This window comes from Anomaloglossus baeobatrachus, chromosome 3 (assembly GCF_048569485.1).
Source record: "Anomaloglossus baeobatrachus isolate aAnoBae1 chromosome 3, aAnoBae1.hap1, whole genome shotgun sequence".
NCBI classification, from domain to species: Eukaryota; Metazoa; Chordata; class Amphibia; order Anura; family Aromobatidae; genus Anomaloglossus; species Anomaloglossus baeobatrachus.
In genome coordinates, this window is record NC_134355.1 from 343,836,256 (window position 1) to 344,124,613 (window position 288,358).

Genomic DNA, 288,358 nt, shown 5'->3' on the forward strand with positions numbered 1-288,358 from the left:
GGAAGAGACAGGTAAAGTGCTGGGATTATCGCATCTAGTGAATGCAACAATTCTGAGCAGCTGCAGGCTGCTATTTTTAGGCTGGGAAGGGCCTAATAAACATGGGTCTCCCCAGCCTGAGAATACCAGCCCCCAGCTGTTGGGCTTTATCATGGCTGGGTATCAAAATTGGGGGGACAGCAAGCTTGTTTTTTAAATTATTTATTTAAATAATTAAAAAAACAGCCACATGCGGTTGCTATTATTTTGATATACAGGCAAGATAAGCACACGGCTTGGGGCTGCAGCCTGTAGCTGTATGCTTTATCTGTGCTGTGAACACACTACATTTTTTTTATACCATGATAGAAGCACACAGAATTTATGATTGGAAGCAGTCAGCTGGCACGCTGCCACTCGGAACGAGGGCGTGTCTCACTGCAACCAAAGACATCGATGGGCAGGGAAAGCAGTGCATATGCAATGAAGGTAATGAGCGGCCCCGGAAGTGAGTGATAGGTCTTGAAGCAGTGTACAGCTACGTCGGAGCCTGGGTAAGTATAACCCGTTTGTTCCGATCCCCTATTCCTTCTACTAACATTTTTAATCACTTATTTTTATCACTTTAATAGACTTATATGGAGATTAGCATCTGGTCGGATATCTGGAACCAAGCCCAGGTTGTTGTTTTTTTTAACCTGGTTAGACCCACCAGTCCCGATTATCTGCGAGTCCGCCCATCACCAGCAATAACATAATTAATTGGGGAACAAATGAAAAAAATGTTTTGTTGCCTCAGGTATGAGGCTTGAATTTAGGTATTTTCTGTCTTCTGAATCACAATATGTCATTAATTTTTTTTGTAGCAGCTCTTTGAGAAAATGTATAGTTACCCACACATGAATTTAGGATTTTTTCCTTGGCAAAATCAAAGATAGTCGGTAAATATTGTGAAAAATATTTCAATATTTAATAAATGTAATACAAATTTTAATAATTATTAAGGTAATCGTCAAATGCCTAACTGAACATCTGTGATTCTATACTAACCCTGTTAGCGATGTGTTATACAAAAATGTGTGGCAACACAGTAAAGCATTTGGCAACCTTGGTGACACCTTTTTACTACAAGCTAAGCCAGTGAGTTCCTGGCGTTGGGAGTGAAAGGAAGTATTTTTGATTGTCCTCAAATCAGAGGACTTATGAATGTTCCACACTTCAAAAGATTTATTGAATGATACTGAGGCAGATGCATGGTCTTCTTTTACTATTGTTGCAAAGAATTTTCTTATGACCTAAAAAGCAGATAATTATTCTGAATTAGTAGAAGGATTGCTATCTTCCCATCATCTTAGCTGTACAATGAGTATCAAGATGCATTATGTCCACAGCCACTTGGTTCATTTCCCAGAAAACCTTGGTTGCTCAAATGAAGAGCAAATGAAAAATTCCACCAAGACATAGCAACTATAGAAGAAAGATAACAAGGACACTGGGATACCCACTTTATGGTGGATTACTATTGATTTATTAAAAGTGATTGCCCTGGTGCAACTCAATGCAAGAAAACTTTAAAGTCCAGCTTTTGTGAGGTATTATTATTTATTATTATTGCGCCATTTATTCCATTGAGCTTTACATGTGAATAGAGGTATACATAATAAAAACAAGTTTAATACTCATGAACAATACAAGGCACAGACTGGCACAGGAGAAGAGAGGACCCTGCCCATGTGGGTTTACAGTCTACAAGGGATGGGTGCGGGTACAGTAGGTGAGTGTAGAGCAGTATAGTGGAGTGAGGGTTACTGCACATTGTAAGCTTTTCAAAAAAATTGAGTCTTTAAGTTCCGTTTTTATGCAGATTTAATTTGTATTCTGTGATGTAAATAATTCATAAATAAAATAAAACTATTTGTATGAATTTATCTTAAGGACCAAAAAGGCAAAACTAATCAGGTTTAGTAGGTATCAGTCCTTGTGTTCCATGGTTCATATGCATATACATGAGATATATCCCATCTCATTAACTAGAGCAGAAAAAAGAAAAATAAAGACAGGCTTAGAATCAGCAACAACTGACCTAAAAACACAGGTATAATATCTTAGGCACCAATTCTCTTGTTTCGCATTTCCCGAAACTGCTAAAAAAAAAGCTAATAAACCGTCTTTGATAATCTGTGTCAAGTTGATGAGTATACACTAATGAAAGGATGAATAAATTGTATTGTTGGAATACAAAACTGTGTTTTGCTGTAGACCACAGGCTGAGAATGACCTTGAATTTTATGTTTTCTACTCAAATTTATCATGGTCTTGGTTTTACTGCATTCATTTTTCAGATTGAAGTATATTCATTCTCTGTTAAATGTTTTTTTACATGCAAAGTAATCCAAATGTGGCAGGCTTTGTAACAGACAAATCTTCCTACAAATATTTAAAATGAAAGCTGGTAAAAATAGCATTCTAGCTACTGATTGCTGTGGAAATTTGTATTACAAAAGCAAATATCTAAATTAAGGACCAATTGAATACTGGAATGGGATAGAAGCAAATATAGAATTCAGAGCATCAAACTTTTCAAGCTGCTACCTAAAACATAGCTGTAATCACTAGTCCACGGTACACGGTCCATAAAAAGTTTACCCCTTTAAAGGGACTCTGTCAGCACAGTGTGACTGTTCAAACCAATTACATGCGCTCAGTGCATCATGGCATGGCCAAAAATTTAAAAGCACCTGGCAATTCAGAGCTGGCATCAACCCCAAATACTACCCCATTTGCCACTGCACCAAAGCAGCGAGAAGAGCCAAGTACAGCACCAGAATTGGGGCATCTAATAGATGCGCCACTTCTGGGATGAGTGGACACTGCTATTTCTAGGCTGGTAAGCACCACATAACCAAGGCCATTTCCACCCTAATATGAGTCCCCAGTTGTCTACTGTCTCTTGGCTGATTTTGAAAAATGGGGGGGGGACCACACATCATTTTTTAAAAATATTTTTTCAAATAATTTAAAAAATCAATATTGAATCCCTCTATTTTACAAAATCAGCCAAAGTACAGCTGGCAGCTGAGGGTTGCAGCCCACAGCTTCTGCCGTATCTGTACTGGTAATGAAAATTAGGAGGGACCCCACATCATTTTTCTTTCTTACATTTTTTATTAACTCTGCTGAATTTCAGTACAAGCTATCTATCCATTTATCTAATGGCATTTATCCATCATTTTTCTAATCTTTGCACATCTCTTACCCATAAAATAACATTGATTTCAGTATCATCCATTTTTTTCCTCAACGTATCACACGGATGTCACACGGATGGCATGACTTTAATTAGTATGTGTGTGTGAACATGTCTCCGATACGTGTGAAAACAAAGCCTATTTAGACATTTAACAATCAAACATGATAGAAAGTTTGACTTAATAAAAGTGACACCTTTAGGCCGGAGTCACACTTGCGAGTCACTCGCGCGAGTCCCGCATCACATCACCCGGCACAGCCGCACACTCTCTGGACAGGAGCATCTCAGCTGCATAGAAATACATACAGCTGACCTGCTGCTGTCAGGAGAGTGTGCGGCTGTGCCTGGGTGTGATGCAATGCGAGTCATTCGCAAGTGTGACTCCGGTCTTAGAAACTTTAGGGGGTCAAAAAGCTTCCCTATTCTACCCTTCGCTCTCCTATCTACAGTTGTGCTCAAAAGTTTAGATACCCCCACAGATATTTTGCTTTCCTAGCCTTTTTTCAGAGAATATGAATAACACAATATCTTTTTTTCCACTCATGGTTAGTGGTTGAGTGAAGCCATTTATTGTCAAACTACTGTGATTTCTCTTTATAAATCATAATGACAACCAAAAACATCCAAATGACCCTGATCAAAAGTTCACATACCCTGATGATTTTGGCCTGATAACATGAACAGAAGTTGACACAAATTGGTTTTAGGCTGTGTGCAGACGCTGCGTTTGATTCCGCAGCGTGTAAGTCACTGCATGTGCGTCTCAGAACGCAGCCAAAAAAGCTGCGTTCTAAGATGCATTCGGCAGAATGCAACATGTGCACATTCCTGGAGAATTCATGCGTTCTGGATGCTTTCTCTGCCATAGACAGAGTGGGAAAAGCATCCAGAACGCACATTTTTCACAGTGCGGTCCCACTCGGCTCTGCAGCATCCCCATAGACTTTCAGCAGAACCGAGTGGGACCGCACTGTCAAAAAGAGCATGGCTGGCTGCGAGACAGTGCTGTGTGATCAGAATGAACTCGGATGAACTTCACCCAACTTCATTGTGATCGGGCAGGTCTGTGCATGTGCCGCGGCTTGATTTGCGGTCACACGTGAAGGACTCACCTGTGATTGCAAATCCCCTGAGTGACTGCAATGAGCCGCGCGATCAGCTGTGCTTTCACTCAGGTTACTCGCGGCCACAGCTGCAGTCCTCCACCTGAGAGCGGTGGCCGCGAGTAATCTCAGTGACAGCAAAGCTGATCACGCGACTCACTTCTGTTGCTGCATGGAGCTCACAGGAGCAGCGGTGTTCTACTGCCGCTCCTGTCAGCTTCCGATGTAGCAGAGCTAAAAGCGTCGTGGGACCTTGCGTGGATTACGTCGGACTTGGAGTTGTTTTTTAGGGGTTAATAAAGTGGTGAAAGAGGGTTTTTTTTGTCTTTCATTCCAAATAAAGAATTTTTTGGATGTGTGTGTTTATTTTCTTTAATTTACAGGTTAATCATGGGAGGTATATCGGGGAGATGCCTGCCATGATTAACCTACGACTTAGTGGCAGCTATGGGCTGCTGCCATTAACTCCTTATTACCCCATTTTCCACCATACCAGGGCAATTTGGGATGAGCCGGGTAAAGTCCCGGGACTGTCGCATCTAAAGGATGCGGCAATTCCGGGCGGCTGCTGGCTGATATTATTAGGCTGGGGGGCTCCTCATAACCTTGAGCTCCCCATTCTGACAATACCAGCCTTTAGCCGTGTGGCTTTACCCTGGCTGGTATCCAAATTGGGGGACCGCACGTCATTTTTTTTTCAATTATTAATTTTTTTTTTTTACTGCTCGATATAGACACGCTCACCGGCGGCTGTGATTGGTTGCAGTGAGACATCTGTCACACAGCGTGGGTGCATATCTGACTGCAACCAATCATAGGCGCCGGTGGGTGAGGGAAGCAGGGAATACGTGATGGATTAATGAGAGGCTGGCATTTTCAAAAGAGGAGAAGCCGCCACAGTGTGAATGCCGTGCAGTGCCGCACCGGTGATCGTGGATCTGTGAGTATGAGAGAGGGGGTGGGAGGGAGAGACCGACATGGACAGAGAGAGAGATAGAGACAGAGAGAAAGAGAGAGACCGACCTACAGACCGACTGACAGAGAGAGAAAAACGAAAGACCTGCCTTTGTTATGTTAAAAAAACATGCAGATCGCAACAGTAATGCAATGCAAACGCACTGCTTAACATTTTGGCAGTGTTTTTCTACAACTCATTGATTTCAATGGGTGTAGAACGCAGCCAAAATGGCAAAAACAATTGACATGTTGCTTCTTCAAACGCAGAGATTTTGACAAATTTTCAGCAGCTAAAATGCAGCGTTTCAAAAAGCATTGTGCACACAAGGAAGCCCTAATTTCCATAGACTATGCCTGTAAATCAAAACGCATGCATTTTTGCATTAAAACGCTGCAGTTCAAAATGCTGCAGAAACGCAGGAATAACGCAGCGTGCGCACACAGCCTAAATGGCTAATAAAGCTAACATCCTCACCTGTGACCTGTTCACTTGTAATCAGTGTGTGTGCATAAAAGCTGAGAAATTAAAGTGAACCTGTCAGCAGACATTTCACCCAAAACCTAAAAGATTCCCCCTCTGCAGCTCCTGGGCTGCATTCTAGAAAGGTCCCTGTTATTATTGTGCCCCATGTGAGACCAAAATAAAGAATTTATAAAGTGGTACCTTTTTGTATTCAGATACTGTAAATGTGACACGGGGGCGGACTCTCTGGCCTCCGTTATTCTGCCCCCTGGTCCTGTATGCCTTCCCCCATTGCTCCTTTCCATAGCTGATGCACCGCCCACTGCTCCAGCCATCCCCGCGCATGCCCAGTGCCAGTCTCACGGGACTGAGCAGTGTGACCGCTGGTGACGTTGCGCAGGCAAGTGATTATGGGCGGGGCTGTGATTGTTATCAGCAAGTACCCGCCCATAATCTCGTGAGCGCGCAAATCTCACATTGTGCTCAGGGTAGGTGCTAGACTGTATGGGCTGCTTCCAGGGATGACGTCCCTTTTGTCACGTGATAGTATTTTGAACACGCCCCTATCACGTGACAAAAGGGACGCCATCCCTGATAGCAGCCCATACAGTCTAGCACCTACCCTGAGCACAGTGTGACCGCTGGTGAGGTTTGCGCGCTCACGAGATTATGGGCGGGTACTTGCTGATAACAATCACAGCCCCGCCCATAATCACTTGCCTGCGCACACGTCACCAGCGGTCACACTGCTCAGTCCCGTGAGACTGGCACTGGGCATGCGCGGGGATGGCTGGAGCAGTGGGCAGTGCATCAGCTATGGAAAGGAGCGATGGGGGAAGGCATACAGGACCAGGGGGCAGAATAACGGACGCCAGAAAGCCCGCCCCCGTGTCACATTTACAGTATCTCACATGGGGCACAATAATAACAGGGACCTTTCTAGAATGCAGCCCAGGAGCTGCAGAGGGGGAATCTTTTAGGTTTTGGGCGAAATTTCTGCTGACAGGTTCCCTTTAAGCTAGGTGTGTGGTGAGCACCTTGAACCAGCAAGCACTTTAGAGAATTTTATAACATTGAGCCATAAAAATGAAAAAAGTACTTCTTCTCCAAAATTTATTTTCACAAGGATAACAGGAGAAAAGGCACAATACAATTTGTTGTGAAATTTCTGCTGAGTATGCCAATAATGAAAATGTGGTTGGAAATTACTGTTTGTGCACATGACAGGGCTCGGAAGGGAAGAAGCACCATATTAGAGTGCAGATTTAGTTGGAATGGCTTGGGGGTGCCTTGTCACATTGGCAGAGCCTTTGATATTCCGGAAAAAATAAATCCCACAAATGACCTCATTTTATAAGCTGCACCCCCAATGAATTTATCTAGAGGTGCAGTCAGCATACTGACATCACAGTTGTGTCACTGAATTGTATACTATTGAGTGGTGAAGAAAGAATAATTACATAATTTATATAAAGGCTATTAAGAAAAAAAGGGACCTCACAGTTTGTTGTGTTATTTTTCCTGAGTGTGCCGTAACCTCCAAGTATTGAGAAATTACTTTTGAGGCACAATGCAAAGCTGTGAAGGGAAGTAGTGCTATATTGGACATCAGATTTTGTGGGTGTCATTTGTGGGTGCCATGTCAATTGGCACAAACCCCTGAGATGCCTCAACAGCAGAAATCCCCTCAAGTGACTCAGTTTAGGAAACTACACCCTTCTGTGAGTTCATCTATGGGTGTAGTGATGATTTTGTCTCTGTAAAACACCCATGGTGTTAAACTCATTGAATGTTGCAGAATTAAAACTTGCAAATAAGCCCTTTCAATGCTCAGTCCATTGTAGTGGCCATACATTTTGCCCAGCTTGTGCCTCTGGAGAAACACCACTTAAATTAAGTGAGCTTCCTCATTACAACTGTGCCAAATATATGGACTCTAACTGGGGTTTAGGTGTACTGGGGTGCTCAGAAGGGAGTGGGGCATTTGGATTTGGAAGCACAGATTTGACTGTTTTTATTTTTGAGGGAACAATACCGCCTGTCCAGAACATTTGTGCTACCAGTAAAGTGAAAGCCCTCTATATTTCTGTCGGCCTGAAAGCCCTCTATGACAGACTGGAGTAGGGACTTGTGTTTTTCAGGGTTGAGTTGAATGCTGTTTAGTGGCAATTTAGGGTACAGAACATTTTGCATCAGTTCACATTTATTCTATGCTCTAAACTGAGCACTTACATCACATCATATATACCATCTATATCTCCTAAATACATAATTCAGGTGAAACCACTGAAGGATCTATTCACTATGCATCACAATATTTTAAAAACTGGAATTTTTTTATGTTTCTGCTGCCAGAGTCATGTGAGGGCTTGTTTTTGCGGGATGAGTTGGAGTTTTTATTGGTACCTTTTTGTGCCACGCTGTTTTTTTTATCTCTTTCTATTCCACTTTTTGTAAGGTAGAATCAAGAAGAAACAGCAATAAAAGACCACTTTTTTCTTCAAGACAGTAAGAGTACAGTGATACCACACTTACATTGTTGTTGTTTTTTAGTTATTTATGTATTTATCAGGTTGGGGGTATATAGCAGGATGGAGGTATATAACAGGATGGGGGTATATAGCAGGATAGGGGTATATATCAAGACGGGGGTATATATCAGAATAAGGGTATTTATCAGGATGGGGGTATTTATCGGGATGATGGTATATAGCAGGATGGGGGTATTTAACAGGATGAAGGTATTTATCAGGATGGGGGCTATACCAGGAGGAGGGACATATATACAAGGATGGGGATCATATACAAGGCAGTAGGATCATTACGAGGATGGGGTACCTTAGTAGAGAATTTGGGGACATTACCCCCATAACAGTGTCAGCAGCAGAACCTCGCCCCATAACAGTTTATCATGACCATACTTTTTGCTTAAAATTTTATTTTCCTATTTTCCTCCTAAAACCAGGGTGCGTCTTATGGTCCGGTGCGTCTTATAGTCCGAAAAATACGGTACATTTAAAGTGTTACAAAAGCACTGAACCTCTTTCCACCCCGCTGGAGTGGTGTTTTAAGTTGTTGTCCTACAAAATTAGTTCTACATAGTAAGGAAATTAGTAGATTGGACAAATAACAATCTGGTTATGATTTTGCATTACATATTTTTATTCTTGTGCATGTCTATTAGTGCATTATATTAAGCTTTCCCTATATGTGCAACTGTTTCCACACTCAGTAAATCATCTATTGGAATTCAGAACACATAATTGGAAATTGGTAGTATAATCAGTGCACTTGACATTGGAATGTCTGCTGAAGCTGCAATGACCTTCAAATAATGTAAAAAGAGAAAAAATATATTTACCTAGAAGGAAAGCAAAATGCTTAATAATCTTTAGGGACTTTATATATGAACACATGAGAAGTAGAAAACACAACATACATGACAATTTAAAAGGTCATTTGATGTCTAAAATTCAGCCTTAAAAACGTCTTATGCAGAATGCAGAGTTGTAGATGGGGGTTTCCGATCGGGAAAAGGGGGGGGGCATCTAAGGTAACCATGTGTATAAGTAGGGTGGCGCAATCTAATGTTAAGTATTGGGGGACCTTAGAAGATGACTTGGCTGTTATTGAAAATCACTACACAAAGATTGCAGTAGAGTTATAGATGGTTGTAGCTGACATTCTTTCTGTTGGAGTCGTTCACTTTTCCCATGTTTTCCATCTGGCCCAGTAGACATACTTCTTCCAGTCATAACATGCCTGCAGAGTATAGATGAGCGATGTTCGAGGTTCGGCAATTTCATATTCGAGTGATTTTGGGGGGTGTTCGAGCTCGAGCTCGAACTCGAGCTTTTAGCTAAAAGCTCGACAGTTCGAGTTACGTTCGAGAAAGGTTCGATCACCAAAAGCGTAGCTTTTTAAAGCTACAGTGTGCAGGGAGCCATCGCTGGCAGCCTGCGGTAAGCTGGTAACCAAGGTAAATATCGGGTATCCAAGCAAAGCGCTTTGCTTAGTAACCCGATATTTACCCTGGCTACATGTGCAGGGAGCCGACACTTCCCCGCTCGGCTCCGCCCCCTCCTGCACTCGGCATGTACACACACACACTCACACTCACATTCACCTGTCCACAGCCATGCAGTCTTCGGCACTGATGTCCTCAGCGCCACATGGCCCCACTCGGCTCAACCCACCTCGCACTCCACCACCCACACACATGGCCCCGCTTGGCTCCACCCACCTTGCACTCCGCCGCCCCCACACATTACCCCGCTCAGCTCCACCCACCTCGCACTACACCGCCCCCACACATGGCCCCGCTCGGCTCGACCCACATCACACTCCGCCACCCGCACACATGGCCCAGCTTGGCTTCACCCACCTCGCACTCCGCCGCCCGCACACATGGACCCACTCGGCTCCACCCACCTCGCAATCTGCTGCCCGCACACATGAACCCGCTCGGCTCCACCCACCTCGTACTTCACCGCCCTCACACATGGCCCGGCTTGACTCCACCCACCTCGCACTCCGCCGCCCACACACATGAACCCGCTTGACTCCACCCACCTCGCACTCCGCCGCCCGCACACATGGACCCGCTCGGCTCCACCCACCTTGTACTCTGCCACCCGCACACATGGACCCGCTCAGCTCCACCCACCTCACACTCCGCTGCCCGCACACATGGACCCGCTCGGCTCCACCCACCCTGCACTCCGCCGTCCGCACACATTCTCGGCGGCCGACTGCTGTGAGCGATCAGCTGATCGCTCTCATTAGCCGGCCGCCGGGAGATCATATGTTCGTTCTCAAAAGCCGGCCAGTTAATGAGAGCGATCAGCTGATCGTTCTCTCTTTTACAATGGAGTCCGACAATGAATTCTATTCTTGTCATCCGTTGTACAATGCATCAGTCACAAGCGTCAAGCAACGCATGTGACTGATGCAAAACAACGGAAATGTGAACCTAGCCTTACCTGCGGTGATGAAGTCCTGCCCTCCCGATGTCATCGCTGTCCCCGTTCTCCATGGCCGCCGCTTGTCACATCTCCTCTCGCTGCCGACCCGAGACTGTGACTAGCAGTGACGTCACAGGCACCCGCGATACTTGGTTTGTGAAGTCGGCGGTCATTGAACCCAGTGACAGCTCTGCTATCAGGAGTGCAGCGATCACCACAGGTACTGTACCTCGCTATCCTCCACATGGCATGCCCTGCAGTGACCTGGGCTGACCTATTGATGTTAGCTCAGGTCACTGCATTGCTCTCCCAGCCAATATGGAACATTCTGTTCTTCATTGACTGGGACATTGACTATGGTATGGATCGTCATGGGAACCCCTTGGATTACACCAGATCTGGATTTGTTTTTCTTTCTAATAAATTGGTGAAAGTGGGAATGTTTTGGGGAGTGTTTTTTCAAATAAAAATGTGTTTGTCGTCTATTTTTTTTTATTACTGACTGGTTTGGTGATGACGAATCCCAGGGCTTGATGCCAGGTGACATTACACATCTGGTATTAACCCCATTTATTACCCCGTTTGCCACCGGACCAGGGCAACGCGATGAGCTGGAGCGAAGCACCAGGATTGGTGCATCTAATGGATGCAACACTTCTGGGGCAGCTGCAGCCTGCTATTTTTAAGCTGGGGAGAGTCCAATAACCATGGACCTCCCTAGTCTGAGAATATCAGACCCTAGCTGTCCACTTTACCTTGGCTGGTGATCCAATTTTGGAGGGACCCCCTTGTGTTTTTTGTTTTAAATTATTTATTTAATTTAAAATAACAGCGTGGGGTGCCCTCAGTTTTGGATTACCAGCCAAGTTGAAGCTGCCAGCTGTGGTCTGCAGGCTGCAGCCGTCTGCTTTACCCTAGCCGGCTACAAAAAATAGGGGGAACCCCATGTCATTTTTTTTTTAAATGTATTTATTTTTTTTGGCTAAATACAAGGCTAAGCACCCCTTGGTGCCACATGAAAGGCACCAAAGGGTGAAAAATTACAAAATGCAGGAGAGTGGGACATTATGTGTCTTTCGGCCATTATAATGACAGAAAAGACTGATATGAAATGTACAAGCACAAGAAAATCACCAGAGTGCTCTACGTTGTGAAAAGCAGTAGAAAATGGTACTGGAGTAAACATGTGACCGCCTCATGTAGGTTGAAGCTATGGATCCTGGGTAAATTTATGTATTTTCCCACCTTCAATTTTTTTTGCAGTACGTAAAAAAACGGAAGGCACAAGGATGACAAACGGATGACATACGGACCGTATACGGAACGGAAACGGATGCCACACGGATGCACCCGTGAAAAAAATGGACCATTTTTTGCGGACCGCAAAAACTGATCGGTCGTGTGAATGTAGCCTTATTCTGATCTGTCGTTTATAAACAGCAGGCAGAAATAAGTGAATAGCGCCAACCAGCGTCAGAAAATCTCCGTGGTTTCAGGGGGTAGCTGGGACCCTGGAGATCATGATTCAGGCTGGTTTTTCCAGTCCCCGCTCACGTGATCACTGGTATACACCATATACCGATGATCACATTACAGTAAATGATAGTGCCAGTAAAAAATTATTTATTTCCCATCTGGCATGAACAAACATCTCAGATGGGAGATAAATCTCCTCCCCAGTCCCCCGGTGTCGCCAAAGTGCCCCCTCCCGGAAATCCAAGATGGGCGCGCGCACAGCAGTGCGCCGGCCGCATTCACCCTACTCCTCTGATTTCTATCGCATGTGTCATGGCACATGCGACAGAAAACTCCTCCGCAAGCCCTGCCAGGTCACCCCCTATAACCCCACCGGTGTTCCCCGGTGTCCCACGGTACCTGTGCAGTGTCAATCCCCTGTGGCCCACTCCTTCACAATAGACACTGCCACATGTACAGAGCGCCTGTCAGCTCAGCTTTCTCTGTTCAGACACAGTGAGTGGTGGTAACCATGCATCTTTAGCTACTGCAATGCCCTGCTCATGAGGTAAGGAACATAGTTGATCAGGAGAGCTATATTACATTTCCAAATGGAGGTATTTGATTTTATAGTTGCCCTGCTGAACGACTATCAAACATGAGAGTCCGTTATACGCCACAAGAAAACACATCTAAATAGCGAGCTCTGTTGTTTAGTATTCATTCAGCTGGATAACTGGACTTAAAGGGGTATTCCATCTCCAAGATCCTATCCCCAATAGATAGTAGGTGGAATTGCAATAATATCAGCAAATACCAATATTTGGAAATGTAGAATAGTTCTCCTGATTAGGCATGCCCTTACCTCATGAGCAGGGCATTGCAGCTTTGGTAGCAACAGTTACGACATGGACTCTGCTGCTGTGCACCCAGGGAGAGTGGGTGCAGATTCATTGCACCCACACTCCTCACATGGAGGGTCTGCACTCCTAGAAAATGTTGGATACATTCCCTGAGCGTGTCCCCCATATTCTAGACGGTCCAAAGTCGTCGTGGGACCCCCTTATTTTTTGTTCCTTACAATAAATTGTTGAAAAAGAGAATATTTTGGGGAGTGTTTTTTCAAATACATTTTTTTGTCTATTTGTTTTGTTAGTACTGACAGATTGTGATGTCGGGTATCTGATAGACGCCATGACATCACAAACTGCTGGGCTTGATGTCAGGTGACCTTACAGCTAGTATCAACCCCATTTATTACCCCGTTTGCCACTGCACCAGGGTACGGGATGAGCTGGGGTGAAGCGCCAGGATTGGCGCATCTAGTGGATGCGCCACTTCTGGGGCGCCCGCGGCCTGCTATTTTTAGGCTGTGAAGGGCCAATAACTATGGACCTTCCCACCCTGAGAATACCAGACCACAGCTGTCAGCTTTACCTTGGCTGGTGATTCAATTTGGGGGGGACCCTACTTTTTTTTTGTAATTATTAATATTTATAAAATAATTATAAAAAAAGAGCCTGGGGTGACCTCCACATTGGATCACCAACCACAGTAAAGCTGCCAGCTGTGGTTTTCAGGATACAGCTGTCTGCTTTACCCTAACTGGCTATCAAAAAAGGGGGGACCCCACGTCATTTTTTTTTTTAACTATTTTTTTAAATAAAAAAAATGAATGGGCTTCCCTGTATTTTGTTTGCCAGCCAAGGTAACGCCAGGCAGATGGGGGTGGCAACCCATAGCGGTCTGTTTTATCTGTGCTGAGAATGAAAAATACCATGGAGCGCTACGTCATTTTTTCTAATGATTTATTTTTACAGTACTGTGATTTCAGGCAATCAAAATACAGGGAAGCCCATTTTTTTTAGTTATTTAAATAAGTAATGAAAAAAAATATATATGGGCTCCCGCTGCATTTTTTGTATTGCTAGCTAAGGGTAATCCAAGCAGCTACTGGCTGCTAACCCCCACTGCTTGGTGTTACCTTCACTGGCAATGGAAAATCCAGGGAATCATTTTTTAGCCAAAAAACTACAAAAAAGTGACGTGAGCTTCACCATATTTTTGTATGCTAGCCAGGTACAGCAGGCAGGTACAGCTGCCCCCAACCCCCAGCTGCCTATTTGTACCCGGCTGGGAACTAAAAATATAGGGAAGCCCTTTTTTTAATTATTTCATGAATTTCATGAAATAATAAAAAAAACCCGACGTAGGCTTTGCCCCATTTTTGTGTCCAGCCAGGTACAACTAGGCAGCTGGGGATTGGAATCCGCAGCACAGGTTAGCCCGAGCTTTCTGGGCCCCTCTGCTGAAAATTGCAGTCCACAGCTGCCCCAGAAAATGGCGCTTTCATAGAAGCGCCATTATCTGGCGCTGTATCCAACTCTTCCAGCAGCCCTGGTGACGGTGGCTCACTGGGTAATAATGAGTTAATACTAGCTTTGTTTTACTAGCTACTATTAAGTCAAAGATTCTTAATGTACCAGGCAAGTTTGACCCGGCCATTATGCATCTCCAATAAAGGGTTAAAAAAAAAGACACCACACAGAGAAAAAGTACTTTAATAGAAATAAATACACAGACACACTTAGAGACTCCATGTTTATTACTCCCTGTCAGCCCTCCACGATCCCGGTCTTCTGTCTTCTTTCTCCTTCAACCCATGCAGCTCTGCACTGCATGGGAGAAAGACGCTGCTGCTTCCCGTGCAGTCTTTTCAGTCCGTGAGTGATCAGAAGCTGCTGGCTGTAAGCGGTGACGTCACCGCTGACAGACAGCTTAACATAGCAACGGTGCTTCGATCACGTGATTCCCGATGCCGCTATTTACCGGTTGTGACAGCTAGTCCCTGCATGTGGCTGACTCTGTAAAGAGCGTCCACATGCAGGAACGGGGAGTCGACCATGTACCAGAGCATTTCGCCGGTACACAGACATGCTCCAACGAGCACCGCGTACCGGAGAGATGAACTGACAGGACCTAGCATGATGTCATAGCCATGTGACCAGTCTGTAGCCAATGAGATAATAGACACGTGACTGGTCACATGCTATTTTGACATCATGATAGGTCCTATCATCAGTGCTGGTTACCGGGAGGATGCAGCGATTATCGGAAGGAAAAGCGGCGGGAGACAGAGTGCAGGACACATCGCGGGGACCTGTTAGTGTTATGGCAATGTTTATTAACTGTATGTGTACATTTATAATGTGGTTTTATGTTTGTGATTGCCTCCCATTTTTTTCAATGGGGTTCGAGAGGTTCATCAAACGGCTCGCCGAACCGAACTCAAACGCGGCCTCCGTTCGACGAACCAAACCGAACTCGAACCTCTAGAAGCTCGCTCATCTCTACTGCAGAGATTGCAAAAAAAGACACATTTCACTTCTCACATTTCCAGCCACATCCCCATCTATTTCCAACCTGCACAAACTCCTCATCCTATTTTCACCCCAATGATGAGCCACTGCTGCCGTATGTGTTCCTATTACTGATTATCTTAATAGTCTAAATAATGTCCGTCCCTCTGACTCTTACATAATAATAACTCCTTCTTTGTGCCCTCTAGATGGTAACAGTGCCCTATAGAAAATATTAATCCCTGTAAAAGTGTGTCACATGTAATTTTGCACAAACTTGACCGACTGTCTTGGTGGTGTTGGATTCTGTTCAGATTGCAAATTCTGATAATCCGCCTGATGGTTTCTCTGGTTTCTGGGATCAACAAAGACAGACTCGGGCGTCAACCTGTGTGCTGATTCATAGACAGATTAGGAAGAGTTAATTTTTGCTAATCTACTTGCTCCTTTAATTAAAGTTGTGGGGAGACCTACCACATCTGCTCCCCCTCTATTTATACTGTTGGTATCCTTTTAACCATGCAAGCTATAGTTTATTTTGTGTTGGTCTGTGAGCTGTGGTGTCCAAGACTTTCTCTGGTGAAAGTTGTGTTTAGTGGTGCTTTTTGCTTGGTGTGGTTGTGGCGTGTACCCCTGTTTTGAACTTCCTTCCTGCTCTTGTTTTCCTCCTGAATCTCATATTGTCTTATCCTGGGTGTTTGTGTGTGCTGCGAGGTTTGGTTTTTCACTTGTCTATCTTTTTCTGTAGTTTGAACACATTCCTGTCCCATCCCTCCCTGGGCAAGGGGGAATTAGAACAGGACTGGTAAGGAGCAGAGCCAGGAAGGAGACAGGCCTCTCCACTATTAGAAGAAACCCTGAGAATAGGGGTAGCATAGGGTCCCTTAGCTTGAGGGACAGCTTAGGAGCCCCGATTCCACGCTATCACAAAGTCATCATGAAAAAGTGCCCTGAAAAACAGTGGCCCCATTTTGTCCATAAAAACTGATAATATCTCCAGTGTGCCCATTTCACAATCAGAATACACTTAGGGGCACTTTGCACACTACGACATCGCAAGCCGATGCTTGCGATGCCGAGCGTGAGAGTCTGCGCCCCCGTCTCAGCTGCGATATCATGGTGATAGCTGGTGTAGCGAACATTATCGCTACGCCAGCTTCAAATGCATTCACCTGCCCTGCGACGTCGCTCTGGCCGGCGAACCGCCTCCTTATTAAGGGGGTGGGTCTTGCGACGTCATAGTGATGTCACACGGCAGGCGGCCAATAGAAGCGGAGGAACGGAAATGAGCGGGACGTAAACATCCCGCCCACCTCCTTCCTTCCGCATAGGTGGCGTGAGCCGCAAGACACAGGTAGGAGATCTTCCTCGCTCCTGCGGCTTCACACACAGCGATGTGTGCTGCCGCAGGAACAAGGAACAACATCGTAACATCGGTCATTTCCAAATTATGGAAATGACCGACGCTACACCGATGATACGATTACGACGATTTTGCGCTCGGTAGTCATATCAAAAAGGCTTTACACACTACGATATCGCCTGCGATGCCGGATGTGCGTCACTTTCAATTTGACCCCACCGACATCGCACCTGCGATGTCGTAGTGTGCAAAGTGCCCCTTAGTGCCCTTATAACAATAATGCTTCATAAATGCCCACATAACATTTAAGTCACTCATATACACAGCATGATTCCCCTCACAGCTCCCACATAGATAGATACACAGCTCCCTATACACAGCATGATGTGCGCATCATTAGCTCTCCCATTGTATTACATTCCTCAGTAGCCCTACTCACACTCTATGATGGCCCCAAATATATCCCCCCACACTGTAATATGGTTACTAGTATATCCCTCACACTGCACGATGACACCTAGAATTTTCATTACACTGTAATACGGCCTCCAGTATTTCCCCGTTAGTATGGAAGGAGTTAATATTTTCAGGCCTGCCAAAAAAGTTTATAGGGGGTGTAAGTCCACTCTTGAAACAAAGAGCTGTTGAGGAGGTTTGGCTATGCTGAGTGAATGCTGGGAGTGTTTATATTTAATATGCAGCTATGTATTCTGCTATTTGTTACTATTTGAGAAAAACCTACATATGTTCTTAAATTCTATGATTTCACAGAGCTTGAATTTATAAACTTCCTCTAGTCTTACCAGCATTGATAGACATCAGAAAAAGTCTGAAGTAATAAAAACTAATTCAAAATTAGCGGAGGCACGATATGAGATACCAGAAAACCTTTCAGAGTCTAAAAAAAGGCATTTTTTGAAGAAAGAGAGAAAACATGTGGTAAGTAAGCTTTTTCATTTCCATATTCTTTCTCTTTCTCAACAGGACAATGTCATTCAGATCTGGGAGGTTAGTACGTTATTTCCTAGAGAACTTTCAGGATTCTATGCTTTGCATGCATCTTGTATGTTATATGTGTTTCAACTATCTTTTGGCTTATGATTGAGTGAGTGATTGAGATGAGCTACATTTAGAACAATTATATTATATTATATTGTTCCTTTTGTTACTATGATTGGAGATCAACTTAAAGAAAACAGTAGGTTTCACTTGCTGGAATTCTTCAAGCGTCTGTGTCTCAGAAATTAGGATTGATGATTTTTGCTGTCTGAATCAATGATGACAGGTAACAGAGTATAAAGCTGGTCAAATCTTTTGAAACCAGTATCTCATAATATTACACATAGAACTAAATAATTGATTTGACTAATAGAAGGTTGATGACTGTAATTTTTTTTCTTTAATAAAGTCTGGACTCTTTTAGAGATGAGCGAACCTCCCATGGATCAATTTGGTTCATGTTCGCTGACTTCACCTGTGTCTGCCGAAGGGTTCGCTGTACATATCCGAACTCATGGAATTCAATAGGAGGCAAAACAAAAGCATAGAAAAGACCTTTATTGGGATGCAAAATCTACAAAAACAGCTTTGACCATTTTACAGTGGAGCCATAGTGTTGTGGCAAAGTCATTAACGTTCTAGACTATTAACATAAGAAATATTGGATGAGTAACAGGAGTCTACCTGTTCATCTGATAACCCTGCCCCTACAGACAAGATGCAACTTGGAGAACCATCATGGAATCTCCACATTTCAAAAAATAACAGTACCCATAGTGTCTTAGCTCTGGAGTCAAGCATGGGTCATACATGACACAAGGTCTGGGCCAGCATTTACAGCTTTCAAAGCAAGAGGTGGATGAGCGACAACAGTAGGCCTGTTGCTCTGAGAACCCTCCACATTTGAAAAAACTAGAAGACAGCAAAAAAGTTGCATCAATTGCCCCATAGTACCCATAGTGTCTTAACGCTGCAGTCAAGCATGGGCCATACATGACACAGGGTTTGGCTCAGCAATTTCAGCTTTCAAATGAAGTTGTGGGTTGATGAATGAGTGCTAGATGTAGGCCTTTGGCTCTCAGAACCCTGCCACTACAGACAAGATGCAAATTGGAGACCTCATCTCAGAGTCTCCACATTTGAAAAAATTAGAGGCAGACAGTAGGACAGTGGCATCAATTGCCCCACACTACCCATAGTGTCTTAGCATGGGCTATACATGACACAGGGTCTTGCCCAGCATTTACAGCTTTCAAATCAAGAGGTGAAATGAGTGAAATGAGTAACAGAAGTAAGCCTGTTGTTCTGAGAACCTTGCCACTACAAACAAGATACATACAACTTGGAGATCCACTTTGAAGTCTCAACATTTCAAAACATTACAAGAAAACAGCAAGACAGTGGCATTAATTTCCCCACAGTATCCATAGTGTCATAGCACTGCAGTCAAGCATGGACCATACACAACACAGCGTTTGGACCAGCATTTATAGCTTTCAAATCAAGATGGATGGTGGATGAGTGACAGGAGTGGGCCTGTTGCTCTGAGAGCCTTGCCACTACAGACAAGATGCAACTTGAAGACCTACCTTGGAGTCTCAACATTTGAAAAAATTAGAGGCAGACAGCAGGACAGTGGCATCAATTGCCCCACACTACCCATAGTTCTGTAGCACTGGAGTCAAGCATGGGCCATACACGACACAGGGTCTAGCCCAGCATTTACAGTTTTCAAATCAAGAGGTGAGTTGATGAATGAGTTACAGGTTTAGGACTGTTGCTCTGAGAACCCTGTCACTTCAAACATTATACAACTTGGAGGCACATCTTGGAGTTTCCACATTTGAAAAAATTAGAGGCAGAGCAAGACAGTGGCATCAATTGGCCCACAGTACCCATAGTGTTGTAGCACTGCAGTCAAGCATGGGCCATACATGGCCCAGGGTCTGGCCCAGCATTTCTAGCTTTCAAATCAAGAGGTAGATGAGTGACAAGAGTAGGCCTGTTGCTCTGAGAACCTTGCCACTATTTATTGGATTTGTGCTGAGCCAACTCTTTCATCACGTAGTCTCTTAGAAACCTGCCACTGAAGACAAGATACAACTTGGACGCGCATCTTTCAGTGTCCACATTTCCAAAAATTAAAAGCAAAAAGCAGGACAGTGGCATCAATTGGCTCACAGTATCCATAGTGTCTTTGCGCAGCAGTCAGGTATGGGCCTGTTTGATTGTTGCGCCACTAAGGCACTTGTTAGTAACATCAGCAGCAGTAGCAATAACAGCCACAAAAGCCATGAGAAAGGTGTCACAGACTCCAATTACATAAGATCAATGCAGCACACTGACAACTACACAATGGCCTACACAATCTGCAACTGGGGTAGAAAAATCATTGCAGCTCCATGAATTGTCAATCTTGATGAAACTTAGACAGTCTACACTTTCAGGGAACAGCTGGATTTGCTTATCCATCAGGAAACCACCAGCAGCGCTGAAGCAACGTTCTGAGAAAACGCTGGCTGCAGGGCATGACAAAACCTCCAAAGTGTGACTGGGGAGCTCAGGCACTCTTCAATTTAGAAGACCAAAATGGAAAATAGTCCAAATCCCCCTGATTGTATTGATATTGAGCTCTAGATTCTACAACATCATCATCCCCAGCCATTCAATGTGTCAGACTTGTACTCTCTTCTGTTGGTGCATAGGATGGTCTAAAAAAATGTATGCCACAAGTGACAGAAATTGCTTCTGCCACTTAAAATGCTGTTTCTAATGCTGCTGCTAATGTTTCTGCGATGATGACTTGACATTCCCGGGGTTGAAAGTGTAGAAGGGCGATGCACATTGTGTTCCTGATTGCTGTCTTGGAGAAAACTTTTAAGATTGTGTACAAGTTGCCGTCGATACTCCAGCATGCATGCGTCCTTTTCCGGGGGTAAAGCAGCATCTGGCAAAATTTACTCTTGTACCAAGCATCTAACAGAGTGGCAACCCAGTAGTCAGCACTGTTTCTAATCCTAACAATTAGGGAATCATGTTGTAGATAGTGCAGCAAGAAAGCGCTTATGTGTTGGACGCCTCTGTGAGGTCCATGTCCATGTCCATGGTGTGTTGATAGCGAGGTAACACTCAAGTTTGCTTCCTCCATCTCCTGCCACCAACCACAGACAACAGAGAGGGGATAAATATCTTCTTCCTCTCCTGACTATTCAAACCTGAAACAATTTTTTTTATTCAAACCTGAAAAATTCATCACCACTCAAAAAAGAGCCTATGTGATCACCATACCAATGTAGTTCGCAGTGAACCAAACAAAACCTATAAAGAACTACAACATCTTATATAGAAATATCTTTATTGAAAAGTATAAAAAAATACAAGATAAAAATATGCATAGCAAGAAGATGACTTGAGGAGGAACAACTTCACATGAGATGCAATCTCTCAATGGCTAGCAGTAGTAAGCAAACATCATTATCAGATGGGATATGAGCAGAATATTTAATACCTGTCAAAATATTGACATCCCAAATGGACTCATAAAGTATCATCTGATAAGCCCTATTTGTAAAAAATAATTACATGCCACATTTGGGTTTACAAAATATTACTAAAGTTGATCCAAGTGAATGAACACTCTGCAAAGCAGGTGGATGGAAGATAGAAACAGGACAGCATGTCTATAATAATGATAACAGATGTAACACTGCACTGACTGTAAAGAAGCATGAACATTTAAAGATGTAATGGGGGTGTCAGGAATCAATAACAAATACAAGTAGGTAATGCCATAACTAACAATGTAGAGTATGGAAAAATAATTATAAATGAGAGTCCTGATGTGGCGCCCCTGACCTGGTCAGGCACCACTGAGTACTGCACCCATGCTGGGGGCAGTACAACACAGGTAATCCAGAAGGCTGACCGGGGTGTGGTTACGCAGGCACCTAGTAGCCAGGTCTCCTACATTGACCTTTGAAGGGACCCCTGGGGAATCCTGGAGGGGGCGTGGCCTCCATCTCCACTCAAGGGGTGTGGTAGAGAGGCTGGTTGCTAGAGTTGCGGAGGCAGGCACAGAGTAGAGGGAGTAGTAAGCCAGTCTGAAGTGAAGCTCAGGGAGAGAAGTCGCAAGGAGAAAACCTAAGGCTATCACTAGTCAGACACTGCAGGTGCAGTGGTTACTGATGGGGGAGAATGGTCACCTGGTAGTGCCGCTCGAAATCCCAAGGCTGGAGTGCAAAGGGGTGACTGAGTACGGGGACTGCCAGGCGAGGACCAGGTCCGCACGGGGTTACAGGTCCCCAGAGCAGGGGCCCATTCAGTTGGCCTGCTCAACCTGCAGGTGGGGGTACTTCATACCCTCCACCATAACACCACAGAGTCCGGAGCCACATAGCAACGAGAGGGCCCATAGTTCACAAGAGGCAAGCAGCCGGAGTGACCTGGTCCAGGCTACAAGCAGACGGGCCGAAAAAGGGGAGAACAGGCAGAAGCAACTTCCCTAGGTGACCTCGTAGGACTACAAGTCTGGGTCACCATAAAAACACAAGGGCTAGGAAGACGAGTCAGTAGCCACTAGAGTTGAGCGCGGTTCACGGTTCGAGGTTCTCCAGTTCGCGGCTCGAGTGATTTTGGGGTCTGTTCTAGATCGAACTAGAACTCGAGCTTTTTGCTAAAGCTCGATAGTTCTAGATACGTTCGAGAACGGTTCTAGCAGCAAAAAGACCAGCTAATTATGAGCTGGCTTTCCGCTGTAATAGTGTAAGTCACTCTGTGACTCATACTATTATGAAATTTCAGTGTATAGTGTGCGGGAACAGCGCATTCAGATCACTGCTGTATGGATAATGGCGATCGTCATTTTTTTTTTTTCCTTGTCTTCCTTCCCTAAGTGCGCGCGTGTAGTGGGGCGGGCCAGCATGTCAGCCAATCCCAGACACACACACAGCTAAGTGGACTTTTAGCCAGAGAAGCAACGGCATGTGTGATAGGATGTCCATGTCACATGTCCCTGCATTATAAAAACGGACATTTTCCTCCAGCACGCCATTATCTGCCTTCTGCGTCCTTGGTGTCAGTCACCGCTGGCGCAGCTCCTATCTCCGATACTGCTGTGTACGCTCTATACACAGCGCTGTAAAGAATAGGGATAGAAGTTTCTATCAGTCCTTTTAAGGTGACAGGTCCGTGAAAACAGAGTTTAACAGCTACACAAGATGACAGCGTCTGTGTAGCTAAGGTCAGGGATTTCCTCGCTGCATTTCCCCATTAGGAGGGATAGAAAGGCAGGCTTCCTTTCCTCTACCCAGAGACCCACAACCCTGCCACTGTACCCTCCTGCCCTTTGCACACTCAAACTCATTGTTACTAAGCCATTATACTAGCAAACACTGAGTGAACTTAGTGGCATCCTAAACGTGGCTATTGGACTTCTGTATTGTCCCACTAGTGCAAAGATATTTGCAGCACGTCTGCCTGCATTGCACACTGAAACTCATTGTTACTAAGCCATTATACTAGCAAACACTGAGTGAACTTAGTGGCATCCTAAACGTGGCTATTGGACATCTGTATTGTCCCACTAGTGCAAAGATATTTGCAGCACGTCTGCCTGCATTGCACACTGAAACTCATTGTTACTAATCCATTATACTAGCAAACACTGAGTGAACTTAGTGGCATCCTAAACGTGGCTGTTGGACTTCTGTATTGTCCCACTAGTGCAAAGATATTTGCAGCACGTCTGCCTGCATTGCACACTCAAACTCATTGTTACTAAGCCATTATACTAGCAAACACTGAGTGAACTTAGTGGCCTCCTAAACATGGCTGTTGGACTTCTGTATTGTCCCACTAGTGCAAAGATATTTGCAGCACGTCTGCCTGCATTGCACACTCAAACTCATTGTTACTAAGCCATTATACTAGCAAACATTGAGTGAACTTAGTGGCATCCTAATCGTGGCTGTTGGACTTCTGTATTGTCCCACTAGTGCAAAGATATTTACAGCACGTCTGCCTGCATTGCACACTCAAACTCATTGTTACTAAGCCATTATACTAGCAAACACTGAGTGAACTTAGTGGCATCCTAAACGTGGCTGTTGGACTTCTGTATTGTCCCACTAGTGCAAAGATATTTGCAGCACGTCTGCCTGCATTGCACACTCAAATTCATTGTTACTAAGCCATTATACTAGCAAACACTGAGTGAACTTAGTGGCATCCTAAACGTGGCTGTTGGACTTCTGTATTGTCCCACTAGTGCAAAGATATTTGCAGCACGTCTGCCTGCATTGCACACTCAAGCTCATTGTTACTAAGCTATTATACTAGCAATTTATGCTGCCAGTTTAAGGGCCGTAGTTGCATTGTCAGGGATAATTATTGTTGTTTATTCTGCTGTTAATAAAGCTAGACCACCACTGCAATCTACACCACCTCTCAATTTTTACTACCACATTTTAAGTGCACAATCTTGTCGCAATCAACATGAGTGGCAAAATGACAGATGCTGGTGGAAAGGGGAAGAGGCGTGTTGGAAAAGGAAAAAAAGGGTTTGTCCGTGGGGAAGGTGGCAAAGCTCCATTAACATCTGCTGAAGATAGACCATCTTCCAGCAAAAGTAAGATGTCTACTACTTACCGTGGACAATCCGATGTGCTCCCTTTTTTACGGACACGAACAACTGGAACAAAGGTAGATGATGGCCAAAAAAGGAAAACGCTTGAATGGATCTCAAGTGGTCCAACAAGTGCCCTCTCCGCCACCTCAACTACCGCATCCAAAAAACACCAGTCTTCTGAGTTGTCATCCCAATCAAACTTGCTTTCTCCCAGCTCTGAAGTCTCCATCCGCCCTGCACAGTATGGTGGAACTGAGATGGGTGAGTCTGCAGAGCTGTTCAGTCACACTATAGCCTGGGAATCAGAGGTCTGCTCCCAAGCTACAGTGAGTACAGACCAGGAAATGGTCTGCAGTGATGCCCAGAACCTTTGTGACTCTGATTCAGGCCGTGAGGACCAAGTTTCTGAGCATAATGTTGACCCTTTTTCACAAACTGTAACACCTGTTGTTATAGACAATGAGGAACATACTGATGACGATGAGACGCAGATACCAGATTGGGATGACAACTTAAATATTCGGTCAGGGCAAGAAGAGGCTCGGTCTGAGGGTGAGGGGAGTGCAAACACAACAATTGATGAGGAAGTTCTAGATCCCACCTACTGTCAACCCACAGTCAGGCACTCGAGGAGGTCAACAGAGGCGGTGGAGGAGGATGCAACCGACTGGTCGCATGCCCTCTAAGCCTTGCCTAGCCTGGTCCTTTTTTGACATAGCAAAATATCGCCCAAATTATGTGATCTGTAAAATTTGTCGTGATTCTGTTAGTAGAGGGCAAAACCTCAGCAGTTTGACAACTTCTTCCATGAATCGTCACATGAATAAATATCATATGTCCCAGTGGGAAGCTCACCGTGCTGCAATGCGGCCTAGCGGAGCGAACCATCCACCGCCTGCCCCTTCCAGTGCATCCGCGCGCTCTTCATCTTCTAGGACTGTGGGGACAGCTGTCACACCTGGTTTTCCACGCACAACTTCCACCACTGGAACCGCAACAGGCAGTTTGCTTGGTAGGTCGTCAGTTGGTTTGGAAGGGGAAACAAGTGCGTGTGTACAGATCTCTCAGACATCGATAGCACCAACGTTGGATGAAGGCAACATCATGTCTCTGCCTGCACTTTCCTCACAAACCTGCATTTTTCCAGGGACACCCTACTCAACACCGTCTACACACAGCAGACAGATCTTTGTCCCTCAGATGTGGACAAATAAAAAGCCATTTCCTGCGACCCATGACAAAGCTAAGAGGTTGACTTTATCCCTCTGTAAGCTCTTGGCTACCGAAATGCTGCCTTTCTGCCTGGTGGACACACAGGATTTTAGAGACCTTATGTCTGTCGCTGTGCCCCAGTACCAGATGCCCAGTCGCCACTACTTCTCTAAGAAAGGTGTGCCCGCGCTACACCAGCATGTCGCACACAACATCACCGCTTCCTTGAGAAACTCTGTGTGTGAGCGGGTGCATTTCATAACCGATACTTGGACCAGTAAGCATGGACAGGGACGTTACATGTCGCTGACTGGGCACTGGGTAATTATGGTGATAGATGGTGAAGGGTCTGCTGCACAAGTCTTGCCGTCCCCACGACTTGTGTGTCAATCCTCTGTGTCTGTCCAAGTTCCGCCACTGCTTCTGCCTCCTCCACCTCATCTGTGTCCTCCACCTCCGCCCCAAGCCTTCTTGGTCAGGCCACCAGCGCTCCCACTGCGCAGAAGGAAGCATGCACCCCTCATTACTATGCTGGCAGCAGAGTGCAACGGCATCAGGCGGTCTTTAGCTTGACTTTTCTTGGGAATAGGAGTCACACAGCTAAGGAGTTGTGGTCAGCTCTGCGGTCCGAGTTTAATAAATGGTTGTCTCCACTCAACCTGCAGCCTGGTAAGGCCGTGTGCGACAATGCTGCAAACCTGGGTGCGGCCCTTCGCCTGGGCAAGGTGACACACGTGCCTTGTATGGCTCACGTGTTGAACCTTGTTGTCCTACAATTCTTAACACACTATCCCGGCCTAGATGGCCTTCTGACCAGGGCACGAAAACTGTCTGCTCACTTCCGCCGTTCAAGCGCCGCAGCTGAGCGACTTGCATCGCTCCAGAAGTCTTTCGGCCTGCCGGTTCATCGCCTGAAATGCGATGTGGCGACACGCTGGAATTCGACTCTCCACATGTTACAGCGACTGTGGCAGCACCGCCGAGCCCTGGTGCAATACGTCATGACGTATAGCCTGGGCCAACGAGATGCAGAGGTGGGGCAGATCACCCTGATGGAGTGGTCTCAGATCAAGGACCTATGCACCCTTCTGCACAGTTTCAACATGGCGACGAATATGTTTAGCGCTGACAATGCCATTATCAGCATGACAATTCCAGTCATTTACATGCTGGAGCACACGCTAAACAGTATTCGGAGTCAGGGGGTGGGACAACATGAAGGGGAGGAACTTCAGGAGGATTCATATGCGCAAGACACAACAACATCACCAAGGTCCAGACGTTCATCATCACCAACGCGGCAGGCATGGGACCATGGGGGACAGGGATCAACATGGGCGCATGGTAGCAAGCGAAATGTTGAGGAAGGTGCAGGAGAACATGAAGAAATGGAGGACGAAATGTCCATGGACATGGAAGACTCAGCGGATGAGGGAGACCTTGGTCAAATTTCAGTTGAAAGAGGTTGGGGGAGATGTCAGAGGAAGAAAGAATGGTTAGCACCACTATGCCACCAACACAGCGTGGACTTGGTCCGCATGGCTGCGCAAGACACATGAGCGCCTTCTTGCTGCACTACCTCAAACATGACCCTCGTATTGTCAAAATTAGAAGTGATGATGACTACTGGCTTGCCACACTATTAGATCCCCGGTACAAGTCCAAATTTTGTGACATAATTCCAGCCATAGAAAGGGACGCACGTATGCAGGAGTATCAGCAGAAGCTGTTACTCGATCTTAGCTCGGCTTTTCCACCAAACAACCGTGCAGGTGCAGGGAGTGAATCTCCCAGTTGTAACTTGACAAACATGGGACGGTCTCGTCATCTTCAACAGTCTACCCGTACCAGTAGCACCGTATCTGGTGCGTGTAACAGCAATTTTATGGAATCTTTTCATAATTTTTTTAGACCGTCCTTTAGAAGGCCACCAAAGACAACAAGTCTGACACATAGTCAACGGCTGGAGAGGATGATACAGGAGTATCGCCAAATGAACATCGATGCCATGACTTTGCAAATGGAGCCTTGCTCATTTTGGGCTTCAAATCTTGATAAATGGCCAGAGCTCTCCACATACGCCTTGGAGATTTTGTCGTGTCCAGCTGCCAGCGTTGTCTCTGAACGTGTCTTCAGTGCTGCTGGGTGTGTGCTGACAGATAAGCGCAAGCGTCTGTCCAGTGTCAATGTGGACAGACTAACGTTCATCAAAATGAGCAAGTCATGGATCCACAAGGAATTTACTACCCCTGTGTCATCCTGGGGAGAGTAAATGCTTGTGGATTTGGAATGTGCTTGATGCAAATCAAAACATCCTGTTTGCAACTAGGGCACAAGTGCTGCCACTGAATGGGTGGGTGTGTGTGGGGCACAATTTTTGGAAAAAAAGGGAGACTTCTCTTGGAGTAACCCTTGCTTGCTGTGTTTTTTAAAAATGATCCAAGATGAACAGAGCTGGGATCACGAAACACTTTGCTACCTACCCCGGAGTCATCCTGGGACGGTTAAGTATGGCGTATTTTTGAATGTGCTTGATGCAAATCTAGCTGTGAAGTGTACAACTAGGGCACAAGTGCTGCCACTGAATGGGTGGGTGTGTGTGGGGCACAATTTTTGGAAAAAAAGGGAGACTTCGCTTGGAGTAACCCTTGCTTGCTGTGTTTTTTTAAAAATGATCCAAGATGAACAGAGCTGGGATCAGGAAAGACTTTGCTACCTACCCCGGAGTCATCCTGGGGACGGTTAAGTATGGCGTATTTTTGAATGTGCTTGATGCAAATCTAGCTGTGAAGTATACAACTAGGGCTCAAGTGCTGCCACTGAATGGGTGGGTGTGTGTGGGGCACAATTTTTGGGAAAAAAAGGGAGACTCCGCTTGGAGTAACCCTTGCTTGCTGTGTTTTTTAAAAATGATCCAAGATGAACAGAGCTGGGATCAGGAAAGACTTTGCTACCTACCCCGGAGTCATCCTGGGGATGGTTAAGTATGGCGTATTTTTGAATGTGCTTGATGCAAATCTATCTGTGAAGTGTACAACAAGGGCACAAGTGCTGCCACTGAATGGGTGGGTGTGTGGGGCACAATTCTTGGAAAAAAAGGGAGACTCTGCTTGGAGTATCCCTTGCTTGCTGTGTTTTTTAAAAGGAGCCAAGATGAACAAGTCATGGTTCAGCAAAGACTTTGCTACCTACCCCGGTGTCATCCTGGGGACGGTTAAGTATGGCGTATTTTTGAATGTGCTTGATGCAAATCTAGCTGTGAAGTGTACAACTAGGGCACAAGTGCTGCCACTGAATGGGTGGGTGTGTGTGGGGCACAATTTTTGGAAAAAAAGGGAGACTCCGCTTGGAGTAACCCTTGCTTTCTGTGTTTTTTAAAAATGATCCAGGATGAGCAGAGCTGGGATCAGGAAAGACTTTACTACCTACCCCAGTGCAATCCTGAGGACGGAAAAGGATGGCGTAATTTTGAATGTGCTTGATGCAAATCTAGCTGTGAAGTGTACAACTGGGGCACAAGTGCTGCCACTGAAGGGGTGGGTGTGTGTGTGTGTGGCCCAATTTTTGGAAAAAAGTGAGAACTCCGCTTGGAGTCACCTTGTGGTGTTTTACATGATTTTAGAAGGGCGTGCCATGCCTATATCTGTGTCTCCTCCTCTTTTTCCTTGTCCAGCTCTTTTGTTTTCACATGAGTATATGTCCTTGTCACTTTCCCATGTGTTTGTGTTGTGAGTTGTTTGTCACCTTTTGGACACCTTTGAGGGTGTTTTCTAGGTGTTTTTATGTGTTTGTGATTGCCTTCCATTGTTTCCTATGCGGTTCGAGTTCGGTTCGTCGAACGTTCGACGAACCGAACTCGAACGAGACCTCCGTTCGGCGAACCGAACTCGAGCCGAACCGGGACCGGTTCGCTCATCTCTAGTAGCCACCCTTACAAGTCAGCCTGAAGGAATTCCTGGTTCCATCTGTTGATCACGGCTTTGCCCGGGTTACTCACCCCTGCCACCTGAAAGTGAGTAAAATCCCTGAAAGACATTCTTGCTGTGCATGTGAGTCATTCTGCGACCTGTGGTTCCACACACTTACACCGGGCCCTGGGGTTAGCCTCACTCTCGGGAGGCCACCACATCTAACTGCACCCACCATCAGCCCCAGGTGTCCCCTAAACTGCAGTGGCGGTCGCCCTGACCGCAATACCGAGAGTGGCGTCACGAATCCAATAGAATCAACTTACCTGTGACCAGAAGGACCCAGAATGCGCTGTCCCCAAAGACCCTGAGATGACCTGAAGGTAACAGGGCCAGGGGGCGACACACTGACACACCGCACCACATACATATAAAAAGTCACATGCAAGTATACAGAACACCCAATGTAACCACATTCTGCATCTTACCACAGAACACCCTGACGCGTTTCGCTGAGGCATTATCCAAGCGCCCTTGGATAAAGCCTCAGCGAAACGCGTCAGGGTGTTCTGTGGTAAGATGCAGCATGTGATTACATTGGGTGTTCAGTATACTTGCATGTGACTTTTTATATGTATGTGGTGCGGTGTGTCAGGACTCTCATTCATAATTATTTTTTCCATACTCTACATTGTTAGTTATGGCATTACCTACTTGTATTTGTTATTGATTCCTGACACCCCCATTACATCTTTGAATGTTCATGCTTCTTTACAGTCAGTGCAGTTTTACATCTGTTATCATTATTATAGACATGCTGTCCTGTTTCTATCTGCCATCCACCTGCTTTGCAGAGTGTTCATTCACTTGGATCAACTTTAGTAATATTTTGTAAACCCAAATGTGGCATGTAATTATTTTTTACAAATTGGGCTTATCAGATGATACTTTATGAGTCCATTTGGGATGGCAATATTTTGACAGGTATTAAATATTCTGCTCATATCCCATCTGATAATGATGTTTGCTTACTACTGCTAGCCACTGAGAGATTGCATCTCATGTGAAGTTGTTCCTCCTCAAGTCATCTTCTTGCTGTGCATATTTTTATCTTGTATTTTTTTTATAATTTTCAATAAAGATATTTCTATATAAGATGTTGTAGTTCTTTATAGGTTTTGTTCTCTCCTGACTATTGCGCGCTCATTACCTCTTCCTTCTCATCCTCCTCCATTAGTTCCTAGGCTCCTGCAATTTTAATAACAGTTTGTCTGGTACCATGAGCCCCCCTCAATTGCTGTACTCTTGCCTCCCATAGCACCCTCGTGTGCAACGACAGACCGGACCTTAGAGATATCGGTCTCCCTTCTGCATCGTCCTTCACTTCCTCCTCTTCCTCTTGGACCACCACCTCCACCTGCAGATTATTTTAAGTTTGCTCCAGCATGTAAATGATCGTAATAGGGATATCAATGATAGCATCATCAGCGCTAACCATCTTGCAAAACTTTACAGAAGAGGGCAGAGGTCCTTCATTTGTGCAGTCTCTGCAAGCATGATTTTCCCTATGACTAGACAGCATTTGCCCAGGCTATGCATCACGACATACTGTAATAGGGTTCGTCGCTGCAGCCACAGTTTCTGCAACATGTGCAGAGTGGAATTCCACCATATTGACATGGTGCATATCAACTGGTTAACTGGTAGACTAAAAAGCCTCCGTAGGGATGCAAGTCAAGTAGCCGCGAGGTGCGAACCACGAAAATAACAGTGACTGTGTCTTCAGCAGCAATGCATCCAGGCCAGGATAATGGCTTAGGATTTGCTGTACAACCATGGTGAGGATGTGAGCTATGCAAAGCACATGTGTGAGGTTTCCAGGTATAGGGCCACCACCAGGTTTCCACCATTATTGCACATGGACTTCCCTGGCTCCAGGTTCAGTGAGACATCCATTGCTGAAACTCGGCCTGCATAGCTGTCCAGAACTCTTCAGCTGTGTGACTGCATTCTCCAATGCATTTTAATTTTAACACTATCTGATTGTGGTGAGCCCTGACTGTGCTGTATAGAGGTGGGGGGATTCTCACTGCACTGTTGGAACACGTGTTACATTAAGGGGGAGGTTGCTGGTTCAGGTGGAGGTCCTTGAGGAGATGAAGGAGGCAGAAGCAGTGGAGGACGTTGTAGAGGTTTGTCCCACAAGCCTTGGGGATTTTGTTATTATTCAGTGACCGAGGAGGATCAGAAAAAGGACAAAAACTCGGAAACCCAAAAAATAACCAGAGTGGCTGGAACCTTAACGGACTGCAGACCTAATACTGATACATAACTAGAAGTAGCCATGGGGCGTGCCGACGATGACCTGGTCGCCTCACATAGCCGGAGAACTAAATATTCTAATAGAGAGAAATATTAGAAAAGTTAATCTGCCTCGGAGCAGTCCCCAAAGATATAGATAGCCCCCCACATGTAAAACACAATACGTAGCTAGAGAATAGATTCAGCAAAGATGAGGCCCAAACTATCTGCATAAGAAAGGATAGGAAAGAGCACTGACTGCAGCCGTAAGAACCCTACTAAATACCAGCACACCTGATATGGAAAAATACTGAGCCTACACAGGCTCTCCCCCACTGTATTAGTACTCTGGTGTTACTGGGATCCAAGAAAACCACTGATATAGAGGAGGGACTGAATTTAGTACCAAGCATGACAAAACAATACATAGCAGAACATGGAGCAAGGTACACAGATACTCCCAGCAGGGAATGATCCTACTCCACCAAGAACTCCACGGAGGCAAAATAACAAGAAAGTGAAAACCATAAGCAGAGGTACAAAGACCAACATATCTGAGAATAGTTCTGGTAGACACAAAGAAAAGGGCTTGTTTCAGAATGTCCTTAGCACACAGGAGATACATTGAACACCGGCAAGGAAAAGGAGGAAACTACTCAGTTATAAAGGCCCAATCCGAATGGCCTGATTGCCAATCCTCTTCAGCTGTTTTTTTCTCATTCAGCAAGTCAACTGCACTACCAGCACTGACCACAAGAGGGAGCCCCAAACTGGAATCTAATTCAAATGTATTCACAACAGTACCCCCCCTTGAAGACTGGTCGCCGAACCCTCACCAGAACCCCCAGGTTTGTCAATATGGGGTCGATGAAAAGCACGGATCAAGCGATCAGCATATATGTCGGAAGCAATTACCCAAGAATTATCCTCCTGACCATAACCTTTCCACTTGACCAGGTAGTGGAGCTACCGTCTGGTAATATGGGAATCTAAAATCTTCTCCACTGCATATTCCAGATCACCTTCGACCAACACAGGATCAGGAGGAGCAGCCATGGGCACTACCGGTTCAACATACTTTTTCAACAAAGACTTATGAAAGACATTGTGAATCTTGAAAGTCTCTGGGAGAGCCAAACAGAAAGAAACAGGATTAATTATCTCCAAAATCTTATGAGGTCCAATAAACCTTGACTTAAATTTTGGAGAAGAAACTTTCATAGGAACTTGTGTGGAAGACAACCATACCAAGTCCCCTACCTTAAACTGGGAACCCACAGCCCTATGCCGCTTGGCAAACCGTTGGGCATTTTCCTGGGAGTGGGACAATTTATCCACCACTTGATCCCAAATTTGCTGCATTTTCTCTACTGCAGAATCAACACCTGGGCAGGCTGAAGCCTCCATCTGCCCCGAAGAATACCAAGGATGAAACCTCGAAATTGCAAAAGAAAGGAGACATCAAAGTGGCTGAACAAGCTCTATTATTAAGAGCAAACTTAGCCAAAGACAAAAAAAACCCAGTCATCCTGATCAGCCGACACAAAACCTCTCAAATAGGTTTCCAAAGTCTGATTTGTTCTCTCAGTCTGTCCATTGGCCTGAGGATGAAACGCGGAGGAGAAGGACAACTCAATTCCCAGCCTAGAACAAAAAGCTTTCCAAAATCTAGACACAAACTGGACTCCCCTGTCGGACGCAACATTCTCAGGAATACGATGCAAACAAACCACCTGACAAAGAAACAAAGGCACCAACTCCGAAGCTGATAGCAACTTAGGCAGTGACATCAAATGAATCATTTTGGAAAATCTATCACAGATTACCCAAATAACCATCATCCCCCGAGAAGCAGGGAGATCAGAAATAATATCCATTGAGATGTGAGTCCATGGTCTCTTAGGCACCGGCAATGGCAATAACAATAACAGTCCACTAGAACGAGAACAACAAGGCTTGGATCTTGAACAGATCCCACAAGATTGCACAAAACTCCTCACATCACAAGATAGAGAAGGCCCCCCAAAGGACCTACTCACCAAATCCCTGGTGCCAAAAATCCCAGGATGACCAGCCAACACAAAACAATGAATTTAAGATATCACTTTACTCCTCCATTGATCAGAGGCATACAATTTCCCCACAAGACATCTTTCAGGTTTGTTCTCCTGAAATTCCTCAAGGGCAAGTCTCAAATCAGGTAAAATCGAGGAGAGAATCACTCCCTCATGCAGGATGGTAGCAGGCTCAGTCACATCCAGAGAATCAGCAAAGAAAGTCCTAGAAAGGGCATCCGCCTTAATATTCTTAGTGCCCGGAATATAAGAGACCACAAAATGAAATCGTGTGAAAAACAAGGCCCATCTAGCCTGCCTGGGATTCAGCCTCCTGGCAGATTCCATATAGATCAAATTCTTATAATCAGTGTGTACAACAATTTGATATCTCACCCCCTCCAGCCAATGTCGCTATTCTTCAATGGCCCACTTCATAGCCAACAATTCCCGATTCCCCACATCATAATTTCGTTCTGGTGGTGAAAATTTCTGGGAAAAGAAAGCACAGGGTCTAATTTTAGAGGTCACAGGGTCTCTTTGAGACAAGACAGCCCCAGCTCCAATCGCCGACTCATCGATCTCCACCTGAAATGGAATAGACACATCAGGTTGCCACAAGACTGGAGTAGAAGTAAACCTGCTTTTAAGTTCCTGAAAAGCCAAGACTGCCTCTGGAGACCAATTCACAACATCAGCTACCTTTTTAGTCAAATCAGTCAACGGCTTGACAATACTGGAAAAATTGCCAATGAATTTACGATAGAAATTAGCAAAACACAAAAACTTCTGAAGGGCTTTCAAAGAACTAGGCTTAACCCAATCATGAATGGCCTGGACCTTGACCGGATCCATCTCAATAGAAGATGGGGACAAAATAAACCCCAAAAAAGAGATTTTTTTTGTATGCCAAAAAGACATTTCGATCCATTGACATTTAACGCATTGTCCCTGAGAACCTGAAACACTGTTCGAACCTGTTAAACATAAGAATCCCAGTCGTCAGAAAAATTCAAAATGTCATCCAAATAGACAATCAAAAACTTGTCAACAAAGTCCCGGAAAATATAGTTCATGAAAAATTGGAAGACGGAAGGGGCATTAGTGAGCCCAAAGGGCATCACCAGGTACTCAAAATGCCCCTCAGGAGTATTAAACGCTGTCTTCCATTCATCACACTGCTTAATGCGAATGAGAATATACGCTCCCCAAAGATCGAGTCTAGTAAATCAAGTAGCACCCTTGACTATGAAAAACAGGTCGGAAATCAGAAAAAATGGATACTGATATTTAACCGTAATTTTTTTAAGAAGACGATAGTCAGTACAAGGCCACAATGAGCCATCCTTCTTGGCCACAAAGAAAAGACCGACACCCAAAGGTGAATATGACGGTCTGATGTGACCCTTCTCCAAAGACTCCGTAATATAAGTCCACATAGCAACATGCTCAGGTACAGATAGATTGAAAAGCTGTCCCTTAGGAAATTTACATCCAGGCACTAATTCAATAGCGCAATCATAGTCCCTATGCAGAGGCAAGGACGCAGCCTCAGTCTCATTAAATACATCCATGAAATCCGTCAAATAGTCAGGGACCTCCTGTGTCTAAAATGAAATAGACAAAACAGGAGTAACTTTATGCATACATTGGCAGCACCAACTAGTCACAGACAAGGATATCCAATCCAGAACTGGATTATGGGTTTGCAACCAAGGGAATCCCAGTACAAAAATGTCATGCAAATTATGCAAGACAAAAAACTTACAAACCTCCTGATGGTCAGGTGCGACCCGCATCGTCACCTGGGTCCAAAACTGGGGCTTATTTTCAGCTAAAGGAGTAGCATCAATACCCCTCAAAGGGATAGGAGCATGCAAAGGTACCATAGGGAAACCACAACGCTCAGCAAACCCAAAATCCATCAAGTTTAGGGCAGCTCCTGAATCAATAAAAGCAATAGCAGAAAATGATGACAGGGAACAGATCAAAGAAACTGACAAAAGAAACTTAGGCTGTATATTGCCCAAAGTAAATGAACGGGCAAATCGTTTCTTACACTTAGGGCAGACAGAAATAGTATGAGAGGCATCTCCACAGAAGAAATATAGCTTATTACGCCATCTAAAACCCTGCCGTGCTGCCCTAGAAAGGACGCTATCACACTGCATAGGCTCCGAAGACTGCTCTGAGAGCAACACCTCTGCTCGTATTATTTTACGTTCACGTAAACGTCTATCAATCTCAATGGCCAATGACATAGAGGCATGGAGACCAAAGGGGACAGAAAAGCCCACCATAACATCCTTTACAGGCTCTGCCAACCCCTTCCGAAAGAGAGCCGCAAGAGCGGCATCATTCCACTCAGTAAGGACCGCCCACTTATGAAACTTCTCATAATATATCTCTGCAGGTTCCTGACCTTGGATCAAAGCCAATAATGTCTTCTCGGCTTCATCAATAGCATTAGGTTCATCATATAACAACTCCAGAGCCTGAAAAAAAATCCATCAGCAAGAGCAGGATCTTCAGGCGCCAGGGAAAAAGCCCAATCCTGGGGGTCACCATGCAGCAGGGAGATAACAATCTGAACTCTCTGCCTAGAAGACTCTGAGGACTTTGGTTTCAAGGCAAAAAATAACCTACAATTGTTCTTGAAGTTCAAAAATTTAGACCGATCCCCAGAAAACAAATCAGGTACAGGTATCTTAGGTTCTACAGCAGGTGTCTGAGCAAGATAATCGGATATATCCTTTACCCGAGAAGCAAGCTGATCAACTTGCTCAGATAATTTTGCAACATATATAGCAGCACAAGATCCTCCACGGCACCCAGAGATAAAGTGTAACAAACACGCAACAAAAAAAAAATTCTGACACACTTTTTGTTTTTTTTTTCTTTTCTTTTTCCTTCCTTCTTTAGAGTACCCTAGAATCTTAGGTAAGGCCGGTGCTACTGTTATGATTCAGTGACCGAGGAGGATCAGAAAAAAGACAAAAAGTCGGAAACCAAAAAAATAACCAGAGTGGTTGGAACCTTAACGGACTGCAGACCTAATACTGACACACAACTAGAAGTAGCCGTGGGGCGTGCCTACAATGACCTTTTTGCCTCTCCTAATGTTGGGAATTTTGCGGGTAGGCAGGTCCAGCTGAAGCCCAAAATTTCTCTCCCAGACGAGGTTTGCAGGGCATAGAGAATTTTTTTTTGTTTTTAAGGAAGTTTATAAACTGTATTTTAGGCATTGGACTTACTCCTCTGGAGATGAGGAACAGCAGATGGGGATTGTGATCTCACTGTTGCAAGGAGATCAACAATCCTGGGCTTTCTTTTTGCCACATGGCTTTGGTTGTCTCCGGTCGGTGGATGAATTTTTTGAGTTCTTGGGTCTCATCTATGATGATCCTTATTGAGCCTCCTTGGCTAAGTCCAGGCTACACCGCCTCCAGCAGGGGGATCAGTCAGTGGTGACTTATTGTTCAGAATTTTGTAGATGGGCAACCAACACTAAATTGAGCCAAATTATCAAGGTCTTTCAGAGAAATTGAAAAATGCCTTGATAAATTGTGAAACTCCTGAGTCCTTGGAGGCTGCCATGTCCTTGGCAATGTGTGGACAGACGCCTTCGAGATAGATTGGTTAGACCATTCTTCCTGGAGACCCTTTCTGGGGGTGGTACCCCATTGTTGGGGGGGCGATCTGGGGGGGACTATAACTCATGTGTTTGGAGGAGCCCATGTAGCTAGGGGGGACCATTACTTTGCATGTTCCAACTAAAATCCTCAAAAAGAAGGATATTTGATTGTGTTACCTCTCTATTGGTTGTTCTACAGTCCCATAATCCATCATTTTAGGGCCTCTAGAGCCTGTAGCGATAGTCAACAGTGAGCGGGAGAGCCATCAGCGCAGGATTAGGGTGCCAACCTCTGAGGCAAGGTAAAAACGAGAATAGGGTTGACTTGGGGCAGCTCTCCTTGCTTAGTGTTTGTATTTGTTTTTGTATCTGTTGGTACTAGTTGGTATATTTGAAAATATTGGTGTTCAGTGGGAAATTATTACATTTTATTGATGTATTATTATTAAACAGAATTTTAGTAGTTTTTCTTTTGTTTTCAGTTTTTATTGTGGTAGAGAGAGTCATTTTGTTGGAGTCTGTCCCTCAGTTCCAAAGCAGAAAGGAACATCTGGAACTTGGCTTACCCTTGATGGTGTGGGGATGGAGAATCAGGGTGTATGTTTGTCTTCCACATGTAACTCTTGCTTTTTACTGACAGCAGAGGTGGTGCTAGAGAGCAGGACTGAGAAAATGTGTTTGTGGACAGTGGATTAGGCTTCAGCATGATGGATGCTCTCTTGTGCTCATGGGCTTACCTGCAGTATGTTAACTAACACCATCTCCATCTATGCCATTGACTCAGCTCCACTCGCTCAGGGATGCCTGACACAGATGGTACATGGTATAAAACTAAGGGTAAGACCCCTGTATTATGAAGTAATTTCCTGCTATGTCCTGGAAGGCCTTCCCACTCCCATTGTACTGGGTCTATCTTGGTTGGTGAAACATAATCTTGTAGTGGATTGGCAATCCAGGGAAAAAGTGGAGTTGGGAAACTATTGTATTGATAATTGCTTGAACATTTCTTTCTCTACGGTCTCTACGGACTCCCTACATACATTTTTCTCTGGGTTTGAGGATGTATTTTTGGAGAGGGGGTGTCTGGATTTGCCTCCCCATCGTGTCTATGACTGACCCATTAATTTTCTTCCTGGAGCAAAACTTCCCAAGTCCAGATTATATAATCTTTCCGGCCAAGAGATAAAAGCCATGAAAGATTACATTGCTGAGAGTCTGGAGAAAGGACCTATCAGACCCTTCTCTTTACCCATGGTGGCAGGGTTTACCAATTTTAACTGGAAATTTATTCAGAACTATTCAATATTTATAAATAGAAATGAGAAAAACTGTTTGATAAAGGTTGGCCAATTTAAAATTCGGTACGAGCTTTAGCCTGTTTAGCTCGGGCTCGGTAACACAAGCACTTTCCCCAAAAGTCGGCAATGTTCATTTTTGTTCAATAACTGATTGCGTTTTCCAAAAATGCTTCTCTAAGAAGATGATATGCTTTTTGATGGGATTGTGGTGCTGTATGATGAATGGGGGGATGTGTTTAATGAGTGGACGGTTCTCAAGAGAAGCCAGAGGCACACGGTGCTTTTTTTTCTTATCTTTATTGGCAGATGTTCCTGCAGTCAATCACGGCAAAGCAAACATCCACAAGGTTTGACACAAGGGCTTGTGTCATTAGCTGCCTAAGTCACATGTCCCTCTGCATATAAAATGAGGAAATTTGGTGTTGGCGCCATTTTGGCATTGTTAAAGATTAATGAAGATGCTGCCACCGCTCCTGCAGCAGGTGTTGCTAGAGAGTTAGCTTAGCTAGGGGGTTTAATGATAAGTAGATGAGATAGATAGGAGAGTGATAGTGTAGAATAGGGACGTGCAGTGTAGGGAAAGGTGTGTGCCAAAAGTAAGTATTTCATGATAGAAATAGGGACTGCTACTTGTGAGTGCCTGCTAAAGAGTTGCCAATGAACAATATATATAGGTATTGCTACTTATTACTGCCTTCTCCAAATTACCCAGTGAACTACATTTCTAGGTGTTATTACTTAGTAGTGCCTGCTGTAAATTTGCTAGTGAACTAGCGAAATAGTTCCTAGCACTTTTCAGTACCTGCTCCAAATTAGGCTGTAAACCACATTTCCAGTTATTGATACTGTTTAGTTCCTTCAAAATATTTCTTTCTCAGATAAGAATTTATCTTTTGTGTCAGGTGTCTGACATGTGTGGGCGTAGAGTTACGAAACATCTGTTAGAAAGGGGAAGGGTACATCAACCATGAGAGGTAAATCATGATGAAGTAGTAGTGGAAGGGTGACTAGGCGGGGTGCTCGCGGGGTACGTGTGGGATGTTCTTATGTTAGTCAAAGCTCTAGTGAGCAAACACAGGCTTATCCTATTCCAAGAGAAATGAGAACAACTTCCGTTACTGGACAGCCTACTCCACTAGATTACTTTAGCAGCCGCACATAGCTTCAACTTCGAAATGAAGATGATATATAGCGTGTGCTAGAGAGGATGGCAAGCGCTGAATCACGTGGCCTCTCCTCCTCTTTCTGTACCTCAACATCACACAGTTCATTCTTCAAATATCCAACCGACAAACTGACTGTGGGAAATCACACATGGGTGAGTCTGCAGAGCTGTTCACACATTCTATCCCGTGGGCATCAGAGATCTGCTCCAAAGATTCCCAGACTCAAGAGGAGAAAAGTCTCTGCACTGATGCACATAATGATGAAGTTGTAGATCCCACTTGGTGTGAACCCAGAGGCCCACAGCTGTGTAGCTCAGCAGATGAGAAGGAAGAGGATGACGACGAGGTTACGATGGCAATTCTCACACAAACACATAGAGATGCAATCATGAGAAGCATTGCATCCTCAGTCACAACTCTGCTTGTGGCTAGCAGTGGTCGCAGATCTGAAGTTCGCAGGAAGAGTTGCCTAGTCTCAGCCTTTTTTGAGACCGCAAAGGATGACCCAACTTTTGTTATCTACCAACGTTGTAATCAATGACTCAGTAGAGGCAAAAATTCAAATAATTTGACTACTAGATGCATGAAACTCCACTTGCACAACCAATATGTATTACTCTGGGAATCTTAATGGGCTAAAATGTGGACAACCAGACCTACCCACTGGCCGATAATTCAATATTGCCTGCTGCTTCTTCCTCCACCTGCGTCACCTTTGATACTATTCTCACACAGGTCCTTCAGCACATCTACTTAATTACCTGCTACAGTCAGGGTGAATGAGAGCACATCAGCTGTTACGGAAGTGACCATGCCTGGTGTTTTTGACCCATGTGAGATGCCGAGCAAGCAACATGTTTCTCAATGAAGCATTTTATTTCCGTCTACACCTCCCTCACAGTTCACGAGTCAGTAATGTACATCTTACTTCACCCCCTCTCAGCAAAACAGCCAGCCCTCGGACCCCCAGTTTTGGTCACGTAAAAAATAATTTCTTCCCACACATGCCAAAGCTAAGAAATGGAACTTCACCATATCTAAACTGTTGGCCATGGAAATGCTGCCTTTGCCCCTGGTTTCCGAAACCCGATGAACATTGCAGTCCCCCAGTACCAGTTGCCCAGTCACCATTACTTCTCTAATAAAGCTATACCTGTGCTATACCATTATGACACAGACAACATTACCTTTTCCTTGCAAAATTCTGCTTCCCGGGGTGCATTTCCCCACTGTCATCTGGACAAGCAAGAATGGCCAGAGGCATTACATCTCACTCACTGGGAACTGGGTACTCTTTTGGCTGCCAGGGTAGGTGGGCTGCTTCCCAAGTGTTTAAATTCCAAAGGCTAGTGCGCCAAACCTCTGGATCTACTTATTCCTCCACTGCTTCTGCTTCCTTCACTTCCTTTAGGGCCTCCACCTGTGCCCTCTATCTCTCACTTAATGTAGCACACATTCCAAGAGTGTAGAGAGAATCCCCATCCCCTCTGTATAGCTTAGCCAGGACTCAATGCAATCAGGAAGTGCTGAAATTAATATGCATTGGAGAATGCAGTAACACAGTAGAAAAGTTGTGAACCACTATCCAGGCGGATCCAGAGTTTCATCAATGGCTGTCTCCACAGAACCTGGAGCCATGGAAGGCCATGGTGCAAACTTGTTAGTGGCCCTATGCCTGGGCAACATCAAACATGTGTCTTGCATGGCTCACATCCTCAATCTGGTTGTACAGAAATGTCTAGCCCACTATCCCGGCTTGGATGCAGTTGCAGAAGGCCCGGTCAATGTGTGCTCACTTCCACTGTCCGCACCCAGTGGCTAATCAACTTGCAACGCTAGAAAAGGTATTTCGGCCTACCGGTTATCTGGTTGATATCTGATGTGCCAACATGGTGGAATTCCACTCTGCACATGTTGCAGTGACTGTGTCAGCAGCAGCAAGTCCAGGTGAACTATGCCATGAGGCAAAGCCTGGGACAACGCAGTTCGGATGTGGGGCAAATCACGATTGCACAGTGGACACAGCTGAAGGACCTCTGCACCCTCCTTCACAGTTTTGAAATGGCTACAAACATGGTTACAGCTGATGATGCCGTCACCAACATCACTACTCCGTTCATCTACATATTGGAGCATACTTTGAACAGTCTGCAGTAGGAGATGGTGATCCCAGAGAAGAGGAGGAAGCAAAAGAGTATTAGAAATTGATACACAATGTGCATCACAGTTCTAGAATTCCAACTACGGGTCTGTTGCGTCATCAACATAGAAACATCAGTAGCAGTAGTTCAAGTGGCAGAAGCAATTTCTGTGAGTTTTGGCACACATTTTTTAGACCACCAGCAGAATAGAGTAGAAGTCTGACACATTGTTAACGACTGGAGAGGATTGTGCAGGAGTATCTAGAGCTGAATATCAATGCCATAAGGGGGGGATTGTACCCTTTTGCATTTTGGCCTTTAAAAATGGAAGAGTGGCCTGAGCTCGCCAATCACAGCTTGGAAGTTTTGGCCTGCCCAGCAGCCAGTGTTCTCTCAGAACATGTCTTCAGCACTGCTGGCGTGGTATTGATGGATAAAGCATATGCGGCTGTCCCCTGAAAGTGTAGGCTACCTAACTTTCATAAGGAAGAACAATTCGTGGATATCCAATGGCTTTGCAGACAGTGCAGACTAGGCGATAGTGTAGTGCCAGGGGAAATGTTGGTTCAGGCATTGTTAGAGGGCTGGTCTCACGCATCCATGTTGCGGCATTTGACTATTTCTAGTCTGTGCCAATTGTTGACATGTTTCCTGTTGTCTGACCTAATTTCTGGACATGTGGAAAGTCCAAGTAGGGTCTCAAAAGCACTAACCTTGAGTATTTCATTTTGTTGTTTAATTTTTGTGTTATCATCCAAAGCGACTGACGTATTATTGTACAAACAGAAAGCAATGTGTTTTCAAGATGTATGTTGAATACATTCCTGATGTGTCAATGAAAATTAATAAAAAATAATTGGTTAAAAATTGTGTCTTGTCTGCACTGGCAGGGAGTGGGAGCAAGAAGCTTAATCCTATCACTCATCCACCTCTTGATTTTTAAAATGGAAATGTCAGGCCACATCGTGTGTGTTGCATGGACCATACCTTACTGCTTTGCAAAGACACTATAGGGAAATGAGGGGGACAATTGTTGCAACTATATTGCTGTCTGCCTGAAATGTTTTAAAATATCAAGACTTCCAGATGGGAGCACCAGCCCTACACTTGTCTCTCATCCACCTCAATATTTCTTACATCAATAGTCTAGGAAGCTAATAGTTATGCCAAAACAGTGGGGCTCCACTGTTAGGCTATGTGTCCATGTTGATTTTTACCTGCTTTTTACCTGCTTTTTCAACTGCAGCGTTTAATGCCAAAATGGATGTGTTCTGCTTTTCAAGCAAAGTCTATGGGAATTTGGATTTCTTGTGCACACTATGCTGTTCAAAAAGGTGCCTTTTTGTGGCAGAAATTTGGGCAAAACCTCAGCTTTGCAGTTCAAAACTCAAATGGCAAAAACAATTGACATGTCAATTGTTTTTGCCATTTGAGTTTTTGCCCAAATTTCTGCCACCAAAAGGCACCTTTTTGAACAGCATAGTGTGCACAAGAAACCCAAATTCCCATAGACTTTGCTTGAAAAGCAGAACACATCCATTTTGGCATTAAACGTTGCAGTTGAAAAACAGGTAAAAAGCAAGTAAAAAGCAGGTAAAAAGCAACGTGGACACATAGCCTAAATGCTGTAGTTGAAAAAGCAGGTAAAAAGCAACGTGGACACATAGCCTTAAACAATTTTTTTCTATTTTGTAAGATTTCTGACCCCCCCTAAGGGCTCCAACACACATCCGTTAAAACCACGCACGTGTGATACGGGCCGTTTTTCGGGTCCGTTTTCCGTTTTTTAGGTCCGTTTTTATGGTATGTGTGGCCTGCGTGTGTATCCCGTATGCTAGCGTGCGTGTGGAATGTCCGTGTGTGCGTGAGTGAAATAACTGACATGTGTGTGTGTTGTCCGTGTGAAATGTACGTGTGTGATGCAAAATGTCGTTACTAGAGTTGAGCGCGGTTCGTGGTTCGTGGTTCTCCAGTTCTAGGCTCGAGTGATTTTGGGGCATGTTCTAGATCGAACTAGAACTCGAGCTTTTTGCAAAAGCTCGATAGTTCTAGAAACGTTCGAGAACGGTTCTAGCAGCCAAAAAACAGCTAAATCCTAGCTTGGTTTCTGCTGTAATAGTGTAAGTCACTCTGTGAATCAAACTATTATCACATTTCAGTGTATAGTGTGCGTGAACAGCGCCTTCAGATCACTGCTGTTTCTATAATGGCGATCGCCATTTTTTTTTTTTTTTTTCTTGTCTTCCTTCCCTAAGCGCGCGCGTCTTGTGGGGCGGGCCAGCATGTCAGCCAATCACAGACACACACACAGCTAAGTGGACTTTGAGCCAGAGAAGCAACGGCATGTGTGATAGGATCTGCATGTCACATGTCCCTGCATTATAAAACCGGACATTTTCTTCACGGACGCCATTATCTGCCTTCTGCGTCTTTGGTGTCAGACATCACTGTCGCAGCTCCGTCTTGAGTCCTATCGCTGATACAGCTGTATGCGCTGCATACACAGCGTTAGACAGCATAGGGAGAGCACTTTATAGCAGTCCTTTTAAGGGCTCAAACCGGCAGGGTCAGAGTTAAGGTGACAGGTCCTGAAAACAGCGCCAGCGTCTGTGCAGCCAAGGTCAGGGATTTCCTCCCTGCATTTCACCATTAGGAGGGAATAGAAAGGCAGGCTTCCATTCCTCTACCCAGAGCACCACAATCCTGCCACTGTACCCTCTTGTCCTCTGCACACTCCAACTCATAACTAAGCCATTATACTAGCAAACACTCAGTGTACCTAGTGGCATCCTATCTGTGGCTATTGGACTTTGCTATAGTCCCACTAGTGCAAAGACATTTGCAGAGCACGTCTGCCTGCATTGCACACTACAACTAATTATAACTAAGCCATTATACTAGCAAACACTCAGTGTACCTAGTGGCATCCTATACGTGGCTATTGGACTTTGCTATAGTCCCACTAGTGCCAAGACATTTGCAGAGCGCATCTGCCTGCGTTGCACACTCCAACTAATTATAACTAAGCCATTATACTAGCAAACACTTAGTGTACCTAGTGGCATCCTATACGTGGCTATTGGACTTTGCTATAGTCCCACTAGTGCCAAGACATTTGCAGAGCGCATCTGCCTGCGTTGCACACTCCAACTAATTATAACTAAGCCATTATACTAGCACACACTCAGTGTACCTAGTGGCATCCTATACGTGGCTATTGGACTTTGCTATAGTCCCACTAGTGCCAAGACATTTGCAGAGCGCATCTGCCTGCGTTGCACACTCCAACTAATTATAACTAAGCCATTATACTAGCACACACTCAGTGTACCTAGTGGCATCCTATACGTGGCTATTGGACTTTGCTATAGTCCCACTAGTGCCAAGACATTTGCAGAGCGCATCTGCCTGCGTTGCACACTCCAACTAATTATAACTAAGCCATTATACTAGCAAACACTTAGTGTACCTAGTGGCATCCTATACGTGGCTATTGGACTTTGCTATAGTCCCACTAGTGCCAAGACATTTGCAGAGCGCATCTGCCTGCGTTGCACACTCCAACTAATTATAACTAAGCCATTATACTAGCAAACACTCAGTGTACCTAGTGGCATCCTATACGTGGCTATTGGACTTTGCTATAGTCCCACTAGTGCCAAGACATTTGCAGAGCGCATCTGCCTGCGTTGCACACTCCAACTAATTATAACTAAGCCATTATACTAGCAAACACTTAGTGTACCTAGTGGCATCCTATACGTGGCTATTGGACTTTGCTTTAGTCCCACTAGTGCCAAGACATTTGCAGAACGCATCTGCCTGCGTTGCACACTCCAACTAATTATAACTAAGCCATTATACTAGCACACACTCAGTGTACCTAGTGGCATCCTATACATGGCTATTGGACTTTGCTATAGTCCCACTAGTGCCAAGACATTTGCAGAGCGCATCTGCCTGCGTTGCACACTCCAACTAATTATAACTAAGCCATTATACTAGCACACACTCAGTGTACCTAGTGGCATCCTATACGTGGCTATTGGACTTTGCTATAGTCCCACTAGTGCCAAGACATTTGCAGAGCGCATCTGCCTGCGTTGCACACTCCAACTAATTATAACTAAGCCATTATACTAGCAAACACTTAGTGTACCTAGTGGCATCCTATACGTGGCTATTGGACTTTGCTATAGTCCCACTAGTGCCAAGACATTTGCAGAGCGCATCTGCCTGCGTTGCACACTCCAACTAATTATAACTAAGCCATTATACTAGCAAACACTCAGTGTACCTAGTGGCATCCTATACGTGGCTATTGGACTTTGCTATAGTCCCACTCGTGCAAAGACATTTGCAGAGCGCATCTGCCTGCGTTGCACACTCCAACTAATTATAACTAAGCCATTATACTAGCAAACACTTAGTGTACCTAGTGGCATCCTATACGTGGCTATTGGACTTTGCTTTAGTCCCACTAGTGCCAAGACATTTGCAGAACGCATCTGCCTGCGTTGCACACTCCAACTAATTATAACTAAGCCATTATACTAGCACACACTCAGTGTACCTAGTGGCATCCTATACGTGGCTATTGGACTTTGCTATAGTCCCACTAGTGCCAAGACATTTGCAGAGCGCATCTGCCTGCGTTGCACACTCCAACTAATTATAACTAAGCCATTATACTAGCAAACACTCAGTGTACCTAGTGGCATCCTATACGTGGCTATTGGACTTTGCTTTAGTCCCACTAGTGCCAAGACATTTGCAGCACGTCTGCCTGCGTTGCACACTCCAACTAATTATAACTAAGTTACATTGTCAGGGATATTTATTCTTTATTATTCTGCTGTTAATAAAGCTAGACCACCACTGCAATCTTCACCACCTCTCAATTTTTACTACCACATTTTCAGTCCACAATCTTGTCGCAATCAACATGAGTGGCAAAATGACAGATGCTGGTGGAAAGGGGAAGAGGCGTGGTGGAAAAGGCAAAAAAGGTTTTGTCAGTGGGGAAGGTGGCAAAGCTCCATTATCATCTGCTGCAGATAGACCATCTACTAGCAAAAGTAAGATGTCTACTACTTATTGTGGACAATCCGATGTGCTCCCTTTTTTACGGACACGAACAAGAGGAACAAAGGTAGATGATGGGCAAAAAAGGAAAATGCTTGAATGGATCTCAAGTGGTCCAACAAGTGCCCTCTCAGCCACTTCAAGTACCGCATCCAAAAAACACCAGTCCTCTGAGTTGTCATCCCAATCACACTTGATTTCTCCCAGCTCTGAAGTCTCCATCAGCCCTGCACAGTATGGTGGAACTGAGATGGCTGAGTCTGCAGAGCTGTTCAGTCACACTATAGCCTGGGAATCAGAGGTCTGCTCCCAAGCTACAGTGAGTACAGAACAGGAAATGGTCTGCAGTGATGCCCAGAACCTTTGTGACTCTGATTCAGGCCGTGAGGACCAAGTTTCTGAGCATAATGTTGACCCTTTGTCACAAACTGTAACACCTGTGGTTATAGACAATGAGGAACATACTGATGAAGATGAGACGCAGATACCCGATTGGGATGACAACTTAAATATTCGGTCAGGGCAAGAAGAGGCTCGGTCTGAGGGGGAGGGGAGTGCAAACACAACAATTGATGATGACGTTCTAGATCCCACCTACTGTCAACCCCCAGTCAGGCACTCGAGGAGGTCAACAGAGGCGGTGGAGGAGGATGCAACCGACGACGAAGTTACCTTGCGCCTTCCTGGACAGAGTCGGAGCACTGGTAGCACGTCTACAACTGCATCCTCAGCCACCACTCTGCCTATGAGCATTATTCGGGGTGGATCAACAGGTCGCATGGCCTCTAAGCCTTGCCTAGCCTGGTCCTTTTTTCACATCGAAAAAGATCGCCCAACTCATGTGATATGTAACATTTGTCATGATTCTGTTAGTAGAGGTCAAAACCTCAGCAGTTTGACAACTTCTTCCATGAATCGTCACATGACTAAATATCATAAGTCCCGGTGGGAAGCTCACCGTGCTGCAATGCGGCCTAGCGGAGCGAACCATCCACCGCCCGCCCATTCCAGTGCATCCGCGCGCTCTTCATCTTCTAGGACTGTGGGGACAGCTGTCACACCTGTTTTTCCACGCAAAACTTCCACCACTGTAACCGCAACAGGCAGTTTGCTTGTAAGGTCGTCAGTTGGTTTGGAAGGGGAAACAAGTGAGTGTGTACAGCTCTCTCAGACATCGATAGCACCAACGTTGGATGAAGGCAACATCATGTCTCCGCCTGCACTTTCCTCACAAACCTGCATTTTTCCAGGGACACCCTACTCAACACCGTCTACACACAGCAGCCAGATCTCTGTCCCTCAGATGTGGTCAAATAAAAGGCCCCTTCCTCCGACCCATGACAAAGCTAAGAGGTTGACTCTATCCCTCTGTAAGCTGTTGGCTACCGAAATGCTGCCTTTCCGCCTAGTGGACACACAGGATTTTAGAGACCTTATGTCTGTCGCTGTGCCCCAGTACCAGATGCCTAGTCGCCACTACTTCTCTAAGAAAGGTGTGCCCGCGCTACACCAGCATGTCGCACACAACATCACCGCTTCCTTGAGAAACTCTGTGTGTGAACGGGTGCATTTCACCACCGATACTTGGACCAGTAAGCATGGACAGGGACGTTACATGTCGCTGACTGGGCACTGGGTAACTATGGTGATAGATGGTGAAGGGTCTGCTGCACAAGTCTTGCCGTCCCCACGACTTGTGTGTCAATCCTCTGTCTGTCCAAGTTCCGCCACTGCTTCTGCATCCTCCACCTCATCTGGGTCCTCCACCTCCGCCCCAAGCCTGCCTGGTCAGGCCACCAGCGTTCTCACTGCGCAGAAGGAATCACGCACCCCTCATTACTATGCTGGCAGCAGAGCGCAACGGCATCAGGCGGTCTTTAGCTTGACATGTCTTGGTAATAAGAGTCACACAGCTGAGGAGTTGTGGTCAGCTCTGCGGTCCGAGTTTAATAAATGGTTGTCTCCACTCAACCTGCAGCCTGGTAAGGCCGTGTGCGACAATGCTGCAAACCTGGGTGCGGCCCTTCGCCTGGGCAAGGTGACACACGTACCTTGTATGGCTTACGTGTTGAACCTTGTCGTGCAGCAATTTTTAACACACTATCCCGGCCTAGATGGCCTTCTGAACAGGGCACGAAAACTGTCTGCTCACTTCCGCCGTTCAAGCGCCGCAGCTGAGCGACTTGCATCGCTCCAGAAGTCTTTCGGCCTGCCGGTTCATCGCCTGAAATGCGATGTGGCGACACGCTGGAATTCAACTCTCCACATGTTACAGCGACTGTGGCAGCACCGCAGAGCCCTGGTGCAATACGTCATGACGTATAGCCTGGGCCAACGAGATGCAGAGGTGGGGCAGATCACCCTGATGGAGTGGTCTCAGATCAAGGACCTATGCACCCTTCTGCACAGTTTCGACATGGCGACGAATATGTTTAGCGCTGACAATGCCATTATCAGCATGACGATTCCAGTCATTTACATGCTGGAGCACACGCTAAACACTATTCGGAGTCAGGGGGTGGGACAACATGAAGGGGAGGAACTACAGGAGGATTCATATGCGCAAGGGACAACAACATCACCAAGGTCCAGACGTTCATCATCACCAACGCAGCAGGCATGGGACCAAGGGGGACAGGGATCGACAAGGGCGCATAGTAGCAGGCGAAATGTTGAGCAAGGTGCAGGAGAACATGAAGAAATGGAGGACGAACTGTCCATGGACATGGAAGACTCAGCGGATGAGGGAGACCTTGGTCAAATTTCAGTTGAAAGAGGTTGGGGTCAGATGTCAGAGGAAGAAAGAACGGGTAGCACCTCTATGCCACAAACACAGCGTGGACTTGGTCCGCATGGCTGCGCAAGACACATGAGTGCCTTTTTGTTGCACTACCTCCAACATGACAGTCGTATTGTCAAAATTAGAAGTGATGATGACTACTGGATTGCCACACTATTAGATCCCCGGTACAAGTCCAAATTTTGTGACATAATTCCAGCCATAGAAAGGGACGCACGTATGCAGGAGTATCAGCAGAAGCTGTTACTAGATCTTAGCTCGGCTTTTCCACCAAACAACCGTGCAGGTGCAGGGAGTGAATCTCCCAGTTGTAACTTGACAAACATGGGACGGTCTCGTCATCTTCAACAGTCTACCCGTACCAGTAGGACCGTATCTGGTGCCGGTAACAGCAATTTTATGGAATCTTTTCATAATTTTTTTAGACCCTCTTTTGCAAGGCCACCAGAGACAACAAGTCTGACACATAGTCAACGGCTGGAGAGGATGATACAGGAGTATCTCCAAATGAACATCGATGCCATGACTGTGCAACTGGAGCCTTGCTCCTTTTGGGCTTCAAACCTAGAAAAATGGCCAGAGCTCGCAACTTACGCCTTGGAGATTTTGTCGTGTCCAGCTGCCAGCGTTGTCTCTGAACGTGTATTCAGTGATGCTGGGTGTGTGCTGACAGATAAGCGCACGCGTCTGTCCAGTGACAATGTGGACAGACTGACGTTCATCAAAATGAACAAGTCATGGATCCAGAAGGAATTTACTACCCCTGTGTCATCCTGGGGAGAGTAAATGCTTGTTGATTTGGAATGTGCTTGATGCAAATCAAAACATCCTGTTTGCAACTAGGGCACAAGTGCTGCCACTGAATGGGTGGGTGTGTGGGGCCCAATTTTTGGAAAAAAAGGGAGACTCCGCTTGGAGTAACCCTTGCTTGCTGTGTTTTTAAAAGAAGCCAAGATGAACAGAGCTGGGATCAGGAAAGACTTTGCTACCTACCCCGGTGTCATCCTGGGGACGGATAAGAATGACGTATTTTTGAATGTGCTTGATGCAAATCTAGCTGTGAAGTGTACAACTGGGGCACAACTGCTGCCACTGAATGGGTGGGTGTGTGGGGCCCAATTTTTGGAAAAAAAGGGAGACTCCGCTTGGAGTAACCCTTGCTTGCTGTGTTTTTAAAAGAAGCCAAGATGAACAGAGCTGGGATCAGGAAAGACTTTGCTACCTACCCCGGTGTCATCCTGGGGACGGATAAGAATGGCGTATTTTTGAATGTGCTTGATGCAAATGTAGCTGTGAAGTGTACAACTAGGGCACAACTGCTGCCACTGAAGGGGTGGGTGTGTGTGGGGCCCAATTTTTGGAAAAAAGGGAGACTCCGCTTGGAGTAACCCTTGCTTACATTGTTTTTAAAAGAAGCCAAGATGAACAAGTCATGGGTCAGCAAAGACTTTGCTACCTACCCCGGTGTCATCCTGGGGATGGATAAGAATGGCGTATTTTTGAATGTGCTTGATGCAAATCTAGCTGTGAAGTGTACAACTGGGGCACAACTGCTGCCACTGAATGGGTGGGTGTGTGGGGCCCAATTTTTGGAAAAAAGGGAGACTCCGCTTGGAGTAACCCTTGCTTACATTGTTTTTAAAAGAAGCCAAGATGAACAAGTCATGGGTCAGCAAAGACTTTGCTACCTACCCCGGTGTCATCCTGGGGATGGATAAGAATGGCGTATTTTTGAATGTGCTTGATGCAAATGTAGCTGTGAAGTGTACAACTGGGGCACAACTGCTGCCACTGAATGGGTGGGTGTGTGGGGCCCAATTTTTGGAAAAAAAGGGAGACTCCGCTTGGAGTAACCCTTGCTTGCTGTGTTTTTAAAAGAAGCCAAGATGAACAGAGCTGGGATCAGGAAAGACTTTGCTACCTACCCCGGTGTCATCCTGGGGACGGATAAGAATGACGTATTTTTGAATGTGCTTGATGCAAATCTAGCTGTGAAGTGTACAACTGGGGCACAACTGCTGCCACTGAATGGGTGGGTGTGTGGGGCCCAATTTTTGGAAAAAAAGGGAGACTCCGCTTGGAGTAACCCTTGCTTGCTGTGTTTTTAAAAGAAGCCAAGATGAACAGAGCTGGGATCAGGAAAGACTTTGCTACCTACCCCGGTGTCATCCTGGGGACGGATAAGAATGGCGTATTTTTGAATGTGCTTGATGCAAATGTAGCTGTGAAGTGTACAACTAGGGCACAACTGCTGCCACTGAAGGGGTGGGTGTGTGTGGGGCCCAATTTTTGGAAAAAAGGGAGACTCCGCTTGGAGTAACCCTTGCTTACATTGTTTTTAAAAGAAGCCAAGATGAACAAGTCATGGGTCAGCAAAGACTTTGCTACCTACCCCGGTGTCATCCTGGGGATGGATAAGAATGGCGTATTTTTGAATGTGCTTGATGCAAATGTAGCTGTGAAGTGTACAACTAGGGCACAACTGCTGCCACTGAAGGGTTGGGTGTGTGTGGGGCCCAATTTTTGGAAAAAAGGGAGACTCCGCTTGGAGTAACCCTTGCTTACATTGTTTTTAAAAGAAGCCAAGATGAACAGAGCTGGGATCAGGAAAGACTTTGCTACCTACCCCGGTGTCATCCTGGGGACGGATAAGAATGGCGTATTTTTGAATGTGCTTGATGCAAATGTAGCTGTGAAGTGTAAAACTAGGGCACAACTGCTGCCACTGAAGGGGTGGGTGTGTGTGGGGCCCAATTTTTGGAAAAAAGGGAGACTCCGCTTGGAGTAACCCTTGCTTACATTGTTTTTAAAAGAAGCCAAGATGAACAGAGCTGGGATCAGGAAAGACTTTGCTACCTACCCCGGTGTCATCCTGGGGACGGATAAGAATGGCGTATTTTTGAATGTGCTTGATGCAAATGTAGCTGTGAAGTGTAAAACTAGGGCACAACTGCTGCCACTGAAGGGGTGGGTGTGTGTGGGGCCCAATTTTTGGAAAAAAGGGAGACTCCGCTTGGAGTAACCCTTGATTGCTGTGTTTTTTATAAATGATCCAAGCTGCACAGAGCTGGGATCAGGAAAGACTTAGCTACCTACCCTGGTGTCATCCTGGGGACGGTTAATTATGGCGTATTTTTGAATGTGCTTGATGCAAATCTAGCTGTGAAGTGTGCAACTGGGGCACAAGTGCTACCACTGAAGGGGTGGGTGTGTGTGTGGCCCAATTTTTGGAAAAAAGGGAGACTCCGCTTGGAGTCACCTTGCGGTGTTTTACATGATTTTAGAAGGGCGTGCCATGCCTATATCTGTGTGTCCTCCTCTTTTTCCTTGTCCAGCTGTTTTGTTTTCGCATGAGTATATGTCCTTGTCACTTTCCAATGTGTTTGAGTTGTTTGTCACCTTTAGGACACCTTTGAGGGTGTTTTCTAGGTGTTTTTCTGTGTTTGTGATTGCCTGCCATTGTTTCCTATGCAGTTCGAGTTCGGTTCGTCGAACGTTCGACGAACCGAACTCGAACGGGAGGTCCGTTCGGCGAACCAACCTCGAGCCGCTCATCTCTAGTCGTTACTACATGTCGGAAGACAGAGTAGCGGGATGAGAATGAACTCGGGTGAACTTCACCCGACTTCATTGTCATGCCGCGGCTCTGTCTGTGTGCCGCGTACTGATTAGCGGTCACCCGTGAAGGACTCACCGGTGACCGCTAATCCCCTGAGTGACTGAATTGAGCAGCCCTCTCTCATACTCACCGTTCCCCGATCTCCGGCGCGCGCTGCACGGCTGTTATAAAAACTCCGGCGGCTTTTACTATTTTGAAAAAGCCGGCCGCTCATTAATCAATCTCGTATTCCCTGCTTTCCCCGCCCACAGGCGCCTGTGATTGGTTGCAGTCACACACGGCCACCACACTGAGTGTCACTGAGGTTACCCGCTGGATCCAGCGGTGGCCGCGAGTTACCTGACTGACAGCAGCTGATCGCGCTATTCATCTCATTAGCTGCGTGGAGGTGACAGGAGCGGCGGTGTATTCTGCTGCTCCTGTCACCTCCATGCAGCAGAGCTGGAAGCGACGCTGGAGGTCCGTGGATTACGCCGGACATGGAGGGCTTTGTCGCGGTTAATAAATTGGTAATGAGGGAATTTGTTTGTGTTTTTTATTTCTAATAAATGATTTTTTCAAGTGTGTGTGTGTTTTTTAACTGTCACTTACAGATTAATCATGGAAGGAATCTCGGGGACACGCCGGACATGATTAATCTAGGACTTATTGGCAGCTATGGGCTGCCAATAACTCCTTATTACCCCGATTTGCCAACGCACCAGGGCAAATCGGGAAGAGCCAGGTACAGTTCCAGAACTGTCGCATATAATGTATGCGGCAATTCTGGGCGGCTGCTGACTGATATTGTTAGGGTGGGGGGCTCCCCATAACATGGAGCTCCCCATCTTGAGAATACCAGCCTTCAGCCGTATGGCTTTATCTGGCTGGTATTAAAATGGGGGGGGGGACCGCAAGCCAGTTTTTTAATTATTTATTTATTTATTTCACTGCACAGTATAGACACGCCCACCGGCTGCTGTGATTGGGTGCAGTGAGACAGCTGTCACTCAGCGTGGTGGGCGTGTCTGATTGCAACCAATCACAGGCGCCGGTGGGCGGGTAAAGCAGGGAATACAAGATTGATTAATGGGCGGCCGGCTTTTTCAAAATAGTAAAAGCCGCCGAAGTTTTTAAAACAGCCGTGCAGCGCCGCGCCGGGGATCGGGGAACGGTAAGTATGAGAGAGGGGGGAAACTGACCAATAGACAGCTAGAGGGACAGATAAGACAGAGAGACCGACCAACAGACATAGAGACCGACCGACGGACTGAGGGAGAGAACGAAACAGAAAAAGAAAAAAGACCGACATCACATGAAAAAAGCACAAAACGTACAGGGAGCAAACAGAGATGCGTCCGTGTCACTCGGACGTGCGCACAGACCCATTGACTTTCATTGGGTCCGTGCTGCGTGTTGCGTGCAGAAAACGGACATGCTGCCATGCAAAACGCATACAGGTACGGATCACGGACATGGACAAATGGACATGCATCAAAAACGCACGTGGAGCTTTTATCATACAATAACATTGGTGCACGTTTGGCCATGTCTCCAGTATACACGGAAACGGACCAAACACGCACCTGTTTCACGGATGTGTGTTTCAGGCCTAAGGTGTTTTCTCTTCCTTAAGTTTGTCCTCCCATTGAATCCAATGGGGTTCAAAAACGTTCGACAAACCGTTTGTCGAACATCGGGAAGATTGCCTAAGATAGGCAAACTGAACTATGAAAGGTTCGCTCATCTCTACCCATTACTTTTTAGAGTTGTAAACTCCTCTGGGCTACTCTGTTAGGTGTCTTCCCTTTGGAACAGACTTCACTGAGTCCCTTAAGGCCCCGTCACACTAAGCAACATCGCTAGCAACATCGCTGCTAACGAACAACTTTTGTGACGTAGCAGCGATGTTGCTAGTGATGTCGCTGTGTGTGACATCCAGCAACAACCTGGCCCCTGCTGTGAGGTCGTTGGTTGTTGCTGAATGTCCTGGGCCATTTTTTAGTTTTTGCTGTCCCGCTGTGAAGCACAGATCGCTGTGTGTGATAGCGAGACAGCAACAACTAAATGTGCAGGCAGCAGGAGCCGGCTTCTGCGGACGCTGGTAACCACAGTAAACATCGGGTAACCAAGAAGCCCTGTCCTTGGTTTCCCGATATTTACCTTTGTTACCAGCCTCCGCCGCTCTCACTGTCAGTGCCGGCTCCTGCTCTGTGCACATGTAGCTGCAGGACACATCGGGTTAATTAACCCGATGTGTGCTGTAGCTAGGAGAGCAGGGAGCCAGCGCTAAGCATTGTGCGCTGCTCCCTGCTCTGTGCACATTTAGCTGCAGTACACATCGGGTAATTAACCCGATGTGTGCTGTAACTAGGAGAGCAAGGAGCCAGCGCTAAGCGGTGTGCGCTGCTCCCTGCTCTGTGCAGCTGCACCCTGTACTCTATACCCTATATATGTACCCTGTGCAGCTGCACCCGGTGTGCGCTGCTCCCTGCTCTGTGCACATTTAGCTGCAGCACACATCGGGTAATTAACCCGATGTGTGCTGTAACTGGGAGAGCAGGGAGCCAGCGCTCAGTGTGCGCTGCTCCCTGCTCTCTGCACGTGTAGCTGCGTGTGCTGGTAACCAAGGTAAATATCAGGTTGGTTACCCGATATTTACCTTAGTTACCAAGCGCAGCATCTTCCACGCGGCGCTGGGGGCTGGTCACTGGTTGCTGGTGAGCTCACCAGCAACTCGTGTAGCGACGCTCCAGCGATCCCTGCCAGGTCAGGTTGCTGGTGGGATCGCTGGAGCGTTGCAGTGTGACATCTCACCAGCAACCTCCTAGCAACTTACCAGCGATCCCTATCGTTTTTGGGATTGCTGGTAAGTTGTTTAGTGTGACTGGACCTTTAGTCTTTCAGTCACTCTTCTGACCTTTGATTCTTGCTATCTCCGTCTTTGATTACTCTTTTTTGTTTAGGGACACCCTCCTCATGCAGTTTGCCATATAACCAGTTCCCAGGTCTGTCTCTATGACACTCTGGGCCCTATCTGACATCTGATAGGAAACTCTACACTGTCCCTTCCCTTAACCCCCTCCCAGTCTGAGCTAGTGTTAAACATTATCCCTAATCTTCCCTACTCATTACCTGTTGCTGGGCAGAAAAAAGCTTTATCACATGACAGTGCAACACATTAAACAGGCAAACATCAAATCGAAATGCTCATGACACATTGCCAACAATAAAACGCATGACATAACACACATTACACTTTATATTATAACAATAACATTGGTGTTTTCAAGAAGGAATAGAGCAGTATGTCCTTTTCCTTACATGGCAAGTATATATTGTTTAAAGGGGTATTCCTGTCTCCAAGATTCTACCCCAATATGTAATGGATGTAATAATATTATACCAAATACCTCTAATTAGAAATATAGCATAACTCTCTTGAAATGGCCATGTCTCCTATCTTATGTGCAAGGCATTGCAGCTTAGGTATCCATGCTTATTTCCAATCATATAACGACAGTTAGTTAAATGCTCGAGGTTGTAATTATGGATACCTAAGCTGAAATGTCCTACACATAAGGTTAGAGTCATGGCTATATCAGGAGAAGTATGCTACATTTTTAAGATGAGTATGTAAAACTTCACATTTATTCAAAAAATAAAAATAGCATAAACATAACTCCTCCGATCAACGCGTTTCAGACGCAATCATCCTAAGTCATGATCATGACTAAGGACGATCGCGTCTGAAACGCGTTGATTATAGGAGTTATTTTTATGCAATTTTTATTTTTTTTAATAAATGTGAAGTTTTATATACACTTCTGAAATTTTTGAACGTCTTTGTGCCGGGATCCACCTTCTACTGATTGTCTCCAGCCTTCTTTATCCAATGAGCACCGTCTAGATTCTCCTCTAAGAATTTCCCCTGTTTTGGTGAGCTGATATTCACTTTTTATTTCTAAGATGAAGTATTTGTTAATATTATTATTACAGATACTACATATTGGGATACGATCTTGGAGATGGGACTTTGATTTTGCGGTTGCCAGTTGAATTAATGTATAACATGATACTATATAATGATGTCTGAAAAGCAAAATATCCAAATCTTGGCTAATCAGCAGATAGAGCAGCCCATCAGCACTAGTTATCATAATCATTGCTGTATTGACTACAGCTAATGTTTGAAGAAGATCTGAAAAGCATATTACCGTAGTGAGTGTAGTTAGAAATTAAGCGTCTTTCACGTTTAAAGTTATAAAGTTTGACTTTTTTAATTACAACCTTAACGTTACATTCCGTCCTAAATCTTCATTTCATTTTACAGCCAACTAATTTCATCCCATGATTTCTTGTCTTCCCAGACATGTGCCTACTTCACCTTGTGTACCTCTAAATGTATTATTGTTATGCATTTTGCTTATCTTAATTTTGGCAAGATTGCTAAAAATCTTTTGTTGACTTGGTAATTAACTTTGGTATATCTAGATTAGCAGGTGCTACATTAAAATGAACTACTGAAGCATAGCCTAGATTTTTTGAGATGTGACATTAATTTAACACAAATCTATCATTATATCTAGAAAAGCTTCACCTGAACAGATTAGGATGTACGCCAACAGAACATACTGTGAAAAAATGTTCTTTTTTGTTTCCTCTGGAGAGGAAACTTTCTCACCCTTTCTTCTCTATCACATCTAATGATTCCCAAGTCTTTACACTGTCATCTCTCTGGTATAAGTATTTCATGCCATATTTCTCCATTAACCTTCTAGATAAGAAAACAACATACATTTAAAGTGACAAATTCTTTATCTACAATGTCAGAGATTTAGATTAATGGAAAAGAATACTTTTAATGAAAGCTGTTCTTTACTGCTGCAGGCTATTGTATTTTTTATTTATGGTGTGCCATGTATTTGAATGTGTGGGGAAATATTACGTAGGTTGAATGAACTTTAATTTCTTGAAGAACACACCATTTTATTTTATATTTTTAAAGAGAATCTGTCACTAGTTTTTTTCAATGTTATCTGAGAGCTGCATTATGTAGGGATAGGTACCCTGATTCCAGTGATGTGGCACTTACTTGGCTGCTTGGTCCAGTTTTGATACTATCAATGTTTTTATTTGCTGCAGATCTACCAGTTCTCTGAATGCTGTGCTCCATATAACCCGCCTACAACACTGACTGGAAGCTCTCTGTGTACACTGTGGATAGGTAGAAAGCTGCTTATCAGTGGTCGAGGTTACACAGATCAGGAAGATTACATAACATGTGACAACTAGTCCTCTAGATATAATTTATTGCTGCTAAACCACTAATTTTATTAAAACAGCACCAAGCAGCCTAATAAGTAAAAGATCCCTGAAATGAGCGTATTTACTCCTACATAATGCTGCTCTCAGAAGAAATAGCAAAACTCTACTGACAGGTTCTTTTTACATCCAACCATTTTGTGCATTCAGGTCCTATATAAACTTGCAGTGTTACAAACTGTATTTATATGCTACTGTATTCCATCTTCCCCTCACTTTTACCATGAGCAGACTAACAGGAACAGGCATCACAGTATTACATGATTGCAGGATCAAAGTACAGTACAAATTGAATGATTGTAGTTTGTAACCATGCAGTGTGCATTGGGGCCATAATACATAAATTTCAACACTGTATAACCTATTCTGTGTGCACAATAGCTGTGCATCTGTTTAAAATCCATTAGAGCAGAAAAACTAATTATATATATATATATATATTTATATATATATTATATTTATATATTGTATATATTATATTTATATAATATATATATATATATATATATATATATATATTTTTTTTTTTTTCATGGGACAACAATGTAGATATGGAAGATATGATTTTTTGATATAATGTAAAGTAGTCAGTGTAAAATTTGTATAACAGAGTAAATTTGGTGTGCTCTAAATAACTCAATACACAGCTATTAATGTCTAAACTGCTGGAAATAAAAGTGAGTACATCCCAAAGTAAAAATGGTCAAATTGTGCCCAATTAGCCATTTTGGATGCAGTAACAAAGAGAAAGAATGTGCAAAAAAGTGGGATCACCAAATATATGAATATACAAAAATATCTTTATTTAGACAAAGACACAAATACCACACACATGTATTAAAATCAATTAAAAAAGCAGAAAGCTTGCAAAAACACACATTGGGTACCAATGATGTGCCACCCAAAAAACCTCACACCCTCAAGAAGCCAAAAACCCCACTTGGAGCAGAATAATGCAATGAGTTTTGTTATGGAAAAACCCAAAAATGAGTATCCACAACAATATATAAAGTGTCCATAGACTGGACAATCAGCATAACAGATAGATGAAGTACAAAGTACAATTCAGCAAATATCAGGCTTATATGTCACAGTAAAACAAAAATAGATTGGAAACTCAAATGAGCATAAACACATACAGAGATACCAGCCAAGCTGGATATAATGCTAATCAAAAATAGAGAGACCAATACTACCTATAGATGGACACAAAGAGGGGTAGAGGCAAAGAATGGAGGGGTGAGGCAACAGCCCCACGTGTATCGCTACAGGCAAGGTGTAGCTTCCTCAGGGGAAAGTGTGTTATGTGGGTAACAGTGTGCCTTTTATACTAAACCATAATTACAAAATTGCCTACCAGCATGGAGGAATGGAGCAGGGAGAGAACACCATGGAACCGGAGGACGCCGATGGTAGCCGCCATATTGCCACGTGATCCCAGTCACATGATTTCATGACACTTTAGAAAATCGCATATGCGCATTCACAAGAAGTCTAGCGTTACGTCTGGTATGGAGAATCCCACTAAGTGCGCGGTTAACGCAGCGCACGCATGCACAGTAAGCTGAAGCGCTGGAGACTTTAATAATAAGATAAGCAGCTAATGCGCATGCGTGAAAGCTGCAGCGCTACCTTAGATATGAGGAATGACTCTAAAACAGTCAAGACACGCAGATAACGTATGCGCAATAGGCTGCAATACTGCATCAGATTAAATGCTCAACAGAAAAAGAACTCTGTAGAAATAAAACAACACAAAGTTTTCTAATAGTGGACCATGTATGCAAATTTGAACACTAAGGTCTGTATGGTGTCCAAGGAGCCATAAGGGGTAATCCCGGCACACAGTATATGAAAGAAATGGTAAGTCCAGGTATAGTATGCTTGAAAAAAAATTTTTCTTTATTTTTCACCAATTATTGTACTGCCCGCCCAAAGTTTCGGCTCACGCAGGAGCCTTCATCAGGGGTCAAGAGCACTAAGAAAGGGAATATGGTATACAAGGAAAAAACAAACAGAAACAATATTTACAAAATACATCATGACATTACATCAAAGAAATTATAAGGAAAAAAACCTGTTGAGGACTATGGGAAAGATATGAAACTATTGTCGTGGTGTGAAGGTTGACCTAAAAGGATCTAACCGCTAAGTGAGAAGAAAAGAAAATCCTGTGAATATGAAGGGTGAAGAAGAGGGGGGGGGAAAGAGAACAAGGGAAAGAAGAAGAGAATGAAAAGGTACAAGAAGGGACCTGAGGAAATATAGAGAGAGGGAGAAGGAAACAGGGAAAGGAGAGGAACTGGAAAGTGTGGAGTAGTCAGGAAGCAAGAGAATTACTGGAGAACATACCCGAGAAATTGGTAATGGTGAGAAATCATGTAGGTACAGCAGGATCTGTGAGCGAGAGGGAATTCCCATCCATATCTTCACTTATGTTAAAGACACTATGACAATTGTACAAACGAGTATGGGTCATAGTACACAATATATCATGTTATACAATACATTATAATAACAGAAATTTACTCTGTACATAGGATATCAAAAAGTGCAATATGTTAATGGGCCTAAATGTAACAAACACATACAAGCATGCACTCACATACATGCTTGTGCGTGCATGCTTGGACCCTCAAAAAGCATCAACGCATGGTCTCAAAAGGGCTTCCACAGACATTCATTACCCAAGATGTTGACTGGATCACGTGGCAAAAAAAGGGAAAAGGCAGCAGAAATTGGGGCCAAATAGTACCTTGCCTGTAGCGATATGCGTGGGACTGTTGCCTCACCCCTCCATTCTTTGCCTCTACCCTTCTTTGTGTCCATCTATAGGTAGTATTGGTCTCTCTATTTTTAATTAGCATTATATCCAGCTTGGCTGGTATCTCTGTATGTGTTTATGCTCATTTGAGTTTCCAATCTATTTTTGTTTTACTGTGACATATAAGCCTGATATTTGCTGAATTGTACTTTGTACTTCATCTATCTATATATCTATGTCTATGGACATGTTATATATTGTTGTGGATACTCATTTTTGGGTTTTTCCATAACATAACTCATTGCATTATTCTGCTCCAAGTGGGGTTTTTGGCTTCTTGAGGGTGTGAGGTTTTTTGGGTGGCACATCATTGGTACCCAATGTGTGTTTTTGCAAGCTTTCTGCTTTTTTAATTGATTTTAATACATGTGTGTGGTATTTGTGTCTTTGTCTAAATAAAGATATTTTTGTATATTCATATATTTGGTGATCCCACTTTTTTTGCACATTCTTTCTCTTTGTTACTGCATCCATAGTTCTCTTAATGTGCTAGTAGTATTGATCCCTTTGTGTCATTCATTTTTTGGTTCCCTCCCTTACTTGTTTGTAAACAATTAGCCATTTTCTCTCTTCATTGTCATGTGGCTCATTAGTGTTACAAGTAGAAATGAATGAACCCAAACTGTAAAGTTCAGGGTTGGTACCGAACACTGGTCTCAGACTTGAATATGGACTGTATCCGAGCTCTGAGATCGAGTACTGTTCGTTCGCTAATAAAATGCTAATATAATTTGTTGAAAGGCTGCAGTAAAGCCAATCAACAAGCTTTATTGCATGCGGACGTTGCCTCTACATTGCTATGAACAATAAAGAAAACAAAAATGGTGTGGGCTCCTATTTTTGATGGCCAGCACAGTTATCCCACACCGTTTTTTTAAATTTGTACCGCCCCCGCATCAGCAGCCTGCCGCCGCTGCTCGGATCCAGATCCGCGGTGGCTCAAGGGGTCTCTGGACCCGGGGGTCGGGGTTGTGCGGCCACACAGAATATAAAGGGGATATTTACAGGGGATTGTATGGACAGTTTGTGACGCCACCCGTGGTGCGTGGTAAGGTGTAGTACCACCACTGAAATGGGGAGTACCCGGTGGCGATGATGTGGGCAGCCAGATGTTTAACCCCTCCATGGGTAGGGAGAATGCCCCGAGACTCGGTGTAGGGAACAGGGAGGTGCCATTGGGATGGTCAGCAATCACTTTAGTACTCACTCAGTCCAATAACGCTGACACCGACAACCGTGGTAAACCAAAATTCTTAGCACCGCTGCAGCAGGGAGGGAGCACACCTGGATCCCGTGTCCGTTGATGTTGCTTGTTAGCCTGTAGCCTTTTCCGTGGCACCTCACTTCTAAGTGGTCCCTCTAGCATAGAACTATCGGGTCCCGCTCACCAGTATGGCTAACTGGGTGAGCTTGCTATCAGGGTTCACGCTTTGGATTTTCTGTACTATGTATTGGGAAAGTCTTATCCACCTCGTTGCGCTAGTACCTCGATTTTGGAGTAGGTGGACAAAGGATCTTGAAGGCTCTGTCCTCGTCGGGTAAATTGTCAAGACGCTTGAAGCTCCTTCTCGACCTGGGGTCCGCGTACCTCATCGTGCCCTGGCCCCTGCCCGGTGATGGCACAAGGCCGCCGGCTGTCCTCCTCGACAATCCGTGCCCCTTGTCACGATCCCCCTGCGACCGGGGTCCAGCTCCTACCAGGCCCAGACCAACGTCTGCCACCTAGTAACAAAGGAACCCAGCTCCTGACCTCCTCTCACTTTCACTTCCAACACAACACTGTTCTGCTCCTAACATTCTTGACCTCCCCTTTACCAACCCCCCAAGTGGGTGACCCTATTTGTTTCAGGTCAGCCACTAGTGTGTCTGGTGGGTGTGGTGCAGAGTGTTCCTAGGATTTTGATTAGCTTGTTCTTAGCAACACCAAAGGCCAGGGATCCGTAACCAACAAGGAGGTGGATACTGTGCAGAAGGGCAGATTGCACAATACCCTGTGATGACCTGATAAGCCAGGGCGTCACATTCCCCCTTGGTTAAAAGTAGCTCGTCCCTGAGCTACAGGACACTAGAGGTTTATTTTTTTTTTAACTGTAGAAAAAGGTAGAAAGGGGTTAATTTTTTATTTACACATACATCCCGCATTCGGGAGGCTTGTCACTTAAACGTTACTAACTTTTTAAAGAGTTCATCTTTTCAACGATGGGACGCTACCGGTTTCAATGGTAGCGGAAATTCAATCTGCTCCATTGCAGCCTCTACCCACAACAGTCCAGTCCCAATGTCCCAGATCCAGGTAACCCGCCACCCAAACAACCTGATCCGCTGCATACCTATGGTGGATCCGTGACCAGGTTAAGGTCCCGGGCGTCACGTTAGATGACTCTGGTGGGCACAGGAGGTTCAACTATGTACAATACGCCAGTCCTGTGATCGTGGTCCATATTTACTAAACATAAAAACCTAACGAAGTCCATGTACCGGGTGTACACATCTTTAGCAATTTTCTAGCTAATCTGGTAACTTTTCACTCTGTTCATTAAAACTGGTTAATTAGGTACTTATTTACTTACATTTCTACAAGAAAAATCACAAACTGTGGGAAATAACAAATGAAAGCATCGATACCTAACAACTCTATGGCATCGTTAAACTACTGGCATTTTTCTACACTCTTCTCTGTACCTCTGTGGAGGTTGCGCTCGGGGTGCCCCCAGGGGAGCTGCGGTGCTACGTCCCGCCTGGACACAAACACCCTAGCTTTGAGGCCTGCTTCTCGGATGAAACCCAACCCTTGCTCGGGGTCAAACCGATCCATGAGACCACGGCATCGTGGCCCTCTTACTCGTGAAGCAGCGCTCCTCACCTGCTCTTTTTCTGCTCTGTTGCAGGTGGCAAGCTCCCGCCGTCGCCGGTTTCGTGTGGTGATCTCAGCTTGTAACTGTTGGTTATGTCGTTCTCAGTAGGGGGCATCAGCATCTGGCTTAAGCTCCCTAGCTTGCTCTAGTTTCAAATGAACTCTTGCGGCCCCAACAGCCGTCGCAGCAGTGGAACCAGGAGATCTTTAAGCTCCACTTCCGCCTTGGCAAGTTGAAGAACCGACTGCTCCGCAGTCGGGGTTGCAGGGTCCGGGTGCTCTGCCTCTGAGGACGGGCCCGGTGTTGTGGCCGGCTCTGGTCTGGCCAGTGTCTGGATGACCGCTGTCATGATAGGGATGATGGACAGCACCGTGGTTTCTGCAGTTGGAGCTTGACTCAAAAACACCAAAGGTTCCGCTGCCGGGGTTGATGCGGGCAGCTCAGCATCCGCCGAGGACAGGGTAGGTGACGTGAAGGGCTCTCCGCGAGCGGGGGTGGTCCGGATCCCTCAGCCGTACCCCGTTATGCCCTGGTCCCTGCCCGGTGATGCACAAGGCCGCCGACTGTCCTCCTCGACAGTCCGTGCCCCTTGTCACGATCCCACTGCAACCGGGGTCCAGCTCCTACCAAACCCAGACCAACGTTTGCCACCTAGTAACCAAGGAGCCCAGCTCCTGACCTCCTCTCACTTTCACCTCCAACACTACACTGTTCTGCTCCTAACACTCCTAACCTCCCCTTTACCAACCCCCCAAGTGGGCGACCCTATTTTCTTCAGGTCAGCCACTGGTGTGTCTGGTGGGTGTGGTACTCTGTCTTTTTTTAATAACCAGAAAAGGTAAAACAGACAGCTGGAGGCTGGTATTACTAGGGAAGGAAGGCTCCTGGTTATTTGGCCCTTCGCAGCCTAAAAATAGCAGCCACATCTATTAGATGCGCCATTTCTGGTACATTACTTAGCTCTTCCCGATTGCCTTGGTGCAGTGGAAATTAGGGTAAAACTTTTGGGGTTGATGCCAGCTGTTAAATGACAGCTGACATTAATCCTAGGAGTTAATAATTGACAGACGTCTATCAGACACCTCCATTATTAACTCGAAAAAAATTGCTTTAAAATAAAAACAGATACAGGATAAAAAAAAGTTTATTTGAATACTCCCCCCACACACCCCTGTTCACCAATTTATTAATAAAAAAAATCCTCAGTGTTCCGAGGTAATCTACTCATGGAACAGGATCTGATAAAAAGAATGGTTCCTCAACATAAAGATGGCCTAGGCTACGAGTATAAGGAGCTTGCAAACACCCTGAAACTGCATTGCAGCTCAGTGGCTAAGACCATACAGAGGTTTATCAAGACAGAATCCAATCAGAACAGGCTTCACCTTGGTTAAAATTGTGTGCACATGTTCAATGTCATATCCAGAGTTTGTCTTTTCAAAATGGACAGATGCATTATAAGACAGACTGCATCATAAGGTTATGGCAGGGGGCAAAATTGCCCAAATGTAGGGTGTAGAACTTGTCAAGCATGTTCTCAAGCAGAGATTAGCTCTCGAGTATATTATGGAAGTTTGACTAAAGGGCACATTAGGCTATCCTTATCTCCGGTGGCAGCTAATTTCTTGTTTGTTAAAAAGAATGACGATGGGCTTCAGGTGTACCTGGACTTTTGGGAGCTCAACTAGATAACAGTTCGTGATCTGTGTCTCCTGCCACTCATTCGTGACCTATTTAATTAAATTGCTGGGGATAAATGATACTCTAAACTTTAATTTAGGAAGGCCTACAATCTGATACAGTTCAGACAGGGGTATCAGTGGAAAAGGGTGTTTAATATGCCGTAGGGGCACTTTTAAAATCTGGTGATGCCATCCACCCCAACCAATGCATCTGCAGTATTCGATCATTTTGTTAATGATATGTTTTCTCATCTGTCAGGGAAATTTGTAATAGTGTATCTTGATGACATTCTCATATATTCATGGGATTTTGGGTCTCATTTGGAACACGTAATACAAGTATTACAAATTCACAGAGTAAATAAATTACACTAAGCTAAAGAAATGTGTGTTTGCATTTCAAGAATTTAATTTTTTGGTTTACATTATTTAAGCTGCAGGTTTTAGGATGGATCTCAGAAAATTACAGACTATTTTTAAATTTAATCATCCTGAGAACCTCAAAGCTCTGCAATGTGTTTTAGGTGTCGCTAATTATTACCAGAAGTTTATTATGAATTTCTGTGCTATAGCAAGAACACTTACTGACATGACTAGTTAGCGTACAGACTTCTCTATATTGACTCAAGGTGCTTTGTATGCTTTCAACTTTCTTAAAAAATGCTTCTAGTGGACACCCATACTGATACAGCCTGATGTATCTCAAACTTTTATAGTAGAGGTTGATGCATCAGAGGTGGAAGCTTTATTGTCTCAAGGTGCATCTCTTGGTAAACTATGTCATGCATCTTCTTTTTTAAGAAATTATCTTCGGCCGAATGTAATTATGATCTTGGTGTGTAAAGGTTTTGATTTTCCCATGTATGTCTTTAAATGTCTTTGCCACACTCCTGTCCTGTCCCTTCTGTAGGGAGGGGAGAGAGGGAATCAAATCAGGACTGGTCAGGGGCAGGGGCAGGAAGCAGACTCAGGTCTCTCCACCATCAGGAGTTTCCCTGAGATTAGAGTACATTGCTAGAGGGACAGCTTAGGAGCCCCGGTCATCTGCTATCCCATAGTCATCCTGACACCTGTGGTCCAGCGATGTCTATCTTTTTAAGAGTGTTTTTATTATGTACAAAAGTGTGGTCAACAACAATTTTGTTCATCTTTAAAAAGGTGGATACCACTGAAAAGCAGCCAAATTGAATGTAGAGTAACTCTTTGGCCACATTAGTGTATGGAACCAGCTAGAGTTCCACCTGAACCAAGTATTTCGGAGATATAGATACAAACTCTAAGTTATATGGTCAGCATAGAGTATAGGATAAATGTGAACTGATCTAAAATGTTCTGCACTCAAATTGCCAAAAATATACCCTTCAATGTGTGTCATCTGTTAACGGAAATTTTGGGGGCTTCCTTGTTACTGGTAGCACAAAGGCTTTGGACAAGGAATTTGACAAAGAAATTCAGCAAAATCTACACTCCAAAATCCTATCCACAAATAGCTTCCACATGTTTGGCATTTCTGTAGTGAAGAGAGCCTGTATGGGATGCGTGTCTGCAGAAGTACGAGCTGGGCACAATCTATGGGCACTACAATATACTTGGCTCTACAACATACTGTGCACTACTCTGGCAGATTTCCATTTTCACTGAGCAAAATCCGTTGCTTCTTGTTTCTGGAAAACACCCATGGAATCAAAACAAATCAAAACTACACCTGAACAGAAATTCCTAGAGGTATGTAATTTTCAAAATGGGGTCACTTGAGGGAGATACTGTACTTTTTGCTCTTAGGGACTCTCTATATGGAGTCCGCAAACTATTGTACAAAAATGTATACTTCAATAGTCAAATAGTGCTCCTTTCCTCATGAGTCTTGCCATGGTACTAAGCAGTACTGTACAGCCACATATTGGGTACTGCCCCATTAACTCCTTTTCCTGTGTGAAAATGTAAATCTGGAGCTAAAACAAACTTTGTGTGGTAAAAATGTAATTATTTTTATTCATTCCCCAATGGTATAAAATTCTGTGACATATCTGTGGTGTCAATATGACCACGCATCACTAGATGGATTCATTAAGAGGTTTCATTAGTAAAATGAGGATACTTATGCAGGGTTCTGTTTTGGTACCTCAGGGGCATGGTGACATGTTGCCCGCAAATCAAAACAGCAAAATCTGCACTATAATATCGCGCTCTTTTTCTACTGAGTTTTGCACTGTGCCTCAAAGGTTGTTTTCAACCACATATGGAGTATTGATGTACTCAGCAGAAATTGTGTAAAAAAATGGTATCATTACTTTTTCCCAATTATCACTTTGGAAATAAAAAACTTGGGGCCCAAGCAACATTTTAGTGGAACAAATGGTAATTTTCATTTATTTGGCCCAATGTTATAAAATTCTGTGAATCACCTGAGGATTAATAATGCTCACTAATTCCCTAGATGAATTCATTGAGATGAGTATTTTTCAAATGGGGTCAATTATGGGCGTTTCTGCTGTTTTGGACTGTCAGAGGCTCTTCAAATGTGAGATCTATTCCAGCCAAAATGGCAATTCTTTCCTTCTGAGCCATGCCGTGCTCCCAAACAGTAGTTTTCCACCACATATGGGGTATAGGTGTACTCATAAGAAATTGAACAATACATTTTATTGTCTATTTTTTTTGTTACCGTTGAGAAAATGCAAAACGTAGGGCTCAAACAACATTTTTTGTGGGGAAAAATTATGATTTTTGTTACTGTCATGGCTCAATGATATTAAATTCTGTAAAGCACCTGGGGGTTCAAGGTGCTTATCACACATCTAGAGAAATACCTTAGGGGTCTAGTTTTCCAAATGGGGTCACTTGTGTGGGTTTCCACTATTTAGGCACATCACAGGCTCTACAAACATGACATGGCGTCCGTTATCAAATCCACCAAATTTTGCGTTCTAGAATTCAAATGATGCTTCTTCCCTTTGGAGCCCTGTCACAAGCCAAGAGAGTAGTTTTCCCCAACATATGTGGTAAAGATTAGAGTTGAGCGATGTTTGAGGTTCGAGGTTTGCCAATTTCATGTTCGAGTGATTTTGGGGGGGGCTCGTGATCGAACGCGAACGCGAGCTTTATGCTAAAAGCTCGATAGCTCGAGTTACGTTCGAGAACTGTTCGATCAGCAAAACGCCTAGCTAGTTACTAGCTGACTTTTCACTGTAATAGTATGAGTCACTCTGTGATTCACACTATAATCTAATTTCAGCGTATAGTGTGCGGGGGGGACGCATTTAGATCAGTGCTGCTAAGTGGTCTTTTTTGCCAGACAAGCAAGGGCATGTGTCATAGGCTGTCCATGTCACATGTTCTTGCATTATAAATGCGGGCATTTTCTCTCACGGCGCCATTATCTGCTTTCTGCATGTAGGTGACAGTCACCGCTCATGCAGCTCCTGGCGCCGCTCCGGCTGTGTACGCTATACACACAGCACTCTACAGATTAGGGACAGAAGTTTATTTCAGTCCTTTTCAGGGCTCATTTTCTTGGGCTCAGAGCCATAGGTGACAGTCAGGTCCGTGGAAATGCTGTATACAGCTTCAGATAACAGCGTCTGTGTACCTAAGCTCAGGGAATTCCTTGCTGCATTTCACCGTTAGGAGGGATAGAAAATGAGGCTTCCTTTCATTTCCACTGACCCAGAGAACCTGGCCACTGTACCCACCTGCCCACTTTTCCCACGCTATTTTTATAGCAAACAGTGCTGGACCTAAATGGCATCCAAAAAGTGGCTGCTCTACTAATTTTGTGTCCCACTGGTGCCAAGCATTTGCCAGCACCTCTGCATAAAACCCTGATGCACATTTTGCTACGCTATTTTTATAGCAAACAGTGCTGGACATAAGTGGCATCCAAAAAGTGGCTGCTCTACTAATATAGTGTCCCACCGGTGCCAAGCATTTGCCAGCACCTCTGCATTAAACCCTCATGCACATTTTGCTATGCTATTTTTATAGCAAACAGTGCTGGAAATAAGTGGCATCCAAAAAGTGGCTGCTCTACTAATTTTGTGTCCCACTGGTGCCAAGCATTTGCCAGCACCTCTGCATTAAACCCTCATGCACATTTTGCTACGCTATTTTTATAGCAAACAGTGCTGGACATAAGTGGCATCCAAAAAGTGGCTGCTCTACTAATTTTGTGTCCCACTGGTGCCAAGCATTTGCCAGCACCTCTGCATTAAATCCTCATGCACATTTTGCTATGCTATTTTTATAGCAAATAGTGCTGGACATAAGTGGCATCCAAAAAGTGGCTGCTCTACTAATTTTGTGTCCCACCGGTGCCAAGCATTTGCCAGCACCTCTGCATTAAACCCTGATGCACATTTTGCTACACTATTTTTATAGCAAACAGTGCTGGACATAAGTGGCATCCAAACAGTGGCTGCTATACTAATTTTGTGTCCCACTGGTGACAAGCATTTTCCAGCACCTCTGCATTAAACCCTCATGCACATTTTGCTACGCTATTTTTATAGCAAACAGTGCTGCCAGTTTTAGGGCCATAGTTGCATTGTCAGGGATAGTCAGTGTTGGTTCTTCAGCTGTCAATAAAGTTAGACCACCTCTGAAATCTACACCACCTCTCAATTTTTTCTACCACATTTTAAGTGACTAAACTTGTCGCTAACAAAATGAGTGGCAAAAGGACAGATGCTGGTGGAAAGGGGAACAGGCGTGTTGGAAAAGGAAAAAAGTTTGTGTCTGTGGGGAAGGTGGCAAAGCTACATTAACATCTGCTGAAGATAAGCCATCTTCCAGCAAAGGTAAGATTTCTACTACTTTCCGTGGACAATCCGATGTGCTCCCTTTTTTACGGACCCGAACAACTGTAAGAAAGGTAGATGATGCACAAAAAAAGAACATCCTTGAATGGATCTCAAGTGCTCCAACAAGTGCCCTCTCCTCCACCTCAACTACTACATAAAAAAAACAGTCCTCTGAGTTGTCATCCCAATCACAATTGCTTTCTCCCAGCTATCAAGTCTCCACACGCCCTGCACAGTATGGTGGAACAGAGATGGCTGAGTCTGCAGAGCTGTTCAGTCACACTATAGCCTGGGAATCAGAGGTCTGCTCCCAAGCTACAGTGAGTACAGACCAGGAAATGGTCTGCAGTGATGCCCAGAACCTTTGTGACTCAGATTCAGGCCCTGATGACCAAGTTTCTGAGCATAATGTAGACCCTCATTCCCAAACTGTAACACCTGTTGGTGGAGACAATGAGGAACATACTGATGACGATGAGACGCAGATACCAGATTGGGATAACAACTTAAATATTCGGTCAGAGCAAGAAGAGGGTAGTTCTGAGAGTGAGGGAAGTGCAAACACAACGCTTGATGATGAAATTCTAGATCCCACTTACTGTCAACCCACAGTCAGGCACTTGAGGAGGTCAACAGAGGAGATGGAGGAGGATGGAACTGACGACGAAGTTACCTTGCGCCTTCCTGGACAGAGTCAGAGTACTGGTAGCACGTCTACAACTGCATCCTCAGCCACCACTCTGCCTCTGAGCACAAGTCGGGGTGGCTCTGCAGGTCGCATGTCCTCTAAGCCTTGCCTAGACCTTGCAAAGGATGTCCCAAATCATGTGATCTGTAAAATTTGTCGGGAATCTATAAGTAGAGGCAAAAAGCTCACCAGTTTGACAACTTCTTCAATGAATCATCACATGAATACCAAGCATAATTTCCAGTGTGAAGCTCACTGTGCTGCAATGCGGCTTAGAATAGCGGGCCAACCAACGCCTGCCCCTTCCAGTGGATCAGCGCGCTCTTCATCCTCTAATACTGGGGAGACAGCTGTCACACCTGGTTTTCCACGCACACCTTCCACCACTGTAACCGCAAAAGGCAGTTTGCTTGTTAGGTCATCAGTTGGTTTGGAAGGGGAAACAAGTCCGTGTGTACAGCTCTCTCAGACATTGATAGCACCAACGTTGGATGAAGGCAACATCATGTCTACGCCTGCACTTTCCTCACAAACCTGCATTTTTCCAGGGACACCCTACTCACCACCGTCTACACACAGCTGCCAGATCTCTGTCCCTCAGTGGACAAATTAAAGGCCATTTCCTCCAACCCATGACAAAGCTAAGAGGTTAACTTTATCCCTCTGTAAGCTCTTGGCTACCGAAATGCTGCCTTTCCGCCTGGTTTATACAGAGGATTTTCGAGACCTTATGTCCGTCGCAGTGCCCCAGTACCAGATGCCCAATCGCCACTACTTCTCCAAGAAAGGTGTGTCTGTGCTACACCAGCATGTCGCACACAACATCACCGCTTCCTTGAGAAACTCTGTGTGTGAACGGGTGCATTTCACCACCGATACTTGGACCAGTAAGCATGGACAGGGGCATTACATGTCGCTGACTGGGCACTGGGTAACTATGGTGATAGATGGAGAAGGGTCTGCTGAACAAGTCTTGCCGTCCCCACGACTTGTGCGTCAATCCTCTGTATGTAGAAGTTCCTCCAACGCTGCTGCCTCCTCAACGTCGTCTGGGTCCTCCACCTCCGCCCCAAGCCTACCTGGTCAGGCCACCCGCGTTGTTACTGCACACAAGGAATCACGCACACCTCCTTACTATGCTGGCAGCAGAGCGCAACGGCATCAGGCGGTCTTTAGCTTGAAATGTCTTGGAAATAAGAGTCACACAGCGGCTGAGTTGTGGGCAGCTCTGCTGTCTGAGTTTCATAAATGGTTGTCTCCACTCAACCTGCAGCCAGGTAAGGCCGTGTGCGACAATGCTGCAAACCTGGGTGCGGCCCTTCGCCTGGGCAAGATGGCACAGGTGCCTTGTATGGCTCACATGTTGAATCTTGTTGTCCAGCAATTTTTAATACAATCTTCCGGCCTAGATGGCCTTCTGAACAGGGCACGAAAACTGTCTGCTCACTTCTGCCGTTCAACCGCCGCAGCTGAGCGACTTGCATCGCTCCAGACGTCTTTCGGCCTGCCGGTTCATCGCCTGAAATGCGATGTGCCGACACGCTGGAATTCGACTTTCCACATGTTACAGCGACTGTGGCAGCACCGCCGAGCACTGGTGCAATACGTCATGACGTATAGCCTGGGTCAACGAGATGCAGAGGTGGGGCAGATCACCCTGATGGAGTGGTCTCAGTTCAAGGACCTATGCACCCTTCTGCACAGTTCGACATGGCGACGAATATGTTTAGCGCTGACAATGCCATTATCAGCATGACAATTCCAGTCATTTTCATGCTGGAGCACACGCTAAACACTATTCGGAGTCAGGGGGTGGTTCAACAAGAAGGGGAGGAAGTATATGAGGATTCATATGCGCAAGGGATAACAACATCACCAAGGTCCAGACGTTCATCATCACCAAGGCGGCAGGCATGGGACGGTGGGGGAGAGGGATTAACAAGGGCGCATGGTAGCAGGCAAAATGTTGAGGAAGGTGCAGGAGAACATGAAGAAATGGAGGACGAACTGTCCATGGACATGGAAGACTCAGCAGATGAGGGAGACCTTGATCACATTTCAGTTGAAAGAGGTTGGGGGGAGATGTCAGAAGAAGAAAGAACGGTTAGCACCTCTATGCCACAAACACAGCGTGGACTTGGTCCGCATGGATGCGCAAGACACATGAGCGCCTTCTTGCTGCACTACCCACAACATGACCCACGGATTGTCAAAATTAGAAGTGATGATGACGACTGGGTTGCCACACTATTAGATTCCTGGTACAAGTCAAAATTTTGTGAAATAACTCCAGCCATAGAAAGGGGCGCACGTATGCAGGAGTATCAGCAGAAGCTGTTACTCAATCTTAGCTCGGCTTTTCCACCAAACCCCAGTGGTGCACGGAGTGAATCTCACAATTGTAACTTGACAAACATAGGACGGTCTCGTCATCAACAGTCTAACCGTACCAGCAGCACCGTATCTGGTGCTGGTAACAGCAATTTTATTGAATTGTTTCATAATTTTTTTAGACCATCCTTTGCAAGGCCAACAGAGACAAGAAGTCTGACACATAGTCAACAGCTGGAGAGGATGATACAGGAGTATCTCCAAATGAACATCCTTGCCATGACTTTGCAAATGGAGCCTTGCTCATTTTGGGCATCAAATCTTGAAAAATGGCCTGAGCTCGCCACTTACGCCTTGAAGATCTTGTCGTGTCCAGCTGCCAGCGTTGTCTCTGAACGTGTCTTCAGTGCTGCTGGGTGTGTACTAACAGATAAGCACACGCGTCTGTCCAGTGACAATGTGGACAGACTAACGTTCATCAAAATGAACAAGTCATGGATCTGCAAGGACTTTACTACCCCTGTGTCATCCTGGGGAGAGTAAATGCGTGTGTATTTGGAATGTGCTTGATGCAAATGTACCTGTCAAGTTTGCAACTGGGGCACAAGTGCTGCAACTAAAGGGGTGCCTGTGTGGCCCAATTTTTGGAAAAAAAGGGAGACTCTGCTTGGAGTAACCCTTGCGGTGTTTTTAAAAATGAGCCAAGATGTACAAGTCATGGTTCAGCAAAGACTTTGCTACCCACCCCGGTGTCATCCTGGGGACAGTTAAGGCTGGCGTATTTTTGAATGTGCTTGATGCTAATCAACACATACAGTGTGCAACTGGGGCACAAGTGCTGCCACTAAAGGTTTGTCTGTGTGGCCCAATTTTTGGAGAAAAGGGAGTCTCTGCTTGGAGTAACCCTTGCGTTGTTTTTAAAAAGGATCCAAGATAAACAAGTCATGGTTCAGCAAAGACTTTGGTACCCACCCCGATGTCATCCTGGGGACAGTTAAGGCTGGCGTATTTTTGAATGTGCTTGATGCAACACATACAGTTTGCAACTGGGGCACAAGTGTTGCCACTAAAGGGGTGTCTGTGTGGCCCAATTTTTGGAAAAAAGGAGAGACTCTGCTTGGAGTAACCCTTATCAAACACAACAAGAAAGACTGGAGATTGATTGGCTAGAGTAAAAATGATTATTTTATTAGTTATTGTATTAAATATAGATAAATGTATATAGAAAAAAACACACAATTAAAAACAAGGTGCTGTGGATGTTCAAAGAAAAAGGGGGGAAGGGATAGGGAATGGAGAACCAACCCTATCTTAATCCCACAAGCGGCAGACACATCAGTATAAATTCAGGGGGTATATGGGGAGTACCATATATAGCACTCCAATTCAATAAATAGATATAAATAAGGGGCAGTCGATAAAGGGAACAGGGCTATTGCACATGTTGGCTTATTACATCCATTGTATTGCCCTAGGTCCCAGCCATACATTAGGCAGCATGTAAAAACGCTATTGCCAATTAAGGCAAAGTTAGTAATAGAGTCTCACCCATAAAGTAGTAGCCCCACCGATGTGTCTCTTACTGCCTGAGAGCCTCCGACGCGCGTTTCGCGATGTTATAGTAGACCGCTTCGTCTGGGAGAATGATCTAAATTGCAGGTACAGGACCTTAAGTACCCGGTCACATGACCGGATTGGTTGCGTACAACCAGGACCTATCCGGTCCAACAGCCAATCCTCGCCCGCCGTCGGCGCATGCACGCCGCGTGTGTTGCGCCCGGAACGCCCACATCAGACATCATGGAGAGACGTAAAGGGAGCGAGCACAGCGCCACAGGTAACCATGGACACTGCACTCACGCCCACATCTCCATAAAGATTCCGATACGGGACATTGCAGGCACACACAGGCGGCAGGCATGCGCACTGGTAGCGAGGACGGATGTTGTCACATAATACAGTAGTAAAGTAAATCCGGATATCATAATAATAAGCCAATGAAGGTAACAATTTTGATCAGAAAGTGTTCAGAGATGCACAAAATCATAGAGTTTTTTTTTTTTGGCTTTCCTCCTCCATTCTGTACACATCATTTGTTTTCCTCCATTTAGATATGACTATTCCATGGGATTCAGTAGATTTAAGTGACCAGAGGATCATTAAGGTTAGACCTGCAAAGATCATATAGGGCAGAGAAAAGAAGGATCTTTTAGAAATAATTATAACATATAAAGATGTTTATAGCACCATAAAGTTCCATGAAGACAGAATTTAAAACAATTTAAAAGCTGATGGTAAATGTACATTTTTATTTGCCTGAAGAGATCATATTATAAAAAGCAGGAAAAGCTCAGAGACTCGTTTAACCCTTTTGGGGACACTGTGTCCAGTATCGTAATCCACCTCGCCTCCCTTTGGGCCAGGAGCTTTTTAATGTCGCCACCCCGTATACCCATATGAGCCACATCAATCCCCCTAACATTGAAGGATTTGGGATTACAGTCATGGAAGGCCTTAAAATGTCTGGGGATGGTCTTTAGTTCTGCCTCATTGGTCGCCGTTCTAGCTGCGCCAATATCCCTCACATGTTCTCGCACTCACCCTCAATTCTCTGGAGGTGAGACCTATGTAGATTTTCCCACAACCACATGTGGCATAATAAATTACATTAACAGTGCCACAGGTGATGTGTTCCCTAATGTCGAAACACCTCTGACCATCACTTGTTTTGAAGGTGGAGTTGCGAGGGATATTGGCACAGGAGACACAGCGACCGCAGGGGAAACAGCCCTTAATTGGACCCCTGGAACCAAAGGGTTTGGAAGGTTTTCGTGGAATGTAATGACTCCTCACCAGGTAGTCTCTCAAATTCTTGCCCCTCTTGGCCACCATCAAAGGATTTACAGGGAGGAAAGATTTTAGAGATGGGTCCGATTGTAACACTGGCCAGTGTTTGAGAAATATACCTCTTATGTCATCCCACCTCTCATTATATGTAGAGATGAACCTTATCTGTTCAGGATTCTCATCCTCCTCAGTGTTCTTATTACATAACAATTCACGTCTTGGTGTCGCTTTCGCCCGATTGTATGCTTGTTTAAGGCATCTTGAACCATACCCCCTCTCTCTAAATCTGGATTTTAGATCCCCAGCATGCTTCTCAAATGAACGGTCTGAGGAGCAGATGCGTTTGACCCTAAGATATTGGCCAGTTGGGATGGCTCTAATAGTGGAGTGTAAATGGGCAGAGGAGGCATGCAACAATGCATTAACCGATGTTTCCTTCCGAAATACCTCCGTCTGCACCATCCCAAAGTTGTCAACGTTGATTTTAATATCCAAAAACTCCACTCCATTTTGGCTGTATTTATACGTCAATTTAATATTGTACGCATTCTGGTTAAGTTGGCCCATGAACCCCTCGAGTGATGTGGCCCAATTTTTGGAAAAAAGGGAGAGTCTGCTTGGAGTCACCTTGTGGTGTTTTACATGATTTTAGAAGGGCATGCCGTGCCTATTTATGTGTCTCCTCCTCTTTTTCCTCGTCCAGCTGTTTAGTTTTCGCATGAGTATTTGTCCTTGTCACTTTCCCATGTGTTTGTGTTGTCTTGGGAGTTGTTTGGCACCTTTTGGACAACTTTGAGGGTGTTTTCCAGGTGTTTTTATGTGTTTGTGATTGCCTCCCATTGTTTCCTATGGGGTTTGAGAGTTCGACGAATGGTTCTACGAACGGCTCGTCGTACGGGGCACCGTTCGACGAACCGAACCGAACTCAAACTCTAGGGGGGTGGCTCATCTCTAGTAAAGATGAACGCAGCAGAATATGTACAACAAACTGTACTGTGCCCTTTTTCCTCTTACCCTTAATCAAATGTAAAATTTTGGCTAAAACAACATTTTTGTGGGAAAAAATGTTGGTTTTTTTTTTACTTTCATGGCTAAACATTATAACATTCTGTGAAGCACCTGGGGGATCAAAGTGTTCGCCACACATCTAGATAAGTTTGTTGGTCTAGTATCCAAAATAAAGTCCTTTTTAGGGGGTTTCTACTATTTAGGCACATCATGGGCTCTGTAAATGCAACTTTGCATCCACTATCTTGCAAATTTTGTTTTCCAAAAATCAAGTAGCGCTTTTTCTTTTCTGAGCCCTACCTTGCTCCGAAACAGTAATTTTACCCTACATACAGAATATCGCTGTACTTGAAAGAAATTTCACAACTAATTGTATATTGTATTTTCTCCTGCTAGCCTTGTGAAAATGCAAAATTTATGGTTAAAAAAACATTTTTTGAGAACAAAATAAAATTTTCATTTTTTCCCTCACACATTCTTTTAGTTCCTGTGAAGTATCTGAAGGGTTAATAAACTTCTTGAATTTAGTTTTGAACATCTTGAATAATGTAGTCTTTAGAATGATGTCCCTTTGGGGTATTTTCTGTCACCTAGGCCTCTCAAAGTCACTTCAAATGTGATGTGGTCCCTAAAAAAATGGTTTTGTAAATTTTCTTGTAAAAATGAGAGATTGCTGATAAGTTTGAACCCTTCTAACTTCTTAATAACAAAAAGCTATGATTTAAAAATAGTGCTGATGTAAAGTAGATGAGTGGGAAATGTTATTTATTTACTAATTTTTGTGATTTAACTCTTTGGTTTGAAATCATAAGAATTAAAAGTATGAAAATTGAGAATGTTTTGCCAAATTTCCAAAAATGTCACAATTAAATGCAAAAAATGTCATCCAGAATTTACCACCAACATGATCTACAGTATCCATTGAAGCATTTCAGAGTTATCACCTCATAAAATGACACTGGTCAGAATTTAAAAATTGACCAAGTCAGGAAGGTAAAAACAGAATGGGTGGTGAAGGAGCTAAAACCTGCCTATATGCCTGCTCTAATCTAAGCTCTCCTTCCTAGATCAACTCCCACTTAACTGCTTCCAGAGGGGAATGTGCTGAATATTGCACCCCCATGTCCTATACACCCGATTACACAATGGGACAAGGCAATAAAACTAATGACAATAGCCAACAAGGCTATGACATTACTGTGTATGGCAGGCAATCCCTACATGCTGATTGGTTGTCTAACAGCCACGAAACGTTTAGGGGTGGGGTGGGGACTCGAGCATGGCATTGGAACACCTGCGATACTTGACCGAGTAACAAGCATACCTGAGCATCCTGATGCTCAATCGAGTATTGTGTAGTCGAGAGCACGCTGGCTCATCACTAATATCTATAATCTTTTTGGCCTGTTTATTCTTCTACAGTACTCTCTGTAGAGATAGATATGTTTAAAGAGGATATGTCCTCTCTTCAGATATGTCTTTTTATAAATACTTTTAAATATTCCAGAGAATTTTACCTATTTTGCAATTTCCTTGTTTCTCATCCTAAAGATGTTTATCTGAACTGAGAAAGTTGACAATTCTAGTCAATGGGTATTTGACAACATTAGACTGCACTTGTATGACATTCGAGTGCAGTCTGATTTTCAAACTATCAGAATAGAGAACATGGAAACATTTTATTTTTATTGCTCTGCATATGAGAAAAACGCATTACACTGGGACAACACTCTTATCAAAGCTAATCAAACTCTGAGCAAAGTTGGATCAGAATTATTGGTCCATTTTTCTTGTACATGGAGAAAGCAGATGTGTGAATGAGTCCTAATATTGTCAGAACTTAATTGACAATGAGAGATTGTGTAGGAACAATATATTTTCACATGAAAATGGTTATTCACTCTTATTATGTAATTTATTTATACATTTTCAGGCAGAATAATAAAGGAATGACACAAGGCAGCATTTTAAGAAAAGATGCTCTAGAATTGTTATTATATGGGGAAAAGTTATATATATTGCAGACTTGTCAAGGTAGATGTCACGTCCTTTGTAAGTGGATTCTTGTATTTACTTTCAAGTAGGTGCACAGAGCACAATAGTGACAGAATTGCTGTTTTGGGGCATTTTGCTTCAGCATAAAAAAATGGAAAAAGTGATTAAAAAGTTGTATGTAGTTCAAAAAGGAATCAATAAAAACCAAGGTTCACCCTTAAGAAAATAAATCCTTACAGAGCTTGACTGAAAATTAAAAAATCTATGGAAACTAAAACTTTTTTTATTTGTAAATTAATTTACTATTATAAATTATATACCGATTCTTGATAAAAACATAAGCTTGATTTGTTATAATCATGCTTAGTTGCAGAATAAAAATAATGTCATTGTATCGCACAGTGAAAGCTATAAAAAAATAAAGATAAAAAACAATCCCAAAAAATTGTGAAGTTTCTTGTTTTATGAAGAAACAAGTCTTTATGTGCCTGTGTGATAAAGGAAGATTGAGGTTGGCACATTTCTATAAGCAGTATTCTAACAATAATTACTTTGAGCTCAGATTTTGTGAGTGGAAATATTTTACAGACACTGCTGTTTGTATGGCAAATAAGCACTACATGTCTCAATGGAAAAAAATAAGACAATTAATTGCACCGCCATGTTTGTGTGAACATCACTATTTGGAAAAAGTAAGTAGCATTAATGTGTCACTTGTACGGTAAATATCAAGTAATGTAAATTAGCTTTTGTTGGGGTGGCCAAGATAATGAAGCTTGGAATTAGAGTTGGACATACTGTACATCTGAAATGACAAATCTTTAAAGGGAATCTGTGGGCAAGTTTTTGTTATGTAACAAAGGTGAAGCCAACATGCTGCAAGGGTTAACACAGAATATTTCGGGATGTCTGTTTTGTCAAGGTCCGATATATTGTTTATTTGCTATGTTTGTTTAAGCAGCAGGACCCTTATCATTTCTCAGACTACAAAGTCACGTGCACCCTCCTCCTCCGATTGACATCTCACTTTCAATGTACAATCTCTTTTGAGAGCCTGGTGTGAGCTGGAACATTCTCTAAGCTCTCCTACATGGCTAAATTTAAAAATTTTAATTGTGTTAGAATGGCTGCAACCAGTAATCTAAGTGATACATTGTTGGATTCAAGATCTATTTGCCAACATCATGCTGCTCTCAGATGAGCTAGCAAAAACCTGCTGACAGATTTCCTTTAAGACTGCCACTAGGGATAAGTGAGTATACTCGTTACTACTAGAGTTGAGCGCGGTTCACGGTTCGAGGTTCTCCAGTTCGTGGCTCGAGTGATTTTGGGGGCTGTTCTAGATAGAACTAGAACTCGAGCTTTTTGCTAAAGCTCGATAGTTCTAGATACGTTCGAGAACGGTTCTAGCAGCAAAAAAGCAGGGCTTTTTACAGCTAAAGTGTGCAGGAGCCATCGCTGGCAGCCTGCCAGAAGCTGGTAACCAAGATAAACATCGGGTATCCAAGCAAAGCGCTTTGGTTAGTAACCCGATGTTTATCCTAGTTACGTGCAGGAAGCCCACACTTCCCCGCTCAGCTCGCTCCGCCCCCTCCTGCACACGGCATGTACACATACATACACACACACACACACGTCCCCAGCCATGCAGTCCACGACACTGACGTCCTCATGGCACTCTGCACACATGGTCCCGCTCGGCTTACCTGCAGTGATGAAGTCCCGACCTCAGCGCTGTCACTGTCCTCTATGGCTGCCGCTTTCACATCACCTTCTCTCGCTTCCGACCCGAGACTAACTAGCGGTGACGTCACGGGCCTCTCGCGATACTTGGCTGTGAAGGTCATTGAACTCAGTGACAGGTGCTGTCAGCAGTGCAGGAGGTCAGCGCAGGTAATGTACCTCACTGACAGCAGCACTTGTCATCCCCTGCAGTGACCTGGGCTGACCCATTGATGTTAGCTCAGGTCACTGCACTGCTCTCCCAGCCAATGGGGAACATCCTGCTCTTCATTGAATAAGACAGTTTGGATCGTCATGGAAACCCCTTGGATTACACCAGACCTGGATTTGTTTTTCTTTCTAATAAATTGGTTAAAGAGGGAATGTATTGGGGAGTATTTTTTCAAATAAAAATGTGTTTGTCATCTATTTTTTTTTTTATTACTGACTTGGTTGGTAATGTCGGGTATCTGATAGACGCCTGACCTCACCAACCCCAGGGCTTGATGCCAGGTGACAATACTCATCTGGTATTAACCCCATATATTACCCCGTTTGCCACCGCACCAGGGCGCGGGATGAGCTGGGGCGAAGCACCAGGATTGGCACATCTAATGGATGCGCCACTTCTGGGGCGGCTGTGGCTTGCTATTTTTAGGCTGGGGAGAGTCCAATAACCATGGACCTCCCTAGTCTGAGAATATCAGACCCCAGCTGTCTGCTTTACCTTGGCTGGTGATCCAATTTTGGGGGGACCTCTACGTGTTTTTTTTTTAATTATTTATTTAATTTAAAATAACAGCGTGGGGTGCCCTCAGTTTTGGATTACCAGCCAAGGTGAGGTTGCCAGCTGTGGTCTGCAGGCTGCAGCCGTCTGCTTTACCCTAGCTGGCTACAAAAATAGGGGGAACCCTACGTCATTTTTTTTTTTTCATTTTTTTTGGCTAAATACAAAGCTAAGCACCCCTTAGTGCCACATGAAAGGCACCAAAGGGTGCAAAATTACAAAATGCAGGAGAGTGGGACATTATGTGTCTTTCTGCCATTATAATGACAGAAAAGACTGATATGAAGTGCACAAGCACAAGAAAATCACCAGAGCGCTCTACGCTGTGAAAAGCAGTAGAAAATGGCACTGGAGTGAACATGTGACCGCCTCATGTAGGATGAAGCTATGGATCCTGGGTAAATTTATGCATTTACCCTCCTTCAGTTTTTTTGCAGTACACAAAAAAAACGGAAGGCACACGGATGACAAACAGATGACATACGGACCGTCTACGGAACGGAAACGGATGCCACACGGATGCACCCGTGAAAAAAAACGGACTGTTTTTTGCAGACCGCAAAAATGGATCGGTCGTGTTAATGTAGCCTTATTCTGATCTGCCGTTTATAAACAGCAGGCAGAAATAAGTGAATAACGCCCCCCAGCGTCAGAAAATCTCCGGGCTTTCAGGGCTAGCTGAGACCCTGGAGATAATGATTCAGGACGTTTTTTCCGGTCCCCGCTCATGTGATCACAGGTATACACCGTACACCGATGATCACTTTACAGTAAATGACAGCGCCAGTAAAAAAATATTTATCTCCCATCTGGCATGAACAAACATAATAAATCTCCTCCCCGGTCCCCTCCGGTCCCCCGGTGTCGCCAAAGTGCCCCCCCTGATGCCCTCCCAGAAATCCAAGATGGCCGTGCGCACAGCAGCGCGCCGGCCGCATTCACCCTACTCCTCTGATTTCTGTCGCATGTGCCATGACACATGCGACAGAAAACTCCTCCCCAGGCCCTGCCAGGTCACACCCTATAACCCCACCGGTGTTCCCCGGTGTCCCACGGTACCTGTGCAGCGTTGATCCCCCCACGGCCCTCTCCTTCACAATAGACGCTGCCGCATGCACAGAGCGGCTGTCAGCTCAGTTTCCTGTGTTCAGACTCAGTGAGTGGTGGTTATGCATCTGTAAGCTAAATGGGTGGCATGGTGGCTCAGTGGTTAGCACTGCAGTCTTGTAGCGCTGAGGTCCTGGGTTCAATTCTCACCAAGGACACCATCTGCAATATATAATGCTAATAAATGAATAAATAATGCTATATAAATGAATAAATTATTATTATTACTGCAATGCCCTGCTCATGAGGTAAGGAACATAATCGATCAGGAGAGCTATATACTACATTTCCAAATGGAGGGATTTGCTTTTATAGTTTCCCTGCTCAACGAGTACCAAACATGAGAGTCCGTTATACGCCACAAGAAAACACATCTAAATAGCGAGCTCTGTTGTTAAGTATTCATTCAGCTGGATAACTGGACTTAAAGGGGTATTCCATCTCCAAGATCCTATCCCCAATATATAGTAGGTGGAATAGCAATAATATCAGCAAATACCAATATTTGGAAATGTAGAATAGTTCTCCTGATTAGGAATGCCCTTACCTCATGAGCAGGGCATTGCAGCTTTGGTAGCAACCATTACGACATGGACTCTGCTGCTGTGGACCCGGGGAGAGTGAGTGCAGATTCATTGCACCCACACTCCTCACATGAAGGGTCTGCACTCCTAGAAAATGGGGGATACGTTCCCTGAGTGTCTCCCCCCCATATTCTAGACGGTCCAGAGTCGTCGTGGGACCCCTTTATTTTTTTTCTTACAAGAAATTGGTGAAAGAGGAAATGTTTTGGGGACTGTTTTTTCAAATAAATTTCTTTTGTCGATTTTTTTTTTTGTTAGAACTGACAGTTTATGATGTTCGGTATCTAATAGACGCCATGACATCACAAACTGCTGGGCTTGATGTCAGGTGACCTTACAGCTAGTATCAACCCGATTTATTACCCCGTTTGCCACTGCACCAGGGCACGGGATGAGCTGGGGTGAAGCGCCAGGATTGGCGCATCTAGTGGATGCGCCACGTCTGGGGTGCCTGCGGCCTGCTATTTTTAGGCTGTGAAGGCCCAATAACTATGGACCTTCCCACCCTGAGAATACCAGACCACAGCTGTCCGCTTTACCTTGGCTGGTGATCCAATTTGGGGGGGACCCTACTTTTTTTGTGTAATTATTAATATTTATAAAATAATTATAAAAACAGAGCCTGGGGGGACCTCCAGATTGGATCCCCAACCACGGTAAAGCTGCCAGCTGTGGTTTTCAGGCTACAGCCGTCTGCTTTACCCTAGCTGGCTATCAAAAATGGAGGGACCCAACGTCATTTTTTTTAACTATTTTTTAAATAGAAAAAATTAATGGGCTTCCCTGTATTTTGATTGCCAACCAAGGTAACGGCAGGCAGATGGGGGTGGCAACCCATAGCTCTCTGCTTTATCTGCGCTGAGAATCAAAAATACCGCGGAGCGCTACGTCATTTTTTTTAAAGATTTATTTTTACAGCACTGTGATGTCCAGCAATCAAAATACAGGGAAGCCCATTTTGTTTTTAGTTATTTAAATAAATAATAAAAAAAAATATATATGGGCTCCCGCTGCATTTTTTGTATTGCTAGCTAAAGGTAATCCAAGCAGCTACTGGCTGCTAACCCCCACTGCTTGGTGTTACCTTCACTGGCAATGGAAAATCCAGGGAAGCATTTTTTATTTTTTTTGCCAAAAAACTACAAAAAAAGGACGTGAGCTTCGCCATATTTTTGTATGCTAGCCAGGTATAGCAGGCAGGTGCTAGAAGAGTTGGATACAGCGCCAGAAGATGGTGCTTCTATGAAAAGTGCCATTTTCTGAGGCGGCTGCAGACTGCAATTCGCAGCAGTGGGGCCCAGAAAGCTCAGGCCAACCTGTGGTGCGGATTCCAATCCCCAACTGCCTAGTTGTACCTGGCTGGACACAAAAATGGGGCGAAGCCTACGTCATTTGTTTTCTAATTATTTCATGAAATTCATGAAATAATAAAAAAAAAGGGCTTCCCTTTATTTTTGGTTCCCAGCCGGGTACAAATTGTCAAGTTCAGGCAGCAATTTCAGCGTTCCAAGTGCCTCTAAATGAATTTGAAGAAACTGCACTTCAGGATTGTAGTGAGGATGAGGTGCCCCAGCTCATCAAGTGTTCCAATAGGAGTTTACCTGCAGTCAAGTTCAGGCAGCAATTTCAGCGTTCCAAGTGCCTTTAAATGAATTTGAAGAAACTGCACTTCAGGATTGTAGTGAGGATGAGGTAAACTCCTATTGGAACACTTGATGAGCTGGGGCACCTCATCCTCACTACAATCCTGAAGTGCAGTTTCTTCAAATTCATTTAAAGGCACTTTGAAGGCTGAAATTGCTGCTTATAATTTAAGCCTCTATTAAAAACCTTTTTGCTTATGGATTGAAAAAAACTCTCCAGGTATCTGAAAAATCATATTGCAGTGATAGTTTCAATTGACATTAAATATCATATGCCTTGAAGCATCACTTAATATACTATACTAGATTTAATAATTGTTCTACTACCGGCCGGGGTACTGCAACCAGACACCTGGTATCTGTTTGCTGCACTATCAATTACTTATTCTTTTTTTTTACTTTTATTTTTATTTCTACCATATGTGGTTTATTCTTCTTTCTTTTTCCTTGTTCTATTGTGTGAATTGTTTTGAATAAATTTGTGTCTAAAACAAGGATAGCAATAAAAAGTATAAAATATGAATAAAAAACCTCTTATCAGCGCTGGTTTATTGGGGATTTTTTATTTTAAAAAATCTCAATTAAAATTTATTTCTGATTCCAGGCAAATTAAAGGGGATTGTTTTGCCTACAAACCTAGCTGCAGATTTAATGGTTATTGGGGTCAAGCGCTAACAATTGTCTGTAGACTACTTGGTATATCCATCCAGGACTGTATGCAGAAGTTTTTTGCCCACCAAAAAAATGACGTGGGCTTCGCCATATTTTTGTATGCTAGCCAGGTACAGCAGGCAGCCACGGGCTGCCTCCAACCCCCAGTTGCCTATTTGTACCCGGCTGGGAACCAAAACTATAGGGAAGCCCGTTTTTTTTAATTATTTCACTTATTTCATGAAATAATTAAAAAACAAATGACGTGGGCTTCGCCCCATTTTTGTGTCCAGCCAGGTACAACTATGCGGCTGGGGATTGGAATCCACAGCACAGGTTAGCCCGAGGTTTCTGGGCGCCTCTGCTGCGAATTGCAGTCCGCAGCCGCCCCAGAAAATGGCGCTCTCATAGAAGCGCCATCATCTGGCGCTGTATCCAACTCTTCCAACAACCCTGGAGCCGGGTGGCTTGTTGGGTAATCATGAGTTAATACTGGCTTTGTTTTACTAGCCAGTATTAAGCCAGAGATTCTTAATGTCAGGCACGTTTGACCCGGCCATTAAGAATCTCCAATAAAGGGTTAAAAAAAAACACCACACAGAGAAAAAATACTTTAATAGAAATAAATACACAGACACATTAGAGACTCCATCTTTATTACCCCCTGTCAGCCCTCCACGATCCATGGTCGTCTGTCTTTCTCGTTCAACAAATGCAGCTCTGCTCCATCACTGCTGCATGGGGGAAGACGCTGCTGCTCCCCGTGCAGCCTTCACTCCGTGAGTGATCAGTGCTGCTGGCTGTCAGCGGTAACGCTGACAGACGCGTTACCATAGCAACGGTGCTCCCGGAGCCGCGGTTAGCGGTGACGTCACCGCTAACTGTGTTGCTATGGCAACGGTGATCTCCGTTAATGACCGGCTGTGTCAGCCGGTCCCTAACGGAACGGGGAGTCGACCGTGTGCTAGAGCATGTCGCCGGTACACGGCGATACACAAATGTGCACCGTGTACCGGAGAGATGCACTCGCAGGTCCTACATGACGCATCATAGTCATGTGACCAGTCTGTAGCCAATGAGATAATAGCCACGTGACTGGTCACATGGCTATTTTGATGTCATGATAGGTCCTGCATCACTGCTGGCAGTGCTGGTCACCGGGAGGATTCAGCGATCATCGGATGGAATAGCGGCAGGAGACAGAGTGCAGGAGGGATCGCGGGGACCGGTAAGTGTTATGGCAATGTTTATTAACTGTTTGTGTACATTTATCATGCATTTTTATGTGTTTGTGATTGCCTCCCATTATATCCTATAGGTTCAACTTTGGTTCGTCGAACGTTCGACGAACCGAACTCGAACGGGACCTCCGTTCGACGAACCGAACTCGAGCCGAACCACGACCACTTCGCTCATCTCTAGTTACTACTCGGTACTCGCCAAGTAGTACCGTATTCGGGCTACTCGTTACTCAGCGAGTCCAACGTAAGTCAACGGGAAATGTGAGTAATTGTCTGCTGGACCCTACAAAGCGGTCTAGGGGCTGAGTAAAAGCCTGAAATGGATGCATGATTGTTTAAAACAATCATGCATCCATTTCATCCTTTTACTCAGCCCCCAGACCGCTTTGTAGGGTCCAGCAGACAATTAGCCAGCTGATGCACACTCCTCTCTCTTGTGCTTCGCTCCCCGCTATTTTGCTCCCTGGTGCTGCACTCCCCACTGCTTCGCTCCCTGGAGCTGCACTCCCCGCTGCCCGGTCCTTTGCTCCCTGCTGCTGCACTCCCCACTGCCCAGGGCTTCGTTCCCTGGTGCTGCAATCTCCACTGCCCGGTGCTTCACTCCCTGGTGCTGCGCTCCCCGCTGCCTGGTGCTTCGCTCCCTGGTGCTGCGCTCCCCGCTGCCTGATCTTTCGCTCCCTGGTGCTGTGCTCCCCGCTGCCCTGTGCTTGCTCCCCGCTCCCTGGTGTTTCGCTCCCCACTGGGTCCTAACTTAGGATCGGGAGGGGAGGCCGCGGGGGAATTAAGCACCAGTCGGTCTCCGCCTCTAACCCTCTCTCTCATACTCACCGATCACCGCCCCGGTGCTGCACGGCTGTCACACTGCTCTGGCGGCTTCTCCTTATTTGAAAATGCTGGCCTCTCATTATTCCATCTCGTATTCACTTAAATTTAAAAAAATCGAAGTAGAGTCGATGATGTCAGAGCTGTCATTCTGCGGCTCGGTGTCTCCCTGCCAACGCTAAACTGTGTTGGGCAACAATGACATCATTGCTCTCATAACAGCGGGCTTCAGAGCTGTCATTCTATGCTGGTTCTCGCTCTGAGTGGCAGCTTCATGTCACCACTCAGTACGAGGACTGGATACAGCAGAGCCAGTGTTGGACCTCAGTTGTGGATTTACGTTGGAGCTAGGTATGTTTGGGGTTAATAAATGGGTTAAAGAGGGTGTCTGTGTGTTTATTTTTAAATAAAGGATTTTTATCTCTATGTGTGTTTTATTAACTATTTAATTACAGGATTGGTAATATGGAGGTCTCATCGAAACCTAAATATTACCAATCCAGGGCTTAATTACAGGTGTGAATTATCACCTGTCATTAAACACTTATTACCCTAATTGTCACCGCATCAGGGCAATTGGGGTGAGGTGGGATAAACACCAGATATGGCGCATCTAATGGATGCGCCAAATCTGGGGCGGCTGCCGGTTGCTATTCTTACCCCGGGGACGGGCAATCACTATGCCCCCCCCAGGGGAGAATACCAATCCCCAGCTGTCTGTTTTATCTTGGTTGACTATCAAAATTGGGGGGGACCCTATGTCGTTTTTTTTAAATTATTTATTTATTTACTCTATGATATAGACCTATCCACCAATGGCTGTGATTGGTTGCTGTCACTCAGCGTGGGGGCACGTTTGACTGCAACAAATCATAGGCGTCGGTGGGTGGGTGACACAGGGATACGAGATTGAATAATGAGCGGCCGGCATTTTCAAAACCAGGAGAAGCTGCCGGTGCAATGTGACAGCCGTGAAGCACCGTGCAGGTGATCAGTGAGTATGAGAGAGGGTATGAGAGGTAGAGACCGACCGACAGAGAGAGAGACTGACCAACAGACAGAGAGAGAGAGAGACTGACAGACAGACAGAGAGAAAGACTGACAGACAGCGTGAGATAGACTTCACCAACGGCTTTCCTGCCCGATGCTTCTCTCCCCAATGCCTCACTCCCCTGCCTGGTGCTTCGCTCCCCTGCCGCCTCCCTGCCCAATCCTAAGTTAGGACCGGGCGGGGAGCGGGGAGCAAAGCACCAGGCGGGGAGCGTGCATTAACTGATTGTTTAAAAAAGCCGGCGGCTTTTTCCCGCCCGGCTTTTAAACAATCATGCATCCATTTCAGCCTTCTATTCAGCCCCTAGACCACTTTGTAGGGTCCAGCAGACAATTACTCGTATTTACCATTGACTTGTATTGGACTCGCTACAGGTAATGAATACCCGATTATTAGGACCTACTCGTTACGAGTATAGCGATTGCGCATATTTCACTACTTGCTCATCTCTAACTGCCACAATTGAAGTTCCTAAAAAGCCATTATTTGGTCAACATATCATACTCTTCAGTTTGCAAGTTTGTCTATACTTTTCTAGTGTGTCACAGAAACAATACAAGTGCATCTCAATAAATTATAATAGCATCAAAAAGTTAATTTATTTCATTAATTCAATACAAAAAGGGAAACACATTATATAGTCATTACACACAGAATGAGCTATTTCAAGTGTAAATTATTTATACAAAACTGTTACACCTCGTGGCTCTCCTGTGGCAAGGAATGAGACAGTCTCCTTGCCTGCCACGAGCGCTCCTGCTCCGCAGCGCCGAAGGTCTGCCAGACTGCAGGAGAAACCTCCTCAGAGAGGCAGCACAAGGGTGACACCTAGTGGTACTCCTGGTGCAAGAAATGAGGCGGTCTCCCATTCCTTGCCTGCCACAGCTCCTCCTGCTCAGCAGCCTCGAAGGTCTGTGAGGTTGCGCAATGTGCAGAGATTTGCTGCTCAGGGAAGCAGTGAGACTCCCATTATCTCTACACATTGTGAGACCGAGGATCCCGCCTCTATTTCCCAGAGGCAGGAGGGTGAGCATGTGCTATGCTTGGTGGATCCTGATTCGCCCACTGACGTCACACGGCTTGATGACAAGGCTGGTGACGTGGTGAATCCTGACTGGCCAGGCTGGGATGTCGTGGATCCTGATTGGGTCAAGTCCGTCATCTCCGCCTCGCGCCCGCCCTTGGCTGGAGCTACACCTCCTTAAAAGCTCCTCCTGCCATCATGGTGGCGCGCGACCGTCCTTCTATGTTTGGATGTCTGGCAGCGTGCTGCCACGCCACTGCTCAGGCATTATCTTCTTCTGTGGGCTTGGCCCTTGCTGCTTAGGCAGCACCTGGTTTGCAGGCCGTGTCCCTGCCTTGCTGTTCCGGCAGTAGCTCCTTCTACAGGCCGTGTTCCTGTCCCAGGTGAGCTCCTCGAGTCTCCACTGGACTCACCTGGTTATTGAAAGCACACATGCGTGGGCACCTCTGTGCTTCCCTCGTGCCATATTCTTGTGACTTCCACTGGCACACGTGCGTGGGCACCTCTGTGCTTCCCCGTGCAACAGGTACACCGAGCCGTGTGATCCCTGCCATACAACCCACACGGGTTAGGGCAGATCGGTGTACATAGATCGTCTGTGACATTCCAGACGATCGCTAGCAGCAACCCGCTCACTCTTCACCCACCATAGCAGCGGTCCCTTACACCGCACAGTGGACCTTGACCGGCGAAAGCTGTCCATTCCCCATCTTGGCACGCTTCCCCGGGTCCCCCTCGTAACATTACGGTCGCGCCAAAGGTCTGGCTATGGCTGAAGAGCAGCAGCAGTTGCTGCGTTATGTGCAGCAGTTGGAATCACGTTTGGCAGCAGTGGAGCAGTCTTCTTCCGACAAGACTGCTCTGACGACAGTCGCCACCCAGGCGGCTACCCAGGCTGTGCTATTGGGCGGAAGGTCTCCTCGCCTTGCGCTTCCAGAGCGCTTTAGCGGGGACAGCTCCGAGTGCCGTGGGTTTATAAACCAAGTTACCACCTACTTAGAGCTGTCCGCGACTCTTTACGCTACCGAGAAGGCGAAGGTAGCCTTCGTCCAGAGCGCTGAAGTGGTCCACGCCGTTGTGGGAGCGCGGAGATCGGGTGGTGAATAACTTAGCATCTTATCTTGGGGCCATGAGAATGGTGTTCCTCGGGCCTCAAGTCACCCACGACTCCGCGCTGCGCCTCCTACGACTTCGGCAAGGGTCCGCTTCAGTCGGGGACTTTGCCGTACACTTTAGGACACTTGCCGCAGAGCTGGACTGGCCCGATAAGGTCCTTGTCCCTGTGTTCTGGGAGGGCCTGGCAGGGTTCGTCAAAGACGCACTGGCCACGCGTGAGGTGCCTGCTACTTTAGAGTCCTTGATTGTGGTTGCCTCTCGCATAGACATCCGCCAGGCGGAGCGGAGGCTCGAGGTCTCTTCAGCACCCACGTCCTCACGGCCTAAAAAGCGTCTGGCTCCCGTATTCCACCAGACAGGTCTCCCAGCCAGCTCTGTTGGCGACTCCGTGGAGTCAATGGAGGTGTCCAAAGCGGTCTCCTCTACCCCAGGTTCTCGGTCTGGTGTCATCTGCTTTTCCTGTGGGCAGAGGGGACACATAGCTACCCGATGTCCCAAACCGTCGGGAAAAGACAGCGTCTAGTTTCCATCAGAGGGGGGACTCTAGACGCTGCTTCTCCCTCTAGGTTGACTATCAGCGCCCAGTTGCAGTTTGGCACTACTCTCTTCTCTGCTCTGGCCTGCCTGGACTCAGGCGCTGATGGCAATTTCATTTCGACCTCCCTGGCAACACGATACTCAGTTCCCCTGGTTCTCTTACCCAAGCCACTCAGGGTTCGGGTAGTCAACGGGTCCCTACTAGTCGATCCCATCACCCAGATCACCATCCCTCTCAGGATGGAAGTACCACCAGGACACCATGAGCAGGTGTCCTTCCTGGTGCTTCCAGGGGGGACGGATGAGATCCTACTGGGCCTCCCCTGGTTGAGGCAGCATGCTCCTATACTCAACTGGGCAACAGGGGAGATCTCATCATGGGCAGGATCCTGTAGGGAGCACCTCGTGACTACCGAACCACCCGCTACCATTAGGTCGGTTGGGTCCTCAGGGAATACAGGGGAGCCAGGTTTACCGACACCTTATGAGGCCTACAGGGACGTCTTCTCCAAGAGGGCCGCAGATACCCTTCCTCCCCACCGGCCATACGATTGCCGAATAGACCTGAAGCCAGGCTCCAAGCCCCCTAGGGGCAGAGTGTATCCCCTCTCTGCTCCAGAGACGGAGGCTATGTCCAAATATATTCAGGACAGCCTGGCAAAAGGGTTCATTCGCAAGTCTATTTCACCGGCCGGTGCGGGGTTCTTCTTCGTGCAAAAGAAGGAAGGGGATCTACGCCCCTGTATCGATTACAGGGGATTAAATGCAATCACGATCAAAAACAAATACCCTTTGCCCCTCATTACGGAGTTATTTGATCGATTCCGCGGGGCAAAGATCTTCACGAAGCTAGATCTACGCGGGGCGTATAATCTAGTGCGAGTCCGAGAGGGCGATGAGTGGAAGACCGCCTTCAACACCAGGGACGGTCACTACGAGTATCTCGTAATGCCCTTCGGACTCTGCAATGCCCCCGCCATATTTCAAGACTTTGTGAATGATGTTTTCCGGGATTTGTATCTTTCCGTGGTTGCATACCTGGATGATATCCTTATCTTCTCCCCCGATCTTGCCACCCATCGGAGGGATGTCATCCGAGTACTTAAGAGGCTCCGCACTCATTCGTTATATGCTAAGCTAGAAAAGTGCGTTTTTGAACGTGAATCCTTGCCGTTCCTTGGGTATATCGTGTCCAGTCAGGGGTTAGCAATGGATCCGGGGAAGTTGGAGACAGTGATGAAATGGCCTGAGCCCCGCTCGCTGAAAGCGATCCAGCGATTCTTGGGGTTTATCAATTATTATCGCCAGTTCATTCCCAACTTCTCGACGGTGGCAGCACCCATCATTGCCCTTACCCGCAAGGGCGCTAATCCCAAAGCATGGACACGGGAAATGGTAGAGGCATTTCACACTCTCAAAACTTACTTCTCCAGAGCTCCCATCCTTCATCGTCCAGACATCTCCAAACCCTTTCTACTAGAGGTAGACGCCTCTTCGGTCGGTGCTGGTGCAGTCCTGTACCAGAAAGACGAACGAGGAAGGAAGCATCCTTGTTTCTTTTTCTCCAAGACCTTTTCTCCGGCCGAGAGGAACTACTCCATAGGGGATAGGGAGTTACTGGCGATGAAACTAGCATTCCAGGAATGGCGGCATCTCCTGGAGGGTGCGAAGCATCCATTTGAAGTATTTTCCGACCATAAAAATCTCACATACCTCCAGACAGCACAACGCCTGAACCCAAGGCAGGCCCGTTGGTCCTTGTTCTTCTCCCGGTTCCGCTTTATTATCCGCCACCTGGCCGGTGAGAAGAACGTACGGGCCGATGCCTTGTCACATTGTATGGTTGTGTTGGAGGAGGACGAGGAGGAGCCTCGTCTTATACTACCCCCGGACAGCTTGAGGATGGTCACTCCCACTTCTTTGGACCAGGTGCCACCTGGCAAGACCCTCGTTCCCCCTGAACTACGGAATGAGGTGCTATCGTTTGCCCATGCCTCCAAGGTCGGGGGTCACTTTGGGGTCAAAAGGACCAGAGACCTTGTGACTAGGCACTATTGGTGGCCGAGACTACCCCAGGACATACAGGAGTATGTGGGAGCCTGTATGTCGTGTGCACGGAATAAGCCGTCCCGGCAGGTCTTCTTCACCCACTGCCAGTGCCGGATCGTCCCTGGGAAGTGGTGGGAATGGACTTCCTGGGAGATCTGCCCAAGTCAGCAGGTCACAAGGTCGTATGGGTCATCACGGATCACTTCTCTAAAATGGTCCACTTGGTGCCTCTCCCACGACTCCCGACGTCACGTGCTCTCGCCACCTTATTCATTAGGCATGTATTTAGGCTGCATGGCATGCCTGACAAGGTGGTGAGCGACCGAGGTCCCCAGTTCGCGTCTCGCTTCTGGAGAGAGCTCTGTAAGCTCCTGCAGATAGAGCTGAACATCTCCTCCGCATACCATCCCGAAACCAATGGACTGGTAGAGAGGACCAATCAGACCTTGGTAACTTACCTCCGCCATTTTATCTCCGCGCACCACGACAACTGGGCTAACCTCCTTCCTTGGGCCGAATTTGCCATTAATAATTCGGTCCATGAATCCTCTGGTCAGACTCCGTTCCTGCTCAATAACGGACAACATCCCAGAATCCCGGTTCCGATGCCCATTATGTCACCCGATCCTAGAGTGGAGGATTGGGCGACCGAGGCCCGGGAGATCTGGGATAACACCCAAGAGGCCCTTAAGAGGGCTAAAGACCGGATGGTGACAACGGCTGATGAGCGCCGCCGCCCTGCACCATCCTTCGCCCCTGGTGACCTAGTGTGGCTGTCCTCTAAGAATATTAACCTATGGGTACAGGCAGCCAAGTTCGCCCCTAGGTACCTGGGTCCGTTTAAAGTGCTAGAGCAGGTGAACCCGGTGGCATACCGACTCCAGCTCCCTCCACGCTGGGCTATAGCCAACACCTTTCACGTGTCCCTCCTGAAACCCGTACGACTTAATAAATTATCGGGGCCCCTGACGCCTCAAACTGACTCCCCGCCCGACGACTCTGAGGTGGCGAAGCTTGTGGAGACAAAAGTTATACGGGGCAGGAGGTACTACCTCGTGGAGTGGGTCGGCCGTGGTCCGGAGCATAGATCCTGGGAATTGGAGGATCATATCCACGCCCCGGGTTTGATAGCGGCCTTCGAGCACGGGCAGGGGGGGGGGCCTAGACGGGGGGGTAATGTTACACCTCGTGGCTCTCCTGTGGCAAGGAATGAGACAGTCTCCTTGCCTGCCACGAGCGCTCCTGCTCCGCAGCGCCAAAGGTCTGCCAGACTGCGCAGAGTGCAGGAGAAACCTCCTCAGAGAGGCAGCACAAGGGTGACACCTAGTGGTACTCCTGTTGCAAGAAATGAGGCGGTCTCCCATTCCTTGCCTGCCACAGCTCCTCCTGCTCAGCAGCCTCGAAGGTCTGTGAGGTTGCGCAATGTGCAGAGATTTGCTGCTCAGGGAAGCAGTGAGACTCCCGTTATCTCTACACATTGTGAGACCGAGGATCCCGCCTCTATTTCCCAGAGGCAGGAGGGTGAGCATGTGCTATGCTTGGTGGATCCTGATTCGCCCACTGACGTCACACGGCTTGATGACAAGGCTGGTGACGTGGTGAATCCTGACTGGCCAGGCTGGGATGTCGTGGATCCTGATTGGGTCAAGTCCGTCATCTCCGCCTCGCGCCCGCCCTTGGCTGGAGCTACACCTCCTTAAAAGCTCCTCCTGCCATCATGGCGGCGCGCGACCGTCCTTCTATGTTTGGATGTCTGGCAGCGTGCTGCCACGCCACTGCTCAGGCATTATCTTCTTCTGTGGGCTTGGCCCTTGCTGCTTAGGCAGCACCTGGTTTGCAGGCCGTGTCCCTGCCTTGCTGCTCCGGCAGTAGCTCCTTCTACAGGCCGTGTTCCTGTCCCAGGTGAGCTCCTCGAGTCTCCACTGGACTCACCTGGTTATTGAAAGCACACGTGCGTGGGCACCTCTGTGCTTCCCTCGTGCCATATGCTCGTGACTTCCACTGGCACACGTGCGTGGGCACCTCTGTGCTTCCCCGTGCAACAGGTACACCGAGCCGTGTGATCCCTGCCATACAACCCACACGGGTTAGGGCAGATCGGTGTACATAGATCGTCTGTGACATTCCAGACGATCGCTAGCAGCAACCCGCTCACTCTTCACCCACCATAGCAGCGGTCCCTTACACCGCACAGTGGACCTTGACCGGCGAAAGCTGTCCATTCCCCATCTTGGCACGCTTCCCCGGGTCCCCCTCGTAACACAAAACTAGTTTCAATAATTCCATTTTATAAGGAATATATGGCGACAATATAAGTACTATAAGGCCTTACCTTTTGCCTCCAGTTATATTCGGTCTCTGTGTAGATGTAGCCTTCCTGAAAGTAATTATAGCGTATCTTTATTTGACATAAAATCAATATTCCTGTTTATATAACTATGTTAACTTAATAAATGTAATTTTATGGTGGCAATTAGTAGCAATATGAACACTTCATACATAATTTTATTGTATAAATACGTGACTCTTCAGATTTTGTGTTATACCATGCCTGATGAAGAGACCTGAGTAGTCTCGAAAGCTTGCAATTATTACCATCTTTTCAGTTAGCCATTAAAAGGTATCAACCACTGAGGACTCTCTGTTCTTTTAAACAATTTTTTTACATAATTTTAAGCAGCTAATTTATTATGCCTATAAGGAATATGCAATTCTTGTACAATTGCAAATGAATGGTAATGGATTTGTGATGAGAATAATTATAGTTACTTGGGTTTTTTATGTTTATTTACAGATTTTATTTAATAAATTTAAATCAAATGTAAAAAAGATGCTATTTAAAATACAAAAAGAGCTAGCTATTCTAAAACTTTCTGCAGGTATTAATGAATTGTGGCTCTAATTTTATGCCCACCCCATCCTTATAAACAACACTGCACAGTAACATAAATAATAATGTTAATGATTATCGAATCCTTTAGGGTATGTGCACATGTAAAGTATTTGTTGCAAAAATATCTGCACCATTTCTGCAACTCTTGGATGGAAAAATGCAACAAAAACACATTTTTTATGCTTTTTTGACTCTCATTTGGGCAGATTTTTCCCAAACATTTGTATAGGTGAAATCTGTGAAAGGGGGGGGGGGGCAACCTCCAGGGTGAGGGTCATCCACACCCCTACTCCATTAACACTAGAAGTCCCAGAGAGGGGTCATTTAACATTTCTACCTTTGGAACCCAGAGACGGGTCGAATGACCTGATGGATTTTAGCTAACATCCTATAATCACCGTCTTTTTTACTGTCGCACCACAATGCAATGGTTGTTGTTTTCCATTGAGTTTAGCCATTTAGTTTCTAGTTAGTACTATTCAGTTTGGACTAAGGGTCATTTGACCCTCTTTCGGGACTTCAGGGGGGAGCTCGACATTTCTGGGACTTCTAGTGTTAAAGCTATGTGTCTGTAGCCTGCCCTGGCCGGGGTGTATACTACTTACTGCAGCCTTCAGAGTCACCTCCATCACCCCGCTGTTGATCCCTTTCAGGATAGGAGGGTCACACATGACACACAGAGTCTTTCTTATAAAACAATCAAAGGAACGGCTTTTTTCTTAGTACAAGTTCATCAGGACAGACATGACCTTTAAGGTTCTGCTGCCGCTGTTTCCTGGGGGTACTCTCACTTCTAGCCCTCGCTCTGGGTATTAGCCCTCCAGCAGCCGACACTACTGTGAAATTCTTCCCCGTTACTTTTCTCAACAGCAGCAACAGTGTCCCAAAGACAACCCCAGACAGCTCTCTGGCTCCTGACCAGTACAAGGATCCACCGGCGGTACTCTATTCAGAAAAAAAGGGCAACCCAGGAGCAACCAACAACCTAGTAACACTGTGTACTGACAAACATTTGTGTTTTTTTTATCATTGCTAGAATTCTGTCCAATAATTATCACTAGTAGTCATTTTTGTTAATTTTGCTTAGAACATCAACCTTCTGTAACTGAGATGAGTGTTTGCTATTGACTCCATAATTCCTTCTACTTTTTGCCATCCACTGTGTTTGATAATATTACAGCCTGGAGAGCTGGTGTCATTGGTGATGTTGCTTTTTCTTCTTCCAGTGGTATCCACATTCTTAGCCGTGATGTTTATTTTCTTACAGTACCGTATTAATTGCCATTACCCCTTTAATTTTTCATACATTTTCTATAATGCTATAATTAACCTTTGACAATGTTTTCAACCCCAATTATTCAACAACTGACAAAAAGAATAAAACAAGAAATGATAGGTATGTACATGTACAGAAAATAATACGTGTCCGAATGCTTCAGTATAAGTGAGCCTTCTACAGTTGCAAATTTGGACAGGTGTACAAAAGCAGACATGAACAGTTACTAAATGTGTACAATTTTTTTTGTATTGAAGGCTAAGTCCATATGCCCAGCAATCATCCGTTAGAACAGATCCAGCAGCAATCCCTTGGCAAAAATATGTGCAAACACAACTTTTTTGTCCATTTTGAAAATACTGATTTTTTTCAGGAACCTTTTTTTAACATGGGAGACAAAGGAAAACAGATCCATTTACTGATTGCTACCAGTATTTATCTTCCTTTTTAAACTTATCCAAGCAAAAAATGAATCTTTTAAAAGTAAAAGAAATGCGGATGACTAAATAGCAATGATTTAACAGATCCGTGTTCCATAGACTCATGTGTTAAAAAAACGGATCCTGCAAAAATCAATTTTTTCAAAACAGACAAGAAAGTTGTGTTTGCAGAACTTTTTGGCCAACGGATTGCTGCTGGACCCACTCTAACAGATGATAACTGGATATACAGTATGATCTTAGCCTAACAAAATTTAACATCATCTCTAAAATTATGTAACAATAAATGCTCGGTAGGTGTATGTCCAATAAGCTAGCACCTGTGGTAAGATTCTGTTTTGGTGTGGTGTATACAGATGTAATATTTCACCCATAAAACAGATATGCAAAAAAAACTGCTTTTAAAAACAATTATTCCTCCTTTCCCAAAAGGATTACACAAGAAATGTAACATTTCAGTACAGTTTTTTGAGGCAAGAAAGCACATTGTATCTAACACTGATATCAGATTTTATTTGTGTAAAATATATTGTGTTGACTTGCTGCAGCCTAGTGCATTAAAAATAAAGAAAATAATATGCAGTTTATTTCAAATGCAGCAGGACACCATATCATTGACTAATAACATTGAGTCCTGCACATCTACTGAATAAGTCAACCCAAATTTCTGACTTTAATAGAAAGATCAATATATGGGTGCTTTACAGGCAGTTATTAATTATTCTACAGCCTATATGTTAATATTAAGATACCTAAACCACCAAGGTATGCTATTGTATCCAACTGGTCAATGTAATTAAACATATTCCACATTACATTGTATTAGTAATTGATCATGTAATTCACATATAAATCATCAAGTATATAAGTACAGTTAATACATAAATGTAAAGCAAAGGAAGAGAAAACTAGAAAATAAATTCTATAGGACACTATCTCATGTGGCACCTAACACAGGAAGGGGTTTAAAGTTTTTCCTGACTCCTTACATCTGCTTTATTCCAATGGTTCCATTCCATTCCATTTATTCCATTTGATCAGCTTCTATGAAGAGGTAAGTTCAAGCCTGGACCAGGGAAATGCAGTGGATGTTGTGTATATGGACTTTTCAAAAGCTTTTGACACGGTGCCACACAAAAGGTTGGTACATAAAATGAGAATAATGGGGATAGGGGAAAATATGTGTAACTGGGTTAAAAACTGGATCAGTGATAGGAAACAAAGGGTGGTTATTAATAGTACGTACTCGGACTGGGTCTCAGTTCATAGTGGGGTACCACAGGGGTCAGTATTGGGCCCGCTTCTTTTCAACATATTTATAAATGACCTTGTTGGGGGCATGCGGAGCAGAATTTCAATATTTGCAGATGATACTAAACTCTGCAGGGTAATCAATACAGAGGGGGATAATTTTATATTAAAGGGAGATTTATGTAAATTGGAGGATTGGGCTGAGAAGTGGCAATTGAAGTTTAATGTAGATAAATGTAAGGTCATGCACTTGGGTAGAGGAAATAACATTTATGATTATTTACTTAATTGTAGAACACTGGGTAAAACAGACACAGAAAAAGACTTGGGTGTATGGGTGGATGGTAAACTTCACTTTAGTGGACAGTGTCGGGCAGCTGCTGCCAGGGCTAATAAAATAATGGGATGTATTAAAAGAGGTATAAGTGTTCATGAAAAAAATATAGTTCTACCTCTGTACAAGTCACTAGTGCGACCGCACTTAGAATACTGTGTACAATTCTGGTCACCGATATATAAGAAGGACATAGCTGAACTGGAGAGGGTGCAGAGAAGAGCCACCAAGATTATTAGAGGAATGGGTGGGCTGCAATACCAAGACAGGTTATTAAACTTGGGGTTATTTAGTTTGGAAAAACGAAGGCTTAGGGGGGATCTAATCACAATGTATAAATATCTGAGGGGACAGTACAGAGACCTTTCCAAAGATCTTTTTACACCTAGGCCTGCGACTGGAACACGGGAGCATCTGCTACGTCTTGAGGAAAGAAGGTTTAATCATAATCACAGACGAGGATTCTTTACTGTACGAGCAGTGAGACTATGGAACTCTCTGCCGCATGATGTTGTAATGAGTGATTCACTACTAACATTTAAGCAGAGCCTGGATGCCTTTCTTGAAAAATTTAATATTACCAGTTATGTATATTAGATTTTCTGACAGGGTATTGATCCAGGGAACTAGTCTGATTGCCGGATGTGGAGTCAGGAAGGACATTTTTTCCCCATTGGAACTTGTTTGCCACATTGGGGTTTTTTTGCCTTCCTCTGAATCAACATGTTAGGCTACAGTTTGAACTAGATGGACTTAGAGTCTCCCTTCAACCTTAAAAAACTATGATACTATGGTTCAAGTCAGGATTTGGTGTATGGAGTGGGCTCAGAGGCTGAGTTGTCCCTATTTCCAGCAAGTATTGGCTGCGTTACATAGCAATCCCCTGTCAAAATGCAGCTGTCAATTTCTGACAGTGGCATTTAAAGTGCCAAACCACAAGGTGCACCATTCCAAGCTCTTTTTGGCCTCTTTGTGACATTATTGTGAGGGATTAACATGGTATCCAGGGATCGTCTTACCTTGTGCCTGCTTCATAGGAGTCTATGTTATTTTATTATATATTGCAGTATATAGTGCAAGTTAGAGATGAGTGATTTTACAGTATTCAAGTGAAATTAAATTTTACTTGATTATCCAAAAATAATTAAGAATATGGATTTTTGCAAGTCCACTTTGCATGGATTCAGCAAAATAGCAGCAACCTACAACGACCTGTCAGGGTCAGCTCTGAGGATTGGACAGCATGCAGCAGAGGAGCCAGACAGATGAGTATTTTTCTTTTCTGTTATTTACACCTTAAGCCTGCTTTACATGTGTCGATATGTCGTGCGATCGCATTTGCGATCGCACCCGTCCTCATCGTTTTTGCGGCACGGGCAATTTGTTGCCCGTGTCGCACAAAGTCGGTAACCCCTTTCACACATACTTACCTTCCAAACGATCTTGCTGTGGGCAGCGAACATCCTCTTCCTGAAGGGGGAGGGACGTTCGGCGTCACAGCGACGTCACTCAGCAGCCGCCCAATAGAAGCGGAGGGGCGGAGATGAGCGGAACGTAAACATCCCGCCCACCTCCTTCCTTCCGCATTGCCAGTGGGACGCAGGTAAGCTGCAGTTCATCGTAACCGGGGTGTCACACAGAGCGACGTGTGCTGCCTTGGGAACAATGAACAACCGGCGCACAGAAGGACGTTCGATTTTTAGAAAATTAGTAACGTGTCAACGAGCAACGATAAGGTGAGTATTTTTGCTTGATCACAACATGCTCATAGCTGTCACACGCTACGATATGTCAAACGATGACGGATGTGCGTCACTTACGACGTGACCCCGACGACATATCGTTAGATATATCGTAGCGTGTAACGTGCCCTTTACATTTATTAAGCTCTTGGGTCTACACAGACGCAAGAGGGATATTCAATTTGAGAAGAAAAACTTAGCTAAAAATCAAATTCCCCAGGAAAATTCACATGATTTTTGTACATTTTGTCAGATCCGCTTATCTCTACTACTAGTGATCAGATGATCACAGGTTCAATTTCTTTTAGGCAACTAAATAAATAAACATTAAAAAAGAAAAGTTTTTTTAAAATAAGTTTAATACTCCGTAATTTTCCCCATTAAAAATAAAGATTTTTACCATTGCCACATCTGTAAAAGTCTGATTTAAGAAAATATAAAATGAAAGAACCCAATTGGTAAACAAAGTAATGAGAAAAAAACCCAAAAAAGATGTTCCAGGAACATGACACCGACAGGCCCCATGTTGCTCATGCTACTGTGAACATCCTATATGGCCTAAATAGACTACCATGGCCTGTATTGTCTTTGGACTTCTCAACAATCATATATATCTGGGACATCATTGGCCAGCAATTTCAAAGGGAGCTGCCAGCAGTGGATCTTGATGATGGTGTGCCCAGGTGCATTCAGCTTGGCAAAAAATTCTTCAGAAAACCATTATTAACCTCATTGATAGCATGACAAGCTGTATAAGTGTGAATATTTCTGCACATGGCCCTCATACTTAATATTGAATTAATCAAGATGTTTTGAATATTGTTTCCATCTTTTAATCATTTGCTTATTAGTAACATGTCTATTGATCTTGTAATTTTCATAATTCTACAATATTTCTTTTTTGGTAATGTCAATGTCGAAAAGTGTAAATTTGCAGCTAATCTTGATATAAACAAATATTTCCAAAATTTCGCTCATAGATCTCATCTTCAACTTTTTTAAAAAGCATCAGATAATATATTTTATATACATTTTTCTTACTTACTAATATTGATTTTCCATATGCTTCCTGTATATTTATACTGTTCTTAGTAAATGATAGAAGCATATGAGTACATTAGAAGTCAAAAATGATTTTGTGTCTTATCTTATGGAGCTGTTTCATGTTCCACATCTGCTCTATTATTATGAAAATATTTCAATACTTCAATAAAGCTTCTCATGTGATTTTTTTTACAGTAAGTAGTTAAATAAGGTGCCTCATTGTACAATTAGATCAGCATATTTTCCTTTCCGTGTTTTGAGTGGTTATCAGCTTGCATTGATGGAGTCATTGCACTCGAAAGCAATGTGCACACGAGTTGAAATTATTTGACAGATCTGTAATTTTATCTGCATTTTTCTAAATCTTAAAAACTGCAATCAGATGATTTGCCAAGAGGCCTTTCGAAAATGTTACTCTTTCCACCATCTGGCTTTGAATATATTGATTAAATAATTCACGTGAAAATAATTTCCTCTTTCTGAAACTCGACATGCTCAGATTGAACATTAGTGATCTGAAGCAGAAGCCAGTGGATTATCATTTGCCTGTACTTTGCTACATTTTAAAAATATATTACCTGTCTGGGTCTGTACTGGGGAACATTGCAGTTTTCATGAAGGATGGAAACTGTTTGCATAAAATATGTTTTTGGTTGATGGTGTTCTATGAGTAGATAGTTAATTTATCTTATAACATACCTACTGTATTTAAGTATAGTAAGTGTGAATTACCAAATTGTAGTAGGACTTAATTGTTGGGCATTTCTGAATAGTACTCAAAAATGTAGAGAATAATTTATTTCTAGAGAATCTAAAATAATGGTACTGTTAAAAATATGTACAGTATATGATGGCAATAGTACTACTGAAAGAATATTACCATACAGTATATCTAATATAGAAAGCTAACTGTATGTGTGTGTCTATGTGTGTCTGTATGTATGTATGTATGTGTGTGTGTGTGTGTGTGTGTACATGTGTGTACATGTGTGTATGTAGTATGTCCGCTAAAGAAATCCACACCGTCACATTTACAATCAGAAAATTTTGCACTGACATCTCATTTGACTCAGGGATCGTCATAACTATGTTTTGAGAGAAAAATTTAACTCCATGCTTTACAGTTATTAGCCAAAAAGCATGCTTAGATTAAAGTCAATGATACTGGGCATCTCACTTTCGCAGTCCTCTAGTATCACTACCCATAATAGAGGTCCCGTTTGATAGAATTACAATGGATTTAGTGGGACACCTGGTCAAGTCTGCCAGGGGGCATCAATATATTCTGGTTGTCTTAGATTATGCGACATGGTACCCAGAGGCAGTGCCACTAAGAAACTCCTCGCCCGGGAGTTGGTCCATATCGTCTCTAGGAGAGGACTGCCAAAGGCAATTCTGACAGACCAAGGGACATCATTTATGTCCAAAGTGATGCGAAAGTTGAGCAAGGCCCCACACAACTGAAGACATCAGTATACCATCCACAGACAGGCGGCCTCATAGAGAGGTTTAACAAAACCTTGAAGGCCATGCTCCGGAAGGTTGTACAAAAAGATGGACGAGACTGGCATTGTCTACTTCCCTACCTGATGTTCTCTATTAGAGAAGTTCCCCAAGCCTCTACAGGGTTTTTTCCGTTCAAACTCCTTTATGTCCGACATAATTGAGGTCTTCTAGATAGAGTGAAGGAAAACAAGGAAGCCGAGATTACACCTTATAAAAGCATTATCGAAGATGTGGCACATATTCAAGAAATAATTGAAGAGGTGATGCATATCGTGACGGAATATCTTATCCAGGCACAAGGCACAGGAGGCCCAGGCAAGGGTATACAAACGTTTGGCAAGGGTAAGAAAATTCAACCCCGGACACTGAGTGTTAGTACTGATCCCTACGGTGGAGAGCAAGTTTCTGGCCAAATGGCAAAGGCCATATGAAGTGGTGGAAAAACTTGGTGAAGTGAACTATAAGTTTCACCAGCCTGGAAGACGGAAGCCTTACCAAGTCTACCATGTCAACTTGATCAAACTGTTGCGGGATAGGGAGCCAGTTGAAACTACCTGTCTGGAGGTTATCCCTGATGATGATATCAAAGATGTCATGGTGGCAGAAACACTGTCACCAGCCCAGAAACAACAGTGTCGAGAGCTGCTCTAGCAAAATTGAGACCTGTTTTCAGAATTGCCAAGATGTACGCAGGTAGTAGAGCATGAAGTTCTGACAGAACCCCAGGTGCAGGCGAACCTAAAGCCATATAGGATCCCCGAGTCCTGCCGAGAACTCATTTCCAAAGAGGTGAAGTGGATGTTTCATCTGGGAATCATTGACGAGTCTAAAGGGTGCTTTACACGAGACGAGCTATCGTGCGATGCATCGTCGGGTTCACGGTTTTCGTGACGCACATCCGCCATAGTTCACAATGTCCTCTCGTGTGACACCTCCGAGTGACGCAGTATTGCTCACAAATCATGAGTCGTGTACTCGTCGCTCAGTTTCTAAAAATTGTTTAATTAAAATGGCGCTGGTTGTTCATCGTACCCGGGGTAGCACACATTGCTGCGTGTGACACCCCGGAAACGATGAACATAGCTTACCTGCATCCCGCGTCTCCCAGCGGCTATGCGGAATGAAGGAGGTGGGCGGGATGTTTACGTCCCGCTCATCTCCGCCCCTCCGCTTCTATTGGCCGGCGGCTGTTTGACGTCGCTGTGACGCCGAACGTCCCTCCCCCTTTAGGAAGAGGATGTTCGCCGCCCACAGCGAGGTTGCTCAGCAGGTAAGTACGTGTCACGGGGGTTTCACGACTTTGTGCGACACGGGCTGCGATTTGCCCGTGACGCACAAACAATGGGGGCGGGTACGATCGATCGTGAAATCGCACAATCGGTCATCTCGTGTAAAGCAGGGATAAGAGCGTGTGGTCTAGCCCGATTGTTCTGGTACCTAAACCAAATGGCGAATGGAGATTCTGCAATGGTTATCGAAAGCTTAATGAGGTCTCCAAGGTTGATGCATATCCGATGCCTCGGGTCGATGAACTGATTGAAAGGCTGGGGCCAACGCGGTAAATTACCACCCTGGGTCTAACTAAAGGGTATTAGAAAATTCCCATGTCGCAGAGTGCCAAAGAGAAGACGGCCTTCTCTACTCCACATGGTTGCTTCTAGTATACTAGGATGCCATTTGGGTTACAGGGAACCACAGCCATCTTCCAGAATGCCATGGATCGGATCCTAGCCCCCCATAAGAAGTACTCTGCAGCATATCTGGACGACATCGTGATCTTTAGCCTGGAATGGGGAAGTAATGTGAAGAAGGTCCAGGTGGTGCTTGATGTGCTGAGGAAGGCAGGGTTTACCCGAAAAAGTATGCCATAGGGAAGCAAAAGGCAAAATACTTGGACTACATTGTTGGTAAGGGCAAAATCAAGCACCAAGTGAACAAAGTGGACGCGATCCAAACTTGGCAGCAACCGCTCTCCAAGAAGCAAGTGAAGGAATTTTTGGGAATTGTGGGATACTATCGGCGGTTTATCCCAAATTTTGCAATGATAGTCGCACCTCTAACAGACCTGCTCAATGGTACAAAGATGGCGATGGCCAACTGGACTCCCAATATAAAAAAGCAAAAAGGAAAATATCATTACTTATAGCAAGATGGAATTGCAGCTGTATATTGCTCAGGCCAAAAGACTACTACTACTCCAGCAGGATACAGCTAAACCCCCACTAGGTGGAGGCAACACAGGTGCAGGTGGAGCCATTCACACTCACTTCCAAATATGGAGGAGGTGATGGCTGGATGGTAAAACTGCACACTGGTGACTTGCATAGAGCACTGTTCACAATAGCAGACGCACAGTCACAAACCCGCAGCCTATTAGGTGACGCCCATACTATTAGATCAGGCGGGCTGCCAAGCCGTACCCCCACTGCGCGCTACGTAGGGACAGAAACTCTAATAGCAAGGCCTAACAACAAGGGGCCTGGCTGTATCCTGTACAAAAAAGTTTTTGAGGTTTTTTGTTAGCGTTATGGCCATAAGACGTAAGCCTACAACCCTCGTCACGGGAACCTCATGCTTGTAGGTCCCTACACTATATATAATATAAAAAAGAAAAAAGGAAAATATCATTACTTACAGCAAGATGGAATTGCAGCTGTATATTGCTCAGGCCAAAAGACTACTACTACTCCAGCAGGATACAGCTAAACCCCCACTAGGTGGAGGCAACACAGGTGCAGGTGGAGCCATTCACACTCACTTCCAAATATGGAGGAGGTGATGGCTGGATGGTAAAACTGCACACTGGTGACTTGCATAGAGCACTGTTCACACTAGCAGACGCACAGTCACAAACCCGCAGCCTATTAGGTGACGCCCATACTATTAGATCAGGCAGGCTGCCAAGCCGTACCCCCACTGCGCGCTACGTAGGGACAGAAACTCTGATAGCAAGGCCTAACAACAAGGGGCTGGCTGTATCCTGTACAAAAAAGTTTTTGAGGTTTTTTGTTAGCGTTATGGCCATAAGACGTAAGCCTACAACCCTCGTCACGGGAACCTCATGCTTGTAGGTCCCTACACTATATATAATATAAAAAAGCAAAAAGGAAAATATCATTACTTACAGCAAGATGGAATTGCAGCTGTATATTGCTCAGGCCAAAAGACTACTACTACTCCAGCAGGATACAGCTAAACCCCCACTAGGTGGAGGCAACACAGGTGCAGGTGGAGCCATTCACACTCACTTCCAAATATGGAGGAGGTGATGGCTGGATGGTAAAACTGCACACTGGTGACTTGCATAGAGCACTGTTCACACTAGCAGACGCACAGTCACAAACCCGCAGCCGATTAGGTGACGCCCATACTATTAGATCAGGCGGGCTGCCAAGCCGTACCCCCACTGCGCGCTATGTAGGGACAGAAACTCTGATAGCAAGGCCTAACAACAAGGGGCCTGGCTGTATCCTGTACAAAAAAGTTTTTGAGGTTTTTTGTTAGCGTTATGGCCATAAGACGTAAGCCTACAACCCTCGTCACGGGAACCTCATGCTTGTAGGTCCCTACACTATATATAATATAAAAAAGCAAAAAGGAAAATATCATTACTTACAGCAAGATGGAATAGTAGTAGTCTTTTGGCCTGAGCAATATACAGCTGCAATTCCAACTGGACTCCCAAAGCAGAGACTGCGTTAAAGAAAGCCCTGTGTATACAACCAATCTTGGTGGCACCTGACTTCAATAAAGAATTTGGGCTCCAAACAGATGCTTCAAAGGTCGGGTTGGGAGCTGTTTTGTCACAAGAAATAAATGGTGAGGAGCATCCGGTCCTGTACCTGAGTAGAAAACTCTCCTCGACTGAGAAAATTTTTGCCATTGTGGAAAGAGAATATTTGGCTATCAAATGGGAGATTGATACTTTGAAGTACTACCTGTTGGGATGAAGATTTATGTTAGTGTCAGACCATGCACCCCTGAAATGGATGAGAGAAAGGAAAGGGGAGAATACCCGGGTGACTAGATGGTTTCTTGCGCTCCAGGATTTTAGTTTCCAGGTAGAGCACAGGCTTGGAAAACTACATGGTAATGCAGATTCCCTGTTGAGACTTCCCTGGCTAGTGTCTGAAGATGCCAAACCCCCCGGCTTTAGGCAGATGGGGAGGATATGTAAGATTGTCAATGGTAAAATCCTGTAGGGGAGATATTTTTCACTTAAGTTATTAACTTCAGTGATGTGAAACCCAGAATGTAAGCTCCAGCATCATTATGGTGCTGAGAGCGTTAATCAGCCATGTTAAGGGCTGGGTTTTTTGTGAACAGTCAAAGAGATGGGTGGGATGGCTGTTCACATGTCTCCACCTCAGGAAGTGATTAAGGAGGTAAAAGCAAAGCCTTTGGTATCACTTGTGGTTCTGTGTTTTGGGGAAAGCAGCTTTCTCCTCTCTGTTACTTTGTTGCTCTGTGTGTACAGAGTGGAACCCTAAAACCTTAGCGTGTGGAACCCGCAGTGTATGGACTGTGTTTATGTTCTTTTGTTGTCTTTTATGCCGGTAAGGCTGTCTTGTTTTGTTTTCGTGCTGGCTGGGTTATGAAGTCCTGAATAAGCTAACTGAAATTTAAATGGAAAGTGTTCCTGTGACTACCTCATCTCCAGCTGAGTGAGCTGATCTACTGCAATATATATCTGTATATACTGTATGTGTGTGTGTGTGTGTGTATATATATATATATATATATATATATATACATACACAGTACAGACCAAAAGTTTGGACACACCTCATTCAATGAGTTTTCTTTATTTTCATGACTCTGAAAATTGTAGATTCACATTGAAGGCATCAAAAGTATGAATTAAAACATGTGGAATGAAATACTTAAAAAAGTGTGAAACAACTGAAAATATGTCTTACATTCTAGGTTCTTCAAAGTAGCCACCTTTTGCTTTCATTACTACTTTGCACACTCTTGGCATTCTCTTGATGAGCTTCAAGAGGTAGTCACCGGAAATGGTTTTCCAAGAGTCTTGAAGGAGATCCCAGGGATGCTTAGCACTTGTTGGCCCTTTTGCCTTCACTCTGCGGTCCAACTCACTCCAAACCATCTTGATTGAGTTCAGGTCTGGTGACTGTTGAGACCAGATCATCTGGTGTAGCACCCCATCACTCTCCTTCTTAGTCAAATAGCCCTTACACAGCCTGGAGGTTTGGGGTCATTGTCCTGTTAAAAAATAAATGATGGTCCAACTAAATCAAACCGGATGGAATAGCATGCCGCTGCTAGATGCTGTGGTAGCCATGCTGGTTCTGTATGCCTTCAATTTTGAATAGATCCCCAACAGTGTCACAAGCAAAGCACCCCCACACCATCACACCTCCTCCTCCATGCTTCACGGTGGGAACCAACCATGTAGAGTCCATCCGTTCACCTTTTCTACAAAGACACGGTGTCAAGCTGCCACCAGGGGGAGCCAGAGCTCTGCAGCAGAAGACACTACACAGAGCAACAAGAACCAGGAAGTAAATACACAGCGTTCTCATACACTGCCTCACAGCACAGCTGAGAAGCAGAGCTGCAGGGCATGCGAGGAATAGGCAGGCTGGGTCAAACACAGTACGGGCAGAAGCAGGATCGGAGGAACGAGCAGAAGCGGAGTCAAAGTCAGGCCAAGGTCAGTACTGGAGGAAGCAACCGAGTGGGGAAATAGGAGAGGGGACAGAGGACAGGAGGGACGACCAGGGGACGGAACACAGACAAGGGCACGGGGGCACAGGAACAGACAGATAAGGATATCACTCACAGGACCAGAAATCACAGGCAAAGTAGTGCTAAGCTTATAGCCGGCGCTGGTTCATTGGAAATGTCAGCTTTTAAGGCATCCAGGGTTCGGAAGTGAGGCCCGAGAGAAGGCTCTGCCCCCTAGCCATGTGGACGGGGAGGCGAACCATGACACACGGTGGTTGGATCCAAAGATCTCAAATTTGGATCACCAGACCAAAGCACAGATTTCCACTGGTCTAATGTCCATTCCTTGTGTTCTTTAGCCCAAACAAGTCTCTTCTGCTTGTTGCCTGTCCTTGCAGTGGTTTCCTAGCAGCTATTTTACCATGAAGGCCTGCTGCACAAAGTCTCCTCTTAACAGTTGTTCTAGAGATAACAAGGTGTGTCCAAACTTTTGGTCTGTACTGTATATACTGTATATACATACAGTATATGTGTGCGTGTGTGTGTGTTGGAGGTTGGAGGCACACACAAGTATCCAAATCTGTTTCTGCTGAGATAGTGTGACAGGACCACAGCATTTTCAGTCAGTATTTATATGCTGAAAGGTTGATTTGTGCTAGGAGCACAGAATTGTGAATTAATATTTATCTGCAGTGATATATATGAAGCAGCACCCTACCCAATCTGTAGCAGTCTCAAAACAGCAGTGATGCCGCTCCTCTGACCTCTGTTCACTCCCCCAACAAACACCTCCCACTGCTCATCATAAAGCACCAGTATGCCAGCCAAAGTCATAATAAGGTAAAAGAATAGCATTAGTGCAAACACAGGTACCAAAAAAAGGCTGAATTTGGAAGATTTTGAGAAAAGTGTTCAGGAATCCAAAAGCAAACCCAAATGGGCAAGGCTTGTGCCGAATTTAAGATTTTCAAAACCTTTTTAAAACAAATTCGCTCATCTCTCATGATGACCATAGACACAAAAAAGGAGATATACCAGAAGATTGGGATTATTGATGGCAAATTCGGCAAGGAACAAGGACCACTCTTCCTTACTATCTAAAAGGAAACAATGCAAATATTGCTACAAATTTTAATTCAGCGTGAACGGAGCCTTATGCAAGCCATTAGTGTGCAATTTTACCATCCAGCAATCACCCCTTCCATATTCTGGAGTTGTGTGAGTGATTTTCTCCTCTTGCACCTGGGATATTTCCATCTATTGGGGGTCTGGTTGCACCCTGTTAGTGCATTAGTTTTTCTTGGCCTGAGCAGTTCATCAATGCTTTATCCTGCTGTGAGTATTCTAAATCATGGAGGCTATTTAGTCCTCTTTTTGTTATTTTGCTATTTTCTAATTAAATTATGATTCACCAGTTCTGCTTTCCCATTAAACTGAAGTTGACATGCTGATGAATGAGATAATAGCTTAATCCCTAACCAAGAGCAGAAAGCTATCCAAAAGTTGGCAATAAATTGAGTTCCTCTATCAGAGACAATATTGGAAGTGACTCCGTGGAGTTTGACAATATCATAAAATAAACACCTGGGCTAAAATCTGGCATTAGGTAATGACTAGGGATGATCGAATACCTCAAATATTCGGCTTCGCGAATATCCGACGAATAAGTCGCCGCTATGCGAATATTCGATGCGCAATGTAAGTCTATGGGAAGCCCGAATAGTTCCGAATAGTTGTTTTTCGGGTTTCCCATAAACTTATATTGCGCATCGAATATTCGCGAATAGTCGAATAGCGGTAACCTATTCGGAAAATATTCGCAAAGCCGAATATTTAAGGTATTCGATAATCCCTAGCAATGACGTTAAGGTGATAAAATGTGTCATTTTAGAAAACCTCCTCCACCACCACCAAACACACAATGCAATATGAGAACCAGAATACCTTTGACACCAGGGTCCTCTGCAAGCCGATTCCCCTGTTGCAGCGAATGGAATTTAGACTTGACTAAAGATAATTTGTCTGGATCATCATAGATGAGCCCGAGTGCTGTGAAAAACCCTTCTTGCGACAAAGAAGCAATAACTCAGGGGTAGAGATGAGCGAACCGGTCGCGGTTTGGCTCAAGCTTGGTTCCCCGAACAGAGTTCTCGTTCGAGTTCGGTTCGGCGAACCACTCAAACCCCATAGGAAACAATGGGAGGCAATCACAAACACATAAAAACACATTATAAATGTACACATACAGTTAATAAACATTGCCATAACACTTACCGGTCCCCGCGATCAGTCCTGCACTCTGTCTCCTGCCGCTATTCCATCCGATGATCGCTGCATCCTCCTGGTAACCAGCACTGACAGGACCTATCGTGATGTCAAAATAGCCATGTGACCAGTCACATGTCTGTTATCTCTTTGGCTACAGACTGGTCACATGACTATGACGCGTCATGTAGGACCTGCGAGTGCATCTCTCCAGTACGCGGTGATCGTTTGTGTATCTCGTGTACCAGAGACATGCTTTTGCACGCGGTTGGGTTCCCGGTCTGCTTCCCCGTTCCGTTATAAACCAGCTGCCACAGCCGGTCGATAACGGAGATCACCGTTGCTATAGCAACGCGCCTGTCAGTGGTGACGTCACAGCTCACAAGCAGCAGCTCCTTCTCACTGAACACTGCACGGGGAATAGCACCGCCTTCTTCCTATGCAGCGCTCTTGATGGAGCAGAGCTGCATGTGTTGAAGGAGAAAGAAGACAGAAGAGCGTGGAGGAATGCGAGGGAGTAATAAACATGGAGTCTCTAATGTGTTTGTGTATTTATTTCTATTAAAGTATTTTTTCTCTGTGCAGTGACGTCACCTCTTACAGCACGCAGCGGCACCGGGAATCATGTGATCGGAGCACCATTGCTATTGTAAGCCGTCTGTCAATGGTGACGTCACCGCTTACAGCCAGCAGCCTCTGATCACTCACGGAGTGAAAACACTGCACGGCGAGCGGCAGCATCTTTCTCCCATGCAGTGCTGCTGATGTAGCAGAGCTGCATGGGTTAAAGGAGAAAGAAGACAGAAGACAGGGAACGTGTAGGGCTGACAGGGAGTAATAAACATGGAGTCTCTAAGTGTGTCTGTGTATTTATTTCTATTAAAGTATTTTTTCTCTGTGTGGTCTTTTTTTTAACCCTTTATTGGAGATTCTTAATGGCCGGGTCAAACTTGCCTGACATTAAGAATCTCTGACTTAATACTAGCTAGTAAAACAAAGCTAGTATTAACTCATTATTATCCAGTGAGCCACCGTCACCAGGGCTGCAGGAAGAGTTGGATACAGCGCCAGATGATGGCGCTTCTATGAAAGCGCCATTTTCTGGGGCAGCTGCGGACTGCAATTCGCAGCAGAGGGGCCCAGAAAGCTCGGGCTAACCTGTGCTGAGAATTCCAATCCCCAGCTGCCTAGTTGTACCTGGCTGGACACAAAAATATGGCGAAGCCTACGTCATTTGTTTTTTAATTATTTCATAAAATAAGTGAAATAATTAAAAAAAAAAGGATTCCCTATATTTTTAGTTCCCAGTCGGGTACAAATAGGCAGCTGGGGGTTGGGGGCAGCCCGTAATTGCCTGCTGTACCTGGCTAGCATACAAAAATTTGGCGAAGCCCACGTCATATTTTTGGTGGGCAAAAAACTCCTGCATACAGTCCTGGATGAAGTATTCTGAGCCTTGTAGTTCTGCAGCTGCTGTCTGCTCCCCTGCATACACTAGTGAATAAAACATGCTGAGCCTTGTCGTTCTGCAGCTGCTGTCTGCTCTCCTCCTTACAGACAGACGGCAGTGCAGAACTACAAAGCTCAGCATACTCCATCCAGGACTGTATGCAGGACTTTTTGCCCCCCCAAAAAATAATTTGGGCTTCGCTATATTTTTGTATGCTAGCCAGGTACAGCAGGCAGCTACGGGCTGCTCCCAACCCCCAGCTGCCTATTTGTACCCGGCTGGGAACCAAAAATATACGAAAGCCCTTTTTTTTTATTAAATATTTCATGAATTTCATGAAATAACTCAAAAACAAATGACGTGGGGTTTGCCATATTTTTGTATGCTAGCCAGGTACAGCAGGCACCTATGGGCTGCCCCCAATCCCCAGCTACCTATTTGTACCCGGCTGGGAACCAAAAATATAGGGAAGCCCTTTTTTATTATTTCATGAAATAATTAAAAAACAAATGACGTGGGCTTTGCCATATTTTTGTGTCCAGCCAGGTACAACTAGGCAGCTGGGAATTGGAATCCACAGCACAGGTTGGCCTGAGCTTTCTGGGCCTCTCTGCTGTGAGTTGCAGTCCGCATTCGCCCCAGAAAATGGCGCTTTCATAGAAGCACCATCATCTGGCGCTGTATCCAACTCTTCCAACAGCCCTGGTGACGGTAGGAGACGCCTGCTATGATTAAACTCATTATTACCCCAATTGCCACCGCACCAGGGCAATTCGGGATGAGCTGGGTAGAGTCCCGCAGGACTGTCGCACCTAATGGATGCGGCAATTCTGGGCGGCTGCAGGGTGATATTGTTAGGGTGGTGGGCTCCCCATATCGTGGCGTTCTCCATCCTGACAATACCAGCCTCCAGCAGTGCGGCTTTATCCTGGCTGCTATCAAATATGGGGGAAACCGCATTTTTTTTTTAAATTTATTTATTTTAATGCACGATATAGACCCGCCCACCGGCGGCTGTGATTGGTTGCAGTGAGACAGCTGTCACTCAGCTTGGGCACGTGTCTGACTGCAACCAATCATGGGCGCCGGTGGGCAGGGAAAGCATGGATTAACTAATTGACTAATGAAGCGGCAGCCATTGTCTAAAGAGGAAAAGACGCCGCATATTTGTGACAGCTGGGGAGCGAGACGCCCGTGATAGGTGAGTAGGAAAGGGAGAGGGATTGTGCTGGGGACACAGGACACATGCAGATAGCAACATATGCACATAGCCTTACTGTGAAAAGCCACATTTATAGTGATCGAACCGTTCTCGAACGTAACTCGAGCTGCCGAACTTTTAGCAAAAAGCTCGAGTTCTGGTTCTATCTAGAACACCCCCCAAAATCACTCGAACCGCGACCGCGAACTGGAGAACCGCGAACCATGAACCACGAACCGCGCTCAACTCTACTCAGGGGACATAGAAAAAGACCTGCTTGTGGGTCCCCACTCAAGAGCGAGATTACAATTCTCACACATTGTGCCTTACTACCAGAAAAATGGTGACAAACGAAAGTACAACTTATATACGTCTCTAAAAGCAACAAACCCGTTGTGCTCCCCCGAAAATCTTTCCGGGAGGGGCACATTGGGTTTGAATGATCCAGCAACCAGAACAGATTGCGCCAATATGGCAGACTGTGCTTATTGCTCTACGGCACCCTTTAATTCAGTCACCTGGAGAGACTAGTTCTGCATTTGCCTTGATAGCACAGAAACTGGGTCCATGCTGGAATTTAAAGTCAGAATAGATATAATGTCACGATAACTTTGGGATAGTGGGCTCTTAAGCTGTCTCTCAAGATAGGGAACCCTATGCTATCCCTGATCTCAGGTTTACTCCTAATTGTAGAGATGTCTGAGTTTCCTTCCTGACCCTGCTACTGTCCAGTCCTGATCTATTCCCCCTCCTCCTTCTCCCAGGGAGGGATGGCACAGGAGTGTAAGGAAATCAGACAGTGAGAGACATGGGAAAATACAAAACTCTCTCACAAAGCGCACAGGCACACAGGATAAGACAATAAGATATTTAGGAGGAAAACAAGGGCAGGAAGGAAGTACAAAACAACAGAGTGACACGTCACAACTGCTCTAAAGAAAAAGCACAACTGTCACCAGAGAGTGTCTTTTCAACATAAAAAAACTGGGCAAAAACGGGTTTTATGCCGCTCTTTTACCTTTCGTCCTGTAAACCGGGTAAGACCCTATTGCGCCTTTTTCTCTCCCATCACAGCACCTGAGAGTGTCTGGGACACCATACCTCACAGAAGAACACAGAAGAAATTATAGCAGGCATGGTTGGAAGGATTCAAACAGTATACATTTTATGGTTTCAGATGTGATAGTTCTCCCCATAACATGGGAATAAAGGAGCAAGCAGGCTAGCAGAGATTAACCAAAGTCTGCCTGTATTCATCCCAGACACCACAGACATCAGAGAAACCATCAGGTGGAGGGTCAGAATCTATAATCGGAAGAGAGTTCAATGCCACCATGACAGTCGGCAAAGCAGGACAATGACCAAAACCATACGTCGAGATTGATGAAGAAATGGTTTTATGACAATGAAGTAGAGGTACACATAGGCAAAGAAATCAAACAATAGATGTACATGAATTAAATTATGTGTAATAAGTAGAAATGACACATGAAAAAAAGTATTGAACACACTTACTGAAATGTAATTAATACTTTGTGCAAAAGTATTTTTTGGTGATGACAGCTTCAAGATGCCTCTTGTATGGATAAACTATTTGCATGTATTTCTCAGGTGTGATTTTGGGAAACAAACAGATCGTTCTAGAAGAGCGCTAATGAAGGGAAGAAGGAGTATTCCAAAGATTTTAAAGATATATACATTTGTGGGACGTTCGGCAGGAGCTGCTCTGAAGGAAGGAGTTTGTGGAGCCTAACAGTATTGGTGTTGCTGGAGACCGGGCATAACAGCACGGATTCAGCAGGATCTGGGATGACGAAGTGCTGCTGAGTGGGATCACGTGACCCGGACCGAGCATACTGCACTACTGCAGTCACAGCTTTCAGTGAGAGGACAGCTGGAACCTCTCCCACGAAAAGTTCGGCTTTAACTGGGGTTGTGCGGGGGCGCACAACTCTAGGTGAGCAGAAAAATTAGTTTATTTTACATTAATCATTACACAGGTGCTTCTCATTGTTCTTTTCTCTTCCATCAGGTGTAATTTTGGCTTATTTATCCACACAAACACTTTTCAAACCCTGTTTTCTGTGGGATCCTTCTTTGAACTCTGACCTTTAGTTTTCTTCTTTATATTTTTTATTGGATTCAGGTCAGGTGATTGGCTGGGCCATTCTAGCAGCTTTATTTTCTATCTCTGAAGCCAATTGAGAGTTTTCATCAGGTGATATGCAATGCAAATAGCATCCAAAGGATTCAATTTAGGTCTCATCTGACGAGATTATATTTTCCCAGTATTTCCCAGGCTTGTCTAAATATTATTGAGAAAATGTTAAATATTTTTTGTTCATCAATAGAGTATTTCATAGTGAGCTTGTACAGTCATATGAAAAAGTTTGGGCACCCCTATTAATGTTAACCTTTTTTCTTTATAACAATTTGGGTTTTTGCAACAGCTATTTCAGTTTCATATATCTAATAACTGATGGACTGAGGAATATTTCTGGATTGAAATGAGGTTTATTGTACTAACAAAAAATGTGCAATCCGCATGTAAACAAAATTTGACAGGGGCAAAAGTATGGGCACCTCAACATAAAAGTGACATTAATATTTTGTAGATCCTCCTTTTGCAAAAATAACAGCCTCTAGTTGCTTCCTGTAGCTTTTAATGAGTTCCTGGATCCTGGATGAAGGTATATTTGACCATTCCTGTTTACAAAACAATTCCAGTTCTGTTAAGTTTGATGGTCCCCAAGCATGGACAGCACGCTTCAAATCATCCCACAGATTTTCAATCATATTGAGGTCTGGGGACTGGGATGGCCATTCCAGAACATTGTAATTGTTCCTCTGCATGAATGCCTGAGTAGATTTGAAGCGGTGTTTTGGATCATTGTCTTGCTGAAATATCCATCCCCTGCGTAACTTCAACTTCGTCACTGATTCTTGCACATTATTGTCAAGAATCTGCTGATACTGAGATGAATCCATGCGACCCTCAACTTTAGCAAGATTCCCGGTGCCGGTATTGGCCACACAGCCCCAAAGCATGATGGAACCTCCACCAAATTTTACTGTGGGTAGCAAGTGCTTTTCTTGGAATGCTGTGTTTTTTTTGCCTCCATGCATAATGCCTTTTTGTATGACCAAACAACTCAATCTTTGTTTCATCAGTCCACAGGACCTTCTTCCAAAATGTAACTGGCTTGTCCAAATGTGCTTTTGCATACCTCAGGCGACTCTGTTTGTGGCGTGCTCGCATCACTCTCCCATACAGCTTCTCCTTGTGCAACGTGCGCTGTATTGTTGACCAATGCACATTGAAACAATCTGCAGCAAGATGATGCTGTAGGTCTTTGGAGGTGGTCTGTGGATTGTCCTTGACTGTTCTCACCATTCTTCTTCTCTGCCTTTCTGATATTTTTCTTGGCCTGCCACTTCTGGGCTCAACAAGAACTGTACCTGTGTTGTTCCATTTCCTTACTATGTTCCTCACACCGGAAACTGACAGTTTAAATCTCTGAGACAACTTTTTGTATCCTTCCTCTAAACAACTATGTTGAATAATCTTTGTTTTCAGATCATTTGAGAGTTGTTTTGAGGAGCCCATGATGCCACTCTTCATAGGAGATTCAAATAGGAGAACAACTTGCAAGTGGCCACCTTAAATACCTTTTCTCATGATTGGATACACCTGCCTATGAAGTTCAAATCTCAATGAGGTTACAAAAACAATTTAGTGCTTTAGTAAGTCAGTAAAAAGTAGTTAGGAGTGTTCAAATCAAGAAATTGATAAGGGTGCCCATACTTTTGCATCGGTCAAATTTTGTTTGAATGTGGATTGCACATTTTCTGTTAGTACAATAAACCTTATTTCAAACCAGAAATATTACTCAGTCCATCAGTTATTAGATATATGAAACTGAAATAGCTGTTGCAAAAACCCAAATTATTATAAAGAAAAAAGGTTAATATTAATTGGGGTGCCAAACTTTTTCTTATGACTGTATATAGGCCAAGAAGGGAGATTGGGTGCCTTACTTATTGTTTTCCTTGAAACAATTGTACTTGCTGTCTTTCTGTCTCTCTCCACAGGTGGTTCTTGGCTCTTGGACAACCTTTATTATACTTCTTTTCACTCCTCAGTCTGAAATCTTGCAGGGAGCACCTGGTCAAGGCTAGTTTATAGTGAGATGATGTTCTTTCCATTTACAGATTATAGCCCCCAAAAGTGCTCACTGGAACCTTTAGTAGTTTAGACATTCCACTGCAACCAATGCCATCAGTATGTTTTGCAATAAGCAGGATTCAAAGGGCTTGAATCAGCTGCTTTTACCCAATATGATATGTTTCTGGTGTGGCACCTTGGTAATGAGATACCTTTTTATAGGCCATCAGTTGAACCAGATGATGTTACTTTACAATGAGTGGCAAAATTGCTTTCTAATTTCTGATAGATTTCAGCTGGTGACATGACTTTCCATGGCTTTTTATACCTCTCTTTCTTCATGCGTTTAATTCTTTTTCCTAGTATCATTTTTCATTATTACATATAACTTAATTTATGAACATCTATGGTTTAATAGCCTTGCCTTTCTGGATTAGATTGGTTGTTACTGACCTCTGGCAAGAAATTGAATAGCTCCTTTAGAAATATATTTACTTAGAAAATTGGCAAAATAGTATTTTCTGAAAGCAAAAGATACTAGAAACACACTGGCTCCATGCAAACATAATATGCTCAACTAGCCAATTATAGGCTGGGAGTTAACATCAGTGTGCCTATCACATGTGTTGCATAGCAGTGACATCATGTGAAACCTGTGGAGAACATGCCAAATTCAGCTTCTTGTGTTTGAGCTGGCTATTGAAGAGGTTGCCTCTCATCATGGAAACGGGGGAAGATAAGAAGCATTGTTTTTTTTCTAAAATTGTTGGAAAAAAATTGCAGAATTTGAGATGTTATTACTAGAAGGGACCAAGGAAAGGAGACCTTATACCAGTAAGGCTTAGTTAACATTTCTGTCAATTTGTATTAGTCACAATCCGCGGCTCTGGTAAACAACGGAATCCATTTGGCGGATTCTGTTGTTCCCATATACAGTTAGGTCCAGAAATATTTGGACAGTGACACAAGTTTTGTTATTTTAGCTGTTTACAAAAACATGTTCAGAAATACAATTATATATATATAATATGGGCTGAAAGTGCACACTCCCAGCTGCAATATGAGAGTTTTCACATCCAAATCGGAGAAAGGGTTTAGGAATCATAGCTCTGTAATGCATAGCCTCCTCTTTTTCAAGGGACCAAAAGTAATTGGACAAGGGACTCTAAAGGCTGCAATTAACTCTGAAGACGTCTCCCTCGTTAACCTGTAATCAATGAAGTAGTTAAAAGGTCTGGGGTTGATTACAGGTGTGTGGTTTTGCATTTGGAAGCTGTTGCTGTGACCAGACAACATGCGGTCTAAGGAACTCTCAATTGAGGTGAAGCAGAACATCCTGAGGCTGAAAAAAAAGAAAAAATCCATCAGAGAGATAGCAGACATGCTTGGAGTAGCAAAATCAACAGTCGGGTACATTCTGAGAAAAAAGGAATTGACTAGTGAGCTTGGGAACTCAAAAAGGCCTGGGCGTCCATGGATGACAACAGTGGTGGATGATCGCCGCATACTTTCTTTGGTGAAGAAGAACCCCTTCACAACATCAACTGAAGTCCAGAACACTCTCAGTGAAGTAGGTGTATCTGTCTCTAAGTCAACAGTAAAGAGAAGACTCCATGAAAGTAAATACAAAGGGTTCACATCTAGATGCAAACCATTCATCAATTCCAAAAATAGACAGGCCAGGGTTAAATTTGCTGAAAAACACCTCATGAAGCCAGCTCAGTTCTGGAAAAGTATTCTATGGACAGATGAGACAAAGATCAACCTGTACCAGAATGATGGGAAGAAAAAAGTTTGGAGAAGAAAGGGAACGGCACATGATCCAAGGCACACCACATCCTCTGTAAAACATGGTGGAGGCAACGTGATGGTATGGGCATGCATGGCTTTCAATGGCACTGGGTCACTTGTGTTTATTGATGACATAACAGCAGACAAGAGTAGCCGGATGAATTCTGAAGTGTACCGGGATATACTTTCAGCCCAGATTCAGCCAAATGCCGCAAAGTTGATCGGACGGCTCTTCATAGTACAGATGGACAATGACCCCAAGCATACAGCCAAAGCTACCCAGGAGTTCATGAGTGCAAAAAAGTGGAACATTCTGCAATGGCCAAGTCAATCACCAGATCTTAACCCAATTGAGCATGCATTTCACTTGCTCAAATCCAGACTTAAGACGGAAAGACCCACAAACAAGCAAGACCTGAAGGCTGCGGCTGTAAAGGCCTGGCAAGGCATTAAGAAGCAGGAAACCCAGCGTTTGGTGATGTCTATGGGTTCCAGACTTAAGGCAGTGATTGCCTCCAAAGGATTCGCAACAAAATATTGAAAATAAAAATATTTTGTTTGGGTTTGGTTTATTTGTCCAATTACTTTTGACCTCCTAAAATGTGGAGTGTTTGTAAAGAAATGTGTATAATTCCTACAATTTCTATCAGATATTTTTGTTCAAACCTTCAAATTAAACGTTACAATCTGCACTTGAATTCTGTTGTAGAGGTTTCATTTCAAATCCAATGTGGTGGCATGCAGAGCCCAACTCACGGAAATTGTGTCACTGTCCAAATATTTCTGGACCTAACTGTACTTGTATGAGCGGCACATTATGACTGATGACGCTGCGTTGCATCCTCCGCCCGACTGATCAGTCGTGGAACTGTGACGCCCTGGACAAGCCAGGGGTCGCAGGTAATTACACCACCACACCCTACACCACGGTTAGGTACATCTGAGCCAGACACATAACCCTTGTTGCCTTCCTCCAGGGGCTGATGTCCAGACCAGGGGGTGGGCCAGGCGGTTGGTCCCGCCCACCGAGGAGTTCACAGTCCTGGAGGTGGGAAAAGCAAGCAGTTAAGCTAGGGAAGTGAAAGTGGAAGGAGTAAGGTGAAGTGGGAGTAGAGCAACTGACTGAGAGCGTCCGGGTATGCGCCCCGGGCGAGACAGCAAGGTTGGCAGACGGCGGTGACCGTCTGCAGGAGTGGCCTATCGGAGTTGCCGTAAGGACCATGGACGGGCAGTGGTCCGGCGGTACCGGACCGGTACACAAGGAGAAGCCAGCACCATTGGCAGGGGCTTTTCGGACCCCGGCAAGGCTTGGAGTCGCCGTGAATTTGCCGAATCCGTCAGTGAAGGGGACCTCCTGGGTTTCCAAACAACTAAGTCCCGATTGAAGGCAACAGTCCAACTGAGTGAGAGAGACACCGCCACCGCCAAGGCATCAGTTTCTCAGGGCCAGCGCCTGCGGGCAAAAAGGGGCTCCTCCGGCCCATATCCAAGCCGGGGAGTGGGTTACCGGTGGGAACCCATTGGAACCAACAGCAGGACTAGGTGTAGGGAAAGGACAGTCACCGTTAACCTTCCGGGGAAAAGCAACAGCAGCCGTCCGTGGGACCCGTCTTTCCAGCCGTGTGTTTTACCGAGAACTGTGTCAGCGCCCGGACCCGAGCAGTGGGAGAGCGCAGCGTCCCCTCCTCCGCCCATGACAGAACGACCGTCGGGCGGCAGGAACGCAGCATGTAGCGTTTTTTGAGCAGCGGAATCCTTTAGATTCTGCTGCTCATGCTCTCTCTTGGCGGTCGAACGATCAGCTAATTGCCCGGCGGCCGGCTTCTGTGAATGATCAGCTGATCGGCCGGCTGCTGTGAGTGATCAGCTGATCACCCGGCGGCCGGCTAATGAGAGCGATCAGCTTATCGCTCTCATTAGCCGGCCACCGGGTGATCAGCCTATTGCTCTCTCTCTCACGTTTTACAACAGAGTCCGACAATGAATTCTTATTCTTGTCATCCGTTGTACAACGCATCAGTCACAAGCATCAAGCAACGCATGTGACTGATGAAAAACAACGGAAATGTGAACCTGGCCTAAGGTATGCAGAATGGGGTAAATTATACCAAAATGAGGGACATTATTACTAGGAATGGCCTAGTATCGTTGGCCCAGGATAGGGGACATTATTAGAGGAAGTAGCCAAGGATGGGGCACATAATTACAGGAAGGGGCGAGGATGGGGGTCATGATAGCAGTAATAGGGCCAGAATGAAAAACATTATTACTGGAAGGGGCAAGGACAGGGATATTTTTACAGGATGTAGCCAGGATGGGTTTAATTATTACAGTAATAGGACATTATTACTGTAAGTGGACAATATCAGGGACATTATTACAGGATGGGGCCAGTATAAGGAACATTATTACATGGGGTGAACGTGTAAAGCTGTAAGTTTTTATAGGACGTATAATGCTACAAGGACTCATACAGTAAAAAAACATGAATGTAGGGGCCCAGGTTCACTTTTTTCACCAAAGCCCATTGAAATCCTGGCATGTAGTCATTGTAACATTTCCATCAGTCCCTGATTTTACAGTCGCTACTTCTTCAACAAGCAACATTTCAACCCATGGGGTCTCTATCAAGCTTGATATCAACCGAATAGTTTGAAACATTGCTATTTTACTTATATGGAGAAATAAAGTACTTTAATTTTTTTGCCACTTCCTGCTAAGAACTGTCTTCAATCCATATTTGTGAAGTAACATTGAGTGAGTTCCTTGGCTATGTTTGGATTTTAATGTTCCTTTAGCCTAATGTGTGCTGTGGATAAATTAGTGTGAACTCTATTTCTGTATCCTCTGGGACATGCATTTTCACTAAGGCTTGGAGATAGGTAACTTCTGTCAGTATTTGTTTCCTGTTGAGTTTTCCTGGGTGGGTAAACAAGACAGGCGGGAGGGCACCAAAGATAATGAAAAAAATATATAAAGATGGGATCACAACCACTAGCACATTCAGAGCAAACAGTTATGGTACACAAGAGAAAAAGAAAATGTGCAACAAGTGGGATCACCAGAAATGACCATATAATATCATTTTATTAATCAAAAAGGACATACAAACACACAGATGTTCATTAAAAACAATTAAAAAAGCAAAAAAGCTTGTACATACATTTGGTGCCAATAATATGAGCCACCAAAATACACCCCACCCTCTCAGCAAGCCAAAGAGAAACCCCACATAATAAGTCAGAGTAAGTGTGATAGCCAAAAAAACCTTGTTCAATCAATAACAGGCAGTGAACACGGCATACTAAATGAGACAATAGCAGGCAGAAGGACAATTGCTGCATACAAATACCTCAAAGCCGCATGAAAATAATCTGCCCTGAAAACAAATGTCTGGAACCAGTATAAGGCAAATCACATACCCAGGGGTCCTGCACGGGGTAAATGGCAAAGCAAGTATCATGAGAAGGGTGGGGTGGAAACCCCACGCGTATCGCTACAAGGAGTTGTAGCTTCCTCAGGGGAAAGTGAGGCACACTATGGTAGGTATGTCTTAAATAGCCATTATAATCAAAGAAGATTGCTAACCAGCATGGGCAAGGAGGAGGAGGGAGAGGTCGCTATGCAACCTGAAGATGCCGATGGGCGCCGCCATTGTGAGTCATGTGATCAAATCATGTGGTACCTTTTTTTTTTTTTTCTTTTTTTTTTTTTTTTTTGCAGACAAGCGTCACAGCCCAATTGCAAGCTCCAATGCCAGGTCGCTATGCAACCTGAAGACGCCGATAGGCGCCGCCATTGTGAATCATGTGATCAAATCATGTGGTCCCTTTTTGCAGGCAAACGTCACAGCCCGAACGCAGGCGCAGTGATATCAGCGCCACAAGCACGATTAGCAATCCCTTAGTATAGTGAAATAGGTATACAAAAGACATATATATTGTACACTATGCATGCGAAACAGGTAGTACATATGTGCTAGATGAATAACGCAAGTCACTTTGTATATACGGAAATCCACATGAATCTGCGCGTGCGCAGTTTCAGTAAGAGATCCCCGAAGGGACATTTCAAGTGCAGGGATTAAAAAAACCTGACAGCACAGAGGTAATACTCAAGTTACCACTAGAGTAACATTGAGTGTTAATCCATCATACGGGTACCTATGTTATGCACACACAATGCTGATATGTCACGCACAAACACTTGTGGCCTGCATCACGTGTCTATATGACACCATGCCAAAAACAGTGCTTCTCATCGCGCGTGCGCCGAGACATCAGCAATGTCCCATTCAAAAGCAGAGAAATGATCTCAGTGGGCAGCACAGCCCATTAAGGCCAGTATAACTGAATAACAAGAACTCAAGCATTCACAATCTGTGCGCACAGAACCACACGCATACATCCAATAAAGATTGAATATGGATACTGTTCTCGAAAAATATTTATCTCACCACTTAATGCGCATGCGCTATGTAAATGCATACTAGCATAGAGGACTCTGTTGCCCAAAATACGGGCCTACAGGGAAACCACACAGCCATTGTATGAATTTGTCACAGAAAAAAGTCTTTGTTCAGAGGACATAACAGAAAACAGTACAGGTACACGAACCCCCATCCCAGATTAGCACAAAAATAGACCTGTGTGCTTGGATGACACAAGCACATAGTCTGAGTACATGAAGTAGGTAATATGCATATGAAGGACCATAAGGGAACCAAGAAGACCAAATTATTAATACAGAAAGCCCCACTAGAGGGTTGGTAACCTACAAGGGGGCTAGCCAGAAACCGCCTTGGAATTACAAGCAGGTCATGAGACCAAACAGAGCAAGCAAAAGGGTGTGTTCTGGTCACCCATACAGGTATAGCATGTTCACATGATATATAAGTGTCCAAAAAAAGGGGGATTGCCAGGTAGAGATAATGTCCAAATAAATGGCAGAGTCCCATTGAGGCGGGTCTTCCAGAAGTGGTCAGCAACTTGAATGTATCCATCACCGAAAGGTAGACAAAAGAACGCTTCAGATCATAGTTCGGGTAATCCCACAGCTCCAAAGACCAAGAAAGAAGGAAGAGCCCAGAAGGACGGACTCCAGTCTGCACGTCACTGGACATCAAGGAACGGACGTCCAAAAGTGATTATTTGTGTGTACATAAATTCTTCACGAGCTGTAGTCAACAGACCCTGTTCAGGGCAAATGGAGCCAAGCCCACATGGTCAGAACCCTGGAATGTTAAAAAGGTAAATACATAATCAAGATTGTATCCACACCAAAGAGTGGGGAGGTGGGAAGATGGGGGGGGGGAGGGGGAAGAGGGGGGTGGGAGAGGGGAGAGAGAGGGGTGGAAGGCCAGACCCACCAAAAATACTGGTGTAAATGTGATGAGGCTCTCACAAATCCCCAAGTGAATGGGATGCCACATCCAACTGGGAATATCCCATGTAATTGGTGCAGGCCAAGCATTTACTTCTTGTAGAAGCCGGTGAACAAAAGTTCCTCATTCAATCCCTGGGGGGAGAGACTCTGAAGTTGGTATATCCATCTCGCTTCCCTTCTCAATAATTCGTCAGATACCCTACCCCCCCTGATGTTCATTTGAACATGATCCAATACCAGGATCTGGACCTTGCGAAACGAGCAACCATGTGAGTCAAGGAAGTGTTTAGCCACAGAGGAAATGGGCTTACCTTGAGCTTGGTCTTTTTGTGCTCGACCGATGTCAGAGAAATGGTGCTGGATCCTGCGGCGAAGCTCCTGTGTGGTCTGTCCGACATAAAGTTTTGGACACTCGCAAATCAGGAGATACACAACATTCCTACTTCGACAGTTTGAGTAAAATTTGGTGGTGATGGTTCCTGGAAAAACACCAATGCGAACACAACTGTCAGCAACAAGAAAAGGGCAAATGGTGCAGTCCCCACACGGGAAAGACCCAACAAGTTTGTGTCCCCGACCCAAAGGAATAGTGGGTCTCTTAAAATGGCTAGAAGAAAGCATATCCTTCAAATTCATCGCACGTTTTGCGGTCAATTTGGGATGGGCGCTGATAAATGGAGTCAACCTGGGCTCACTAAGGAGGATATTCCAATTTTTTGTAAGAACCTGTCGTACCTTATCCCAATGGTTGTTATATGTGGTCACCAGGTTTATAGTACCCATCTCAGTTCTCAGTCTGCCCCGAAACGTGTCGGACCGTGGAATGTTGGCTGAGTGTTGGAAGGCTTTAGAAACAACCTTGCGTGGGTATCCTCTCTTGATAAATCGCGTGGTCAAATCTTGTGCCTCATTCCTGAAGGTGGTGACATCAGTACAATTGCAGCGTACTCGCAAAAACTGCCCCTTGGGTATCCCGTCTCGCACATGTCTCGGATGAAAAGAGGAATAATGTAACACACTGTTGGTAGCCGTCTGTTTCCGGAACAGGGATGTTGTAATATGGTTATTCTCCAACATAACCCTCAAATCAAGGAATTCCACCATTGTTGTTGATATACTTGCAGAAAGTCGGATGTGCCACGGGTTCTCATTCAGCTGGGCAATAAAATCTTCACAAGACGCACGGTCACCTGTCCAGAGAAAGAGAACATCGTCGATGTATCTAAACCAGTTTGACACGTGCCTCTGGAACAAAGCGATGGGCGCCACCTGTGTCTCCTCCCACCAACCCAAAAACAGGTTGGCGTAGGAGGGGGCACAGCGGGCACCCATCGCGGTCCCAGACGCTTGTTTATAGAAAACACGATCGAACACGAAAAAACTATTTTGTAAAACAAAATGTAACAGTTCAAGAAGAAACGAATCGTGTTTTCTATCACCTGTAGAGCGACGATCCAGAAAGTAGGTGACCGCTTGAATTCCCAAATCGTGTTCAATGCACGTGTATAGCGACTCGATGTCCATGGTGACCAAGAGTGTACCAGCCTGTACCTCCACCTGTTCGAGTTGGGTGATCAAGTGCGATGAATCTCGGACGTATGAATCCAAAGTAAGGACATATGGCTGCAAATAAAAGTCCACATAAATACACGGACGTTCATATATGCCCCCTATGCCGGATACTATGGGCCTCCCCGGAGGGTCCACCAAAGACTTGTGTACCTTTGGGAGCATATAGAACGTTGGCGTTGTAGGGTGGCGTGTGGTGAGAAAATCCCTCTCACGTTTTGAAATTATACCAAGATCAAAGGCACGTACAAGAAGTTTGTCCAATTTCACCTTAAAGGCATCAGTGGGATCTGATGGAAGAATTGCATAATTGATTCGATTGCCCAACTGTCTGTGGGCCTCTTTCAGATATAATTCAACGGGCCACAACACCACGTTGCCGCCCTTATCCGCTTCACGGATAATGAATGAGTTGTTTTTTCTCAGATTAGACAAAGCCCTTTGTTCAGCCTTATTAAGGTTGTTTTGTTGGAATGGTATCACCTTAAGGGCCTGTATATCACGGCACATGGCTTCAAAGAAAATCTGGATTGCCGGAAACAAGGAAAATGAGGGTGTGGCCTGAGAGGGAAGCCTAGATGGAAATGGCAGTTTCTTACCTCCGAAGGAATCGCCCTCTTCCAAAAGTTCCATAAGGTCTCGAAATACCTGCCTATCCTCCGCAGGCAAGGTGTCGATGACCCCAGGCTGATGATACATCAGTTTGAACACCATTTGCCTGCAGAATAGATACACATCCTTTGTGAGCTCAAATTTGACCAATGCCTTGGTGGGTGAAAAGGAGAGACCTTTAGAAAGAAGACTCACTTCAATCTCAGATAAAGGATATTCAGTTAGATTTATTATTTGTAAGTTACCTTGTGAGTCCTGCTCCAGATCCCTGGAACCATGGTCAATCTCCATCACCACCTCTTCCTGTTCCTTGTGGTTCTGTTGGTTGTTGGGGGCCCTTGTCGCCCACGGGTCTGATATACCGACCTCCCTGTTGTGCTTGGCGGGTTTGCGTCTCCCTCGTCTGGTGGGCCTTCCCTGTCGCTGACGTCCGACGACAAAAAATCACTGGTCAGCAAGCTATTTAAACTCTTGAATCCCTGCTGTCCACTGCAAGTCATAATTTCGTGGGCCCCATTGTAAGACCAGATCCCTGTACAAAGAAGCGTAACAATTGCAGATCTCCGTACAAAGGGGCATAACAACTGCAGTCGCAGCGTTCACCACTGTGACCGGGCCCGGCAGGTTTGGGGGCCCGGCGCCTTCCCTTCAGAAAAACAATTGGCTCCTCTCAGTGAGAGAGAAGCTGCGCTGTTCCTTTACTTTCAAAAGTAGCGCAGCTACGGGGGGCCCATGCTTAGAGGGTGCCCCACCGGAGCTGCGCTACTGTTAAATATATCGGCGTGTGCAGCATGCCGATATAGCTAATCTCTGCGATTGTGCTGGGAAATATGATTTCCCTGCACTACCGCTGATGACAGTGATGAGTGCATACACAGGACATCAGAGTCTGAGCTTGGTGACGTCATCGCAAAGCGCCGGGACATTGATGTCTTGTGTGGGAAATTACAGTGCTGTGATCCACCGGCGCTGGGGCTACCAGGACCCTGGAGTAGGTGATTATAATGTTTTTGTTTTTTTTTTAATGCAGTATGGGGGACATTATATATCGCAGTGTAGGGGCCAGGCTAGAGGACATATATATACAAGGCTGGTGGATTTATATATCTACATACCAGAATAGGTCCAGCCTGAGGGAGAAATGTATATTAGGATAGTGCCCAGTCTGGAGGACATACACTACAGTTCAAATGTTTATGGTAACTTAGAGATTTCCTTATTTTTTAAATGAAAGCACACTTTTTTCAATGAAGCTAACATTAAATTAAACAGAAATACACTCTATACGTTGTTAATGTGGTAAATGACTATTCTAGCTTCAAACGTCTGTTTTTTAATGCAATATCTACATAGGTGTACAGAGGCCCATTTCCAACAACCACCACTCCAGTGTTCTAATGGTACATTGTGTTTGCTAACTGTGTTAGAAGGCTAATGGATGTTTAGAAATCCCTTGAAAACCCTTGTGCAAGTATATTAGCACAGCTGAAAACAGTTTTGCTGATTAGAGACACTATGAAACTGACCTTCCTTTGAGTTAATTGAGAATCTGGAGCATTACATTTGTTGTTTCCATTAAACTCTCAAAATGGCCAGAAAAAAGAGAACTTTTATGTGAAACTCGACAGTCTATTCTTGCTCTTAGAAATGAAGAATATTCCAATCGAGAAATTGCCAAGAAGCTGAAGATTTCCTACAACGGTGTGTACTGCTCTCTTCAGAGGAGAGTACAAACAGTCTCAAACCAGAGTAAAAAGAGAAGTGGGAGGCCCCGCTGCACAAATGTGAAACAAGACAAGTACATTAGAGTCTTTAGTTTGAGAAATCGACACCTCACAGGTCCTCAACTGGCAGCTTAATTAAATAGTACCCGAAAAACACCAGTGTCAACGTCTACAGTGAAGAGGTGATTCCGGGATCCTGGCCTTCAGGGCAGAGTGGCAAAAAAAGCGCCATATCTGAGACTGGCTAATAAGAGGGGAAGAATAATATGGGCAAAAGAACACAGACATTGGACAGAGGAAGATTGGAAAAGTGTTATGGACAGACGAATAGAAGTTTGAGGTGTTTGGATCAAACAGAAGAACATTTGTGAGACGCAGAACAAGATTCTGTCAAGCATGATGGAGGTAATGTGATGGTCTGGGGTTGCTTTGGTGCTGGTAAAGTGGGAGATTTGTACAAGGTAAAAGGGTTTTTGAATAAGGAAGGCTATGACTCCATTTTGCAACGCCATGCCATACCCTGTGGACAGCGCTTGATTGGAGCCAATTTCTTCCTACAACAGGACAATGACCCAAAGCACACCTCCAAACTATGTATTTAGCGAAGAAGCAGGTAGCTTGTATGCTATCTGTAATGGAGTGGCCAGCCCAGTCACCAGATCTCAACCCTATTGAGCTGTTGTGGGAGCAGCTTGACCGTATGGTACGCAAAAAGTGCCCATCAAGCCAATCCAACTTGTGGGAAGGGCTCCTGGAAGCATGGGGTGAAATATCTGCAGATTAACTCATCAAATTAACAGCTAGACTGCCAAAGGTCTGCAAAGCTGTAATTACTGCAAAGGGAGCATTCTTTGACGAAAATAAAGTTTGAAGGAGAAAATCCGATTCTGGTCCAGGATCCGGTACCAATATAATTCTATGGTGACCAGAATCCAGTGATTAAAATGTTGGTGTGCTGCGATTCATCGTCCAGCTGGCTGCTTATTTCTCCACATTTAAGTGTGGAGAGGCGGCTAGGGCACATGTGCGTGCCGATTTTCCCCAGCCAGAGCCCAAGTCCAGTGTTTCGCCTAGTGAGCATGCTCAGCCTGATAGTCTAATTTCTGAGGATAAGTCCTCAGTTCAGGCTACTGAGCATGCTCCCACATGGCAAAAAGCCTCTTTGCACAGGTACTTAGACTGCATTCTGTGTCTAAGTCCTGTGTTGTGTCTACTGATCATGCTCAGGCTGTTTCCTCAGCCTTGTTTCCGAGGCTAAATCAGTTGTTCAGGCTACTGAGCATGCTCAGGCACTGGAGGCTAAGTCCAGTAAGGACTTCACTGGGCATGTTTGTGAGGTGGCACGTCCTGATAGCCAAGAGGGCATCAGGTGTTCTTATGATGTGGCCACTCTGGACTAGCTCGCGAAGGCTCGCCCCTATGACCTGGCACCTCAACATTGGTCGTCAGACAATGACTGGTGAGGTGTTCAGGGCGTGGCTGCCATGAGGTCATCAGTGATGTGGCAGTTCCGGATAGGCCGCTGATGATGTCACTGATGACGTGGCCCTCCACTATTGGCCCCTGAAGGTGCCATTGTGGTCCACCCTGGTTTTGGGGTGGACCCTAGGTAATAAAAGGGGCTGGGGACAACATGAAGGTGTGTAGTCTTCACGTATGCTTTGAGCACATGCACACCTCCATGCATAGAGCCTCATTGTGGCCATAAGCCTATTAGATTTCAAGCAGTAAACAGGGTTAGGTGTCCAGTGCTTGTCACGCCAAGACACCCATGCTCAGCATGCTAGGGTCAGGCACCGGGCTTTCTACTCCTACCGTCCAGTCCTGCTAGTGCAGCCCAGCAGAGTCAACTGGGCTGCAGTTGCTGCGCCACCTGTCTGGTTGCCCCCCCTACTCGCACGGACAGCGTACCCAAGGACCCCTGTGGTGTTAACATGGAATTCCTGGGCTGGGTGTGTGAACCCTGTGACGCTAACAGGAATCACAGTCTCCTGATCCAAGTGTTACTTAACTTTGATCAGGCTCCTATTTAGTTCAGAGCCACCCAGCTCTGTATTCTCCGTCTGACCTACGGGTCGCCAGCAGCTCCTTTACCATCTGGGAGCATGGTGCACCCTAACTGGTGATTGGGATATACACCACCTTATCCTAATAGGATATGTCGCCCCCGCGTCAGCAGCTGGGCTGCTCGGGTCCGGATCCGCGGTGGCTCGAGGGATCTCCGGACCCGGGGGTCGGGGTCGCGCGGCCACTCGGAATAAAAAGGGGGATATTTACATGGGGGAGTGTGTGAAGTTCATGACGCCACCCGTGGTTTGTGGTAAGGGGAGGTACCACCGCTGCAGTTGCGAGTACCCGGTGGTGGTGGTGGTGTGGGCAGCCATATGTTTAACCCCTCCACGGGTAGGGGAAAATGCCTCGGGAATCGATGAGGGCGACAGGGAGGTGCCGTTGGGATGGTCAGGGGGTCGTTTGTCCACTCACTCAGTCCAATAACACGGACACCGACAACTGTGGTAAACCAAAGTTCTGGACACCGCTGCCACTTGGAGGGAGCACGCCTGGATCCCGTGCCCATTAGTGTTGCCTGTTAGTCTGTGACCTTTTCCTTGGCACCTTGTCTTCTAGTTGGTCTCTATAGTATGAAACTAGTCGGGTCCTGCTCACCAGTATAGCTAACTGGGTGAGCTTGCTCTCAGGGATAACGCTTGGGATTTTCTGGACCGTATGTGTGGAAAGTCCTATCCCCCTTGCTGCGCTAGTACCCCGATTTTGGAGCAGGTTGAGAACGGATCTTGAAGGCTCCATTCTCGTCGGGTAAATTGTCAGGACGCCTGAAGCTACTCCCTGACCTAGGGTCCACATACCCCGTCGTGCCCTGGTCCCTGCCCGGTGATGGCACAAGGCCGCCGGCTGTCCTCCTCGACAGTCCTTGCCCCTTGTCATGATCCCCCTGCAACCGGGGTCCAGCTCCTACTAGGCCACCTAGTAGTTCCAAGGAGACCAGCTCCTGACCTCCTCTCTCTCTGAGAGCTACTTCTCACTGTCTCCCTCCTGACACTCCTGACCTCCCCTTAACCAACTTCCCAAGTGGGCGACCCTATTCCACTCAGGCCGTTCATTAGTGTGTCTGGTGAGTGTGGTGCAGAGTGTTCCTAGGATTTTGATTAGTTTGTTCTTGGCAACACCAATGGTTAGGGGTCCGTAACCAAGGAGGAGGTGGATATTGTACAGGAGGGCAGATTGCACAATACCTGTGACGACCTGATAGGCCAGGGCGTCACATTCCCCCTTGGTTAAACGTAGCTCGTCCCCAAGCTACAGGACATCAGATGTTTTTTTTTTCTTCAAACTGTAGAAAAAGGGTAAGAAAAGTTAACATTTTTATTTACACATTCATCCCACATCTCAGGGAGTCTTGTCACTTAAACGTTACTAACATTTTAAGAGTTCATCTCCTCAACGGTGGGACGCTACCGGTTTCAGTGGTAGAGGGGACTCAACCTGCTCCGTTGCAGCCTCTACCCATGACAGTCCAGTCCCATTGTCCCAGATCCCAGAAACCTGCCACCCAAACAACCTGACCCCCTGTAAACCTATGGTGCGTCTGTGACCAGGTTAAGGTCCCAGCGTTGTATTAGATGACTCTGGTGGCACAAGAGGAGCAACTGTATACAATACACTAGTTTGTGTTGGTCACGCCAGTCCTGTGACCGTGGTCCATATTTACTATTTATAAAAACTTTAATGGTGTCCATGTACCGGTGTACAAACTTTAGCAAATTTTTGGAAAAATCTGGTAATTTTCACTCTGTTCCTAGGATTTTGATTAGCTTGTTCTTGGCAACAATGGTTAGGGGTCCATAACCAAGGAGGAGGTGGATATTGTACAGGAGGGCTGATTGCACAACAACCTGTGACGACCTGATAGGCCAGGGCGTCACAAGGAGCGCATGCGGTGTACTCACTGATGCTCTGTGTCATGGCGGCAAGCTGCTTCCAGGTAACGCATTCACTTGAGATTTTGCACTAAAAATAAAGGTAGATGCTGTAATGTACAGGCTCCTTCCAGGTATGGCGTAATATGTCACGTGATGGGGGCGTGTTCAGAATGCAGCTGGGTATTGTTTCCAGGTGGAATAAACATTCTTTTTTCAAGTCCACATGCGCATGAAGTTACTTATATTAGAAGCAGGGTCCTGGGGGTAAGACCCCCACATCTGGGGATTGCAGGGGGGCAAACCCCACCCTGCATGATTATAGTGGACAGAAGGAAACATCGCGGGTGCAGAGATCTGCTCATCCAGAGCTCCTGGTTCATGATTCATGAACCAGGAGGCTAAGGATGAGCAGATCTCTGGGCCTGCTCACAAAAGAGTGCTGCATGTTTCATGACCCAGGTGGCACAGGATGAACAGATCTGCTCATCCTAAGCCTTCTGGTTCAAGACTAGATGTGCAGCACTCCTCTTTGAGTGAGCACAGAGATCTGCTCATCCTGAACCCCCGACCGGCACTGTCAGTATTAAAGGGCTAATCAAAAAAGTCCATGGAGCCTCTGTTAGGAGTCTCGACACAGAAACCAGCCAGATATCCCTCCGGGAAGGACCCAGCCAAGGAGTGGCTCTTTTTAGGAGCCCACCATAACCACCATATGAAGTGGCCCTTTTAGTCAATATCCAACTTTTTGACAAGTTTACAGATATGACAAGGGAAATACCAAGGCCAGGTATCCATCCACAGACAGCTGTTTCGGGGTATTGTCCCTCATCAGTGTGGAGTAGGATTCTGGCCAGGTGGGAGCAATGCCTAGTAGACCAACAAGACAAAACAATCACTGATCTCGGGGAGACCAGCCAGAGAAAACACTGCCGGCAGCCAGCAAGGGCGCTCACTACAGTGAAATCCTAGGTACATTGCCCCCTGGGAAATATGCAAATCAAAAAAGTCCATGGAGCCTCTGTTAGGAGTCTCGACACAGAAACCAGCCAGATATCCCTCCGGGAAGGACCCTTTTTAGGAGACCACCATAACCACCATATGAAGTGGCCCTTTTAGTCAATATCCAACTTTTTGACAAGTTTACAGATATGACAAGGGAAATTAAAGTATTAAAGGGCTGGGAGGGTGCACGGCATAGCCCCATACTTTAAGCCAGAGTGCTTCAGCTTACCAGAGGTCACACTGTGGGAACCTGGGTCTGACCTTCAGTGAACTGAGTGACATCAAAACTGCCAACCGGGTCCTTCTTGTCAGTGTTTCCAGACATGTTTTTGGCCTCTCCAGGCTTGGATGTAGCAGTGCCAGGACCGTCGTGGCACCTCGTGTGGATTATGTCGGAACTGCAGGGGTGGTTTTTGGGTTAATAAATGGGGAAAGAGAGTGTTTGTTTGTATTTTATTCCAAATAAAGGATTTTTCTTGGTGTTTGTGTATTTATTTTTTCTTATAGGATTAGTGATGGGGGGATCTCATGGACCCCTTCCCATTACTAATTTTGGGCTTGATGACAGTTGTGTGCTATTATTAACCCCTCATTACCCCGATTACCACCGCATCAGGTCAATCGGTAAGAGTTGAGTAAAGCTCTGAGTTGTGACTATCTCAGGCAGCTACAGGTTGATATTAGTAGGCTGGGGGGCCTAATAACCATAGGTCTCCCTATTCTGAGAATACCAGCCCCCAGCTGTCATGCTTTATCATGGTTGTGTGTCACAATTGGGGGGACCACACGCTGTTTTTTTAAATTATTTAAATAGAAAAAAAAGCCGCATGTGGTTCATCTTATTTTGATACACAGCCTAGATAAGCGCATGGCTGGGGGCAGCAGCCTATAGCCATATGCTTTATCTGTGCTGGGTATCATAATATAGAGATACCCTACACCAATTGTTTTATTTACTTTAATACCACAGTATTGACCCGCAGACAGCACCTGTCATTGGTTGCATGGCAGACGCTATTACACAGGCTGGGAGCACGTCTGACTGCAACCAATCACAGACACCAGGACGGCTGGTGAGCAGGGAAATAAGGATAGCAGTGCATATGCGATAAGCAATGATGAGCGGGCCAAGGAAGTGAAGGAGAGGCTGTGAGATCAGTGTACAGCCACAACGGAGCCTCGGTAAGTATGAAGAGCTGGCTTCATTCTTATTTCCTCTATTTTTCCTTTATTTTTTTTAATTTCTCGAGTGCCGGATCCGGGTCCGGCACACTGGTATCTTTGAAACCGATTTTTACAGTCCGGATCTGCTCATCACTAGTTACTTGAAATACCATGAAATACAAAGAGACTTCGATTCCAAATGTGTATCATCATAAAGAAATTGTGTCAGACTATGAAGAGTATGCACGTATTCTCACAAGCACATCCTAATAGATGAAGTTACATATACAAAGATAAAATATATATAACAAAATCATAAATACCAAACTGCTCAATGCATTACATAGCTGTGAACAATCCTTATCTTCAAATGGCCTTGATATTGTTCTTTTTGTATCTGTCTGACAACTGTATATAAATATAGCTATATTATACGTACATTTTTTTTTTTTTGTAAACTTCCTGATTCTTTTGACTTTGAAGGTAATTTATTGCATCATGGACTTCACTATGTATAGGCAATGTTACCACATTATAAAATGTTAGCTTAGGTACAGCTACTCAGCAACAAAGTGATTGTTCACTTGTTAAGTGGTAGAATGCTTTGTACTAATATTATTGTCTTTTGCAGTCACTTTTCCATAACAAAACATAAAGCATAGCTAACATGGGTGCGAAACCTGGATGATAAAGGAACAATACAAAAGAAGAATCAATGCCTTTGAAATATGTTGCTGGAGAAGGATGTTATCAATACTATGAATGGCAAGAAAAACAAATCAATTTTGGAACAAATCAACATTATTGGATTTTTTTTATTGCCTGTATAATAAAGTCCTTATATTCATTTTGGTGTGCCAAGTTTTTTCTGAATCTTGGAGCAAATCAAGTCAGACATGTCACCTGAATCAAGAATTACCAAGCTACAACTTACCTACTTTGGACATATCCTACGAAGAGAGCAAACACTGCAGAAGGACATCATGGTCGGAAGAACAGAAGGAACAAGACTAAGGCTTGAAACACACATCCGTGAAACACGTGCGTGTTTGGTCCGTTTCCGTGTATACTGGAAACACGGCCAAACATGCACCAATGTTACTATATCTCAGCGGTTACAATTGCGTTTTTGGTTATGTCCGTGAGTCCGTCTCCGTGATGCGTTTTGTGGGCCGTGTCTCACGCCAGCATGTCCGTTTTCTGCACGCAACACGCAGCACGGACCCAATGAAAGTCAATGGGTCTGTGCGCACGTCCGAGTGACACGGACGCATCTCTGTTTGCTCCCTGTACGTTTTGTGCTTTTTTCATGTGATGTCGGTCTTTTTTCTTTTTCTGTTTCGTTCTCTCCCTCAGCCCGTCGGTCGGTCTCTATGTCTGTCGGTCGGTCTCTCTGTCTTATCTGTCCCTCTAGCTGTCTGTCGGTCAGTTCCCCCCCCTCTCTCATACTTACCGCTCCCCGATCCCCGCCGCGTCGCTGCACTGCTGTTATAAAATCTTCGGCGGCTTTTACTATTTTGAAAAAGCCGGCCGCCCATTAATCAATCTCGTATTCCCTGCTTTCCCCGCCCACCGGCGCCTGTGATTGGTTGCAGTCACACACACCCACCACGCTGAGTGACAGCTGTCTCACTGCACCCAATCACAGCAGCCGGTGGGCGTGTCTATACTGTGCAGTGAAAAAAATAAATAGATAATTAAAAAAAACGGCGTGCGTTCCCCCCCATTTTAATACCAGCCAGATAAAGCCATACGGCTGAAGGCTGGTATTCTCAGGATGGGGAGCTCCACGTTATGGGGAGCCCCCCACCCTAACAATATCAGTCAGCAGCCGCCCAGAATTGCCGCATACATTATATGCGACAGTTCTGGGGCTGTACCCGGCTCTTCCCGATTTACCCTGGTGCATTGGCAAATCGGGGTAATAAGGAGTTATTGGCAGCCCATAGCTGCCAATAAGTCCTAGATTAATCATGTCAGGCGTCTATGAGACACCTTCCATGATTAATCTGTAAGTGACAGTAAAAAAAACACACACACCTGAAAAAAATCCTTTATTAGAAATAAAAAACAAAAACAAATTCCCTCATTACCAATTTATTAACCCCGACAAACCCTCCATGTCCGGCGTAATCCACGGACCTCCAGCGTCGCTTCCAGCTCTGCTGCATGGAGCTGACAGGAGCAGCAGAAGACACCGCCGCTCCGGTCACCTCCACGCAGCTAATGAGATGAGTAGCACGATCAGCTGCTGTCACTGTGGTTACCCGCGGCCACCGCTGGATCCAGCGGTGGCCGCGAGTTACCTGACTGACAGCAGCTGATCGCGCTACTCATCTCATTAGCTGCGTGGAGGTGACCGGAGCGGCGGTGTCTTCTGCAGCTCCTGTCAGCTCCATGCAGCAGAGCTGGAAGCGACGCTGGAGGTCCGTGGATTACGCCGGACATGGAGGGTTTGTCGGGGTTAATAAATTGGTAATGAGGGAATTTGTTTGTGTTTTTTATTTCTAATAAAGGATTTTTTTCGGGTGTGTGTGTTTTTTTACTGTCACTTACAGATTAATCATGGAAGGTGTCTCATAGACGCCTGACATGATTAATCTAGGACTTATTGGCAGCTATGGGCTGCCAATAACTCCTTATTACCCCGATTTGCCAACGCACCAGGGTAAATCGGGAAGAGCCGGGTACAGCCCCAGAACTGTCGCATATAATGTATGCGGCAATTCTGGGCGGCTGCTGACTGATATTGTTAGGGTGGGGGGCTCCCCATAACGTGGAGCTCCCCATCCTGAGAATACCAGCCTTCAGCCGTATGGCTTTATCTGGCTGGTATTAAAATGGGGGGGGACCGCACGCCGTTTTTTTTAATTACTTATTTATTTTTTTCACTGCACAGTATAAACACGCCCACCGGCTGCTGTGATTGGGTGCAGTGAGACAGCTGTCACTCAGCGTGGTGGGTGTGTGTGACTGCAACCAATCACAGGCGCCGGTGGGCGGGTACAGCAGGGAATACGAGATTGATTAATGAGTGGCCGGCTTTTTCAAATTAGAAAAAGCCGCCGAAGCAGTGTGAACGCCGTGCAGCGCCGGTGATCGGGGAACGGTGAGTATGAGAGAGGGGGGGACACTTCAGTCACTCGGGGGATTAGCGGTCACCGGTGAATCCTTCACAGGTGACCGCTAATCAGTACACGGCACACAGACAGAGCCGCAGCATGACTATGAAGTCGGGTTAAGTTCACCCGAGTTCATTCTCATCCTGCTACTCTGTCTTCCGACATGTAGTTACGACATTTTGCATCACACACGTACATTTCACACGGACAACACATACACATGTCAGTTATTTCACTCACGCACACACGGACATTCCACACGCACATACGGCTAGCATACGGGATACACACGCAGGCCACACATACCATAAAAACGGACCTAAAAAACGGAAAACGGACCCGAAAAACGGCCCGTTTTACACGGACGTGGTTTTCACGGATGTGTGGCGGAGCCCTAAGAGGAAGACCAGCAACCTGATAGCTTGATACTATCAAGATCATTATTTCCAGCATTGTGGAGAAGACACTAGTGGACTTATATAGGTTTCCACAAGATCTGTCTTTCTACAGAACGATCATCGATCAAGCCACCATGGCTCGAGATGAAGCTGAAGGCAATTAAAAAGAACAAAAAACCCTCAAGCAATTCGACTATAACACTGGCCATTCACCATTTACACTAATACATAAAAAACATCTGTTGTAATGCAGTCACCAAAATCTTCCCTCAATGATTAAAATACTAATTATGCTTAATCCATAAATAATAAAAAATGAGATAGATTACTTCTAAAGTACAATGATACAGATATTGAATGTAATGAAACTACATAAGTATCAGGTTAGCAGTCACAGCAGCTGTGCTAGGTCCTATCGGCTGATGAAGCCCACTCTACTATAAAATTAGTTTTTAGAAGTTAGAGACCCATGTGAATGACGCAGGAATAAAAGAAAAGGGCTGATGCACACAAAAATGTTACTGTTCTGTAACAGTTCTGAGAAGTATGGAGGGTAATACACCAAGAGTATTGTAGATTATGGCAGTTACTGTATCTTTATGTGTATCTAAGTCCATGTACTGTTGTATAAGAAGAATTATACTGTGCTCCATTTGTCACTGCAATGGTTACTTTGAAGATCTTTTGCATAGAAATTTCATCATAGATATAGGACTGGTTTGGCTGCGTCATATGGTGGATAAATGTCGAAGGACCCTGATATGATTGTATTTTTCAGACTATAGGATTCACCTTATTATAAAATGTATTCCATATTTAGATATCAGAAAATGGGGAACACATAATTTAATTAAATCTTCCCTGGTGGTGTAAAGAGTAGAGGAGTCAATATTAATAATTCATACCTCCCAACCGTCCCGTATTCTGAGGGACTGTACCAATTTGAGAGCTTTCTCCTGCAGTCCCATGGCTCACAGCTGTTGTCCTGCCTCCTCCACTCAGTGCAGTGAATAAATTAAATCCTCATCTGCTCTGATTTATTTGGACTTGAACTTATAAACTCATTGTCTGTAGGCAGCATCTCTACCATTGAGCTATTGAGCCTCTATTGAAAGACATAGGAAGATATGGTAATCTTGACTTCTGTATTGCAGTAGAGAAACCAGAAGCAGAATATTCATCTACATAGATAGATAGATAGATAGATAGATAGATAGATAAATAGATAGATAAATAAATAGATAAATAGATACATGATGGATAATAGATAGATTATAGATAAATAGATAGATAAAGTATATACATGATAGATAGATAGAGGGATAGATAGATAATAGATAGAGGGATAGATAAATCAAATAAGCTTTATTTATTTTTATATAGATAGATGGATAGATAGATAGATAGATAGATAGATAGATGATAGATACATGATAGCTAATAGCTGGATACATGATAGATGATAGCTAGATAGAGAGATAGATATGTAAATAGATAAGATATATATAGATGATATATGATAGATATTAGTGATGAGCGAGTACTAAAAAGCTCGGGTGCTCGAGGCTCGGGCCGAGCATCCCAAGATACTCGTGTACTCGGCCCGAGCACCGAGCCCAATGTTATCCTATGGGAGACCCGAGTATTTTTGAGAAATGACCCCCGGCAGCATGGAGAAACCCTAAAAATGTCACAAAAGTCTCAGAAGAGTGCTCAAATGACATGGCAACAGCATGGGGAAGACCCCTTGAAGCATTTATCACTCAAAAGTCACAGCTGTGAACAATTTTGTCCGCGTTTTACGCCATTTTTACGGACTCACCAGAAAACCTTCAAAAATGACACCAAAATGAATTTTCATGGCGGAAATGTTAAGGGCACATACCCAATAGTGAGATAGAGCTAATGTATGTTACTTTTTTAGATTAATACATGAAAGATTTTACGTAAAACATTGTGTGGCACTTCGATGTCCCTGAGAAGAGACGTACATAAAGGCCTCTGAGTCTAATGTGCCCATTTTGAGGAAGTGAGTCTTTGTAGTATTTTCCTTTGCCAGGGCAGTCCAAAATTGTGAGGTTCACCAATGCCCCTGCATACAGACGTGCATGAGGGCCTGTAAACCTGAAGTGCCCATTGTAAGGAAGTGGGTCTATTGTAGTATAGCCCTTAGGCAGGGCAGCCAAAAATTGGGAGGCTCCACGTTGTCCCTGGTAAGAGACGTGCATGATGGCCTGTAAACCTGAAGTGCCCATTGTAAGGAAGTGGGTCTATTGTAGTATAGCCCTTAGGCAGGGCAGCCAAAAATTGGGAGGCTCCACATTGTCCCTGGATAGAGACGTGCATGAGGGCCTCAAAACATTAAGTGTCCATTGTCAGGAAGTGGGTGTATTATAGTATAGCCCTTAGGCAGGGCAGCCAAAAATTGGGAGGCTCCACGTTGTCCCTGGATAGAGACGTGCATGAGGGCCTCAAAACATTAGGTGTCCATTGTCAGGAAGTGGGTGTATTATAGTATAGCCCTTAGGCAGGGCAGCCAAAAATTTGGAGGCTCCACGTTGTCCCTGGATAGAGACGTGCATGAGGGCCTCAAAACATTAAGTGTCCATTGTCAGGAAGTGGGTGTATTATAGTATAGCCCTTAGGCAGGGCAGCCAAAAATTGGGAGGCTCCACGTTGTCCCTGGATAGAGACGTGCATGAGGGCCTCAAAACATTAGGTGTCCATTGTCAGGAAGTGGGTGTATTATAGTATAGCCCTTAGGCAGGGCAGCCAAAAATTTGGAGGCTCCACGTTGTCCCTGGATAGAGACGTGCATGAGGGCCTCAAAACATTAAGTGTCCATTGTCAGGAAGTGGGTGTATTATAGTATAGCCCTTAGGCAGGGCAGCCAAAAATTGGGAGGCTCCACATTGTCCCTGGATAGAGACGTGCATGAGGGCCTCAAAACATTAAGTGTCCATTGTCAGGAAGTGGGTGTATTATAGTATAGCCCTTAGGCAGGGCAGCCAAAAATTGGGAGGCTCCACGTTGTCCCTGGATAGAGACGTGCATGAGGGCCTCAAAACATTAAGTGTCCATTGTCAGGAAGTGGGTGTATTATAGTATAGCCCTTAGGCAGGGCAGCCAAAAATTGGGAGGCTCCACGTTGTCCCTGGATAGAGACGTGCATGAGGGCCTCAAAATATTAAGTGTCCATTGTCAGGAAGTGGGTGTATTATAGTATAGCCCTAAGGCAGGGCAGCCAAAAATTGGGAGGCTCCATGTTGTCCCTGGATAGAGACGTGCATGAGGGCCTCAAAACATTAAGTGTCCATTGTCAGGAAGTGGGTGTATTATAGTATAGCCCTTAGGCAGGGCAGCCAAAAATTGGGAGGCTCCACGTTGTCCCTGGATAGAGACGTGCATGAGGGCCTCAAAACATTAAGTGTCCATTGTCAGGAAGTGGGTGTATTATAGTATAGCCCTTAGGCAGGGCAGCCAAAAATTGGGAGGCTCCACGTTGTCCCTGGATAGAGACGTGCATGAGGGCCTCAAAACATTAAGTGTCCATTGTCAGGAAGTGGGTGTATTATAGTATAGCCCTTAGGCAGGGCAGCCAAAAATTGGGAGGCTCCACGTTGTCCCTGGATAGAGACGTGCATGAGGGCCTCAAAACATTAAGTGTCCATTGTCAGGAAGTGGGTGTATTATAGTATAGCCCTTAGGCAGGGCAGCCAAAAATTGGGAGGCTCCACGTTGTCCCTGGATAGAGACGTGCATGAGGGCCTCAAAACATTAAGTGTCCATTGTCAGGAAGTGGGTGTATTATAGTATAGCCCTTAGGCAGGGCAGCCAAAAATTGGGAGGCTCCACGTTGTCCCTGGATAGAGACGTGCATGAGGGCCTCAAAACATTGTTCCCATTGCAAAGGAGCGGGTCTCCTGTCGTTGTAATGTCCATTCTGCAAAGAATGGGCGAAAAAATTTACCACTGGGGGTATACCTGAAACAAAGGCCTAACTATTGTAACGGTCATCATGGTGGCGCATGAGGAGAAGGAGGAGCAGTCCAGCGATTATCCAAAGTCCAGAAGTGTGTACCCATGGGTGAGTGGAGGTACATGGCAAATTCCCGTTACAAACTTTAAATTCCGCTCTCATTTGCTGGTGGTATGGTGAAGTCTGGCCCAATCCAACCCTTGTTCATCTTGATCAGAGTCAGCCTGTCAGCATTTTCAGTTGACAGGCGGGTGCGTTTATCTGTAATGATTCCACCTGCGGCACTAAAAACACGCTCTGACAAAACGCTAGCGGCAGGGCAGGCCAGGACTTCCAAGGCGTAGAGAGCCAATTCATGCCACGTGTCCACCTTGGATACCCAATAATTGTAAGGCACAGAGGAATGTCGGAGTACAGTTGTTCGATCTGCAAGGTACTCCTTGAGCATCTGGGCAAACTTAGGATTTCTTGTGGCACTACCCCGCACCTCAGGGGCTGTGGTACTTGAGGGGTTGAGAAAACTGTCCCACATCTTAAAGACTGTTCCCCTACCTCTGGCGGATTGGACTTGTGCCTCTCTCGGCTGTACGCCTTGGTTGTCCACTGATTCCTGACCTATGCCGCTAGCGTTTTGTGAGGGGAATGCTTTGCCTACTTCCGTGACTATGGCCTTCCGGAACTGCTGCATTTTGGTTGACCTCTCCGCCTCGGGAATAAGATACATAAAGTTCTCCTTGTAGCGTGGGTCTAACAGTGTTACCAACCAGTAATGATTGTCGGCCAAGATGTTCTTAACGCGAGGGTCACGAGACAGGCAGCTTACCATAAAGTCAGCCATGTGCGCCAGACTCTTAACAGCCAGGACTTCAGTAGCCTGACCAACACGATGACTGAACATGCCGTCCTCCTCCTCCTCCTCCTCCTCATCTACCCTGTCCTCTGGCCAGCCACGCTGAACCGAGGATATGACTGGTGTGCATGTCATATCCTCAATTTGGCCGGAGAGTTGCTCCATGTCTTCATCCTCCTCCTCGTCATAGTCCTCCACTGCACGTTGTGATGAGACGAGGCTGGGCTGTGTGTTATCACCCACACCCACTACTGTTTCTTGCTGCAACTCATCGCGCTCCGCCTGCAATGCATCATGTTTGTTTTTGAGCAGAGACCGTTTTAGAAGGCAGAGTAGCGGTATGGTGACGCTAATAATGGCGTCATCACCACTCACCATCTTGGTGGAGTCCTCAAAGTTTTGGAGGATGGTACATAGGTCGGACATCCATCTCCACTCCTCAGGTGTTATGTGTGGAGTTTGACCCATTTCCCGACGGCTTAGGTGATGCAGGTACTCAACAACTGCCCTCTTCTGCTCACATATCCTAACCAACATGTGCAGAGTTGAATTCCAACGCGTGGGGACATCACACACCAGTCTGTGAGCCGGAAGATGCAAACGGCGCTGAAAGCCGGCAAGGCCGGCTGAAGCAGTAGGTGACTTTCGAAAATGTGCAGACAGGCGGCGAACTTTTACCAGCAGATCAGACAGCTCTGGGTATGACTTTAGAAACCGCTGAACCATGAGGTTGAGCACATGGGCCACGCATGGAACATGTGTCAGCTGGCCTCGCCTCAAAGCCGCCACCAGGTTCCGGCCATTGTCACACACGACCTTTCCTGGCTTTAGGTTCAGAGGTGTGAGCCAGTGATCTGCCTGCTGTTTCAGAGCTGTCCACACCTCTTCTGCATTGTGGGGTTTGTCACCTATGCAGATTAGCTTCAGCACAGCCTGTTGCCGCTTCGCCGAGGCAGTGCTGCAGTGCTTCCAGCTTGGGACTGGTGTGGAGGGTAAAGTGGATGAGGATGCGCAGGAGGAGGAGGAGGCTGAAGAGCATGACATTCCGGAGCTATAGAGTGTGGGTGAAACCCTGACTGAGGTAGGGCCTGCAAACCTTGGTGTGGGAAGGACGTGTTCCGTCCCTCGCTCAGACTGGGTCCCAGCTTCCACAATATTAACCCAGTGTGCCGTCAACGAGATGTAGCGGCCTTGCCCACAAGCATTTGTCCACGTGTCTGTGGTTAGGTGGACTTTGGCTGAAACAGCGTTGTTCAGGGCACGTGTGATGTTTTGTGACACGTGGTTATGCAACGCGGGGACGGCACACCAGGAGAAATAGTGGCGGCTGGGGACCGAGTAACGTGGGACAGCTGCCGCCATCAGGTCGCGGAATGCTTCTGTCTCCACCAGCCTAAAAGGCAACATTTCCAGCGCAAGCAGTCGCGAAATGTTAGCATTTAGAACTGTGGCATGTGGGGCGTTGGCAGTGTATTTGCGCCTGCGTTCAAAGGTTTGCTGAATGGATAACTGAACGCTGCGCTGGGACAAGGACGTGCTTGATGATGGTGTTATTTCTGCGTAGGCAACTGCAGGTGCAGGACCGGAGGAGGCTTGTTCGCAGGCAGCATGGACAGGGGATTGGCTCGCATGCACAACCAGCGAAGACGTAGCAGTGACATCAGCAAGCACTGCTCCTCGACTCTGTTGTACTTCCCACAAAGTCGGGTGCTTGGCGGACATGTGCCTGATCATGCTGGTGGTGGTCAGGCTGCTAGTTTTGGTACCCCTGCTGATGCTGGCACGGCAGGTGTTGCAAATGGCCTTTTTAGAATCATCTGGAGCCAACTTAAAAAACTGCCAGACTCGGGAAGACCTAACATTTGTACAGGCACCTTGTGTCATGTTGTTGTTCCGGGGAACGGTTGCCTGACTTCTGCCTGGAGCCACCACCCTGCTTCTTACTGCCTGTTGGGATGCTACGCCTCCCTCCCCCTGTGCACTGCTGTCCTCGCTCTGCATATCCTCCTGCCAGGTTGGGTCAGTTACTCGATCATCCACCACGTCGTTTTCCTCTTCTGCACCCTGCTCCTCCTCCTGACTTCCTGACAATTGTGTCTCATCATCGTCCACCCCTTGTTGAGACACGTTGCCAACTTCGTGAGAACGTGGCTGCTCAAATATTTGGGCATCTGTACATACAATCTCCTCATGACCCACTTCAACATGAGCTGGCGAGAGGCCAGAATGTGCGAATTGAAACGTGAACAGCTCTTCCGAGTGTCCAAGGGTGGGATCATTAATGTCCGAGGACGTGTACTCAGCCTTGTGGTAGGAAGGAGGATCAGGTTCTGAAATGTGCGGTGCAGTATCACGGCTACTGACACTTGACCGTGTGGAAGACAGAGTGTTTGTGGTGGTGCCAATCTGACTGGAAGCATTATCCGCTATCCAACTAACAACCTGTTGACACTTGTCTTAGTTCAAGAGCGGTGTACTGCTGCGGTCCCCAAGAATTTGGGACAGGACGTGCGAGCGACTAGATGTGGCCCTTTGTTGTGGCGAAATTAGAGCTTGCCCAGGACCTCGGCCTCTGCCTGCACCACCATCACGTCCACTTCCTTGTTCCTTGCCAACGCCCTTGCGCATTTTGCAATGCTGTGCTGACGTGTATTCACTAGACTTGTGCGTTATATCCACGTTTGTGCAAATCGTGCACCTGTACGCTGCCACCGACAGGCACACTCGTGCGGTTTTTAAATGCAAGCACGGACGCACTAAGAACCTAACAGGTTTTTAGGAGCAAAAATTACTGAGAAGTCTGACACTATCAGCCACTCCTGACTGACGTGTATTATACACTACACTTGTGCGTTATATAATAGTTTGTAAAAAACGCACACAAGTGCACCTGTACGCTGCCACCGACAGGCACACATGTGCGGTTTTTAAATGCAAGCACGGACGCACTAAGAACCTAACAGGTTTTTAGGAGCAAAAATTACTGAGAAGTCTGACACTATCAGCCACTGCTGACTGACGTGTATTATACACTACACTTGTGCGTTATATAATAGTTTGTGAAAAACGCACACAAGTGCACCTGTACGCTGCCACCGACAGGCACACACGTGCGGTTTTTAAATGCAAGCACGGACGCACTAAGAACCTAACAGGTTTTTAGGAGCAAAAATTACTGAGAAGTCTGACACTATCAGCCACTGCTGACTGACGTGTATTATACACTACACTTGTGCGTTATATAATAGCTTGTGAAAAACGCACACAAGTGCACCTGTACGCTGCCACCGACAGGCACACACGTGCGGTTTTTAAATGCAAGCACGGACGCACTAAGAACCTAACAGGTTTTTAGGAGCAAAAATTACTGAGAAGTCTGACACTATCTGGACTGTTTTAGACTGTGTACACCAGCCCCAGATATGATGAAGGCTGGTATACGGTCACCACTAGGAATGGCTATATACCCTGCCTGCCTGAAATCACGATTCATGGAGAGGGGATATAGCCGTCGGTGCATAAAAAAGGGCTATTTAAGGGCGAAACACACTGTGAGGACTTCACTTCTACATCAGCAATCTAAGCAGACTTCTGTTGACTCCAATCCTCACTTTGTTTCCACCTACAATTCTGAGTGGCATAAGATGCGAGATGTTTTGGCTCGTCATTGGTCGGTTCTTAAAACCGACCCCGTTCTATCTCGGTCTCTCTCTCCCACACCTTTGGCCACGGCTATGAGAGCCAGAAATTTGAGCGATTTTCTTGTCCATAGCCACTACACCACCAAAAAGTCGAATCCATTTGGCTCCAGTGGTCCCGTTTTGGGTTGTTTCGCTTGCGGGCACTGCCTTGCCTGCGCCAATGTCCTTCGCTGCAACTCCTTCACCAGCTCCGATTCTCTACGTTCATTTACGATTCAACATCGGATTTCTTGTAGTACTGAAAATGTCATTTATTATGCTACCTGCAATTGTCCATACATCTATGTAGGACTTACCTCTAGAGAATTTCGGATACGGGTGAGGGAGCATGTGAGGGACATTGGCGCGGCCAGGGCTGTGGATGATTTCTCTTTACTAAAAACTTTACCCCGCCATTTTAAGAAATATCACAACTGTGACCCCAAAGCCCTAAAAATACGTAGCATTGATGTGGTCCACTGTGGTATACGGGGTGGTAACATTAAAAAGATGCTTTCCCAAAGAGAAACCAAATGGATTGTGGCTTTGGACACAGTCGCCCCTAAAGGCCTCAATGAGGCCCTTAGTTTTGCTTCCTTCCTTTAGGCTAGCTTTACCGTCCCTCCCTTCCCTTTTTGAAAATTTTTTTCTTCTCTCTATTTGCCTTTTATTTGCAATGGTGTGCCTTTTTATTTATGTGATTACTGTGTACTTCTGATGGCATATTAATAAGCACCACTGTCTCATCCATTGCATTTTCCTTACCGGGTTTTTTGTGGCTTTTAATTTATGTGTTTTGGTTTTAATTACTTATGGATTTATTTCCTTCTTTCTTCTAGATTTTTTAATATGATGCAACATATCCCCTGTGACCATATTAATATGGAGCGGATTGGTCTGTTTGATATGCACCATGGCTACTTTGGAGATGCGACCTGATCTTAAATTTTATCTGGCGGTTTCCTGTATATTAACCATCTTTTAGGTTGTGCAGGATTATGACTTTCCCTATGACATGCATTTTTTAGATGTCGTCTCTTTATCTGTGTAATTTACCCTGCATGATTAGACGCCTCTATGTTTGTTATATGTTTTGTGGTCACTGCCAGTTAATTCTGTTACATCATTCTTGCATCCCCATATATTCATTCACTGTGTCCGGAGTCTTGTGCGCATGCGTGCGCCCGCCTTTTGTCCCCTGGCCGCGCTCCGGCGTCTTTATGGAGTCCGTGCGTGCGCGGCGGTCTCGTCATTTTTTGCCTTGGCCTCCGCGCATGCGCCTAACTCCTTGACGGCTGGGGCTGCGCAACGGGGGACGTCTCGGCGGGCCCGCGCAGGCGCCGTCTGACTCCGGAACTGCGAATTTCATTCGCGGTTTCCACTTCCGTGGAGGTATTTATGGGTCACCCCACCGGATATGTGCACTACTCTTCACCTTCCCCCATGATGAAGCGGCAAGCGATGCGCTAATAGCCGCGAAACGTGCATCGGGCCCCCTGCCACTGGACTCAGGTAACATGTTCCTCTAAACGGGCACTTTGCCTTACCCCTACCTGATTGCTTTTGGGATAATCTGTCCTGTATTTGTATTACCCTCCATTCCAATCCCCTCTGTGCTTTGCCAAACGGATTCTCCTTTTACTATTCGTGATTTGGGTTAACATCTTAATCTACCCTGGGGGTTTGCTATACTGATACTCTATATATCATACAATTTAAGGGTATTCTTTGGCCCAGTCCTTTGATTACTCAGTCAGGAGCATTCTTGTTCTTGTGGGATTTTTCACTAGTCTCATGTGATTAAATTTTACTGTATTTACCTTGCATCTTAGGATGCTTCCTGACTGCTAATCACACTTCTCGCCAATGATCCTGACCCACCATAAGGACTTGTCCTCTGTGTTTTAACCCCTTGGGGTTACCTAGTTTTATTTGAATCTACTCAGCATATAGACTCCTCTTATTTATCCCAGGTGATCAGGGGTTTATCAACATCCTATTTGTATTACCCCTCATCCTAATCTCTTCTGTGTCTTGTTAAACGGATTTTCCATCTACTATTCGTGATTTGGGTTAATATCTTAATCTATCCTGGGGGTCTGTTATACTGATATTCTAAATACCACACATACCACCTATTTTAAGTGGTATTTTTTGGCTTAGTCCTTTGATTACTCAGTCAGGAGCATTCTTGTTCTTGTGGGATTTTGTACTAGTCTCACGTGATCAAAATTTTTATTGTATTTACTTTGCACCTTTGGATGTTTCCTGACTGCTAATCACATTTCTCGCCAATGATACTGACCCACCATAAGGACTTGTCCTCGGTGTTTTAACCCCTTGGGGTTATCCAGTTTCACTTGACCCTACTCAGCATACAGACTCCTCCCATTTATCACAGGTGATTAGGGGTTTACCATCATTGAACATTTTTGCCTGTCAGTTCATACCCGGCTAATGTTGATCTGTCTTGTACCCCTGTTCCTCACCCCCTCTTTTTTATCTTACATTAAGGTTTCATGTATTGCACTGTGCACTTTGAATACAAAAATAAAAAACTTTTGTGATATTTGATTCAGCTTCTTGCTCTGGTTCTTCCTTTTTTCTCATACCCTGCCTGCCTGCCTGCCTGTATACTGCTACAATAGTCCTGACAAGGACTCTTCTGGTCACTAGCCTGTATTCCGACCTGGCTATACCCTGCCTGTATATAGCAACAATAGTCCTGAGAAGGACTCTGCTACTGTACTCCGACCTGGCTATACCCTGCCTGCCTGTATACAACTAGAATAGTCCTGAGAAGGACTTTTGGTCACACTGTTTGCAGCCCTGCTCCGGAACTAACTATAAAGGGCCGCAAACCTTTCCCTGAAGCAGCGACCCTCTCCCTGCACTGACTGTCTGGATGGCTGTGAGCAGAGCACAGCGCGCCCGCCGGTATAAAGGCTCGGTCACGCTGTGCGGGCCGGCCAATCACTGCAATTCCACAACTAACGGCTGTGGCATTGCAGTGGTCTGCCAGCCAATCCCTGCATGAGGGCTGGCTCTCAAAAGAGCGCCAACATGCAGGGATGAAGACCACGAGTACAGCACGAGTATCGCGAGATTACTCGGTCCCCGCCGAGTAGCCCGAGTACAGTGATACTCGTGCGAGTACCGAGTAGTAACAAGCATGCTCGCTCATCACTAATAGATATATAATAGATAGATAATAGACAGATGGCTAGATATATAATAGATGATAGATAGATAGATAGATAGATAGATACAGCACCTCTTTGTAGGTGAAGAAAACAGTCAGATTCATTTGTTCCCATAAAACTACAGTAAAAAAAAATGAGAAAAAAATACAACTATACATAAAAATGTTCTCTTTATTTTCACCACCTTGGATTCAAACCAGCAACTTTCAAATATGCGTCCAGTAGTCCGCCTAGCTTTTCTAGCTGTTGAGCCACTAGGAATGATGATGTCTTATCCTCTACAGCAGATTACACAGGACATAGAGCTCCATTGTACAGAGCAGCATCTCTGTCTCCTGTATTCTAGAAAGAGAGGAAAATAGTTTTTTTTCTTATAATAAAATTATTTAAAAATAATAAAAAAAAATAGAATAATGTAATTTTATTACACTTTTTCATAAAATAATAAACATCACAAATCATCAAATAACATGGATATATGTAATGACCGAAACAACGTAGCGATCAGATTATTTATGAGGATCGGTAAATGATGTAAAAAAAGGCACAATTTATTATTTTTCTTTATTAAAACCCAGAAAGAATGTGAGAAAAAGGTATTGTTGAGGTCGTGTTCACACGTAGCGTAAATGCTGCGTTTTTTCTGCAGGTGTCCGCACCATGAGCGCAATAACATTTTTCTCTGATTATTGTGTTTGTGGTATTTTTTATACATTGTCCCCCTTATTTGATACTTGTTTGGTGCATATGTGAATCCTGAAGCTTATAAATAAAAAAAAACTAAAGCCGCACAGTTCAGCAGCGTCTTTAGACGCACCAGGGGCGGAGATTTCATGACTTCTCATCCACTTTGCTTGGACAATTAGTCTGTGTTCACATGTAGTGTAAATGCTGCTTTTTTTTTTTGCTTTTTTTTGCACATATATTCTGCTGTGTTTAATTGTCCAAGCAAAGTTGATGTGATTCCATGAAAAGACGGCGCTGAACTCGGTTGTTTTGGTGCTTTTTTTTGTTTTGGTGCTTTTTTTCTCTAGAGGTTTCTATGTGGAGCTTAAAAAAATGCAGGAAAAAGCTTCCCTGTATAATAAAAACACTTAAAAATGCAGATTCACATGTGAACTAAAAATGCATTAAATAATGGAGAATAAGCATAAAATAATGCAGCAAAACTGGAGTGTGTAGTTTGGTGCAGACAGTGGCAGAAGCAAAAAAAAAATAAAAATAGAATTTATGCAACGTGTGAACACGGCTTTATAGCCACAAAAAAGCAATATGTCATATAATGATGACACGCCCGCACCGGGGCCTGGGATTACTTGTTACCGGGCTGGTTCTGTTCTGCTTGGAGGATGTCACGGCGACAGGGCCCGGCTTCGTGACCCCGGCGGTGTCATTATTAAATGGTGGTGGGGATTATTTACAGGGGATAATAGTTTGTGAAACCCCTGTGGTATGCGGCAAGATATGTGCCGCCGATGCTATTCAGTTTCCACTGGGAATGGATGGTGATGCAGGTGAGTTGGTATAGCTCTCCACAGGTAATATTAATCAATCATCCCCCATAGAATGGTACCAGGCTAGGGACGGACCAATGGGTGGCCGCCTAGAGGTGGAGCCACTCCAGTCCACTAGACAACCAGGTGGGAGGGGCTGACAGTGGACAGTCAGACTGAGGAGAAGACACAGTAATGGTGGAAGTAGAGGAGAGACTGTGAAAGTGAGCAGACGGACTGACTGGAGTAAACAGTGACCTGAGGGCCCAGGCTATTAGTTGCCAGTGGAGTACGGTGGAGTACTCTCGGAACTACGCACCAATGGAGTCCAACAGAATCCTAGGCCAGGCAAAAGCTCCAGGCAGACCTGATAAAATCTGCATAGTGAGGGGACCATCAAGGACTTCACTGACCTTGAAGTTTGGGACTCATTAGCAAAGGGAAAACCGGGGACAGGACCAGAGACTCCAACCCCACAGTGTTCACGCTACCATCATATGGACTGCTGAAGAAAACTACCAGGAGGGGACTCCCAGCCACTCTACGCCACAGGGACCCAACAACCAAAGACAGGTGCAGGGGAAAGATGCCACAAGGTCACTTAACCGGCACTGGGACTAAGGGGACCTTCGGTTAAGACCAGCCAGCCTCGGGTGACCGGTTACCAGCCTGCAGTGAGTAAGAAAAACCCAGTTACACCAAACTCCCATTGTGGCCTACCTTCTTTCAACACCCACCTGCAACACCTATCCTCTGGGGCCTGGCCCTGTTTGCGAAGGGCCAAACATCCAGGCTGCCACTAACACCAGCCCCAGTAGTGAACATTGTGCAGCGGCGGCTCCATCCCTATAGCCGCAAAACCGCAAGTTGCGTCACGTATAAACTTTATTCAACAATTACCTGTAAATATTCCCCTTTTCAAAAAGCACACAGGGCACGGGACAGGTTAACAGCCACCAAAGTAACATTCCCCAGTTATACACCACCCGGGACCGAGTACCTCATAACCCTGGGAGACACATTTGTTTGCAGTGGTCACATGGGGCACCTGGGCTATGATGTCCGCAGCCAGTGTAAACAGAATAATTAGGGAATGCAACACTAGAGCTGTCAGGTGCAAGAATCATGAGGATTTATAGTTTATTAAGGGGATTGTCCAGACCTGTGGGCCAGATTCTTTAGAAATATCAAAATAATTTGTGTTCACCTGCTGTCACCCTCCTGGATCCAGTACAGGCCATACTATTGTTTGCGCTAGCATTAATTATGTCATCGTTCTATGGGATACATGACCCCTGCAGCTTGTGATGCCGGCAACTCAAGTCACTTGAGTGCTGCAGCCGATCACAAGCTGCAGGGTCGTGTGTCTGGTATAACAGTAACATAATTGATGCTGCCACAGGAAACACAACCTCAAAGAAGTTGCTATATATTTGAGATGAATGTCAGAATTATTTTATGCTATGACTAAGGGCACACTTCACACCTAAAACACGTCAGATTTTTACACATGTTTGGACATGGTTTCATTTGAATAAATAACCTTCTAGTCTTTATCTTTCCGCATGGTAGTGCTACTTTTTCCTCCCCTCCTCCATTGTATACTAGTGCTGGGTGACACCAGCTGGATCAGCGCTCTTCGGATGCATTATTCGGCAGCTTTCTTCGGATTAAAAGGAGCGTGAGCAATACCTATTGGCCAGTTTCTGCATCTAAAGGCCCTGTCACACACAGAGATAAATCTGCGGCTGCAGTGAAATTGTGGACAATCAGTGCCAGGTTTGTGGCTGTGTACAAATGGAACAATATGTCCATGATTTCACTGCAACCACAGATCTGCCAAAGATTTATCTCTGTGTGTGACGGGGCCTTAAGACACATCTGTTCAACTGATGATGCTTTTCTCTTCCAAGCTGAAGATGTTAAGTAAAGATTTGTAGAACGTGGCTACTGTCATTGCCCTATCAAACATGCCTTCTATAAAGCAAGAAATATGCATAGACAGAAAATACTGTACCCGTGATTTTCCCAGTAACAAGAAGTTATAGCGCTCCACGAGACCGGCGTTTGTTTCTCTACAGAAAACATGACGGCCTGCACTGGATCCAGGAGGGTGACATCAGGGGTAAATAATTTTTTTTATTAGTTTTACAAAATTTAACCCCGATTAGATCCTTTTGCCAGACTATTTCCTTACAGTACATGTATTATTTCAGATAACTCCTTTAAATGGATCCTGACAGCTGATACCCATGAGCTGTGGGCACCCTGTACCAGGCAGTGGCTGTATGGTCATAGCCAGGTATGTGTGAACCTGACAACTGATACCCATGAGCTGTGAGCACCCTGTACCAGGCAGTGGCTGTATAATCGCAGCCAGGTATGTGTGACCCTAAAACGCTGTGGAGATTCAGAGAAAAAAAAACACACTTTAATAAATGCCAGGGACTGAGCCACATGAAATGTTAGTCGGATAGATGGGATGTCTGATACAGGCTGCCTGATCCATGGGACACATGCATCCGCAGGCAGGATCCCTTTAAGCAGCGCTCTATACCACAGTGGGTACTGAAGAAAAACAGAGGAAATACAACAAAAAATACAGTAGCTGTGCCATAGACATAATTAAGGAAGGTCTCACTAATTTGTTTACTGATATATATATATATATATATATATATATATATATATATATATATATTCTGATGTAGTGTCATAATATACTCACCCACTGCTGCTCTCGCTGGTGTCCAGAGCTGTTCTGCTCCTCTTCTCAGTGATGTCACCGCTTTCCTGTATCTCTGGTGTCCAGCTCTGTCCTTCTCCTCTTCTTAGTGATGTCACCGACTCTCTCTCTGGTGTTCAGCGCTGTCCTGTTCCTCTTCTCAGTGACGTTACCGCTCTGCAGACTCTCCGGTGTTCAGCACTGTCCTGCTCCTCTTCTCAGTGACGTAACCCCCGCTCTGTCTGGTGTCCACCGCTGTTCTGTTCCTCTTCTCAGTGACGTCCCCGCTCTCCAGTATCTCACAAGCTGCAGCGGTCATGTATCTCTGGGTCACATTGCTCTGCAGGACCTGAGAGTGACTTACAATGTAAGTGTCGCGGGCGGGGAGGGGACGCTGCGCTCACCACGCTCGGGTCCGGCGCTACCGCTGCTTCACTTTGCTGCTCGGTGGCTCGAGCGGTGGGCCGGATCCAGGAACTCGAGTGGCGCTCCTCGCCCGTGAGTGAAAAGGGGAATGGTTTTGGGTATTTATTGTCCGTGACACCACCGCTGCTCTGGACGGGGATCCCGGGAGCGATGACAGGGAGCAGCTTGGATGTTGTTTTTCTCCTCCGTGGGTAGGGGGGTTGGTTGTCTCTTTCCGCTCTGATGGGCATTGCTGGCCTCGGTCCAGCGCCTTCTATCTTCTTGTTATCGCCGTCCTCCTTCTTGCTTTGTTGATGACACATCCCACATCATCCACACACAATCTGTTATTGTGCTCCTGCGTAAGCACACTTCTCTTTTTCCTGCTGTGGGCAGAACAAAGTATTGTAATCTGCAGGTGCAGGGAAGGTTAAAGAAGGCCGGCACTACAATATTTTAAATTGTCCTTCTTAGCAGGGCAGAGAGAAGTGTGCTCTCACAAGAGCGCAATGGAGGACTCTGTGTAGATGACATAGGATGTGTCATGCACACAAAGCAAGAAGGAGGACGGCGATCACAAAAAGATAAGAGGCGCTGGACCGACAACAGTGACACCTATCAGACCTAGTCGCCCCACAGGTGAGTTTAATAAAAGCTGTTTATTTTCGTTATACATATCACCCTAGGCACTTATATTAAGCATTCTAGAATGCTGTATATAAGATCTTACTGGTGGTGGCTGCAGCTTTTATGGGACAAATCTGGTGACATTTTTCCCAGTTACCCATGGAGAAACAATTCTCAAGAATGCCCCTGCTGAGCCTGTTTTCACAGTTCACCCACACAGTCAAGACTGTTAGAGTTCCCCTACCAAGCAACATTTCTAGGCAAGGCCCCTGCATAGCCGGTTTTCAGAGTTTACCCATACAGCCAAGATTGCTACTTCCTCCACAGAGCAAAAATGCACAACAATGTGCCTAAAAAGCCTGTTTTCAGAGTTTACCTACACAGCCAAAAGTGTTAGTTTCTCCACAGAGCAACAATTCTCAAAATGCCCCTATAGAGCTTGTACCTAAACAGACAATATTGTTAGAACTCCGCCACTGAGCAACAATTCTCCATAAGATCCCTACATAACCTGTTTTCAGAGCTCACCCACACAGCCAAAATTGTTATAGTTCCCCCACAGAGCTACAAGTCTCAAAAGGCCCCTACATAGGCTGATTAAAGAGTTTTCAGGGTTTACCCACACAGCCAAGATTGTTAGAGTCCCTCACAGATGAACAATTCTCAAATGGGCCCCAACTAAGCCTGTTTCCCAGTTCACCCACAGTCCAAATTGTTAGAGTTCACCCACAGAGCAACTATTCTCAAGATAGCTAGTGCATAGCCTGTTTTCCCAGTTCACCCACAAGATTGTTATAGTTCACCCACCAAACAACAATTCTCAAAAAGGCCCCTATTTTCACAGTTCCCTCTACTTTGCCTAAATTTAAACTACAGTAGAGTGTAAATTACAGATACTGCAGCTGGATATGGGTTTGAGCTGGCGGTCCACCAGTAGTAACCTTACTACTCCCAGTTCCAGCCACTTAGCCTTTAGGAGCCTCCCAGATGCTGTTGACTTAGGAGCACTTTGCTCACTACAACATCGCAAGCCGATGCTGCGATGCCGTGCACGATAGTCCCCGCCCCCTTTGCGGCTGCGATATCATGGTGATAGCTGCCGTAGCAAACATTATCGCTACGGCAGCTTCACATGCACTCACCTGCCCTGCGACGTCGCTCTGGCCGGCGAACTGCCTCCTTATTAAGAGGGCGGGTCATGCGGCGTCATAGCGTCGTCACACGGCAGGCGCCCAATAGAAGCAGGGGCGGAGATGAGCGGGACGTAGACATCCAGCCCACCTCCTTCCTTCTGCATAGCCGGCCGGGACGCAGGTAGGAGTTGTTCCTCACTCCTGCGGCTTCACACACAGTGATGTGTGCTACCGCAGGAACGAGGAACAACATCGTAACATCGGTGTTTCCCAATTAATGGAAATGACCGACGCTACACGAATGATACGATTACGACGCTTTTGCGCTCGTTAATCGTATCATAAAGGATTTACACACTACGATGTCGACAGCGACGCCGGATGTGCGTCACTTTCGATTTGACCCCACCGACATCGCACCTGCGATGTCGTAGTGTGCAAAAGGCCCCTTAGTTTCCACGGAGCTCAAGGCATTTAGTTTAAAAAAATTATTATTCAAAGCAGGCAACTTTGGCTGAATATTAGTTATGAATAATAAATGGGACTCCATTTCTATTTTGTTTGTTGTCAGTACTGGGGCCATGATTAAGACAGGAACCGGTCGAAGCCAAAGTGAAGTAACTGGATTCTCAGTATGTGGAGATGTGTGGACACATACTCCTTCACCATGTTGTTGAAATGCTGCCTCCTGCTAATACAGAGCAAATTAGATGGTGCTGCAGGCTGTTGTGGTGTGCTGAGTAGAGATGAGCGAACCGGCCGTGGTTCGGCTCGAGTTCGGTTTGTCGAACGGAGGTCCCGTTCGAGTTCGGTTCGGTGAACTCGAACCGCATAGGAAACAATGGCAGGAAATCACAAACACATAAAAATACCTAGAAAACACCCTCAAAGGTGTACAAAAGGTGACAAACAACTCACAACACAACACAAACACATGGGAAAGTGACAAGGACATATACTCATGCGAAAACAAACGAGCTGGACAAGGAAAAAGAGGAGGAGACACAGATATGAGTATATGCAAGGGAACATCCATGCCATTACTGTGCAACTTGAGCCCTGCTCATTTTAGGCTTCCAATCTGGATAAATTGCCTGAGCTCACCACGTACGCCTTGGGGATCTTGTGTCCCGCAGCCAGCGTTTTCTCGGAACGTGTCCTCAGTGCTGCTGGGGGTGTGCTGACAGCTAAGCACACGCATCTGTCCACTGACAATGTGGACAGACTAACGTTCACCAAGATGAACAAATCATGGCTCTCAGAGGACTTTTCTTCCCCTGGCTCAGCCAGGGGAGGTGAAAGGCACGCATATTTTTGAGAGTGCTTCATGCAAAGCATATTTTTCATCTTGAAAATGGGGGTCAACTGATGCCAGTCAAGTGGGGGGTGTGTGGCCCAATTAGTGGAAATGAGGGAGACTGTGGTTGGAGTCCCTTCGTTTTTGAAAAAAGAACCAAGATGAACAAGTCATGGCTCTCAGAGGACTTTTCTTCCCCTGGGTCATCCAGGGGAGGTGAAAGGCACGCATATTTTTGAGAGTGCTTCATGCAAAGGATCTTTTTCATCTTGAAAATGGGGTCAACTGATGCCAGTCAAGTGGGGTGTGTGTGGCCCAATTAGTGGAAATGAAGGAGACTGTGGTTGGAGTCCCCTCGCTTTTGAAAAAAGAACCAAGATGAACAAGTCATGGCTCTCAAAGGACTTTTCTTCCCCTGGCTCAGCCAGGGGAGGTGAAAGGCACGCATATTTTTGAGAGTGCTTCATGCAAAGGATCTTTTTCATCTTGAAAATGGGGTCAACTGATGCCAGTCAAGTGGGGTGTGTGTGGCCCAATTAGTGGAAATGAGGGAGACTGTGGTTGGAGTCCCCTTGCTGTGTTTTACATGCTTTTAGAAGGGTATGACATGGCTTAGAGCTTGACTTTCAGCATCTGCAAACTGTTGGCTACCAAATTGCTTCCTTTCCAACCTTTTTAACCGAGGATTTTTGAGACCTTATGCCCATTGCAGTGCCCCAAGAGCCGATGCCCAGGCGCCACTCCTTCTCCAACAAAGGCGTGCACGCGCTACACCAGCATGTCGCACCAAACATCACCGCTTCTTTGAGAAACTGTGTGACAGGGTGCATTTCACCACAGATACTTGGCCCAGTAAGCATGGACAGGGGCGTTACATGTTGCTGACTGGGCAATGGGTTACTATGGGGAGAGATGGAGAAGGGTCTGCTGTACAAGTCTTGCTGTCCCCACGAGTTGTATCAATCCTTCCTCTGTATGTGGAAGTTAATACACTGCTTCTGCCTCCTCAACCTCGTGTGGGTCCTTCACCTCGGCCCAAACCCTGTGTGGTCAGGGCACCCTTCCTTGTAACTGCGCACAAGGAAAACCACACACCTCCTTACTATGCTGGCAGCAGAGCTCAATGCCATCATGCGGTCAAATGTTTACTTTGAAATGTATGGGAAATGTGAGTCACACCGCTGAGAAGTTGTGGACGGTTAGCTCTGCAGACCAAGTTTCATCAATGGTTGTCTCCACTCAACCAGCAGCCAGGGAAGGCCGAGTGTGACAATGATGCAAACATGGGTGCGGCCCTTCGCCGTGACAATGTGACACATGTGCCTTGTGTGGCTCACGTGTTGAATCTAATTCTCCAGCAATTTTTAAAACACCATCCCGGCCTACATGGCCTTGTGCAGCGGGTACACTTACTATGTGCTCACTTCCATCATTCGCACACAGCAGCTCAACAACTTTCGTCGCTCCAGAAGTCTTTAGGTCTGGTGGTTAAACGCCTGAAATGTGATGTGCCGACACGCAGGAATTTGAATCTGCACATGTTGCAGCGTTTGAGGCAGCACCGCCGAATCCTGCTGCAATACGTTATGACATATAGCTTGGCCTAACTTGATCCAGAGGTGGTGCAGATCACGGTGCTGGAGTGGTGTCAGATCAAGGACCTATGCACCCTTCTACACAGTTTACAAATGTCGACGAAGATGTTTAGCACTGGCAATGCCATTCTCAGCGTGACAATTCTGGTCATCTACATGATGGAGCACACTGTAAGCATTATTCGGAGTCAGGTGTTGGGACAAGAGGAAGGGGAGGAAGTACAGGAGGAGTCATATGCGGAAGGGATAACCAGATCTATGAGGTCCAGATGGTCAGCGGCACCTAGGCGGCAGTCATGGTGGGGGAGAGGGATTAACAAGGGCGCATAGTATCAGCAAAAAGTGTTGAGGAAGGTGCAGGAGCTCATAAAGAAATGGAGGACAAACTGGCGATGGGCATGGAAGACTCAGCAGATGAGTGAGAGCTTGCTCACATTTCGGTTGTGCGAGGTTGGGGGGAGAGGGCAGAGGAAGGAGGCACGATTCTCACCTCTCTGCCACCAACACACCAAGGACTTGGTCCTCCTGGATGCACAAGACACATAAGCGCCTTCTTGCTGCACTACCTACAACATGACCCTCGGAATGTACGAATTCGAAGTAATGCTAACTACTGGGTTGCCACACTGTTAGATCCCCGGTACAAGACAAAATTTGGCGAAATAATTCTTGCAATAGAAAGGGACGCACGTATACAGGAGTATCTGCAGAAGGTGTTACGCAATCTTAGATCTGCTTTTCCACTAAACACCAGTGCTGCACAGAGTGAATCTCAACGCTTTGTCATGGATAGGAGGAAATGGTCTTTTACTTGTCCACATCTGAGGGACCGAGGGCTGGCTGCTGTGCTGAGATGGCGTTGAGTACGGTGTCCCTGCAGAGTTGCACTTTTGGTCATATACAAAATGAGTTGAAAAAGGACAGATGCTGGTGGAAAGGGGAAAAAAGTTTTTGTCCGTGGGTTTGGTGGTTAAGCAAAAGTAACATTTGCTGAAGAAATACCATCTGTTACAGTGGGACTGGCAGATTTGGATAAAGTGGTATATACTATGTTACCGCTATATTACGAAAATTAATAAGAAAAGAAAGAGAAAGGTATATATCCCCATCAGCAGTCAATGTCCACCGTGCTCCCAGATGGAAAAGGAGAGGTTGGCAACTGGAAGGTTAGGTGGAGGATACAGAGCTGTGTGGCTATGAAAGTAATAGTAGCCTGAACCGAGTTAGATGTCACTCGGATCTGGAGACTGTGAGCCCTGTTAGCGTCACAGGGTCCACACGCCCACCCAGCCCAGAAACTCCCTGTTAACATCACAGGGGCCATTGAGTATGCTGACCGTGTGCATTGGGGCCACACCTGTGGACAGCAGGCGCATCAGCAGCAGCTGGCCTGTTAATGCCACTGGGCTGCAAAAGCAGGACTTGTAGTACAGGAGCTGGTCTTAACCGTTCTGCGTTACCAACTGTGGTGGCGGCCTGCATCGACGCCCTATCTCTGCCTACCTCTGGCCTAAAGCTGCAATGGGTTCAACACATGGAGGTGTGCTCTTTCGGAGCATAATAGAAGACTGCGCACCTCCTTGTTGGCTCCAGCCCGTTTTATAACCTGGGTCCGCCCCAAACCAGGGTGGACCACAATGCACCTCCTGGAGAAAAAAGCAGAGTGACACGTCATGAGTGGCATAACTAGCGTCCTATTTGGAACCGCAACTTCAATAATGACCTCATGGCTGCCACGACACAAACACCTCACCAGTCATCGTCTGACCATCAATAATGAGGTGACAAGTCATAGGGGCGGGCCTCTGCAAGCCATTTGGGAGTGTCCTGGCCACATCGTCAGGACACCTGATGCCCTGTGGTCTATATGGGCCCCCCACATCAGGGGCAGGGCCAAAGAGTTCATTACCGGACCTAGTCTCTGATGCAGTAAGTGCCTGAGCATGCTCAGTAGCATGAAATACAGTCTCTGAAAAAAGACTATCAGCTTTAGCATGGTGTCTAGGCACAAAACAGGACTTAGACCCGGCACAAAATGCAAGTACCTGTGCAAAGAGGCTTTTCGCACGAAGTGTGGGAGCATGCGCTGTATCCCGAAATGAAGACTTAGCCTCAGGAATGGCACAGTCAGGCTGAGCATACTCACTATGCGAAACACTGTAGTTAGGCTGCGGCAGGGGTAAATCGGCACACGCATGCGCACTAGCTGCCTCTCCACACTTAGATGTGGAGGAGAAATTGCTCTTCAGTGTGGACTTGGAGATGCTGTCTATGAACAGAAGGAAAAGCTAAAGGTGTGTGTTACAGCAAGGAGCCACCGCGGAAACACTTTGTTCAATTGTGAGGGGAGTCATTTTGGAGTTTGGTGAGGAGTACCGTAACGCCAGTGAGCAGCATCCTGTGCCACAGACCAACATTATTACGGTGCTGTCTATACTGCTTACCGTGAGAGGAGCGTAAAGTCTGTATTTCTGGCATCTGGACATCACAGTACCCGGGTACGGTAGGCTGTGCCCAGACAATAATGCGGGCACGCAACACTTTGTTTTATTAGCAAAAACACATATCTGTTCTGGGTAGGCCGACTATTTATAGACAATAAGACTTGCTGCCTCTGCACTGTCAAATTGTCACGTACAGTTTAAATCATAGAGGGACAGCGACACATGTTTGCATTGACTGTTGATTTTCAAGATTTCCATGACTGTGTTGCAGAGCTGTGTGGTTTGCATTCACACTGCTATCATCTGCCTTATCTGTGAGGCTTCAGCTAACAAGGGTACTCAAGGGGGGTAATGTGTTTTGTCTATGTTTAGGTAGATAACTGGGAAGCTCTTGTGATGCGCCACTGGTAAAGCTGGGGTCACACATAGCGACAGCGACAACGACATCGCTGTTACGTCACCATTTTCTGTGACGTAACAGCGACCTTGTAAGTCGCTGTTATGATCGCTGCTTAGCTGTCAAACACAGCGACGCAGCAGCGATCATAACGTTGCTACATGTGCAGAGAGCAGGGAGCCGCGCACACTGCTTAGCGCTGGCTCCTTGCTCTCCTAGCTACAGTACACATAGGGTTAATTACCCGATGCGTACTGCAGCTACATGTGCACAGAGCAGGAGCCAGCACTAGCAGCAAGAGCGGCGGAGGCTGGTAACGAAGGTAAATATCGGATAACCAGGGAAAGGTCTTCCCTTGGTTACCTGATGTTTACAGTGGTTACAGCTTTCCGCAGCTGCCAGACGCCGGCTCCTGCTCCCTGCTCGCTTAATTTCGTCGCTCTCTCGCTGTCACACACAGCAATGTGTGCTTCACAGCGGGAGAGTGACGACGAAAAAATGAAGCAGGACATTCAGCAACGAGCAACGACCTCACAGCAGGGGCCAGCTCGTTGCTGGATGTCACACACAGCGACAGCGACGGGACGTCGCTGCAACGTCACAGAAAATGGTGACGTAGCAGCGACGTCGTCGTCGCTGTGTGTGACACCACCTTAAGTCGTGTTCGCACACACACACACACACGCACAAACACACAATTACTGCTACGCAGAGGGATTAGCAGGTAGTAGGCAACAGAATAGATTGTTCAATTATTTAAATTGTATGCATGGTTCTTATTGTTTGTTTTGGTAAAGTTAAACAATCATTTATCAACCCAACTGCCTAGAGTCCTTTTCCTGTTGCCTGGTTTTGCTGCATACTGGGGAGCCCACCCTGTACACGACTTAAAATGAAGCATAAGTCGCAATGTGAATTTCACTGTGCTACAATGCGGCCTAGCGTGCCTGTGCAACCACCGCCTGCCCCATCAAGTGCATCTGCGTGCTCTTCATCCTCTGTGACTGTAGGGACAGCAGTCACACATGGTTTTTCACACTGAACTTCCACCCCTTTACACGCAACAGGGAGTGTGATTGGCAGGTCATCACTTGTTTTGGAAGTGGAAACAGATGGTATTGTTGAGCTGTCAGACATCGAGAAAACCAACATTGGATGCAGGCTACATTATATCCACACCTGCACCTTCGTCACAGATTGGCTGGACTACCTGCAGTTAATAATTGCATTCCAGAAATGGAAAGGAGTGTAGAATGCACATGTGTTGTACCTTGCTTGGCAGCAAAGGAACACTAACTTAGTATTACAGACAATTTTAGGAAGGCAGAAAAAGAGTCAGCTCTTTGGGCAAATTAAATAGCGTGGCAAAAGTGGACAGGTGGGTACAGTGGCCGTGTTCTGTGGGTACCAGGACAGTAAAGGAAGCCTCACTTTCTATCCCTCCGAATGATCAAATGCAGCAAGGAATTCCCTGAGTTTGCTATAAAATTAGTGTAGCAAAATGTGCATGAGGGTGTCATGCAGAGGTGCTGCAAATAGCTTTTCACCAGTGAAACACTAATGGAAGTCCAACAGCCACTTTTAGGATGCCACTAAGTTTACTCACTGTTTGCTAGTATAATGGCTTAGTAACAATGAGTCTGAGTGTGCAATGCAGAGGTGCTGCAAATAGATTTGCAATAGTGGGACAATAATGGAAGTCCAACAGCCACTTCTTGTATGCCACTAAATGGCAGCATTTTTTGCTATTATTATAGCTTATTAAAAACAGAGCAGGAGGGTGTCATGCTGTCAGGGACGAGAGGACTGGTAGGCCCAGGAGGTGGATCCACTGGACCGAGCACCCCACCGGAGGGCAGGGTACACGGCAGCCGGAGCACTGGCGTAGCAGGGATGGGTCTCTCCGGGAACAGGTAGAACAAAGTCACCGGGGTCACAGAGTTCCTTGAGACAGTGCAGGACACTGGTACAGGTGCCGGGTAGTAAAGATAGGCAGTAGTACAGGACACGGCACAAGGGGACCTGAGAACCTAGCTCACAAGACAAAGCTTCAAGACACGTTGATCAGGCGCCGCCCACATGGAAAGGCAAGTCTTATATACCCAGCACAGCCTCATGTCATTTCCTGCTGCAGGTGTGCTGGGCCTATAAGACCAGGAGAGTGGGCGCGGCCCGGTCCTATACAGAACCATGTGGCTAAGACTCAGAGTCACACTCATAAGACCAGGAGCAGGACACAGGAGAGCACGAGCGGGAGCGGTAGCCATGACCAGTGGACACGTGGACTGGATCAGTGAGCAAGGAGTGGTGGTGCGATGGCGATACTGGATCAGTGGGTAAGGAGCGGTGCCTGGACGGTGAGACCGGCTCAGTGGGTAAGGAGCGGTGGTGTGCTGGCGATGCTGGATCAGTGGGTACGGAGCGGTGGTGCGATGCAGGGCCCGGCTCAGTGGGTAAGGAGGGCTGTCGGGACACCGGGAGCATGACAGTACCCCCCCTTGAAGCCCCCCTCCCCGCGGCCGGGACATGTAGGCGCGCCGAAGAGGGGCAGCAACGTACTTCCGGGACAACCAGGACCGGGCCTCAGGACCACAATCCACCCAATCGACCAGGAAGGACTGCTTACCCCGGACTGTTTTCATGGCCACTATGTCCCGTATAGGAGAACCCAAGTCAGCGGCAACGGAGGCAACGGAAAGGGGAAGACAGTCAGAAGCAGGACTTGAGTCTTGGACGACCGGATCGGGCGTCTCGGACCGGGTACAGGACAGTGTCTCATCCTCAGTAGCCGGTGGCATCAAAGTCTCAATTGTCAGGGACAGTGGAACGATGCTGGAGTGCGTCGTCTCTTCTGGTTCCGGTGGCACCACAGGCACAAGTGACAGGAGTTGTGGTACGGCACTGGACTGCGTCGTCACCTCTTCCTCTTCCTGCGGCATAACAGGTTCAGGTGACAGGGGCCAAGGAACGGGCTGTAGGCAGTGGTCATGACACAAGGGCCCCCAGCGAGTAATAGCGCCAGAGCGCCAACTAATGGCAGGGTCATGGAGTTGAAGCCAGGGCAGACCCAGCAGGAGCTCAGGAGCCATTCTTGGGATGACATAGAAGGCAATGGTCTCAGTATGCAAAGTGCCAACCTGGAGTCTCACGGGTTCAGTGGTATACCGGACAGGTTCATATAGTGGTTTACCATCCACGGAGGCGAACCAGATGGGCTTGGCAAGCGGGATCACAGGTACCTGGTATCGGTTCACTGCAGACTGGTGTATGAAATTACCCGCTGCCCTAGAATCGATATGGGCCTCTGCTGTGAACCTGATCTTCTCCGTCGTCACCTGGACAGTCTGCGTAACTGGAACGGTGGGGTGAGGGCGCCATCTATTGGTACTCACCATTTTTTTGTCTCTGCTAATTTTAATCCAATATTGTTTGTCTGCTTTTTAGCTATTTTCTATCAATAAAATATACATTTTCTATCATTAAGTCGTTGTACAGAATGTTTTCTTCCTTTTGTCTATAATAATCTGTATATGGCTTTGTCCATATTGTGAATATGGCACGGGATTGTCCGTGCCTTTTGGTATTGTTTATTTATATCAATTTCTGTGTATTTTCACAGGTTTTTCCTCTACCAACTATGGATTATAAAACCAGGGATATCTCCTGGAAAACGTTGTGTAGCAGAGCTTTTGATGGGAACCTAGTGGATGGCATGAGTATTGAGCAGAGGGGACGTACTGAGCTCCAGAGTAGTGTGAAACGCCTGTTGCATAGGCGTACAAAAAGTGTGGTGGAACAGGGCCTTCCTCGAGGGATATATTTCAAAACAAATGATCCCTCGAGGTTTAAGGATGCAGGTTTTTCCTTCCTTTCCTGTGGAGGATACCACTTTTATTAATAAATGGGAGGAAATCTGTTCCACTAGCTCACTTAAATTAATGGAATTACTCGTTGGTTTTAATTCAAAAACCCTTGAAGAGGTAGAGAAGGAGTTGGATTCAACCTATCTAGAATTAAAGACAATATCCTCGGCTGAGGAGATTGCGGCTTTTGACGCCATGATGGCTGCTAGCTCTGAGGAATGGGAGAAAGCGATCAGAGAGACACATTCAAAGAAAATCACGAGGGACATGACGGACTATCAACAACTTAAAGTATATAGGTGGCGCAAGTCGGTACCCCGTTTTACTCGTGGGAGATCTATATCAGTATCTACAGCTTCATCTGTGGGTGAAACATCAGATCAATCCCTGTCCCCCATGACTACAAGGCTGGGTACCAAGAGAAAAGGGGTACAGCAATTTAAAACAACTGGGAATTACACTAAGAAAGCTGCGGTTGTGGGGAAATCAGGTGATATCCCTAAGGTAATAAACCTATCCCAACATGTATTTTCAACATTAGATAATGAAGTATTGTCTCGGGGCCTCACATTTTCGCCAAGCTCACGATTTGACCCTTTTACAGCCGTGAAGGATCTGCATATTTTCGCCCGGGCACTGATCATGAGGAAGTGGTTCCATGATGATGACCTACAGAGGGCCTTTCCAACTGAAATTGAACAGAATGCTCTCAGGATCCTTGAGGAGCTATCGGAGGAACACTCTTCCGGTGCCTTAGGTAAGATCCCTTCGCAGCTGCAGATTCGTTCAAAAAAATTCCCCCCCTTGTCGGCTTGTCCCAATATTGACCTGTTTGTGCGGCTAGTCTCCAATGAATTCTCTAAATTCCCTACTAAAATCTATAAAGATAATCTTATGAGGGAGGAGAGGAGCTGCATTGACAGGATCAGGCGATTGGATGACATAGTAATAAAACCAGCCGACAAGGGTGGGAATATCGTGGTTTGGCCCTGTGCGTTATATGAAAGGGAAGCATATAGGCAACTCAGGATGGGTGAGTGCTACCAGCGTCTCACTTTTAACCCCCTCAGCAAATACAAGAAAGAACTGCAATGTCTGCTGAATAGTGCTGTGGAGAGTGGGACCATTGAGAAGAGACTGATTCATTAGTTGTACTTGAACCAAAGGTACCGACACTATATCTGCTGCCCAAAGTGCACAAAGACATAATTACACCCCCGGGGAGACCCATTGTGTCCGGGGTGGGTAATTTTCTTGAGCGGGTGTGCATTTATATTGACTCATTACTCAAGCCCCTAGTGGAATCGCTCCCGTCTTATACAAGAGATACGAGCAACTTTTTGCAAAAGATAGACTCTCTACATGTGGGGGAGGGTTCCCTGTTGGTCTCTTGTGATGTTGAATCGCTATACACTAGCATTCGACATCACGACAGACTACGGGCCATTGCATATTTCCTGTCAATGACCAAAATGTCCAGGACGGAGAGGGGTTTTGTCATGGATCTTGTGAATTTTGCATTAACTCATAATTTTTTCTTTTTCGGGGGGTCCCTGTACCTACAGCTCCAGGGCGTGGCATGGGGGGCGGCCTTTGCGCCCTCATATGCTAATTTATTCCTGGAGCTGTGGGAGAGGGACCTTCTCCTGTCAGATGTGATGTCATCGGTGGACCGCGTCCCTTTTTGGACGCGGTACATCGATGACATCTTCTTCATCTGGCAGGGGAGTGCCCATGATCTTAATTTATTTATTCAGAGTTTGAACATTAATGAGGTCAATATACGTTTGACTCACAGATTCAGTGACACATCCCTCGACTTCCTGGACGTGCTGGTCAAACGGGACCCATCGGGTCAGTTGCAGACTGACCTATATCGTAAAGATACATCTGTTAATTCAGTCCTGTATGCCACCTCAGCCCATCCTGCCCATGTGATACGGGCAGTTCCTGTGGGGCAGTTTCTTCGGTTACGAAGGATATGCTCCTCAGATGTGTCTTTTGAGTCCAGAGCCCTTGAACTTAAACAAAGATTTCGTGATCGTGGGTATAGTAATAGATCTATTAAAAAAGCCTACAATAGAGCCAGAAATTCACCACGTGTAGAGTTATTATTTGGTGATCACGTAAGAAAGACATCTAATGTTGTAAGGATGATCACCAGGTATCACTCGCAGTGGGGTCGAATGTTGGATGTTATGTCCCGCTTTTGGTCTATTCTTACCGTTGATCCCATTCTGCAGAGCTATCTGCCTGATAGACCGTCAGTTGCGGCCCGCAAAGCCAGGAACTTCAAGGACATACTAACATCAAGTCATTATGATAAAAGAGATAATGCTGTCCTTCCATTTTTGCCCATATCCTCTCGTTCCCCGAGGTCTGGATTTGGTTGTTCACCTTGTGGGTCGTGTATAGCATGCCCCAATATCGAAACAGCAACCGATTTTGCCTCGTCGGATGGGAAAGTCTTCCCAATCAAGAAGAGAATTAATTGTCTATCTAAGGCTGTAGTATACTATGCCAGTTGTCCGTGTCCACTCATCTATGTTGGCCTTACCACACGAGCCCTTAAGGTACGCGTGAGAGAACACGTCCGGGATATTCAAGCCGCCGTAGATGATGTGGACATTGAGGGCCTTAAGACTATACCGAGGCACTTCAAGAAACATCATAACTGCAATTATAACTTATTGAAGGTACGAGGCATAGACCAGGTTGTGACTGGGGTTAGAGGCGGCAATATTAGCCGACTTCTTGCACAACGCGAAACTGAGTGGATATGGACATTGAAAACGTTACAGCCTGATGGATTGAATGAGTACTTAAGTTTCGTGTCCTTTCTAGAATAGGGAGCTCTGTTCTGATGGTGTCTCTCTCGGGTTTTCTCAGGTTCAAGATGACATGTGGGGTTTCAGTTGGCGTCCGTGATGCTCTGCTCTAATTTGGTCTTATATTTATTTGTGTTTTATTATTTTTTATTTTTCAGTTCCTCTCATATCCGTCTTGTATTCTGACCCTTGTATACCCTCGATATATGAAGTTGGAGAAGCATATCTACCTGGGCCTTTTCGACTAATATACGGAACTTCTGTTGATGTGATCATCGTGGAATAATCAATATAGATTATATTGGGCTGTGTGGAGTCCTCTGATATATATGAGTAATTGTGTCAGGGCCCAGAGGTGTATTACATCTGTTAATATATGTGATCTCGTACTTCCATCTTATACCCGTGAGGCCGGTGCGTGCATGCGTCTGCCCGTGGGCCCGGTGCCGCCATGTGCGCGTCTGCTTTTTCCACCGCCCTGGTGACTGAGTCTCCATGGCTGTGGTTTGGCGCGTCCGTGGCGGCGTGGGTCCAACTGGTCATACGCGTGTGCACTGCATTGGATATTGTGCTTTTGTTAGATATGCCAGGGTGATGCTATATTCCTGCCACTCATTCTGAATTTTAATGTTGCAGTACACCTATATATGTGTGTCGGTATTATAATCCACGCCGCGTAAATATATATTAATGGCCATTGGTGTTTGTACGATTTTGAGTACTTACCACATTACTTATCTCACGTCGCTTTGGTGGGGTATGTGCACACACGTGGGACTGGGGGTATGTCCCCAGGGTCACGTAGTGTGTACGCCCTCATTACGGCGATGTTGTGTGATGTTTTTTGCTGGGTATTCAAATCGTTATGGATGCACTTTAATCCGTTATGTATAATGATATACCAGCATCCATTAGTGACGATCTCGCTATGTAGCATTTACCTGCTAATCTGTGTCACTGTTAGGGCGCGCAGGCGCATGTGGATAGTGAGGGTACACTTGTATTAGCTATAGGATGCGCGCGCCCCCATGCCAGTGACACGGAGAGTCACGATACGCCACTTCCGGTTCGGCATACATCACTTCCGGTTTTGCATACATCACTTCCGGTTTGGCGTTATTAGGTCTTTGGGTGTGTTCTGTGGCTTTCTCATGCGTGTTTGCACGTGGGGGTCCTGGCCACACCCCCACTTGCAGCACGCCCTATGTATCCACCTATTGAGGTGATGGGCATGGTATTGGACATAACGTCACTGCACACACCCTATGATCTGATTGGTTGGGGTCAAGACGGATAGTGATTGGATACTTATCCTTTATAAGGTTACCTCTTTTAATCAGAGACCACCCCCGGAAGAAGGAGTCATACCGAAACCTATGGGTCGGGGAATTGGGCTCTCATCCACCATTTAGGTATGTTGGTTGCAAGGTTGCAAGGTATTATAGTGCGTTGTTACAAGAACCTTTCTGACACTTGTAATTGATGTATCAGTAACGGGCACCTAATAAGCAGCAGCACGCTTTAGTTTGTATGTAATATTGGCTTTTTAGCCCTTTATTTGCTGTGTGCTAAACTTTAACATGTGCTACCATATACCTACTGTGGGGTGAGGGCGCCATCTATTGGTACTCACCATTTTTTTGTCTCTGCTAATTTTAATCCAATATTGTTTGTCTGCTTTTTAGCTATTTTCTATCAATAAAATATACATTTTCTATCATTAAGTCGTTGTACAGAATGTTTTCTTCCTTTTGTAACTGGAACGGAGGAGATTCCGGTGCCAAGGGTGGCGGTTCCCACCATTCCTTGGACCCGGGGTCTACCTGGTTTCTCCGGGCAAGAACGGAACATATGTGAACCATCTCCGCAATAGAAACACAGGCCCCGGGCGAGTCGTTCTGCACGGCGTTGCTTGGCTTGGTTCAGTTGGTCAACTTGCATGGGTTCTGGAAACACATCACAGGAAGGCAGGGGCAAGGGAGCGGTAGGCCTCTGCGGGGACAAGGCGTGACGGGGTGGTCGCTTCTCCCGGAATACCTCTTTGGTTCGCTCCTGGAAACGGAGGTCAATCCGGGTGGCTAAGGATATCAAAGCGTCCAAAGTTCGTGGAACGTCACGGCCGGCTAGTTCGTCTTTGACGCGGCCAGAGAGACCTTCCCAAAAGGCCGCCGTCAAGGCCTCATTGTTGCAGCCCAGCTCAGAGGCGAGCGTGCGGAACTGGATGGCGTATTGGCCGACGGTCAGGGTCCCTTGGCGTAGCCAGAGGAGCGAAGAGGTCACTGCGGTAGTACGTCCGGGTTTATTGAAGGTACTTCGGAAAGCTTGCAGGAATTCCCGGATGTCGGTGGTCATTGGATCCTCATTCTCCCACAGGGGATTAATCCAGGCTAGAGCTTCGCCTTCCAAGTGTGACATCAGGAACGCCACTTTAGCCTGGTCTGAGACAAACAAATGGGGAAGCAACTTGAAATGCAGGGAGCACTGGTTCAAGAAGCCTCTGCAGGTCTTGGGATCCCCCGCATAGCGAGGCGGAGCAGCGAGGCGGAGTTGCGAAGCCGAGGGGACAACAGGTTCGGACTTAGACGCTGTCTGCTGCGTCGACGGAGACGAGGCGGCGGTCTGTAACGTGTACAACCGGTGGTCCACAGACGTCAGGAACTTCAGTATGCGGTGTAAGGTGTCACGCTGTTGCACCAGTTCCTGGCGTAGTTCAGCCAGCTCAGACGTTTGTGCTCCGGCGGAATCCATGGCCTGATCAATCTGTCAGGACCGGGAGGACTGGTAGACCCAGGAGGTGGATCCTCTGGACCGAGCACCCCACCGGAGGGCAGGGTACACGGCAGCCGAAGCACTGGCGTAGCAGGGATGGGTCCCTCCGGGAACAGGTAGAACAAAGTCACCGGGGTCACAGAGTTCCTTGAGACAGTGCAGGACACTGGTACAGGTGCCGGGTAGTAAAGATAGGCAGTAGTACAGGACACGGCACAAGGGGACCTGAGAACCTAGCTCACAAGACAAAGCTTCAAGACACGTTGATCAGGCGCCGCCCACATGGAAAGGCAAGTCTTATATACCCAGCACAGCCTCATGTCATTTCCTGCTGCAGGTGTGCTGGGCCTATAAGACCAGGAGAGTGGGCGCGGCCCGGTCCTATACAGAACCATGTGGCTAAGACTCAGAGTCACACTCATAAGACCAGGAGCAGGACACAGGAGAGCACGAGCGGGAGCGGCAGCCATGACCAGTGGACACGTGGACTGGATCAGTGAGCAAGGAGCGGTGGTGCGATGGCGATACTGGATCAGTGGGTAAGGAGTGGTGCCTGGACGGTGAGACCGGCTCAGTGGGTAAGGAGCGGTGGTGTGCTGGCAATGCTGGATCAGTGGGTACAGAGCGGTGGTGCGATGCAGGGACTGGCTCAGTGGGTAAGGAGGGCTGTCGGGACACCGGGAGCGTGACACATGCAGAGGTGCTAGAAATAGCTTGGCACCAGTGGGACACTAATGGAGTACAACAGCCACTTCTGTATGCCACTAAATGGCAGCATTTTTTGCTATTATTATAGCTTATTAAAAACAGAGCAGGAGGGTGTCATGCAGAGGTGCTAGAAATAGCTTGGCACCAGTGGGACACTAATGGAGTACAACAGCCACTTCTGTATGCCACTAAATGGCAGCATTTTTTGCTATTATTATAGCTTATTAAAAACAGAGCAGGAGGGTGTCATGCAGAGGTGCTAGAAATAGCTTGGCACCAGTGGGGCACTAATGGAAGTCCAACAGCCACTTCTTGTATGCCACTAAATGGCAGCATTTTTTGCTATTATTATAGCTTATTAAAAACAGAGCAGGAGGGTGTCATGCAGAGGTGCTAGAAATAGCTTGGCACCAGTGGGACACTAATGGAGTACAACAGCCACTTCTTGTATGCCACTAAATGGCAGCATTTTTTGCTATTAGTATAGCTTATTAAAAACAGAGCAGGAGGGTGTCATGCAAAGGTGCTAGAAATAGCTTGGCACCAGTGGGACACTAATGGAGTACAACAGCCACTTCTTGTATGCCACTAAATGGCAGCATTTTTTGCTATTATTATAGCTTATTAAAAACAGAGCAGGAGGGTGTCATGCAGAGGTGCTAGAAATAGCTTTGCACCAGTGGGACAATAATGAAGTCCATCAGCCACTTTTAGGATGCCACTAAGTTTACTCAGTGTTTGCTAGTATAATAGCTTAGTAACAATGAGTTTGAGTGTGCAAAGGGCAGGAGGGTACAGTGGCAGGGTTGTGGGTCTGGGTAGAGGAAAGGAAGCCTCCCTTTCTATCCCTCCTAATGGGGAAATGCAGCGAGGAAATCCCTGACCTTAGCTACACAGACGCTGTCATCTTGTGTAGCTGTTAAAATCTGTTTTCACGGACCTGACTGTCACCTATCGCTCTGACCCTGCCGGTATTAGCCCTTACAAGGGCTGAAAGAAACTTCTATCCCTATTCTGTATAGCGCTGTGTATAGAGCGTACACAGCAGTATCGGAGACAGGAGCTACGCCAGCGGTGACTGACACCAAGACGCAGAAGGCAGATAATGGCGTGCTGGAGGAAAATGTCCGTTTTTATAATGCAGGGACATGTGACATGGACATCCTATCACACATGCCGTTGCTTCTCTGGCTAAAAGTCCACTTAGCTGTGTGTGTCTGGGATTGGCTGACATGCTGGCCCGCCCCACTACACGCTCGCGCTTAGGGAAGGAAGACAAGGAAAAAAAAAAAAATGGCTATCGCCATTATCCAAACAGCAGTGATCTGAATGCACTGTTTTCCGCACACTATACGCTGAAATTTCATAATAGTGTGAGTCACATAGTGACTTACAATTAGAGATGAGCGAACCGGTCCCGGTTCGGCTCGAGGCCGGTTCGCCGAACGGGGGTCCCGTTCGAGTTTGGTTCGTCGAACGTTCGACGAACCGAACTAGAACCAATAGGCTATAATGGGAGGCAATCACAAACACATAAAAATGCATTATAAATGTACACAAACAGTTAATAAACATTGCCATAACACTTACCGGTCCCCGCGATCCCTTCTGCACTCTGTCTCCTGCCGCTATTCCATCCGATGATCGCTGAATCCTCCCGGTGACCTGCACTGCCAGCAGAGAAGCAGGACCTATCGTGACGTCAAAATAGCCATGTGACCAGTCACGTGGCTATTATCTCATTGGCTACAGACTGGTCACATGACTATGACACGTCATGTAGGACCTGCGAGTGCATCTCTCCGGTACACGGTGCACATATGTGTATCGCCGTGTACCGGCGACATGCTCTAGCACACGGTCGACTCCCCGTTCCGTTAGGGACCGGCTGACACAGCCGGTCATTAACGGAGATCACCGTTGCCATAGCAACGCAGTTAGCGGTGACGTCACCGCTAACCGCGGCTCCGGGAGCACCGTTGCTATGGTAACGCGTCTGTCAGCGTTACCGCTGTTACCGCTAGCAGCCAGCAGTGATCACTCACGGAGTGAAGGCTGCACGCTGCTTCCCGATTGTAGTGAGCATTGTAGTTAGGATGGAGGTTCCCCAGCCCCAAGTGATGCCCCTCACTACAATCGTCACTACTACTACACTAGAAAGAAAGCAGATAGAAGAGCAGGATCGTGGAGGGCTGACAGGGGGTAATAAAGATGGAGTCTCTAATGTGTCTGTGTATTTATTTCTATTAAAGTATTTTTTCTCTGTGTGGTGTCTTTTTTTAACCCTTTATTGGAGATTCTTAATGGCCGGGTCAAACGTGCCTGACATTAAGAATCTCTGGCTTAATACTGGCTGGTAAAACAAAGCCAGTATTAACTCATGATTACCCAACAAGCCACCCGGCTCCAGGGCTGTTGGAAGAGTTGGATACAGCGCCAGATGATGGCGCTTCTATGAGAGCGCCATTTTCTGGGACGGCTGCGGACTGAAATCCGCAGCAGAGGCGCCCACAAACCTCGGGCTAACCTGTGCTGCGGATTCCAATCCCCAGCTGCCTAGTTGTACCCGGCTGGACACAAAAATAGGGCGAAGCCCACGTCATTTGTTTTTTAATTATTTCATGAAATAAGTGAAATAATTAAAAAAAAACGGGCTTCCCTATATTTTTGGTTCCCAGCCGGGTACAAATAGGCAACTGGGGGTTGGAGGCAGCCCGTGGCTGCCAGCTGTACCTGGCTAGCATACAAAAATATGGCGAAGCCCACGTCATTTTTTTGGTGGGCAAAAAACTTCTGCATGCAGTCCTGGATGGAGTATGCTGAGCCTTGTAGTTCTGCAGCTGCTGTCTGCTCTTCTCCATACAGACAGACAGCAGCTGCAGAACTACAAGGCTCAGCATACTCCATCCAGGACTGTATGCAGAAGTTTTTTGCCCCCTGAAAAAATTATGTGGCTTCGCCATATTTTTGTATGCTAGCCAGGTACAGCAGGCAGGTACGGCTGCCCCCAACCCCCAGTTGCCTATTTGTACCCGGCTGGGAACCAAAAATAAAGGGAAGCCCTTTTTTTATTATTTCATGAATTTCATGAAATAATTAGAAAACAAATGACGTAGGCTTTGCCCCATTTTTGTGTCCAGTCAGGTACAACTAGGCAGCTGGGATTGGAATCCGCACCACCGGTTGGCCTGAGCTTTCTGGGCCCCACTGCTGCGAATTGCAGTCTGCAGCCACCTCAGAAAATGGCATTTTCATAGAAGCGCCATCTTCTGGCGCTGTATCCAACTCTTCCAGCACCTGCCTGCTATACCTGGCTAGCATACAAAAATATGGCGAAGCTCACGTCCTTTTTTTGTAGCTTTTTGGCAAAAAAAAAAAAAAATGCTTCCCTGGATTTTCCATTGCCAGTGAAGGTAACACCAAGCAGTGGGGGTTAGCAGCCAGTAGCTGCTTGGATTACCCTTAGCTAGCAATACAAAAAATGCAGTGGGAGCTAACATATATTTTTTTTAATTATTTATTTAAATAACTAAAAATAAAATGGGCTTCCCTGTATTTTGATTGCTGGACATCACAGTGCTGTAAAAATAAATCTTTAAAAAAATGACGTAGCGCTCCGCGGTATTTTTGATTCTCAGCGCAGATAAAGCAGACAGCTATGGGTTGCCACCCCCATCTGCCTGCCGTTACCTTGGTTGGCAATCAAAATACAGGGAAGCCCATTAATTTTTTCTATTTAAAAAATAGTTAAAAAAAAAAAATTACGTTGGGTCCCCCCATTTTTGATAGCCAGCTAGGGTAAAGCAGACGGCTGTAGCCTGAAAACCACAGCTGGCAGCTTTACCGTGGTTGGGGATCCAATGTGGAGGTCCCCTCAGGCTCTTTTTTATAATTATTTTATAAATATTAATAATTACACAATAAAAGTAGGGGACCCCCCAAATTGGATCACCAGCCAAGGTAAAGCGGACAGCTGTGGTCTGGTATTCTCAGGGTGGGAAGGTCCATAGTTATTGGGCCTTCACAGCCTAAAAATAGCAGGCCGCAGGCACCCCAGACGTGGCGCATCCACTAGATGCGCCAATCCTGGCGCTTCACCCCAGCTCATCCCGTGCCCTGGTGCAGTGGCAAACGGGGTAATAAATCGGGTTGATACTAGCTGTAAAGTCACCTGAGATCAAGCCCAGCAGTTTGTGATGTCATGGCGTCTATTAGATACCCAACATCATAAACTGTCAGTACTAACAAAAACAAAAAATCGACAAAAGAAATTTATTTGAAAAAACAGTCCCCAAAACATTTCCTCTTTCACCAATTTATTGTAAGAAAAAAAATAAAGGGGTCCCACGACAACTCTGGACCGTCTAGAATATGGGGGGGAGACACTCAGGGAACGTATCCCCCATTTTCTAGGAGTGCGGACCCTTCATGTGAGGAGTGTGGGTGCAATGAATCTGCACTCACTCTCCCCGGGTCCACAGCAGCAGAGTCCATGTCGTAATGGTTGCTACCAAAGCTGCAATGCCCTGCTCATGAGGTAAGGGCATGCCTAATCAGGAGAACTACTGTAGAGGAAGCTCTGCTCACTGGTATATAGGTGCTCAGAGGTAATAATAGATAAAATTAGTGAGTAACCTCGGCACTCTATATCTCCCAGACTAAGTCAGTAAGTCACAACGGATAGTAATGCAAAATCACTCTTTATTGGTCCGTATTAAGAAAATTTTTTTTTCATAAGCATATATGTTTTTGTCCAAAACAAGTTACAAATGACGTTTCGGCCTGAGCCTTCGTCAGATTGGACTTATCTGCATGTAATCATGAAAAATGACAATAATCAGTATCACATAAGAGTGAGAGAACAATAACATAAACTCGAACAATGTAGAGGTACAATTGGGATGCAGCAAAAAAATTGCAACACAGCAAGAAATGAAACACATGATACAAATGTCATAATACAGTACAAGGACAATATAGTAATGACAAATATGGGGTCAGAGTAGACTTAGACAGCTCTGGTACGAAAGAGATGTCAATCATAAAGTAACATGTGCAGTAGGTGTAGAGCTACACTATGCATGGCAGAGCTAATGGGTAGACCGACCATAGAAAAAGTAGAGAAAAAGTGGAGAAAAAGTGGAGAATAAGTGGAACATAAGAGGAGAAAAAGTGGAGAAAAAGTGGAGAAAAAAGTGGAGAAAAAGTGGAGAAAAAGTGGAGAAAAAGTGGAGAAAAAGTGGAGATTAAGAGGAGAAAAAGTGGAGAAAAAAGTGGAGAAAAAGTGGAGAAAAAGTGGAGAAAAAGTGGAGCATAAGAGGAGAAAAAGTGGAGAAAAAAGTGGAGAAAAAGTGGAGCATAAGAGGAGAAAAAGTGGAGAAAAAGTGGAGAAAAAGTGGAGCATAAGAGGAGAAAAAGTGGAGAAAAAGTGGAGAAAAAGTGGAGCATAAGAGGAGAAAAAGTGGAGATTAAGAGGAGAAAAAGTGGAGAAAAAGTGGAGCATAAGAGGAGAAAAAGTGGAGAAAAAGTGGAGAAAAAGTGGAGAAAAAGTGGAGAAAAAGTGGAGATTAAGAGGAGAAAAAGTGGAGAAAAAGTGGAGAAAAAGTGGAGCATAAGAGGAGAAAAAGTGGAGAAAAAAGTGGAGAAAACGTGGAGAAAACGTGGAGAAAAAGTGGAGAAAAAGTGGAGAAAAAGTGGAGAAAAAGTGGAGAAAGTGGAGAAAAAAATGGAGAAAAAGTGGAGAAAAAGTGGAGAAAAAGTGGAGAATAAGAGGAGAAAAAGTGGAGAAAAAGTGGAGAATAAGAGGAGAAAAAGTGGAGAAAAAGTGGAGAAAAAGTGGAGAATAGGAGGAGAAAAAGTGGAGAATAAGTGGAGAAAAAAATGGAGAAAAAGTGGAGAAAAAGTGGAGAAAAAGTGGAGCATAAGAGGAGAAAAAGTGGAGAAAAAGTGGAGCATAAGAGGAGAAAAAGTGGAGAAAAAAGTGGAGAAAAAGTGGAGAAAAAGTGGAGCATAAGAGGAGAAAAAGTGGAGAAAAAGTGGAGAAAAAGTGGAGCATAAGAGGAGAAAAAGTGGAGAAAAAGTGGAGCATAAGAGGAGAAAAAGTGGAGAAAAAGTGGAGAAAAAAGTGGAGAAAAAGTGGAGAAAAAGTGGAGAAAAAGTGGAGAAAAAGTGGAGAAAAAGTGGAGAAAAAGTGGAGAAAAAGTGGAGATTAAGAGGAGAAAAAGTGGAGAAAAAGTGGAGCATAAGAGGAGAAAAAGTGGAGAAAACGTGGAGAAAACGTGGAGAAAACGTGGAGAAAAAGTGGAGAAAAAGTGGAGAAAAAGTGGAGAAAAAGTGGAGCATAAGAGGAGAAAAAGTGGAGAAAAAGTGGAGAAAAAAGTGGAGAAAAAGTGGAGAAAAAGTGGAGAAAAAGTGGAGAAAAAGTGGAGCATAAGAGGAGAAAAAGTGGAGAAAAAGTGGAGAAAAAGTGGAGCATAAGAGGAGAAAAAGTGGAGAAAAAGTGGAGAAAAAAGTGGAGAAAAAGTGGAGAAAAAGTGGAGAAAAAGTGGAGAAAAAGTGGAGATTAAGAGGAGATTAAGAGGAGAAAAAGTGGAGAAAAAGTGGAGAAAAAGTGGAGCATAAGAGGAGAAAAAGTGGAGAATAAGAGGAGAAAAAGTGGAGAAAAAGTGGAGAAAAAGTGGAGAATAAGAGGAGAAAAAGTGGAGAATAAGTGGAGAAAAAAATGGAGAAAAAGTGGAGAAAAAGTGGAGAGAAAGTGGAGAAAAAGTGGAGAAAAAGTGGAGATTAAGAGGAGAAAAAGTGGAGAAAAAGTGGAGCATAAGAGGAGAAAAAGTGGAGAAAAAAGTGGAGAAAACGTGGAGAAAACGTGGAGAAAACGTGGAGAAAAAGTGGAGAAAAAGTGGAGCATAAGAGGAGAAAAAGTGGAGAAAAAGTGGAGAAAAAAGTGGAGAAAAAGTGGAGAAAAAGTGGAGAAAAAGTGGAGAAAAAGTGGAGCATAAGAGGAGAAAAAGTGGAGAAAAAGTGGAGAAAAAGTGGAGCATAAGAGGAGAAAAAGTGGAGAAAAAGTGGAGAAAAAAGTGGAGAAAAAGTGGAGAAAAAGTGGAGAAAAAGTGGAGATTAAGAGGAGATTAAGAGGAGAAAAAGTGGAGAAAAAGTGGAGAAAAAGTGGAGCATAAGAGGAGAAAAAGTGGAGAATAAGAGGAGAAAAAGTGGAGAAAAAGTGGAGAAAAAGTGGAGAATAAGAGGAGAAAAAGTGGAGAATAAGTGGAGAAAAAAATGGAGAAAAAGTGGAGAAAAAGTGGAGAGAAAGTGGAGAAAAAAATGGAGAAAAAGTGGAACACCCTTTGGTACCTTTCATGTGGCACTAAGGGGTGCTTAGCTTTGTATTTAGCCAAAAAAATGAAAAAAAAATGACATAGGGTTCCCCCTAGTTTTGTAGCCAGCTAGGGTAAAGCAGACGGCTGCAGCCTGCAGACCACAGCTGGCAACCTCACCTTGGCTGGTAATCCAAAACTGAGGGCACCCCACGCTGTTATTTTAAATTAAATAAATAATTGAAAAAAAAAACACGTAGGGGTCCCCCAAAATTGGATCACCAGCCAAGGTAAAGCAGACAGCTGGGGCCTGATATTCTCAGACTAGGGAGGTCCATGGTTATTGGAATCTCCCCAGCCTAAAAATAGCAGGCCGCAGCCGCCCCAGAAGTGGCGCATCCATTAGATGCGCCAATCCTGGTGCTTCGCCCCAGCTCATCCCGCGCCCTGGTGCGGTGGCAAACGGGGTAATATTTGGGGTTAATACCAGATGTGTAATGTCACCTGGCATCAAGCCCTGGGGTTGGTGAGGTCAGGCGTCTATCAGATACCCGACATCACCAACCCAGTCAGTAATAAAAAAAAAATACACGACAAACACATTTTTATTTGAAAAAACACTCCCCAAAATATTCCCTCTTTAACCAATTTATTAGATTGAAAAACAAATCCAGGTCTGGTGTAATCCAAGGGGTTGCCATGACGATCCACACTGTCCCAGTCAATGAAGAGCAGGATGTTCCCCATTGGCTGGGAGAGCAGTGCAGTGACCTGAGCTAACATCAATGGGTCAGCCCAGGTCACTGCAGGGGGATGACAAGTGCTGCTGTCAGCGAGGTACATTACCTGCGCTGATCTCCAGCACACTGACAGCCCCTGTCACTGAGCTCAATGACCGCCCGGCGCCTTCACACCAAGTATCGCGAGAGGTCCGTGACGTCACCGCTAGTCAGTCTCGGGTCGGAAGCGATAGGTGATGTGACAAGCGGCGGCCATGGAGGAAAGTGACAGCGCTGAGGTCGGGATGGCGGGACTTCATCACCGCAGGTAAGCCGAGCGAGCGAGCGAGCGAGCGAGCGGGCGGGCGGGCGGGCGGGCGGGCGGGGGGGGGGGGATGTGGATGTGTGTGTGTGTGTGTTTGTGTATGTGTATGTATGTGTACATGCCGCGGGCAGGAGGGGGTGGAGCGAGCTGAGCGGGAAAGTGTGGGCTTCCTGCACGTAACTAAGATAAACATTGGGTTACTAACCAAAGCGCTTTGCTTGGATACCCGATGTTTATCTTGGTTACCAGCTTGTGGCAGGCTGCCAGCGATGGCTCCTGCTCACTGTAGCTGTAAAAAGCCCTGCTTTTTGCTGCTAGAACCGTTCTCGAACGTATCTAGAACTATCGAGCTTTTAGCAAAAAGCTCGAGTTCTAGTTCGATCTCGAACAGCCCAAAAATCACTCGAGCCGCGAACTGGAGAACCACGAACCACGAACCGCGCTCAACTCTACTTACAATATTACAGCAGAAAGCCAGCTAGTAATTAGCTTGTCTTTTTGCTGCTAGAACCGTTCTCGAACGTATCTAGAACTATCGAGCTTTAGCAAAAAGCTCGAGTTCTGGTTCGATCTAGAACAGCCCCCAAAATCACTCGAGCCGCCAACTGGAGAACCTCGAACCGCGAACCGCGCTCAACTCTAGTGCTGAGAAACATCCTGTATCCTGCACAGACCAGATGAAGGTGCTTCATTTGGACATGTTGCAGGCACAGATCAACCATGTCCTCTCCCTGCAGCAGCTCTACGTTTGCATTGTTCACGTCCCCTATTTGATGCTTTACACATTCTTTACACCCCAAAAAAGTGCAGCGTATTACATGACATGTATACAGAGCTCTGATAATGGTGTCAAAAATCCCTTTTACTCCTGCTCCTCTTCCTCGGTTACCACTTGATCCATCATGGACTGAAGCATTTTTTCAAGCTGGGAAACTAGCGGAACCACAATCTCATTGCGGGCTACACAGGGTGACAACTCTAGTTCTGTAGTATCAATTGAAGACTGTGTTCATCAGAAAGTGGCAAAAAAAGTACTTTACTCTCCAAATAATTAAAATAGCAACAAACCCATATGGCTTTTATCAAGCTTGATATTGACCATCATTAGAGATGAGCGAACTGGTCCCGGTTCGGCTCGAGGCCGGTTCGCCGAACGGGGGTCCCGTTCGAGTTCGGTTCGTCGAACGTTCGACGAACCGAACTCGAACGTATAGGCTAGAATGGAAGGCAATCACAAACACATAAAAATGCATTATAAATGTACACAAACAGTTAATAAACATTGCCATAACACTTACCGGTCCTCGCGATCCCTTCTGCACTCTGTCTCCTGCCGCTATTCCATCCGATGATCGCTGAATCCTCCCGGTGACCTGCACTGCCAGCAGAGATGCAGGACCTATCGTGGCGTCAAAATAGCCATGTGACCAGTCACGTGGCTATTATCTCATTGGCTACAGACTGGTCACATGACTATGACACGTCATGTAGGACCTGCAAGTGCATCTCTCTGGTACACGGTGCACATATGTGTATCGCCGTGTACCGGCGACATGCTCTAGCACACGGTCGACTCCCCGTTCCGTTAGGGACCGGCTGACACAGCCGGTCATTAACGGAGATCACAGTTGCCATAGCAACGCAGTTAGCGGTGACTTCACCGCTAACCGCGGCTCCGAGAGCACCGTTGCTATGGTAACGCGTCTGTCAGCGTTACCGCTAGCAGCCAGCAGTGATCACTCACGGAGTGAAGGCTGCACGCTGCTTCCCGATTGTAGTGATGATTGTAGTGAGGATGGAGGTTCCCCAGCCCCAAGTGATGAGCTGGTGAATCTCATCCTTCCTCACTACAATCGTCACTACTACTACACTAGTGATGATTGTAGTGAGGATGGAGGTTCCCCAGCCCCAAGTGATGAGCTGGTGAATCTCATCCTCACTACAATCGTCACTACTGCTACACTAGAAAGAAAGAAGACAGAAGAGCAGGATCGTGGAGGGCTGACAGGGGGTAATAAAGATGGAGTCTCTAATGTGTCTGTGTATTTATTTCTATTAAAGTATTTTTTCTCTGTGTGGTGTCTTTTTTTTAACCCTTTATTGGAGATTCTTAATGGCCGGGTCAAACGTGCCTGACATTAAGAATTTCTGGCTTAATACTGGCTGGTAAAACAAAGCCAGTATTAACTCATGATTACCCAACAAGCCACCCGGCTCCAGGGCTGTTGGAAGAGTTGGATACAGCGCCAGATGATGGCGCTTTCATGAGAGCGCCATTTTCTGGGACGGCTGCGGACTGAAATCCGCAGCAGAGGCGCCCACAAACCTCGGACTAACCTGTGCTGCGGATTCCAATCCCCAGCTGCCTAGTTGTACCTGGCTGGACACAAAAATGGGGCAAAGCCTACGTCATTTGTTTTCTAATTATTTCATGAAATTCATGAAATAATAAAAAAAGGGCTTCCCTTTATTTTTGGTTCCCAGCCGGGTACAAATAGGCAACTGGGGGTTGGAGGCAGCCCGTGGCTGCATGCTGTACCTGGCTAGCATACAAAAATATGGCGAAGCCCACGTCATTTTTTTGGTGGGCAAAAAACTTCTGCATACAGTCCTGGATGGAGTATGCTGAGCCTTGTAGTTCTGCGGCTGCTGTCTGCTCTTCTCCATACAGACAGACAGCAGCTGCAGAACTACAAGGCTCAGCATACTCCATCCAGGACTGTATGCAGAAGTTTTTTGCCCCCTGAAAAAATTATGTGGGCTTCGCCATATTTTTGTATGCTAGCCAGGTACAGCAGGCAGGTACGGCTGCCCCCAACCCCCAGTTGCCTATTTGTACCCGGCTGGGAACCAAAAATAAAGGGAAGCCCTTTTTTTATTATTTCATGAATTTCATGAAATAATTAGAAAACAAATGACGTAGGCTTTGCCCCATTTTTGTGTCCAGCCAGGTACAACTAGGCAGCTGGGGATTGGAATCCGCACCACAGGTTGGCCTGAGCTTTCTGGGCCCCACTGCTGCGAATTGCAGTCTGCAGCCGCCTCAGAAAATGGCATTTTCATAGAAGCGCCATCTTCTGGCGCTGTATCCAACTCTTCCAGCACCTGCCTGCTATACCTGGCTAGCATACAAAAATATGGCGAAGCTCACGTCCTTTTTTTGTAGTTTTTTGGCAAAAAAAATAAAAAATGCTTCCCTGGATTTTCCATTGCCATTGAAGGTAACACCAAGCAGTGGGGGTTAGCAGCCAGTAGCTGCTTGGATTACCCTTAGCTAGCAATACAAAAAATGCAGCGGGAGCCCATATATATTTTTTTTAATTATTTATTTAAATAACTACAAATAAAATGGGCTTCCCTGTATTTTGATTGCTGGACATCACAGTGCTGTAAAAATAAATCTTTAAAAAATGACGTAGCGCTCCGCGGTATTTTTGATTCTCAGCGCAGATAAAGCAGACATCTATGGGTTGCCACCCCCATCTGCCTGCCGTTACCTTGGTTGGCAATCAAAATACAGGGAAGCCCATTAATTTTTTCTATTTAAAAAATAGTTAAAAAAAAAAAATGACGTTGGGTCCCCCCATTTTTGATAGCCAGCTAGGGTAAAGCAGACGGCTGTAGCCTGAAAACCACAGCTGGCAGCTTTACCGTGGTTGGGGATCCAATGTGGAGGTCCCCTCAGGCTCTTTTTTATAATTATTTTATAAATATTAATAATTAAACAATAAAAGTAGGGTCCCCCCCAAATTGGATCACCAGCCAAGGTAAAGCGGACAGCTGTGGTCTGGTATTCTCAGGGTGGGAAGGTCCATAGTTATTGGGCCGGGCCTTCACAGCCTAAAAATAGCAGGCCGCAGGCACCCCAGACGTGGCGCATCCACTAGATGCGCCAATCCTGGCGCTTCACCCCAGCTCATCCCGTGCCCTGGTGCAGTGGCAAACGGGGTAATAAATCGGGTTGATACTAGCTGTAAAGTCACCTGAGATCAAGCCCAGCAGTTTGTGATGTCATGGCGTCTATTAGATACCCAACATCATAAACTGTACTAACAAAAACAAAAAATCGACAAAAGAAATTTATTTGAAAAAACAGTCCCCAAAACATTTCCTCTTTCACCAATTTATTGTAAGAAAAAAAATAAAGGGGTCCCACGACGACTCTGGACCGTCTAGAATATGGGGGGGAGACACTCAGGGAACGTATCCCCCATTTTCTAGGAGTGCGGACCCTTCATGTGAGGAGTGTGGGTGCAATGAATCTGCACTCACTCTCCCCGGGTCCACAGCAGCAGAGTCCATGTCGTAATGGTTGCTACCAAAGCTGCAATGCCCTGCTCATGAGGTAAGGGCATGCCTAATCAGGAGAACTACTGTAGAGGAAGCTCTGCTCACTGGTATATAGGTGCTCAGAGGTAATAATAGATAAAATTAGTGAGTAACCTCGGCACTCTAAATCTCCCAGACTAAGTCAGTAAGTCACAATGGATAGTAATGCAAAATCACTTTTTATTGGTCCGTATTAAGAAATTTTTTTTTTTCATAAGCATATATGTTTTTGTCCAAAACAAGTTACAAATGACGTTTCGGCCTGAGCCTTCGTCAAATTGGACTTATCTGCATGTAATCATGAAAAATGACAATAATCAGTATCACATAAGAGTGAGAGAACAATAACATAAACTCGAACAATGTAGAGGTACAATTGGCATGCAGCAAAAAAATTGCAACACAGCAAAAAATGAAACACATGATACAAATGTCATAATACAGTACAAGGACAATATAGTAATGACAAATATGGGGTCAGAGTAGGCTTAGACAGCTCTGGTACGAAAGAGATGTCAATCATAAAGTAACATGTGCAGTAGGTGTAGAGCTACAGTATGCATGGCAGAGCTAATGGGTAGACCGACCATAGAAAAAGAACGGAGAAAAAGTGGAGAAAAAGTGGAGAAAAAGTGGAGAAAATAATGGAGAAAAAGTGGAGAAAAAGTGGAGAAAAAGTGGAGAACAAGAGGAGAAAAAGTGGAGAACAAGAGGAGAAAAAGTGGAGAACAAGAGGAGAAAAAGTGGAGAACAAGAGGAGAAAAAGTGGAGAACAAGAGGAGAAAAAGTGGAGAACAAGAGGAGAAAAAGTGGAGAAAAAGTGGAGAAAAAGTGGAGAAAAAGTGGAGAAAAAGTGGAGAAAAAGTGGAGAAAAAGTGGAGAAAATAATGAAGAAAAAGTGGAGAAAAAGTGGAGAAAAAGTGGAGAATAAATGGAGAAAAAGTGGAGAATAAATGGAGAAAAAGTGGAGAAAAAGTGGAGAAAAAGTGGAGAAAAAGTGGAGAATAAATGGAGAAAAAGTGGAGAAAAAGTGGAGAAAAAAATGGAGAAAAAGTGGAGAAAAAAATGGAGAAAAAGTGGAGAAAAAAAATGGAGAAAAAGTGGAGAAAAAAATGGAGAAAAAGTGGAGAAAAAGTGGAGAATAAATGGAGAAAAAGTGGAGAAAAAGTGGAGAAAAAGTGGAGAAAAAAAATGGAGAAAAAGTGGAGAAAAAGTGGAGAAAAAGTGGAGAAAAAGTGGAGAATAAATGGAGAAAAAGTGGAGAAAAAGTGGAGAAAAAGTGGAGAAAAAGTGGAGAAAAAGTGGAGAAAAAGTGGAGAAAAAATGGAGAAAAAGTGGAGCACCCTTTGGTGCCTTTCATGTGGCACTAAGGGGTGCTTAGCTTTGTATTTAGCCAAAAAAATGAAAAAAAAAAATGACGTAGGGTTCCCCCTAGTTTTGTAGCCAGCTAGGGTAAAGCAGACGGCTGTAGCCTGCAGACCACAGCTGGCAACCTCACCTTGGCTGGTAATCCAAAACTGAGGGCACCCCACGCTGTTATTTTAAATTAAATAAATAATTTAAAAAAAAAAACACGTAGGGGTCCTCCAAAATTGGATCACCAGCCAAGGTAAAGCAGACAGCTGGGGCCTGATATTCTCAGACTAGGGAGGTCCATGGTTATTGGACTCTCCCAAGCCTAAAAATAGCAGGCCGCAGCCGCCCCAGAAGTGGCGCATCTATTAGATGCGCCAATCCTGGTGCTTCGCCCCAGCTCATCCCGCGCCCTGGTGCGGTGGCAAACGGGGTAATATATGGGGTTAATACCAGATGTGTAATGTCACCTGGCATCAAGCCCTGGGGTTGGTGAGGTCAGGCGTCTATCAGATACCCGACATCACCAACCCAGTCAGTAATAAAAAAAAAATAGACGACAAACACATTTTTATTTGAAAAAACACTCCCCAAAACATTCCCTCTTTAACCAATTTATTAGAAAGAAAAACAAATCCAGGTCTGGTGTAATCCAAGGGGTTGCCATGACGATCCACACTGTCCCAGTCAATGAAAAGCAGGATGTTCCCCATTGGCTGGGAGAGCAATGCAGTGACCTGAGCTAACATCAATGGGTCAGCCCAGGTCACTGCAGGGGATGACAAGTGCTGCTGTCAGCGAGGTACATTACCTGCGCTGATCTCCAGCACACTGACAGCCCCTGTCACTGAGGTCAATGACCGGCGCCTTCACATCAAGTATCGCGAGAGGTCCGTGACGTCACCGCCAGTGTCAGTCTCGGGTCGGAAGCGATAGGTGATGTGACAAGCGGCGGCCATGGAGGACAGTGACAGCGCTGAGGTCGGGATGGTGGGACTTCATCACCGCAGGTAAGCCGAGCGGGGGGGGGGGGGGGGGAGGGGGGGGATGGTGAGAGTGTGTGTGTGTGTGTGTGTGTGTGTATATGTATGTATACATGCCGCGGGCAGGAGGGGGCGGAGCGAGCTGAGCGGGAAGTGTGGGCTTCCTGCACGTAACTAAGATAAACATCGGGTTACTAACCAAAGCGCTTCGCTTGGATACCCGATGTTTATCTTGGTTACCAGCTTGTGGCAGGCTGCCAGCGATGGCTCCTGCACACTGTAGCTGGGAGGGGGGGGGGGGGTGTGCGTGAGTGAGAGTGTGTGTGTGTATATGCATGTATACATGCCGCGGGCAGGAGGGGGCGGAGTGAGCTGAGCGGGGAAGTGTGGGCTTCCTGCACGTAACTAAGATAAACATCGGGTTACTAACCAAAGCGCTTTGCTTGGATACCCGATGTTTATCTTGGTTACCAGCTTGTGGCAGGCTGCCAGCGATGGCTCCTGCACACTGTAGCTGGGAGGGGGGGGGGGTGTGTGCGTGAGTGAGAGTGTGTGTGTGTGTGTGTGTGTATATGCATGTATACATGCCGCGGGCAGGAGGGGGCGGAGTGAGCTGAGCGGGGAAGTGTGGGCTTCCTGCACGTAACTAAGATAAACATCGGGTTACTAACCAAAGCGCTTTGCTTGGATACCCGATGTTTATCTTGGTTACCAGCTTGTGGCAGGCTGCCAGCGATGGCTCCTGCACACTGTAGCTGTAAAAAGCCCTGCTTTTTGCTGATAGAACCGTTCTCGAACGTATCTAGAACTATCGAGCTTTTGCAAAAAGCTCGAGTTCTAGTTCGATCTCGAACAGCCCCAAAAATCACTCGAGCTTAGAACTGGAGAACCTCGAACCGCGAACCGCGCTCAACTCTAACCATCATAGGTTGAGATGTTGCTAGTTTACTTATATGGAGAAATAAATTGCTTTTTTTTTTTTTTTTTGCCACTTTCTGCTGAGAGCTATCTTCAATCGATATTTGTAATGTTACATTTAGTGGATTTGTGACGCCCCTTGAATTTCAGGTCATCATAATCACAGGGTACTGCACAAACTGCCCTCCATGCAGTATTCCAAGTCCCTCATGGTTCTGGGTCGATATCTTATGGTGTTGCCCCCATCTGCAAATCAAATCCTAGATACACACTGCACCACACCCACCAAGCACACCAGTGGACGGCTTGAGTGGAATAGAGTTGCCCATCTGGGGGGTTAGGGAGGGGAGGTGAGGAGTGTAGTCAGTCTGTCAGTGAGAGGAGAGTTGGGAAGTAGCCCTTGAGCTGTGAGGAGCTCAGAGGAGGTTGGGAGTGGTAGCTTCCAAGAGAAGCTGTCTAGGCTGCAGACAGTGGTCTGGACCTAGAGGAGTTGGACCCCCGGTCGCAGGGGATTGCAGCTAGGTGCCCTCGCCTGTTGAGGAGTATGATCATCAGCCTGGCACAGTCACCGGTCCGGGGCCGAAGGCACGACTGGTTACACGGACCCTAGGTCGGGGAGAAGCTTCAGGCAACCTGACAATTCACCTGAGGAGAACGGATCATTCATGAAATGTTCCCACTAGCTCCAGAATCGGGGTACTAGTGCAACGAGAGGGATAGGACCTTCCAACCAAGCGGTCCAGAATCCCAAGCGTGAGCCCTGAGAGCAGGCTCCCACACTTGGGACTAGCCACTAGCCACAGTGGAGAGCAGGGCCCGGCAAGTTTCAAACTACTGGGCCACCACGTTGAAGTTAAACTTAGTGCCAGGAGGCAGGTCACGGATCACCAGGCAACACCATAGGGGACGGGACCCGGATGTGCTCCCCTCAAGCGGCAGCGATACCCCGAGATTTGGTTTACCCGGTTGTCAGCATCTGCTTATGGAATGAGTTTGTACCTGAGTGATCATTGCATCCCACGGCGTCCCACCGAGTCCCGGGGCCTACCCCTACCCATGGAGGGCCACAACACCTTGCTGTCCCACTCCATCACCTCGGGTACTCCTAAGAGCAGCGGCGGTACTCCCAATTACCGTACACCATGGGTGGCCTCACAAACTATCTCTCCCCTGTAAATACCCCCTTCTTCATTCGAGTGTAGCCCCTGGCCCCCGGGTCCGGAGACCCTCGAGCCACGAATAATCACCCCTGGTTCCGAGCGGTTCGGACCGCTGCAGGGGTGCCACAGATTCACTATTTTTGAACGTTGATGCTCCTTTAGCTTAATGTGTGCATGTTTCAGAGAATACAGAAATATCAGTTTCGTCAAGGCTGGGAGATTGAGAGTTAACTTCTGTCAGTTTTTGTTCCCTGCTGAGTGGTCCTGAGTGGGGGAAGCAAGCTATTTAAACTTCTGAATCCTTGGTGTCCACTTAAAGTCATTATTCCGTGGGACCCGTTGTAAAACCAAAGCCCTGTACAGGGGCTAAACAGTGAAAGCCAGGGTTCCTTTACTATCTACCAGATGGAGACTGTCTGAGGTAACCTTTTTGAGACTGTGGCCTCTGCCAGACTTTACAGATATGACAATATTTTTGACCCTGGGAATATTTCTTTAAGCAATCTATGCCATTTACACTTTATTGCTATTGGTGGGTATGGTAAATGATTGCGTTACATAATACATACAAGGAATGAAGCCTTGCTACAAATACACCTAGTGCATGTATAGAGACTTAAAATGTGTCTCATCATGAACAAATTGTGTCAGACTATGAAGAGCAGGCATCTATTCTCACAAACACATCTTAATAGATAAAGTTACATATTAAAAAATAAAGTGCAGTACAGACCAAAAGTTTGGATACACCTTCTCATTCAAAGAGTTTTCTTTATTTTCATGTCTCTGAAAATTGTGAATTCTCATTGAAGGCATCAACACTATGAATTAACACATGTGTAATAAAATACTTACCAAAAAAGTGTGAAACACCTGAAAATATGTCTTATATTCTAGGTTCTTCAAAGTAGCCACCTTTTGCTTTGATTACTGCTTTGCACACTCTTGGCATTCTCTTGATGAGCTTCAAGAGGTAGTCACCGGAAATGGTTTTCACTTCACAGGTGTGCCCTGTCAGAGGTTTAATAAGTGGGATTTCTTGCCTTATAAATGGGGTTGTGGCCATCAGTTTTGTTGTGCAGAAGTCTAGTGGATATAGAGCTGATAGTCCTACTGAATAGACTTAGAATTTGTGTTATGGCAAGAAAAAAGCAGCTAAGTAAGGAAAAACGAGTGACCATCATTACTTTAAGAAATTAAGGTCAGTCAGTCCAAAAAATTGGGAAAATTTTGAAAGTGTACCCAAGTGCAGAGGCAAAAACCATCAAACGCTACAAAGAAACTGGCTCACATGAGGACCGCCCCAGGAAAGGAAGACCAAGAGTCACCTCTGCTGCGGAGGATAAGTTTATCCAAGTCACAAGCCTCTGAAATTGCAGGTTAACAGCAGCTCAGATTAGAGACCAGGTCAAAGCCACAAAGAGTTCTAGCAGCAGACACGTCTCTAGAACAGCTGTTAAGAGGAGACTTTGTACAGCAGGCCTTCATGGTAAAATAGCTGCTAGGAAACCACTGCTAAGGACTAGAGTTGAGCGCGGTTCGTGGTTCGAGGTTCTCCAGTTCTAAGCTCGAGTGATTTTTGGGGCTGTTCGAGATCGAACTAGAACTCGAGCTTTTTGCAAAAGCTCGATAGTTCTAGATACGTTCGAGAACGGTTCTAGCAGCAAAAAGCAGGGCTTTTTACAGCTACAGTGTGCAGGAGCCATCGCTGGCAGCCTGCCACAAGCTGGTAACCAAGATAAACATCGGGTATCCAAGCAAAGCGCTTTGGTTAGTAACCCGATGTTTATCTTAGTTACGTGCAGGAAGCCCACACTTCCCCGCTCAGCTCACTCCGCCCCCTCCTGCCCGCGGCATGTACACATACATACACACACACACACACACACACACACACACACGGTCCCGCTCGGCTTACCTGCGGTGATGAAGTCCCGCCATCCCGACCTCAGCGCTGTCACTGTCCTCCATGGCCGCCGCTTGTCACATCACCTCTCGCTTCCGACCCGAGACGTCACGGACCTCTCGCGATACTTGATGTGAAGGCGCCGGTCATTGACCTCAGTGACAGGGGCTGTCGGCAGTGCTGGAGATCAGCGCAGGTAATGTACCTCGCTGACAGCAGCACTTGTCATGCCCTGCAGTGACCTGGGCTGACCCATTGATGTTAGCTCCGGTCACTGCACTGCTCTCCCAGTCAATGGGGAACATCCTGCTCTTCATTGACTGGGACAGTGTGGATCGTCATGGCAACCCCTTGGATTACACCAGACCTGGATTTGTTTTTCATTCTAATAAATTGGTTAAAGAGGGAATGTTTTGGGGAGTGTTTTTTCAAATAAAAATGTGGTTGTCGTCTATTTTTTTTTTTATTACTGACTGGGTTGGTGATGTCGGGTATCTGATAGACGCCTGACCTCACCAACCCCAGGGCTTGATGCCAGGTGACATTACACATCTGGTATTAACCCCATATATTACCCCGTTTGCCACCGCACCAGGGCGCGGGATGAGCTGGGGCGAAGCACCAGGATTGGCGCATCTAATGGATGTGCTACTTCTTGGGCGGCTGCGGCCTGCTATTTTTAGGCTGGGGAGAGTCCAATAACCATGGACCTCCCTAGTCTGAGAATATCAGGCCCCAGCTGTCTGCTTTACCTTGGCTGGTAATCCAATTTTGGGGGACCCCTACGTGTTTTTTTTTTTTAATTATTTATTTAATTTAAAATAACAGCGTGGGGTGCCCTCAGTTTTGGATTACCAGCCAAGGTGAGGTTGCCAGCTGTGGTCTGCAGGCTACAGCCGTCTGCTTTACCCTAGCTGGCTACAAAACTAGGGGGATCCCTACGTCATTTTTTTTTTTCATTTTTTTGGCTAATACAAAGCTAAGCACCCCTTAGTGCCACATGAAAGGCACCAAAGGGTGCTCCACTTTTTCTCCATTTTTTCTCCACTTTTTCTACATTTTTTCTCCACTTTTTCTCCACTTTTTCTCCATTTTTTTCTCCACCTTTTCTCCACTTTTTCTCCACTTTTTCTCCACTTTTTCTCCACTTTTTCTCCACTTTTTCTCCACTTTTTCTCCACTTTTTCTCCGCTTTTTCTCCATTTTTTTCTCCACTTTTTCTCCACTTTTTCTCCATTTTTTTCTCCACTTTTTCTCCATTTATTCTCCACTTTTTCTCCACTTTTTCTCCATTTTTTTCTCCACTTTTTCTCCACTTTTTCTCCACTTTTTCTCCACTTTTTCTCCATTTATTCTTCATTTTTTTCTCCACTTTTTCTCCACTTTTTCTCCACTTTTTCTCCATTTATTCTCCACTTTTTCTCCACTTTTTCTCCACTTTTTCTCCACTTTTTCTCCACTTTTTTCTCCACTTTTTCTCCATTTTTTTTCTCCACTTTTTCTCTACTTTTTCTCCACTTTTTCTCTACTTTTTCTCCACTTTTTCTCCACTTTTTCTCCACTTTTTCTCCACTTTTTCTCCACTTTTTCTCCACTTTTTCTCCACTTTTTCTCTACTTTTTCTCCACTTTTTCTCCACTTTTTCTCCGCTTTTTCTCCATTTTTTTCTCCACTTTTTCTCCATTTTTTTCTCCACTTTTTCTCCACTTTTTCTCCACTTTTTCTCCACTTTTTCTCCATTTATTCTCCACTTTTTCTCCACTTTTTCTCCACTTTTTCTCCGTTCTTTTTCTATGGTCGGTCTACCCATTAGCTCTGCCATGCATACTGTAGCTCTACACCTACTGCACATGTTACTTTATGATTGACATCTCTTTCGTACCAGAGCTGTCTAAGCCTACTCTGACCCCATATTTGTCATTACTATATTGTCCTTGTACTGTATTATGACATTTGTATCATGTGTTTCATTTTTTGCTGTGTTGCAATTTTTTTGCTGCATGCCAATTGTACCTCTACATTGTTCGAGTTTATGTTATTGTTCTCTCACTCTTATGTGATACTGATTATTGTCATTTTTCATGATTACATGCAGATAAGTCCAATCTGACGAAGGCTCAGGCCGAAACGTCATTTGTAACTTGTTTTGGACAAAAACATATGTGCTTATGAAAAAAAAAAATTTCTTAATACGGACCAATAAAAAGTGATTTTGCATTACTATCCATTGTGACTTACTGACTTAGTCTGGGAGATTTAGAGTGCCGAGGTTACTCACTAATTTTATCTATTATTACCTCTGAGCACCTATATACCAGTGAGCAGAGCTTCCTCTACAGTAGTTCTCCTGATTAGGCATGCCCTTACCTCATGAGCAGGGCATTGCAGCTTTGGTAGCAACAATTACGACATGGACTCTGCTGCTGTGGACCCGGGGAGAGTGAGTGCAGATTCATTGCACCCACACTCCTCACATGAAGGGTCCGCACTCCTAGAAAATGGGGGATACGTTCCCTGAGTGTCTCCCCCCCATATTCTAGACGGTCCAGAGTCGTTGTGGGACCCCTTTATTTTTTTTCTTACAATAAATTGGTGAAAGAGGAAATGTTTTGGGGACTGTTTTTTCAAATAAATTTCTTTTGTCGATTTTTTGTTTTTGTTAGTACAGTTTATGATGTTGGGTATCTAATAGACGCCATGACATCACAAACTGCTGGGCTTGATCTCAGGTGACTTTACAGCTAGTATCAACCCGATTTATTACCCCGTTTGCCACTGCACCAGGGCACGGGATGAGCTGGGGTGAAGCGCCAGGATTGGCGCATCTAGTGGATGCGCCACGTCTGGGGTGCCTGCGGCCTGCTATTTTTAGGCTGTGAAGGCCCAATAACTATGGACCTTCCCACCCTGAGAATACCAGACCACAGCTGTCCGCTTTACCTTGGCTTGTGATCCAATGTCATTTTTTTTTTTTAACTATTTCTTAAATAGAAAAAATTAATGGGCTTCCCTGTATTTTGATTGCCAACCAAGGTAACGGCAGGCAGATGGGGGTGGCAACCCATAGCTGTCTGCTTTATCTGCGCTGAGAATCAAAAATACCGCGGAGCGCTACGTCATTTTTTTAAAGATTTATTTTTACAGCACTGTGATGTCCAGCAATCAAAATACAGGGAAGCCCATTTTATTTTTAGTTATTTAAATAAATAATTAAAAAAAATATATATGGGCTCCCGCTGCATTTTTTGTATTGCTAGCTAAGGGTAATCCAAGCAGCTACTGGCTGCTAACCCCCACTGCTTGGTGTTACCTTCACTGGCAATGGAAAATCCAGGGAAGCATTTTTTATTTTTTTTGCCAAAAAACTACAAAAAAAGGACGTGAGCTTCGCCATATTTTTGTATGCTAGCCAGGTATAGCAGGCAGGTGCTGGAAGAGTTGGATACAGCGCCAGAAGATGGCGCTTCTATGAAAATGCCATTTTCTGAGGCGGCTGCAGACTGCAATTCGCAGCAGTGGGGCCCAGAAAGCTCAGGCCAACCTGTGGTGCGGATTCCAATCCCCAGCTGCCTAGTTGTACCTGGCTGGACACAAAAATGGGGCAAAGCCTACGTCATTTGTTTTCTAATTATTTCATGAAATTCATGAAATAATAAAAAAAGGGCTTCCCTTTATTTTTGGTTCCCAGCCGGGTACAAATAGGCAACTGGGGGTTGGGGGCAGCCGTACCTGCCTGCTGTACCTGGCTAGCATACAAAAATATGGCGAAGCCCACATAATTTTTTCAGGGGGCAAAAAACTTCTGCATACAGTCCTGGATGGAGTATGCTGAGCCTTGTAGTTCTGCAGCTGCTGTCTGTCTGTATGGAGAAGAGCAGACAGCAGCTGCAGAACTACAAGGCTCAGCATACTCCATCCAGGACTGTATGCAGAAGTTTTTTGCCCACCAAAAAAATGACGTGGGCTTCGCCATATTTTTGTATGCTAGCCAGGTACAGCTGGCAGCCACGGGCTGCCTCCAACCCCCAGTTGCCTATTTGTACCCGGCTGGGAACCAAAAATATAGGGAAGCCCGGTTTTTTTAATTATTTCACTTATTTCATGAAATAATTAAAAAACAAATGACGTGGGCTTCGGCCCATTTTTGTGTCCAGCCGGGTACAACTAGGCAGCTGGGGATTGGAATCCGCGGCACAGGTTAGCCCGAGGTTTGTGGGCGCCTCTGCTGCGGATTTCAGTCCGCAGCCGTCCCAGAAAATGGCGCTCTCATAGAAGCGCCATCATCTGGCGCTGTATCCAACTCTTCCAACAGCCCTGGAGCCGGGTGGCTTGTTGGGTAATCATGAGTTAATACTGGCTTTGTTTTACCAGCCAGTATTAAGCCAGAGATTCTTAATGTCAGGCATGTTTGACCCGGCCATTAAGAATCTCCAATAAAGGGTTAAAAAAAAGACACCACACAGAGAAAAAATACTTTAATAGAAATAAATACACAGACACATTAGAGACTCCATCTTTATTACCCCCTGTCAGCCCTCCACGATCCTGCTCTTCTGTCTTCTTTCTTTCTAGTGTAGTAGTAGTGACGATTGTAGTGAGGATGAGATTCACCAGCTCATCACTTGCGGCTGGGGAACCTCCATCCTCACTACAATCATCACTACAATCGGGAAGCAGCGTGCAGCCTTCACTCCGTGAGTGATCAGTGCTGCTAGCGGTAACAGCGGTAACGCTGACAGACGCGTTACCATAGTAACGGTGCTCTCGGAGCCGCGGTTAGCGGTGACGTCACCGCTAACTGCGTTGCTATGGCAACGGTGATCTCCGTTAATGACCGGCTGTGTCAGCCGGTCCCTAACGGAACGGGGAGTCGACCGTGTGCTAGAGCATGTCGCCGGTACACGGCGATACACATATGTGCACCGTGTACCGGAGAGATGCACTCGCAGGTCCTACATGACGTGTCATAGTCATGTGACCAGTCTGTAGCCAATGAGATAATAGCCACGTGACTGGTCACATGGCTATTTTGACGTCACGATAGGTCCTGCATCTCTGCTGGCAGTGCAGGTCACCGGGAGGATTCAGCGATCATCGGATGGAATAGCGGCAGGAGACAGAGTGCAGAAGGGATCGCGAGGACCGGTAAGTGTTATGGCAATGTTTATTAACTGTTTGTGTACATTTATAATGCATTTTTATGTGTTTGTGATTGCCTCCCATTATAGCCTATAGGTTCTAGTTCGGTTCGTCGAACGTTCGACGAACCGAACTCGAACGGGATCCCAGTTCGGCGAACCGGCCTCGAGCCGAACCGGGACCAGTTCGCTCATCTCTACTAAGGACAGGCGACAAGCCGAAGAGACTTGTTTAGGCTAGAGAACACAATGAATAAACATTACACCAGTGGAAATCTGTGCTTTGGTCTGATGTGTCTAAATTTGAGATCTTTGGATCCAACCACCGTGTCTTTGTGTGACGCAGAAAAGGTGAACGGATGGACTCTACATGCCTGGTTCCCACCGTGAAGCATGGAGGAGGAGTTATGATGGTGTTGGCGTGCTTTGCTGGTGACACTGTTGAGGATTTATTCAAAATTTAAAGCATACAGAACCAGCATGGCTACCACAGCATCTTGCAGCTGCTTGTTATTCCATCTGGTTTGCTTTTAGTTGGACCATAATTTATTTTTCAACAGGACAATGACCCCAAACATACCTCCAGGCTGTGTAAGGGCTATTTGACTAAGAAGGAAAGTGATGGGGTGCTACGCCAGATGACCTGGCCTCCACAGTCACCAGACCTGAACCCAATCGAGATGGTTTGGGGTGAGCTGGACCACAGAGTGAAGGCAAAAGGGCCAACAAGTGCTAAGCATCTCTGGGAACGCCTTCAAAGCTGTTGGAAGAACATTTCCAGTGACTACCTCTTGAAGCTCAGCAAGAGAATGCCAAGAGTGTGCAAAGCAGTAATCAAAGCAAAAGGTGGCTACTTTGAAGAACCTAGAATATAAGACATATTTTCAGTTGTTTCACACTTTTTTGTTAAGTATTTAATTCCACATGTGTTAATTCATAGTTTTGATGCCTTCAATGTGACTCTACAATTTTCAGAGTCATGAAAATAAAGAAAACTCTTTTAATGAGAAGGTGTGTCCAAACAATTGGTCTGTACTGTATATAAAAAAAAAAATCATAAACACCAAAGTGCCCACACCATTATATAGTTATCAACAATCCTTATTTCCAGACGGCCTTGATATTATTCTTTTGTATCTCTCTGACAAAGTTATATAAATATAGCTATATTATAAGTACATTTTTCTTCAAACCTCTTGTTCCTTTTAATTTTGAAGGTAATTTATTTATAATAGACTTCTTTATACATATGAAAATTCTACCACATTACAAAATATTAGCTTAGGTACAGCTACTCAGCAACAAAGTGATTGCATGTTAAGTGGTAGAATGCTTTGTACTAATATTATTGTCTTTTGAAGTCACTTTTCTATAATTAAAACATAAAGAATAGCTAATAATTTGATTATAATACTGGCTATTCACCATTTACACTTGTACAAAAAATTAAATCTGTAGTAATGCGGTCACCATAATCTTCCCTTTTTGTCTCAAATGCTAATTATGTTTATAAAAATTAAAAAATTGATAGATTACTACAGTCATGGCCAAAAGTTTTGAGAATGACACCAAAATTATATTTTCACATGATCTGTTGCCCTCTGGTTTTTAATTGTGTTTGTCTGATCACATACAGAAATATAATTGCAATCATATTAGGAGTACCAAAAGGTTATATTGACAGTTAGAATGAGTTAATGCAGCAAGTCAATATTTGCAGTGTTGACCCTTCTTCAGGACCTCTGCAATTCTCCCTGGCATGCTCTCAATCAACTTCTGGACCAAATCCTGACTGATAGCTGTCCATTCTTGCATAAGCATTTTGCCAGAATTTGTTGGTTTTTGTTTGTCCACCCGTCTCTTGATGATTGCCCACAAGTTCTCAATGGGATTAAGATCTGGGGAGTTTCCAGGCCATGGACCCCAAAATCTCTGTTTTGTTCCATGAGCCATTTAGTGATCACCTTTGCTTTATGGCAAGGTGCTCCATCATGCTGGACAAGGCATTGTTGAGCGCCAAACTGCTCTTGGACAGTTGGGAGAAGTTGCTCTTGGAGGACACTCTGGTACCATTCTTTATTCATGGCTGTGTTTTTAGGCAAAACTGTGAGTGAGCCGATTCCCTTGGCTGAGAAGCAACCCCACATATGAATCGTTTCAGGATGCTTAATAGTTGGCATGAGACAAGACACGTGGTAGCGCTCACCTCTTCTTCTCCTAATAAGCTGTTTTCCAGATGTCCCAAACAATCGAAAAGGGGATTCATCTGAGAAAATGACTTTACCCCAGTCCTCCGCAGTCCACTCCCTGTACCTTTTGCAGAATATCAGTCGGTCCCTAATGTTTTTTCTGGAGAGAAGTGGCTTCTTTGCTGCCCTCCTTGAAACCAGGCCTTGCTCAAGCAGTCTCTGCCTCACAGTGCGTGCAGAGGCACTCACACCAGCCTGCTGCCATTGCTGAGCTAGCTCGGCACTGCTGGTAGTCCGATCCTGCAGCTGAAACAGTTTTAAGATACGGTCCTGGAGTTTGCTGGTCCTTCTTGGGTGCCCTGGAGCCTTTTTGGCAACAATGGAAGCTCTCACCTTGAAGTTCTTGATGATGCGATAGATTGTTGACTGAGGTGCAATCTTTGTAGCTGCGATACTCTTCCCTGTTAGGCCATTTTTATGCAGGGCAATGATGGCTGCACATGTTTCTTTAGAGATAACCATGGTTAACGGAAGAGAAACAATGATGCCAAGCACCAGCCTCCTTTTAAAGTGTCCAGTGGTGTCATTCTTACTTAATCATGACTGATCGCCAGCCCTGTCCTCATCAACACCCACACCTGTGTTAATGGAACAATCACTAAAACAATGTTAGCTGCTCCTTTTAAGGCAGGAATGCAATGATGTTGAAATGTGTTTTGGGGGTTGAAGTTCATTTTCTTAGCCAATATTGACTTTGCAAGTAATTGCTGTTAAGCTGAACACTCTTTATGACATTCTGGAGTATATGCAAATTGCCATTAGAAAAACTTAAGCAGTAGACTTTGTAAAAATTAATATTTGTAGCATTCTCAAAACTTTTGGCCATGACTTTACAATGATAAAGTATCAGGTTAGCAGTCACAGCAGCTGTGCTAGGTCCTATCGGCTGATGAAGCCCGCACTACTATAAAATTAGTTTTTAGAAGTTAGAGTCCCATGTGGATGATGGAAGAATAAAAGAAAAGGGCTGATGCACAGAAGAATGTTACTGTTCTGTACCAGTTCTGAGAAATCTGGAGGGTAATACACCAAGAGTATTGTAGATTATGGCAGTTACTGTATCTCTATGTGTATCTAAGTCCATGTACTATTGTATAAGAAGAATTGTACTGTGCTCCATTTGTCACTGTAATGGTTACTTTGACGATCTTTTGCATAGATATTTCATCATAGATATAGGCATGGTCGGTCTGGGCCAGCGTGGTGTCGGGGAATCCCCCGGTAGGCCCCAGGTCCTTAGTGGGCCCCCCGTACTTCACATAGGGCCCCAATATGATAACCGCAGGGTGGGCTAGGGCAGGGGGCCCAGGTGGCACCACCAGAGGCAGTGCTGAGGCCACCCGATTCTATGTCATCCGGATCTGCATTGCGGCGGCAATGTCACAGTTAACAGACGCAGCCGTGTCTGCTAACTGTGACGTCACGCAGCGCACCCTGCACTCAGCACTGATGCTTACCGAGGATCTGCAATCTGCAATGGAGCCTGGGTTGTAGCTAGATCCCAGTAGCTAGCGGGACCTAACTAGTGGGCGTGATCGGCTTAGTTAGGGGGCGTGGCCATGTTTCCTCCCATCCACTATATGGTACAAGGGGGAGCTTCTTCCTGAAATCAGCTATGTTGGTCCCACCCCTTCTGATCACATGGGACTGACGTCAGCACAGGTCCTTTAGCCCACTGGAATTTACACTCTACCATGGAGCCTGGGGGGCAGATGGGAGACAAGCCGAGGGAAGGTAAGAACTCCTCTAATATGTGTATGTCTGTGTACAGGGTCGGACTGTGGTGCCTGGGTGTGCATGTGTGAGCCTGTGTATGAGTGGGCCTGACTGTGCTCTGTGTGCATGTATGACATGTATGAGCCCGACTGTGCTCTGTGTACATGTATGACATGTGTGAGCCTTGACTGTGCTCTGTGTGCATGTATGACATGTATGAGCCTGACTGTGCTCTGTGTGCATGTATGACATGCATGAGCTTGACTGTGCTCTGTGTGCATGTACGACATGTATGAGCCTGTGTATGAGTGGCCTGACTGTGCTGTGTGGGCATGTATGACATGTATGAGCCTGTTTATGAGTGGCCTGACTGTGCTCTGTGTGCATGTATGAGTCATACATGCACACAGAGCACAGTCAGGCTCATACATGTCATTCAGTCTGACATGTATGAGCCTGACTCTGCTCTGTGTGCATGTATGACATGTATGTCCCCATGTGTCTGTGTATTAGTGCTTATCTATGAGTGGCCTGACTGCTCTGTGTGCATGTATGACATGTATGTGCCTGTGTATTAGTGTTTGTCTATGAGTGGCCTGACTGCGCTCTGTGTGCAAGTATAACAGGTATGTTCCCATGTGCCTGTGTATTAGTGCTTGTCTATGAGTGGGCCTGACTGCGCTCTGTGTGCATATATGACATGTATGTGCCTGTGTATTAGTGCTTGTATATGAGTAGCCTGACTGTGCTCTGTGTGCATGTATGTGCCTGCTTCATGTGCTTCATGTGCCTGCTTCATGTGCTTCATGTGCCTTCTTCATGCTGGTAAAGGGAAAGAAAAAAGCGCCAGCATATGTATATATAGAGCACACCACTAATAAGTGACAATGAAAAAACTTTATTAAACACCACACATGTTATAAGTATACAAATAAAACCATTTAAAACCACAGAGTATGAAACCCCATTAAGACCATCAGTCACCCAGCCACAATATAAATAATGTGAAAAACTGGAAGCCCAGAAAAGTCAATAATGCTGCACAATAAACAATGCAAATATAAAGGAATCAATAGTGTGCAAGGCACATACAAATAATGACAAAAAAATCAGGTCTGTTACACTCAAAATCTACATGATGTGAAATATTAACTAACACAAGCAAGGGTCACATAGAGAATGAAATACCTTATGGTACCTCAAGGTGTATATGGAGACCAACAAAATGAGAAGGTCCACAGATAAGGCTGCTTTCACACTTGCTTCATTTTGCATCAGTTGCAATCCGTTGTGTGACTGATGCTGCAAAAAAACGATCAGTTGTTTTGTTTTTTCTTACTGTTTTACCGGCGGCCGGCTATTGTGAACAATCAGCTGATCGTTCACAATAGCCGGCCGCCGGGCGATCAGCTAATTGTTCACAATAGCTGGCTGACCAGCTGATCGTTCACAAAAGCCGCCACCGCTAAGCATGCGCAGTGAAAACAAACGGATTCCGCCGCTCAAAAAACATTACATGCTGCGTTCCTGCCGCCCGACAGTCAGTCGTTCCACAACTGATCTGTCACACGGCGGATGCAACGCAGGGCTATCAGTCGCAATCTGTCGTCCATACAAGTCTATGGGGAAAAAAAAACTGAATCCTGCATACCGTATTTCCTCAAGGCAACGGATTGCAACTGATGCAAAACAACACAAGTGTGAAAGCAGCCTTCCAATGCCTGGGGGCTAACCCCACACATATTGTTTATTTTTCAGCATTATTGACTTTACTGGGGCTCCAGTTTTTCACATTGTTTGTATTGTGGCTGAGTGACTGATGGTCTTATTGGGGGGTTTCATATCCCGTGATTTTTAAATGGTTTTATTTGTATACTTGTAACATGTGTGGTGTTTAATAAAGTTTTTTCATTGTCATTTATTAGTGGTGTGCTCTATATATACACCTCTGACAAAAATTAAGAGACCACTGCAAATTGTTCAGATTTTCTGATTTTTCTCTTTATATTTTTGAATAAAATGTAAATTGTTCTTTTATTCTATAAAACTACTGACAACGTCTTTGAGTTTGGTTTTTATTCATGATCATTATTGTAGTATTATTCGGTCACTATGTCGTCTGGTCTGGACTTGTATGTGGTTCTAATAGGTCACTATGTGGTGGTAATATGTTGTCTGGTCATGGAGTGGTGGTATTTCTCCCTTGTATGTGGTATTATTTGGTCACTATGTGGTCTGGCCACATGGTGGCAGTATTTCTCCCTTATATGTGGTTGTATTGGGTTACTATGTGGTGGTAATATGTGGTCTGGTCACGGTATGGCAGTGTTTTTCCCTTGTTTATTGTGGTATTGGTTTTTGTACGGTGAATTGTGTTGTGTACGGAGGACACATTTTCTCTCTATAGATTTGTGGACCTGCAGGTCAGGACTCACTGCGTCCATGACGCAGTGAGTCCTGCTCGTGGACACGTACCCTAAGGACATAATGGCTAACGGGTATTTGCATATAGCTGTAGGGTATGCCCCTAGAGTCAATTCTCCTGGTGGGCCCCAGACACCCCAGTCCGACCCTGGATATAGGACTGGTTTGGCCTCCTACAGAGCATGATTTCCCAGTTCACCAACACAGTCAAAATTGTTAGAGTTCGCCCACAGAGGAAGAATTAAAAAAAAAAAGCCCCATACAGAGCCTGTTTTCCCAGTTCACAAACAGTTAAGATTGTTAAAATTCCCTCACAGAGCAACAATTCTCAAAAAGACCTCTACAGCCTCTTTCAGATTATACCCACACAGAAAAGATTTTTAGAGCCTGGTGCAGAGTGGCCAAAAAGAGCCTTTATTACAAGTACCCCCACAAAGCCTAGTACAGAGTGGACATATAGATCATTTTTTAAGAGTACGTTAGAGTTAAGAGTACGTTAGCGAACATTGTCCCTTTTTCAAGCAGCATTTAGCTTTATTTGGCATCAAACTACAAACTTGGAAAACAGTGAAAGGTCTGTGTTCGGATTTGAGAACAGGACACTAGGTGTCTGGTAAGGACCCCAAACTTTACAGTTCGGATTCCCAAATCCCTAGCTGTTACCATATCCTGGCTTAGAACAGGTATTAAATAGGGCTCAGCAGTGCATGGAACTTGGTACCATCTGGAAAATACGCCTGATGGTTGCAAACACTTTCTGAAGGCCATTTATTCCAAGAATAATCTTTTAATGAGATAAACCTGTTTATTAGAAACCATTCTAGGTGACTATCTGGTGAAGCAGCCTAAGAGGACACCAAATTGGAGTAAGGGTACTGGGTATATGTGTTTCTTAAGCAAAATATGTACCCCCTGGCAGAATTCCGCACATGTGGCAAAAAAACGCACCAAAATCCGCATGCGGTTTTACCGCGGTTTATTGTGGTTTTACCGTGGTTTTGGTCTGGTTTGGCTGTGGATTTGCCGTAGTTTTGTCCCTGAAGCTTTTAACCATTATATCAATGGCAAATCCGCATGTACCTGGGGAAGAGAAGTGACATGCTTTTTCTTTTTGCTGGAGAAATTCTGCAGCAAAACCTGTAGGGGAAAAAAACGCTGTGTGCACACAGCATTTTGGATTTCTCATAGATATTGCTGGAGAAGGACTGCATGAAGCTTATAAACAAAAAATGCACCTTTTCTGCAGCAAATCCGCGGCAAAAAACGCACAGGACCTAAAACTGTCATAAGAGTAAAGGGTGCTTTACACGCTGCTACATCGCTAGCAATAGCTAGCAATGTTGTGCGCGATAGCACCCGCCCCCGCCGTTCGTGCAACATTTGGTGATCGCTGCCGTAGCGAACATCATCTCTACGGCAGCGTCACACGCACATACCTTGTCAGCGACATCGCTGTGACCGCCGAACAATCCCTCCTTCAAGGGGGAGGTGCGTTCGGCATCATAGCGACATCACTGCGGCGTCACTAAGCGGCCGCCCAATAGCAGAGGAGGGGCAGAGATGAGCGGCCGAAACATGCCGCCCTCCTTCTTCCTTCCTCATTGCCGGTGGACGCAGGTAAGGAGATGTTTGTCGTTCCTGCGGTATCACACGTAGGGATGTGTGGTGCTGCAGGAACAACGAACAACCTTGCTACTGACCAGACAACGATTTTTAGTAAATGAACGACGTGTTACAGACCAACAATTTTTAACTCTTTTGCGATCATTTAAGGTCGCTCCTAGGTGTCACACGCTGCGATGTTGCTAACGACGCCGGATGTGCGTCACAAACACCGTGACCCCTACGATATATCGTTAGCGATGTCGCAGCATGTAAATGACCCTTTAGGCTATGTGCCCACGGGACTCTGTACCCATGGATTTTGCCATGGAAAACCTGCGGATGTATCTGGATTTTCTAGATAAATCCACAGGTTTTAGCTAGTACAGACACACCCCATGTCATCCTATGGAACATGGGGAGCTCATGTGTCCATGCTGCGGTATGTGCAGCTGCGGAATATGCTGCGGATGTCCCACAGCTGCACATAACTGCATGTCAGTTATTCCTGTGGAAATACCTGCAGAATTCCTGGCCCTCCACTATGGAGATAGAGGCCAGGATTTCCGCAGGTAAGTCGCATAATGTCCGCAGGTTTACCGCAGATATTTCGATGAAATCCCGCAGCTATGCATAGCTGCAGATTCCGGGGAGCTGCTGCGGGAAACCTGTGGACGTACCTGCAGATATATCCGCAGGTGCGAGCTCCCATGGGCACATAGCCTTATAGTGGTTACTGTGGGAAATCTAAAGTTCAACACATATTATGGTTTGTTTTACACAAACTTCTTTTCTCCTTAGGTTTTGCTGCTTTCAGCTTCAATATACAATCTATAATATACAATCTTTACTTTCTACTAAAAACTGGACATACCTGTTCATACAGTTTTTTCTATCTATTTCTATAGATGTGCTGAATAAATACACACACACACACACACATACATTAACATGGACATTTCAAAAGAAAAGTATACAGTACCACATTTTGCTGATCTTTCAGGTATGTGACCAGAGTCGGACTAGCTACTGGAGGAACCGCCAGTAATATTAGGCCTGGCTGCATTGAACTCTGGAGCTCTCTACTGAGCTCCATAGTGCAGCCTGGACTGAACTCAGGGTTTGCAGGACTGATTCCTCGGCGATTACGGTTCAGTTCATGACAGCTGCGGACAGGCCAGGCTGAACTCCGAAGCTTTCACCTGAGCTCCGGAGTTCAGCCCAGCCTGTCAGCAGCTGTGACATGAACTCAATGGCAATTGCTGGAGAATCAGTCGGCGCTCGCGGTTCAGTCCTTCAAACCCGAGTTCAGTCCAGGCTGCACTCCGGAGCTCAGGTGAGCGCTCCGGAATTCAATGCAGCCAGGCCTAGTATTACTGGCGGTTCCTCCTGTAGCCAGTCCAATTCTGTATGTGACTGATCACTAGTACTACTTATTTACTTACTGCAGAGTATTTGCTCATTATTTTTATCATAGACTTTGTTTTTATTAGCCAGTATGAATATGTACCTACACAATGCACGAATACCAGCATGTGAGTCAGTCCATTTCTTTGGTTTTGCTTTAGTTTCTTATACTTTGGACATATAGAGGAATGCCTCCCTCTCTTTGGGTTGGGTATTTTGTCTTTATAGCTTTTCTTGGACAGGTGCAATACAGTAATGCCTGGGTTCTGTTATGTCCCACATCTATAGATGCCTGATGGCACTTGGAGCTCATGTAGACAGTTGTATTTTTGGTCGAAAGCTATCCAACAAAACATTGGATGTATATTAGTCAATGAGGCAGTGCACATGCTTGAACTTTTCCTAGGACCGAATAATCCAAGGAAAAAAAATTGCAGCATGGAAAGTTTGCCTCTGTGAATTAGATATCACTCTGCCATTCAAGTCTTTGAGTCATTGAAGAAAAACAGACTGCACTCAGATGACATCTGAGTGTGGTCTGATTTTCCCAGATTCACAGAAAGGAGAAGATGGAGAGGTTATTTTTTTTTATTCTTCTCCACATCCAAGAAAAACGGATTTCACTCTGAACAAAAACTGCGAAACTCAGATCAGAGTCTAATCAGACTGACTAATGATGGGTTGAAGGAGAGAAGTACTGTGTCGCTGCCTAGTTCTCTCAATGATATGAGAGTTGTACGTTGTGTTGGTGTTGTTGTCAATCATAAGAAGCTTCTTTTGGACTATAACATTAGATTTTTCCTTGCTGAAAAATCAAGTGCAAAGAAAAAAATAGGTTTCGAGCCTGTAGTTGAGAACAAATTTATGGAAATGGTTTGAAATATCCAATTAAGGATCCATTCCACCCTTTTTTATCTCATGTCAGATTTAAACTTTGGGTTTTATTTCCACTTATATTCTTTGTTACCTTCCTTAGCTGATATTTTCTACTACTTTAAGTTCTGTTCCCTCCATTTTAAAATTGCATACTGTGGGAAAAAAATGTACCCTATTTACATGTTCACAAACAATGGGTATGCTTCTTTGTCAGGGAAACTCAATTATTTTACACAATGCCTAAAGGTACCGTCACACTAAAAGTGACGCTCCAGCGATCCCACCAGCAACCTGACCTGGCAGGGATCGCTGGAGCGTTGCGACACGGGTTGCTGGCGATCTCACCAGCAACCAGTGACCAGCCCCCAGCCAGCAGCGACGCGTGGAAGCGATGCTGCGCTTGGTAACTAAGGTAAACATCGGGTAACCAACCCGATATTTACCTTAGTTACCAGCGCACACCGCTTAGCGCTAGCTCCCTGCACTCCTAGCCAGAGTACACATCGGGTTAATTACCCGATGTGTAGTCTGGCTATGTGTGCAGGGAGCAGGGAGCCGGCACTGGCAGCGTGAGAGCGGCGGACGCTGGTAACGAAGGTAAATATCAGGTAACCAAGGAAAGGGCTTCTTGGTTACCCGATATTTACATTGGTTACCAGCGTCCGCAGAAGCCGGCTCACTGCACATTCAGTTGTTGCTCTCTCGCTGTCACACACAGCGATGTGTGCTTCACAGCGGGAGAGCAACAACTAAAAAATGGTCCAGGACATTCAGCAACAACCAACGACCTCACAGCAGGGGCCAGGTTGTTGCTGGATGTCACACACAGCAACATCGCTAGCAACATCGCTGCTACGTCACAAAAGTCGTGCCTCAGCAGCGATGTTGCTTAGTGAGACGTGACCTTAAGAGTGGTCATTGCAAAATCTTAAACCACAAATTATTTACAAATGAAACCCCCAAAAATAATTTTGTGCGATTTTTAGATTGGTTCTACATGGTAATCAGTTCAGGTACACCATAAATATTATATGGGTATTGGATAGAATATATACTGAGTAAAGTACAAGAGAGAGGTAGAACTATACATTTTATACTCTATCTACTAGATTTGTTTATTGGATCAGATTTTTATCAAAAGAGTCCTTTTACGTAACATAGAAACGTATTTGTTTAAACTAATACATCAAAACTGTTGAAGTGTAACTGTGGTGTCAGATAAGCCTCAAAACTGCTTGCTCAAGTAAACAAATGCTAATCATGGCAATCCATGTATAATTGTGGATTCGGACAAACAATGTCAGACCTGACAATAGAGCAATTCCCAGTTCAGCCTCAACCGTGGATTGTGGAAGAAAAACAACCCTTGCATGTAAATCATAAACCTCTGAATTTTTATCTGTCTGCTGACACTACTAAAAAAGTCAATGTCTCATGGGAGACCCAGAACAGAAGACCCAGTGTAACAATGTGCATCATTTATTAAACATACCTGGAAAGCCAACTGTAAATTAAAAGCAAATTATAAGAAAAACTGGAGACTTGCCCATTAAATTCTGTAACGTTAACAAGGACAGTTTTATTAATTTTTATACTTAAATATACTGCTACTTCTAGCTTCTATTTAAAAGAACATTTTCACCACAGATAATCTCTAATGAGATCATATAAGTAGCCATTGATGCAAGGAAAAAAAAAATGCACGGTTTCGCTGCGCTGCTCAGAAAGGTAGTGATAAGGTTATTTGGGATGTAGATTTATTAATTATTTACATACGTACGGCCAATACTGGCGTATTAGGAAGAACTGTACGAATGTGGAATCCTTTAGAGCCGAAGCCAAAATATTACGGACCAGATTTAGGAGCAAAGGCTATCCTAGTAAAATATTGGCTGATGCCTTTCAGAAAAGTTTGAAATTGGATCAGGACAAGTGCCTGTCCAAGATTGAGGAAAGGGGCCTGGAGGAGAGTAGGGCAAACACTGGTTACAAGAGCTGCCTGGTAACCACTTACACTGATTCATACAGAAAGGTAAAGGAGCTGGTAAGCAGATATTGGTATATCCTGAAAAATGACAACATTCTCTCGGGGATCCTACCCAATAAACCGAAGGTAGTGTTCCGTAGAAACAGAAATTTAAAAAGCATGATTGCCCCTAGTAAAATATTTAATGAGAAATCTACCGTGTCCCTGAAGGAGTCAGACATCAAAAAACCAGTAGGGAATTTCCGCTGTGGCCAACCAAGGTGCCTATGTTGTAAAACACTGAAACAAGGTACACATTTATTCAAGTCCAACATCACGGGGGAAGAATTTTCTATAAAGCAACACCTTATCTGTACCACCTCCTATGTGATCTATCTGTTGGAATGTGCCTGCGGCCTACAATACGTAGGTCGTACAACACAAATGTTACACAACAGGCTAAATGGTCACAGATACAACATCCACCATGGTCTACTTACACACAGTCTATCAAAAAATTTTTTGTGTGAACACAATAAGGACAGTGACACCTTTAAAACAGTAATCATTGAAGAAATCATGACAGATAATATGGACAGATACTGGAAGCTAGTGGAGCGGGAATCCTTTTGGATATTTAAACTAGCCACCCTACATCCTGAAGGTCTAAATATAATGACGGAGCAAGTAAAATAGGTCTAAATAAGAGGGATCAGAATACCATTACAGAAAAAACCTTAATTTGAAAACTCATATTTGAAAATCATTAATTCAATATTTAACCACCCAATCCCCACATTGTTGCATAGGGAATGAACTATTTATTATACCTCTTTTTTTTTTTTCACTTTCCTTCCCCTCTTTTGGTTTCATTATTATTTTTTTTTTTTTTTTTTTTTTTTCCTCTTTCCATCTTTTGGATTCATCTTTCCTTCCTTTTCCAATCCTCCATTTTACCCCTTTTATATTCTTATACTAACTAATTATAATTTTCTCCATATAATTTTCTCCATATGAATTTACCCTATTTTTAACGTATATTGGTATGTCAGCTCCAGTCAAATAATTTAATTTATAGTCTCCGATGGGGAACAACATTTTTATCAAAAGTTCCTTTCCAATTTATTTTTACATATATAGCTTTTTAATGTTTCCAAAAGAATTTTTTATCCAAAACAGTCTTTTTTATGAAAATTCACATGGAAAATCAGTTGGGTCTCTATATTGATTTTATATCATCGCTTTTTTAACTAACAGTAACCTTACTGTTTTTTAGTCACTCCCCATATTGCCAATATGGCATCACACATGCATTGCACCAAATGGAGGCAAAATACACATTTATTGTCTTTTATCAATGTTTTTAATGCACATTTTATTTCATTATGTATTGGTGTTTTTTTGTAAACCCGTATATACCATTGTTTGTTTTTTTATGAATGCAAAAGATCGGTATCTTCTAGGGGAGAGCCTTCCTAATCAACTAATTGTCTGAATGATCCCACCCCGATGGGGATTCAATCTGATTAAGGGAATAAGGATTCTCTCTTTTTTTTTTTTTTTCTCTTCATCCAGTTTGTGTATTTAAGATTTGATTTTCCTGCATTTTACTGCTACCTGAGGAAGGGGGAGGTTGTACCCCCGAAACGCGTAGTGGCATGTAAATAATTAATAAATCTACATCCCAAATAACCTTATCACTACCTTTCTGAGCAGCACAGCGAAACCGTGCATTTTTTTTTTTCCTTACATCTTTATCTCCCTATGGGAGCTCACGGGGCTGCTGCAGCCAGAACCAGGATCGTACTATCCGTTTGAATCTAACACCAGGGGCTGGGGAATCACCGCATCTGTGATCACGGGACCGTCCGACCCGGAGGAGGAGCTGCTATCAGACGCCGGTCCGGCGGCTGCACACTGCACGTGGAAACCCCGATCGTGTGAGCAGAGCCCTGCGGAGTCAGGAGGATGGGATCCCTGCTGACAAGGAGCGGTGAACTTGCGATCCCCCTTCAATACCACTATCAGTGTTGTACCTGACGTACAACACTATCAGGTGAGTGTGCACCTCACATTGTACATACCTCGGTACATTAAGATCCCACACAGGAGCGCCCTCTCTCTCTTTTTTCATTTAAGTAGCCATTGATATGAGTTTTGTATATGAAATAGAAGTTCAAACAATTTTGTCTAAATAAAAGAGTAGTGTACCATGTTTTTACAAAAATAAGACACTGTCTTATATTATTTTTTTGCCCCCCCAAAAAAATGCTAGGGCTTATTTTTGGAGTAGGTCTTATTCTTGGAGAAACATGGTTGGGGTAAGTTTACCCCCCAAAATAGCAGAACCGCCTTCCCAGGAGATTCATACTTGCCAGACCCTGGACATCTGTGTGACTCCCAGGTCCTCCCTGTGATCTCCAGTGGACGCTCCCAGCAGGTATGCTGCACGCCGTCCTCCCCTGCTTCTGGCCGACACACTCACATACATCAGATCGCACACACACACACACACTCATAATCATACACACACATCAGATCACGCATACACTCATACTCATACATCAGATCACGCACACACTCATAGACATACATGCACAATCACCCATCAGATCGCACACACACTCACTAGTCCCTCACCATATCCGGCAGTACAGAATGCCTCCAGCTGCAGGGAAAGATGGAAGGAAGTTACGCATCGCAGGTACTGTAAACATTCCATCCGCAGCCACAGGTCCTTGCGTTCCACTGCTCTGCATCTCAGGATTATGCAGGCCAGAAAAAGTTGGTATCACTGGATGAGGTGAGTGTGTCTGTGTGTGTGCACAATCTGATGCATGCGGGTGTGCGATCTGATGTGTGTGGGTGTGAGATCTGATGTGTTCGAGTGTGTGACCTGATATGTGTGGGTGTGCGATCTGATGTGAGCGGGTATGAGATCTGATGTGTGTGAGTGTGCGATCTGATGTGTGCGGGTGTGTGATCTGATGTGAGCGGTTGTGAGATCTGATGTGTGTGTTCCACTGCAGGGCCCCCCGCTTGGCATCTGGTGAGTATGTTCGCGAGGTGTCTGCTGTCTATAATAAAGTGTCGTGTAGTGTTGTTTCATTTTTTTTGCTCCATGGTCACTTCATTATTGAAACGCGACTAGGACTTATTTTTGGGGTAGGGCTTATATTTAAGCCTTACTGCGAAAATGCTGAAAATCTCTGCTAGGAATTATTTTTGGCGGAGGGCTTATTTTTGGAAAAACATGATATTAATACCACTCTGTGCCTATATTTCCAATATATTAGTATTTTTTTAATCATAAAATAATGGGCATAATGTTCAAACAAAGGCCAGTAATGTCCCTAGAATCATAGCCAAGTGGATACAATGTGTAACTTTCATTATCCAAAGCATTTCTGTATTAAATTAGATGTTAATTATCATTACATTGTAATTCTGTACATCTGCAAGAGGTTGCTATGGCAGGTAGCATAATTATAAAATCACAAAGCTCACTGTGTCATGTGGTTTTAGATAGCGAGATATTGATTTTAGTGGCTGATTCTTATTTAAATATTCTGAATAATTCTTAAAAATAAAGGAAACAAATTCTGTGCACATAACGGATATATCTTTTTTAACAATTATATTTGCTAGCATCATTTTTCTCTTCATATCAGTCTAACGCTTTTATTTTGAATAGGTCAGAAATGAATCACTGTCACTACATAAAAAGAGGAAACACTGAAGAATGCCATTTATATATTTTAGTATGACCTATAATTCTAGATATTACATGTAGAAAAAACAACTGATTTATTACACCTGGAACATATTGATTTGACAGTAATTGTGAGCCAATGAAGGCCTTACTACAATTCCTTATAATCAACTAGGTGTGATGCTAGTCACTACTTATGGATAGTATAGATGGAAGGCTAGTCAGACAAGCCGGGGTCAGGAAACAGGAGGTCTAAACAGGACACAGGGAGTAAGCAGAAATGCAGTCAAGTCACAGGCCAAGGGTCAGAATTGAAGGAGAATACGTATTAGATTCAGGGAGCAGAGAGAGACGTGGTCAGGTAACGGTCTGAGGTCAGAAGTCAGGAGATAACAACAAGAACAGAGCGAGGGCAGGGAGGAGTCAAACAACAGTCCAGGGTCACAAAACTTAGATCAGAACACAAACAGAAGCCAAGAGCAAAACTGCAGAACCAGAGAGTACGACTGGCGAGGTTCTGGGAGAGCATGCCCAGTAAAAAAACAGAGCAATTACCAGGAAGGTGGAACACCTGAGTAATCAGCACCTCCCAGAACCTGCATGGAATTCTGTGCTGTTAAACAACCTGTCAGCTAGTGTACAAAGAAACACATGTCACTGCTGGCTCTGTAGTTCAGGAAGACGTGGCAGAGTATCACCTGTGTGCAAGATGCTCTGCACAGAGGACTAATGTCACTGCAGGCTCTGTAATTCAGGAAGGTGGAGCAGAGCATCATCTGTGTGCAAGATGCTCTGCACAGAGGAATAATGTCACTGCCGGCTCTGTAGTTCAGGAAGGTGGGGCAGAGCATCACCTGTATGCACAATTCTCTGAACAGAGGAATCGTGATATTAGGCAATTAGAAGAACAGTATATATTTTTGCCTACTAGCTATTCAATGGACCTTCAATAATTTTCTTTTCTTTTCATTAGCCTAGCTAATTAAAATATGTTTTCATAACATTTTGTTTTGCATGCCACTATTTAGTTTACCATGTAATGTACTGAAAGAAGGAAACAAAATATTTGTTGGGTAAATAATGAAAAATACATTATTGTTTGGGTTTTCCTTCTTTCAGTCCTGTGCAAAATTAACACAATAAAATCTATGAGGTGGAAAACCATTTATGTGAAATACTAATATATCCTGTGTAATTGATACTAGCTACACACTTCTAAGCTCCACAAACAATTCACAGCAATTACTCAGTTATAGATGCTAAATATATGGTGTCATGAGAGCATATATAAGCTGTAATCACAGCGCAGAATGGATTGCAAACTAGAAAACAAAACTCCATATGGCACATAATGAGGATAGGTAGCCTAAAGGTAACAAATGTTACCCTGACAGAGGCCACCTTATGATTACACTCCAGAATAAGAGCAATACAGAGAGTGCTTTTTGTGTATAAAAAGTTAAAATTTTATTAATAGATAAATAGAAAACACAATTGCAAAGATGCAAGTTATAAACATGTGTACATCATAAAATTGCATGAGAAAAGCAGGGATGTGGTAGGATGAAATGTGGAACCGCACAGAAAATTAATGAAAAAGCATTAGTTACTAGTCCATTAGAGAGGCAAGTAGAACAGGTATATAAATACTGACTGCCAAAGGACTCCTGTTCCCTAATCAAATCATATATCATATCATATCTTATCATTTACCTAATCATATCACGGTGATATAGACTGCTGAGGAGTTTTTCTAATTCTAAAATGTGTGATACAGTCTGTTAAGTTGTGTATCCAGTCCTGTTATATGTAAGGCTCCCTTCACATTGCGTTTTGCCTTACATCCACAGGTCCCATCGGGGCATCCGTCTGAAGCGCCCCTCCCCCATCCTGCAAAGCGTATTCCGGACGCATGCGCCGGCAGGGCCATTCACTGTAATGGAGCACATTGCTTTAGCGTGTGCTCTGTTTTGTGCCATTTTTGCACATATACGTTTTCTGTAGACAGACACCCAAATGTCGTGGGGGAGGGGCGGCTCGGACGGATGCCCCGACGGGACCTGTGGACGTAAGGCAAAACGCAATGTGAAAGGAGCCATATACAGTCTGCTGAGTTGTGTATCTAATCCTATAATATATGGTACAGTCCACTTAGCCATGTATGTAATCCTGTCACATTATAATGTCAGCTGTGCTGTGTCAGTTAATCCTTTTGTGAAATTGTACACATAGTCATGTATCTAATCCTATCAATTAAGATATAGTCCATATAGCCATGTATCTCATCCTATCAAATGACATTCAGTATACTTAGCTATCTACTGTGTCTAATCCTATTTTGTATGATACAGTATGCTGAGCCATGTTTCTAGTACATGTGAACGGGAGTTAAGCACTATTTACTAACAAATTATCCCTATATCTGCAGGTTTTCATTGATACTTATGCAGTTTATCTGTCTGTGTAAAAGTATTCATGATTGCAAACAATGCTTTTGCATGTTATAGAATAAAAATGTGATATATTTGGGCTTCTAGTGTCCAAACCTTACAATGGCTCTCTAAAGTACTCAGTTGAAGAGGAGAAGTGGCTACGCATGCACATCACTGCTCCATTCAATCTCCATGGGACCATTAGACATCGCTGAGCTCTGTCTTTTGGAAAAGTGATAAAATGAAATGTTAGAGATTAAAACACTACATAAATGTCTGTTTCTGTTAATATTAAATGATAAAATCAAGTTGCTGATCTGACTGCATAAAAATGTGTAAACAATATTCAGTAATACTGTTCCGCAGTAATAACAATCACACTTTTAGTGACATGTCATATTTTTTGAAGTTGGAACACAGGGTCTATTCTCTGAAGTATACTAGAAGTTCAGCTGGAAAGCTTGTTCATACGCTGTGAACACCTTCTGAGTTTCAAATTTACAGTACCTTGGTAGACTGATCAATGTTCCTGCTAAAAATAGAAAGCAAATATAAAATGGTACAATAAGCAGAGATGACTTCTCTTATAACTCCCTATGTTCTGCAGATGACCTCCATGGACAAAGTTTACTATAGTTTGACATTATTATAACTGCACAGTAATAAAAGCTAATCAAGTGGCAGAGTTCACAGCGTGCTATTTGAAAAGACTTAAATATACTTAAAGAAGGAGAAATGGGTAGCAGGCTTATTATCAATGATGTAATAACATGGAGAAAACAAAGTATATGGTATTCAATCTCTGGTAATGGCATCGCTGTGTTCACAATGCGGACAGATAGACCATCAGACAGGGATTGACGTGTACTCCCACAGGTGTGATTAAAAGATTTTTAATAAAATTACAAACAAGGTACAGTACAATGCGTCACAGCTACAAGGCCTTGTTCAGGTATATATAAGAGTGTGACATATGGATAGTACGTGTATCAGTATATATATATATATATATATATATATATATATACATACATATATATATATATATATATATATATATATATATATATATATATATATATACCCCCCCACCCACTTATCATGTGGGTCTAGCATGCAACAATCAGGTGGGGTACCTTACTCAATCCTTACAGTGAATTTACCTTGATTGGACAAATGTATCATCTTTCATATAAAGGACTAAAGTTTAATACAGTTCACAGGACCGGCAGCCACTGGTTCAATCAGTGTTTGGCGATTGTCCCATGGCTTTTACGATTCTACCAATAGGCGATGAAGCAAGAGATCACACTTTTGTGAAACGTGCGTTGGAGTCTGTTATTTTGGGAGACTTTCCTCTTCACCATTCCTGGCCTGCCTGAACCTTTTCCAGCACTTTTCTTTATATATCGGTATGCAATGGGCAGCTATATTCATGGCTTTAATTCATGTGTGATCATCTGTTTAACCAAAGTATAGGAGCATTTTATATTTTGCATCAATATTGCCTATCACTGACGCTTTAATCCATAGATTTCAGCATATTGGTAATAGGTTTTAGCCGTGATATTGATAGCTTTAACTATTGCTCCCAATTGTGTTTTTCTGTTTAACAGAATCACTAAGATATTGAATTAGCTTAGCCCACTTTTTACTGCCTATACTTATTTATTCAGACGTACTGATACTAATTTTTAAGACATCATGAAATTGTGTTATTAACAAACTGCATATTTTGTATTGATTTCATATTATGTACAGCAGACCTGTTTTTGCCTTTTAACATCCTCTCCTCTGTTGGTGCCAATTTATCTTATATAGGTCACTGTTGATCTTATTTATTACTTGTATCTATAATCTTTACCATCAATAAATCATTTTTTGAGCATTATTACTCATCTCTTCTCTGGCTTGATAGTGTAATACAAATATCTCACCCACCGTTGACAATATATTGCTAAGCTCAGATAAGCGCCGCATTGGTATTTCCATTTTTTCCTATGGGAGTATCAAAACATAGTATATATATTTGTAACAAAAGGAACATTTCCACTTTTTTCAAAATCATAAGGATGGATTCACTCATTGTACAAATTCTTGCAGCTTGTTCAGTCATTGGCCTATTCAAATGTATGGCTATTGCAGAAATCCATGTTTTTGATGCAAAAAAAATAAATATAAATAAAACATGGAGATCAATTAAAATAATTTTTATTTCCAGAAATTTCTACAACAAAATCTGATGCATATGAACTCAGTATAATTTCTGAAATGTTCTTTCTTTTTAAAATTTTACCCAGTGATGGGCGGACTCACAGATAACCAGGACTGGTGGACTTGACCAGATTAAAAAAAATCCAGTTCCGGCCCGGAATTGATCCCGGATATCTGGCCAGACACTGTTCCCCATATAAGTCTAAGGGGATCAGAATTGGTGGTAGAAGTGAAAGTGGGGTAGGAGCAAGAGGGCTGTACTTACTAAGGTTTCAGCACGGCTGTAACTGCTTCCTGGCCACTCATTCACTTTCGGGGCCGATCATTACCTTCATTGCATATGCACTGCTTCCCCCACCCACCGAAGTCTATGTTTGGTTGCAGTCAGATGCGCCCCCACCCTGAGTGTCAGCGTGTCTGACGCTTCCAATCACAGATGCTATGCGCATCTATCATCTATCAATATTTGGCATAGAGTCCTACCATATCATGATACCCAGCAGAGATAAAATCCACAGCTACAGGCTGCAGCCCCCAGCCGTGCACTTATCTTGGCTCTGTATCAAAATAAAAGAAACCACATGCTGCTTTTTTAAATGATTTCAATTAATAATTTAAAAAAACGGCATGCGGTCCCCCCTAATTTTGATACCCAGCTATAATAAAGCCTGACAGTGGGGTGGCTGGTATTCTCCAGCTGGGGAGACTCATAGTTATTGGGCTCCCCAGCCTAATAGTAGCAGCTTGCAGCCGTCCACAATTGTTGAATCCATTAGATGCAACAATCTTAATGCTTTACCAGGCTCTTCTCAATTGCCTTGTTGTGGTTGCAATCGGGGTAATAAGGAATTAATCACAGCTCAGAGCTGCCACTAAGCCCTAGATTAGTAATGGGAGGCGTCTATGTGACGCCTCCATTATTAATCTGTAAGTGAAAGTAAATAATTAAAAACACCAACAAATCTTTTATTTGAAATAAAATCCAAAAATACACCTTCTTTAATTACTTTATTAACCACAAAAAAACCACTGCAGGTCCGACGTAATCCACACGAGGTCCCACAATGATTGCAGCTCTGCTACATCTGAAGTAAAGCGTGGGACTGAGGCAAAATGTATGCTTAAAAGTGTCAGTTAAGAATACGTGACTTGGTCATGCCAGTGCATTTGTTACTGTGCTAGAGTAGGCTGTATACAAGAGAAAGGATATATGAAGCATGGAAGGACCAAACATGTAGTGCCATGCAACTGTGATTATAATCACAAGTATTGTGCTGCCATTAGCAACCATAAAGCTTCAACCTCTGCTATTAATAGAAGATATGTCTGATATACAATGTTCCTAGTATCAACTTATTGTACTGTTAATCTAGTTTTCAAGTAAAGTGAAGATCACTTTTATAAATCAACAAATCAGTGTCTCCTTCCTTGATAAGATTAGAAGTTCTCCTGTTATATGTCAGAATGGGGTATATGTCGTCAGAAAAATATCTGAAAAATGTAACAGCATACATTACATAAGGGAATCTTTTTCACGGTGTTTGTGATTACTAAATCGATCCTCAGCCAGTGGGAGCCTTAGGCGGGCTTTGCACACTACGATATTGCAGCAGCGATGTCGGTGTAGTTAAATCGAAAATGACGCACATCCGGCGTCGCTGTCGACATTGTAGTGTGTAAAGCCTTTTACATACGATTAACGAGTGCAAAAGCGTCGTTATCGTATGATCGGTGTAGGGTCCGACATTTCCATAATACCGCTGCTGCGACGGTATGATGTTGTTACTCATTCCAGCAGGCAGCACACATCACTGTGTGTGCAGCCGCTGGAGCGAGGAACATCTCCTACCTGCGTCCTGGCCAGCTATGCGGAAGGAAGGAGGTGGGCGGGATGTTTACATCCCACTCATCTCCGCCCCTTCGCTTCTATTGGCTGCCTGCCGTGTGACGTTGCTATGATGCCGCATGACCCGCCCCCTTAGTAAGAAGGTGGTTCGCCGGCCAGAGCGACGTCGCAGGGCAGGTGAGTGCATGTGAAGCTGCCGTAGCGATAATGTTCGCTGCGGCAGCAATCACAAGATATCGAACCTGCGTCGGGGGCGGAGACTATCACTGCAGCGTCAGTAACACATTGTTACCGATGTCGCAGCGTGCAAAGCCCGCCTTACAGTACAGTGCCTTGCTCTAGTTGTTCATTCTTCAATTATGTATGCTATTGGAAATCTCCTGCCTATAATGGGTTGTCTATTCAATAATTGGGATTTAGTCTGCATTTCAGATCACAGTAATTGATGTCCTCTAGCACAGGAAAACTTGAGTTTTACATTTCCTTTTTATTTTCTGGACTCTTAATTTGTTGGTGCATGTGAGAGTGGGTAAATCATCTACTACCAGGCGGGTTAGATAAAATTGACCTATTAGCCCAAACTCTCTTTTCTCATGTCAAAACAAATTAACATGTTGAAGCGTTGTTTAATAAAGGAGAAAGAGTTATACATACGGATTTATCAATTCCCTTTTAGTGACTGAACTGTTACTTGAAACAATTTTGTATAAACCACTTACTGTTCACCTCTACCTCCAAAAAATAATTGAATTTATCACCCTTAAATTCATTTGTATAGCAAGTAGCAACCACGAAGTACCAGCTCAATCATACCCAGTTAATTTATGGCTCTTTATATATTGGAAGGATAACATAGCATTTTTTTTGGATATTATTTTAGGTATAAATGACAATAAGATTGACTTAAATTCATCTGTGAGATATAGCACCATTCACTCCCATTTTTAGATGTAGAGATTTAAAAAAATGTGATGAAGTAGATAGAAGAAAAGGGTTAATCCACGTTGCCAGAAGAAGATCACTGAAGATCGATGGAGGTTAAAACATCTGATATTATTGTTCTACGAGTTTAATACATGCACTAACCTGATGTGGTTGTGTTAAAGACACAATCACTAAAAATACGTAATAAGGATGGCAATGAAGTAAATGGAAGAAAGGGATTAATCCATGCTGCGAGAAGAAGATCACTGAAGATCGATGGACATAAAAACAACTGATTTTATTGTTCTATGCATTTCGGAGCTGTATAACTTCTTCTTCAAGAGAAATTAATAATCTACACTATGGATTTTGTTCCTGAAGGAGTTATACAGCTCTGAAACTTGTAGAACAATAAAATCAGATGTTTTAATCTCCATTGATCTTCAGTGATCATCTTCTTCCAGCACGGATTAACACTTTTCATCCACCCACTTCATCACTTTCTTCATGGGTTCTGCAGCAGCCATCTTTATTATGTGGTTTTAGTGGTTGTGTCTTTAACACAACCACACCAGGTTAGTGCACCTATGAAACTCCTTCTGGTACCACCAGATAAGACACCATTTGCGACCCCCGCCCCCTTCTTTGTCTTTTCAGTTTTTATAACGAGATTTAAAAAATGTCATTAATTCACAAAAAAAATCAAGTTTTTGGAAATTAACTTCAACAGTCTCCTTAGGTGCAAGAGTTGTCACCTAGGGCACATAATGAAAGGAACAGTTCACCCTGAAGAACTCTTCCCTAAATCTATGTTCACACTTGGCATTTTTGCAGTGGTTTTGCAGCATTTTTTAGCTGTGGATTTGCATTGGTTTTATGCAAATCCATGCTAATAAAACACTGCTTTTTACAGTCCCAGCAAAGTCTATGAGATTTCTGAAATCTCATGCTCACACACAAATCACTTCCAGGATTTTCCTAACGGTTTTGTGAACCACCTCCGGTTTTGCTGCATTATGAAAAGAATGAACATGTCAATTTTTTTCAGTGCTTTTGCCAAGGTTTTTCACCCTAGTGACAGGTGGACTCGCGGATACCCTGCATCGGTGGGTCTAACCGGGTTAATAAAAAACATGGTTCTGGGTCGAAATTGATCCAGGGTATCTGACTGGCACTTAAAAATGGTGGTGAGGATAGGGGAAATGGAGGAGACGCGCTATATTTACCAAATCTCCAGCGTGGCTGTACACTCCCGCGGCCCCTCCTTCACTTCCCAGGCCGCTCATTACCTTCATGACATATTTACTGCTTTCATCTGTGATTGGTTGCAGTCAGATGAGCCCCCATACTGAGTGACAGCATCTGACTGCAACCAATCACAGACCTGATCCTCTAGTCTAGTGTAGAGATAATGAATGAGCCACGCATTTAGTGGTGACCTCACTCAGGCTATTTGTGGTCACAGCTGTGCCAGGAAATCACCTGAGTGAAGTGACCGGTGATCACATGGCTCATTCATTCTCTGGAACTCACAGTGGGCACTGGGCAGTCCTGTTCTATAGCCACTCACCGTGATCTTCAGATGTAACATAGCTTAATCATCATGGGACCTTGTGTGGATTACGTGAGATATGCAGCAGTGTGATTATGGGGTTAATAGAGTGGTGAAAGAGGATGTTTTCTGCATTTTATTTCAAATAAAGGATTGCTTGGTGTTTGTGTTTTTTTATTTTCACTTATTACAGATTGATGATGGGGTCTCATAGATGCCTGCCATCACCAATCTAGGGCTTAGTCACAGCTGTGGGCTGCGATTAACACCTGATATTACCAAGTTTGCTACCACACCAGGGCAATTTGGGATGAGCCGAGTAAAGTGCTGGGATTGTCATATCTAATCAATGCAATAATCCTGGGCTGCAGGCTGATATTTTTAGACTGGGTCTCTCCAGTCTGAAAATACCAGCCCCCAGCTGTGGGTTTTATCATGGCTGGGTATCAAAATTGGGAAGGACAGCACGCTGTTTTTTGCAATTATTTCTTTAAATAATTAAAAAACAGCATGGGGTTCCTCTTATTTTGATACACAGCCAAGATAAGCACACGGCTGGAGGCTGCAGTCTGTAGCTGTATACTTTATCTGTGTGGATATCATAATATTGGGGGACCTTAATGCTGGGTTTACACACTGAGACTTTCTAGCGATCCAACCTGCGATCTCAACCTAGCCGGGATCGCTACAAAGTCTCTGGTGAGCTGTCAAACAGGCAGACCTGGCCAACGACCTAACAGCGATCCGGACCTGCAGAGCGACTAGCTGGTCGTTGGGGACAGCAGGTGAACTTCACCCGACTTCATTTAATGCCGCGCGGCTCTGTGTGCCGTGTAAATAAATAAATAATTAAAAAATCCGGCGTGCGGTCCCCCCCTATTTTAATACCAACCAGATAAAGCCATACGGCTGCAGGCTGGTATTCTCAGGATGGGGAGCCCCACGTTATGGGGAGCCCCCCAGCCTAACAATATCAGCCAGCAGACGCCCAGAATTGCCGCATACATTAGATGCGACAGATCTGGGACTGTACCCGGCTCTTCCCAATTTGCCCTAGTGCGTTGGCAAATCGGGGTAATAAGGAGTTATTGGCAGCCCATAGCTGCCAATAAGTCCAAGATTAATCATGTCAGGCGTCACCCCGAGATACCTTCCATGATTAATCTGCAAATTACAGTTAAAAAACACACACCCGAAAAATCCTTTATTAGAAATAAAAAACACAAACACATTCCCTCATTATCAATTTATTACCCACAACAAAGCCCTCCTTGTCCGGCGTAATCCACGGTCCTCCAACGTCGCATCCAGCTCTGCTGCATGCAGGTGACAGGAGCAGCAGAAGACACAGCCGCTCCTGTCACCTGCACGCAGCTAATGAAGAGAGCCGTGTGATCGGCTGAGCTGTCACTGAGGTTACCTGGATCCAGCGGTGGATGCAGCGGTGGCCGCGGGTAACCTCAGTGACAGCTCAGCTGATCGCGCTACTCACCTCATTTGCTGCATGGAGCTGACCGGAGCGGCGGTGAGTAGCGCGATCAGCTGAGCTGTCACTGAGGTTACCCGCGGCCACCGCTGGATCCAGGTAACCTCAGTGACAGCTCAGCCGATCACACGGCTCTCTTCATTAGCTGCGTGCAGGTGACAGGAGCGGCTGTGTCTTCTGCTGCTCCTGTCACCTGCATGCAGCAGAGCTGGATGCGACGTTGGAGGACCGTGGATTACGCCGGACAAGGAGGGCTTTGTTGTGGGTAATAAATTGGTAATGAGGGAATTTGTTAGTGTTTTTTATTTCTAATAAAGGATTTTTCGGGTGTGTGTTTTTTAACTGTAATTTACAGATTAATCATGGAAGGTATCTCGGGGAGACGCCTGACATGATTAATCTAGGACTTATGGGCTGCCAATAACTCCTTATTACCCCGATTTGCCAACGCACCAGGGCAAATCGGGAAGAGCCGGGTACAGTCCCAGAACTGTCGCATCTAATGTATGCGGCAATTCTGGGCGGCTGCTGGCTGATATTGTTAGGCTGGGGGGCTCCCCATAATGTGGAGCTCCCCATCCTGAGAATACCAGCCTTTAGCCGTATGGCTTTATCTGGCTGGTATTAAAATTGGGGGGGACCTCACGCCGGATTTTTTAATTATTTATTCATTTTACTGCACCGTATAGACACGCCCACCAGCTGCTGTGATTGGGTGCAGTGACACAGCTGTCACTCAGCGTGTGGGCGTGTCTCACTGCAACCAATCATATTTGCCGGTGGGCGGGGAAAAGCAGGGAATACGAGATTGTTTAATGAGCGGCCGGCTTTTTCAAAAAAGGAAAAGCCGCTGGAGCAGAGTGAACGCCGTGCAGCGCCGGTGATCGGGGTTCGGTGAGTATGAGAGAGGGGTGGACACTTCAGTCACTCGGGGGATTAGCGGTCACCGGGGAATCCTTCACCGGTGACCGCTAATCAGGACGCTACACAGACAGAGCCGCGGAGTCGCTGTAAAGTCCCCTTTACACACTGAAACTTGCTAGCGATGCATGCTGCACAGCGGGAAACAAAGGACCTAGGAATGGTCCTGAATGATTTGTAGCGATCACAACTTCACAGCAGGGGCCAGGTCGCTGATAGGTTTCACACACTGCAATGTCGCTGGGGAGGTCGCTGTAACGTCACAAAACCGGTGACGTTACAGCGATGTCGTTTGCGATGTTGCAGTGTGTAAACCCAGCTTAAGTCATTTTTTTAATTATTTACTTTTTACTGTACGATAGATCTGCAGATAAGGTCTGTGATTGGTTGCAGTCAGACGGTGTCACACAGGCTGGGGGCCCATCTGACTGCAACCAATTACAGATGCCGGTGCACTGGGAAAGCAGTGAATATGCATGAAGCTAATGAGCGGCTCCGGAAGTAAGAGGGGCCGCGGGAGCAGGTACTCTTGTGCCTAGAATGTATGGGCTTCTTCCAGGTTAGTGGCATGACCAGCAGAGTTAGTGGGCATGACCAGCTTGCTTAGTGAGCTTGGCGATGTTTTCTCCCTGACACTATATCATACTTCGCACCCCTGCCCCCATGTGATAGGGATATGTTGAAATGACGTCATAACTTGAAGGAGCCCATACACTCTAGCATCTACCGAGCAGGTACAGCGATGCCAGAGACTGGTAAGTATAGCATGCTTGCTTTACTTTTTTTTTAACTAGCCGATTGCTGGGTCCAGGTCAATCCCAGTCCAGCACTCTGGTACTTTTGAACCCCTGCTGGTCTTGACATCACAGAAAAAACACTGTAAAAACACCACCAAAAATGCCACAAAACCACATCAAAAACTGCACCAAAACCGCAGATGACTCCCAGGAGATATCCTTCTACAAGATCAGGTTTTGGTCAGGAAAAAAACACTGCAAAAACGTCCTGTGTGAACATAGCCTAAGGGGTTACTTTAAAAGTGATAGAACTGAATTGGGCAGATTTCTGAAGGCTATGTTCAGACGCTGCATCATTTTTTGACCAGAAAGATGCAGTATTTTTATCTTGTGGTGACCACAAGGATGCAGCGTTTTCATCTTTGAGGTGACCACAAAGATGCAGCATTTTTATCTTTGTGGTGACTACAAAGATCAGCGTTTTTGGCCTAAACAAATGCAGGAGTCCTCCACCTGTCAGGCCTCTACTGAAGTGAGCCGTGGGATTAGCGCTGACATCACTCAGGTGATGTGTGGTGACAGCTGGAGTCTTCCACCTGTCACCGCAAAACACATGAGTGACGTCACCGCTAATCTCGCGGCTCACTTCAGCCGCGGCCTGATATACGGTCAAAAGTGGAGGACTCCATCTGTCACCACACATCACCTGACTGAAGTCACCGCTGATTTTGCGCAGCTCACTTCAACCGTGGCCTGATTTGCGGTAACAGGTGGAGGACTCCAGTAAGGGAATGTGCGGTGATAGCTGGAGTCCTCCACCTGTTACCACAAAACCAGCCGCGACTGAAGTGAGCATGAGATGAGCAGTGACTTTAGTCAGGTGATATGCGGTGATCCCGCGCAACTCACTTCACTTGCAGCCTGAACCTCACAACAAGCAGTCATGTTCTATGGCCGCTCGCTGTGAATTGTCAAATGTAGCAGAGCTGGATGCGTTGTTGGACCTCGTGTGGATTACGTCGGACTTGGAGGGGTGTTTTAGGGGTTAATAAAGTGGTGAAAGAGGGTTTTTTGTGTTTTATTTCAAATGAAGGATTTTTTGGGTGATTGTGTTTATTTACTTTCACTTACAGCTTAGTGATGAGGGGGTGTCTCATAGACGCCTGCCATCACTAAGCTAGGACTTAGTGGGAACTATGGGCTGCTGCCATTAACTCCTTATTACCCCGATTGCCACCACACCAGGGCAATCGGGATGAGCCGGAAAAAGTCTCGGGACTGTTGCATCTAAAGGATGTGGCAATTCTGGGTGGTTGCTGGCTGATATTTTTAGGCTTGGGGGCTCCCAATAACGTGGTTCTCCCCAGCCTGAGAATACCAGCTTCCAGCTGTGATACTTTTTCTTGGCTGGTTATCAGGATTAGGGGGGACCACACGTCGTTTTCTTTTTATTAATTATTTGTTTAATTTACTGTACGATATAGACCCACCCACCGGCGTCTGTGATTGGCTGTTGTCAGATAGCTGCACTCAGCGTGGGGGCAGGTCTGCCTGCAACTAATCACAGCCATCAATGAGCAGTCAAGGAGTGAATATGTTATGAGACTAATGAGCGGTTGGCTCTGGAAGATGAAAGAGCTGCCGCAACAACAGTGTGATAGCCGCCCGGTGATCGGTGAATATGAAGCGCTTGCTCCCACGCCTTTGCGACCAATTCTAGTGCCCATAGACTTTATATGGGGAGCATTATCTGGCCAAATACCAGCGATCAGTCCCTGCCGACCCAGAGTCTAGTCAGAAAAAAGCACCAAAACGCATGTAAAATAACAACTTGCAGTTTTCCACACCTCATTGTATTCAATGAGTGAAAAACGCAGTGCAAAATGACAAAAGAATTTACATGCTACATCTTTGTGGTCACCACAAAGATGCAGCCAAAATAAACTGCAACGTGTTGACAGCAGAAATGAAATCTCATAGACTTTGCTGGGGAAGGAAATTCATGCAGTTTTGAGACCAATTGGTAATCGGTAATTGCTGTGATGTGAAATGCCCAGATAAAAGGATTATTGATAGTTAACAAAGTAACTCTTATCATCAAATAAAGACTGGAATATACCATTGTTAGATGATGAGCTGCAGGAGTTTTACCAACTATACCATCTATTCCTTTGGGGAGAAGATCCCCTCCTTCATCAATCATCCATATCAGCCCCTCTCTCCTCCCCTCTCTTATGTACAGCTCCCACGTTCTTTTCACCTTCCTTACTAACCTCACTCCTTCATGCTCCAGGGTCTTGCAGAAAAACCCATGCCACTACTCCAAAAACTATCCTCTCTTTCTCCTTTTACTGCTACTTCTTTCAGGCGATATCTTTCCTAATCCCGGTCTACCCCATGACAACTTTACCCTCTCCCCCACCTCTGCTAGAAACCCTGCTAACCTCATTAACATTAGTTGTACACCCTCACCTCCCTCTTTTAATTGTGCTCTCTGGAATCCACGGTCTGTATGTAACAAGTTTCCTTGCGTCCACAACTACTTTCTCAATAATTCTTTTAATCTGAAGGCCCTCACTGAGACCTGGATTCAGAACTCGGACACTGCTTCCCCTGCTGCCATTTCTCATGATGGCTTACACTATTCCCATTCACAAGACCTGAGAACAGACATGGTGGCTTACTCCTGTCCCCACAGTGCACTTTCCAGGTCTTCCCCCCAGCTACAAAAGACTGCTGGAACACCATTGTAAATGTGAACAGGGTGCTAGCCAAAATATACACAATCTATGTAAAGTGAAAGCTGCACACCAAATTCAGAGAAATATGAACAAGCACACCTGCTTTATAATACATAAAGAATGAAAAATATAATGAGCAATATGAAAAATTGTAAAAATTAAAATTTGACATTGCATAACTACTGAGGATTATGTGAAAAAAGAGATATTTAGCTAATGTATTGATCAATTCATTACTGCCCCATACCACTTCACGGTAATCTCTTATTTATGGGGTCCCTAACTAAATGTTACCTCTATATGCGGTTAAAACCTGCTTGTGTGTATGGGTACCTAACCAAATGTTACATATATGTGCGGTTGAAACCTGCTGTGTATGGGAAGCAAGGGACCTGGCTTTATAGGAAATTGAATAAACATGGCTAAAGGGCAGGACTGGGTTCTCAGACAGAAAAAACTTCATTACAATCAAAAAGACTGCTGCTAGCCAAAATATACACAATCTATGTAAAGTGAAAGCTGCACACCAAATTCAGAGAAATATGACTGCGTTATAATACATAAGGAATGAAAAATACAATTAGCCATATGAAAAATTGTAAAAATTGAAATGTGACACTGCATAACTGCTGAAGATTATTTGGAAAAAAAAAGATATTTAGCTAATGTATTGATCAATTCATTACTGCCCCATAACCACTTCACGGTAATATCTTATTTATGGGTACCTAAAAAAATGTTACCTCTATATGCGGTTGAAACCTGTTGTGTATGGGAAGCAAGGGACCTGGCTGTATACTGTGTTTTTCCAAAAATAAGACACTGTCTTATACTTTTTTTATCCCCCAAAAAAGCACTAGGGGTTATTTTTGGAGGTCTTATTTTTGGAGAAACATATTGGGGGTAAGATTACCCCCCAAAAATGCAGTCCCCCCCCCTTCCCAGGAGACTCCTACTTACCAGACCCGGACGTTTGCGTGGCTCCCAGGTCCTTCCTGTGATCTCCGGTGGTTGCTGCATGCCGTTCTCTCCTGATGCTGGCTGACGCTGACATTCACACACACACAGACACACACACACACGCTGACACACACACACGCTGACACACAAGCTGACACACAATCCAGCCTTACTAAATACTTTTGGCTGCAGGGAATGATGGGAGGAAGTCATGTGTCTGGTCGCAGGTCCTTGCGCTGCACTGCATAGCCTCTCAGGATTCTGCCGGCCAGAAGAAATCGGTGTCGCTGGATGTGGTGAGTATTGTGTGATGCAATGTCTGTGTGATCCGATGTTTGTGTGTGTGAGATCAGATGTTTGTGTGTGAGATCGGATGTTTGTGTGTGCGATCTGATTGTGTGTGTGTGTGAGATCTGATAAGTGCGGGTGATAGCTGATGTGTTCGGGTGAGAGCTGATGTGTGCGAGTGAGATCGGATGTGTGCAGGGGTGCGATCACGGCAGGTGAGTGATCATCTCGGGTGAGTGAATACGGGGTGCTGCTATCTATAATGAAGTGTCCTGCAGTATCTTTATCTTTTTTAGCTGCATGGACACTTCATTACTGAACCGCGACTGGGGCTTATTTTCGAGGGAGGGCTTATATTTAAGCCTTGCTCTGAAAATGTGGAAAAGGGTTTATTTTTGGGGGAGGACTTATTTTTGGAAAAACACGGTAGGAAATTGAATAAACATGGCTAAAGGGCGGGACTGGGTTCTCAGACAGAAAAAACTTCATTACAATCAAAAAGACTGCTGGAACACCATTGTAAATGTGAACAGGGTGCTAGCCAAAATATACACAATCTATATAAAGTGAAAGCTGCACACCAAATTCAGAGAAATATTAATAAGCATAACTGCTTTAATATATAAGGAATGAATAATACAATTAGCCATATGAAAAATTGTAAAAATTGAAATGTGAAATTGCATAACTGCTGAGGATTATGTGAAAAAAAGAGATATTTAGCTAATGCATTAATCAATTCATTACTGCCCCATACCACTTCATGGTAATCTCTTATTTATGGGGTCTCTGACCAGAACAACCTCTCCTTCAAGCTCACAAACCCTCACCCACCCCAGCACACTCCCACCTATAACACATTCAGAAACCTACAGGCCATCGACTCTCAGACATTTACAGACTCTCTACACTCATAACTGTCCCCTATCTCCTACCTTTCCTGTCCTAATCTGTCTGTAAACCAGTAAATTGACACACTCAGAAGTACCCTTGACCAAGTAGCACCCCTCACCTTCAGAAAGACCAAACAGAGTAAAACAGCCATGGCTCACATTGCAAACTCAATTTCTCCAGCGATGCTCTAGGAGTGCCGAACGCCTACGGAGGAAAACCCGCACACCAGAAAACTTCATCCATTACAAATTCATGTTATGAACTTACAACGCTGCCCTTCATCTTGCCAAATAGACCTACTTCACCACGCTGATGATCTCACTATACAACAATCCAAAAAATCTCTTTGACACCTTTCATTCCCTCTTCAGTCCCAAACCACAGACCCCTATCACAGACCTTCATGCTGATGATCTGGCCACAGAGAAAATAGAAAACATCCAGCAAGAGATCAGCTCCCAGTCACCAAGTATCGTGATTCCCACCCCTCCCCACATCCCGTCCGGATCACTCTCCACATCCACATCTCTCACACCTACTACAATCCCTTTCCAGTTGTCACTACTCACCTAACTAAAATCTTAAATCTCTCTCTCTCTTCTGGTATCTTCCCCTCCTCCGTTAATCACTCTATCATTCATTACTCCATTATTAAAAAAACCTACTCTTGACCCATCTTGCGCAAATAACTACAGACCAGTCCCCAATCTCCCCTTCATTTCCAAATTCTTGGAGTGCCTGGTCTATTCCCACTTCACTCGCTACCTCTCTTCTAGATCCTTTACAGTCTGGCTTCCTCCCCCTACACTCAACAGAAACTGCCCTTGTCAAAGTGACCAATGAGCTACTGACAGCAAAACGTAATGGTGACCACTCTCTGCTTATTCTTCTTGACCTCTCTGCAGCCTGACAGCAAAACACTGTTGACCGCCATCTCCTTCTCTCTATGCTTCATTCAATCGGCCTAAAGGACACTGTGCTCTCCTGGTTCTCTTCCTATCTTTCTGGCTGCTCATTCAGCACATCATTTGCTGGCTCCACATCTTCTCTTCCTCCCACAGTTGGGGTCCCTCAAGGTTCAGTCCTCGGCCCTCTTTTTTTCTCCCTCTACACTGCCCCAATTGGACAGACCATCAGTAGATGGCTTCCAGTACCATCTTTATGCTGATGACACACAGCTATACACTTAATTCCGTGACCTCACCCCCACTGTACTACAGAACACTAGTGACTGTCTGGCTGTAGTTTGCAACATCACGTCTGCTCTGTATCTAAAACTTAACCTTTCCAAAATAGAACTTCTTCTATTCCCTCCATCTTCTAACCTTCCTAAACCCAACATCTCCCTCTCTGTGTGTGGCGCCACAATTACTCCTAGGCAGCAGGCTCGCTGTCTGGGTGTTATACTTAACACCGATCTCTCCTTCACCTCCTATATACAATCTCTTGCCCGCTCCTGTCGTTTGCACCTCAAGAACATCTCTAGAATGCGCCCCTTTCTCACAATTGAAATGACAAAAACCCTCACCGTGGCCCTGATCCACTCCCGCCTCGACTACTGTAACTCTCTATTAATTGATCTCCCCCTAACTAGTCTTTCTCCACTACAGTCCATCCTTAATGCAGCAGCCAGGGTCACCTACCTGGCTAACAGCTACTCGGATGCCTCCTCTCTGTGCCAGTCATTGCACTGGCTGCCCATATATCACAGGATCCAATTCAAATTGCTTGTTCTCACCCACAAAGCTCTCCACAGTGCGGTATCCCCCTACATCTCCACCCTCCTCTCTATCACCCTAACCCTTCCCTACACTCTGCAAATGACTTTCGACTAACATCCACACTAATCCGAATGTCCTACTCCCGGATCCAAGACTTTTCCCGAGCTGCACCAATCCTGTGGAAGGCTCTACGCCAAGAAGCTAGAACAAATCACAACTTACTCAGCTTCATACGGTCCCTAAAAATGCATCTTTTTAGGATGGCCTATCAGACTCCCTAGCCGAATTAAATTTACATAGTCCCGCCACAACTTCTCAGAATATAATTCTCCATCAAACTCCACTGCATCCAAATGCACCTCAAGGTTCTGGCTGACTGGTTAAGGCATCCCTTATCTATCACCCATTTCCTTGAGATGGCTGGATTGTCATTGTAAATAAACACTTGCACCTTGTTTCCCCCCTCATCTCATTGTAGATTGTAAGCTCTCACAAGCAGAATTATCTCTTTTTTTCCATACTCTAATTACTGTATTTTGTATAAATGTTATTTTATTTGTATATGATGCTCCTGAATTGTAAAGCGCTGCGGAATATGTTGATGCTATAGGAATAAAAGGTTTTTTATTATTATTATTATTATTATTATTATTATTATTATTATTATTATTATTAATAATAATATTTAAGGATTGCCTTGTGAGGAGCTAATTTGTTCCATCAAAACTATGGGCACTTGGCTTTCAAGAAGCTTACTTGGCAGCTATAAATGTGAAAATTGTCTTTCTTTTTGGTCTGTGACCATTGTCCTTGAAAAATTATTACCCACTAGTTCATTTTTACTAGATTCAAACTATCTAATCAAAATCCATTAAGACAAGGTTAATATATTACAGAATGGACAGTATTTCGGTTACTCTCAATTTCAAATGTCTCTAAATAGCTATGCAGCAAAATTAGGGGATAGAAGCTACACATAGGATTCTATAAAGATATAACCCATCTCTAATGTAAAACAATTCTGTACGGGCTAAGTATTATGTATGGTACATATGTACGGTACTTACTGTTATAATGCAAGTTTATAATGGGCCTCGTTTTCTAAATGTGAGTTAAATTCACATATTTTGATATGTTTAGTAGGTATGAATGTTTCTATCTAGTGTATCATGTAGGTAGCTTTTATTTGTCTCCTCATCTGTATGTATACTGTACGTTCACTTCTTAGTGTTCATTGGATTAGAAATTTACTCTGCAAAACCATAGGTATTAACTAGCATACATAATGTACTGTATGTCTCCTTAGTTACACTTCAGATTTATATTGATGTCCATTACTGATAGATTACTTAAGTGTACCACAGATTCTGGAGCCCCCTAATGGCATTGCTAGTTATTAAAAATGTTAATTCCAAAGAATACTTTATATTTGTCAAGAAATCTGTACCATATGGATCACAGTGAACACCATGTCACGTTTGGAGAGCCTCTGATGTGCCTAAACAGTGCACCTCCCCACAAATGACCCTATTTTGGAAACTAGACTCCTCAAGAAATGTATCTGGGGTGTAGTGAGCACCTTGAACCTACAGTTGCTTCATAGATATCTATAACGTGGAGTCATGAAAATTAAAAAATACCATTATGCCACAAAAAATGTTGATCTAATCCCAAATCTTTCATTCTCATAAGGGTAACAGAAAAAAATGCACCATACACTTTGTTGCGCAATTTCTTCTGAGTTTGCAATACCCCATATGTGGTCATAAACTACTTTTGAGGCACAGTACAAAGTAAAGAAGGGAAGGAGTGATATATTGGAGTTCAGATTTAGTTGGAATGGTTTGTGGGTGACATGTCACACTGCAGAGCCCCTGAGACACCAGCACAGCAGAAACCCCCAGAAGTGACCCTATTTTACAAACTGCATCCTTTAGTAAATTAATTTAATGGTACAGTGAGCATATTGACATGACAGGTGTGTCACAAAATGTTATACTGTTGGGCATTACATATTTACCACTAAAATGTAATTTTGCAATTTTTACATGGAGAAGGGCAAAAACAGCCAGATAATTTGTTACACAATTTGTCCTGATTGTGGGCATTCCCCATGTGAGTGCACAGTATTCTTTGGCAACACGCAGGGCATGGGAGAGAAAGTGAACCATTTGACTTTTGGAGCAAAATAGGGGTCTGATTTTCCTAGAATAGTTTGCGAACAAGCGTCTAAGTGCAGAAACCCCTTCAAGTGACCACAATTTGGAATTTTTACTCTTTTGGGTTTTCATCTATGGGTGTAGTGATGATTTAGTCTCTGATGTAGTGCCCATTACAACGTAGTGCTTTGTGCCAGCTTGTGTTTTTGGAGACACACACTCCATAGATTAAGCGGGCTTCCTTACTCAAGCAATGCCAAACATGTGAAAGGACCAAGGTAGAGGACAAAAGATGTGTATTTAGTAGTGTAGCACCCAAGGGGCAAGGGTTAAATTACTCGTCACCGGCCTGGTGATGTCAGGTCTGGGGATGTCACGGGTGTCCCTTTCACCTGGTTTTGTGGCGCCCGAGGTGTACAATAAAAGAAGGGGTTGGGGGTGATGATGGTGGAGGACTGTTTTCATGACGCCATACGGCCAGGGAATTAGCTGTCACTGCTCTCAATGTCCTCCCGGGTGGATGGTAGTAGCAGCTAAGATGTTTCTGCTCCTCACAGGTGGGCCCCGGGGAGGATGATGAGGGGAGTAGTAATGGTGGGCGCCAAGGCGCGGGGTGCCGGCAAGGAAAGGCGGACATAGTCTCTGTGGGTTCAAGGTCTCTTTACACACAGCACTGGTTTTACCCGGAAGATGCCTGTCACCGCTGTGATGGGACCCAGCCGATCCCGAGCAATTCGAGGTCACAGCCGGTGTTCCCACTGTGAGTCCTTTCTGGTCGGGGTCCCTCCAATCCCTGTGGAAGTGAAACGTGGAAGTGGCTGCGGGTGTTTCCTGCACTCGCCACAGACCCTGGAATCCCGAGTAGCTGTGGAGAACCCGGGCTGAGCTGTAAGCTCCAAGCCACGGGTCCTATGGCTCTCCCAGAAGTGTGAAGTAAAAGAAGATTGGTCCGAGGTCCCAGGTGTGTGTCTCACGCCAAGCTGTGACTATGTGACTATGTGTGAAGATGCTCCTTCACTTTTCCCCAAGTGGTGCCCGCCCCAGGTGGCTGTCCCAGTGACATGGAAAGTCCCATGCTTCGTAATGGCCACCCCCCTATATATCCCAGGCCATCCCCCCAGTGGGAAGGCACTTAACTGTTTGTGGTTTATGAATGTGAGAAACAAAAGTGATTAACCTCTCATTACCCGGAATGAGTACTACATCTTAAAGGAGATGCAGTACCCTGTGGCAACTAAAACCTCAGGGGTACCACAGTAGGAACAGTGTGAGGGTAGAAAAAATAGGGGTTAGATAGTCAAGATGTAACATGCATATAATGCAAATATAATACAGAATGATAGACAATAGGTGGCTCAAAAGAGCTACAGAAATGATATAGTAACAGGCCAGATATAAAAATAAATCCCCTAAACAATCATGAAGGCAAACATAAGGGAGACCAACTCTAATAATTAAACATGTGTAACTATGTCCTGCGCCTGCCTGTGCTCCCCGACATACATTTTGCAGATGCGTCTTCTGACGGATATCTCTGAGGTAATCCCCGCACATGTCTGCTGATCTAATCAGCAGACATGTGTGGCTAACAGGCGCAGGTGGAACAGAGATCCACCCACACCTGCCAACCACTTAGACTGCGCTGTCAAAATCTGACAGCGCAATGTAAATGGCCTTGGCAGGCATCACACTGTTACCCACCACCATCGGCAGCCCCGTGACACAATCACAGGGCCCAATGGTGTTGTCATGGTAATGTGGGGTCAGCTGATGACCTCTGATGCTACCATGACTCACTTCCCACCTGGTGCAAACAGCTCGAAAATAACTTGCTGCTCTAATTCCGCTGGGTGTAATACTACTGTAATACCAGCTTCTTTAATAAACTCTAATACTGCCTCGTGCAAACAGCTCGAATATAGCCTGATGCACTATTGCTCTAATACTGCCTGGTGCAAACAGTTGTAATAATGGCTGCTTTAAACAGCTCTACAAATAATAGCACCTGGTGTAATACTGCTGTAATATTGGTTGCATAAATTAGCTGTAATATTACCTGGTGCAATAGTGCAATAATACCGGCTGCTTTAATCAGCTCTAACACTGCCTGGTGAAAATGTGACGCCCTGGCCTATTGTGCAATCTGCCCTTCTGCGCAGTATCCACTCCTCCTTGGTTACGGATCCTGGTCCTTTGGTGTTGCTAACAGCTTAGCAAGTCAAAATCCTAGGAACACTTTGCACCCTACCCACAAGACACACCATTGGGGGGCCTGAAGGGAATAGGGCCACCCATATGGGGGGTTGGTAGGGGAAGTGACAAGGTGGAAGAGGAGTAGAGAGGAGAGTGGTGTGGTGACTCTCAAGAGGATAGGTCACAGTTTAGGAGTTGGGCTCCTTGAGTACTAGGTGGCAGACATTGGTCTGGGTCTGGTAGGAGCTGGAACTCCGGTCGCAGGGGATCGTGTCAAGGGGCACAGATTGCCAAGGAGGCAGCCGGCGGCCTTGAGCCATCTCCGGGCAGGGGCCAGGGCACAACGGGGTACGCGGACCCTAGGCCAGGAAGTAGCTTCAAGGGTCCTGGTAATTTACCCGACGGGGGTAAAGCCTAGTAAGTTGTCTGCCCCGCAACCACATAAAAGAGAAAAAAGGACGCCCTCCCGACACATTTCCCTCTCAATAGCAAGAGTTCCTCAGGGGAGACAAAAAAAGGTCAACCTGCAGTGGCAGGGACCGGCAAAGGCTTCAGGAGTAAAAAACCTATGTGTCCAGGTAAACGGTGGTACCGGAACCGAGTTTTTTTATTAACCCGGTTAGACCTGCCAATTCAGGGTATCTGTGAGTCTACCCGTCACTAGGGTGAAAAACTGTGGAAAAAGCGCTGCAAAGAATTGACATGTTCATTCTTTTCATAAATTTCATAATGCAGGAAAACTGGAGGTGGTTCACAAAACCGTCAGGAAAATCCTGTAGGTGATTTGTGTGTGTGTGTGTGTGCATGAGATTTCAGCCTTATGGTATGTTAGCCATCTAATCCTTTTTTCTTGTACCCACTGACTTGCTCTAGTGATATATCACTACATATTACAGACTTGCACTCTTTAATGCCTTTTATGTTGCACTAAAGGGTGTTTTGCCTGATTTAACTTATTAAATAAATAAAAATTAAAAATGACGTGGGGTCTCCCCTACTTTTCATAACCATCAAATGTAAAGCAAACAGCTGTAAGCTTATATTATCAGGCTGGAAAGGTCCAAGACAATTGGACCCTTCTCAGCCTTAAAATAGCAGCCCACAGCCGCCCCAAAAGTGATGAGAGTCACAGTGATGAGTGGTGATGTTCCTGTTGTCACCGCTCATCACAGTCACCGGGTAACACAGAGTGCATTGGAGCGCAGCGTTAGCCTGGAGTAGGTGCAGTTCAAAGCCTATGAAGCCTGTTCTGAGGCTCCATACTCTTTGATCTCTGTAATCAAGGAATGTTGTAAGAACCACTGGACTACCTCAGAGCAGGGAACTTTGCTTTCTATTTAATTGGTGTATGAGGGGCAATGTTTTGTTTTGATTTCTCTCTTTTTATGTCTTTCAGCTTTTCTTTCCTGGTTTACATCAAATTCCTTGGACTATGTCAGATCTGCATTTTTTTTGTTTGTTTTAAATAAATTGGTGAACAAGGGAGAATGTTGTGGAATGTTTTTTTTTTTAATAAAAACAATTTTTTGTGGGTGCTTTTTTTTCACTTAATGGGTTAGTGATAGACACTTCTCCATTAGTAACACCAGAACTTGATGCCAGCTAACACTACACAACTTACATCAATCACATAAACCACCATACCAGGTCAATCGAGAAGAGCCAAGATGAAGCACCAGAAATAGCGCCTCTTATGTTATACACTACCTCTGGGGTGGCTGTAGGTTGCATTTTTAGACTGAGAATGGCCCATTAACCATGAACTTTCCCAAGCTGATAATATTAGCTTTCAGCTGTCTGCATTACCTTGGCTGGCTGTCAAAAATAGGAGGGGCCCCAGGTCCTTTTTTTAGATTATAGATTTATTAGGTTAAACTAGGCAATACACCCTTTTAATGCCCCATGAAAGGCACTAAAGGGTACAACTGTATAATATGTAGGGGGTATGGACATAATTTCAGCAGTGCTCATCTTGAGTAATGAGTATAATGGAAGTCAATTTGGTACAAGTGGTACAACAAGGACCTACAGGCATCCTACTCCAATTTTACTCCATCAGAATTTTTCCAATTGTATGAATGCATCTTTATTTTTTTTATTTTTACAACTGAAACTGCTGATCTTAAAATGAACAAGGCCTGGATTGGCCCCAACTTCTCAACCTCAGCTGATAACATTTGAGGAACGTAAAGTCAATTCAAATGTTTTTTGTTTTTTTTAACATTCCCATGCACCCCTTCCTACATCAAAAAAGGAATGTTTCACAGTTTATTTTTCATTTTGTCCTATTCCTCCTGCTCCTCCTACAGCATATCAGCAGGATTATAATGAGGCCCTCTTTCCAAATTTTACCATGGCCATCAGCCAGCCATTACTTATAATTTTACTCACCACAGACATGAGCCAAATCAGAGTCTCGCAGGTCATATACACAGCTCCCTCCATTCTTAAGTTGATTCCATGGGTTTTTAGTGCTGTCGGGGGCCTAATAACTGATGGGCACCTCCACCTGTCAAGTGAAAATGATGACAGGCTGACCGATGTCAAAATGAACAAGGCCTGAATTGGCCACAACTTCTCAATCCTTGCGAATGACAATAACAAAACAGAAAGCAAATTAAAATGATTGTTTTTGTTTTGTTTTTTTTTTTTCTGGTGTATTCCCACGCACCTCTTTCCACCCCAAAAAGGTATACTGTCCATTTTTTTTTATTATTTTTCTTGACCTCTTCCTCCTCTTTCTATATCATATCAACAGTTATCATGCAATCATCGCTCCAAATTTCTACAGGGCCATTAGTCTGTCCTTACTCATAATTTTTCCCGCCACCGACTTGAGCCAAATCAGGGTCTCGCAGGCCGCATCCACAACTCCCTCCATGCTTAAGTTGATTCGGTGGGTTTTTAGTGTTGCAAATATAACTGTTTGGTGCATCTGTCTACTGAAAATGCTGAAACGCTGACTGTTCTCAAAATGAACAAGGAGATAAAATAAGAGACGGAGGGGCACTCCAGGTGTGACACCTGGTGGTCCTGTGGGGGAGGGTAACGTTAGAACTACTAAGGCTAGTTTCACACATCCGGCTTTTCGCTGGTTTGCTGGATTCGGCGCACGCCAGTACAGTGTATACAGTACAATGACAGCGCGACAAGCGCCGGTCACATGCTGTCATGTGACCGGAGCATGTGACCCGGAAGTTGCAGCACTGCCATTGTACTGTATACACTGTACAGGCATGCGCCGAATCCGGCAAATCGGCGAAAAGCCGGATGTGTGAAACTAGCCTAACCTGTTCGGGTTGTGCAAACCTTGCACAACCCTGGTGAATGCTGCTGGTGTATATCGCCCACCACACGCCCGAAGAAATCCGGGTTCTGCAATCGGCTGGTCATGTGATGTGGGTCGCCACAGCAGGTCCTTGGGTTGCAGGTCCTATAGTTAGGGAAAGCTCCTCACTAAATCAGCTCCATCCGCTAGCCCTCTGATGAGGGATTATAAATGGAGAAGAAAAGATGCAGCGCTATTTATTGGGCGCCAAAGCTTGGAAGCAGGGGAACCCGAGTAAATGTAACCGTGCATGGTTCCCTTGCTTCCAAGCTTTGGCGCCCAATAAATACTGCTGCATCTTTTCTTCTCAAAATGAACAAGGCTTTGATTGGCACCGACTTCTCAACTCCAGAGGATGAAATTAATAGAACATAAAGTCAAGAGTGAATCAATCAAGAGTGAACTAGGGCCCTGGTGCAATAAACCTATTTTGCATTTATGTTTATGACTTTTTTTTTATTGTTTCTTTCATTTGTACTGTGTCCAGACATTTTTCACAATATAACAGCTATATACTGTATGATACACATAGATTTAATAACATAGCTCTAACTAGTATCTTGATTCAAGATATTACTTGATAATACTTGATGCAGCAGCGATAATATGTAGGCAACGAAGAGTCACCGAGATAAGGAACACATGCTGTAATATAGGGACGACTTACTCTTGCTTCTTGAGATTTGACGTTTTTTTGCCCGTAGTCCTGATGAAGGGAGCTGAGTACTACTGAAACGCGTGACATGACCTGTGCATGAAAATAAAAAGACATTAATAATTCATAACTTCCGGAGGTGGTGACTAGCGCAGCTACATAACCCGAATTCTTCCTCTTGCCTTTCATCTTGTTTCTAGCAGTTTTCCTCATTTTTCTTGCTATCTCTCTTATTAACATTTAGACATGTAGTGCAATATAAACACAGTATGTTTGCTGGTGGTGGAGAAAGTTGTATTCTGTCTGGAGTAAGAGGCTGTGTAGGCATATTTTCTCAGGTGCAGAAAAATAAGCCCCCCAAAATTAATTAGGAATAGGAGGTTAAGTGTATTCAATGATCTCCACCATGTAGGTTAAGAATGGTATATAACTTATAAGTAGAAATTCACCTTGGAAAAGATTAAATTATTGTCCAGTTGAGGAGATGGATTGATTCCATGTTTTTTTAAATTTAGTACCTGGATTAATTGATGTCCAGTGTGAAGGCAGTTAGGTTACAAAGTATCCGGAATATGAGAAGATACATAAGCACTTGGTGACTATAAGGGAAAAAAAAATAGAAGTTAGGTAGTTTACACATTGTCTAGTGGTACAACCACAAACGTTGTCAGTACACCATATAAATAATCCATAAAAGAACAAATGTATAACCTCAATAAAAGAAAAAGGCCAGCAGGCAGTATAAAGCATGGGACATAGGTGCCATAGGTCAGTATGTGCATTGCTAGTATCTTTTATGTTTATCGGTTACTTGTTTTTTATAATCATTGGGGCTGATTAGCCATTTCCAAGCTTACTTTGCAATTTGTTTTATCTATTTCACTGTAGAATGTTATAGCTTCTAGTGCACATGCACTTTATGTCCATGTTAACTAACTTTTTAAATAACATAATATATGTTTTCATCAACAATTGTATTGAATGAAGATTATGCTTTATACTATCTGCTAGTCATTTATTTTATAGGAGTAATACTACAGTCAAATGGAGATAGGTGAGAGGAAACGTTTACCTACAGTCTGCTTGGGGTTGATTAAGAAAACTACCAACACAACTACCAGTCCGAATGTTTGTCTTTGTATTTCACCGGATGTAAAGTGGGTGGGAATGTTATCTGAGAAACCAGTGAGTAGGGAAATAAAGTTGTTATTATTTGAAAACAACATTATTAAATTATCGTGTTTAGGGTGGTGGATCTGTTGCCTATTGTTAAGAATGGAGGAGAAGTCTGAAGGTAAAAAGGAGACAGGAAGGTGGGAGTGGTATTTCATACACATTGGTTCTGGGGCAGTGCCCAAGTAATTGCTCTTAAGATATATGGAACAATGAATATGGGAATATAGACATGCATTACTGCTATGCAAAAACATGTAAAATTTGAGATACTTAGCACATATTCATTGGTTCACATATGTTAGCATTGCAGTGTGCAATTGTCTCTTTTTTGTTACTATGTTTCATATTCAGTTTGCAAAGCTCAAATTAGAAAGATATGATGTGCCATCAGTCTTTTTCTTAGATTACAGGGTTATGCCTTCTTTGAGTATTCCTGCTCTTCAACCTCAGGCAATTTTAATTCTCCATTTGCAGGTTGTAGTTTTTTTTTAACCCAAAAAAGAGACATTAGTTTGATAGGTACCCAACAAAAAAGAGGTTGCATTGCTGCTGGCTGTTGGTTCACAAAAATTCTGGGCAATTCTATATGCTAAGTATCTCAAATCTTACATGTTTTCCATAGCAGTAATGCATGTCAATAGTCCCATATTCATTGTTACACATATCTTAGCACTACAGAGTGCAACTGTCTCTTCTTTTTGTTTCATATTCAGTTTGCACCTGTTCACATTAGAAAGCTAGGATGTGCCATCAGTCTATTTCTTAGATTACAAGTACTTGCTCCTGTCATATACAGAGGTGCCAACAAATTAATTTCTTCTTTGGCCGTCATCTCTCCTGAAAGTGTAAGCATAAGATAAAGTATGATATAAAATATTGGATTCTATGGATACATTTAGCTTCAAAAACAGGCAAATGGTGTTCTAATAATCTTCAAAAATCAAATTTCTCAAGTTGTCTATTTCTGATGACTAAATTTATGAGGAGTGTTAATGTATTTGAAGACTTTATTTAAAAGAAGTTGGCCAATCAGAACAACATCTTTAAGCCCTCTCTATTAGAGATGAGTGTGTTGAATCAAATTCAGCTCCAACTGGTTCCAACTTTTCAAAAAATTTCAATCAAATTCACTAGAAACCAGCAAAAAGGTGGATACACTTGTGTACAATTTATAAACAACATATACATGGCTTAATTCAATAATCACTGGGGGAAACACAACCTGGAGTTCCCACAGGGGGGGGTGCCTATTTCAAAGAGCATTTTGAACAAAGAGGAGGGAAGAAAAAACGGCACCAAAATTGTATGCAAAAAGTGTTAAATTTTAATCACATAAAATATATGAGGGTGCAACATATGTCATAAGAATAAATAGTACAATATCAAATAGAACAGAAAATAGAAAAATGAGGAAACCTGGGGATGAGGAATGCAGGTGTGGGTAGAACACAAAAAGGGGGGGAGATGTAAGGTCCTACCCGTTGCCGTAACGGAACCCTGGGGGGGTGGTGTATCACTGAAGTGTATGAGTCCGAAAGATGGACCCCAGCCCCCCAAGGTAGTAAATAACCCAGATAACCCTCCACAGAGGATGTATAGTCAAAGATCGAAGTACATGACCAAAAAACAGGTAGACAAAGTACTTAGAAGAAGTATAAAGAGATAGTATCCACCAGAGTAGTCGTGAGGCAATAGAGAGGAGGCTGAAGCGTTGTGTGTAATGAATGATTATAGTCGTGAAGCCGAGAGGTGCCCAATAGCACATAAACGGCTAATAAAAAATACACACACACAATCAGGTCCTTTATGCCCAGACTAGTCGTGGAGCTGGAGAGGAAGGAAAATACACACACACAATCAGGTCCTTTATGCCCGGACTAGTCGTGGAGCTGGAGAGGAAGAAAAGAAAAATGTGAAAGGTCCCGTTAAGGGACACAAGAAAGAGGGCAGATATAAACAGTTAGAAGGGTGTGCAGCCCAGCTCAAGAAGTGGACTGGTCGTGTGGCAGAGAGAGAAAGCAAGTAGGTACAAGAAAGGGAGTAGTCGTGAAGCCGAGAGGTGCAGTACAGCACAATGACGGCCAAGGTAAAAAAAGGAGGGAGAGGAAAAGCAAGTCTCTGGACCCACAGTAGTTATGTGAGTCAAAGGGGAGTGAAAACAGAGGAAAAGTGAGAAGAACAAAGACTACCTGTACAAGTAGAGGGAGGTGGCGGCAGGAGGACGGTCCCAACAGCTGTTTCGCCTGAACGCTTTTACAAGGGAAGTGGAAAATAGAGTGGGGCTGACCGCTATATACAGGGGCAGCACAGTTGTTTTCAATCAAGTAAAGATGGTGTCCGGAAAATGCGCATGCGCCGGAAGTCGAGGCCAGCGGGCGGAGCGGGCCGAGACCGCCGGGGGTAGTGCGCATGCGCGGGAGAACGGACGTCTCCATGACTCCCACGCATGCGCACAAGACGGCCGCGGCCAGGCAACGCCGCGTCAGCAGTCAACAGACCGGCAGATGCGCAGGGACACCAAGTATGGGTGGAACAATGAGAGGGTAACAAAACAAAAATATTAATGACATTTGGAATGAGTAATGCAGAACAATACATAGGGGAATGAACGACATAATAAATGGACAGCACGGACGCATCAGGAGACGGGACATCAACAGGGTATGCGAACTGATGGTTATAAGATGCCGGTATATTTCAATCCAGACAATCCATGCCATCCAAGTTGTCCACCAATGGAAGGGGAATAAAGAAGAAATAAAGGAAATGGATATCCCCACAAACCTAAAACCTATATGAAAGAACCAAACACAGGGATGAAAGAAACAAAATGAATAAAAATACAAACCAACAAGAGATTAAAAACAATGTAAAAACATTTTGTGTTCATAGAAAGTGGTACCCCCTAGGGGTCCCGCATGCGGACCGAAGCACAAAAAAGTGGTCCATATCCAAATATGAACCGGTAAGGGGGCCAAAGGACCATAAAAAAGGGTCCAAAGAAAGGCACCAACTGCCAATGGAGATGAAAGGGGCGAGATCTCTACAAAAAAGGAGAATAACTAACGGTCTCATTGAGACCGTTGGGGACCAAAGTATCAAGGGAGACAATCCACTTCGACTCCCGCTGGGCGAGAGTCTTCCGTAGATTGCCTCCCCGGATACCCGCGTGGATAATGTCTATACCACGTACACTCAGGAGCCTCGCGTCACAACCGTGAAATTTACGGAAGTGGCGGGGAAGGGTTTTGAGAAGAGAAACATCCTCCACGGAAATAGCGGCAGTTATATCCCTGACGTGCTCCCTAACTCTCACGCGCAACTCGCGTGAGGTGAGACCGATGTAAATTAGGGAGCACGGACAGGTCGCATAGTATACCACGTGTGTGGAAGCACACGTGATACGTTCGTCAATGGAGTAGGTTCTCTTCCCCTTGGAGCAAACAAAGGAGGAAATCCGTAAGATGTTGGGGCATGCCACGCAGTGGCCGCATGGATAGCAACCACGGATCGGGCCACCAGAGCCAAATGGATTGAGGCGGGGGGGGATGTAATGGCTATTAACGAGAAGATCCCCGAGGTTCCTTGCCCTCCTGGCTGTCATGAGGGGTCTCGAAGGCAGGACATCGGCCAAAGTAGGGTCCGTGAGCAGGACAGGCCAATGCCTATCGAGAATCCCCCTCATTGCGTCCCACTGATGGTTATAAGTACCAATAAACCTGATGTGAGTATCCATGGTCGGCCGACGTGGTCGGTAACAGAGCAACTGGTCCCTCGAGGTGTTTTTGGCGCGGAGGTAACCTCTTTTTATACATCTGTTGCTGTACCCCCGCTCCCTAAACCTGCATCGGAGATCGGACGACTGGGATTCAAAGTTGGAAATAGTGGAGCAAACCCGCTTCATCCTCAAAAACTGTCCGGTCGGGATGGCACGTATGGTGGAGGGAGTGTGGCCAGAGGATGCCAAAAGGAGGGCATTGACGGACGTGTCCTTGCGGAAAACGTCCGTCTGAATGCCCCCCTGAGGATCCACCGAAATTCCAATATCCAAAAAATCCAGGTTTGTCCGACTATACCTATAAGTTAACTTGATGTTAAAGGAATTCCTGTTAAGGCCACACATAAAAGACTCGAGTTGCTCGACGGTGCCCTGCCACAAAATAAAAATATCATCAATATAACGCAGCCAGCACTGCACATGGGCGCTAGCCTGCGGAAAACCGTCGCCAAACACCAACCTCTCCCAGAAACCCAGGAAGAGGTTGGCGTAGGCCGGCGCGCAGGCCGCGCCCATCGCAGTGCCCCGCTGCTGCAGATAGAATACATCCTTAAAAACAAAAAAATTATGGGTCAGGGCAAAGTCAAGCAACTCGAGCAAAAGGTCCACCAAGGTGCCATCAAGACCGGAGGTTGAGAGGTAGAAGCGGGCAGCCTCCAGACCGTCCTTATGTCCGATGCAGGTGTAGAGAGACTCCACGTCGGCGCTGACCAGGAGCATGCCATCATCCACAAAGATGCCATCAAGATGCCGCAGGACGTCCGTAGTGTCTTTGACATAGGAGGGGAGACACTCAACCAAAGGTTTTAAATAAAAATCAATAAACTTACAAATGGGTTCACAAACCCCTCCTATGCCTGACACTATGGGGCGTCCTGGGGGGTTGAGGGCATCTTTGTGGATTTTGGGTAAAAGGTAAAAAGTGGGAACGCGAGGACAGCCAGTGAGCAGGCCCTCGAACATCTTCTCGTCAATAATTCCCCGGTCGTGGGCCTTAGAAAGTATTTTCCTAAGCTCCAGGGAGAAGGAGGTCATTGGACTACATGGGAGACGTGCATAAGTGGATTTATCGCGAAGTTGTCGGTAGGCCTCTTTCTCATATTTATCAACAGGCCAGACGACGATGTTGCCCCCCTTGTCCGCCGCCTTAACAACGACATCATCACACAGCTGTAACCGTTTAATGGCCAATCTTTGATGGTGAGTAAGGTTATCATAGCGGCGTACAGTAGAAAGTTGTTTAAAATCTTCGGTTACAAGCCTAGTGAAGATGTCAATTGCTGGGCAGAGGGACAAGGGGGGGAACCTCGTCGACCTGGGTTTGAGAAAGTCAGGAGACCTACCAGTATTGGGGTTCTGCTCGTCCAGAAGGTCTTGGAGATCCTGCAGAGCATTCCTCTCGGTCGGATCCAACTCGCTGAGTGATTGTTTCCGAGAATACAGCCTTTTAAAAAGGATTTTTCTAGCAAAGAGATTTGTGTCTTTCAAAGCTGAAAATAAATTAAAAGAATTCGTGGGACAGAAATTCAGACCCATAGATAATACCTCAAGCTCAACATCTGAGAAGACACGTGTTGACAAATTAATTACCTGCAATTTATGTTTGGAGGTGTTGGCCTCGGCCACCGATTTCTGTGGAACTCGTGGCTCCCTTCCTCGACTGCGAGTCGTTACACCACCATTGTACGGTAATTGATGTGTCTTGTCAGATGGAGCTGGAGGCATTTCATCAGCTGAAGAACTTGAGAACAGCGAGGTGGATCGGGACCTAGAGGGACGACTCTGCCTGGATGAACTCCTACCCCTTGAAAAACGATGACTCCACCTATATACATTATTTGTATGGTAATCATTGGCGTCACGCTGGAATTTTTTAGATTTGAAGTCGCAGACCTCCTTCTCCCATTTCTGGGCGTCCAGGCCCACCTCATCATAAAATTTAGCCAAAGCCTCGGGAGTACAAAGGCTCTGGATAGAGGCCTCCAGTGTCTCGAGCTCACTCTCCATATGGTCAAGCGTGGATGTATTCTGTTTGGACAAAAGTTCCAAGAGATTCACAGAGCATGTATGTAAATGACCTTCCCAAGTGGACTTAAAGTCCCCCTCTGGTGCAGGGAAGGAGGGAAAAACCTGAACTCGCAGGCCGCGAGGTATCCAACCGCTCTCCAAATATTTTGTGAGGAAAGCCCGGTTCCACCATATGCGTGTTCTTTTTTTGTAGAGATCCTTGTATTTGTGCATGAGGGTCCGCAAAGACTGGTCCTCAGGGGGTCCCCCGTCAATGGTGTTAGAATTGGGGGCTATGCTACCGCATCCTTTTGTGACCTCATTCAAATGGGTGAGCCACGCCTGGTCGCGTGCCCGGAAATTCATGCTAGCCATAAAGGGAGCTGTGAAACACACAGAAAAGAAGCAAATTATAAACAACATATACATGGCTTAATTCAATAATCACTGGGGGAAACACAACCTGGAGTTCCCACAGGGGGGGGTGCCTACTTCAAAGAGCATTTTGAACAAAGAGGAGGGAAGAAAAAACGGCACCAAAATTGTATGCAAAAAGTGTTAAATTTTAATCACATAAAATATATGAGGGTGCAACATATGTCATAAGAATAAATAGTACAATATCAAATAGAACAGAAAATAGAAAAATGAGGAAACCTGGGGATGAGTTTCTTTCATCCCTGTGTTTGGTTCTTTCATATAGGTTTTAGGTTTGTGGGGATATCCATTTCCTTTATTTCTTCTTTATTCCCCTTCCATTGGTGGACAACTTGGATGGCATGGATTGTCTGGATTGAAATATACCGGCATCTTATAACCATCAGTTCGCATACCCTGTTGATGTCCCGTCTCCTGATGCGTCCGTGCTGTCCATTTATTATGTCGTTCATTCCCCTATGTATTGTTCTGCATTACTCATTCCAAATGTCATTAATATTTTTGTTTTGTTACCCTCTCATTGTTCCACCCATACTTGGTGTCCCTGCGCATCTGCCGGTCTGTTGACTGCTGACGCGGCGTTGCCTGGCCGCGGCCGTCTTGTGCGCATGCGTGGGAGTCATGGAGACGTCCGTTCTCCCGCGCATGCGCACTACCCCCGGCGGTCTCGGCCCGCTCCGCCCGCTGGCCTCGACTTCCGGCGCATGCGCATTTTCCGGACACCATCTTTACTTGATTGAAAACAACTGTGCTGCCCCTGTATATAGCGGTCAGCCCCACTCTATTTTCCACTTCCCTTGTAAAAGCGTTCAGGCGAAACAGCTGTTGGGACCGTCCTCCTGCCGCCACCTCCCTCTACTTGTACAGGTAGTCTTTGTTCTTCTCACTTTTCCTCTGTTTTCACTCCCCTTTGACTCACATAACTACTGTGGGTCCAGAGACTTGCTTTTCCTCTCCCTCCTTTTTTTACCTTGGCCGTCATTGTGCTGTACTGCACCTCTCGGCTTCACGACTACTCCCTTTCTTGTACCTACTTGCTTTCTCTCTCTGCCACACGACCAGTCCACTTCTTGAGCTGGGCTGCACACCCTTCTAACTGTTTATATCTGCCCTCTTTCTTGTGTCCCTTAACGGGACCTTTCACATTTTTCTTTTCTTCCTCTCCAGCTCCACGACTAGTCCGGGCATAAAGGACCTGATTGTGTGTGTGTATTTTCCTTCCTCTCCAGCTCCACGACTAGTCTGGGCATAAAGGACCTGATTGTGTGTGTGTATTTTTTATTAGCCGTTTATGTGCTATTGGGCACCTCTCGGCTTCACGACTTTAATCATTCATTACACACAACGCTTCAGCCTCCTCTCTATTGCCTCACGACTACTCTGGTGGATACTATCTCTTTATACTTCTTCTAAGTACTTTGTCTACCTGTTTTTTGGTCATGTACTTCAATCTTTGACTATACATCCTCTGTGGAGGGTTATCTGGGTTATTTACTACCTTGGGGGGCTGGGGTCCATCTTTCGGACTCATACACTTCAGTGATACACCACCCCCCCAGGGTTCCGTTACGGCAACGGGTAGGACCTTACATCTCCCCCCCTTTTTGTGTTCTACCCACACCTGCATTCCTCATCCCCAGGTTTCCTCATTTTTCTATTTTCTGTTCTATTTGATATTGTACTATTTATTCTTATGACATATGTTGCACCCTCATATATTTTATGTGATTAAAATTTAACACTTTTTGCATACAATTTTGGTGCCGTTTTTTCTTCCCTCCTCTTTGTTCAAAATGCTCTTTGAAGTAGGCACCCCCCCTGTGGGAACTCCAGGTTGTGTTTCCCCCAGTGATTATTGAATTAAGCCATGTATATGTTGTTTATAATTTGCTTCTTTTCTGTGTGTTTCACAGCTCCCTTTATGGCTAGCATGAATTTCCGGGCACGCGACCAGGCGTGGCTCACCCATTTGAATGAGGTCACAAAAGGATGCGGTAGCATAGCCCCCAATTCTAACACCATTGACGGGGGACCCCCTGAGGACCAGTCTTTGCGGACCCTCATGCACAAATACAAGGATCTCTACAAAAAAAGAACACGCATATGGTGGAACCGGGCTTTCCTCACAAAATATTTGGAGAGCGGTTGGATACCTCGCGGCCTGCGAGTTCAGGTTTTTCCCTCCTTCCCTGCACCAGAGGGGGACTTTAAGTCCACTTGGGAAGGTCATTTACATACATGCTCTGTGAATCTCTTGGAACTTTTGTCCAAACAGAATACATCCACGCTTGACCATATGGAGAGTGAGCTCGAGACACTGGAGGCCTCTATCCAGAGCCTTTGTACTCCCGAGGCTTTGGCTAAATTTTATGATGAGGTGGGCCTGGACGCCCAGAAATGGGAGAAGGAGGTCTGCGACTTCAAATCTAAAAAATTCCAGCGTGACGCCAATGATTACCATACAAATAATGTATATAGGTGGAGTCATCGTTTTTCAAGGGGTAGGAGTTCATCCAGGCAGAGTCGTCCCTCTAGGTCCCGATCCACCTCGCTGTTCTCAAGTTCTTCAGCTGATGAAATGCCTCCAGCTCCATCTGACAAGACACATCAATTACCGTACAATGGTGGTGTAACGACTCGCAGTCGAGGAAGGGAGCCACGAGTTCCACAGAAATCGGTGGCCGAGGCCAACACCTCCAAACATAAATTGCAGGTAATTAATTTGTCAACACGTGTCTTCTCAGATGTTGAGCTTGAGGTATTATCTATGGGTCTGAATTTCTGTCCCACGAATTCTTTTAATTTATTTTCAGCTTTGAAAGACACAAATCTCTTTGCTAGAAAAATCCTTTTTAAAAGGCTGTATTCTCGGAAACAATCACTCAGCGAGTTGGATCCGACCGAGAGGAATGCTCTGCAGGATCTCCAAGACCTTCTGGACGAGCAGAACCCCAAAACTGGTAGGTCTCCTGACTTTCTCAAACCCAGGTCGACGAGGTTCCCCCCCTTGTCCCTCTGCCCAGCAATTGACATCTTCACTAGGCTTGTAACCGAAGATTTTAAACAACTTTCTACTGTACGCCGCTATGATAACCTTACTCACCATCAAAGATTGGCCATTAAACGGTTACAGCTGTGTGATGATGTCGTTGTTAAGGCGGCGGACAAGGGGGGCAACATCGTCGTCTGGCCTGTTGATAAATATGAGAAAGAGGCCTACCGACAACTTCGCGATAAATCCACTTATGCACGTCTCCCATGTAGTCCAATGACCTCCTTCTCCCTGGAGCTTAGGAAAATACTTTCTAAGGCCCACGACCGGGGAATTATTGACGAGAAGATGTTCGAGGGCCTGCTCACTGGCTGTCCTCGCGTTCCCACTTTTTACCTTTAACCCAAAATCCACAAAGATGCCCTCAACCCCCCAGGACGCCCCATAGTGTCAGGCATAGGAGGGGTTTGTGAACCCATTTGTAAGTTTATTGATTTTTATTTAAAACCTTTGGTTGAGTGTCTCCCCTCCTATGTCAAAGACACTACGGACGTCCTGCGGCATCTTGATGGCATCTTTGTGGATGATAGCATGCTCCTGGTCAGCGCCGACGTGGAGTCTCTCTACACCTGCATCGGACATAAGGACGGTCTGGAGGCTGCCCGCTTCTACCTCTCAACCTCCGGTCTTGATGGCACCTTGGTGGACCTTTTGCTCGAGTTGCTTGACTTTGCCCTGACCCATAATTTTTTTGTTTTTAAGGATGTATTCTATCTGCAGCAGCGGGGCACTGCGATGGGCGCGGCCTGCGCGCCGGCCTACGCCAACCTCTTCCTGGGTTTCTGGGAGAGGTTGGTGTTTGGCGACGGTTTTCCGCAGGCTAGCGCCCATGTGCAGTGCTGGCTGCGTTATATTGATGATATTTTTATTTTGTGGCAGGGCACCGTCGAGCAACTCGAGTCTTTTATGTGTGGCCTTAACAGGAATTCCTTTAACATCAAGTTAACTTATAGGTATAGTCGGACAAACCTGGATTTTTTGGATATTGGAATTTCGGTGGATCCTCAGGGGGGCATTCAGACGGACGTTTTCCGCAAGGACACGTCCGTCAATGCCCTCCTTTTGGCATCCTCTGGCCACACTCCCTCCACCATACGTGCCATCCCGACCGGACAGTTTTTGAGGATGAAGCGGGTTTGCTCCACTATTTCCAACTTTGAATCCCAGTCGTCCGATCTCCGATGCAGGTTTAGGGAGCGGGGGTACAGCAACAGATGTATAAAAAGAGGTTACCTCCGCGCCAAAAACACCTCGAGGGACCAGTTGCTCTGTTACCGACCACGTCGGCCGACCATGGATACTCACATCAGGTTTATTGGTACTTATAACCATCAGTGGGACGCAATGAGGGGGATTCTCGATAGGCATTGGCCTGTCCTGCTCACGGACCCTACTTTGGCCGATGTCCTGCCTTCGAGACCCCTCATGACAGCCAGGAGGGCAAGGAACCTCGGGGATCTTCTCGTTAATAGCCATTACATCCCCCCCCGCCTCAATCCATTTGGCTCTGGTGGCCCGATCCGTGGTTGCTATCCATGCGGCCACTGCGTGGCATGCCCCAACATCTTACGGATTTCCTCCTTTGTTTGCTCCAAGGGGAAGAGAACCTACTCCATTGACGAACGTATCACGTGTGCTTCCACACACGTGGTATACTATGCGACCTGTCCGTGCTCCCTAATTTACATCGGTCTCACCTCACGCGAGTTGCGCGTGAGAGTTAGGGAGCACGTCAGGGATATAACTGCCGCTATTTCCGTGGAGGATGTTTCTCTTCTCAAAACCCTTCCCCGCCACTTCCGTAAATTTCACGGTTGTGACGCGAGGCTCCTGAGTGTACGTGGTATAGACATTATCCACGCGGGTATCCGGGGAGGCAATCTACGGAAGACTCTCGCCCAGCGGGAGTCGAAGTGGATTGTCTCCCTTGATACTTTGGTCCCCAACGGTCTCAATGAGACCGTTAGTTATTCTCCTTTTTTGTAGAGATCTCGCCCCTTTCATCTCCATTGGCAGTTGGTGCCTTTCTTTGGACCCTTTTTTATGGTCCTTTGGCCCCCTTACCGGTTCATATTTGGATATGGACCACTTTTTTGTGCTTCGGTCCGCATGCGGGACCCCTAGGGGGTACCACTTTCTATGAACACAAAATGTTTTTACATTGTTTTTAATCTCTTGTTGGTTTGTATTTTTATTCATTTTGTTTCTTTCATCCCTGTGTTTGGTTCTTTCATATAGGTTTTAGGTTTGTGGGGATATCCATTTCCTTTATTTCTTCTTTATTCCCCTTCCATTGGTGGACAACTTGGATGGCATGGATTGTCTGGATTGAAATATACCGGCATCTTATAACCATCAGTTCGCATACCCTGTTGATGTCCCGTCTCCTGATGCGTCCGTGCTGTCCATTTATTATGTCGTTCATTCCCCTATGTATTGTTCTGCATTACTCATTCCAAATGTCATTAATATTTTTGTTTTGTTACCCTCTCATTGTTCCACCCATACTTGGTGTCCCTGCGCATCTGCCGGTCTGTTGACTGCTGACGCGGCGTTGCCTGGCCGCGGCCGTCTTGTGCGCATGCGTGGGAGTCATGGAGACGTCCGTTCTCCCGCGCATGCGCACTACCCCCGGCGGTCTCGGCCCGCTCCGCCCGCTGGCCTCGACTTCCGGCGCATGCGCATTTTCCGGACACCATCTTTACTTGATTGAAAACAACTGTGCTGCCCCTGTATATAGCGGTCAGCCCCACTCTATTTTCCACTTCCCTTGTAAAAGCGTTCAGGCGAAACAGCTGTTGGGACCGTCCTCCTGCCGCCACCTCCCTCTACTTGTACAGGTAGTCTTTGTTCTTCTCACTTTTCCTCTGTTTTCACTCCCCTTTGACTCACATAACTACTGTGGGTCCAGAGACTTGCTTTTCCTCTCCCTCCTTTTTTTACCTTGGCCGTCATTGTGCTGTACTGCACCTCTCGGCTTCACGACTACTCCCTTTCTTGTACCTACTTGCTTTCTCTCTCTGCCACACGACCAGTCCACTTCTTGAGCTGGGCTGCACACCCTTCTAACTGTTTATATCTGCCCTCTTTCTTGTGTCCCTTAACGGGACCTTTCACATTTTTCTTTTCTTCCTCTCCAGCTCCACGACTAGTCCGGGCATAAAGGACCTGATTGTGTGTGTGTATTTTCCTTCCTCTCCAGCTCCACGACTAGTCTGGGCATAAAGGACCTGATTGTGTGTGTGTATTTTTTATTAGCCGTTTATGTGCTATTGGGCACCTCTCGGCTTCACGACTATAATCATTCATTACACACAACGCTTCAGCCTCCTCTCTATTGCCTCACGACTACTCTGGTGGATACTATCTCTTTATACTTCTTCTAAGTACTTTGTCTACCTGTTTTTTGGTCATGTACTTCAATCTTTGACTATACATCCTCTGTGGAGGGTTATCTGGGTTATTTACTACCTTGGGGGGCTGGGGTCCATCTTTCGGACTCATACACTTCAGTGATACACCACCCCCCCAGGGTTCCGTTACGGCAACGGGTAGGACCTTACATCTCCCCCCCTTTTTGTGTTCTACCCACACCTGCATTCCTCATCCCCAGGTTTCCTCATTTTTCTATTTTCTGTTCTATTTGATATTGTACTATTTATTCTTATGACATATGTTGCACCCTCATATATTTTATGTGATTAATATTTAACACTTTTTGCATACAATTTTGGTGCCGTTTTTTCTTCCCTCCTCTTTGTTCAAAATTGTGTACAATTTAGCTGGATTTATTTAAGGGCTGAGTAGGCAGTAAAAGACAATAAATTGTATTTTTACCTGTTCTTCTCTTCTTCTAAGTTAACATCTCTCTAATCAGACCTCCACTTGCTCCCTCAAAATCCTGTCTTGGCGTTTATAAGGTCTTTCAATCCAGATCTGATCTAGAGCTAATGTCATTCAGCTTTAACACCATCTCAGCATGGACCAAATCAAATCAGCCAATTGATCAAAGTGAATCTGCTAAAAACAAGTTTCGGGATATTAGCTCAACACTGCTCTATTCATTCATTCCAAACTTGCTATCATTTTCCACCATTTGCTTATTGCTACTTTTTCAATATCAAATAAACAAGAGATCCAAATACCAATTCACAATCCAAAAATCCCTTTAAAATTTTAATTTTTAATAATAAGCATTAAAACACGATAAGTGCATGTATGAAAAACACACTCCATAAAAAGAGGGTAGACTAGAGGGTAATTGCAGGAGAAAAAAAAGGAAAGATTTATAATATACCTGAGAGGCCCTAATTTTACCCCTAAAGTTTCACCCTGCCTTGCTGGTTGGCGCCCTAAATGGAACGCAAATGGCGCCCCCGCTCAGAGACCCTACGGAGTCCCTACAATAAGTCCAACCAACACAAATGATATCCACCACAAAAAAAGGTAAATAAATAATTCTGACCAAAAGGTACAATGACCTGATTCAAACACTGATAATCTCAAAAAAATTGTATACACTAGCCACATAATTGACTGAGCCCTAATAGATTCAACATAAAAAAACAAATCCAAACCGCTAGGGCTACTGGTGTGCACCACAGTGCTCAGCAATGAATGGAATTATTATTATTATTTATTATTATTATTATAGCGCCATTTATTCCATGGCGCTTTACAAGTGAAAGAGGGTATACATACAACAATCATTAACAGTACAAAACAGACTGGTATATGAGGAGAGAAGACCCTGCCCGCGAGGGCTCACAGTCTACAGGGAATGGGTGATGGTACAATAGGTGAGGACAGAGCTGGTTGCGCAGTGGTCTGAGGGCTATTGTAGGTTGTAGGCTTGTTGGAAGAGGTGGGTCTTGAGGCTCCTCTTGAAGCTTTCCACGGTAGGTGAGAGTCTGATGTGCTGAGGTAGAGCATTCCAGAGTATGGGGGATGCACGGGAGAAATCTTGTACGCGATTGTGGGAAGAGGAGATAAGAGAGGAGCAGAGAAGGAGATCTTGTGAGGATCTGAGGTTGCGTGCAGGTAGGTACCGGGAGACTAAGTCACAGATGTAGGGAGGAGACAGGTTGTGCATGGCTTTGTATGTCATGGTTAATGTTTTGAACTGGAGTCGTTGGGTGATGGGAAGCCAGTGAAGGGATTGGCAGAGTGGCAAGGCTGGGGAGTAGCGAGGGGAGAGGTGGATTAGACGGGCCGCAGAGTTTAGGATAGATTGGAGGGGTGCAAGAGTGTTGGAAGGGAGGCCAGAGAGCAGGAGGTTGCAGTAGTCAAGGCGGGAGATGATGAGGGCATGCACTAGTGTTTTTCCTGATTCTTGGTTAAGGAAAGCACGGATCCGGGAGATATTTTTGAGTTGTAATCGGCATGAGTTGAAGAGGGCTTGGATGTGTGGCTTGAAGGATAGAGCAGAGTCGAAGGGTTACTCCAAGGCAACGTGCTTGTGAGACTGGGGAAAGTGAGCAACCATCAAGTTTGATGGAAAGGCTTGTTGGAGGAGATGAGTGAGGAGGGGAATTGAAATTTTTTTAGAAATTTACAAAGCATGAGTTAAAGGTCAGAATTAAAAGAAAGGAAAAGCATAACCACTTCCCTCATAGATGTAATTTCTTCAGAAAAATAGCCTCATCGCGTTTCTCCTGTGTTTCAGGTTCATCAGGAGGCCTGGCAGGGGTAGATGTTCCAAGCAGTGTGGATTCTGTTGGTTGGACTTATTGTAGGGACTCCATAGGGTCTCTGAGGGTGAGTCTTCGGTGAGCGTGGGCGCCATTTGCATTTTATTTAGGGTGCTGACGTCCGCAGCAAGGCAGGGTGAAACTTTAGGGGTAACATACATCAGGGTCTCTCAGGTATATTATACATCTTTACCTTTTTTTCTCCTGCAATTACCCTCTTTTTATGTAGTATGTTTTTCTTACATGCACTTATAGTCTTTTAATGATCATGATTAAAAATTAAAATTTTAAAGGGATTTTTTCATTGTGAATTGCTACTTTTCCCTCTAAACAGGTCTCTAAAGCCAAATATATTTTTAGAGGCACACAATGCTTATTTCACACGTACAGCATGTGTTGCATTGTATCACTGCCACTTGAAATGCTTAGACAGTTTTATTTCGAGGTAATGGGAATTCTTTCCTCCAAAGTGAATGATCCTATTTTTATCTTAATAAGAAAAAAAACAGATTGTTTCCTGCTCTGTTAGAAACAATTAAGGAAACATTTGAATAAGCACCTGTGGGAGGATTACTCTTGTGCTCTCCAAAGAATTCTAGGCAAATTATTTTAATATTATGTGCAATATCTGAAAATTAAAAGTCAGTTCTTTAACTCAAAAGGATTTCCCCTAAGTAGGATATCAACATAATATAATGTACAGCTTTTTACATACTTTACGCATTGATAACATAATACAATGCTATAATATTATTTAATGAATTATAGATAACTAATGACTAACTAATAAGCACAAACTAATTTAAGAACTTCCTGCGTGAATAGCTTGCTTTAGTTCTTTCAGAGTGAATTACAGCTAGTGATGAGCAGACCTATGGATGCTCAGATTCACCGGGCTCGGCTGGACTTTAAAAAATAATTTGGTTCATGACCCAAACTTGAGCTGAGCATGACCCTGGATGCCGAACCCCAAAAAAAAGAAATTGGAGACCCCAACTTGTGTGCTGTAAAATGTCTGTAAAATGATTGTAGTAAGGGCTAGGGATCTTTAAAAGGAAGCAAAATGCAGGTAAGAGTAGGACAATTGTGCTACAAACAACCATGGTTAGAGTAATTACTTAAATGAGTTTTGCCATCATAGCAATCATGGTTACAAAAGAAGTAAATTGATAAACTAAAAATGTTGAGTGCCCCCATATAGACTGTTTTCAGAGTTCCCCCACAGAGCAACAATTCTCAAAAGGCCCCATAAAGAGCCTGTTTTCCCAGTTCACCCACACAGTCAAGATTCCTAGAGTATCCCACAGAGCAGGTTAACAAATAAGTAAATCCCAATTAAAAATTGTAGTTTTATTCGATATGCATCACAATAAGAATGGGAATAAACAAGAGAAAACAAAGTAATACCATTACAATTGGTAGCAGTAAGATAAGGATATTCAAAGGCGTATAGGAAAAACACAAAACTGTATAAAGAGCACAGGGTCAGGAGTAAATGAGTATAAGAAGAATTGATACTGCAGCAAAAAACAAACCTGAATAACTCTCTATTGACCCTGATATCATACCTTACCTGACAGTGGAGGTTGACACCCTAGTGATAAACACAATGACCCCCCCCCCCACTAAACTCCCTCTTATCCTGTTGAAACCCTAAATAATCCTTATATGATAGGGTATAAAGCACAAATATACTCCACTGTTGTGTACCAAAACACAAACAACAGCTTCAAAGAGCTAAAAAAGATACAAGTAATTAAAGCTTAGTGAAATGACTTATATAACTGGGGCTGGTCAAATGAGTATATGCAAAAGATAAAACCAAAATACCCAAACATTAAGTCAAATATGAATGGATGTTTTATCTGTAGTAATATTTAAACATTGTATCCATCTGACACATAACTGAAAAGTAAGTATAAACAGCCATATGTTCAAGTGTGGAAAGAAAAGACCGGGCACCCCAGACGAGTAACAATCAGCTTCGCACTTTTATAAGGAACCGGACCGCTATTGCGGACATGGGACACCTGCCCCAGAGATGCATGCTCAAAAAGAGACTGCAGTGCAAAAATTTAGATCCAACACAGGAAAAAGGAAAAAAGCAGCAGCTCACCGGGTGATGAGATCAAGTCTTCTTTATTGTGCAAACACGGGTAACATGTAGTGCAGGTTGGGGGAGCTGAAGCCTCAGAAAATGGTGACCATTTCATGCTACTGTGGCGCTTCTACGGGACTCATTTGACAAGGCCCAGTTATATAAATAATTTGACCAACCTTCAGTTAGTTACATTCTTATTTGTAGTGATGAGCGAACCCGTGGATATTCGGGTTTGCCGAACCAGCATGGGAAAAAAAATATCGGATTTGGCAAGCGAACTTAACCCAGAACAATGAACCTATACAAGTCAGTGGGAACAATACATTTGGGTTTGTAAAATGACCGCAGTACGTGTTAAGGGGCTACAAATGGAAGTTAAATGGTTTTAACAGTAGGATAGTAATACATACTGTGTTTCCTGGAGGATCACATTGCAATCAGACTCTATTCTGTCCCCACTAATTAAGGTTCATCAATATTAACTGCTTTCCCTGCTCACCCTCTGTGCCACTGTCTGTGATTGGTTGCAGACTGCTTTACACGCCCCCTGCCCTGTGTCGGCATCTGTGATTGGTTGCAGTCAGTTTTGTGTAAAGTAGTGTAAACAGAAATAAATAATTAAAAAAATTGACTTTATATAAAAACAGAGGGGAAAAATAAGACATTGGGTCCCCACCAATTTTGGTATCCGGCCACAGTAAAGCAGACAGGTAGGGCCTGGTATTATCAGTATGGGAGGAGCCATGGATATTGCAGCCCCCAGCTCCCTAGAACTGGTACATCACATCAGATGTACTAATCCTGGTGCTTTACCTGGCTACTCCTCATTGCCCTGATGTGGTAACAATCGTATTAATATGAAGTGTTCATGACAGCTGTGATTTCACAGCAAATGACAGCTGCCATCAAAACCTGGATTAGTAATGGGAGATGTCTGAGTCACCCTCATTACTAATCCTGTAAGTAAATAAAAATAAAACAGAAACACGAAAAAAATCCTTTATTTAAAATAAAATATACACACCCTCTTTCACCCCTTTATTAATCCCTCAAACAGCCTTGCAGATCCAACGTAATCCCCATGAAGTCCCATGACAATACTTAGCTCTGCTACATTCATCCCCATGAGGAAGCCCAGTGTGAAATGTGCGTTGGGGTCTGTGGTCTCCTCTCCCTACTGTAGGATATAATGGGTAAGCTAGACTTTAACACTTAATTAACCCTATTGCAATGGCATGCACTTTTCCATATCTTTTCAATTGTTTACATATTCTACAGTCATGGCCAAAGGTTTTGAGAATGCTACAAATATTAATTTGCATATACTACAGAATGTCATAAAGAGTGATCAGCTTAACAGCAATTACTTGCAAAGTCAATATTGGCTAAGAAAATGAACTTTAACCCTCAAAACACATTTCAACATCATTTCATTCCTGCCTTAAAAGGAGCAGCTAACATTGTTTTAGTGATTGTTCCATTAACACAGGTGTGGGTGTTGATGAGGACAGGGCTGGCGATCAATCAGTCATGATTAAGTAAGAATGACACCACTGGACACTTTAAAAGGAGGCTGATGCTTGGTATCATTGTTTCTCTTCAGTTAACCATGGTTATCTCTAAAGAAACACGTGCAGCCATCATTCATTGCTCTGCACAAAAATGGCCTAACAGGGAAGAGTATCGCAGCTACAAAGATTGTACCTCAGTCAACAATCTATCGCATCATCAAGAACTTCAAGGAGAGAGCTTCCATTGTTGCCAAAAAGGCTCCAGGGCGCCCAAGAAGGACCAGCAAACACCAGGACCGTATCTTACAACTGTTTCAGCTGCGGAATCGGACTGCTTGAGCAAGGCCTGGTTTCAAGGAGGGCAGCAAAGAAGCCACTTCTCTCCAGAAAAAACATCAGGGACCGACTGATATTCTGCAAAAAGTACAGGGAGTGGACTGCTGAGGACTGGGGTAAAGTCATTTTCTCAGATGAATCCCCTTTTCGATTGTTTGGGACATCTGGAAAACAGCTTATTAGGAGAAGAAGAGGTATGCGCTACCACCAGTCTTGTCTAATGGCAACTGTTAAGCATCCTGAAACGATTCATGTTTGGGGTTGCTTCTCAGCCAAGGGAATAGGCTCACTCACAGTCTTTCCTAAAAACACAGCCATGAATAAAGAATGGTACCAGACTGTCCTCCAAGAGCAACTTCTCCCAACTGTCCAAGAGCAGTTTGGCGCCCAACAATGCCTTTTCCAGCATGATGGAGCACCTTGCCATAAAGCAAAGGTGATCACTAAATGGCTCATGGAACAAAACATAGAGATTTTGGGTCCATGGCCTGGAAACTCCCCAGATCTTAATCCCATACACACACACAAGCTAGGGACCCCAACGTAGAGAAATACTTTGGCGTAGTGTTGGGGCTCTATTGCATTGATCAATTCAGTTGCTAAATTTCTCTTTGATCATATGTTCATGGCAGTAATGCAGGTTCCATTTTTCACATTTCATTCTTACATATAGCTATTGAATTTTTCATGTCAGTAGTCACACAGCAGTTTCTGCTATTACTTGTATTCCCCTTGCTTAGTCACTGGTGTGCATACCTTATCTCCATATAGTGATGTTTATTTAGGTTTTTTGCACCCAGTTCAGACTTAGGCGGGCTTTGCACGTTGCAACATCGGTAACAATGTGTTATCGATGCTGCAGCGATAGTCCCGCCCCCGTCGCACGTTCGATATATAGTGAAAGCTGCCGTAGCGATTATTATCGCTACGGCAGCTTTACACGCACATACCTGCCGTGCGACGTCCCTCTGGCCGGCGACCCGCCTCCTTCCTTAGGGGGCGGGTCGTGCGGCGTCACAGTGACGTCACACGGCAGGCGGCCAATTGAAGTGGAGGGGCGGAGATGAGCAGGATGTAAACATCCCGCCCACCTCCGTCCTTCTCATTGCAGCCGGGAGGCAGGTAAGGTGAAGTTCCTCGCTCCTGCGGCTTCACACACAGCGATGTGTGCGGCCGCAGGAACGAGGAACTACATCGTACCTGTCGCTCCCCCGGCATTATGGAAATGTCGGAGGCTGCAGCGATGATACGATGATGACGATTTTGCGCTCGTTCATCGTATCATCTAGGATTTACACACTACGACATCGCAAGTGACGCTGGATGTGCGTCACTTTCGATTTGACCCCACCGACATCGCACCTGCGATGTCGTAGTGTGCAAAGCCCGCCTTAGAATGGAGTTCCAAACGTTATTCCTTATTTGTTAGTAGTTTTTCGTTTGTGAACCCACCCCACTCACACCTATTGCCAATCCACATGATACGTATATATAGCCTGGGTCTCAGCTTCCCATACACGGTAAGTTTTTTTTAACTGCATGAGAGGACACACACAAGCTAGGGACCCCAACGTAGAGAAATACTTTGGTGTAGTGTTGGGGCTCTATTGCATTGATCAATTCAGTAGCTAAATTTCTCTGTATTCATATGTTCATGGAAGTAATGCAGGTTCCATTTTTCACATTTCATTCTTACATATAGCTATTGAATTTTTCATGTCAGTATTCACACAGCAGTTTCTGCTATTACATGTATTCCCCTTGCATAGTCACTGGTGTGCATACCTTATCTCCATATGGTGATGTTTATTTAGGTTTTTTGCACCCAGTTCAGACTTAGAATGGAGTTCCAAACGTTAGTACTTCCAGGTAATCCTAAAGGTACCTTCACACATAACGACTTACCAGCGATCCCAAAAACGATGCGATCTGATAGGGATCGCAGATAAGTCGCTGGGAGGTCGCAGGTGAGATGTCACACAGTGAGATCTTACCAGCGATGCAGGAACAATACAGGTCACAGTAGCGACCTGTATAACGATCTCAGCAGTCACTGTGATCCTGTTACACAGTGTCAAACACAGCGATGTGTGCTGCCCAGCAGGACATCGCCTTTGAAGAAAATGGCCTGGACCATTCTGCAACGACTCTCTAGAGATCTCACAGCAGGGGCCTGATCGCTGGTAAGTGTCACACATAACGAGATCGCTAACGGGATCGCAACTGCGTCACCAAAACGGTGACTCATCTGAGATCTCGCTAGCGATCTCGTTATGTGTGACAGTACCTTAAGGGCCAGAACGAGGTGTGTACGCACAGACACATAGCAACTAGTTCTCCCACACCAGTAGATGGGACCCTTGGGCAGTCTCCGGAGGGAGCTTGCCTTCAAATCTTGTCAAGGGGTGTAGGGGAGGGGCTGGGAGCTAGAGTGCAGAAGTTATGAGGAAAGGAGGGAGAGAGCCAGTCTGGTGGTGGTGAGCGGCGGTCGCGAGGTAGATACGCGCGCGGCCACTAGTCAGACCCTGCATGGGGTAGTAACCGTTAGCGAGGGAGAACGGTCACCTGGCAGAAAGAGTATGGTGCTCCTGGTGACTAGGCACATATGGGGTACAGGTCCCTAGAGCAGACTCCAGTTTAACTGCCTGCTAAACCTGCCGGTGAGGGGAACTACAAGTACCTCACCAACCTCACAGAGTCTGAGCCTCAGCAACAACGCAGGGACCCATAAGGGGACAGAGTCTGGATCCATCTCACTTGGTCCACGCTGCCGGCAAATGGGCCAAACCTAGGGGAGAAAAGGCAGAAGCGACTCCCTGGATAGACCCCCATGGTACTCCACATCAGGGGGTTATCCAAACACAGAGTGCTGGGAAGGCGAGCTAACAGGTTACCCTCAGACTGGCCCGAAGGAGCACCTGGTCCTACCTGGTTCTTCATGCCCGGGTCAGCTCACCGTAACATCTGAAGTGAGTAAAAAACAGTTAAAAGACTTTTGGACTCAGCTTGTGTTATTCCGGGACCCGCTACCCTACTCACCTGAGCCCCTGGGGCCTGCCTCACTCACGGGAGGCTACATCATCTGGCTAGAGACCCCATCAGCCCCAGACGCTCGTAAAACCTGCAGCGGCGGTCATTCACATCTCTGACCGCAAGCCGTGAGTGGCGTCACGTCATATAAAAACTGACATTACCTGTTTGCGATATTGAATAATCCCTGTGCCGTCCCTGAACAGGATCGGCACCCCTGGGGCATCACATTTGCAACAGACAGTGTTAGAGCAGAAGTGCAGCAGGTGGTATTAGAGCTGTTTAAAGCTGCCAGTATTACAGTTGTTTACACCGGAAGTTTTAGAGCAGTGGTGCACCAGGCTATATTCAAGCTGTTTGAACTAGGAGGTATTAGAGCATAATAAAGCAACTGGTATTACAGCAGTTTTGCACCAGGTGGTTTTAGAGCAGTAGTGTAGCAGGCTATATTCTATCTGTTTTCACCAGGCAGTATTAGAGCTGATTAAAGCAGCCAGTATTACAGCTTTTGCACCAGGAAGTATTCCAGATGTTTGCACCAGGTGGTATTAGAGCAGTAGTGCACCAGGCCATATTACAGCGGTATTGCACCAGGTGGTATTAGAGCGGTATTGCACCAGGTGGTATTAGAGCAGTAGTGCGGCAAGCTATATTCGAGCTGTTTTCACCTGTATTGTAGCTAATTAAGGTAGCTATTTGTTACATCTCGTGGCTCTCCTGAGGCAAGGACTGAGGCAGTCTCCCATTCCTTGCCTGCCACGAGCACTCCTGCTCAGCAGTGCCGAAGGTCTGCCAGACTGCGCAGTGTGCAGGAGATACCTTCTCAGAGAGGCAGCAGAAGGGTGACACCTAGTGGTTCTCCTGTTACAAGGAGTGAAGCGGTCTCCCATTCCTGGCCTGCCGCAGACTCTCCTGCTCAGCGGCCCCGAAGGTCTGCGAGGCTGCGCAATGTGCAGAGGTTTACTGCTCAGGGAAGCAGTGAGATTCCCGTTATCTCTGCACATTGTGAGACCGAGGATCCCGCCTCTATTTCCCAGATGCAATGTGCAATGCGTGGTGGGTCCTGATTCGCTCACTGACGTCACACGGCTTGATGACAAGGCTGGTGACGTGGTGAATCCTGACTGGCCAGGCTGGGACGTCGTGGACCCTGATTGGGTCAAGTCCGTCATCTCCGCCTTGCGCCCGCCCTCGGGTGGAGCTGCACCTCCTTAAAAGCTCCCCCTGCCATCATGGCGGCGCGCGACCGTCCTTCTATGTTTGGATGTCTGGCAGCGTTCTGCCACGCCACTGCTCAGGCATTACTGTCTCTTGTGGGCTTGGCCCTTGCTGCTCCGGCAGTACCTCGTTTGCAGGCCGTGTTCCTGCCTTGCTGCTCCGGCAGTACCCCCGTCAACAGGCCGTGTTCCTGTCCGAGGTGAGCTCCTCAAGTCTCCATTGGACTCACCTGGTTATTGAAAGCACACGTGCGTGGGCACCTCTGTGCTACCCTCGTGCCATATTCTCGTGACTTCCACTGGCACACGTGCGTGGGCACCTCTGTGCTTCCCCGTGCAACAGGTACACCGAGCCGTGAGATCTGTGCCATACAACCCTCAGGGGTTAGGGCAGATCGGTGTACATAGATCGTCTGTGACATTCCAGACGATCGCTAGCAGCAACCCGCTCACTCTTCACCCACCATAGCGGCAGTCCCTTACACTGCACAGTGGACCTTGACCGGCGGAAGCAGTCCATTTCCCATCTTGGCACGCTTCCCCGGGTCCCCCTCGTAACATTACGGTCGCGCCAAAGGTCTGGCTATGGCTGAAGAGCAGCAGCAGTTGCTGCGTTATGTGCAGCAGTTGGAGTCACGATTGGCAGCAGTGGAGCAGTCTTCCTCCGATAAGACTACTCTGACGACAGTCGCCACCCAGGCGGCTACCCAGGCTGTGCTATTGGGCGGAAGGTCTCCTCGCCTTGCGCTTCCAGAGCGCTTTAGCGGCAACAGCTCTGAGTGCCGTGGGTTTATAAACCAGGTTACCACCTACTTAGAGCTGTCCGCGACTCTTTACGCTACCCAGAAGGCGAAGGTAGCCTTCGTCCAGTCCCTGCTCACAGGGAGAGCGCTGAAGTGGTCCACGCCGTTGTGGGAGTGCGGAGATCGTGTGGTGAATAACTTAGCAGCTTATCTTGGGGCCATGAGAATGGTGTTCCTCGGGCCTCAAGTCACCCACGATTCCGTGCTGCGCCTCCTACGACTTCGGCAAGGGTCTGCTTCAGTCGGGGACTTTGCTGTACACTTTAGGACACTGGCCGCAGAGCTGGACTGGCCGGATAAGGTCCTTGTCCCTGTGTTTTGGGAGGGCCTGGCAGGGTTTGTCAAAGACGCACTGGCCACACGTGAGGTGCCTGCCACTTTAGAGTCCTTGATTCAGGTTGCCTCTCGCATAGACATCCGCCAGGCGGAGCGAAGGCTCGAGGTCTCTTCAGCACCCACGTCTTCTCGGCCTAAAAAGCGTCTGACTCCCGTCTTCCATCAGACAGGTCCCCCAGCCAGTCCTGTAGGCGACTCCGTGGAGTCAATGGAAGTGTCCAAGGTGGTCTCCTCTGCCCCAGGTTCTCGGTCTTGTGTCATCTGCTTTTCCTGTGGGCAGAGGGGACACATAGCTACCCTATGTCCCAAACCGTCGGGAAAAGACAGCGTCTAGTTTCTATCAGAGGGGGGACTCTAGACGCTACTTCTCCCTCTAGGTTGACTATCAGCGCCCAGTTGCAGTTCGGCACTACTCTCTTCTCTGCCCTGGCTTGCTTGGACTCAGGCGCTGAAGGCAATTTCATCTCGACCTCCCTGGCAACCCGATACTCAGTTCCCCTGGTTCTGTTGCCCAAGCCACTCAGGGTCCGGGTAGTCGACGGGTCCATACTACTCGATCCTATCACCCAGATCACCATCCCTCTCAGGATGGATGTACCACCGGGACACCATGAGCAGGTGTCCTTCCTGGTGCTTCCAGGGGGGACGGATGAGATCCTACTGGGTCTTCCCTGGTTGAGACAGCATGCTCCTATACTCAACTGGGCAACAGGGGAGATCTCATCCTGGGCAGGATCCTGTAGAGAGCACCTCGTGACTACCGAACCACCCGCTACCATTAGGTCGGTTGGGTCCTCAGGGAATACTGAGGGGCCGGGTTTACCGACACCTTATGAGGCCTACAGGGATGTCTTTTCCAAAAGGGCCGCAGATACTCTTCCTCCCCACCGGCCATATGATTGCCGAATAGACCTGAAGCCAGGCTCCGAGCCCCCTAGGGGCAGAGTGTATCCACTCTCTGCTCCAGAGACGGAGGCTATGTCCAAATATATTCAGGACAGCCTGGCGAAGGGGTTCATTCGCAAGTCTATTTCACTGGCTGGTGCAGGGTTCTTTTTTGTGCAGAAGAAGGAAGGGGATCTGCGCCCCTGTATCGATTACAGGGGATTAAATGCAATCACAATCAAGAACAAATACCCTTTGCCCCTCATTACTGAGCTATTTGATCGATTCCGCGGGGCAAAGGTCTTCACAAATCTGGATCTACGCGGGGCGTATAATCTAGTGCGAGTCCGAAAGGGCGATGAGTGGAAGACCGCCTTTAACACCAGGGACGGTCACTACGAGTATCTAGTAATGCCCTTCGGACTCTGCAATGCCCCCGCCGTATTTCAAGACTTTGTGAATGACATTTTCCGAGATTTGTATCTTTCCGTGGTTGCATACCTGGATGACATTCTTATCTTCTCCCCCGATCTTACCACCCATCGGAGGGATGTCATCCGAGTACTTAAGAGGCTCCGCACCCATTCGTTATATGCTAAGCTGGAAAAGTGCGTTTTTGAACAGGAATCCTTGCCGTTCCTGGGGTACATAGTGTCCAGTCAGGGGTTAGCAATGGATCCGGGGAAGTTGGAGACAGTGATGAACTGGCCTGAGCCCCGCTCGCTGAAGGCGATCCAGCGATTCTTGGGGTTTATCAATTATTATCGCCAGTTCATTCCCAACTTCTCGACGGTGGCAGCACCCATCATTGCCCTTACCCGCAAGGGCGCTAATCCCAAAGCATGGACACGGGAAACGGTAGAGGCATTTCACACTCTCAAAACTCACTTCTCCAGAGCTCCCATCCTTCATCGTCCAGACATCTCCAAACCCTTCCTACTGGAGGTAGACGCCTCTTCGGTCGGTGCAGGTGCAGTCCTGTACCAGAAAAACGAACGAGGAAGGAAACATCCGTGTTTCTTTTTCTCCAAGACCTTTTCTCCGGCCGAGAGGAACTACTCCATAGGGGATAGGGAGTTACTGGCGATGAAACTAGCATTCCAGGAATGGCGGCATCTCCTGGAGGGTGCGAAGCATCCATTTGAGGTTTTTTCTGACCACAAAAACCTCACATACCTCCAGACAGCACAACGCCTGAACCCAAGGCAGGCCCGTTGGTCTTTATTCTTCTCCCGGTTCCGCTTTATTATCCGCCACCTGGCCGGTGAGAAGAACGTACGGGCCGATGCCTTGCCACGTTGTATGGTTGTGTTGGAGGAGGACGAGGAGGAGCCTCGTCTTATACTACCCCCGGACAGCTTGAGGATGGTCACTCCCACTTCTTTGGACCAGGTGCCACCTGGCAAAACCCTCGTTCCCCCTGAACTACGGATTGAGGTGCTATCGTGGGCCCATGCCTCCAAGGTCGGGGGTCACTTCGGGGTCAAAAGGACCAGAGACCTGGTGACCAGGCATTATTGGTGGCCGAGACTACCCCAGGACATACAGGAATATGTGGGAGCCTGTATGTCGTGTGCTCGGAATAAGCCGTCCCGGCAGAGACCGGCAGGTCTTCTTCACCCACTGCCAGTGCCGGATCGTCCCTGGGAAGTGGTAGGGATGGACTTCCTGGGAGATCTGCCCAAGTCAGCAGGGCACAGGGTCGTATGGGTCATCACGGACCACTTCTCTAAAATGGTCCACTTGGTGCCTCTCCCACGACTCCCGACGTCACGTGCTCTCGCCACCTTGTTCATTCGGCATGTATTTAGGTTGCATGGCATGCCTGACAAGGTGGTGAGCGACCGGGGTCCCCAGTTCGCGTCTCGCTTCTGGAGAGAGCTCTGTAAGCTCCTGCAGATAGAGCTGAACATCTCCTCCGCATACCATCCCGAGACCAATGGACTAGTGGAGAGGACTAATCAGACCTTGGTAACTTACCTCCGCCATTTTATATCCGCGCACCACGACAACTGGGCTAACCTCCTTCCTTGGGCCGAATTTGCCATTAACAATTCGGTCCATGAATCCTCTGGCCAGACTCCATTCCTACTCAATAACGGACAACATCCCAGAATCCCGGTTCCGATGCCCATTACGTCACCCGATACTAGAGTGGAGGATTGGGCGACCAAGGCCCGGGAGATCTGGGATGACACCCAAGAGGCTCTTAAAAGGGCTAAAGACCGGATGGTGACAACGGCTGATGTTCGCCGCCGCCCTGCACCATCCTTCGCCCCTGGTGACCTAGTATGGCTGTCCTCTAAGAATGTTAACCTACGGGTACAGGCAGCCAAATTCGCCCCTAGGTATCTGGGTCCGTTTAAAGTACTACAGCAGGTAAACCCAGTGGCATATCGACTCCAGCTCCCTCCACGCTGGGCTATAGCCAACACCTTTCACGTGTCCCTCCTGAAACCCGTACGACTTAATAAATTCTCGGGGTCCCTGCCGGCTCAAACCGACTCCCCGTCCGACGACCCTGAGGTGGCAAAACTTGTGGAGACAAAAGTCATACAGGGCAAGAGGTACTACCTCGTGGAGTGGGCCGGCCGTGGTCCGGAGCATAGATCCTGGGAGTTGGAGGATCATATCCGCGCCCTGGGTTTGATAGCGGCCTTCGAGCACGGACAGGGGGGGGGGCCTAGACGGGGGGGTAATGTTACATCTCGTGGCTCTCCTGAGGCAAGGACTGAGGCAGTCTCCCATTCCTTGCCTGCCACGAGCACTCCTGCTCAGCAGTGCCGAAGGTCTGCCAGACTGCGCAGTGTGCAGGAGATACCTTCTCAGAGAGGCAGCAGAAGGGTGACACCTAGTGGTTCTCCTGTTACAAGGAGTGAAGCGGTCTCCCATTCCTGGCCTGCCGCAGACTCTCCTGCTCAGCGGCCCCGAAGGTCTGCGAGGCTGCGCAATGTGCAGAGGTTTACTGCTCAGGGAAGCAGTGAGATTCCCGTTATCTCTGCACATTGTGAGACCGAGGATCCCGCCTCTATTTCCCAGAGGCAGGAGGGTGAGCATGTGCAATGCGTGGTGGGTCCTGATTCGCTCACTGACGTCACACGGCTTGATGACAAGGCTGGTGACGTGGTCAATCCTGACTGGCCAGGCTGGGATGTCGTGGACCCTGATTGGGTCAAGTCCGTCATCTCCGCCTTGCGCCCGCCCTCGGGTGGAGCTGCACCTCCTTAAAAGCTCCCCCTGCCATCATGGCGGCGCGCGACCGTCCTTCTATGTTTGGATGTCTGGCAGCGTGCTGCCACGCCACTGCTCAGGCATTACTGTCTCTTGTGGGCTTGGCCCTTGCTGCTCCGGCAGTACCTCGTTTGCAGGCCGTGTTCCTGCCTTGCTGCTCCGGCAGTACCCCCGTCAACAGGCCGTGTTCCTGTCCGAGGTGAGCTCCTCAAGTCTCCATTGGACTCACCTGGTTATTGAAAGCACACGTGCGTGGGCACCTCTGTGTTACCCTCGTGCCATATTCTCGTGACTTCCACTGGCACACGTGCGTGGGCACCTCTGTGCTTCCCCGTGTAACAGGTACACCGAGCCGTGAGATCTGTGCCATACAACCCTCAGGGGTTAGGGCAGATCGGTGTACATAGATCATCTGTGACATTCCAGACGATCGCTAGCAGCAACCCGCTCACTCTTCACCCACCATAGCGGCGGTCCCTTACACCGCACAGTGGACCTTGACCGGCGGAAGCAGTCCATTTCCCATCTTGGCACGCTTCCCCGGGTCCCCCTCGTAACAGCTATTATTACATGTTTTTGCAACAGGCAGTATTAGAGCAGTAGTGCAGCAGACTGTATTCGAGCTGTTTGCAACAGGCGGTATAAGAGATGATTAAAGCAGCCCATATTACAGCAGTATTCCAACAGGCAGTATTAGAGCTGTTTAAAGCAGCCGGTATCACAGCAGTTTTGCACAAGGCGCTATTAGAGCAGTACTGAAACAGGTTATATATGATCTGTTTGCACCAGGCGGTAGAAGAGATGATTAAAGCAGACGGTATTAAAGCTGTTTGGAACAAGCGGTATTGGAGCAGTCATGCACATGGTCATTTTAGACCACTATTTCACAAGCTGGTATTAGCACAGTTGTGCACCAGGCTGTATTCAAGCTGTTTGTGTACCGCCCCCGTGCAAGCGGGCGAGCCGCTCGGATTCGGAGCCGTGGTGGCTCGAGGGGTCTCCGGACCCAGGGTTTCGCGCGGACACTCGAGTTTGAAAAGGGGAGTATGTACAGGGGAGTTAGAAGTTCGTGATGCTGCGGTTAGGGAGAGGGGGGAGCCCGGTGGCGATGGTACGGCAGCAAGGTGTTTAACCCCTCCGTGGGTAGGGAGTTTGTGCCCAGGGGCCCGGTGTTGGTGGTGGAGAAGTGGTGGGTGCCATTAGAAAAAGGAAGGTTTTCTGTGTACTCACTTAGTCCAAGAATACTGACACCAACAGCTCTTAAACCAGAATTCTGAGCACCGCTGCAGCAAGGAGGGAGCACGCTGGGTCCGTGCCCTTGGTGTTGCTTGTTAGCCTGTGGCCTTTTCAGTGGCACCTTGTTCTCTATTTGGACCCTGTAGTGTGGAACTAGTTGGGTCCCGCTCACCCGTATGGCTAACGGAGTGAGCTTTCTCTCAGGGTTCACGCTTGGGATTTCTGCGGTCTGTGTCAAGGAAAGTCCTATCCCATCGGTGCACTAGTACCCCGATTTTGGAGCGGGTGAGGGATGAATCTTGAAGGGTGCTGCCCTTGTCAGGGCAGAAGTCCATTCACGGGGCACAACAGGGGCTGATACACAATTACCCGACGGCTGACCCTGGTCCTTCCAGCCTGTGACCTTTCACTTCTGGATCGGTGTACAGTCTTACCTATGGAGAAAGTTTGGGTGAGATCTGTCTAAGTTCTTGCCATTTGGCATCTTTTGTTTATTGCACAAGTTATGCACAATCACTTTGTCATTTTATTGTCAGATTAAAAGTTAAGTTTTATTCCCTGCTATTATAACTACTGATTTAGGACTATTGGGAATTATCTCTCTGCTAGGCAGAATTGCTTTTTGTATGCTTGAGCTTAGAATGTATGGGCTTCTTCCAGGTTAGTGGGCGTGACCAGCTGGGTTAGTGGTCGTGACCGGATTGGTTAGTGAGCTTGGCAATGTTTTCTCCCTTCCACTGTATCATGCATTGTCCCCCTGCCCCCCATGTTATAGGGGTATGTTAAAATTACGCCATGCCTGGAAGGAGCCCATACACTCTAGTATCTACTCAGCACGTACAGCGATGCCGGAGACGTGCTTGCTTTACTTTTTTTTTTCTTTCTACTTTTTTTTTTTTTTTACTACCCAAGTGACGAATCCAGGTAAATCTCGGCCTGGCCCAGCACTTGGGTACTTTTGAACCCCTGCTGGTCTTGACATCACAGAAAAAACGCTGTAAAAACGTCACAAAAACCACACCAGAAACTGCACCAAAACCGCAGATGACTCCCAGGAGACATCCTGCCACAAGATCAGTTTAGGGTCAGGAAAAAAAAAGCTGCAGAAATATCCTGTGTGAACATAGCCTTAAGGCTACTTTACACACTGCGATATCGGTCCCGATATCGCTAGTGTGGGTACCCGCCCCCATCTGTTGCGCGACACGGGCAAATCGCTGCCCGTGTCGCACAACAGCCGTCACACATACATACCTGTCCGGCGACGTCGCTGTGACGGGCGAACCGCCTCCTTTCTAAGGGGGCGGTCCGTGCGGTGTCACAGCGACGTCACTGAACCGCCGCCCAATAGCAGCGGAGGGGCGGAGCTGAGCGGGACGTAAAATCCCGCCCACCTCCTTCCTTCCTCATAGCGGCCGGGAGGCAGGTAAGGGGAGCTTCCTCGTTCCTGCGGCGTCACAAGCAGCGATGTGTGCTGCCGCAGGAACGAGGAACAACCTCGTTACTGCTGCAGTAACGAGATTTGAGAATGGACCCCCATGTCGCCGATTAGCGATTTTGCACGTTTTTGCAACGATGCAAAATCGCTTATCGGTGTCACACGCAACGGCATCGCTAATGCGGCCGGATGTGCGTCACGAATTCCGTGACCCCAACGACTCCGCATTAGCGATGTCGTAGCGTGTAAAGCCCGCTTTAGTCTGCAGTCTGATATTTTTCTCAGACCCAAAGACTTGGATTAGGACCTCTCATGCAATATACGCCACCAAACGCATCATTCTGTGATTTTTTTTTTTTCCTCAGCCCGATTATAGCTGAGGAGAAATTTGCAGATGGACACTGCCACATTGAATAACATTGATAATTTTATTTTTTTATCGGATTGCACTGTTGTGTATGCATTTGTTTTTCTTCCTGTATACTATAAATTACAACCTGTTCTCACATTCCCTTATAGCTCAGAGTGTAATTAAGTTGATTCCCAAGTGAAAGGTCACTAATTCAAAGCAAGGAGCAACCATGAAGTAGATTCTTAAGAAAAGAGACACAGCATCATCCAGCTCATCACTAGTGATTTCTCGGCCAAGAAAATTGCCGAACTGCATCATGTGACCGCCTTTACAGTTGGAGAATAAGAAACTAAGCCCATTCCTCTATTCACAAGCCAAGACGGTCATGAGAGTAAACAAGTCAACTCATCACAAGGTTTATTAGTTCTGGCACTGCAAACATGGCAGTGGAGGTGGCTTGTATGCTTCACAATAGTGAGATCACAGACATACATGCAAGCAACGTGTGACGCAAGTTACAGAAGTCTAGAATGCTGGCCCAACAAAAGGTGAAGAAGCTTTGACTTTAATTTTATCAAAGCGTCAGCTCGAGTTTGAAAAGAAATAAAAAAAAGTGGACAGTAGAGCATTGGAAACTGGGAATTTGGTGCAATGAAATGAAAAGCAATAGACTAGGCTCTAATGGGTGAAAATGAATCTGGAAGAAACAAGGGAAAAAGGGTCTAACAGATCGAGAAATTGAAACACTTGTCAAGTTTCGTGGAGGAAGCCTAATGATTTGAGGTTGTTTCACAGCCAAATGCTTTGGAAGTTTGAGCAGGATCAATGATGAGCTCAATGTTGAGCTATATGTGAGTATCCAACAAGACAAGTTACTTCATACATTTGAGTACTCTGGCTATGAAAAGGACGAGAGTGTTCCAGCAGGATAGCGACCCAAAGCTTACAGTGAGACTGGCAAATAAATCGTTCAATGACAATGAAGTAGAGGTGCTGCATTGGTCCCCACAGTGCCCAGACCTCAACCCAATCAAACACTTGTGGGTAGAGTTGAAGAAAAATCTGTATACATATCCAAGTGAGTCAACCAGTATGCACCAACATTGGGATCAAGTTTAAAACACCTTGGATCAGATTTCAGACTAGACATGCTTGAATTTAATCACAAGCAGGCCAAGAAGAGTTTAGACAGTGTTTAAAGCGAAAAGTTGATATACAAAACACTTACTAATAAAAAAAAATAAGTCAGATTTTTATGAGAAAAAAAGTAGCAATGCAGTGACATAAGAATCTGCATAACAAATCCACATGCTAACTAGTTCTAAGTCAAAGCTATGAATGAGTTAGCCAAGATGATTATCTATTGAAGCTAGTCGTACTGTAGTGGATAGTGAGATATGGAGCCTGAAAGTCAAATGTTTAAAACATTGTTACCCTTTTGCTTGTCAATATATGTGTAATAATGAGATATGACATAAGGAAAAAGTACTGAACACATAAAGACAGAGAGAAGGGGCAAAAGAATATAGAAATTCATTATACCAGCTGACATCTAACAGTAATAAAAAAGCAATTCTGAAATTTAGTGAAAAATAATATTAGCGGATACAACTGATGGCCTCATTACCAAGGTGCCACACAAGAAACATGATGTGCCAGGTTATTTAACGTTTGCTCAACAACATTTAGATACGCCTGTGAAATACAGGGAAAATATAGTCTGGTCACATGAGAACAAAATTGAACTCTTCATTAGCACAATACACACAATATTTGAAGGCAAAAAGGCACTTATAATGCCCATAACAGCATCACTGGGGATGTCAGTTCTCTCACCTACGTGGTCATCCTGTGGTGACTGCCCCAGTCCATTCTACTGTCTCCCAGAGCCTGTGTAAACCTCACAGGTCTTCAGGTACTGCCCAAAGGTTGCGCACGAAGCCAAAACCCTTTTCTTAAAGGCCCAGCGCACCCTGACCCGGAAGTACCTCTGAGGTCAGCTGAAAGGTTTCAGGCATTTAAGGCACCTTAATCTTTGAGGAGGTTACTGGGCAACGAGTTAGTTCAGTTTGCAGGTTCTCTGTGTTGCTATCGCTGATGCTGTTATTTTGCTACATGCTGCTGTTGATTTGTGCCTCTGTTTCAGTGCACTCTTTATCTGCTGCTGCTATGACCACCTACGCCGGCCATCTGCTTTTTGCTACACGTATCCATGCTGGTTGCTGTTGCTATAACCACCCATCCAGACATTCCAAATGGATCTACAACTCTGCCTGCTGCTGCTGTTGCTATCACCAAATACTGTACTGAGCCAATGGTGCCAGCTGCCGGGGTACCGCAGATTTCCCTAGGGCTTGCCCTTTGAATACTGCTTTACCAGCGAGTGTACTTGCTGCCACCTCTTATGGCAGTAGTGAAGACTCAATGGCCGGTCCAATTCCCACAGAAAAGTGAGCGGTACTTTTGGTCGAGTGGAACCACTAATACTGTGCTTGCCCCGTGAGCATAACAGCACTGCATATCACCCCAAAAGCTTCATACCAACAGTGAAGTATGGAGGTGGGAATATGATGGTGTGGGGACATTTTTCAGCATATGGCACAGGCAAATGTCATATACTTGAAGGAAGGATTAATGGACAAATGTGTCAAGACATCAAATCTGCTGCATCTACCAGGATGATAAAGATGAAACGAGAGAGGACATTTGAGGAAGACATTGATCCCAAACACACAGCCAATAAAACTCTCAATTGGTTTCAGAGAAAAAGAAATATAGCTGCAAGGACTGCCCAGCCACTCAACGGACCTGAAACCAACAGAAAATTTATGGAAAGAACTAAAGCTCAGGAGCCCATGAAACTATCTGGATTTCAAGAGTGTTTATGTGGAAGAAAATCGCACCTGAGCAATGCATGTGACTAGTTTCTTCATATAGTAGGCAATCACGGACAAAGGCTTTGTACAAAGTATTAAATACATTTCAGTAAGCGTGTTCAATACTTTTCCTTGTGTCATTTCTCATTATTACACATCACTAAGTTTATGGACATCTATGGTTATATTTCTTAGCCTTTGTGGATTAGCTGGATTGTTATTGATATCTAGTGAGAAATGGATAACAATAGCACCTTTAGAAATATATGTGTTCAATACTTATTTCATCTGCTGCGCATATACATATATTTTTAAAAGATGTACATATTAGTATATTATAACTAAATAAATAAATATAAAAATAAATACTAAATGAATATTGCCATTAAGATATAATCTAAATTAATGTTTACATAAATATATACTGTATATCAGACTTGTATACAGCACTATACATTATTCAAATTAAGCAAAATTCACCAGGGAAGTTGTATTGTTACTGGCTCTTTTTATCAGCATTTATAAGCTATTTATATTGTGCAGCTAAGAAAACCTTATATGTATGTTGTTTTCTCCATGTAGCTCTCTGATTGCAAAATGTGTTTTTTTTTAGTAGAAGAATACACAGATTCAACATATTCATAGAGATGTATAACAGATCAATCTATTTGCCTGTTTCCTCAGCCTTGCGGCATTCCAAAGCTTTCCTTAATACCATCCTCTTTGTCATACAAGAAACGCCTTGCTTTGGTGAACAGCTACAGGGCTCACTGCCTGCAGATTTCCTTGTCCATTCAGTACATAGTAGCAGCCACTGCTCTCTCCTGTCACTGTGAAGTACGAAGATTACTAGCACTTCTAGCTGATATTGAGCTGCATGGTATTATTGATTATATTTCACAGGTCCTTCAAAAAGAATTTCTTTAACTTCTTTGGATAATGTTGGATAACACAATGAATTTACCTCTTCCTTCCTGAGATATTCAACGGACTGGCAGTTCCAATTTACATGCTGTGCCTCTCATCTTACTCTTCGAAAGAAAGGTAGGTTGCAATATAAGCATTGGAATTTTACAAAGACCCATGTCTAGCTTATATTACTTCCTAATTTTCATTTTGTATTTTGGGTGAAATGATCATATAAGTTATTGTAATAGGGATAAATGGTATGGAAACCCATGTTTTGTGCTTACAATTATTTTATGATATTCATTGAGAAAGACTATAGATGTAATAAGTATTTGAACCCATTTCTTTGTTGGGTGAAGTTATAGGGTTTTAGAATAGATTTGCTGAAGGATGTTACACACATCAGTTTCTGCATGACTTTCAGGTATACTGAATTGTTTCATTCAATAAAAGTACATGGCAAAGGTAAATTAGATGATTGAAAGATAGAGATACAGATAGATAGATACATAGATGTGTATATAGATAAAAACATGCAACATGCTAATAAAAGAAACAATACTCACTTAAAGTGCAATTGCCGTAATAAAATTTTTAGCATTGAAGAGTCTTAAAAATATTGTCAATGACGTTCTGAAGTATTTCCATCTCCTGACGATATATTCGCTCAGGATTTGTCATTGAAAGGGCAATGACCTTGGAGAAGCTTTTTATTAGAAAACTGCCTGTGTAGGTGTGCTCTTCAATAATTGTAACACCGTACTAATTAGAATGAATAAACTTGAGGCTCTACTCATATCTCCATTTGGCTAAATCAGACATACTTCAGAATATTCCCTGATGTATACCACTTACTTGTTATTAAGCTTCTTAACACTTAGGATATGTCCAGATCATTGCCTTTTATCATGCACTGAATTATTATATGTTGACATTGGCATTTTTTTTACTGTGTTGGGTATTACAATGGGAATTAATGGATTAAGTATAGAGTGTAATACATCTCCTGTCTGTGTCTACAAGAGAAATATGGGAATACTCACAACATAAGCCAAAAAAATGAGATGTCAAAAAACTGAATTGTGAATGTAGCCTTAGGTGCATTATGATTAATAAACATATTACACAAATAAATTGTGTCAGAAGGTTGATAAAGAAGTTAAGAATTGTCACAGAAGCTACTGGATTGTGCTGGAGGGGAAATATAGTATTTAAAGGTTCCCTTTAAAATTGATAAGCAAGAATGTAATACGTCCCAATAAAAGTTCTTCTTTGCAAGATCCCTCAACTCCTTGTACTTGGTAGAGGTCTAAACCGTTGATGGTGGTCATTTACCTTCACGGGATAACTTCTCCAGTTTAAGCAAATAAAAGTTATGATATTTTGTATCAGTTTCTCATGGTCAAGATCTTAACTAAACACTTCATTCTACCAGAAATTGTCATTCATGAAATTGATATTCAGGTGCCTAACTCAATCCAAAAGAACTTTTAGTTCAGAGGACAACAACTGCCAATCTTTCTTCAATCACGAGACAAATAAAAGAAACTTCACATTTATTTTAAGTTTGATCCCTAGCTGGTTCTTAATGAATGATTACGGTATATTGGTAAAGATTAACATTCTGCTAGCAGCATATTCCGATCTATTCTATATTTATGTAGCAATAAGTGCCTGCAGTGCAAACTGCCACTTATTGTTTTGGACCATAATAAAGGCTAATCTATATGCCTCCCCCCGCACAAGTTTCCCCCAAAAAATTACCTTGTTTTGTAACCAATAAGACTAACCAATGATTTAGCTCTCATTGAACAGTTATATTTTCAACAATATATTGCAAACCCACTGTACCCAGATGGATTTCTGATTACAACTGTCACGAACCACCGGGGGGGGTCACTCAGAAATCCCCCGCGCTGGCTACCAGTACGTCACAATCGGGGGGTAACAAGTGGGGGTCACCCCTCCTTTATACCTCCCGACCGACAGACAGAGCACGTGACGCGCTCTCTAGCGCCCCTCTTATAGTCAGGCCAATTATGGAATTGCCCGACAATAAGCAAGGAGGCCGCTATACTACTTATGCCGATTATTGAAGGGTCCCCGGTGAGAGTAGGGTATATATTCCCCCGACCTCCGCGGGCGGAATATATAATATCTTCCCGAATCTCACTGGCCTCCCCACAATAATCCTTGGCACAACTCGCTGCCACCAACCGCTTCACGGTAACTATTAGCCGAACACACAGACGTGGGATTCAAGATCGAGATAACAGAACAGCCCAGGATTAATTATATAATTTAATCGCCTAAAGCACACTAGAAACTACAATATATACAATAGGGAATCTACAGAATATACAGTTATGTCAGAGTACAGTTACAGATAAAGCATGGTTTACAAACAGGCATACACAGTTCAATCAGTTACCTTGTGCGTCTGGCCACAGGGGGGCGCTGTAGACCAGGTTTCCAGGAACTCTCTCACAGGTCTGTCCCAACCAGGCCCCCGAGCAGAAGAACACTGGAAAATGGCCGAAGTAGGGTTATCAACCTGGGCAAATCCAGGTCCCCTCCTACCTTAGTGACCTCACAGGGAGCACTGCTCCACCCCTGGCTGGAGTTATGGACAAATTCACAACATGGAATATGGGCCATAACTTTGCCTGGGAGCGTCGTAGGCGGACGCCAATGCTCTCATTGTGACAGTTATGAATTTAGCTACAGAACGAGGGGACTCATGACCTGTCTACGAGTTCCCATATGGCTGATATCACGCCTGGGGTATTTCCCAAGCTCCCCCTTCCATAAAAAAGGTGTGCCAGCATCGTCCGCCTGCGCAAACACCATTTTTATGGTTGCCATATTTATCGGAGATATGGCTTGCGAGATATGAACCATTTTTTACTGGAGTCGTTCTGTCTGGCTACTTCCAAGCCTTGCTAATGAGATACAACTCTTGTTACAGGGTGACGGCAGGGAGTCATCCTGGGTCCATTGTCCTCACATCATCTCATCTCCATATCAGAGGAGATGGCTGTTGGAGGTGTAAGTGGGATGTGACACCTTCACAGATGCTGGACATTTGAGCACAAGAAGGGAGGGGGGCACTGCCAGGGAGTGATGAGAGCAATTATGACTTCTAGTCATAATTCCTCTTCATATCCCAGGATTTACCTCACACCTCCCCCCTTTTGAGGGCGCTAGGGGGCAGCACACTCCGGTGTTCCCCCGTGCGCCCGTCCGCGACCTCTCCTTGTCGGGACAGCCCGTCTGCGTTACCGTGGTCACGGCCCCTTTTGTGGCGAATGGTGAAGTCGTATTGCTGGAGCGCAAGGCTCCATCGCAACAATCGCCCATTCGTCCCAGAGACGGTGTGCAACCAGCTGAGGGGATTGTGGTCCGTCTCCACGATGAAGTGGCGCCCGTATAGATAGGGTTGCAGACGCTGCAGGGCCCACACTATGGCCAGGCACTCCTTCTCCATTGTAGAATAGGCCACTTCCCTTGGTAACAGCTTCCTGCTCAGGTACAAGACTGGGTGCTCTTGGCTCGCAGAGTCCACCTGGCTGAGCACCGCACCGAGGCCGAAGTCACTGGCGTCGGTCTGTACTACAAACGGCTGCGTGAAGTCGGCTGCCTGTAGCACGGGCGGGCTGGACAGGGCGTCCTTTAGGGCCCGGAAGGCTGTCTCGCAGTCCACTGTCCAATCGACTGCAGAGGGCAGCTTCTTCTTGGTGAGGTCCGTCAAGGGCTTTGCCAGGCTACTATAGCATGGAACAAACCTCCTATAGTACCCAGCGGTCCCCAAGAAGGACATCACCTGCTTCTTGGTCCTGGGGGTGGGCCAGGATGCGATGGCCTCCACTTTCTCAGGCTCGGGCTTCAGCGTTCCCCCACCTACCCGGTGACCGAGGTACTGGACCTCGCTCATGGCCAGCTGACACTTTCCCGGCTTGATGGTCAAACCTGCCCGGTGGATCCGCCTGAGCACCTGTGCTAGATGCTCTAGGTGGTCCTCCCAGGTGGGACTGAAGACGGCAATGTCATCCAGGTACGCGGCCGCGTACCCTTCAAGTCCCTTGAGCAGGGTGTTGACCATCCGCTGGAAAGTGGCAGGGGCATTCCTCATCCCGAATGGCATCACCGTGGACTCGTACAGTCCAAATGGGGTAATAAAGGCAGAGCGTTCCCTGGCCTTGCGAGTCAGGGGGATCTGCCAATATCCCCGGCTCAGGTCCATGATGGTCAGGTACTGAGCCCCGGCCAACTGATCGAGCAGGTCATCGATGCGTGGCATTGGGTACGCATCGGCGACCGTGACAGCATTGAGCCCCCTGTAGTCCACGCAGAACCGAGTGGTTCGGTCCTTCTTAGGGACGAGGACTACAGGCGAGGCCCAAGCGCTGTTGGATGCCTGGATCACCCCCAGCTCCAGCATCTCGTCAATCTCCTGGCGCATGTGTTGCTGCACCTCCAGGGAGACCCGATATGCTGAACGCCGGATCGGGGGATGATCCCCAGTGTCCACGTGATGGACAGCCAAGTCAGTCCTTCCGGGCTGGTTGGTAAACAACCCCCGGAAGGGGTGTAGGGTGGCCCACAGCTGGGACCGTTGGTCCTCCAAGAGCTGGTGGCCAACCTCCACATCCTCAATGGATCCGCCTGCCCTAACCTGGGCTAGCATATCCAAGAGGGTTTCCGCTTCTCCCTCCTCGGGCAGGTTGCACACGGGGAGCGCACATGCCTCCCGCTCATGATGTGCCTTCATCATGTTCACATGGAAGGGCTTCCGCCTTCCACGGGCAGGGTCCAGGGTGACCAGGTACGTCACAGGGTTGAGCTGCTGGTACACGAGGTATGGGCCTTCCCAGGCTGCCTGAAGCTTGTCCTGTGGTACGGGGACCAGTACCCACACCTCTTGACCCACTTGGTAGGTCCTCTCACAAGCGTTCTGGTCGTACCAACGCTTCTGATCAGCCTGGGCTTGAGCCATATTGTCGTGTACCAGTTGCGTCAAGGCCTGCATTTTGTCCCGGAAGCGCATGACATACTCGATAACCGACACTCCAGGGGTGGCCAAATCCCCTTCCCAAGCCTCTTTCACCAGAGCCAGGGGGCCCCGCACACGTCGCCCGTACAGGAGCTCAAACGGTGAGAATCCTGTTGAGGCCTGTGGAACCTCCCGGTAAGCAAATAACAGGTGTGGGAGATACCGCTCCCAGTCACGCCCATGGGAGTCGACCAACATCTTAAGCATCTGCTTTAAGGTGCCATTGAACCGCTCGCACAGGCCATTAGTCTGTGGATGGTACGGGCTGGCCACCAGATGTCGCACCTGGACTTGCTTACAGAGGGCCTCCATCAGCTGGGACATGAATTGGGTCCCCCGGTCAGTGAGCATTTCCTGGGGAAAACCCACTCGGGAGAAAATCTCCAGCAATGCGGTGGCCACCTTGTCAGCCCGAATGGACGACAAGGCCACTGCTTCTGGGTACCGGGTGGCATAGTCCACTACCGTCAGTATGAAGCGTTTCCCGGAGCTGCTGGGGATGGCCAGCGGGCCGACCAGATCCACAGCCACCCTCCTGAAAGGCTCATCGATGATTGGCAGAGATACCAGTGGGGCTTTGGGGCGTGGCCCCGCCTTCCCCACTCTCTGACAGGTTTCACACGAACGGCAGTAGGCAGCCACATCGGCCCCCATTTTTGGCCAGTAGAAATGCTGGTTTAACCTGGCCTTGGTCTTAGCGATCCCTAGGTGTCCGGCCATCGGAATCTCATGTGCGATCCGCAACAACTCCGTCCGGAACGGATAGGGTACCACCAACTGTCGGTCCCTGGGCCACGCCTCCGGTGAACCCTGCTGGACCGTGGCCCGGTACAGCCGTCCTTGGTCCCAGACCACTCGCTCCGGGTCCGAGTCCGAGGGAGGCTGTGCCGCCTGCTCCTTTAGAGCTTTCAGGCTGTCGTCAGCTTCTAACGCTGCCTGAAACTCCTGACTAGATGTGGCCAGAATCGACGAGACTGTCACATCTTCAGTCAGTACCCCGGGACCTGTGTCCTGGCCTCCACCTGACTCGGCTGCCACTTGGTCAGAAGGGGAAGAGCTATCGGACCTCCGGGAGGCCCCTTGGCTTCCAGCACTCCCACTGCGGGTGACAGCGGCCACAGCCGCTGCGACCGTGGGTCGTGCCTGCTCCTCCTCCGTTCCTGACCAAGTCGCCGGTTCAGGCAGACCTACCTGGCTTCCTGACACCCCGGTTGTGGGGGAACCATGCACCGAGATCTTACCTGGGAGCACTTCCGCTCCTGGACCGGCCCCAATCTCACCTGCCTGTTCCCCTCCTGCAGCAACAGAACCCCGCTGTGAAATCTCTGGGGACCCCACATTTGCTGTGGTAGCCCCCACCCCACACACTGGTCCTCCCCCTGCAGCACCCTGCTCTCTGCTTATCCCTGCAGAGGGCAGCAGATCCCAGCTCACAGGCTGGTTACTTGTAGAGGCATTGTCACACCTTTCTCTGACCCCCTCCCCTGTCACAGCTGCAGCTGCGTGTGTGTCTATGGTGTCTGTGCAAGCAGAAATATCAGAGTTCACTCCCTCCTCCCTTACATCATTCATAGATAACACATTAACATTGTCCGGAGGCACGTCAGCACTGGCTGAAGGTTCAGCCTTTGGGGCGGGGCCAAACTGGGAGGTTATTTGCCCCAAATCTGTCCCAAGTAGCACGTTTGCAGGGATCCGATCAGTTACCCCCACCTCCCTCACCCCTCGCCCTGCGCCCCAGTCCACATAAATGTCAGCAACAGGCAGCGCCGGGTCAATGCCTCCAATCCCGGAGACAGCGAGGGTTTTTCCAGGGATCAAGTCTTGGGGGGACACCATCTCAGGCCGCACCAGAGTCACCTCCGAGGCGCTGTCTCGCAGTCCTATGGTCACAGACCGGCCGACGGTGACAGGTTGGAAGCTGTCCAGGGACCTACCACCACCCCCACCCACACAATACACCTTGGGCGGCCCTTGGGACGGGGACGGAGCCGGGGCCTTGGGACGCTGAGGGCACATGGCCTTGAAGTGTCCAGGTAGGTTGCACTGGTGGCACCGTCTTGGTTCTGCCACGGGCCTGGAGAGGGGAGTTGAGGGGGACACCCCCTGCAGTCTAGGGGCAGGTGGGGCAGTCGCAGAGTTCATCTTACCCCCTCTCCAGGTGCTGCTGGTGGCTGCTCTCCTGGCTTCAGGAGCCCGATTGTTGGTGTAGTCATCGGCCAGGGCAGCTGTAGCCGTGGATCCCTTTGGCTTCTGGTCTCGGATGAACTGGCGGAGATCCTCAGGGCAGTTCCACAAGAGTTGCTCCGTGATGAACAAGTCCAGGATCTCCGGTCCGGTGGAAAGCTGCAGGCCTTGGGTCCAGTGGTCGGCAGCTCGGGCAAGTGCCCGCCGGTGGTCAGCCCAGGAGTCCTTTGGTCCCTTCTGCAGCGTCCGGAACTTCTTGCGGTAGGACTCCGGGGTGAGGTTGTACTGTTGGATCAGGGCCCGCTTGATGGTGTCGTAGCCCTGATCCGCCTCAGCAGGCAAGTCCCCAAGGATATCCAGGGCCTTACCCCTTAAACGGGGGGTCAGGTATTTGGCCCACTGGTCCTTGTTCAGATGATGCTGCAAGCAAGTCCGTTCAAAAGCAGTCAAGAAAGAGTCCAAGTCTCCATCCTTCTCCAGCACTGGGAAGTCCTCAACACGGACCTTTGGAAGTTTGGTGTCTGGAAGGTCACGGGTGGCTGATGAGGGCCGGAGCTGAGCTAGCTGCAGCTGGTAGTTACGCTCTGCCTGGCGCTCTTCACGCGCTGCTTGCCGCTCACGCTCGGCCATGAGTTCCTTGTAGCCCTCCCGGTCTCCAGCCTGGCGTAGGGCCATAGCCATTTGAAGAAGGCTATCCGAGCCTCCCAGGCTCGGTGGAATGGCACGTGGTGATCTGCGGCCCGCTGCGGAGCCTGGTGATTCACTGTCCATTGCAGAGCGGAGGGCTGGCATCTGGCTCGTTGAGGACCCTTGGGCGAGCTGCTCCTCATCTTGTCCAGCAGTGCCCGGTTGTGCAATGTCCTCTGCAGAGCTGTTTTCTGGCGTCGAGCTCCTGGAGGACTCGTGGACAACCTCCTCATCGTCTCTGGCCTTAGCATCGGCCATTCCTTTGGCTTTGCTCCTGGTGCTCTCAGCCATTCTTGCAGACTTTTGGTCACTGACACAGAACTGACACCTGATGCCTCCACACACCTTACAGTATCTGCACTCTGACACTCTAGTGTTGAGCTAGTCTGAAGACCCCAGCAGCCACAGCTGCTGCAGGCAGTCTTTAGTGTCTGGGAGTATGGGTCTCACACTCACACACACTATTATCTCGATCCCACCGCTTGCCACCAATATGTCACGAACCACCGGGGGGGTCACTCAGAAATCCCCCGCGCTGGCTACCAGTACGTCACAATCGGGGGGTAACAAGTGGGGGTCACCCCTCCTTTATACCTCCCGACCGACAGACAGAGCACGTGACGCGCTCTCTAGCGCCCCTCTTATAGTCAGGCCAATTATGGAATTGCCCGACAATAAGCAAGGAGGCCGCTATACTACTTATGCCGATTATTGAAGGGTCCCCGGTGAGAGTAGGGTATATATTCCCCCGACCTCCGCGGGCGGAATATATAATATCTTCCCGAATCTCACTGGCCTCCCCACAATAATCCTTGGCACAACTCGCTGCCACCAACCGCTTCACGGTAACTATTAGCCGAACACACAGACGTGGGATTCAAGATCGAGATAACAGAACAGCCCAGGATTAATTATATAATTTAATCGCCTAAAGCACACTAGAAACTACAATATATACAATAGGGAATCTACAGAATATACAGTTATGTCAGAGTACAGTTACAGATAAAGCATGGTTTACAAACAGGCATACACAGTTCAATCAGTTACCTTGTGCGTCTGGCCACAGGGGGGCGCTGTAGACCAGGTTTCCAGGAACTCTCTCACAGGTCTGTCCCAACCAGGCCCCCGAGCAGAAGAACACTGGAAAATGGCCGAAGTAGGGTTATCAACCTGGGCAAATCCAGGTCCCCTCCTACCTTAGTGACCTCACAGGGAGCACTGCTCCACCCCTGGCTGGAGTTATGGACAAATTCACAACATGGAATATGGGCCATAACTTTGCCTGGGAGCGTCGTAGGCGGACGCCAATGCTCTCATTGTGACAGTTATGAATTTAGCTACAGAACGAGGGGACTCATGACCTGTCTACGAGTTCCCATATGGCTGATATCACGCCTGGGGTATTTCCCAAGCTCCCCCTTCCATAAAAAAGGTGTGCCAGCATCGTCCGCCTGCGCAAACACCATTTTTATGGTTGCCATATTTATCGGAGATATGGCTTGCGAGATATGAACCATTTTTTACTGGAGTCGTTCTGTCTGGCTACTTCCAAGCCTTGCTAGTGAGATACAACTCTTGTTACAGGGTGACGGCAGGGAGTCATCCTGGGTCCATTGTCCTCACATCATCTCATCTCCATATCAGAGGAGATGGCTGTTGGAGGTGTAAGTGGGATGTGACACCTTCACAGATGCTGGACATTTGAGCACAAGAAGGGAGGGGGGCACTGCCAGGGAGTGATGAGAGCAATTATGACTTCTAGTCATAATTCCTCTTCATATCCCAGGATTTACCTCACAACAACCACTTAACCTCTTCACCCCTTGGTGATTTTCCCGTTTTTCCGTTTTTTGAGGTTTCTTTGTTCCTCTTCTTCCAAGAGCCGTAACTTTTTTATTTTTCCGTCAATCTTGCCATATGAGGGCTTATTGTTTGTGGGACGAGTTGTACTGTTAAACTAAACCATGAGTTTTACCATATAGTGTATTGAAAAATGTAAAAAAAAAATCCAAGTGCGGAAAAATTGCAAAAAAAGTGCAATAGCACAATTGTTTTTGGGATATTTTATTCACAAAAGTGATGTGTCGGTGGATGCCTCAGATCAGTTTGGTTAAAAAAATTCACACGTTTTTTCCAAAAAAGTGGCATTCTTTTTGTGCCGTTTTCCGAAACCTGTAGTGTTCTCATTTTTTAGGATTTGGGGCTCACTGATGGCTTATTTTTGGCATCTCGAGCGGATGTTTTTAACTGTGCTATCTTTGTGCAGATGCTACATTTTGATCACCTTGTTATTGCATTTTGTGCAAAATTTGTGGTGACCATAAAAGGTCATTTTGGCATTTGGAATTTTTTTGCATCTACGTCGTTTACCTAGCAGATTAATTGATTTTATATTTTGATAGATTGGGAATTTCTGAATCTGGTGATACCAAATTGTGTATATTTTTTATTTTTTTAAGCCTTTAATTTTCATTGGGGCGAATAGGGAGGTGATTTCAACTTATAAATTTTTTTA

At 45.5% G+C, this 288,358-nt stretch overlaps 1 protein-coding gene across 1 annotated transcript in view; it reads left to right on the forward strand.

Annotated features, from left to right (window-relative positions):
* The first annotated feature begins 277,815 nt into the window (after window positions 1-277,815).
* MCHR2 (melanin concentrating hormone receptor 2) overlaps window positions 277,816-288,358 on the forward strand; it is a 618,664-nt gene continuing 608,121 nt past the window's right edge. Inside the window, exon 1 of the mRNA XM_075340097.1 lies at window positions 277,816-278,048. The gene's annotated coding sequence lies outside the window, so the exon portion shown is untranslated. The remainder of the gene's footprint in view (window positions 278,049-288,358) is intronic.